General features: G+C 41.4%; 2 protein-coding genes and 1 pseudogene across 4 annotated transcripts; all 3 read left to right on the forward strand.

Moving 5' to 3' along the window:
• The first annotated feature begins 73,787 nt into the window (after positions 1-73,787).
• znf512 (zinc finger protein 512) lies at positions 73,788-113,273 on the forward strand. Of its 2 annotated transcripts, XM_078399410.1 has the most exons (16): positions 73,788-73,905; positions 76,907-77,000; positions 81,732-81,793; positions 83,716-83,786; positions 89,171-89,364; positions 90,478-90,570; positions 92,633-92,749; positions 94,750-94,874; positions 96,086-96,172; positions 97,636-97,734; positions 98,493-98,660; positions 99,499-99,693; positions 100,437-100,538; positions 103,043-103,105; positions 109,267-109,365; positions 111,762-113,273. In XM_078399410.1, exons 2-16 carry the CDS (start codon positions 76,916-76,918, stop codon positions 112,062-112,064), a joined length of 1,863 nt encoding a protein of 620 aa, XP_078255536.1. In that variant the 5' UTR covers positions 73,788-73,905; positions 76,907-76,915; the 3' UTR covers positions 112,065-113,273. The 2 variants fall into 2 exon arrangements, with proteins under 2 accessions (XP_078255536.1, XP_078255537.1); XM_078399411.1 differs by lacking the exon at positions 96,086-96,172.
• Positions 113,274-120,168: 6,895 nt separating this feature from the next.
• Positions 120,169-215,565, forward strand: gtf3c2 (general transcription factor IIIC, polypeptide 2, beta). 2 transcript variants are annotated; one of them, XM_078399408.1, is made up of 18 exons: positions 120,169-120,460; positions 123,112-124,707; positions 134,848-135,232; positions 144,000-144,106; positions 148,976-149,053; positions 150,165-150,263; positions 150,782-151,009; positions 155,142-155,253; positions 157,268-157,385; positions 183,638-183,669; positions 183,797-183,926; positions 187,888-188,032; positions 191,675-191,836; positions 196,138-196,225; positions 198,605-198,733; positions 199,643-199,849; positions 208,195-208,299; positions 210,829-215,565. In XM_078399408.1, exons 2-18 carry the CDS (start codon positions 123,179-123,181, stop codon positions 211,000-211,002), a joined length of 3,828 nt encoding a protein of 1,275 aa, XP_078255534.1. In that variant the 5' UTR covers positions 120,169-120,460; positions 123,112-123,178; the 3' UTR covers positions 211,003-215,565. The 2 variants fall into 2 exon arrangements, with proteins under 2 accessions (XP_078255534.1, XP_078255535.1); XM_078399409.1 differs by lacking the exon at positions 199,643-199,849.
• On the forward strand, positions 144,910-147,614 carry LOC144593815 (U5 small nuclear ribonucleoprotein 40 kDa protein pseudogene; annotated as a pseudogene).
• Positions 215,566-224,748: the final 9,183 nt, after the last annotated feature.

The following is a 224,748-nucleotide window of genomic DNA, read 5'->3' on the forward strand; positions in this document are numbered from 1 at the left end:
ATCATAGTATCACAAAAGATTTCTAATATACAAGGAGATCTTTTGGGCCCCTTGTGAGCACATGGGAACACGTGGGTTTGTAGTAAATGTTAGAGGATAGTTTTGTCTCCTGAAATGGAGACATGGAGATCAAGAGAGGAGAGAGTAATGTCAAAATAGCCCAAGTGAATTTGAGGGCATGGTGGAAGTCGGTGCAGGAGTCAACACCAATGCAGTGGTCAATGTTGCGGAGAAAGAATTAGGGAGTGGTACCAGATGCTGCTCAATCCGCAGAGTTTCTCCACCGGATTGTTTGTTTCTGCAGATTTTTGTTTCTGCAGTCTCTTGTGTCTCCAAAATAACTTTTTCCTCACAGCTGAATTTTCTTGTCCCGGCCACAAGTTTATATGCTTCCTCTAAATCTCTCCAGAGAAGCAATACTCAAGCTGTGGACCAGCTGGTGTTGTACACAGTTCTAACATAACAAGTCAGCCCTCATATTTCAAGCCCTGACTGTAACTTATTTTATGACTTGTTCAACCAACCCATTGATCTGTCTTATCTCTGAGGATCCATGGTTATGCAGTCCAAGGTCTTTCTACTCCACATGAAATTGTCTTTCTACATTTTTTTGCATCGGTACACTTCTGAAATGTGTTACTCCATACTTCCCTGGATTAAGTTCCATTGGCTATTTTTCTGCCCAGCTCACCAATCTACCACTACCTTTTGTGTAACAAGGACCTGCAGATGCTGGTTTACAACGTTGATAGACACAAAATGCTAGAGTAACTCAGCGGGTCAGGCAGCATCTCTGGAGAAAAGGAATAGGTAACATTTCCGGTCGAGACGCTTCATCAGACTCTGATGAAGGTCTGATGAAGGGTCTTGACCCAAAACATCACCTATTCCTTTTCTCCATAGATGCTGCCTGACCCGCTGAGTTACTCAAGTATTTTGTCTCCATGTTTACCTTTTGGCAGCCTGAAAAATCTCTTTCCACGAAGTAGAGTTATTTTATTTTAATATTTTTACTCTTTGATTAGTATTTAAAGATGTTCATAATTACATTCATATTGTTTCTGTTGTTTTTCAATTATAAATCCATTTGTAGACTTTTTCAAAGGCTGGCAGAGCGATCCAGGACAAAATGTCAAGTGGTGCTTCTTGAGGCCTCCTGATATCTCAGAATCCACTCCACCTTATAGAAAAGCCACTCAGTTCCTTTTATCCAACATTCACATCTGAACAAATTAAGTCCATGCTGGTCTCAGGATAAGTTCAGTATCATGCTACTCAACAAAACTTTAATGGTCGAGGTATCGGAGAGTATAATTTAGTATAATTAAGAGGATAATATCGGAGAGTTTATGAATAAGGTGTAGGCCATTTAGGATTGAGATGAGGAAAAGCTTTTTCACCCAGAGAGTTGTGAATCTGTGGAATTCTCTGCCACAGAAGGCAGTGGAGGCCAATACACTGGATGTATTCAAGAGAGAGTTGGATATAGCTCTTAGGGCTAATGGAATCAAGGGAAATGGGGAGAAAGCAGGAACGGGGTACTGATTCTGGATGATCAGCATGATCATATTGAATGGCGGTGCTGGCTTGAAGGGCCGAATGGCTTACTTCTGCACATATTTTCTATAATGAATAGCTGGCAGTTGAGTTACAGGTCTGTGATGATTTAATAGAAACAAGCCTGAATCGCTTCTGCCTGCTTCTCTGTAAATGCCTTAAAGGAGTTTCCTGTGTTGCTGCAAATGTGGACCTATTATGTTATAGAAAACTTGTTGAAGTTGAATATCATGGGGTTCATTGTTTGATAAATCATCTAAGGCTTTGCACAGTAAGCTAACCTCATCCAATTCCTCTGGCACATATGGGTTGGTAGAGCTAATTATAATGGGGCCTTGGAAGCATTTTTTTAATTGCACATTGCTTTCTTAATTTCCATAATACCTCAAGAAGTCATTTAAGTTTTACATATTACCAGAGGTCGCTATGGTGATTTTGAGCAAGGAAGTTAATGCATAGGTCTTAGCAACATAGAAAGAACCTCAACATTCCCAGGAACTGAAGCATAATCAGAAAGGCAGCATGGGTTCCTTAACCTACTCCATTAAGACATATGCCTATGAGGAAGGCCCACGGGAGAAGAATCGTTGACTGGCTTCTCTTTTCACAAATGCTGCTTGACTGGATGAAATCTCTTACCATTTCTGTTTTTGTTTCAGTTTCGTGGATCTGATGTTTTATTTGTTTTCAAAGACCACATTTTATAATAGTCTTAGAAGAAGGTGCTTGTTACATCTACAGTAAATGTTATAAAAGAAAGAATCCTTATTACCTGTTATTATGCTTGTCAATTATGACTCTTAACAAGCTGTTCAGTCTAGGAGCAACTGGGAAGGATTATTAAAAGTCATCCTTCCCATTGTCACTTTTACCCAACAACAAAGAATGATTTATTCAATTTTCATATTGTGTTAAGAAGCTTGCAGAAGAAACTTGTAGTAAAAGACAGTCAGGTTGATGGGAAAAAAACACACTGTAGTTTTAGTCAAAGGTCAGGTTGTCAAAAAATGTCTGCACAAGTGTGTAGTTGTCCATTTCAGGAGAGCCAGCAAGGCAAAACAAACATAGGTGGTCGGAATACTATGAACTGTACAAGGTGTATCTAGAGTATACTTTCACAGACTTCTGAAGTCAACCAGAGAGTAGCTAATGTACTTAAGAAGACAAATGGGACACCTGCCTTTATTAGACAAAGTATAGAATATATGAGCAGAGAGGTGATGCTGGAACAATATAAACTACTAATTAGGCCTCAGTTAGAAAACTACACAGTTTTGGACATAATTCTGTAGGGAGAATGTAATTGCCCTCAAGAGATTTACAAGAATCTTGGCAAGACCGAAAGCAGAGGCAGAAGCCAGTGCCAAGTTTGAAACCTCACTCCACCATGGCTATGGAAACACAGCAGGTGGTGAGCGCTAGAGAAATTGGACCAGATTGCACTAATCCCAGTCAAGTCTCACCCTCAGTAGCCTTGCAGCTGCACTAAATTTTTGTGGCTGTGTAGCTTCCAACAGACTGCCGGTGCCAATGCTGCACTCCTGTGAAGGGCACAGAGGTCCTGAACAGCAACCACGCCTCAAGTATCAGGTTCCAGACCCATCGTCACATTGTCCTGATACTTTCTGCGATTAAGGATATTTGCAAACAGTTGAAATGTTTGCAAATGTTTATTTTTAAACATTACTTTTAATGAATTAAAAGCATATACAGCAATATAATTTTTTTTTTTAATCTCACCTTCACTACCTTGCTAAGGAATGTTGATAGCTCTATTGGGCAAGTGGGCAGAAGAATGGTTGATGCAGATATGTGCGAGCTATTGCATTTTGTGAAGTCAAACAAGGGCAGGACCTTCATAGTGGATGCAGGGCCCTGGGGTGTGTTCTAGAGCAGTGGGATATAGGAGTGCAGGTGCGTAGCTTTCTGAAAGTGGCAGCACAAGTCGATTGGGTGATCAAGAACGCGTTCGGTAAGTTGGCCTTCATCACAGGGTATTGAGTATAGATCGAAGATAGACACAAAAAGATGGAGTAATTCAGCTGGACAGGCAGCATCTCTGGAGAGAAGGAATGGGTGATGTTTCGTGTCAAGAGCCTTCTTCAGACGTCTGAAGAAGGGTCTTGACCCGAAACATCACCCATTCCTTATCTCCAGAGATGCTGCCTGTCCCGCTGAGCCACGCCAGCTTTTTGTGTCTATCTTTGGTTTAAAACAGCATCTGCAGTTCCTTCCTACACATATTAAGTAGAGATGTTGGGATGTCTTGTTTAAAGCTGTTTAAGATGCCGATAAGGTTGCATTTGGAGCATTATGTTCAGTTCTGGCTATCATGAAGGGAGTAGATTGGGTGAATGCACAAAGTATTGTACCGGGAGTAGGCTAATCAAGAACCACAGGACATAGGCTTAAGGTTAGAGGGGAAAGATGTAATAGGAACCCGAGGGTTGACTTTTTCCACACAGAAGCTGGTGGATGTTGGAAATGAGCTGCCAGAGGAGGTAGTTGTGGCAGGTACTACAACAACATTTAAAATATATTTGGACAGGTACATAGATAGGAAAGATTTCGAGGGATATGACCAAATGTGGACGGGTAGGACTAGTGTAGATGGGGCATCTTGGTTGACATGGGCAAGTCGGGCTGAAGGGACTGTTTCCATGCTATATTACACTGTGTCTCTATGACTCTATAACCTATCCAGGAACTCCATCTTGGATAGCTGCTTTCTTCATGAACTTCTGCCACTGAGATACATGGGACAGAGTGAGCAGCAGGAATGGCAGTAACATGATGATGCTGGACCTCGATCTGAAACAACAACAATTTATTTCCTCCTCAGATGCCCCTCGACCTGTTGATCTCCTCCAGCAGTATGTTTTTTTTCTCAAGATTCTAGGATCTGTCATCTCTTATGTTTCCAGCAGTAATGTTATGGTTTGATCTCAGTCATAAGAATTCAATGGAGAATTGATAGGCATGAGTAATATAGTTGCAGGGTTACAGGAAATTAAGAAAGAAAGAATGGGTTGAGTAAGCTTGCTTCCTAGAAGTTGGCATGGGCCAAATGCGCAATGGCCTTCGGTATTATTGCAAGTATAAAATAATAAGTGAATTATTTTATTAAGCCAACTAATAATGATGAACTTCAGTTTTATCGAAGTCTTTCCTTAACTGAAGACTTCATATTAAGATTCAGTGAAATTCTTGCAGTTTAAGTGAGAGACCAGTTCAAAGTCAGAGACCAAGTCAAAGTGGATTCTGCTTTATTATATTGTATACTGCAATTTAAACCTACAGGCAAAGAGCTAACAAATACTTATACCTGGAATTATTCAGTGGCTACCCAGCCTAAAGACATAGAGATTGCATAAATGTCCCTCAGGGACTTCAGGCCTCCAGTCAGTAATATTCTTATTCACTCCACACAGCATCAGTACATTAATACAGTTTATAAATATTCCTGTGGCACATGCATTCTAATTCATATCATCACTCTGAATAAACATCTGTTAAGTTACAAATCAAATTATGTACAATGCATTTAATACCGTACAACATAGCAGCTAGTATCCTATAAAAATGATTACATTTGGCTAGGAAAGCTTCTTATTGTGCTTTGGTTCCATTGTCAGAGATTAATTGGTGCAAATTCAGGATATTCTCAGGATAGAAATTCTTTCAGACGTTCACCAAAAACTCTCATAGAGATATGACTTGGTGACAATTTCTAACAGCTGAAAACTCGTGCCCCCAGACGTGGGTCATTATAACACCGCAGAATCCTAGAACAATCTGGGGCAGCACATTAGCACAACACGATTGCAGCTGCCTCACAGCTCAGCAACCCTGTTTCCGCTTGGCTTTCCTCTCTTGGTTCCAGCTTGCTTCCCACATCCCAAAGACATGCTGGTGTGTTAATGGTCTCAAATGTGCATAGGTGTTGGAAGTAATAGGCACGTGAAAACAAATAGTTTACAAGGAAATATGTGGTATAATGAGACTGCAAAGAATGCCCTGAGCTGGGGTGAATTTAATGGGCTGAACAGCCTATTTTTGTGTCTTACGAAAACATAAGTAACTTTATGCCCCAACACATTCTTCTCTCTACCATGGCTATCAAGCACGGCTCAAGGAAAAGTGCAAAAGTTTATGTAGCAAGAAAAGGGAAGCATATGGAAGGTTTAGGAAGCTGAAATCGGACAAGGCCCTTGAGGAATGTAAAAGCATCAGCAAAGAACTTAAACAAGGGATTAGAAGGGCTAGAGAAGGCCTTGAAACACCCTTGGCAAGTAGATTTAAGGAAAAACCCCGGTGGCATATTATGTTTATTAAAAAAATGAGGGTAAGTAGGAAGAGGATACGGCTAGTCAATGAGAAAAGAGAGAATTTATGCCTGGTGCAAGGGGAAATGGGCAAGATACTAATTGCGTATTTCATATTTACATGAAGTTTGTGGGACAGCATGGTCCAGGAAAGGCATGCTGACTTTCTGGGGCATGTCTATGTTATGAAGGAGTTGCTGGGTCCCTTGAACCGCATTACGGTGAATGTCTATGGGGCCTGATGGTAGGACCTGTCTATCTGCCTTAGTCTCAGAAGAATGGAGATACGCCAATATTGTTCCTGCATCTAAGAAAGGCTATAGAGATTATCCAGGAAATTATAGGCTGGTTTGTCTTGTATCAGTGATAGGGAAATTTTTGAAGTAAATTGTTAGGAGCAGAATTTACGTGCATTTGGAAAATGATCGCATGCAGTTCAGTTCAGGGCTGCACGGTGGCGCAGCGGTAGAGTTGCTGCCTTACAGTGAATGCAGCGCCGGAGACTCAGGTTCGATCTTGACTACGGGCGCCGTCTGTACGGAGTTTGTACGTTCTCCCCATGACCTGTGTGGGTTTTCTCTGAGATCTTCGGTTTCCTCCCACACTCCAAAGACGTACAGGTATGTAGGTTAATTGACTGGGTAAATGTAAAAATTGTCCCTAGTGTGTGTAGGATAGTGTTAATGTGCGGGGATCGCTGGGCGGCGCGGACTCGGTGGGCCAAAGGGCTTGTTTCCGCGCTGTACCTCTAAATCTAAAAAACAAAAATCTAAAGTTCACCAAATTACAGAAAGATTGTGGAGAAAATGGATAGGAGATGTTTCGGGTTGGGACTTTTCTTCAGACTCATGCTTTATCTTCACCAGGATGTTGCTTGGATTAGCGTATTATCTATAAAGAGCGGTTGAACAAACCAGGATTGATTCTTCTGGAGATGTCTTTTCAAGGCTGAGGGGCAACCTGATAGAAGTACATAAAATTATGAGAGGTATTGATAAAGTAGATAGTCTTTTTCTCAGGGTAGAAATGTGAAGCACTAGAAGGCATATCTTTAAGGTAAAAGGCAGAAAATTTAAAGGAGATTTGTGAGGCATGTATTCTTTTTTTACAAAGTAGTAAATACCTGCAATGCTATGCCATTCGAGGTAGTGAAGCAGATACGATAACAGATACGATAACAATGTTTAAGGAGCATTTGGACAGACACAGGAACAGGTAGGGAATATAAGGAACAAAAGGTACCTTCCCCGAGCACTCGCCCTCACTGTCTTTCTCATCCTTTGTCTAACCCCAGCAGGAACCCCTGCCATGCCTTCACACCCAAACCCGCTCCCCCCATCGCAACATTGACTATCTTGACTTCTCCATTCCCCTTACCCACTTCAATATCACCCCATCCAATCTCGCAGTCCTCAACTCCCTCAGTACAAATCTCAATAGTGTTATTAAACCTGTGGACAAGGCAGTGCCGTTATAATCTGGCACTGACCTCAACCGTGCTGAGGCCAGGTGTCAGCTCTCGAACACCACCTATTACCTACCACTTGCCCATGATCCCACCTACAAGCACCAAACCACCATCATCAAACCATCACAAATCATATTGCTTCTGACAATCTCCCCTTCATACTCCAACCTGATAGTTCGCCAACCCTACTCTGCCTGGCTCTATCTCCTATCCAAAATCCACAAGTAGGATTGTCCCAGCAGGTCTATTGTTTCGGCCTACTGTCTTGTCTTCCCCCTTGTCCAATTATGTCTTGTTTTCCCCCTTGTCCAGTCACTTCCCACCTACATTCATGATACCTCACATGCTTTCCACCACTTCAATAATTTTAAATTCGTAAGCCCTCACCACCTCATCTTTACCATGGACAACCAGTCCCTTTACATCACCATTTCCCATGAGGAAGGCCTCGGGGATCTCTGGTTCTTTCTTGAACAGACACCCAATCAGTTCCCCTCAACTAACACTTTCTTCTGACTGGCAAACTTGTCCTCACCTTTGACAATTTTCTTTTTATTCCTCTCATTTTGAAGGTGTGGCCATGGGCACTCACATTGGCCTCAACAATCTCTGTGTTTTAGCTGGTTATATTAAATACTCTGTTTCAAACATAGCCCAGCACCACTCCCAAATTCTGTCACATCGGGGCTGTCTCCTGCACCCATGAACTCATTGATTTCATCAACTTCTCTGCTGATTTCCACCCTGCTCCCAAATTCACAGACTATCTTTGACACCTCTCTCCCCTTTCTTGGTCTGTCTTCATTACAGGAATAGACTATCCACGGACACCTATTACCGATATCTCCTCAGTTCTTGCAGTTCTGCTCTCGTACCCACCACCAATACCACAGATACAATTCCTCTAGTCCTCGTTTTTCACACAACACATCATTCTCCGACTTTACCGCCACATTGAATGTTATTCAACCCCCAGTCACATTTTCCAATCCTAACCCCTGTTTGCCAACCGCCGAGACCTTTCTGTCCATAATTCCTTGGTTAGTTCACCCCTAGCTATTTCACAAGAATTATTTAATAAGACAGAAAAATTGTCTTCAAATAAAGGAAGGAACCATTGGAATACATAGATCATGGAAAATTGGTTTTAAAGAATTGTTTTAATACATAGAGAAAATGGAAAGTCAAATGATTCAAAGAGACATTTGTTGAACTTGGTCCTTCTATAGCTGAAGGCACAGCCACCATTTGTAGGTTGGACTACACATGGCCAAAGTTAGTAGAATGTACAGTTCTCAAAAGTTTATGATTTGGGAGTCGGTTTTGGAGATATGAATTGGAAAAGCCATGGAAAGAACAGAATACAAATTCAAGGTCATAGTAAGTCTCCAGGCAGAGAATTAAAGGAGGAATGTCTCCAATCACAGGATTTATGGGGATCCAACCACTATGCAAATATCATGCCAGAACATTATTTGTGGTTTCTATATCACAAGCAGAAATAAGAACACACTGCAGTAACTCATGCCAGGTTCAGCAGTAATCTCATTTTTAAATGATATAAACTAACTTTTTTTTCCCAGCATCTGCAGCCACATTTCTCATAATTCTTCTTGCCATATACCATTCAACAAGCATTTGGAACAATGCGTTTCAGTTCTTAGCTCAGAAATCAGGTTGAAATCAGATATTTTTATCTGATTATGTGTTAATCCATGGTTGCACAGTAGAGTTACAGAATGCATTCTGTCAGGTTGCATCACAGCTTGGTCTGGTACAGCTCGACCCGAGATCACAAGGAATTGCAGAGATTGTAATTGCAATTGTGGATGTAGCCCAGTCCATCACACAGATTAGACTCTCCACCATTGATTCCATCTACACATCATGATGCCTTGGAAAAGCAGCCAACAGAATCAAAGACGTCCCTCCCCAATCAGTCCTCCTTTCCCCCGCTTCGTCAGGCAGAAGATAGAGCATGAAAGCACTGGACTCAGAAACAGTTCTACTCTGTTATAAGGCTTCTGAATGGTCCTACTATGAATCTTTGATTCACCCCTTTGCGACATTGAACTTTGTCTATGGAACTGATGCGCTACAATGCTGAGAACTATATTCTGACTCTGTATCTGTTGAGTTCTAATACAAATTGAATCTTAATTAATCTAAAAGGTTAAAACTACTAATGCTCACATCATTTAACTGTTTTTTTTTGATATCTTAAACTCAATTCCCTTCACTTATTTCTCTCTTGACGTATCTGTGACAGAGATTTCACATTTTATATTTGAAGAGCTCAGTTTATTTTCTGCATGGATCAATTATTACAGCTTCTGAGAGCTACAAGAGGCTTACACCAGTCAACTCAGTTCCTATTTGCAGTAGAATGGGCAACCACTAGTTTAGTGCCTGAAATACGTTTTCCTAATCTGGAAAATCAGCCAATATATTTGTATTTGTAAAATATATCACGGTTTCAATATGATTAGAAATTAAAGGTTATTCAAGGTTTCAAGGTTAGTTTATTGTCACGTGTACCAATTAAGGTACAGTGAAACTCGATTACCATACAGCCATTCTAAAAAAAGCAACAAGACACACAACTACATAAAAGTTAAGTTAAACATCCACCACAACAGATTCCCACTTTCCTCACTGTGATGGAAGGCAATAAAGTCTAATCTTCTTCCCTCTCTATTCTCCCGCGGTTGGGGATGTTAAACCACCCGCAGCTCCCGCAGCCGGCGATTGAAGCTCTCGCGTCGAGGCGGTCAAAGCTCCCGCATCAGGGTGGTCAATATCCTGTGGCTTGGAGCTCCCGAAGTCGGTCCCTAACCAGGAACTGCGAGCTCTGCGATGTTAAGTCTGCAGGCTTCCGCAGTTGGAGCTTCCGAGGTCAATCCCCGACAGGGATCGCCAGCTCCGCGATGTTAAGTCCGCAGGCTCCCGTGGATGGAGCTCCCCGAAGTCGACCCCCGGCAGAGGCCACCAGCTCCACGATGTTAGACCAAAGTGTGGATGATCATACGGAAAAAGTCGCATCTCCGTCGAGGTAAGAGATTAAACAACATTTCCCCAACCCGCACATAAAACAAGCTAAAGAACACTGAAACATACATTTAACGCATACTAAAAAACAACAAAGAAAGAAAAAGACGAAACAGTCTACCATGACAACAGAGAGTTCTTGGAACCCTTACCATATTTGTGCATGGTATTGGCAGATTCCATTCAATACCAACTTCTGTCCACATCTCCTCCCAATCTGACCTGCTGCCTCACCTCAACCCCCTCATATTAACCTCACCTCAATCCAGCCTGCTCCTTGTATCCCTCCACTCTCAATCTTTCTTACAGTCTGCTGTCCACATCGCACCACCCGCCACCCCCCCCCCACCCCACCACCCCCCCCCCACCCCACCACCCCCCCCCCACCCCACCACCCCCCCCCCCCCCACCATCCCCCTCAATCGTCCTGCTGCCTGCATTATTCTCCTCTCGAACCAGCCTGCTATCCATTTTTCCACATTTCCTCTGATCCTCCAACTTCTGGCCATTTTGGTATCAATTGAGTTCAAGATCTGACTGCTTTGGCTGTCCCATAAAGCAGCTAAGCTTACAGGTAACTTTGTTGGCCTTTTCACAACTAGCTGCTGCCAATATGCACATCTAGAAAACATTTATGAATAATTAGAAATAAGGAAAAATAACTTAAAAATCCTTGAGCTACAAGAAATTAACTAAAAACACAACGATAAAGTGAAAAATGTGAAATAAATCATTTATCTGCACTCCACTTCATTCAAGGTCAGATGGTGTAAAATGGAAAGGCCATATATGAAGTGCACTTAGTTCCTCAGCACAGTTGCACTGTCCAATGGGTCCAATTTAACCCATTGTTGTTGACAAAGGAATGGTATCATTCCAGCAAACAGGAGTACATGGGCCTACCTATTATTTATGTTATCGTCCATTTTCTATTTTCTCTGAAGAGATTCCTCAAACAAGGAAATAATTTAATTTTTTTTCATTGAAGTTTAAGAAATTCTAAAACAGAAATGAGAAGTAAATTGTAAATAGACACAAAATGCTGGAGTAACTCAGCGGGTCAGGCAGCATCTCGGGAGAGAAGGAATGGGTGACATTTTGGGTCGAAACCCTTCTTCAGACTGGAATGGTCACCCATTCCTTCTCTCCCGAGATGCTGCCTGACATGCTGAGTTACTCCAGCATTTTGGGTTTACCTTCGATTTAAACCACATCTGTAGTTTTTTTTCCTAGTAAATTGTAATTAATCATTTAAATCCATGCTCAGAACAAGAGATCAGAAAAGCATGAGCCAGTTCTTGCTGACTCCTATCAATAATTTAAATCAATGCATTAGAGCTCAGCACTTGATGCTGCAGTCAATCCCAGACTTCTGTGCATGCATTGTTAGATGTGGGTGTCAAAGACCTACATAGATCCAGAGTGCTGATAAAAATAGTTTTCAGGTCCTGCTTTGGGTTTGTCAGACTTGCACAGATTCAAAGGAATCATTGATTTCAGTTGGAACAACAGGGTAAATTTTTAGGAAACAAAGACTAACTATTTTAGTCAAAGAGTGCTAAAGTGTGGAAACAGGCCCTTCGGCCCAACTAGCCCACACCGGCCAACATGTCCCAGCAAAACTAGTCCCACCTGCCAACAATTGGTCTAACTTCTTAAATGTTGGAATAGCCCCTGCCTCCACTACCTCCTCTGGCAGCTTGTTCCATGCACCCACCACCCTTTGCGTGAATTTTGTTAAAATATTTTGGCTTATTTTAAATTTAAAAAGTCAAAAAATATGCCAACGCCAGTATTTCCTCAGAAGATTAAGGATGTTCACTCGGACTCCAACGACTCTTACCAACTTCTGCAGATGCGCCATAGAAAGGATACCGTTCGGATGCATCACAGCTTGGTTTGGCAACTGCTCTGCCCAAGACCGCAAGACCGCAAGAAATTGCTGAGAGTTGTTGGATGTAGCCCAGTTCATCACACAGACCAGCCTACCCATCATCAACTCCATCTACAATTCACACTGCCTCGAGAAAGCAGCCAACATATTCAAGGACTTTTTCCATACTGGTCATTAACTCAGCTCCCTTCTCCCTTCAGGCAGAAGATACAAAAACAAAAGCATATACCACCAGATTCAGGAACAGCTTCTTTCCCACTGAACAGTCCTCCATGAGCGAGGGACAAGTCCCGATCTCTCAACCTATCTCATTAAGGACCGTGGACATTTTCCTCTGTAAAACACTACAATGCTGTGCACTATTGTACTTGTGAATGGCTTGATTATACTCATGTAAAATATGATCTCACTGGATAGCATGCAAAGACTTTTCACTGTATCTTGATACACATGGTAATAATAAACCAATACCAACACCAATATTTTAAATTACTGATGTGCTTTAAACATTTTAAACAATGTGCAATTAAGGGTTTTTGGCATTACTAACTTCAACATAAACAATTTTGTAAAAATGTTTTATGAATGTTTAAGTTGTTAAAATTACTTACATTTGCAGCTGTATAGCCTCAGTCCCCACTCCCATCTGCTTGACCAGGTGTCAAAGGCTACTAGGGTCATTTGGAGACGAGACTACCTCCCAGCACTGTGTGAGGCCCTTTTGCTGCTGAGACCCAGCAACTGGATTCCAAGATGGTGAGGGCCAATAAGATAGGACTTCTGCATCTGGACAAGTTAAGTGCACAGCATGGAGAGATCATGAGCAATAGTTCTCAGCAATCAGCCCAGGTGCATTGTAATTAAGACTAGTGGAAGGGAATGCCATTTAATTGTGCAGATATTTGCCATTGGATGAGGAGTTACTGCTTCAGTGTAATGTCAGCCATGTTTCTTGTTTTACTCTGTGCTTTCATTTTGATTTCTCATAAATTAAATTTCTTGGGATATAGTAAACCTTATTGTCCATGCAAAACTTGATTATTTTTTGAAAATATTAAAACTAGCTTGAAATAACAACAATTGTATCTTTTTAATGGCTTTGATTTGTCGGGGGGGGGGGGGGTGTTAGGATAGCTTCAGGATGTTCTGTCTGTGGCCTATCTGATGTTAGGAGCTGGTAATGCTGGCAATGGGCTGGGTCCAGGGCATTCCAGCTCACTGTTATGTCAAGTCATGATACTTACATGATACTTAATTAACAGTGCAGGTTATTATACAAACTAATATACAAGATTACTGCAAAATATTTAAAAGTAACAGTCAATTTTAAAAGATTGTACTTAAATAAGGAACAGCTGCAGAAAACAACAATCATGTCCATGCTTCATAATTCCTTAGAAAAAAAGATTCTAACTGCCAGCAGGGAAGTTTGATCTTTGAAATTAAACAACTTTCTGTTTTCTTCAGTGCATGTTGCAGCCAAGACTTTGTAAAGTGGGGAATGATAATTAGTCTTGTATTGAGAACAAGAGCGAGAGAAAAGGAAATGATTGGAGCTTCAGCATGAAGAAACATTGACTAATGATGTTAGGAGAGAGATCAGTAAAAATGGCCTTAACAATTCAATCAAGTTGTAGATGTTTTATCATGTATTTTGTGATTGAATTGGAGGTAAAGTAGTTTTCTAAACAGAATCTGCAGTTCACTGAAAAGAAAGGAAAACTCAAGTCGTGTAGGAAGGAATTGCAAATGCTGGTTTAAACTGAGGATAGACACAAAATGCTCGAGTAACTCAGCAGGACAGGCAGCATCTCTGGATAGAAGGAATGGATGATATTTCGGGTCAAGACCCTTCTTCAGACTCCCACAGTTATCTTGACTACACTTCTTCCCACCCTGCCTCTTGCAAAAACGCCAGTCCCTACTCTCAATTCCTCCATCTCCACCACAGCTGTTCCCAAGATGAGGCTTTCAATACAAGGACATTTGAAATGTCCTCATTCTTTAGTGAATATATTTCCCGTGGATGTCATAGATGGATCCCTCACCCATGTCTCTTCTGTGTCCCAGAGTTCTGCTCTCGCTTCCTCTCCCCCAAACTCAACAAGGACAGAGTTCCCCTGGAACTCATCTTTTACTCCACCAGCTTCCGCATCCAAATACATCATCCTCCGAAATTGCCGTCAGCTCCAACATGATCCCAACACTAATTACATCTTCCCATCTCCACCCCTTTTCACCTTCCACAGAAACCGCTCCCTCTGCAACTCCCTGCTTCACTCATCACTTCCCACCCAAACCACCTCCTGCCCAAATATTTCCCCTGTGCTGCAGGAGATGTAATACCTGTCCTTAAACCTCCTCCTTCGACATAATCCATGGAAAGACATGCAAGGACACACAGCCATGCAGAGGGAAGCCGCCATGCTTCCAGAAAAGGAGAACATTTATTAAGCTCGTTTTGAGATCAGATGTGGCAAAGTGGGAGAAAGTGACGGAAAGCGATGGTATCTGTAAAGCAAGCAGGGAGGGAGAAGATAGAATCGAAGCATCTTCAGCTGCTTCATCAATGACCTTTTTTCCAAAACAATTAATTGAATATGATTTTCTCAGTGTTCAATTCCATTTGTAACTCCTCAGCCATTGAGGTAGTGCATGTCTGCCCTACACAATTCCAGGCAATGACCACTTCCAACAGGAAACAAACTATGCTTGCCATTAAATATGATTAATATCACAATGACTCCCACCATCAACATTCTTGAATTTATCATGGATAGGAATTTGATATGAATTATGTGTGATAATATTGTCAAGTTTAATTTGCCTTATTGGCTAACATTTTAATTGGCTTGCCTTCACCATTATACAATTATTGTTGAATTCTCTATCATTCTGATAGTTTATTATGAACACAAGTTTAAAAACTAATAATTTAGTACAGGAAATGAAGGATAGGTCAGTAGCCCCACATTCAATTAAACTTTCCTGTTGATGTTGGCTTTACCCATTGAAAAGTTCCCACAAGACTAATATTATATGACAAGTCCAAACCCTAGAACAGAGGTCATTGTGTCTCAAATTCTCGTAATATCAAGAACATCTTAGTAATTTGAAAATAAACAAATTCGGAGCCTTTAATCCCCGAAACAGTATAAGGCTATTCCACACTGTTAATGCAGAACATATTGAATTAGGAAGAATCTGTTTTTTTAAAAGTGGTGAATATATTTATTGGCCTAGTTGCAAAGGCTGATCAGACGATGCATGGTCAGCACTGTGAAATGATGGACTTCCCTGCCCATTACTCTGTGATAGGTCTAACTAACAATTTAGTTTGAGGGTTCCCTTGGGATTGAGCCTTGTGCCCAGTGCTTATCATGAGTACAAGCCAAAAGAGCACATGGAGATGCTTTTTAAAGGAGGGTTTTTTAACATCTTGCAACAAGAAAATTAGGGGCAGGAAATGATTCCAAAATAAGAACAATACCCACAAGAATTGCGCAGTATTTAATGATGCAACAATGGATATTCTACTTCAAAAAGCAGCTTCTATACAGGTTGCCCTGTTTGACAGCGAGGGACCTCCTGCCCCCCACCCACATGATCAGTGGAAAATCTTGAAAAAAGCATGGTCAGTAGATTAATAAAAGCTCATCCTATATTAACAAATGTTTTGGCAATATTTGTTGAAAGGGGGATTGGAAATGGGCCATGGCTGTTGTCATTATTGATATTCTTGGCAAGATCTTTTCGTGGAGCCATCCACATGGAAATAAACAGCAGATGGGTCTCTCAAGGAAAAGTCATGCTCCCTTGCTGCTCCTCTGCTAAGAATCATTTTATTTTTCATAAGATCATGTGACAGGAGCAGAATTAGGCCATTCGGCCCATCAAGTCTACTCCACCATTCAATCATGGCTGATATTGGCCGCGGGACTTAGCTGTGCACGGGACTTAGCTGCGCATGGTACGGCTGCAGGGCCTTCCATCACCCAGCTCGGCCGTGGGATGTTTCAGCGCCCGGTGTGGCTCGGCCGCGGGGACTTGGGCGTGGGGAAGAGAGCGGAAGTTTTGTTGCCTCCATCACAGTGAGGGGGTGTTTGGAGTCACTGTGATGGGTGTTTGTGTTGGGGTTATGTGTCTTGTGTTTCTTTTTTTGTGTGACTGCTGGTAACGTAATTTTGTTCGGTACCTCGGTACCGAATGACAAATAAAGGCTCTGTATTCTGTATTCTGTATATCTCTCTCACTCCTAACCCCATTCTCTTGCCTACTCCCCATAACCCCTGACACCCGTACTAATCAAGAATCTATCTATCTCTGCCTTAAATATATCCACTGACTTGGCCTCCACAGCCTTCCACAGATTCACCACCCTCTGACTAAAGAAATTCCTCCTCATCTCATTCCAAAAAGAACGTCCTTTAATTCTGAGGCTATGACCTCTAGTCCTAGACTCTCCCACAAATGGAAACATCCTCTCCACATCCACTCTATCCAAGCCTTTGTGGCGGTCCCAGGGGGATTGGGCCACTCCCTGGGTCTAATCTCGCGGCACTAGATGGACAGGTCAGGGGGGATGGCCTTAAGCTACGGGGTTTCTGGGAGGGGCAGAGATTTTCCCTTATTCTGCCTCGTGGCTTGGAGTTGAGCAGATGTAAATAAACAGCTTTCCTGAATACAACCAGTGTCTTGCTTCATTACGCACTCGACACCGCTACACCTTTCACTATTCTGGGCGTTTCAATGAGGTCCCTCCTCATTCTTCTAAACTCCAGTGAGTACAGGCCCAGTGCAGTCAAATGCTTTTTGCCTTGTGGGAAATACCCCTCAACACCCACCACAACTAAGGGGGGCCCAGTGATGCAGCTGGTAGAGCTGCTGCCTTACAGCACCAGAGACCCAGGTTCGATCCTGATCTCGGGTGCTGTCAGTGTGGAGTTTGCACATTCTCCCTGTGATAGCGTGGGTTTCCTTGGGTGCTCGGATTTTCTCCCACATCCAAAAGACGTCCAGATATGTAGGTCAATTGGCCCCTGCCAATTGCCTCTAATGTGTAGGGAGTGGATGCGAAAAGTGGGATAAGATAGAACTAGTGTGAAAGGATGATCGATGATGAACATGGACTCATTGGGCCATCCCATGGATATTTCCATGCTGTATCTTTAAACTAAATTAAACTGGCAGAGTAACCATAATCAGCTTTTCCACAATTTCAATAAGCTCCTAAAATAGTTTTATTTGCTTTAAGTAATAGAGTTTCTGTCGCCTGGACTACCAAATGTAAGGTCACAATGATTATGACAAGAGAAAATTATACAGTAAATACAGTAAATATTAGCTATATTATTCTGGCCAGTAATCCAGCTTTGACTAAACCAATCACATTGTTTGAAATGCTTGAATCCATAGGATGATTACAACACCAATGAAGGATTGTTACTTTTTGCCTCTACCACTGCATTATGCTACAGATTTAAGTGTTTAGTAAAAATCAAACAAACAGGTTTATGAATTATTTTTGCAGTGGATGGTGGGTATATAGAACGAGTTGCCAGAGGAGGTAGTTGAGGCAGGCACTATTACAACACTTGAAAGACATTTGGACAAGTACATGGACAGGAAAGGTTTAGAGTGATATGAGATGAACACAGGCAGGTGGGATTAGTGTAGATAGGGAATCATGGTTTGCATGGTCAAGTTCGGCTGAAGGCCCTGCTTCTGTGGTCTTTAAATCTATGACTAAACGAAGGAATCTGGTAAATACCAAAAATAGACACATATGGAATTTGCTACTTTGGTAAATAATATTCAACATTTAGTTATATAAAGAGAGAAATATTTTTCTTTGGCACCTTTAGTAAAACATAGCCCACAGGTAGGCCATTCGGCCCTTTGAGCCAGCACCGCCATTCAATGTGATCATGGCTGATCGTTCACAATCAGTACCAAAGATACTAGAGGAACAAGATGGACCCCTCCGTTGAAATCGCCTTTACTGAAGTGTAGTACGCAAAGGAGCGTAACATCCGCTATTTTAGTAGGCAAAACCAGCCATCCGTTATGTCTCTCGCAGTGTAATCAGTATTTTGGGGGAACAGTATGTGTGATGATACCATTAAAATGCAGAATATATCTCATCTAATAATTCCAGATCTTTGTTATTTTTCTTTTTAAATGTTTCTGCAAGTTTCTGCCTACTAAAATGGCGCCATGACATACTACGGTTTTTAGGGTCGAGTGGTCTAACTTGTTCCTCTAGTATCTTTGATCAGTACCCCGTTCCTGCCCTCTCCCCATAACCCATGACTCCGCTATCATTAAGAGCTCTATGTAACTCTCTCTTGAAAGCATCCAGAGAATTGGCCTCCACTGCCTTCTGAGGCAGAGAATTCCACAGATTTACAACTCTCTGAGAGAAAACGTTTTTCCTCATCTCTGTTCTAAATGGCCTACCCCATATTCTTAAACTGTGGCCCCTGCCTCTGGACTCCCCCAACATTGGGAACATGTTTCCTGCCTCTAGCGTGTCCAATCCCTTAATAATGTTTCAATAAGATCCCCTCTCATCCTTCTAAATTCCAGTGTATACAAAGGCGAGTCTTGTTACACAGAATCACAGGATCTGATTTATGGCAGCAGAAAGTCTAATGCATGTTTAGATTTGCACATTGCTGCAAAAGACAATAGATGTTCAAAACACAATATATTCTCTATCACAGCTGCGGCACAATCTGTAATTGATTGGCACCTAAAGACGGGCTGTCTGGAGCAAAGATTCATTTGAAATTTCATTTTCTTCTCACACTTCAATTTTTTTGCTGCAATTGTGTTTGAGTTTTTGACAGTTATTTGAAATAACAAGACTACAGTGAATGGCAATCTAATCCTGGTTGCTTTGACCCTATCACAGTGTGAAATTGGTGACACAAAGTTCATTTTGGTTGGTGTAAAACTAGCAGTCACTTAAAAACGACATGTACATCATAAAAATCCAATTGGTTACCAATTAATGCAGGCAACCTACAGTATAACAACAGAAACAATAACAATAATTAGTGCTTGTATAGCACCTTTAATATAAAAAGAGTCAAGGTCTTTCCCAGCCTCATATAAAGATAAAATGGCCATTGGGTTGGTCAAAGAAATTGGTTTAAGAACTGTTCCAAGTTGATGCATTTTCATCTGAATTTGTATATAAAAACAGTCTTATCCTCTTGCTCTTTTAACAATGAGTACTTCTAACATTTTTTAATTTTCATTTAATTGAATACATACAAATTATTTTATGTACTGTTACAGTTTTATCTAAAACTAGACCAAGTTGGGTCCAAATTTCTCCTGCGGGCCTCTCCTGGGGCAACCCTCCCCCAACTGACAATCCTGCGGGCGTGGCAACCCTTTCCAACTGGCGAAGCCCGTTGCTGGGGAGTGGGGTGTGTCTCCCGGGGCCATAGGCGGATGAAGGGGAAGAGAGAAGGGGAGAAGGTGAGAAGGTGCCACTTACCTCGGCCCCGTGCTGCCAGAGCTACAGCCAGAGCGAGCCATGGGCCCAAAGCCTCTCCTGCATCGGTGTAGCACCCTCCCCTCCCCAACTATCCCCCTGCCCTCCCACCCCCACTCCCCCCTCCCTTCCTCTTCCCCCCCACCCCCCTTCCCCTCCCCCCCCAACCCAACCCCCCCCATTCACCCACCCCATCCCCTCTCAAGATCAACGGACCTCACCCTACCGATCCGCAGACCCCGTTTGCGGCGAAAGTAACTTACCTGTGCCCCGTGCATGCAGCGCTGATCGGCAGCGCGGCGAGGCGAGCGGCGAGGCAAGGCGAGTGGCGGCGGCGAACGGCAGCAATGGCCATTTTGTTGGACTCTCTGCTGCCACCTCATGCAGCTTGAAGGAGAGGGAAGAGCGTGGGCAGGGGCAGAGAGCGAGTCCGTGGAGAGCTGGTCTGTGGGCAAAGCTCTTGGTTCCAGAGCTTTGCTGGTTTATCCAGCCAGCCAAGGAAGTCGGCAATGGGGATAGATGTGCTGGCTTCAGCTGGGCTGGAGTTCCAGAGCCCTGGCCGCAGGTTGCAAATTCAACCCATCGATCGGCCGTGGAAGTCCCGATGAGGTCGGGATTGGCTGCCTTGCCCAACCTGGGCGCCACATTTTTGGGGAGACTTCCAGGGCGGGGGGGATTTCAAGTGGGCTCTCGTAATTTTGTTCGGATTTCAATGATTAGCGGCTATTTTTGCGGAACCCCTAGCAACCTCTAGCGGAACCCCGGTTGAGAAACACTGGTATACATTGTTTATTTTCTTTCTTTTTCTTTCTTTTTTTCAATCTGATTTCTCCGTTGGTAAACGCGATTTTGGCAAAGTGGAACAATGCGGAAATCATGCAAAAAGCGCAGAAAATGGATTTAAAAAACACGGAAATCAGAGGAAACGCGGAAAATTCACGTGCTTGCCCAACATTCCTTACATTTCAGCTAATTTACTTTCTTTGCAAATCTTCACCTTGATAGAGGTGGCAGTTTTGACTATGATTATGGTTCACAAGTGAACGGTCTCAAGGTTTGCAATCATGCAATACTGCTTCTGCTGGCTCACACTTCTGCTTTTATGTGTTCTATGTCATCAAACCACTGACTTTAGCTTTGAGGAAGTGGGATTTTGAGATCGTCATAGAGTTATACAGCATGGAAACAGGTCTTTTGGCCAAACTTGCCCAATTCGACCAAGATGGCCCTTCTACATTAGTCCCACCCACCTGTATTTAACATATATCCCTCTAAACCTTTCCTATTCATGTACCAGTCCAAATGCCTTTTAAATGTTGTTATAGTACCTGCCTCAACTGGCAACTCGCTCCTTGTACCCATCACCCTCTGTGTGAAAATGTTGCCTCTCGGGTTCCTCTTATATCTTTCCCCTCTCATCTTAAACCTATGGCCTCTGGTTGTTGATTCCCCTACTTTGGGTAAAAGACTGTGCTTGCACCCTATCTATTCTCCTCATGATCTTATATATTTCCATAAGATCACCCCTCATCGTCCTGCACTCCAAGGAATAAAGCCTGTCCAACGTCTCCCTATAGTTCAGGCCCTCAAGTCCTGGTAACATCCTCGTAAATCTTCTCTGCACTCTTTCTTAGATAGTAGGTCCTTGCTTTTCTGAAGCTGGCAGCAGCTATTTTTTTACTCCATCCAATGAGAAACAAATATTTTCTCACAATTTCCTCCAATCGTTTCTGTACAATTGCGGTTTACCATTAATATTCACTACAGTGATCTCAAATATAATTAGACAGATGTTTCTTTTTTGTAAGTTGCCATGGTGAGGTGGTAAATCAGATAGTGGAGGTATCCAGGCAGAATTTTCAGGCTAGTCATCCATTCATTCATTTTATAAACATTCCACATCAGATGCATCAAAAATAACTTTTATCCCTGGAAGATGCTTGTTAAGCACTAGCCTGCAGCTCAGCTTTCCTTCAGCTTCTCCACCTCTCTATATGTCTATCCAGTGTCTGCAAACCTTCCTCCTCCAGTTTATCTGCTTACCATTTGCTGTCTTTTTCACCAGTTGTATGTATGTTTCCCATAATAAGGAGCATGTAGCTGAGGTTTCCTCCGGTGTTTAAGTTTCCTCCCACATCCCTAATGATGTGCAAATTGGTAAATTAAATGACCACTCTAAATAGTAGAATCTCTGAGGTGTTTATCCGAGTCAAATTGTGCAATCTGATTTCCCGTCGTGGGATAAGACTGCCCACATGATGCAATTTTGTGCCAGATGCATACCATCTGATTCTGAAACCTGCATGAGGTTGGCCACTCTCAGACCACCTTGGTTTTAATAATCCAGCAGCAGTGTGGTTTAAAGAGGGATTCTCAAAACAGGTCCCAGCCCTGTAAAGCGAACCTAACTCAAAAGGTCCCTTTTAATACATTCACATATCTGCTCTCCTTGGTCTTCCACCAACCCCCAGCTCATGATCCTCATGTAATTTTCTTTTCCCAGGCCACAACCCACCTTTGAATGGCTTAATGGCTGTTAACCTGTTAATGCCACTGAATGTCTACCTCATTATCAACACTGCAGCCTCGAAGAATTTGGAAGCCTTGGTTACTGCATACTTTCCAAAACATGCTGCTATTTCTGTCTTCTTAACTCCTCTCTTAATCTCCCATGCTGCCTTTTAACTCTTACATCTTCAACCTTCTATACCTCCCGTTCTCGTGCATGGGGAGGCTGGTTAAGAGCAGGGTTCCAGCCTGCAGATCACTGCATACCCCTTTCATTCCCCACACAAGGCAATAAGAAAATTAAATGGAATGGAATTGCATGCTACTGGGTGCAACCTTTTATTATGTTGCTGATAATCAGAGCTATCACTACTATTCATGGTTAATTCGCCAACTAAAGACACAGAATGAGCCAAATGTCCAAATTAAATTCATTCAGATTTTATTGCCTGCAGCAGGTGATTATATCTCAGCTCTATCAAGTGTCATTTGATATTAAATTTTCATTAGATGTAAAATGCTTGGCCAATAAATGATTTACCTTTTCTGCATGTAAAATGCCAAAATTGTTTGAGTAATGCTTACAGCCTCAAAACTGACAGCCTCCTCTATTCATGCTCCAGACTTTTGTTTATTCTCACCGAATGTGGAATCATTGTCAGAAGCAGTATGAATTACCCTTTTCTACTTGCCCTCAAGAAGGTGATAGTGTGCTTGTCTTGAAACTTAGCAATGCATGAAGAGACTCTTAGTGTTTTTAAGTCAGTGATTCCAAATTTAAAAATAGCAATGATGATAGAAAGAAGATTTACCTCTAATTCATGGTGCATTGCTTGGAAGAAGAATTGTGTGTGGTCGCAATCCTATTTGCCTACTGTTCTTCCAGGTGGTAGAAGTCACAGGTTTTGGGGTGGGGTTGGCTGATTTGTGCTTTGTTGATAGCAAAAATGCAGAGAGCTACTCATTGCAGGAAGCCCAGGTAGAGCAGGAAACCTGCTCTTGTGGCTATCCTGTTTCTTTAACAGAGTAAGTTAAGTTTCTGGTCAATGGTGATCATTTAAATGTTGATTGTGGGCAAATTTGTCAATGATAATGCTCTTGAATGTTAAGAGATTGGACTCTTTCTTGTTGAAGGTGTTCATTGCCCAGCAATTTCATAAACAATTTTTCTAGAAAGCTCAGGTGCTGGCTTTTGGTTGGAGGTATTAAAGATACACATGGCCTCACAAGAATATAAATGACTGTCAACTGAGGGAGTTTGTTACTGGAGATTTGATTATAGGCTCTAGGATTGTTCAGGTAGCTATGGCAATTTCTGGCTAGTGGTTTCAATTTCTGCAGAGACCTAAGTTTACAATCAGTCAGGGACCAGCACTGTTGAAACAAATGAGATTGTTTTATTGCATAATGTTCTTTACAGAGAAACATCCAGATTGACGTTTTCCATTATAGTAGGAAATTTAAATTCTTCTGTAGAGAAGCCACGTAGAGCTTATTTATGTTGGTTTGTTCAGTGTCAGATTATCAATCAAGTTAAAAGCATTTCAAGAAATGCACGATTGGTTTATCAGACACATGTCAGAAAGTGAGAGAGTAAAATAAAGGAAAAACAATCAAATAATCAGAAAGAACTAGATCCAAAAGAAGTTACACTGAACAGAAGAGATATGCTGTGGATGCTCAGGCTTGAGCCTGAAATTAATGGGGAAAAGATAAATAGCTTGTAAACAATTTTATAACACTTCCATTAGGAGTGCTGCATAATTCAAAAATGTCATACATCAGGAGAATCCTAAAATATCATCTGAAGTCTAATCTGAATATCATCCCGGTCCCATTGGAACAAAGTCTCTTGATTCATTTGGCGATGAGCTTTGTGGGCAATGTTATTTTTCTTTATTACTCAATTTAAAATTATAATCCAATGACAGCATATAACCTTAGATAGAAGGTTTATGAAAAAAAATTAAAAAGCAAAAGCTGACTGGAAATACAGCACCTAAAAAAACTCAGCTCCTATTCTTCGTGTTGGTTCCCAGAGTTGGTTTGAATTCATGCCCAACATTCTATCCTGCACACTGTGGACAATTTACAGATGCCAATTTACCAACAAACCTGCACGTCTTTGGAATGTGGGAAGAAACCAGAGCACCCAAAAAAGTCCCATGCAATCACAGGGAGAATGTACAAACTCCGTACAAACAGCACTCGTAGTCAGGATTGAACTGGGGTCTCTGGCACTGCACCGGTGTCACCTTCATCCTAAGCATGGCTTGCAACATTTTAGTTTTTTTCTATTGTTATCGAGACAATAATGGGCGCATGATAGCAGTGCAGTAGATGTTGTCTGCATGGAATTTTAGCAAGGCCTTTGACAAGGTATCGCATTGCAGGCTGGTCTAGAGTGTTACAGGGCATGGGATTCAGGGTAAGTTAGCCAATTGGATACATAATTTACAAGAAGGTAGGAATCAGAGAGTGGTGGTTAAGGGTTGATTTTAGATGGGAGAATTAAAACAAATGGCGTTCCACAGGGATTTTTGCTGGGTCCACTCTTTTTATAATTTAGTCTGGATGTGAATGTAGATAAAGTGATTAGTAAGTGTACAGATGATATTAAAATTGGTGATATAGTGAACAGTGGAGACAGTTATCTAAACTTACAATGGGTTCTTGAAGAATTGAGCCTATGGACCGAGGAATAGCAGATGGAGTTTAATTCGGATAAATATGAGGTGTTGCATTTTGGAAGGACAAATCAGGACAGAACTTGCACAATAAATTATAGGGTCCTGAGAGGTGTAAAACAGAGAATCTTAAGGGTATAGATGCATAGTTCCATGAAAGTGATGACCCTGGTAGACAGGTTGATGAGGAAGACATTTGGCACACTTGCTTCATCGATCAGGTTGTTAAGTACAGGAATTGTGACGTCATCTTATTAGATCCAGATATCTATCTATCTTAATATACTAAAACTCAGAAAAGTATATATGTTTATAACAGTGATTTTGGCTGATTTCGGCAAAACGGTGAACCGTAGCGCCACAATTTTTGCACCGCCTAATCACACCGGTGGACGCTTGCCGAAAATGATTTTTGTATTTAATTCGGTCGTATATTTTTTAAGTTACAGAGGTTTAAAAGTCCCAAAAAAAATTCTCTCAGTTATTTCGGCTGATTTCGGCAAAAACGGTGAACCGTAGCGCCACGATTTTTGCACCGCCTTAATTACGATGCTGAATGCTGCTGGAAAATCACGACGCTGAACGCTGCTGGAAATGATATTTTTATTTGATTCGGTCGTGTATTTTGTAAGTTACAGAGGTTTTAGTAAAAAAAAAAAAATTCCAGCCGTTTTTTCCATGGCCTTCAGCGTGTGACGTCAAAATGCCCATGTGAGAAGAGCTCGCCCAACCCCCCTCCTACTGATTTATTGAAGGCTTTCAGCGTGGTGCGTCTGTGCGTATGGGCTCCCCTCTCCTCTCTCCCCTTGCTTCTCTCCTCTCTCCCACACCCGGGAGACCCTCTCCCCGCTATCTCCCCCCTCCCCCGCCCGGACCTTTCACTGATGCGCACCCCCGCCCCCCACCCCCCCGGACCTTTCACTGATGCGCTCCCCGCACCCCCCCCCCCCCCCCCCCCAACCTATTGGTGCTGGGGGCAAGAGAGAGTAGGGGAAAGGGGTGTGCTGGGGAAAGGGGGGGTGGGGGAGAGTAAGAGTGTGTCTCGGGGAGAGAGAATGGTGGCGGGGTCTGAGACTGGGGAGGGGGACAACAGGGGTCGTCCGAAGGGGGCTTGGTGGTGGGGGAAATAGGGGTACTGGGAAAAGGGGAGGTCGTGGGGAAAGGGGGGTGTGGGGAGAGTAAGATTGGGGTTGGGGAGGAGAGAATGGGGGGTGTGGGAATGGGCCCAACGGGCCCTCTTCGCTAGTATATTACTAAAACTTTCTGTTTGTTATTCTGAGGGTTGATGTATGTTTTCTAATGGTGTATGTTATTCTGTGGTATGTTATTAACTGTATTTTTGTGCCCCTGTCACACGATAGCGTGACAGTTTAGGAACCACCTTAATCACCATTGTCCTGTGGACCCTTTCATCCAAGTTTCATTCAAATTGGTCTTATATTTTTAAAGTTAGAGAGATTTTAAAGTTTAAAAATTCCCTTATAAAACACCCCCGCACTTCCCACTGAAATAAACAGCCTTTTCCTTCGAGCTGCATGAGGCGGCCGCTGCCGTTCCCCATCACTCACCGCCGATCAGCGCTGCACGCACGGGGAACGGTAAGTGGCTTTCGCCACCAACGGGTTCACGGATCGGTATGGTTGCTGGGGGGAGGGGTGGGGATGTGTGGGGGGGAGTGGGGGAGTGGAGTGCAGGAGAGGCTTTGGGTCCACGGATCGCTATGGCTGCAGCGCTGGTGGCACGGGGCCGAGGTGAGTAGCACTCTCTCCCCTTTCCCACATAAGAGATTAGTATGCAAACTTAAAGCACACGGTATTGTGGGTTCAGTATTGATGTGGATAGAGAACTGGCTGGCAGACAGGAAGCAAAGAGTAGGAATAAACGGGTCCTTTTCAGAATGGCAGGCAGTGACTAGTGGGGTACCGCAAGGCTCAGTGCTGGGACCCCAGCTATTTACAATATATATTAATGATTTGGACGAGGGAATTGAATGCAACATCTCCAAGTTTGCGGATGACACGAAGCTGGGGGGCAGTGTTAGCTGTGAGGAGTCAAGTCAAGTCATGTCAATTTTATTTGTATAGCACATTTAAAAACAACCCACGTTGACCAAAGTCCTGTACATCTGATTAGGTATTAAGGAAAAAAAATGAAACATACAGTAGCACGCAAACAGTTCACAGCGCCTCCTCAATGAGCCTCAAACGCTAGGGAGTAGAAATAGGTTTTGAGCCTGGACTTAAAGGAGTCGATGGATGGGGCAGTTCTGATGGGGAGAGGGATGCTGTTCCACAGTCTAGGAGCTGCAACCGCAAAAGCGCGGTCACCCCTGAGCTTAAGCCTAGACCGCGGGATAGTGAGTAGCCTCAAGTCGGCCGACCTGAGGGACCTGGAGTTAGAGAGGGGGGTTAGAAGATTTTTGATGTGGGGGGGGGAATGTCCATTTAGGGCTTTATACGTGAATAGGAGGAGCTTGAAGTTGATTCTGTACCGTACAGGGAGCCAGTGGAGAGAGGCCAGAATCGGGGTGATGTGGTCCAGAGAGGCCAGAATCGGGGTTTTGGACCAGTTGCAGGCGGGACAGGGAAGATTGGCTGATCCCAGTGTATAGGGAGTTGCAGTAGTCTAGGCGGGAGGAAATGAAAGCGTGAATGATTTTTTCAGTGTCGTCGAATTGGAGGAAAGGTTTGATTTTAGCTATGGTTCGAAGTTGGAAGAAGCTGGCTTTTACCACAGCGCTGACTTGCTTATCAAATTTTAATGCAGAGTCAAATATCATGCCGAGGTTTTTGACATGCGGTTTGACTAGGCAGGATAGACTTCCAAGACTGCCTGTTATCGATTTGATGGAGTCGGGGGGGCCGAATAGGATGACCTCAGACTTGCTCTCATTTAATTGGAGGAAGTTCTGTGCCATCCAACATTTTATGTCCTCAAGGCAGTGTAAGAGGCTGTTTAAATTTGACTGGTTGTTGGGTTTCAGGCGGAGGTAAAGCTGAGTGTCATCGGCATAGCAGTGGAAAGAAATGCCGTGCCTTTGAATGATTTGGCCAAGGGGGAGCATGTATAGAGAGAAGAGAATGGGGCCTAGGATGGAGCCTTGTGGAACTCCGCAGGAGAGGCTAGCTGGAGCAGAGGAATAACTGCCTATGTTGATGGCGAAACTCCTATCTTTGAGGTACGAAGCGAACCAGCTCAGGGCAGTGCCATCAATGCCAACCGCGTACCGGAGACGGTCAATAAGGATGGTGTGGTCCACTGTATCGAACGCTGCGCTGAGGTCGAGAAGGAGCAGGATTGCACAGTCGCCGGTGTCGATGGCGAGAAGCAGGTCGTTATGTACCTTCAACAAGGCAGACTCTGTGCTGTGGTGGGCTCTGAAACCTGACTGGAAACTTTCCAGAATGGTGTTTTGGTGCAGGTAGGGCACTAATTGGTTTAGAATTGCCTTTTCAAGGACTTTTGACAGGAATGGCAGTTTGGAAATGGGTCTGTAGTTGCTAGGCAAGGTGGGGTCTAGGTTAGGTTTTTTCAGTAGGGGCTGGACCACCGCGTGCTTGAAACTGGTTGGAACAGTGCCAGTGGCTAGAGAACTGTTGATAATAGAGAGGATGCTGGGACCGGCTATTGCAATGACATCCTTCAGAAGGGCAGTGGGGGCAGGATCAAGGGGGCAGGTTGCAGGTTTCATAGCGGAGACAAGCTTTGCAAGGGAGGATAGAGTGACGGGTTGGAAGCAGTCCAATTTAGATGAACAGACTAGTGAGACAGCTAGGTCACGGATGGGAGGGGAAATGTTCATTCTAATGTTCTCAACTTTGTTGGTGAAAAATGTAGCGAATTCTTCGCACTTAGCAGGGGACCCAACTAAGCTGGTACTGGGGGCGGGACATATGACAGAGGTAAGTGTTCTAAATAGGACCTTGGAGTTATGAGAGTTTTTGGAAATAAGGTCGGAGAAGTATTGTGCTCTAGCAGACTTTACTGCTTCCTGGTATTTGAGAAGATTGTTTCTCAGAATTTCGAAGGAAATTTGAAGCTTGTCACATTTCCACCTCCTTTCTGATTTTCTGCACTCCCTTCTTAGGGCTTTGGTGGTGTCATTGAGCCACGGCCGACCTTTGGGCTTAGGCTTTTTCATTTTAAGGGGAGCGATAGAATCCAGGAAGGAAGAGCAAGTGATATTAAATAAAGAGGCGAGATCTTCAGTGCTGAGATGGGGGGGAGAGGCCTCAATAGTGCAGATGTTGGGGGCAGCTGTGAGAGCCTCGGAGAATTTACTGGCAGTCAATGAATTTATGTCGCGGGAGTAGCGAACAGGGAGATGAGATTTTGCGGGAGATAAAGGCAGAGATGCGTCAAAAATGATAGCGCTGTGGTCCGATAGACAGGCTTCAGTAGTTTCAATGTTGTTGATTGGGAATCCGGACGATAACACTAGGTCGAGAGTATGGCCTAACTTGTGAGTGGGTCCCGTGGTGTGAAGAGTCAGATTGAAGGACTCAACCAGGTGCATAAATTCACTCACAAGAGGCTTAGTGGGACAGCAAACATGAATATTAAAGTCACCAAGAATCATGATCCGGTCAAATTTGGGCAAAATGCTAGAAATCAGATCAGCAAATTGGGTGATGAAGTCCTTATGCATTTTTGGTGGGCGATACACAAGAACAATTAAGAGGGGATAGGCTAGGCCTACTTTAATTAGTTGCACCTCGAAACTGGAGAAATGATCAGCGTTCAGGAGGCGGCAGTTGAAATGTTCACCAGGGTTAAGCCAGGATTCTGTGAGCAGTAAGAAGTCCAATCCATGGGTGGTGAAGAAATCATTGAGGATGAAGGTCTTGTTCTGAAGGGATCTTGCGTTGATCAGGGCCACTTTAGCAGGGACAGCAGGGACAGCAGGTGAGCTTCGGTCCGGTAGCGGCTCCCACGCCAGCGGGCGGAGGTTCAGGGAGACCACGCCGCTGCGCTTCACAGATGGCCTTGCTGGGAGCCCGCGGGCCGGCAGTCCAGGGACCGGGATGATCGGTCGAAGAGCGGCATACCTGAGCTCGAGGGAGCGCCGTTGGATGGAGCTGTAAGGTCGACCAAGTCCGACTTCGCAGCGCTGGGCGAGGTAGGCCGCTGTTGGATGAGCGCGGGCGAGGTTTTTTAAATTTTCGAATGTTCCCGCGCGTTTACCCCACCTCCTAGCGCGGTGCGTGCGGCGGTGGATGTAAGGCTGGGCCCGCACATCTACCGGGAGTTGATCGAGGATCGATCGTTGGATGAAACTTTGTCCGGGACCTGGACTGAAGAAGTCGACGACGGAGGGTCGGATCAACAGGAGGGTTCGGCGGTCGTAAACCAAAGTGGCTCGAAGAACACTACGATCTCCAGGTGAGCGACGACAGGCAGCCAAACACAACGGCGCGGCGAGGAGGATGCTAGGAGGCTGCAACGCGACTTGGATAGGTTAGGTGAGTGGGCAAATGCATGGCAGATGCAGTATAATGTGGATAAATGTGAGGTTATCCACTTTGGTGGCAAGAACAGGAAAGCAGACTATTATCTGAATGGTGGCCGATTAGGAGAAGGGGAGATGCAGCGAGACCTGGGTGTCGTGGTGCACCAGTCATTGAAAGTAGGCATGCAGGTGCAGCAGGCAGTGAAAAAAGCGAATGGTATGTTGGCATTCATAGCGAGGGGATTTGAGTATAGGAGCAGGGAGGTTCTGCTGCAGTTGTACAGGGCATTGGTGAGACCACACCTGGAGTATTGCGTACAGTTTTGGTCTCCTAATCTGAGGAAAGACATTCTTGCCATAGAGGGAGTACAGAGAAGGTTCACCAGATTGATTCCTGGGATGGCAGGACTTTCATATGAAGAAAGACTGGATAGACTCGGCTTGTACTCGCTGGAATTTAGAAGATTGAGGGGGGATCTTATAGAAACTTACAAAATTCTTAAGGGGTTGGACAGGCTAGATGCAGGAAGATTGTTCCCGATGTTTGGGAAGTCCAGAACAAGGGGTCACAGTTTAAGGATAAGGGGGAAGTCTTTTAGGACCGAGATGAGAACGTTTTTTTTTTTCACACAGAGAGTGGTGAATCTGTGGAATTCTCTGCCACAGAAGGTAGTTGAGGCCAGTTCATTGGCTATATTTAAGAGGGAGTTAGATGTGGCCCTTGTGGCTAAAGGGATCAGGGGGTATGGAGAGAAGGCAGGTATGGGATACTGAGTTGGATGATCAGCCATGATCATATTGAATGGCGGTGCATGCTCGAAGGACCGAAAGGCCTACTCCTGTACCTATTTTCTATGTTTCCTGTCACCCCTCGCTCGCCCACAGCCCCGGGAGACACTCCCCGTCTGGCAACGGGCTTTGTCAGTTGGAGAGGGGGTTTGCCCCAGGAGAGCCCACAGGGGAGATTTGGACCCAACGGGTCCACCTCAGTCTAGTTATCTAGACATCTGTGGCGTCCTGTGAGATCCTAATACCAAGTTGCCATTGGTCAGTGCAAACTCAGTGAACCTAAGGGCCTGTTTCCACGATGTTTCTGTTTCTAAACTAAACTAAAAAAAGCTAAAATCCAGATGGAGTCCACTCATATCACTTGAATACACCCAAATGTACCACAGTCATCACTAAGTCTGGCTGAAAGGCAAGCTTGTACTCACCAAAATGGCATTTATTGTCTCCTCGATTTAGGATCAACTAAGGAAGGTCTAATAATCGCCAATAATGTCACCATATCAGCATCCCAAGAATGGTAATAAATTGTATTGATTCCTACTCAGAGGATTAGGATATAATAAGGAATGTGAAGTCACCTGAAGGTACTCCTGCATTGAGAAAAACACACAGATATGAATGTTATAATGATGAATGAATCTGCATGATATTAATCAGATTTCCAAATGTCATGACAATGCTGAAGATTTAGTTGAGCAAGTTTGTCTTTGCATTTTTGCTCGGCTGCTCTCATCAAGATCATATATTGAAATCTGTTCCATGTGTCAGCTGTTCCTTGAACAATCTACAGGGGTCAGGGAAGTAAGAACATTTGATTCTTTCATGATTCTTTGGAAGTTGTTCTTAAAAGCACTCCATGTTCTCAAAAGATATTGGATAATTCTTTCAGATAATTTTATTTTTTTGAATGCAAGAAAATTTTCAAAAGAGTTCAGCCAAGTATTACATGGGGAGATTTGATTTAATTCTAGAAGTTCCTCGTTGTCCTGTAACCAAGAGACCAAATGATGGGAGAATTCCTCAGCTATGGGGATGGTGTTGCAAACTAATATTTTGCAGAGTTTAAAGGGCTACATTTTCCTGATCCTGGCTTTGTAAGTTTGGGACCAGACTTATAATCCTCCAGTGCCTTGGTTGGATTTCTGACAGCAAGGATCTTGTGAGTGGCCAGCAAGGGAGAAAGGGGGCAGAGCATTTTTTACTGTGCTAATGACTGTAATATCACTGAAAGCCTCAGCCAAGCCTCTAATTTGGCTACCTGACATCTGTTGGCCAACTGTCCCTCAGTTTTTCGAAACCAGCATCTACAGTTCCTTGTGTCTTCCCCACATTTAAATTGCAGCATTTCCTGTCAATCCCCATAATATTAAAGACCAGCAGGAAGAGTCAAGAACTGTTTGCCCCTCTTCTGCATGTACTGGATAGTGGAGCAGTAGCGAATCACAGCTCCAGAAGAGGCCAGAAGAGATAACTTAGGACCAGTTAGTTAAGGCAGGGTTAGGATCTATTTTCAAGCTTCAACCTCTTACCTCCAGTAACCGCTCTGATTTTTGTTAGACCTTTAGAGAAAAATACATCCTTTAAATAAAGTTAATCAATATTTTGGAGCGTATTGTTTATTCAACAAAAAAATCCTGTGAAGATTTCCTTTTCATTATTGGAAATTTTCATCAACAATCCGAAATCAAAACATCATTGGTGATGAAAATTGAACATAAATAGAAAGGGTAGCAGAGGTATTCCTCTCATCAGAATGTATCTGTGGTGAGAAAGAAACAGGTTTGAGATTTCAGGTCAAAGGTTTTTGATGGTTCTGTTGAAAAGTCGTCTCATTGAACGTGAGCTGTTGTTCTCCACAGATGCTGCTGATTTAGCTGACTTCCCCACAGGTAGGCACAGGAAAAGGTTCGAGAATGTTCTCAATACCCTTTTGAGAAAATAGGCCATCCCATGCCCATCACTGCTTAAAATGAAGAAGGAATATTTGGGATGGCATTGAGAATTTCTAGTGCATTTGTTGTGAGCACACAAGAGCTTAGAGTAAACAGTGGAAGAAGCACCAATTTTCAAACTATTCACCTGCTTGCCCTGTCAAGTGTCTTTTGTTGCACCTGTGGAAGGTGCAACAAAAGCCTCAGAAACACTAGCCTCAGAAACCACAGCAAAACACTTAGAAGCAAGTGGTCCTTAATCCCAAGAGAATAAGTATAAAATAGCATTCTTCCTATGATGCGAGTGCCTGTGACAAATCCCTTCAAGAGAGTCTTATCACCTCCCTTTTGACCTGTTTGTTATCTTTGCATTAAAAAGCTTTTAACATGGACATTAAAACCAACAATTAAATGAACAAAAGCCCTTCCTAAAATCTTTCATAAAATTGAGGGAATCTAGCAAATAAATTGCAAGGCTGCTGGCAGATATATTTGTATCATCAAAAATCATGGGTGAGGTACAGGAAAACTGGAGGGTGGCTAATGCTGTGCCTTTATTTAAGGATAGCAAGAACAAGCCTGGGAACTACAGACCAGTGAACCTAACGTCAGTGGTGGGTAGACACAAAATGCTGGAGCAATTCAGAGGGTCAGGCAGCATCTCGGGAGAGAAGGAATGGGTGACGTTTCGGGTCGAGACCCCTTCTTCAGACTGACCCGAAACGTCACCCATTCCTTCTCTCCCAAGATGCTGCCTGACTCGCTGAGTTGCTCCAGAATTTTGTGTCTTCCTTCGGTTTAAACCAGCATCTGCAGTTTTTTTTCCTACATATCAGTGGTGGATACGTTATTGGAAGGTATTCTAACATATAGGATCTACATGCATTTGGAAAGGAAAAAGCACATTAGGAACAGTCGGCAAGGCTTTGTCACAAATATGATTCAAGGTTTTTTGAAGAGGTGACAGACTCTATGATAGAATCTTGTCTTGCTAATGTCCTGAAGTTGTTATGACTACATGGGCATGGGTAAATGAAATATGAAACCACCATTTCTCCCTCTTAATTAAATACCAACAATCTTGTGGAAGTCACCATTTACAGCTCAGGAGAATAGAAATTAGTCCTCTGTTTTACGTATTACAATTTTGCTAGGTCAGTTAGTGATATATTTGTTTTATGATATTTAAGTTAGTTGAAGACAAACGGAAGGTTTCCACGTTTCCTGATCTAACATACCCCTCAACCACCGTCATGACAAGTAGGTTACCTAGTCAGTCATTTACTTCCTGTTTTAGGATACCTTAAGCAAAAAAACAAAATGTTAGAGGAACTCAGCAAGTCAGGCAGGGAGGGAAATGGACAATGTTTCAGATCGGGATCTTTCTTGCTGTGAGTAATTGGCTGAAATTAGATGTAACATATTTGAGGTTATGTTGAGGCAGCACGTAAATGCAGTACTTTAGTTCACCCAATTACCAACCACCCACTATCTTGAACCAATACTCTACGCGAACCTTTGTTAAATTGCTGGGAGGTTATCACTATAGAATGCTGCTGTCTACATTTCAGAAGCTGAAGGAATGAACAACACCCAACTCTATATTAAAAATTGTGCTGGCCAGTTGTAGGCACCTCGGCACAATGTTTCCAAGATATAAAAACAAAATTAACTTTGGATAGTACCCAACAATATTAAAATATTTAACAGGCATGTGGTTTTCTTTGCATTTTTGTATCAAAGCTCTAGCTCTGTTCCATACCAAAATCCTGATTCAGACTATTTACTACAGAAAATTGTCTATTTGGATGATGTACTATGTGTTCAATGTGTTGTCAAAATACATTTTCTATGGTTTGTGAAGTGGAACATTTGGACACAGAGAGCATTCACATAGGGTTAGCTTGTATATATTTATAATATGAAAAAATATAGTAGGCTAGAGTGTATTTCTACTTCACTGAAATCATACCTAGTTGTGTAACTGAGCTAATAGGAACAAAGAACCTAATGGAATATTCTCTTGAAGACAATCCGATCTTCACTCGAGTCACAAGTGTATATAGTCATTCTAATAACAACTTGGCAATTAGGGGCCTGGGTCAGCATAGGTAAATTTGAAAGTAAGATATCACAGACAGAGTAAAAACTTAAATTGACATATTTAGAGTCCACAGCATATGCTAGGTTTTCTTCGAACATAGGCTTTGGTCTGATTGGCCTGTTTCCAGAATAAAGATGTCTAAAAGAATGTGTAAAAATGAAAATGGATCAGGTGCAGAGATGAATGGCCTCAGTGAGAAGGAGTCGCAGGCTAATTCCCAAGACAATTAATCCTTCAGGAATACAGGAACGGGGGGGGGGGGGGGGGGGGGGGGGGGCAGTTGATCGCAGGTAGTCACAAGATGGAATGACTTTAGTAATAACAGGCTTGTTGAGTGCATGTGTTTAGTAACAGAAGGCTTTAACTGATTGAATCAAAAGGATGTTTGTTATAGTGCCACTCGGTGTTGACCAAAGGCAAGATCTCTAAGGCACAAGAGGATTGGAGGAGAGGGATGTCAAAGTGGCTGATTATGCACCTTCCTGCTTCACATAGGTTAGGAGATGGTAACTGAACCCCTGCACAATGTCAACCCTCATCTTTAAAATGTGCATAAAAATGTAATGTTTAGTAAAATCAAAAAAGAATGTTCAGATCATGCCCTTGAGGTAAACAGAACTCTACATTCTCTATTTAAGATAAATAAATACTTCTCTGGTTGATCTGAATACAATCATGCAAGTAATAGGGTCGGTCCAAGTCAGCATGGATTTACGAAGGGGAAATCATGCTTGACAAATCTACTGGAATTTTTTGATGATGTAACTAGGAGAATGGACAAGGGAGAGCCAGTGGATGTAGTGTACCTGGACATTCAGAAAGCATTTGATAAGGCCCCACATAGGATATTAGTGGGCAAAATTAGAGCACATGGTATTGGGGGTAGGGAACTGACATGGATAGAAAATTGGTTGGCAGACAGGAAACAAAGAGTAGGGATTAACGGGTCCTTTTCAGAATAACAGGCAGTGACTAGTGGGGTACTGCAAGGCTCGGTGCTTGGACCGCAGCTATTTACAATATACATTAATGACTTAGATGAAGGGATTAAAAGTAACATTACCAAACTTGCAACTGACAGAAAGTTGGGTGGCAGTGTGAACTGTGAGGAGGATGCTATGCAGGACAGATGTTTTTGACTTGGACAGGTTGCGTGAGTGGGCAGATGCCTGGCAGATACAGTTTAATGTGGATAAATGTGAGGTTATCCACTTTGTTGCTAAGAACAGGAAGGCAGATTATTATCTGAATGGTGTCAAGTTAGGAAAAGGGGAAGTACAACGAGATCTGGGTGTCCTTGTTCATCAGTCACTGAAAGCAAGCATGCAGTTACAGCAGGCAGTGAAGAAAACTAATGGCAAGTTGGACTTCATAACAAGAAGAGTTGAGTATAGGAGCAAAGAGGTCCTTCTGCAGTTGTACAGGGCCCCAGTGAGACCACACCTGGAGTATTGTGTGCCGTTTTGGTCTCCAAATTTGAGGAAGGATATTCTTGCTATTGAGGGAGTGCGGCATAGGTTAATTTCCCGGGATGGCGGGATTGTCATATGTTGAAAGAATGGAGCGACTGGGCTTGTATACACTGGAATTTAGAAGGATGAGAGGGGATCTTATTGAAGATGTTATTAAGATTATTAAGGGATTGGACACGCTAGAGGCAGGAAACATGATCCCAATGTTGGGGTAGTCCAGAACCAGGGGCCACAGTTTAAGAATAAGGGGTAGGCCATTTAGAACGGAGATGAGGAAGAACTTTTTCACCCAGAGTTGTGAATCTGTGGAATTCTTTGCCTCAGAAGGCAATGGAGGCCAATTCTCTGGATGCTTTCAAGAGAGAGTTAGATAGAGCTCTTAAAGATAGCAGAGTCAAGGGATATGGGGAGAAGGCAGGAACGGGGTACTGATTGTGGATGATCAGCCATGATCACAGTGAATGGCGGTGCTGGCGCAAAGGGCCGAATGGCCTACTCCTTCACCTATTGGCTATTGTCTATTATTCATTTGGAGCTCAAATTATTGCTAATGCTAATTTCTCCTCGTTCATTCTAAGCACGCATTTTTTTTTAAATTGGTAAGTTTTTCCAATATCTTCTGCCATGAAGGCAGACACAAAACATTTGTTTAATTTCACTGGCTATTCCTTATTTCTGAACATACTTCCCCCTGTCTCAGACTGTAGGGACCCACAAAAACATCTGCTCATCTTTTCCTTCTTAAGAAACTACTTAAACGATTAAAATCTGTTCATGTCTTTCCCTGGCCTACTTTCATAGTTTCCTTCCCTTTTCCTTATCAATGCCCTGATCCTCCTTTGCCAAATTCTGAAAGTTTCCCAATTCTCAGGTTGATTGCTCAGTTGGCAACAATATGAGCCTTTTCTTTTGATCTCATACAATTTTTAACTTCATTTGCTAGACACAGCTTGACCACCTTTCCCTTTCCATCAAGAAGGATAAGCTGCAGGTGGATGGGAAGTAGGGTCTCCACCTGAAACGTCACCCATTCCTTCTCTCCAAAGATGCTGCCTGTCCCGCTGAGTTGCTCCAGCATTTTGTGTCTATCTTCGGAACACCACAACCTGCAGGCTCCCTTCCAAGTCTAACAACCATGGAACATCCTCCCCCACAGAACTGTAGTATCTTGACATACAGTGTGATGGTTCAAGCAGGCAGCTTGTGCCATTTTCTCAAAGCCAGTTAGGTATCAGCCATAAATGTTGGCCTTGCCAGCTGTGTCCAGAACCCCGATTTTTTTTTGGAACAATGGACAAATTAGTTTCATCCTGGAATTATTATTATTTTTTAAGTTGAAAGCATGCAGTTGAAATACTTTTACACTTAGAAATTATTGGGCTTTTGTCATAAAATATATGACGCCAATTACTGCACAACACCTGCATACATTTCAAAAGAAAGCACTTCGTTGGCTACAAACTCAGGCACTCGGAAGTCATTCTGAGGTGATGAAACAAATGCTAGTCTTTCTATTTTCTTTCTTACATATGTAATACATTGTTACTTTCGGATACAATTTTAAAACCCAACAGAATTGCATATTTTGAATTAGAACACCATAAATTTAATTTCTACCTAGAACACTTGGATTAAGAGTGGCTTTATTTTTGAGGCAGAATCAAATGTTATCAGCACCTCAGAGCAAACATCTTTATGATTGATTTGTAAGACCTGAATATATTGCATTACAAGATTTACACTGAATCCAGTTCAGTCACATTATTTCTTATTCATGCCCCTGAAAATGATGGGTAATTTTGGTAAAGATATTTCAAAGTATTTTTATTGTTCATTACTGAAAAGATGAAAATATTAACAAAATAAAAATGCATTACATTCCAAGGATTAATATTAATTTACAACTGCAGGGTGTAAATGTGTTAAATATTATGAAATAAAATTTCCATGGAGTACTCCTTATTTCTTGCCAGAACATCTGTAAAAATCCAGCAGAAGCAGCATTAACATCTGGGTTTCCTGCAATAATTCATCATTTCTGTTATTTCAAGAGATCAGGAGAATCCTCAGAAATCTCAGTCAATAGTTCTTGTTATATAATATATATGTTAAAAATATATAATATAATACATGTAACAGAATAAAGAGGACGATAATTTTGAAGTGCCCATCCCTTAAAACCAGTGCAATCTACCTTGCAGCTATATTATACACACTTATGAGCCAAAACATTATGCCCACTTGCCTAATATCCTGTTGGTCCTCGGTGTGCCGCCAAAACAGTGCCAACCAGCCGAGGCATAGACTCTACAAGACCCCTGAAGGTGTCCTGTGGTATCTGGCACCAAAGGTACTCACCACTGCTGACTGGGAGCACCCCACAAGCCTTGCCATTTCAGAGATGCTCTGACCCAGTCGTCTGGCCATAACAATTTGGCCCTTGTCAAAGTCGCTCAGGTCTTTACTCCTGCCCATTTCTCCTGGATCCAACATAGCAACTTCAAGAACTGACTGTTCACTTGCTGCCCAATATATCCCACCCCTTTATAGGTGCCATTATAACAAGATAATCAATGTTATTCACTTAACCTGTCGGTGGTCATAATGTTTTGGCTCATCGGTGTATATATAAGGTGGATTGTACTGGTTTTAAGGTATGGTCACTTCAAAATTATCTTCCCTTTTCTTCTGTTACATGTATCATCATCTGTCAAGTGGAAGTGGCGGCGCCTAACGGCTGCGGCTCGCTAGCAGTCTGTTCGTCTTTTTTCCTTTTTTTTTTGTTGTGTGTCGGTGTTGGGATGTTTTTTGTTTTTTTTGGTTGTGTATGTGTGGGGGGTGGTGGTGTGGGTGGGGGGGGGTGGGTGGTGGTGTGGGTGGGGGGACGGGGGAAACCTTTCTCTTTTAGGTCTCTTCCTCACGGCGCGGGGTGCGGCTCGGCCGCGGGGCCTTCCATCGCCCGGTGCGGCTCGGCCGCTGGACTTGACATCGCCCGGCGCGGCTCAGCCGCTGGACTTGACAGTGCCCGGTGCGGCTCGGCCGCGGGGCCTAACATCGCTGGTGCAGCTCGGCCGCTGGACTTAACAGTGCCCGGGCCGCGGGGCCTAACATCGCCCGGCGCGGCTCGGCCGCGGGACTTTTCATCGCTCGTGCGGCTCGGCCGCTGGACTTAACATCGCCCGGTGCGGCTTGGCCGCGGGGCCTAACATCGCCCGGTGCGGCTCGGCCGCAGGGCCTAACATCGCTGGTGCGGCTCGGCCGCTGGACTTAACAGTGCCCGGTGCGGCTCGGCCGCGGGGCCTAACATCGCTGATGCGGCTCGGCCGCTGGACTTAACAGTGCCCGGGCCGCGGGGCCTGACATCGCCTGGCGCGGCTCGGCCGCGGGACTTTTCATCGCTGGTGCGGCTCGGCCGCTGGACTTAACATCGCCCGGTGCGGCTTGGCCACGGGGCCTGGCATCGCCCGGTGCGGCTCGGCCGCGGGACTTGGCTGCGCACGGCTCGGTCGCGGGGCCTTCCATCGCCCGGTTCGGCCGCGAGACGTCTCAACGCCCGGTGCGACTCAGATCTACTTGCACTTTATTCTGTTTTAAAACTGTTCCAATTTGTTTCATTGGGTTGTTTAAATTAATACTGACTAGCTAATTAATTTATTGCATCGTACGGGATTGCATTCCCAATCTCGTTGTACTCCTGTACAATGACAATTAAGATATATTGTAAGTGTTGATGTCCTGTTCCTGGGTGCAATAGTGAAAAAGAGCAGTTATTGACAATCCAAAATGTAAAACAATACTACTACACAAATATCTCAACACACATTGATAGAGAGTTAGGTTTTGTTTTTTTGGTGTCACATATACTGAGGTTTGGTGAAAAGCTTTTGTCTGCGTAATATCCAATCAAATCATAAAACACTAGGCATGAATACAATCACATAAAACACAAGTGCAAAAGCTACAGCGAAAAGAGATTTTAAAGAGTGGGGCAACTTCATCGGATGATGGTACATCCTCCTCTGGGGCCAGCACACAAAGACACACCACTATCTGACAGGAGGATGATTCTGACCCGAAACGCCATCCATCCTTTTTCTCCAGAGATGGTGCCTGACCCGCTGAGTTGCTCCAGCACTTTGTGTCTACTGTCTGGCACCATCTTAATAATGCTCTTGATGATAACAGTCAATCTCATGTGGATAAAAGGAACTGCAGATGATGGTTTACAAAGAAAACAGCATCTGCAGTTTTGGTCACAAGGTTTTCTTTAGTCATTTTCTGATATTCTTTGGCTTGGTTTTACATGAGAAAATAATTGGCTGAATATTAGCTGCATGGAAACATTGCAGGAACCAAATTTAAACAGAACCTTTTGACTTGAACTGTTGCTTTATAGATCACTAAAAAAAGGCATCTATGTATTCCTATTTTTATTGTCAAATATTAAATATGGAGCAAAGGTAATGGATTTGGATTGAAATGCTGATATATGTAAAATGGACAAATATTTAAGAATATATAGATCTTGACTTTAAGATGCATACCTACTGTTATATGGAAGCTGAATTACTGGAAACATTCTTCCAGTCTTGATTGAATTGTCGAGACCATTCCTTTCCAATTAAAATGAGCTTCTTTTGATCATTTGTTCCAATGTAGTTACATAGGTAAAATTACATGGCCAAGGTACGGTCCAATCCCAGTTCCTCATAGTCTGTATAAACTTCCAAACTATGAATTCCACTATTCTATTGTTGTTTGAAATTGCCCCTGAAATTGCTTGTGTTGCTTTTCTTAGTCTTGGATCCATACTGTAAAAATGTGACCTTTCTTTTGTCAGCTGAACTCTTGGATGTTCAAATCTGCCAAAGGTATGGTGAGTAAAATTAATTGCCACAACTGCAAATGACTGACCCCCCTCTCACCAGTATGCTTTGGAGTTGGTTTATTATCCTTGGACAGTGTTGCAGCTTTCTTTTTGACTGTGCTTTGGTGGATGACACTTCCACCAACACAGCAGCTTTGTGTGCAAGTTGAATGAATTTATTTGTCAATCTTTACACACAAAACCGTAAACCAGCATATAATGGATAGAACTAAATATCACATAACCACAGGAATTAGACTGAAGCTCTGTAGTGTTACTACATTATGGTGGTCAGCTAAAGAGTTATTGGAAGGAAGAAGAAGAAAATCGAGATGCTCAAGAAAAACCCTGTAAGAGCAAGGTCCAGCAATTGAGTGTGAAGACAAGGCTGAAGCATTCACGTGTGTTTAGCCAAGAGTGCTAAGTGGATGATCCATCATGGCTTCCTCCTGAGATCCAACCACATCACAGAAACAATTATCCGGCCAATTTGATGCACTCCATGTGATGATAGGAAAAAAAGAGTTAAGGACAAGATAAAAGCACGGTTGTGTGGACTGATCTGCACATCAGAACAAGATATTTGCTTATGATTGCAAAACTTTAGATTCCATTCACAATTCCTCAGCAAATAAAGCAGCTTACACATACATACCTGCAACCAGGCCAAAACAACATTAACTCATGGACTGATGTGAAAATACATCCTGAAGGGGGAAATTGATTTGGAAATATATCTATGTCCAGAGGACAGGTTTAAGGTGAAGGGGAAAAGATTTAACATGAATATATATAACATATAACATATAACAACTACAGCATGGAAACAGGCCTGTCCGGCCCTACCAGTCCACGCCGACCATTCTCCCTGACCTAGTCTCATCTACCTGCACTCAGACCATAACCCTCTAATCCCCTCCTATCCATATACCTATCCAATTTACTCTTAAATAATAAAATCGAGCCAGCCTCCACCACTTCCACCGGAAGCCCATTCCATACAGCCACCACCCTCTGAGTAAAGAAGTTCCCCCTCATGTTACCCCTAAACCTTTGTCCCTCTATTCTGAAGCTATGTCCCCTTGTTGGAATCTTCCCCACTCTCAAAGGGAAAAGCCTACCCACGTCAACTCTGTCCGTCCCTCTCAAAATTTTAAAAACCTCTATCAAGTCCCCCCTCAACCTTCTACGCTCCAAAGAATAAAGGCCCAACCTGTTCAACCTCTCTCTGTAGCCTAAGTGCTGAAACCCAGGCAACATTCTAGTAAATCTCCTCTGTACCCTCTCCATTTTGTCGACATCCTTCCTATAATTTGGCGACCAGAACTGCACACCATACTCCAGATTCGGCCTCACCAATGCCCTGTACAATTTTAACATTACATCCCAACTTCTATACTCGATGCTCTGATTTATAAAGGCAAGCATACCAAACGCCTTCTTCACCACCCTATCCACATGAGATTCCACCTTCAGGGAACAATGCACAGTTATTCCCAGATCCCTCTGTTCCACTGCATTCCTCAATTCCCTACCATTTACCCTGTACGTCCTATTTTGATTTGTCCTACCAAAATGCAGCACCTCACACTTATCAGCATTAAACTCCATCTGCCATCTTTCAGCCCACCCTTCCAAAAGGCCCAAGTCTCTCTGTAGACTTTGAAAATCTACCTCACTATCGACTACTCCACCTATCTTAGTATCATCTGCATATTTACTAATCCAATTTGCCACACCATCATCCAGATCATTAATGTAAATGACAAACAACAGTGGACCCAACACAGATCCTTGGGGTACTCCACTAGACACTGGCCTCCAACCTGACATACAATTGTCAACCGTTACCCTCTGGTATCTCCCATTCAGCCATTGTTGAATCCATCTTGCAACCTCACTATTAATACCCAACGATTTAACCTTCTTAATCAACCTTCCATGTGGAACCTTGTCAAATGCCTTACTGAAGTCCATATAGACAACATCCACAGCCTTGCCCTTATCAATTTCCCTGGTAACCTCTTCAAAAAATTCAAGAAGATTAGTCAAACATGACCTTCCAGGCACAAATCCATGTTGACTGTTTCTAATCAGGCCTTGATTATCCAAATAATTATATATATTGTCCCTAAGTATCTTTTCCATTAATTTCCCCACCACAGACGTCAAACTAATAGGTCTATAATTGCTAGGTTTACTTTTAGAACCTTTTTTAAACAAGGGCACAACATGCGCAATGCGCCAATCTTCCGGCACCATCCCCGTTTCTAATGACGTTTGAAATATTTCCGTCATAGCCCCTGCTATTTCTGCACTAACTTCCCTCAATGTCCTAGGGAATATCCTATCAGGACCTGGAGACTTATCCACTTTTATATTTTTCAAAAGTGTCCGTACCTCCTCTTCTTTAATCCTCCTAATTTCCATCACTACTCTACTTGTTTCGCTTACCTCACATAATTCAATGTCCTTCTCCTCGGTAAATACCGAAGAAAAGAAATTGTTTAATATCTCCCCCATTTCTTCCGGCTCAGCACATAGCTGACCACTCTGACTCTCTAATGGACCAATTTTATCCCTCACTATCCTTTTGCTATTGACATATCTATAGAACCCCTTGGGGTTTACTTTTACATTACTTGCCAAAGCAGCCTCATATCTTTTTTTCGCTTTTCTAATTTCCTTCTTAAGATTCCTTTTACATTCTTTATATTCCTCAAGAACCTCATTTACTCCCTGCCGCTTATATTTATTGTATATCTCCCTCTTTTTCCGAACCAAGTGTCCAATTTCCCTGGAAAACCACGGCTCTTTCAAATTATTATTCTTTCCTTTCCACCGAACAGGGACATAAAGACTCTGTACTCTCAAAATTTCACCTTTAAATATCCTCCATTTCTCTATTATATCCTTTTCATAAAACAAAAAATTCCATTTCACTCCTTTTAAATCCTTTCTCATCTCCTCAAAATTAGCCTTTCTCCAATCCAAAATCTCAACCCTTGGTCCAGATTTGACCTTCTCCATAATGATATTAAAACTAATGGCATTGTGATCACTAGACCCAAAGTGCTCCTCAACACATACCTCCGTCACCTGACCCATCTCATTTCCTAACAGGAGGTCCAACACTGCCCCTTCTCTGGTAGGCACCTCTACGTATTGCTGCAAAAAACTATCCTGCACACATTTTACAAACTCCAAACCATCCAGCCCTTTAACAGAATGCGATTCCCAGTCTATATACGGAAAATTGAAATCACCCACAATCACCACTCTGTGCTTACTACTAATATCTGCTATCTCCTTACATATTTGCTCTTCCAATTCTCGTTCCCTATTTGGCGGTCTATAATACACCCCTATAAGTGTTGCTAAACCTTTCTCATTTCTGAGTTCCACCCAAACAGCCTCCCTAATCGAGCCTTCTAGTCTGTCCTGCCAAAGCACTGCTGTGATATCCTCCCTGACAAGCAATGCAACACCCCCACCTCTTGCCCCTCCGATTCTATCACATCTGAAACAATGAAATCCTGGAATATTTAATTGCCAATCGCAACCCTCCTGCAACCATGTTTCACTGATCGCCACAACATCATACTTCCAGATGTCAATCCAGGCTCTAAGCTCATCCACCTTTCTTACAATGCTCCTAGCATTAAAATATACACATTTAAGAGACCCATCATTTCTTATTCTCAGTTTATTTCTTTTCCCTTCTTTCTCTCCTACATATTGGGTCTGAGTGTTTCCCTTTTCTGCCTCCTGCCTCACACACTGCCTGTTAGCTATCTGTGTTTGAGTCCCTCCCCCCAACCGTACTAGTTTAAAGTCTCCGCAATTATTTTAGCAAATCTCCCCGCCAGGATATTGGTTCCCCTCAGGTTCAGATGCAACCCGTCCTTTTTGTACAGGTCATACTTCCCCCAGAAGAGGTCCCAATGATCCAGAAACTTGAAACCCTGCTCCCTGCACCAGTTCCTCAGCCACTTATTTATCCTCCACCTCACTCCATTCCTGTTCTCACTATCGCGTGGCACAGGCAGTAAGCCTGAGATTATTACTTTGGAAGTCCTTTTTTTTAAACTCTCTTCCTAGCCCCCTAAATTCTCCTTTCAGGACCTCTTCCCTTATCCTACCTATATTGTTGGTACCTATATATACCACGACCTCTGGCTCCTCTCCCACCCCTTTCAGGATATCCTGGACACGCTCAGACACATCCCGGACACCGGCACCAGGGAGGCAAACCACCATCCGGGTCTCCCGACTGCGTCCACAGAAACGCCTATCTGACCCCCTCACTATAGAGTCCCCTATTACTATCGCTCTCCTCTTCCTTTCCCTACCCTTCTGAGCAACAGGGCCAGACTCCTTGCCAGAGGCCCGGGCACCGTCGCTGCCCCCAAGTAGGCTGTCCCCCCCAACAGTACTTAAACAGGAGTACTTATTTCCAAGGGGTACAGCCACCGGGGTACTCCCTAGTCCCTGCCTCTGCTCCTTGCCCCCCCTAACAGTGACCCACTTGTCTACCTCCCGTGGTCTAGGAGTGACCACCTCTCTGTAACTCCTATCTATAACCTCCTCACTCTCCCTGACCAGACGGAGGTCATCAATCTGCCGCTCCAGGTTCCTAATACGGTCCCTTAGGAGTCCCATCTCGTCGCACCTGGCGCAGATGTGGATGTCTGGAAGACTATCAGACTCCCAGATTCCCCACATCCGACACCCAGAACAAAAAACTGCCCTGGCACTCATACTCTCCAAACAAAGCCCCGTGCTCGGTTACTAAACCTACCGCCCGGCCGCTACTCCAACCGCTCCAACCGCCCACCCAAAAGAACTGAGTGATCTCCTGGGAGAGGCGAAAAACCGGATAAAAAACCCAGGCCAATTTGGGAAAAAATCCGGGAAATTCCTCTCCGACCCCAAGCTAGGCGATCGAAACTTGTCCGGGAGATCACACAGGTCTTACTCCTTACTATCCCCACACAATCCCCACACACTACTTCCCAAACAACACAGCTTGGTGCTGCTTGCTGCTGCTGCTGCTGCTTGCTGCTGCTTGCTGCTGCTGCTTGCTGCTGCTGCTGCTGCTTGCTGCTGCTGCTTACTGCTTGCTGCTGCTGCTTACTGCTTGCTGCTGCTGCTGCTTACTGCTTGCTGCTTGCTGCTGCTGCTGCTTACTGCTTGCTGCTGCTACTGCTTGCTGCTGCGATTGCTGCTGCTACTGATTGCTGCTGCTACTGATTGCTGCTGCTACTGATTGCTGCTGCTACTGATTGCTGCTGCTACTGATTGCTGCTGCTACTGATTGCTGCTGCTACTGCTGCTGATTGCTGCTGCTACTGCTGCTGATTGCTGCTGCTGCTACTGATTGCTGCTGCTACTGCTGCTGATTGCTGCTGATATGGGGTAACTTTTTCACACAAAGGGTGGTGAATGTATGGATCAAGTTGCCAGACGAGGTAGTTGAAGTTGGGATGATCCCAACGTTTAAAAAACTGTTAGATAGGTACCTGTACAGGACAGGTTTGGACGCATATGGACCAAATGTGATCAGGTGGGACTGGTGTAGCTGGGACATGTTGGCCGTTGTAGGCAAGTTGGGCCAAAGGGCCTGTTTCCACACTGTATTACTCTATGACTTAACTAGTATTTAGGTCTAAACGCTCCAACTCCTTCCCAACAGCAAACTATCTCCATCAGAAGGGTTGCAATAGTTAAAGAAGGTAACAACCTCCATCCTCATCAAGAGCAGTTAGGGATGGGCAATAAATGCTGACCTTTTCCAGATTCTACAAAATTGTATGACACAATCGAAAAAGAAACCAAAACTACAATGCAGGAATAAGTTCATTAATGAAACACTACATCCACTCATTATATCACACAGTTTTGGATTAAGGTAATCTTTTAGTTTCTGCACAATACATTTATATAGCACATCATTTGCAAAGACTTAACAGTGTAATATATGTTTCTGGCCCATTCTCCATCATCGGTATTGTTTCTTTATGTCTGTATATCAAGTAATTCTGTGTTCTCACAATATTATGTCTCCTTCAATCTCCAAGATACTGTTTACTTTAACAACCATGTTCATTTATTCAATATACGAGCTGAATGCTTCTCAAACTCAGTCATATGTTCTCAATACAGCCTGTCCAATAACCACGTTGACAAATCCTATCCAATAGTCAAGGATGGTATTTGCAACAGTCTAGTGATGTCAATGTTACTGTCCCCCTGCCAATGTGCCTGGCTAATGTCACTTAGTCTTTGGCACACATGGAGACCTTAAACAAACAAGGTTCCAGTAATTGGTTGCTGGAAGATTACCTCAAAAATCAGTTTGATGTGAGAAACTCATCAAATCCTTCAATTACCATTTGAGTCAATGTCTTTCAAAATTCCTAAAAAAGCTGACATTCTTATCATCAATCTGAAATGTATTAACGCAAGTACTAAAACACAGATTGTATAGTATGTACACCGATCAGCCAAAACATTATGACCACCTGCCTAATATGCTGTTGGTCCTCTGTGTGCCGCCAAAACAATGCCGACCTGCCAAGGCATGGACTCTACAAGACCCCTGAAGGTGTCCTGTGGTATCTGGCACCAAAACATTAGCAGCAGATCCTTAAAGTCCTGTAAATTGCGAGATGGAGCCGTCATGCATAGGACTTGTTGATCCAGCACATCCCACAGATGCTCAATTGGATTGAGATCTGGAGAATTTGGAGGCCGGGGCAATACCGTGAACACTTCATCATGTTCCTCAAACCATTCCCTAACAATGTGTGTAGTGTTGCAGGGCGCATTATCCTGCTGAAAGAGGCCACTGCCATCAGGGAATACCATTGCCATGAAGGGGTGTACCTAGTCTGCAAAGATGTTTAGGTAGGTGACATGTGTCAAATAGACGTCCACATGAATGGCTGGACCCAGGGTTTCCCAGCAGAACATTGCCAGAGCATCACACACCCTCCACTGGCTTGTCATCTTCCCACAGTCGGTTTGGACCAGACGGGATAGTCTTTGTTGCCCTTGTGCATCGATGAGCCCTGGGCGCTCAACACCCTGTCACCAGTTTGTCCCTCCTCAGACCATTGTCGGTAGGTACTCACCACTGCTGACCGGGAGCACCCCACAAGCCTTGCCGTTTCAGAGATGCTCTGACCCAGTCGTCTGGCCATAACAATTTGGCCCTTGTCAAAGTCGCTCAGGTCTTTACTCCTGCCCATTTCTCCTGCGTCCAACACATCAACAAGAACTGACTGTTCACTTGCTGCCTAATATATCCCACCCCTTGACAGGTGCCATTGTAACAAGATAACCAATGTTATTCACTTCACCTGTCAGTGGTCATTATGTTTTGGCTGATCGGTGTTTATACTATATACCGGTGCTGGCTCAAAGGGCCAAATGGGCTCCTCCTGCACCTATTTTCTATGTTTTCTATGAATGGTAGTGTTTATTTGCAAGGCATAACACCTAAATATGGCAAATTTTGAGCCTTTCCTTTTCAACAGATTAAATGTCTACGGCATTGTTCATTTTTATAAAGCAGGCGCTCTTCTCTTTCTTTACGACTCTGCATTCACTCTTCATGACTCTTCTGTCCAATGGGATTAGTTTGTGAACTTGCACAAGATAAAACACATTCATGTTATTAGTGGAGCCGAGTGCTTAGTGTTGCTTGTGATAGCTTGATTATTAACATCCTTCAAAATTCTCTGACCCACTCTTGGATCAGATTATTTCTAAAAAAAGACATTTTCGATACTGCACTTGCCTCAATAAGGCCTCAACAGCCTAATTTGCAAAGTTCATGCCCTTAGGCTACCACAGCTGGATGTATTGCTCTCAGGCATTCTCTTCAGCTTCAGATGTTGTACCCATTAAAAAATAATTGGTTGCCCTTTCAAACTGCTGCATACCTTATTGAGCAAGTATGGAATGTGAGCCGATAGTTTCACGTCCCTATGTCACACTAATAGGTTGAATCAGGAAATACAGCCTTTAAGTCAGCCTTATGCAAACCTTTACTGGGACATGGGGAAGATAAAGATTCATCCATGGGTGAAGATTAAGACAAGGGGGAATTATAATAACCAGACCCCTGATTATTGTGTAAAAGCAGTTTTCTCCATGAGGATGGCAAATTGAAATTTCATTTCCTTAACAGCACAAAATATGCCACAAGAAATGGTGCTATTTTGTTCCATGAATTGCCATTTTCTGATTTTAAGCCCAGTTTTTGTTTCAATTTTCAGTTTAGTATTGGAAGTAATGTTTTGAAAGCTTATAAAATTGATATCGACCTACCGATGAAACGGCTCAAAGATGGGAAATGATAGAAACGAATAATACAAGAGTCATATGTACTGCTAGCTTCTGCCTGTCTCAGGTAATAGACCTTAAGTGTCAATTAGATTCAGTTCCTTTCCCACCATCCCCCATTGTGGCAATAAATCTCATACTATTGTGCACTGGAGGCAAAGCATAAAGGTCATCCTCCATAACTGTGTACAATAAGCTTTACCTGCTTTTAATCTTGAACTAATATCTTCAGAATTAACCACAATACACAACCTTCCCATCCTAGCGGGAAGGTTTAGTAATGCTACACGGGAGGGTTTAAACTACATTGGCGGGGGGTGGGATCTCGTGCAGGACAGAGGCACGTGAGAGGCTAGAAGTTGGTATGGAGGGTGGTGTGGGAAAGGTTAGTGGATAGAATAGGCTGGTCAAAGGCGGAGAGCGAGGAAGAAGGGTTGGTTTAAACTACACATATTTTAATGCAAGTGGCCAGATGGGTAAGGCAGACGAGGTTAGGGCATGGATAGGTACGAGCGACTGGGACGTTGTAGCCATGACTGAAACCTGGTTAAGGGAGGGGCAGGACTGGCAGCTCAATGTTCCAGGGTACAGGAGCTTCAAGAGAGACAGGAGAGAAAAAGAGGGGTTGCATTGTTGGTTAAGGAGGATGTCATGGCTGTGTTCAGAGGTGACATTATGGATGGTTTGTCTAGTAAGCCTGTATGGGTGGAGCTGAGGAACAAGAAAGGGATGGTCACCTTGTTGGGGATGTACTACAGACCCCCGAATAGTCAACGGGAATTAGAAGAACAAATGTGCTGGGAGATTGCAGGTCAAATAAGGTTGTGGTAGTAGGGAATTTTAACTTTCCCAATATAGACTGGGAAAATCATAACGTGAAGGGTTCAGATGGGGTGCAATTCCTCAAAAGTGTTCAGGAGAGTTTCCTTAAGCAGTTTGTGGAGGCCCCCACACGTGAGAGGGCAACGCTGGATCTAGTATTGGGAAATTGAGAAGGGCAAGTTAATGAAGTGGGACAAGTATAGGCAACTGGGATCAAGTGCATCCCTGGAGGCGTTTCAGGAACTAAGGAGTAAACTAAAAAAGGAAATCAGAAGGACAAAAAGGGGCCAGGAGATAGCTCAGGTGGGTAGCATTAAGGACAATCCCAAAAGATTTTATAAATACATAAGGGGGAAAAGGGTAACTAGAGAGAGAGTGGGACCTCTCAGGAATCAAAGCGGTCTCCTCTGTGTGGAGCCACAGGAGATGGGCAAGGTCCTAAATGAGTATTTCTCCTCTGTATTTACCGAGGAGCAAGACAGTCGGACAAAGGAAATTGGAGCAGTCACTGGAAGTGTCTTGAGAGCAGTCAGGGTTACTGTTGATGAAGTACTGAAGGTACTGTCATGTATGAAGGTAGACAAATCTCCAGGGCCTGATCTGATATATCAGAGGACATTGTGGGAAACTAGAGAGGAAATTGCCGGAGCCCTGGTTGAAATTTATGAGTCGTCCTTATATAAAGGAGAGGTGCTGGAAGACTGTAGGGTGGCAAATGTTGTACCTCTTTTCAAGAAGAGCTGCAGGGAAAATGCTGGGAACAACAGGCCGGTGAGCTTAACATCTGTAGTTGGCATGTTACTAGAGAGTATTCTGAGGGATAGGATATAAGGGCATTTGGATGGGGAAGGGCTGATTAGGGATAGTCAGCATGGTTTTGTACGTGTGAAGTCATGTCTCACAAATCTGATGATTTTTTTTGAAGACGTGACCAAAAAGGTTGATGAAGGCAGAGCTGTAGGTGTTGTGTACATGGACTTCAGTAAGGCGTTCGACAAGGTTCCACATGGTAGGCTGCTTTGGAAGGTTAGATCGCGTGGGAACCAAGGAGAGATAGCTGAATGGATAGCAAATTGGTTCCATGGAAGGAAGCAGAGGGTAATGGTGGAAGGTTGCTTCTCAAACTGGATGCCTTTGACTAGTGGTGTGCCTCAGGGTTCGGTGCTGGGCCCATTACTGTTTGTCGTCTACATCAGTGATTTGGACGAGAACATACTAGGGCAAGATTAGCAAGTTTGCTGATGATACAAAAGTGGGTGGTTTTGCAGATAGTGAAGCTGGTTGTGAACAATTGCAGCAGGATCTGGATCGATTGGCCAGGTGGGCGGAGGAATGGTTGATGGAATTGAATTTAATACAGAGAAGTGTGAGGTGTTGCATTTTGGGATGTTGAGCAAGGGCAGGACCTAAACAGTAAATGGTAGGCCTCTGGGTAGTGTTTTAGAGCAGAGGGATCTAAGAATACAGTTGCATAGTTCCTTGAAGGTCAAGTCGCAGGGTAGTTAAGGTGGTCAAGGCTTTTGGCACTTTGGCCTTCATCAGTCAGAGTATTGAGTTTCGAAGTTGGGAGGTCATGTTGCAGTCGTACAAGATGTTGGTGAGACCGCATTTAGAATATTGTGTTCAGTTCTGGGCACCATGTTATAGGAAAGATATTGTCAAGCTTGAAAGGGGTCAGAAAAGATTTACGAGGATGTTGCCAGGACCAGAGGGTGTGAGCTATAGGGAGAGGTTGAGTAGGCTGGGTCTCTATTCCATGGAGCGCAGGAAGATGAAGGGAGATCTTATAGAGGTATACAAAATCATGAGAGGAATAGATCGGGTAGATGCACAGTCTTTTGCCCAGAGTAGGGGAATTAAGGACCAGAAGACATAGGTTCAAGGTGAAGGGGAAAAGATTTAATAGGAATCCAAGGGGTAACTTTTTCACACAAAGGGTGGTCGGTGTCTGGAACAAGCTGCCAGAGGAGGTAGTTGAGGCTGGGACTGTCCCATCATTTAAGAAACAGTTTTACAGGTACATGGATAGAACAGGTTTGGAGGGATATGGACCAAGCGCAGGCAAGTGGGACTAGTGTACAGCAGCTGGGACATTGTTGGCCGGTGTGGGCAAGTTGGACCGAAGGGCCTGTTTCCACAGTGTATCACTGTATGACTCTATGACTCTTTTGTGTAGTTTGTCTGCAAAAACAAAGAATTTACTGCACCTAGCTAGGCACGTAACAATAAAGTATCATCATCATCAGAGCGACGTGTTTTCCAAGCACACTTTGCACAACAAAAACGTCAGAATACTTACTTGACTTTTTTATTCAATGTTTAATATATTTAGCGTAGCAATACAAAGCTAATAAGAAAAAAGATACTCCTTAATATAGATGTCTATTTCAACAGCCTGCCAGCAGGTTTTAAAATTGGAAAGCTCAGAGGGTTTTTAAGTCCTATCTATATTGGGTTGCAGTAATGGTTCTCGATTACTGCTGTAAGCCTTTCTCCAAAACCTCTAATTCACATTGCTTTAGATCCACACATTTTACTGCTATTAATTATTTGTCTACTTTGTAATTTAGTAGGCAGATTGGGCAGGTACTTTTTATTTCTCTTCCTTCATTAATGCTAATAACCGTGTTTAAAATTTAGAACTCAGAATGAATAATTTGACTACTATTTCAGAAAGTCTTGAGTTGAGACCTAAAGGCTATCGGCAGCCTAATGGAAATACAGAATAAATCTTCAGTCATTACTGTATGGCACTTTTAAATTAAATAGGTTTGGACTGCAAATCCTTTTATTCTGTAAATCCTACTTCATTTAGACTGTAAAAAAAACCCAAAAGGCCTGCAACAGTACTTTTTAAGCATTGAGATAATGTAAAGAGAGGATAACAGATTCCTTCATGAATTGTAGACAGTAATCCAATTTCAGGATTGAGATGATGCCATAAATCACACAAGGTTTCTCCCTTGCTGGAGGTGAGGGGGGGGGGGGGGGGGGCGTGTTGAAAGTAAAATATCCTTGCCAATAGTTTTTGAACTAACTCTGAAGTACATCTCTTGGTTTGGACAGCTATCAAGCAAGACCCAATATAAGTTGTTCCACAATGTAGCCCGAGGGAAATTTAGCAGCTGCTGAATCCATTGTGTTCCAGCCCAAGCTGTGGATTTTCAACGGGGACTGGTGGGGGATGAGCTGCCCGGTACCCCAATCGTAACCTCATGACTTTGGTGGAAGAAGAGCTGAGGGATTTGCACTCTTGCATGTAGGATACTGATGTGGCATGATTAAATATAGGAATGGTTCTGATATACCACATCCTAAAAGAGTAGAATTGTTTCTCTAATATACCTCCCACACCTGTGTCCATAGAACCATCAATACTATTTAAATTAAATAAGCCACACTGACACCAGATATTCCAGAGAAGTGTGGAGTGGAACTCATTCTTTCCTGTTCCACTAAACTTTGTCAAGGAAGACCCAAGAAATATTGGTCTCAATTTCTTCCAAATCATCACATTGACTTCTATCATTGCTGCAAATTGTTTTTCATTCTTGTGGCTCCTCTGTGAAGTGTATGAGGGGAAAGCCACCAAGTCAACATTGTCAATTATTATCAGACACATGTAATTGGGAAAACAAGTTACAGACACAATTGATAGATTCAGTTATTAAGCATCATAAAATCTAATCATGACAGCTGTAACATAAACAGAAGAGGCCAGGTAGGTCAGCTGCTTATTGTCGTGCTTTTATGTAAGTGATAAGGAACTGAATATTCAGTGAGGAATCGACTAATCTTGCAAAATGACTGATTGCAAGATCTGTCTGGGGCAGAGACTGTATGGATTGTTTCCATCATTTGAACCCTCTAGGCCAGGGGTGTCAAACTCATTTTAGGTCACGGGCCGGAATGGGCAAAATGCGACTTCATGCGGGCCGGATCAGTTGTGCACGCGCGAACGCACATGCGCGTGCTCCCACAGTTTTCGTTGCCTTTGCTTTTTCAACCTGCTCTCATGTGTCTCAGACACTGCTATAACTACAAAGTATTTCACTTTACGAATTTCGTTTCTTATGAAGAAGTTTGCCTAGCAAGCATTACTTTTATGATTGGTATCTAGGCCCTAGATAGAGTGATTGTGGAAATAATGTTTCCATTAATAGGAGAGTCTAGGACCAGAGGTCACAGCATCAGAATAAAAGGTCATACATTCAAAATGGAGATGAGGAGGAATGGGTGGTGAATCTGTGGAATTCATTGCTACAGAGGTGGAGGCCGACATTGGGTATTTTTGAGGCAGGGATTGATAGGTCTTGATTAGGTTACAGGGAGAAAGAAGACAATAGAATGTGGTTGAGAGAGAAAATAGATCAGTGTAGCAACCATAGAGATTGGTCCTGGGAGTCGAACCCTTAGATTGGCCAGCAAGGTCACGTGTGGGTGCGGACGTAGGGATTGGTCCAGGGAGTTGAGCCCGCTGATTGGACAGCGATGTCACGTGTGGTTTTGGCGCCCAAAACCAGTTAGTTAGGAGAGTTCTTCGAAGTGAACAGTTAGAATTAATGGTTGTCTGTAATCTCGTTCGTTATACTTTGTAATCGAATGTTGCTGTCGCAATAAACTTCTTTAACAAAGAACAAGCCTCCAGACTCACCATATTGGTGACCCTGACGTGATCCAGCCGATCACCTACCATGGGTGAACAAGACGCCTCGTCTTCGGTTCCTACGCCCGGCGCATCGCAGCTAAACGCGGTCAGCGTTCACCTTCCGTCGGCTTTGGGCACATCAACCACAATCTTGGTTTGTCCATGCCGAAGCTCAGTTTCACCTAAGAAACATCTCGACGGACGAGACAAAGTACTATTACCTCGTCAGTGCTCTACCGCCGGAGACATCCGCGCGGGTGATGCGGTTCATCATCGCCCCTCCTGCAGACGGCAAGTACGAGGCACTGAAGGTACTCTTGTTACGAACCTTCGGATTCAGTAGGAATGACCGAGCTAAGAGGCTTATGCACCTACCGGATCTCGGAGATCGGCTGCCATCCGTTCTCATGGCCGAAATGTTGGTGATAGCAGGTGAACACACGGGTTGCCTCATGTTCGAGCAGGCATTCCGAGAGCAGCTTCCCGAAGATGTCAAGCTCATGCTCACGGATTGTTCTTTTAAGGACCCCGTGGCATATGCGGAGAAAGCTGATGCGCTCACGGCATCCAAATCAAAAAGAAACAGTTCGATCAACAAGGTCTCGGCATCAGCGGGCAGCCCGCAGCGGCACCAAGATGGCGCCGCGTCTCCCGCCATTTCTCCAAAAGCCCGCCAAAAGGATCCGCACAAGCGCGGCTGGTGTCATTACCATCTACGATGGGGTGGAGAAGCCCGCAACTGCCGCTCACCTTGCACCTTCTCGGGAAATGCCTCGGCCGATCGTACATAGAGGCGGTCGCGGTTGGCCAGAACCGACGCCACTAAGTCCGAGATCGATTCACGGACACAGAATTTTTGGTTGACACGGGAGCCATAGTCAGCATCGTGCCGCCGACCGACCTCGAAACCCGATCGGGTAAGAAAGGGCCTACCCTCATCGCGGTTAACGGCAGCCCCATCCGCACGTACGGTACACGGACAATGTCTCTGGCTTTCGGCACCCGCATGTACGAATGGCCATTCATCATTGCGGAAGTCGGTCAGGCGATCCTGGGCGCAGATTTCCTCTGGGCCTTTTCACTAGTCCCCGATGTCCGCGGTAACGGCCTTCGACCCTCCGCCAGCAGCGATGAGCCCGCCGCTCCACCGGCCGCCACCCCACCCAGCCCGACTGTCCAGGCCGTCGTCACGGCCCCCGACCCGTATGCTGCGGTCCTGGCGGAGTTTCCGGAGCTGCTCGTTCAGCGGTTCGACGCCCCTTCTGCCCAGCACGGCGTGGTCCACCACATCCGCACCGAGGGACCCCCCGTCTTCGCTCGGGCCAGGAGGTTACCGCCCGACAAACTGGTGGTGGCGCGGGCAGAATTCCGGAAGATGGAACAAATGGGCATTGTCCATCGGTCCGACAGCCCGTGGGCCTCTCCGTTGCATATGGTCTCCAAAGCATCTGGGGGGTGGAGACCATGCGGCGATTACCGGCGCCTCAATGCCGTCACCACGGCCGACCGCTACCCCATACCGCACCTCCAAGACTTCTCGTCTGGGCTGGAAGGTGTCGTGGTTTTCTCCAAAATCGATTTGGTGTGGGGCTACCACCAGATCCCTGTGCGCCCGGAGGACATACCAAAGACTGCCACGATCACTCCGTTCGGGTTGTTCAAATGGTTGCGTATGCCTTTCGGTTTAAAGAACGCAGCACAGGCTTTTCAGCGACTCATGGACCATGTTGGTCGAGATTTGCCTTTCGTTTTCATTTATTTAAATGATATCCTGGTCGCTAGCCGCTCGGAGCAGGAACACCTAGCCCATTTGCGGACCGTGTTCCGGCGGCTCCAAGACCACGGGCTCATCATCCAACCATCCAAGTGTCAATTTGGCCTCCATTCTATTGATTTCTTAGGACACCGAATCACCCCCACCGGCGCTACCCCTTTGCCCGAGAAGGTGGAGGCTGTCCGTGCATTCCCGCGGCCCACCACAGTGAAGGGGTTGCAGGAGTTCATGGGCATGGTGAACTTCTACCATAGGTTCGTCCCGGCAGCGGCACGGGTCATGCGTCCGCTTTTCCAGTGTCTCGCGGGCAAACCTGTGGAGTTAGAATGGTCCGCGGCCGCTGAGACGGCCTTTGAGGCAGCTAAAGCGGCTCTGGCAGACGCCACCATGCTCGTTCACCCGAGCGCCTCCGCCCCCACGGCCCTGATGGTCGATGCGTCGAACGTGGCGGTGGGAGGGGTTTTGGAACAGCAGGTGGGTGGCCTTTGGCAGTCCTTGGTGTTTTTCAGACGACAGCTGAGCTGAAGTATAGCGCCTTTGACCGAGAGCTTCTGGCTCTCTATTTAGCTGTCCGTCACTTTAGGTATTTCCTAGAAGGCCGCCCATTTGTGGCCTTTACGGACCACAAACCGTTGACTTTTGGCATACCAGTCCGCCACTTCGGGGTTGAAGTTGGCCCAGGTAGCCTGCGGGTACAAAGGTCTGGTGTGAGGTTTCCCTTCCCCGCCCCAGTGAACAGTTAGAATTAATGGTTGCCTGTAATCTCGTTCGTTATACTTAGTAATTGAATGTTGCTGTCGCAATAAACTTCTTTAACAAAGAACGAGCCTCCAGACTCGCCATATCAGCCATGGCTGAATGGCAAAGTAGACTTGATGGGCTAAATGGCTTAATTCTGTTCCCCTGTCTTATCATCTTCCTACAGTGTATATGTTTTGTCCACAATGGGCTGACTGGGTGATGAACAGCCAAATAGCAGCTACCTAGCATGGTGAAAGATGGTCTGTCCATCATCTCACCAGAAGGCCCCGCTCCCCATCCGTTTCCTTATGTATTTCTTCCTTCCCCTCGCATCCTCTCCTCACCTCTCATGTCCTTCTCTACCCTCTCCATCTCCCTCACCCTTTCCACAGCCTATACCTTCTCTAATCCCCACTTCCTTTCTTCCAACTACTCTCCCACTCCACTCCCTACTTTATCCTCTCTCTTTACTTACCTCGTCCTTAAATCCCCTCCCTTCCCTCATCCCTAAACACCATGCCTTCTCTCATCTGCTCCCTTCCTCACCCCCTCCCACCCTACTTCCTTTCTTTACCATCTACTCCCCTCTCTTGACACCCTCTCTTCCCTTCATCATCCCTATAAACCCTTCCCTCATTTGCCCCCCCTCCCCTTCCTTTACCAACACCGTCTCTCTTCTCTTCCCTATTCCCGACTAACTATCAGCATGTCTTCACATCCCACCTAACCTTAACCCAAACCCAGAGCCCCCACCCTGGAGAGCAGCTCAGATTTTGGATTGCTGGGTGCGGCCCCATTCACAGTGTGGCAACTTCCCACCAGCCTCTATCCACGCACTCACCTGGGTCTCAGGTACATGGTGACAGTCTCTGTGGTGGCAGCCCAGGCACCTCCCAGTGTCCACAACAACGCTGAGAATCTCCACCTTCCCCAGCACTGGCCCCTTCCCGCCCGCGTCACCGCATGGCCGGATATGGACGGAGCTTCCACTGACCCCTGAGAGCTTGGGACTGGGGAGGTGACAGCTGCAGATTGGACTTGCATTTTCCTTCTGCGCAAAATTCATATTTCCTGCGAGTTTAAGCGGTCATGTAGCTCACTCTCTGTGTATCATCTAACAGCGCTAGCTTTTCCCCAAATCATCCCGCGGACCAGATTGGACCTCTTCGCTGGTAGTTTGACACACCTGCTCCAGGCCATTACCATTAAAATGAATGAATGGATGCATGGAAAATCCCCGGCAATGGTCCAGAATTCCACAAGATGCACTCCATATATGCCCTATTGTTGCAGGCAGAGGTCAATTGCAGAAGCACCCCTCATTTTTCAAAGATTTTAGCATTTTGGGGAAAAGGCATTATCAATCCACTAATCAGTAGTTGTTTTGAAAAAGTTTCAACAGGTACAGAAGTACAACAATGCTCCTTGTGTACAATACCTACACAATTTAAAACAGATTGCAACATGTTGGGATATAGACAGCTAATACTTTCAATATTTTCATCTTGAAAGATCTGCTAGGGAAACCAATGAAAAGAAATTTAACTGACTGGTATGGTTATTTAACTCCATGATGATTTATCTCTGTGTTACTATTTGCTGCTATAAATAACCTTGGTGGTGAAGGAAGGGACTGCAGATGCTCGTTTACACTGTCTACCTTGGTGATATAATCTCTTCCAAAAATGTATGGTGTGATTACTACTTATCAGCATCTAACACAAATCTAAAGCAGTTCTTATATTTTCTGAAAACTATGCAGCTATGCATTTTCACATTACAGATTCATCCTATTTAAATTTTTAAACATCCATAAATGAGAAAAAACCTCTTCTGGAGAAAAAAATCAACCAGTTGAGCCTTCACCAGAAGATGCTGGAAGCTCTGGAAAAAAAGGCCAAACGCCCATTTCTAATATGGCCTGAACACTTTGGGTCCATACCATACCAAGACCTAGACATCTACGTAAGCCCCTCAAGAAGCACCACAGTTTGCAGAACACTAATTGTTGAACAGTGCCTCCCTTTGGTTCTGTCAGATTGCAAAAGGAGTAGCTCCTATCTTGAAGGTGCTCACACTTTGTCACCAACTCTTTTGTGCTGGTTATCTGCAATTCAATGATTGGAGGTGATTGAGAGCAGCTGGAGGTGACTCGCCAGCTAAGAATATCGAAGGTAGGACGTGCTGACACTGGAGAGAGTCTAGAGGAGGTTTACGAGAATAATCCCAAGAATCAATAGGTTAACATATGAGCATTTGATGGCATTGGGCCTCTACTCGCTGGAGTTTAGAAGAATGAGGGGGGGATCTCATTGAAACTTACCGAATAGTGAAAGGCCTTGATAAAGTGGTTGTGGAGAGGATATTTCCACGTGGAAACTAAAGGACAGAATTAAAGGACCTTCCTTTAGGAAGGAGATGAGGAGGAATTTCTTTAGTTAGAGGGTGGTGAATCGGTGGAATTCATTGCCACAGAATGCTATGGAGGCCAAGTCAATGAATATTTTTAAGGCAAAGATAGATAGATTCTTGATTAGTACAGGTGTTAGGGGTTATGGGGAGAAGGCAGGAGAATGGAGTTAAGAAGGATAGATCAGCCATGATTAAATTTCTCCTCATCTCCTTCCTAAAAGAACATCCTTTAATTCTGAGGCTATGACCACTAGTCCTAAACTCTCCCACTCGTGGAAATATCCTCTCCACATCCACTCTATCCAAGCCTTTCACTATCCTGTATATTTCAATGAGGTTCCCCCTAATTCTTCTAAACTCCAGCAAGTACAGGCCCAGTGCCGACAAACGCAGAGGCCCAGAAGCGGTTGGAGGCGGTTGGAGCGGCGTCCGGGCGGTAGGTTTAAAAACCCAGCGCGGGGCTTTGTTCACCCAGAGGCCCAGAAGCGGTTGGAGGCGGTTGGAGCAGCGTCCGGGCGGTAGGTTTAAAAACCCAGCGCGGGGCTTTGTTCACCCAGAGGCCCAGAAGCGGTTGGAGGCGGTTGGAGCAGCGTCCGGGCGGTAGGTTTAAAAACCCAGCGCGGGGCTTTGTTCACCCAGAGGCCCAGAAGCGGTTGGAGGCGGTTGGAGCAGCGTCCGGGCGGTAGGTTTAAAAACCCAGCGCGGGGCTTTGTTCACCCAGAGGCCCAGAAGCGGTTGGAGGCGGTTGGAGCAGCGTCCGGGCGGTAGGTTTAAAAACCCAGCGCGGGGCTTTGTTCACCCAGAGGCCCAGAAGCGGTTGGAGGCGGTTGGAACAGCGTCCGGGCGGTAGGTTTAAAAACCCAGCGCGGGGCTTTGTTCACCCAGAGGCCCAGAAGCGGTTGGAGGCGGTTGGAGCAGCGTCCGGGCGGTAGGTTTAAAAACCCAGCGCGGGGCTTTGTTCACCCAGAGGCCCAGAAGCGGTTGGAGGCAGTTGGAGCAGCGTCCGGGCGGTAGGTTTAAAAACCCAGCGCGGGGCTTTGTTCACCCAGAGGCCCAGAAGCGGTTGGAGCGGTGTAAAAACGTCCCCACACACTTTAAAAGAAGTGTTCTGGAGGAAGCCGCTGATTGGTGGAAGCGGACTAGAGGAAGCAGCTGATTGGGCGTAACCCCGGGGTTGTAATTCTGCTTTTTGTTCGTACTTTTAGTTAAAGGTTCAGTTAGTTAAGGGTTCAGTGAGTTAAGGGTTCAGTGAGTTAAGGGTTCAGTAAGTTAAGGGTTCAGTGGGTTAAGGGTTCGGTGAGTTAAGGGTTCAGTGAGTTAAGGGTTCAGTAAGTTAAGGGTTCAGTGCTTTTTAGTAAAGGTACAGTTTAAAGGATTAAGAGGGATTTGATTTAATTTGGGGGTAAGACATGTCAGATGAGATTGGCCCCGTGGAGTGCTCATCCTGCAACATGTGGGAGATCAGGGATATTGTCGGTGTCCCTGATGACTACTTGTGCAGGAAGTGTGTCCAGCTGCAGCTCCTGGCAAACCGCATTGAACGGTTGGAGCTGCGGTTGGACTCATTCTGGAGCATCCACGATGCTGAGAAGGTCGTGGATAGCACGTATAGTGAGTTGGCCACACCACAGAAAGGAACAGAAAGGAAACGGGTGGCCACTAGCCAGCGTAGCAGTAGGCAGGTAGTGCAGGAGTCCTCTGCGGTCATCTCCCTCCTAAACAGATATGCCATTTTGGATACTGTTGGGGGAGATGGCTCATCAGGGGAAGGCAGCAGCAGCCAAGTTCATGGCACCGTGGGTGGCTCTGCGGCAAAAGAGGGGAGGAAAAAGAGTGGAAGGGCTATAGTGATAGGGGATTCAATTATAAGGGGAATAGATAGGCGTTTCTGCGGCCGCAAACGAGACTCCAGGATGGTATGTTGCCTCCCTGGTGCAAGGGTCAGGGATATCTCTGAGCGGCTGCAGGACATTCTGAAGGGGGAGGGTGAGCAGCCAGTTGTCGTGGTGCACGTTGGCACCAACGATTTAGGTAAAAAACGGGATGAGGTCCTACAAGGTGAATTTAGAGAGCTAGGAGAAAAACTAAAAGGTAGGACCTCAAAAGTAATAATCTCTGGATTACTACCAGTGCCACGTGCTAGTCAGAATAGGAATAGGAGGATATTTCAGATGAATACGTGGCTTGAAAAATGATGCAAGGGGGAGGGATTCAAATTTTTAGGACATTGGAACCAGTTCTGGGAGTGGTGGGACCAGTACAAACAGGACGGTCTGCACCTGAGCTGGAATGGAACCAATGTCCTAGGGGGAGTGTTTGCTAGTGCTGTCGGGGAGGATTTAAACTAATGTGGCAGGGGGATGGGAGCAGGAGCAGAGAGACAGAGGGGTGTAAAATGAGGGTAGAAGCAACAGGTAGCAAGGTGAAAAGTAAAAGTGGTAGGCAGACAAATCCAGGGCAAAAATCAAAAAGGGCCAATTTTCAACATAATTGTATAAGGGGTAAGAGAGTTGTAAAAACAAGCCTGAAGGCTTTGTGTCTCAATGCAAGGAGTATACGTAATAAGGTGGATGAATTAAATGTGGAGATAGTTATTAATGATTATGATATAGTTGGGATTACGGAGACATGGCTCCAGGGTGACCAAGGCTGGGAGCTCAACATCCAGGGATATTCTATATTCAGGCGGGATAGACAGAAAGGAAAAGGAGGTGGGGTAGCATTACTGGTTAGAGAGGAGATTAAAGCAGTGGAAAGGAAGGACATTAGCTTGGAGGAAGTGGAATCGATATGGGTAGAGCTACGAAACACGAAGGGGCAGAAAACGCTAGTGGGAGTTGTGTACAGGCCACCTAACAGCAGTAGTGAGGTTGGGGATGGCATCAAGCAGTAAATTAGAAATGCATGCACTAAAGGTGCAGCAGTTATAATGGGTGACTTCAATCTACATATAGATTGGGTGAACCAAACTGGCAGGGGTGCTGAGGAAGAGGATTTCTTGGAATGTTTGAGAGATGGTTTTCTAAACCAACATGTCGAGGAACCAACGAGAGAACAGGCCATTCTAGACTGGGTATTGAGTAATGAGGAAGGGTTAGTTAGCAGTCTTGTTGTGCGAGGCTCCTTGGGCAAGAGTGATCATAATATGGTAGAGTTCTTCATTAGGATGGAGAGTGACAAAGTCGATACAGAAACAAGTGTTCTGAACTTAAAGAAAGGTAACTTTGAGGGTATGAGACGTGAATTGTCCAAGATAGACTGGCGATTGATGCTGAAAGGGTTGACGGTGGACATGCAATGGAAGGCATTTAAAGGTCGCATGGATGAACTACAACAAGTGTTCATCCCAGTTTGGCAAAAGAACAAACCAGGAAAGGTAGTGCATCCGTGGCTAACAAGGGAAATCAAGGATAGTATTAAAACAAAAGATGAAGCATACAGATTAGCCAGAAAAAGTAGCATACCAGAGGACTGGGAGAAATTCAGAGTCCAGCAGAGGAGGACAAAGGGCTTAATTAGGAAAGGGAAGATAGATTATGAGGGAAAACTGGCAAGGAACATAAAAACAGACTGCAAAAGCTTTTATAGATATGTCAAGAGAAAAAGATTAGTTAAGGCAAATGTAGGTCCCTTGCAGTCGGAAACAGGTGAATTGATCATAGGGAACAAGGAGATGGCAGACCAATTGAACAAATACTTTGGTTCTGTCTTCACTAAGGAAGACATAAACCGTCTGCCGGAAATAGCGGGGGACCGGTGGTCTAATGAGATGGAGGAACTGAGGGAAATCCAGGTTAGTCGGGAAGTGGTGTTAGGTAAATTAAATGGATTAAAGGCAGATAAATCCCCAGGGCCAGATAGGCTGCATCCCAGAGTGCTTAAGGAAGTAGCCTCAGAAATAGTGGATGCATTAATGATAATTTTTCAAAACTCTTTAGATTCGGGAGTAGTTCCTGAGGACTGGAGGGTAGCTAATGTAACCCCACTTTTTAAAAAGGGAGGGAGAGAGAAAACGGGGAATTATAGACCAGTTAGCCTAACATCGGTAGTGGGGAAAATGCTAGAGTCAGTTATTAAAGATGTGATAGCATCACATTTGGAAAGTGGTGAAATCATCGGACAAAGTCAGCATGGATTTACCAAAAGGCAAATCATGTCTGACGAATCTTATAGAATTTTTCGAGGATGTAACTAGTAGAGTGGATAAGGGAGAACCAGTCGATGTGTTATATCTGGACTTTCAGAAGGCCTTCGACAAGGTCCCACATAGGAAATTGGTGCACAAACTTAAAGCACACGGTATTGAGGGTTCAGTTTTGAGGTGGATAGAAAATTGGTTGGCGGACAGGAAGCAAAGAGTAGGAATAAACGGGTCCTTTTCGGAATGGCAGGCAGTGACTAGTGGGGTACCGCAAGGCTCAGTGCTGGGACCCCAGTTATTTACAGTGTATATTAATGATTTGGACGAGGGAATTGAATGCAACATCTCTAAGTTTGCGGATGACACGAAGCTGGGTGGCAGTGTTAGCTGCGAGGAGGATGCTAGGAGGCTGCAGAGTGACTTGGATAGATTAGGCGAGTGGGAAAATGCATGGCAGATGCAATATAATGTGGATAAATGTGAGGTTATCCACTTTGGCGGCAAGAACAGGAAAGCAGAGTATTACCTGAATGGTGACCGATTGGGAGAAGGGGAGATGCAACGTGACCTGGGTGTCATGGTGCACCAGTCATTGAAAGCAAGCATGCAGGTGCAGCAGGCAGTGAAGAAAGCGAATGGTATGTTGGCATTCATAGCAAGAGGATTTGAGTTTAGGAGCAGGGAGGTTCTGCTGCAGTTGTACAGGGCCTTGGTGAGACCGCACCTGGAGTATTGTGTGCAGTTTTGGTCTCCTAACCTGAGGAAAGACGTTCTTGCCTTAGAGGGAGTACAGAGAAGGTTCACCAGATTAATCCCTGGGATGGCGGGACTTGCATATGAGGAAAGACTGGATAGACTGGGCTTGTACTCGCTGGAATTTAGAAGACTGAGGGGGGATCTTATAGAAATATATAAAATTCTTAAGGGGTTGGAGAGGCTAGATGCGGGAAGATTGTTCCCGATGTTGGGGGAGTCCAGAACCAGGGGTCACAGCTTAAGGATAAGGGGGAAGTCTTTTAGGACCGAGATGAGAAAACATTTCTTCACACAGAGAGTGGTGAGTCTGTGGAATTCTCTGCCACAGAAGGTAGTTGAGGCCAGTTCATTGGCTATATTTAAGAGGGAGTTAGATGTGGCCCTTTTTGCTAAAGGGATTAGGGGGTATGGAGAGAAGGCAGGTACAGGCTACTGAGCTGGATGATCAGCCATGATCATATTGCATGGCGGTGCAAGCTCGAAGGGCCGAATGGCCTACTCATGCACCTATTTTCTATGTTTCTATGTTTCTATAGGTTAACCTACTAATTCCTGGGATGTGGCCTCCTTTACATCAGAGACCAACATTTGAATGCTATTCAATATATAAAAATGATATAGAAATTTGATTTTGTATGTTTATTGTATGTGCCCTATAGTTCTGCATTGTGGCCTGGTGATGTGATGGTCAGTAACAGGGGAAGGAGGGCATAGATTGCCAAATAATTCAAATAAGTTGTTCATGGTTTGCCCAGACAGAACTGAACTTTTTGCTACTCTCCTTTCCTCCTCCTCCTGCCCCTCCACTTGGCACTTTCACAATAGTCAGGTAGGATAGTATATGGCAAATCATCATGAAAATTGAAACAAATTCTGTCAGGTACTGGATGGCTCCTCCAGACAGAATATACAGTAAAATCAATGTTTAAGCACATTTGTGATCAGTCATATCACATGTTATGCAGCATAATAACATTTGTTGAATGACTAGAATCTGCAGGTTTCTCAAGATAAAGCTAATGGCACAACAGTCCATTATAGATTGAAGGCAATATAATTGCTGCTAGAATACTAGGGACTGATGGGTGTGATGCATGGCATACGATCTCAGCATTAGGACAGTGAGAGAGTTGAATCATTTTTGTTTGCATTGCATTTCAGAGATAAAATGCAGCAAATTAATGAGAGTGCAGTCAGTTGCACCAGGCAACATTGTAAGGCTTAAACTATTTGGCTTGTTGCTTGCTCCACCTGCTGACTTCTAGCAAGAGTGGATGATATGTAGGTGATTCCCATTGTATAGGAAACATCAGTGACCTTTCTTATGCAAACTATGAGAGGCTGAAAATATTTCCTGCTCCAACTTGGAAGAATGCTCATGTTCGAAAGCTTGTGGCCACAACAACCTAGACATCCACAGTCAATGTTGTCCTAAGATAGACACAAAATGCTGAAGTAACTTAGGGGTTCATGCAGCATCTATGGAGAAAAAGAACAGGTGATATTTCTGTTCAGGACCTTCAGACTGGAAGTAGGGGTTGGGGGGGTGCGGGTAGCTAGAGGCGAGAAAAGATCAAGACAAATCAGAGCCATCAACAAATGACCTCAGGTAGGATGGTGTCATGGTAGGTCAATTTTTGGCTAGGGAAGGTATGATCTCAAGAGGGATACAATGTGGTGAACTATGGAACTGGTTAAACAACTAGGGTGGAGGAAGGGGGCAAGGGGGAACAGGAGGGGAGATGTCCTTGCCCTTGCCCTTGCCCTTTTCCCTTTCTTGAGGTTGCAGTGATAGTTGGAGCTGATGGCCTTTTCACTGAAGATGTCTTAATTGATGTGGTGACATTCCACCCATTTTATTTTACTGAGATAAGAGAATTGCTTCCTAAACACCCTGGGCAGCTGTGGCCTCTTACGGAGACCATTTAACCCATCTTTCCTCTTCCAGGAACTTGGTCTAATCCTTATGTCATCTGCTCATTCTCTCAGTGATTTATGCTTGATGGGAAATGTCTACCACTGCACCCATGCTACTCACCATAATCTTTGGCAACTCTGAGGAACTTTTGAAGGGACTAATCACTTCAAATATCGGTACAATCAACAGCCAGTAGAACTAAGCCAACAACTGACGATCAATTGGTAGATTGGCCCATTTAAATAATGTTGGCGAGTCCATTTTGCAACCCACTTTCACTCCAAAATAGCTAGAAAAATGTTTCAATCATTTTTTTTTACTCAACTCGGCGAATAAAAACAGAAAATGTTGGAAATGTTCAGCCATTTAGGCAGCACCTGTAGAAAGAGAAACAGAGTTAACATTTGGGATCTGTAGACTCTTCATCAGAACCTTCCATGCTCCAGCATTTCCCAGCAAGTTCCATCATGATAAAGCACAAGTTACTTTTGCTCAGGAAATTGCACAGAAAATGTTATGCTGTAGCAATGGATTAAAAAGTAGTTCTGTAGCTTTGATTGAATAGTTGCCTTATATTGCCATCTAGTGAAATGCTGGGCTCCTCCATTATTAAAATCAACTTTCACAATAGGACTATTTTACGCATGATCATTGATTGCAAAAGCTATTCATTGCAACCCATAAACTGTCACCAATACACATTCCAGAATATCACTCTAGACTGGTTCCATCTTCTCCAAAAAAATGACTAAATATTGATATAAAATAAAATTAATCCATCTAGACTGTGGATAAGCTATTCAGTTGCAGCTTGCCATCTAATAAATGGATACAAAGATAATTATACCTGAAACAAGATCCTTTATACTGGGATTCTAAAATTATGTCTAAACCAGGTATAAAAATGGGGAAATTGTCAACCAAAAGTTATAATCATAAGATGGAATTAAACTTTAAAGTGGGGCCTTTATACTATTTTTCCAAAACAAGCAGTATAAGTAGAAATAGGAAATGCTGAAAATACTCAACTGGTCAGACAGCATCTGTGGTTTAATGAACCTTCAATTAACAAATTCAACGTTCCCCTCATTAAAAAACAAAAATTCAAATTGTTCCATGATTCTATTTTTCTTGGAGAAGGATAACCTTATACAGTAAATGTTGTAAATATTGTTCATGATTTTTGTCTATTATTTATTATTCAAGTTATGTAATATCATAAATTTTAAAAGGTTTAAATCCTAATGGGGATGTATTTTATTAAAATACTTGCTCATAGAATGATAAATTCAAGTCCAATAATTGAACTATGCATACGGTAAAATTTACTCAGAATTTTACCTGCCACAAGGTTTGACAGCGCAACTGCTTCAATTTACAACTTCTGCCATGAATGCATTTTCATTTTCCAAAACTGATTAATTTTCTAACAGTAAGAAAATTTGGCAGAGTACCTCTGCTCACTGGCAATATTAATCTCAGTTCTTGAAGGAATAGTCCAGAGAGTGAGTAAGGAGAGAGGAAAGAGAGAAACCTATTGTGTGCGCAAATACCCTTTTAGGGTTGGTTGAGATTCCTCATTTGAGGAATGTATCAGAGCGTATAAAGCTCAACAATAGCCATCCCCGGAGAACATTGGTGTTGGCTGCAGCGCCATTCCCTGAATGCACCATTCTCTGAAACTTTCATTTCCTGCCATAAAGGGCACGGAAGTAGCAGAGCTTCATTAAATGCAAACGACTAGCTTTCGTGAATAAATGCTATTCATGCTTTGATTCGATATTGGTTTCATTAATATTGCGCACCACATGTTTGTTGCATATTCACTGAAAGAGGCGTGTCACAATATATATGCTCCAATAAGCCCTCGATTCTTTCACATTCATTATGTTCTTTTTAAGTAACATTTCTCAAACAATTTAAAAATAAAAATGAGAAACATTTTCAAATGCATTAAATATATGCTTATATTCCATTTTGTAAACTACAGCTGGGAGATTGTTGATTATTTAATCAAAAATCATATGTGTGAAAATATGTTAATAGGTTTGAATGCAAATTACAACATTTTGCTTGACATCTGACCAGTCTTGGATTAATCATTCCTGTGTTTAGGGTGATGTGAATAAAATCTGAAAGACTTCTGAAAACTTTCTTAATCCTCTTAATTCTGCTGCACATGTTCTCTTTTTCATTTCTCTGTTTGTTCCCCCTTTCTCTCTATTTTATCTTTCTGCATTCACCCATTCTCATGATGGTGAGGAAGATAGATTTGTTCCTGATAAATGCAAGGTGATGCATTTGGGTAGGATGTACACAATGAATGGTAGAACCCCAGTTGTAAAGAATAGAGCAGGGGTCTCAAATTACCAGCCCGCGGGCAGCATCCAGCCTGCAAAGGGGTCCAATCCAGCCCGCGGGATGATTTGTCACCTCCCCACTCCCCATCTCCAAGGAGTGAGTGGAAGCTACGCTCATATCTGGCCACGTGGTGACGCGGGCTGGAAGGGGCCAGCGCTGGGGAAGGTGGAGAGTCTCAGCATTGTTGTGGACACCGGGAAGTGCCTGGGCTGCCGCCACAGACACCGCCACCATGTACTTGAGACCCAGGTGAGTACGTGGATAGAGGCTGGTGGGAAGTTGCCGCACTGTGAATGGGGTCGCAGCCAGCGATCCAAAATCTGAGCTGCAGGGTGGGGGCTCTGGGTTTGGGTTAAGGTTAGGTGGGATGTGAAGACGTGCTGGTAGTTATGTATGAATAAGGAAGAGAAGGGAGGTGGTGGTAAATGAAGGGTGAGCAGTTGAGGGAAGGGAGGGTTTTTAGGGATGAGGAAGGGAAGAGAGTGTGTCGATGGAGGGGAGTGGGGGACTAGGTGGTAAAGAAAGGAAGTAGGGAGGGAGGGGGTGAGGAAGAGAGCAGGTGAGAGAAGGAATGGTGTTTAGGGTTGAGGGAAGGGAGGAGATTTAGGGACGAGGTAAGGAGAGAGGATGAAGTAAGGAAGGGGAGTGGGGGAGTAGTTGGAAGGAAGGAAGTGGGGATGCGAGAAGGGACAGGCTGAGGAAAGGGAGAGGGCAGGTGAGGGAGAAGGTGAGGGTAGAGAAGGACATGGGAGGTCAGGGGAGAGGATGTGAGGGGAAGAAAGACATAAGGAGAAGGATGGGGAGAGGGGCCTTCAGGTGAGATGATGGACAGACCATCTTTCACCATGACAGGTAGCTGCTTTTTGGCTGTTCACCACCCAGCCAGCCCATTGTGGGCAAAACGTAAACACTGTAGGAAGACTGTAAGACAGGGGAACAGAATTTGGCCATTTAGCCCATCAAGTCTACTTTGCCATTCAACCATGGCTGATCTATTTTCTCTCTTAACCACATTCTATTGTCTTCTTTCTCCCTATAACCTAATCAAGACCTACCAATCCCTGCCTCAAAAATACCCAATGTTTTGGCCTCCACTGCTGTCTGTAGCAATGAATTCCACAGATTCACCTCATCTCCATTTTGAGTGTATGACTTTTATTTTGATGCTGTGACCTCTGGTCCTAGACTCTATTACTGGAAACATTATTTCCACATCCACTCTATCTAGGGCCTAGATACCAATCATAAAAGTAATGCTTGCTAGGCAATCTTCTTCATAAGAAACGAAATTCGTAAAGTGAAACACTTTGTAGTTATAGCAGTGTCTGAGACACGAGAGCCGGATGAAAAAATGAAGGCAACGAAAGCTGTGGGAGCACACTCGTGTGTGTTCGCACGTGCACAACTGATCCGGCCCGCATGAAGTCGCATTTTGCCCATTCTGGCCCATGACCTAAAATGAGTTTGACACCCCTGGAATAGAGGATTGTAGAAAATGCCAACACAAATAATTAATGTGGCAAAGGCATGCATGACGTCTTTAGATAGGGACTTAGAATATAACACACTCTGGTACAGCTTTATAAAAACATTGGCGGAAATATTGTGCATTAGGGTTAGCCACTCTACAGAAAGGATGTGATTGAACTAGGCAGGGTGCACAGGAGGTTCAGCAGAACATTGCCTGGAATGCAGTGTTTCAGAAATGAGAAGAGAATGGATAGTCTGGAAATGTTCTGCTTACAGCATAATTGGCCAGGAGGCAACCTGTTAGAGATAAACAAAATTATGAGGGACATAGATAGGATAGTTAGGAAATTTTTTGCATATCAATGGTGTTTTATACCGGCGGGTCCAGTTTATGACAGGGGATTCAAGGAGGAGGATTCGGAGAGTCCGAGGAGGACATTTTGCACCCAGAGAGTTGAGGGCAGTACATGGTGAGGGCAGGTACATTAATAAAATATAAAAAGTACAGGGATTGTACAAATTATCAACGTAGAAGGCAACAGACCAAGTTATAGTAAATGGGTGTTGTACTTGGGTACTTCATGGATACTTCATGGTAAGTTCTATATTGCACAACTCTATGGATAATTCTACAATCCAAAAATCTATCTCAGCCAGGAGATGATTGCATCTAATACTAAATGGAATGGATAATTCCAAAGATCCATATCTGTCACAGAGAATTATCTGAGTTTTTACAGACTGGCCATTTATCCCAAGATGCTGCTTCCTACTTCAACATCTTACTTGAAGCACCTCTAATACTTACACTTCAATCCCTTTCAGTAACACCTCATTCTCCTACACTCCAAAGGATACGGCCTCAATCTTCCCTCTCGGTCCCCCTCATCCTTAGAATCAAGCTGCTGAACCTTCCCTGTATTGCCTCTGAAGCAAGGAGGCACATTCATCCAAAATGTGCTGGTAACAAAGCTTTGTACGGCCGACGTCCTCCTATGCTCCATTTCTCTTGGAAAAATGGCCAACGTTTATCTTGTCCTTTTAAATACTAACTATGCCTTCGTGGTTTCTAGTACACAAACACCTGGTTTGCTTCCACATCAACATATAACAGTGTAGGAAGGGACTGTAGATGCTGGTTTAAATCGAAGATACACACAAAATGCTGGAGTAACTCAGTGGGACAGGCAGCATTTCTGGATAGAAGGAATGGGTGACGACATTTCGGGTGGAGATCCTTCTTTAGACGGTCTATCGACATATGATAGACTGCCTAGCTGCCTAGGGAAGTTATTGTGCAGTATTATAAATAACAGAATGCAGGATTTCCTTAGCAAATATAATATTCTCAGTAAAAACCAAATTGGCTTCCTTCCAAAACACCGCACCACTGACCATATCTATACCCTCCACACTCTCATTGAAAAACATATACATCAAGCAAAAAATGGAAAATTATTTGCCTGTTTTATTGACTTTAAGAAGGCATTTGACTCTATTTGGCACGAAGGGCTTTATTACAAACTTCTCCATTGTGGTATAGGAGGAAAGGTATATGACCTTATCAAATCAATGTATTTGAATAATAAATGTGGTGTCACAATTGGGGACAAATGCACTGATCTCTTCACCCAGAGAAGAGGCGTCCAGCAAGGTTGCAATCTGAGCCCTCCAAACCCAAGAGGGGAACTCAGAAAAGTGTCAGTTGGTACTGAGACTAACTACCCCTATTCATCCAAACCTAGACCAGTCTCAGATCAACACTGCTTTTCAATCACCAGTTAGAGTGAACCAAATTATTAAACAATGCAAAGAAATCTATTTGGAACATTGGGATAAAGTAACCAAAAGCCAAAGCAGATTAGAATGTTACCGTGCCCTAAAAAGAGATTATAAATTGGCAGACTATCTCTCAACTGTTAGAGATATAAAGCAGAGACAGAACCCTCACCAAGTACAGGTTAAGTGACCACCATTTGGCAGTTGAAAAAGGAAGACAGAAGAGATCTTGGCAACCAAGAGAAAATAGAACACGCGGTCACTGTTTGACAGACGAGGTTGAAACAGAGGTGCACTTCCTCTTAAACTGTAAAAAAATCGACAAAATACAGAAAATATACTTTGAAAAAATCAGTCTGGCAACCCCAGATTTTAAAGAACTAGATGATATATCAAAACTAAGAATAATCCTTGGCGAAGGAAATAGGGCACATCTTGGCGCAGAATACGTAACAGCATGCCACAACCTGAGAGACAGTGAATGACCAACATGCACACATATATTAATTGACATTAAGAAAATTAATATGGACCTGCTAAACTTGCTACCTTGCTGTACTGCTTACAACTGCAAGAACGAGTAGCAATCAATAAAAGGCTATAAATGTATTGCATGTATATATATATATACAGGGGCATATCTACCTATGCATTGTATACGTATTTATATTCATGCATTTTAAATATGTATGTTATGTTCTATACTTTGGCAATATAACGATGTATCTTATCATACCAATAAAGTTTTTTAAATTGAAAAAAATGAATTGATAGCTTCACCAATGTACAACAGAAATTCTGTTTCTCTATTCAGTACATAATCTAATTTTCCACATATTATACCTCATCTACCATCTTTTTTTCTTTCCCCTCCCATACTCTTTCTACAACATGAACTCTTTTATTTTCTTATTATTATTATTATCATTAGACCCTCCTGTGTTGTGATTGTTGAGCTGTCTGCCCTCTGTGTGTGGCGTGTGAAACTCCATGTTATTGCAGGCGCACTCACTGCCGCTGTGAGTGAGAGGGCCGGTCGGACGGAAGTGTCGAGCCGAGCCACTCCTTGCTCCTTACCCCTGGTGCGGCGACGTCACTGCCGAGCAGTGTTTTGCGATTTCAAAGGTACTGTGGCTGCGGCATTAGACCCATTATTTAATTGTAATTACGCTTTCAAACCTGCAATGGAGACTAAAGGTTTCCCCCCGCTCGCCCCGTTCTCATCCGTGGCAGGGAAGCGTCTGCCACTTGCCTTTGGTTCTGTATCTTGTGGAGGAGGCGGGTTCCTTGTTCACGCCATTTTTTTTTTATTGAAGGGACTTTAAAAAAAATAAATATGTGCTCCGAGGAAATATGATTTACATCGTGTGGGATCTTTGTGAGATAAGGGCTGGGTGTGGAAGAGAAACGCGATTTCGTTTTTTTTATAAATACGCTTTTCAGCCTCGAAAATTTGATTTTTTTTAATCACCTCTTGGACTGCGAAGCTCAGTGGTTCATTTTGATTGAAAGTTTGTCTTTTTGTCACCAGCTGCTTCCCCCCCCCCCCATAATCTGCATTGTTCCTGTGTTGTGGGGAGGAGCTGGGCAGACGTGTTTATCGTTAATCACTTTAGCTCCTATTTATCCGCAGCTTTGTTTTTGGAGGGTGGAGGGTGGTATTAAAAAAAAAAGCAAGCAATATGTCCACGACCTTGTATGGGCCAGATCCGGTAGAATTTCCAAAGGACTCATCAAATCGTTACTGAACGTTATGGTCAAGTGTACCCCAAAATGAGAATATTTCAAAGTTTTTGCATTAACGTTAACATTGCGCGAATAGCTTGCCAGTACCCATTTCTGTAACCAGATGTGGGGATCAGCTTTTAAAGTAGTTGCGTATTATCCGAGGACTATGGCCTCATTTTGTGTTGCTAAATATGGGTTTCTACATTAGGTTGAGAAGAACAAGCTGATTCCTCTGCAGTAACGTTACAATAAGCTATTTTGTATCAAGGCGTTTTCTTTCAGGAAATGTCACTTATGATTTTGTCAAATCCATTAGTTGACCCATTAGGATTTCTCTTTCACTATCTCTGCACTTGTTTGAACTCACAAAATACGCACCATTCTCTCGCTCTGAAAGCTAAGACATATTGCCAGATTTTTGTTTGTTATAACTGATAGTCTCCATCCAGAATGAGTGGCACAACTAGTAGAGCTGCTGTCTCGCAGTGTTAGGTACCTGAGCGGAGTCCTGCCCTTGGGTACTGACTATGTGGAGTTTTGCAGGTGGTCATTAATTAAGTTTTAAGGAGTGCCAATTGTGGATGGAAGGAATTGTAGATGGAAGAAACACGTGAGGCCAGGATTGCAGTGGTGTTGTGTTCTCGGGAGGCCTGGGAAGGCTGAAGGGATAAGAACTAATCACTGGGATGAAAATTTTATAATGTCGTACATGAATTAGATTTGTCAGTTATAGAATTTTTCTGATCATGTGTACTTGTACTGTTAAATCCAAGATTGTTGAAGAGATGTACCTCATTCTGAAGTAGTTCAGGCAGGAATCATTGAAATGCAAAAATAAAATTGGAATATGTATTGCTTATATAGTAGTATTAGCAGGAATGGTGCTACAATGTAATGAGAGTTCAGATTCCACCAACTGCGAATCCTTTAGTACATTACAATTTGCATTTTGAATCCATTGCAGGAAAAAAGTACTCTATTGTTGGCAAGGAAGTGACCAATCTGGCAGTGGACATGTGGTCTCAGGAAAGCAATTGGAGGGCTCCCAGAAAAGAGGTGTGAGCAAGATGAATCTTAAGCATTTTTGGGAGAGAAAATCTTTGAAACTATACACAACAAACAAATAGGAAGAGAAGTGAAATCCATTGAAAATTAATTGGAAAAAAAAATACAAAAAATGATTGTGTTTAGAGGAAAGTTTACCCAAACAAAAACTGAATAAATGTATTGGTCAGTGAAGCTACAGAAAGAAGAAATTGTCTTTAAATGGTATGTTTAACACAATCCAAATGTACTTTTAACATTATCTAACAAAATCTAAATACGACCACTTGAAGAGTGAGGCTGATAACTAAAAGCTTGGTCAAAGTAGTACGTTGAAGTTTGAGAGGCATGATGGGTTTACAAATTCTAGCAGTTATGGTCTTTGATCTGGTCATCACTGTCAATGATGGAGCAATTTAAATTTGTTGCTGATTGAATAGCCAGAATTGGGGAAGATTGTACAGGGTCATAAGCAGTGCAGAAGATCACAGGTGAGAATGTGGGAGAATTTGCAAATAAGGGGCAATTTTTAATTCAAGTTGTTGTTTGATAGGAAACAATGTACAATCAACATGCTCAGGAATGATGGGTGAACAGGAACTTTGTGCAAATTAAAATGGTTATGTTTAGCGTGATTTTGAGTTTATAGATGCCGCAGTGCTGTTGAACAAGACGAGGTTAGGCAAGAATTGGGTCCAGTGTTGCAGTGGTGAAAATAGGCACCCCTAGTCATTGGTTAATATGTGGCCCAAAGTGCTTTTTGGTATTAACTGTTCCACTCATGCAAATGGAGATTTTTGAAATACAGGATGAAAAGGAGGTAAGTGATTTTTTTTTTTTAATGTTGTTGTTCTAGGGAACTATATAGCCTGTTTAGTTCTGTTCTGTTTCTTTGTTGATACTCCGAGAATATAATATTAGTTGAATTTCTGTTTTCTGTTGGAAGTAAAAAGTGAAACTATTCATGTTGTTCAATAGAATTATTGTATCATAAGATTGTTAGATATAGGAGCAGAATTAGGCCAAAAATCATCTTTTGTTTTTCATGATAATCAGACTGTTTTGGCATCATTTGTAATTTCCAATGATTATTTCACACCCTAATAACTTTAAGGAATGAAAATCTTTCACATTCTACTTGTGTTTCTAGAACTGGTCCTAAATTTATAATCCCTTATGAAGGAGTTTCAGATCACAATGTATCATTTTAGTAAATCTTTGCATAGCTATGAACACTTGTGTTGTATCTCCCCCCCCCCCTCCCTCCCATTTATATTCCTTCAGCTGAAAATGTAGCCATTTTATTTTAAGACCCTTTAGAATTATATTCTTATTATTTACAATACTTTTTTAGTTTCTTGTGATGGCACAAAAGAACAAGATAAGCTCTGCTGTGGAGGTTTCAAGCAAGAAATTCCAAAAATCAAAGCACAAGACAAAGGCGCAAGGTAAACTGAGAATGCGATAATTTTCCATGTTGTTTCATTAAACACTGAGTTTTAAACTTATTATTTTCAAGAAAAATAACTTTGAATATACTTTGAGTATCTTTGAACCCAGCATTGAAGCTAAATTTTGGACATGTGGTTTGGTGCAACATGTGGATGCTACTCTGTTGCATGGTTGACATTAGCACTTAGTCAAATCCTCTGCTCATAAATACTCAACCTAACATTTTTTAAATTTGTCGTCATCTTAGAGTTTTTTGCTTTATTTGGAATGTATGACATAAAGACATAAAGACCCAACAGTAAAGTTTGAAACAATTAAGTAATGATTTGAACAAATAACTCTGCTAGTCTGACTGAGAAACAGATACATTTAAAACAATGTTCAGCTTATCCACCTTAGAACCATATGAAAGGTAAAAACAATTGTTTTAAATCTGTCTTACTTTAGTTTTTAAATGCTTTTTATAGTAAAGCTTAGTCAGGTGTAGTAGTGTTTCCACTTGTGAGATGGAAGCTCTTCTTTATGCCAGATACGCAATAGATAAGTCTCTGTACATTACACCATGCTTTGAAAATTACATATTGTTGATAGATTCAAAGCTATTTTGAGATGCAATAGCACAGCATGCTATCCACTTGTGCCTGTGCAGACTCTTGACAGCTTTCAAGAATTCTATTCTAACTTTGTGGTGTATGCAAGTGGGCGGCCTCCAGCTGGGATAGATCCTGAGGGCTCCAGTCGCAGGGCCAAGACTTACCATCTCTGAACTGGCCGACTTTGGGAGGCTGCAGCTTTACCTCCGGAGGCTCGGCCACGGGCCCTGTGGACTGCAACATCATGAGCTTGCAGGTCCCGGGCTGGCGACCGGCTCCAGCCGTGGCGGCTTCGACCACCCCGTCGGAAGGCTTGATCGACCCGCTTGCAGAACCGTGGCCCGGCGCGGCTCGGCCGCGGGGCCTTCCATCGCCCGGCGCGGCTCGGCCGCGGGGCCTTCCGGCGCAACTCGCCCGTGGGACTTTTCGTCGCGAGGCTCGGCCGCAGGACTTTTCATCGCCCTGCGTGGTTCGGCCGCGGGACCTTCCATCTCCTTGCGGGGGCTCCGCAAGTCGGGAGCCTCGGCAGAAGTCGAACTATCTGTCCGTGGGAGAAGCATGGGGGAAGAGAGAAGAATTTTCTTGCCTTCCATCACAATGATGGGGTGCCTGGAGGAGTCACTGTGATGGATGTTTGTGTTAAAATTGTGTGTCATGTCTTTTATGTCTACTGTTGTGGCTGCGTGGCAAATGATTTTCGTTCAATTCATTTTGAATGACAATAAAGGCTTATTAATATTATTATTATTATAATGCAAAACAATAGCAGGCAAGGCTAGCAGCATAATCAAGGATGAATTGCACCCTGGCCACTCCCTTTTCTCCCCTTTCCCATCGGGCAAAATGTATAGAAATGTGAAAACGCACACCTTCAGATTCGGGGACAGTTTCTTCCCAGCTATTATAGGGCAATTGAACCACAACTGGAGAGCAGTCCTAGACTACTGTCCACCTCATTGGTGATCCTTGGACTATCTTTGATTGGACTTTACTGGCTTTATCTTGCACTGAACGTTATTCCCTTATGTATCTGTACAATATGAATGGCTCAATTGTAGTCATGTATTATCTTTCCACTGACTAGTTAGCAAGCAACAAAAGCTTTTCACTGTACCTCAGTACGCATGACAATAAACTAAACTGAACTGAGGAAACATGGATTCCTGGCAACTATGGATGACCAAGCTAAAATGAGAAAATATAGTCCTGAACATTTAATGTTTCTCAGCCATCGTTCTTTTCCAAGAATGTCTTAAAGTGGTAATTTCACTGTGAAAGTTGTCCATGAACTCCACGTGTTAATTCTGAATTTCCTACCTACATCTATCAACACCATTTAACAAATCCAAAAATGTACTTTTTTTTTAAAGCACCGTTATCATTTAACTTGGACCTAAATTTGAATGGAAAGGGGGAACACTGTCATTAAAATCAATTTGGTGAATAACAAACTGTAGGAAAGTTGTAGAGTAGTAATCTTTCAGATTCTGAAAAGGTTTCATCATGTGCACCAGGGTGTAATGAAATACCTTGTTCACATGAAGCTCACAGAATAGTGTACATACAATAATGGTAAATACAATAATCTCCATTGTGATTCATGCACAAACCATTCACTGTAGCTGTCAGGACCTTCTAAGTATTTGACCTGGAAGTTTTTGTGAGAATGCAATGTAATATAAGGCAGAATTTATTTTTCCACAAATATCTTTTTAATATATTTCTGGTTTCGGTTTGAGTTTCAATCACTTTTTTATTTTGCATTCACTAAATCTCGTTTGTGCCTCCTTTTCAGAAACACAAGAGTATTGTCAAAATGCACTGCTGGACTGTAGAAAGGGAATGATTGACATTTAGATGTGTTTTCAATGTGTATGAATACTTTAGTTTCATATTGTGGGTTGCTGTTATTGAAATAATGTTAGATCTGTGAGCTCTGAGGTGCCTGAACAGCCCTAGATGGTATACACAGACACAGCCACCCAAGGAACATCAGGTATTTGATTGGTGGATGAGTAGTGCTCCCCTTTTTGCGCTTTTTCTCTGTGTCTTCCTGTGGAAGAGCGAGGTGCTCTATGTTTTCCTGGTGCTCTTTCTCCATTCTCAATAGTCGGGTACCAGGAATTTCAACATCAACAAGAGGATGTTACATTTCAGTTCAAAAACACTTCCTTCTGGAAATCTCTTCTTGAGACTAAAAGGTCAATGTGGTTGTTTGTTTTGGGAATCAAATATTCAGTATGCCCTACCCATTAAAGATGAACCTGCTCAGAGCTTCATTGCTGGAGATGTTGGTCTGGGAGAGGGTACTGATGTTGGTACATCTTCCCTACCAATGAATTTTTAAGGAGTTTCCAGAGATTCCTCTCCAAAACTACATCAGTTGCTACAAAAGGTTGTCCATGGATTTGAAGTATTGGGGAGAGCAGGAAACACAGCTACTCAGTATGCCATGAGTTTAATCTTGAATTTGAGGTCTTCGTCTTCGATTGATCTTTATTCAGCCAGCCAAAGCCTGCTGCGAATGATGATGAATTTCGTCGTTAATGTTTGCCTATGTTGGCATAGATATGAAGAGTGATTAATGTTTTCCAGTATCGCTGTAAATTTTGATTGCTAGGGGGCAGTGTTGTGCAATGGAGAAAGGCAGGTAAAATATCCCTGATTTCCAGATGCTTGGTGTAAGACCAATCCTATGTGAAAGAGTAAGCGGTGACTTGGAGGTCAGGTATCATCTGTGTACTGTAAACTTATGGTGGAAGTTGGGATGATCTTTGTTCTTAAGTGGAATTGACAAAAGGATATTAGCTTGGAGGGAGGTGCTGAGGGAAAGGAGGGGTACATTCGTAAGAGATGGGAGTAGGCAAAAGTATGAACATACTTTTAAATGTGAGAATGGAGAATGTGGGTAAGAGAGGATATGTGGATATTGTGTCCATGATGTCCATGTCCCAAGGTCATGTAGCAAGACCCATTCTCAAATTAGCTTAGACTTCCTTGTTGTTACATCAAGAACTCAATCTGTCAATGACCGCAAAGCTCCAGGGTCGGATGGTATTCCGGGGCGGGCCCTCAGAGCGAGTGCTGATCAACTGGCAGAGGTGTTCACCAACATCTTCAATCTCTCTCTGAGTCAGTCTGTGGTTCCCACCTCCTTCAAAGCATCCATCATCGTTCCTGTTCCAAAGAAACCAGTAACCTCCTGTTTAAATGACTACCGTCCTGTCGCACTGACATCAGTCATCATGAAGTGCTTCGAGCGACTAGTCAAAACTCACATCTGCTCCTCTCTCCCTGACACCTTGGACCCTCTTCAGTTTGCATATAGGCAAAACAGGGCCACGGACGATGCCATCGCCATTGCAATACATGCTGCGCTCATACTGGCAACTGTCTCCCGGCCATTCAGGACATTTTCTACCGGCGGTGCCTGTGGAACGCACGCAGCATCATCAAGGACCACAGCCACCCAGCACGCAGGCTGTTCTCCTTGTTACCGTCAGGCAGACGATACAGGAGTATGGCTGCGCGTACCACCAGACTTAAGAACAGTTTCTACTATCAGGCCATCAGGCTTCTGAACTCATAAACACATTTCAAATCATATATGTTGATTATTTTTAATATTGTCTTTTTACCTATTTTTTATATTGTCTTTTTACCTTACTGATATCATTTTTTTAAATCTTATTTATCCTTGGAATATTACTGCTGAGGTGACCTGTTGTCTTGTCAAATACATTTCATTGTACCGTTGATCCTGTGCAAACCTACATATGACAAATAAAAATTTATTATTATTATTTATTATTATGTGTTAGCTGATATATGACAACCCATTCATGATATAATAAATTATTGACTAGTTTGTTCCATTCCTTGTTGCTACAGATACTTTATTTTTAATTGATTGTAACCCAAAGAGTGCTAATGTGCTAATGTACTGGGTATAGTTTTTTGAAGAACAATGCAGTATGTTCATATTTTTCCTTTGCTAATCATTTCTCAGATTTACAGTTCTTGTTACTTATGTCCTTTCTTATTTTTAATGCTAACAATTGTAGGTGAATTCATAATCTATTGTGCCTGATATAACTAGATTTCTAAAACGTATCTTTACTTGTTCATTGTAAGGAAGTAAAAAGGCTCGGAGTGAAGAGAAAGTGACAGCAAAAAATAAAAATTTGGAATTTCAGGTAAGAATTAATTTTCTCTTCATTATCAGTCACATAAGTCAATATTCCTTCCCCACGCCACCCAGATTACAGCAACAGAGTAGGGCCATTGTTCAGTGTTTCCTCTTACTTAAGAACTTTTTTCTGTAATGGAGAAATCTCTAATAATAATGCTCTAGAAATGATTGTCATAAATGCATTAAGTTTTATAAGCCTGGTTTTTAAAATTTGTATCCAACAAACATTGTTTTATTTGTTAAATTTTGCAGTTTATATTTTCACCTTGTGCACGTCAAACTCGTTTCCTTAGGTAATTATACGCCTGAAGTCAGCTTGAATATGATTATCAAATTGCATTTTTTTGATACTGTAGGAACAGCAGTGAATGTAAAACAGCAGAATGGTGCAAATATTGAAATGCAATCTGAAATAGTGCAAAAAAATGGAATTACCAAATGAGTAGAATTTAGAGTAGGAATACATTGTGGCAACTCCAGTAAGGGGCTGTAAAAGAGGTGATTGGTTCAGGAGTCCAATAGCAGTGGGGAAGAAGCTGATGTTAAGCCTACATATCCAGGCTTTCAATATCTTGTATCTTCTCTCAGAAATTAGGACAGAAAAGGGAATGACCAGGATGGTAGGAAAACCTGATAATATCTCCAGCTTTCTTGATGCAATGCACCATGTTGGACTGGATAGAAGGAAGTGATGACTGGATTGTATTCACCACTCTGCAGGTTTAGGCAGACAAGAGCAAAGCAGTTGCCATACCAAACTGAGATGCATCCTGTAAAATACTTTCTACGGCGTATCTATAGAAGTTCGAGAGTATCCTTGTGAACATGCTGAATATTCTCAATCTTCACCAGTTGTTCTTGATTCTTCTACTGATCCCCTTCCCATTTTTAAATATCCAATTGTTGCAGTATTTGTGACTTTGCATCAGCAACAAACTAAGCAAATGTTATTTTGTTATTAAGAGTCAAGAAGCCTCTTAAAGAGATGTACAAAATCTTGAGAGGAATTGAATGGGTAAATGCAGAGTAGGGGAATCGAGAACCAGGGGACATAGGTTTAGGGTGAGGGGGGAAAAGACTTATTTGGAACCTGAGGTAACTTTTTTTACACACAAAAAATGGTGGGTGTATGGAACGAGCTGCCGACGTGTAAGAAACATTTGGACAGATACGTGGAGAGGACATGTATAGAGGGATATGGACCAAAAGCAGGCAGGTGGGACTAGTATAGGTGGGGCATGTTGGTTGGCGTGGGCATGTTGGTTGGTGTAAGCAAGTTGGGCTGAAGGGCCTATTTCCACATTGTATGACTAAGTTAAATTGTGAAAATATCAATTTGTGCAATGAGGCATAAAGGAACAGGATTGTGTGAAGTCATTTGTTTTAAGACATGTTTACTAAGTTACTGAATTAAAAACTCATTTATTAATAATTCGGAGAAGATCACTTTTAACTTCCCCAACTGGGAGATGTGCTGTTGAATTAGTTTCCTGCCCGATATAAAATTTGACCCATTTCATCTAAAAAAAATCAGGCAAGAGATTCTTCATCAGCTGGAAAACCTTCTCACCTTTGACTGTGTAGTGCACAGTATGTTGGGAAATCTGTCCTTGTTCAATATTTCAGTTTTCAATAATATGTTAGGATACACATCTTGGAACTTCTTTAAGCACAGTATATGTTATGCGCAGTGAAAGGTTAACTAAAACCAACGATTGTATTTTTTGTGATGAACATGACTGACCTGATGTACTAAATTCTTAAACTAAATTACATTAATGAACCTCAGAAATCTGGTGGAATTCAAAAAAAAAATTTCCTGAAGTATAATGCATTTGTAATGGAGAGTGAATAGCCAATTCCATTCTAATTTCTACAGAGTATTATAACTGTGCAATAATAACAACTTGAAGCTTTTCTTTTCAGAGTACTGAACCTCCTGAAAAAGACTTGGAACCAAGAATTCAAAAGATAAAGATCACTTTGGGAGATGAGAAGTGTGTACAACTTAAATTGAATAATCTGTTTTTGGTTAAATACTGAAGTAGGAAGTTTTATATTTGTCTTTTGATAATATTTTTTCTTAGTTTATCTGGCCAATTATTTGCTTTTCCAGTGAATTTTGGCAACACAATCAGAAGTGACTTGAATAGAAACAGAAACATAGAAAATAGGTGCAGGAGGAGGCCATTTGGCCCTTCGAGCCAGCTCCGCCATTCATTGTGATCATGGCTGATCATCCACAATCAGTAACCTGTGCCCGCTTTCTCCCCATATCCCTTGATTCCACTAGTCCCTAGAGCTCTATCTAACTCTCTTTTAAATGTATCCAGTGAATTGGTCTCCACTGCCTTCTGTGGCAGAGAATTCCACAAATTCACAACTCTCTGGGTGAAAAAGTTTCTTCTCACCTCAGTTTTATAAATAAGTGTGTTTTAATAAATAAGAATGTTTTATACATAAGCGTGTTGTTTTTATCAGGAATGTATTTCCTGAAACAATGGTGGAAACATTTGAACTAGTAAGATTGAAAATAGTAGCAAAATGTGATTATTTAGAAAACTCAACAGCTGGTGCAGGTAAAATAAGGTGAATGACTTCTGCCTTCGATAATATTCTATAATAACTAAATATCTTGCACTTTTGTGGTCCCCTTTCAAGAAATAAATCCAGCATGTTATTGAACAAAGTATATGGACATAGAAATAGACCTGAATTCCATATGGATTTTTGCCGTTGTTTGCTTCTGACCCTATCAGCATGTCCATAGATGCCCTCTTCTCACATGTCATCAGCTGTATCCTCCTAAATTCCATCTAGATTTTTTTCTCACTGTTATAATAGTGAATTGCCTTTCTAACCATCATCCAGAAAAAGCATTTCTCATTCATTCCCTATTTGATTTAACGTTTTATTATTGACCCTATTTTTGATTTTGCCCTGCAAAGGTTCATTTCATTTTAAAATAGATTGTGAGGATCCAGTGATGTTTAATTGCGTTTCGCCCCTCTTTGCTCCATAACCATTAGTCATCTCTTTTGTACTTGTATGCAGTATTTTAATGGGCATTTTCACTGTAACTGACGTTACAAATGCACAATTTTTGACACCTTAATTCTATTGTAGCTAAGTAATTAAGAATGATTGGGGTATCTCCTCGGTATAGTTATGAGCTATTTATATTGAAGGAATGGGTGGTAAGTTTTTCACCCTAACTATATTTATTCTCTAGCAGTGAGTAAAAACGTGTCAGTAGCTGACGTTACGCAGAAAGGACACAAAAAAACTAGGTGCAGGATCATTTTCTGATATCTCATGTCCCTGAAATGTTGGAATGATGAGGTTTATGTGGCAGTATTATTGGGTTATGGAGTACAGGTGTGCAAGATAAGAAGACATTTAGCCACTTTCATTTAAATTTTTTACCACTTTAATGTGAACATGTCGGTAACTGATGTTACGTAACTGACGTTGCCTTTTGCCATACAGTTTTCTTAGAATTTAATTGTGTGTGTAAGAAGATAAAAACATGCAAAAAAACAACCATCGTATTTGATAATGCTAAAACATATGTCTGTTACAGATTGCCATTCATGAATTTACTGTCTTGAATTCTTAACTCCAGGGATGCTTAATGCACCTTTGAAATGAAGGACATTTTTTGTCATGTTTGCCTTGCTATAATATTTTTATGTTGAGCTATTAAAAGAGAAGCGTCCACGTGCGTTGACTACTGTCGGTGCTGGACGTTTTCTCATAACATAACATAACATAACATAACAACACTTTATTGTCACTCGGCACAACACCGAGCGAAATTTCAGCAGTCACACAAAATACAGCAAAAAGAAAAGAACACAGGACACCCGACCCCAACACAAACATCCATCACAGTGACTCCAAACACCCCCTCACTGTGATGGAGGCAACAAAACTTCCCCTCTCTTCCCCCCGCACCCACGGACAGGCAGCTCGACCCCTACCGAGGCAAACGACACGCACAGCCCCCGCAAGGGGATGGAAGGCCCCCCGGCCGAGCCGCCCCGGGCACCGAAACGTCCCGCGGCCACACCGGGCGATGTTAAGTCCAACGGCCGAGCCGCACCGGGCACTGAAACGTCCCGCGGCCGAACAGCGCTGACGATGTTAAGTCCAGCGGCCAAGCCGCACCGGGCACTGAAACGTCCCGCGGCCACACCGGGCGATGTTAAGTCCAGCGGCCAAGCCGCACCGGGCATTGAAACGTCCCGCGGCCGAGCCGCACCGGGCACTGAAACGTCCCGCGGCCACACCGGGCACTGAAACGTCCCGCGGCCACACCGGGCGATGTTAAGTCCAGCGGCCGAGCCGCACCGGGCACTGAAACGTCCCGCGGCCGAGCCGCACCGGGCACTGAAACGTCCCGCGGCCGCACCGGGCGATGTTAAGTCCAGCGGCCGAGCCGCACCGGGCACTGAAACGTCCCGCGGCCGAGCTGCGCCGGCAATGTTAAGGCCCGCAGCCGAGCCGCACCGGGCACTGAAACGTCCCGCAGCCGAGCTGCGCCGGCAATGTTAAGGCCCGCAGCCGAGCCGCGCCCCGGGGAAGAGACCTAATAAAATAAAGGTTTCCCCCCGCCCCACCCCCCCACCCCACCCCACACCCCCACCACACATACACAGCCAAAAACAGAAACAAAAACCATCCCAACACCGACACAAACAAAAAAAAAGAAAAAAAGACAACAGATTGCCAGAGAGCCGCAGCCGTTAGGCGCAGCCAACTCCTCCCAATGATTTTGTCTGTGGTAGAAGATATCTTCATTTTGGGGCCACTTCCAAAACTTGCCAGTTGGTACCATGCCAGGCACATGATACCGATCCCACAACCTTTCTCACTTCCCCAGGATAGAATATACCATCATACTCCACCTCCACCCAGTCACCATCTTTAAAATCTGATTCCCGTGTTGATGAATACACATCGATGCTGATAGACCTGCTTGCTTCCTGTCCACCCTGCCTAGTGGTGCTGATTGCTGCCTTTCCACACAGGCTAGTGGAGCTGGTTGCTGCCTTTCTAGCCCGGCTAGTGGAGCTGATTCCTGCTTTTCCACCCCGGCTAGTGGAACTGGTAGCAGCCTGTCCACCCTGGTTAGTGGAGCTGGTTCCCACTTGTCTATCCTGGCTAGTGGAGTTGGTTGCTGCCTGTCCACTCTGGCTAGTGGAGCTGGCTGCTGCCTGACCACGGTGGCTGATTAAAGTAGTTGCTGCCTTTTCATCAGTCACAGCAATGTGGTGGACCTTTGACATACCAGTGGTTTTCGGTGCATTTGTGAAGACTTGTCCAAATGGTTCTCCACGGTGTGCAACCTCCTCTTCTGTCATGTGATACACTGAGATTTTCATGTTTTCTGTGCCTTTTGTAAATTCTTGAGCATTGTTGACATGACTTCATCTTGTTCCACATAAAACCCTTAACACTTCCACCAATTCCATCAACCACGCCCTTTCCATGGCTTGTAGCAAAGAAATGCTAGTCAAGCTTCTTGCCATGCTTTACTGCAACTGCTACTAATGCTGCAGCCATGAAGCGGTTTTTAAATTGTGATGATGGACCATCAGACCAAATAGATACTCGACTCATTTCAGCAGGAACATCTTCAAGCACCTTGGCAATGTAAGGTACAATTGTCTCCTTTGTGTGTACCAAGTTGTCAGAAATGATGACACCTGAAAAAAAAGGATCGTGAATGCCATGCTGCTGACATAAATATGCTGACCTGGGTCTGTTGCCAATGGGCGCTTTGTATCTCATCTTGCTGTATGCACATATAATTCTCTGCAAAATCTACCTGAATGAGGGCATGCAGCGGATCATACATTGGAGATGTTGCTCGTTCTTTCATCTCTTTCCAGGCCTGTGATTGGCATCTTTGAACATAGCTATGCTCGACCAACTGTGGAACGAGATCAGTAATGCACTGATGTAGTTCATGAGATCTGCCTTCTTCTTTACACTTGTTGAGCCTACCATGGTCATCAGCTCTCCACACACACCAACGTGTCATGACAGTATCCTTCATGGGGTACCGAGTTTTGAATCCGTTACCATCTTTGCATTGTTCACACTCGTTGAGTTTACAGCATTTGGATCCAGGAGTACAGATTATGGTGTCTACAAACTGATGATTGTACATGGGAAGAGAAGCATCACCTTTGTTCAAGGCATTTATTGCCATTGAGAAACTTTCGTAATAATGACAAAGACAAAGGCACACATTATGCGGCAACAATTTGCTCAGCAGCACATGTTGTGGTCACAACAGAGTAAATTTGGTCTTTCCAACTCTGGCATCAGGATATTCTTCTTTGAACAGAGCATAGGACTTCCTGATTGATGATGTCAGGTGCCTGATCTGCTTCTTTTCTTTGGTTACATCTTCACTTCTCAGTTATAACATCTTTTCTTCCTGGAGCTTGTCTGCTGACATCATCTCTCTCATAAAAATTCGCAATGAGCTTGATCGTGTCGTCAGACAATGCTGACCTTGTGGAGGGTGATGAAAAGGACTACTGGCAACTCACCATCTTTTGTCAGATGAGATTCATACAATGTATTATTGCCTCCTTCCGACGTGGAGTGCTTGGGAGAGCTCTTTGGGCTTTTGCCAATGCTTCAGGGCTGGCACTAATTGTACCCCTTGAAAGTGATTGCTGCCCTCTAGTGAGAGGATGAAGCCAATTATTTTTAATAAAAAGCTATGTATACCTGGTAACTGACTTTACTCAGTGGTAACTGGCATTACGGTAACTGAAGTTACACATTTGAATGAGTCAATCAAGACTTAAGGGTATCTTTATTACCCATGATTTTAGGCTGGAAAGCAATTTTGGCCACAGAGCAAAAGTATCAGGCAGCATTAAATATATCAACATTACTGTAAAAAGGAATAAAGATATATAAATGTTTCCAGTAACTGATGTTACATCATTCTGGGTAAATCTTATCAAGGTTTTTGTAGATCAATGAATGAAATCAGCAATTTTTTTCTTTTGATTTGATAAAGTGTTAATCAAATAAACTGAACCATGTGAAAGAAATTAATCAGATAAATGGGCTTACAGGGATACAGAAAGCAGATTGTATGTCAATGCATTGTTTTATACTTTCAGATTATGTGCCTAATTTGGCAGGCATTTTGGAAATCCAAATGTCTGCCATTGATGAAAATAATTTTGATTTTGAAAGCTTCAACTTATGTACTTTTCACCTAAATGAGGCATTTAACCCAAATGGCAATTTCAAATTTTGGCATCTGTGTCCCACTTTTCGTGAAAATGCACATACGATGGTTGAATCATAAACGAATCACACAGTTTACTCACACTTTTTTTACCAGGGACAAACAATACAAAAGCAACTTTGTTTCCAAGGACAGCAATGAGGAATCTTTCAGTGATGTTTCATCTTCAACGTCAGAAGATAAGGTCAATGGCGAGGATGATGGGCAGTTGTCAATTCGAAAGCCAAGATACTGGTTGGAGATGAAGGGAATGGAGGCTGATGTGGAAGGTTGCAAGCATAAAGGGAAAGGTAAATTGTGTAGTTTATAGATAGCTAATAACTGATCGCATACTCCGAAAATAGGTAAGTTAATATGGATTAGAATTGTTAAGGTAAAGGTTATGTTGCACGCAATGAGTAGCCATGACATCAAATTGACCCTGTGTTAAACTGCATAATCTTAACTACAGAAAAACATATTCAATTTTATCATCTGCATTCTTAATTATCAAAGGGTGATTTGGGTACAGTTGAAGGTAGTTTACATAACTAATGTTCATTTGCACAATATGAACCAATATTTAAAAGGTTTTCTGTATTCCAAAACAAGGAGAAATCAGCAATTTTTCTGGGTATACAAAACAAGCTCTCCTAACAGCTATTAGTCTGGGCATAAGAACGTTGTGGTTCTAACCTTTTAAGTATATCTTTTTGAAATACAATCTCAATGTATCGGCATATTCTGGAACAATGCTTAACAGATAAAAGTATGCAGAAAATATAGGTATATGCTGACATAGTGGTTAAATTATTGGACTAACATCCAGCAGTCTTGGAAGTGTGATCAAAAGACAGATTCATACAAGCTGGATGATTTATTCAGCTTTTGTTTTACATTAATTGAAAATTAAAAGCTTGAATGCTTCTGGTGGCCATAAAGTTACCTGATTCTTGTGGAACCCAAGTGGTTCAATGATTTCTTTGAGGAATGGGAATCAACCATCTTTGCCACATGTACTGCAGATCCACTAACATGGTTACTCTTGGCTTTCCTCCGAGGTAACCCTGCAAGATTCTTTCAGCTCTGCTTACTGGCTTAATGGATAGGTCAGGGAAAACCTTTCATAGCAGATAATTATTGCTTCATTTAATACATGTCTTATGTTTTCTTATATAATTGTTTGCTGATTTGTTATTCTGCAGACAATTCCTTTAATTTCTTTATACTAAACGTGAGTAAAAACAGTGGATATTATATTTCCCCAGTACCTGTTGGTTCTGACTATACCTTGCACACGTACAGAAAATAGAGTTGCATGTATATTTTTGTTTTTTGTCGTTTTCTTTTAGCAGCTCAATAGATTTATATATTTCTAAAATAAAGATAACCTTCAAATGTTAAACTTGTTATCTTTACAATAGAACGTAAAGCTGTGCAGAAGAAAAGAAAGATGAATACTGCTGATACTGATGAAGAGAATGATGAATCTTCTCGGAAAGGAAGAAAGCTTACAGGTATAAAAAATGTGCATCAGAAATATTTTGAAATGTTCTCATAGCAGTTATTTCTGGTGCTTTATTCATGCTTAATTAAGCCTTGACATGTGTGCGTTTGCAAAGGATTGTTGTTTAGATTTACACATTAATTTTGAAGTTTAGATTAGCTGTCACTGGCATCTGATCTAGATTATGACCCTCTAGAGGATGTATGTAACATATGCGTGGTTCAAACTTGAACTATAAGTTAGGAAATGGTAAAAGAATCTTGTATAGAAAGTGAAAATGATTTGAGGAATAAAACAAGGAGTTGACAGAAAAATAATTAAAAAATATATATTTAAATCTCTCACGTGGATTGAAGTTCTGGAAAAATTGGACTCCAGCTTGTAAAAATTATATTTTCAATTCCAAAAAGGTATTCTGCCTCAGAAGGCAGTGGAGGCCAATTCTCTGGATGTTTTCAAGAGAGAGTTAGAGACTCTTAATGATGGCAGAGTCAGGGGATATGGGGAGAAGGCAGGAACGGGGTGCTGATTGTGCCTTGATCACGGTGAAGCGGTGCTGGCTCGAAGGGCCGAATGGCCTACTCCTGCGTCTATTGTCGATTGTATTCAGTTACAATTAAATACACCATTATAGATTTGCCTGCCGAAATGCACCAGTGTCTAGCTCCTTTTGGAGTATTTAATTTGTAAGTATTGTGAAAGTTAGTCACTTTCTGTATTAAACATATGGAAGGAAGCCACATAGAGAACTCTGGTATAACTCAAAAATCAGAACTCCAACCATAAACATGGTTGCATATGTCCAGTGTAAACTAATGGTATGGTTGCCCATTTTTCTTGCAAATGTACAAACCTTTATTTATTACACCTGATTGGTGCAGTACCTTCTCCCCCCCCCCCCCCCCCCCCCTCCCCTAAAATGGAGCCAAAAATTGTTGTGTTATCGTGTACCGTTTTGGCTGTAGTTCAGGAACAAACAAACAAACAAGAGTTTTAGTATATAGATGGGCCAAAAGCAAGCAGGCAGGTGGGACTAGTGTAGATGGGATATGTTGGCCAGTGTGGGCAAGTTGAGTCGAAGGGCATGTTTCCACGCTGTAAGACTGACTCTATGACTCTAACATGCTTTATAAAGTAGCATCGGCTCTCTTGTGTCAAAAAAAAAATTCTCATTGTTTTGTAACCCTACAATAAGGCAGGAATAAATGTGAGAATTCTTAGCAACCATAGAACATTCAAAGTGTCATAATCCTCTGGAAGGACAGTTATTGTTATAATGGATATTTAATAGCCGGCCCGTGCATGGTAAAATCACAAACAGCAATGAGATGAAGATTTGTGTTAATGGTCTGATTGAAAGTTAGATAGCATACACTGGTAACATCCCCTGTCCCTACAAAGAGTAAATGATGTGAGCTCTTTTATACCCATTTGGGAAAGACAAATCACATTTTTTTTGCTTTAATTTCAATAGTGAATCAACAGGAAATTTCGAATTATAGACCATTCGCAAAGGAGCATGTTAACTTGGGCAGGAACATGTTGATTTGTATGTTCAAAATTGTGCATGTGTAAGTTTTGCAAGTTGCTGTCTGATTATATTTTTATAAAATTAAGTACTTGTTCTTTCTGGTGTTTTGTGATGCAAAACCTAGGCCTTTGTTAACTGTGTTTTTGGTACCTGATGGAATTGTTTTATGAAATAATAAGCTGACCTGTTTTTCAGTGATGCTCCATTAATGCCATAATATTAATGCATTTAGAACATTTGTATACAGCACCTGTGTGGATTTATATGCTATATGTCTATGGAACTGATGCATTACATTGCTGAGAACTAAATCTGGTCTCTGTATCTTCTCCTTTGCTCTACCTATTGTACTTGAGTTTGACTTGATTGTATTGATTGTATCTATGCACAGTATATCTGTTCTGTTTGAATAGCATGCAAAATAAAACCTTTCACTGTACACGTGACAATAATAAACCTAAATCAATGTCTATTTGTGGTAGTGTTAGAATATTAAGCCTGATGTAGATTGTTTTTCAATTGATACTCTTTTTATTTACAGTAACAAGCACGTATTCTAAAAAACAAAGGTCCTTTAAAGTCAATGCCAAAGTGCAGCGTCCAAAATCTGGAAAACGTTCTCGGTACGTGAGAAAGGAACCTCCTTCGTATGCAGCAGGTATGAGGTAAATGCTGCTGTGTTGAAATTAACATAGTTGCAGGACTTTCTCTGGTATTTTTAGATATTCTTGCCATGTTATATATTTCTCATAGGAATGTTTATAGATAAAGGAATTAGTTGAGATTTTGTAGCTAGGCAGTGGTATTATGAGGTAACATGATTGATGATGGAGATTTCTTACAACATTTGTTTCACTTTGTATAAGAAAGCTTATTCAATCCAGTTCATTTGTTTTAGTAATCTCAATGTTAAGGCATGTATTTGAAAACTACATTTATCCAGATGATTCTGATTAATCCATTACGGAAATTTAGGTTTGCAGAAGGGTTTGATCCAGTGTGTCTGAGCTGCTTATTACTATTACTATTCCAAAAGGAATCCTACTGCTCTTTGATCTTTCCTTGGCTCTGTACTTTTAAAAAAGTTTATGTAATTTGATGCTATCGGTCTATCTTCAACTTGGTTAAAATATCAAACCATGCTCTCAATAACGATCAGTGGAAAAACATTTATTTCAAAAAAAATTCTGCCTCTGCATTTTTTGTAATCGTTTTAATTGACGAACCTTTCTTACTGACCACCAGTCAGATAAAATTTGGAGAAATATTTTAATCCTGGCAAATATTGGGGGTTTCTATTCCATACTGGTGAATTAATACTGAATGAGCTGAACACAGATTTATAGCAGAGCCGTTAATTAAATGGTGCAGTTATGCTTTGATTTAATGACAGACTGGGAATGCTGAAATGCTTGGTTTGCTCTGCCATGGGACTCCATATGTTCTCTAGCAGTGAGCCTAAGCAAATCTCCTTTTTGATCCAATGTTATAGGAGCTGAATCTCCATTGATTTCAATTTGGGTGCTCGGATAGAGGCTTTTGGAGACAAAGAAAAATGCCTCTTTTTGCTTTAGTTCATATTTTTACTAAAAATACAGTTTTTAAAAGTCTAATGCCATTAGTTATTTACTTCAATTTCAATAGACGTCATAAATCTAAATATTAAAATCAATGACAACTTTTGCCGTGACAAAACTGAGTGTGCTATTTTGCCAGCTGGTGAATTCTAGTGGGTATTTTGGGAAGCCACTGGTCTTCAGAGTGTGGTGACCCAGGGATAGATAGTCCTTCTGCATTCAGCAGTGTAACTGTGTGCATGGATGACGTAGGAGCAGCAATTCAGGGTGTTGTGAAGTGGCCAAAGATTGGCTTTTGGACTTTTTATTAAAACATTTTGGAAGATGGGCTGGAAAGTACTCTAATATGACAAGCGGTGGTGAGTTGACAGATTTGATAATTTTGTATTGGATAAATAAATGCAAAATGTTTTTCAGTGGGAATTACCTATTTTCCAACTAGTAATATATATTCTTGTCACTAGTATTATTTGATCCGCAGAATCCTGACAAATCAAAAAACATTAGATTTAACTTTTTCAATTATGGCAACCCAGGAGGACTTCGTTTCTATGGCATGCTGGAGGATAGGGGCAAACCTTCTCAGCCTGCGACTGCCTCAAAGTACTCAGTGCAGAGAGAGTCTCTCCTTTCAACATGCTGCACTCAAAACGTTACATGGCAACGATTGTTATTATCTTGCTTTTGATCCCCAGAGTAACACCCGGCTGTAGAAATTATAAAGCTGCATTGTCTTTTGAGCGAGTGAACCTATCAATTTACTTGGGAGATATCAGAGCATTCTTGTGAAAATGAAATTATAAAATAAGCTTATTTAATTTAAAATTCCCAGAGCTCTTATTATTGCTTGCAATCGGATCAACTAGTACTCTTGTGTTTTTTAAAACTATTTGGTATGACCGCTCATGAGCTCAAATCTATTATTAGATTTTATAATAGTATAAATATGATTAGGAAGGAAGGGAACTTAAAAAAATAGTATACTGTACCTGAAGTTGATTTTAATTTTCAATATGAAATTTCCATGTTAGTTTTATCTTTCTCAATTAACAAATTTTAAATGATTGGATTAAATTGGCAGGAAGTCAGGAGGAACACTGGTATCTGGAAATTCTGGAAAGGGGAAGGATTACCTGCCCTACATGTAAGGCTGTTATGAGGAAGACGGTGGAAGGGCTGAAAAAACATATGGCAAACTGCAAAGAGGTGCCTATTAGTTTTACTATGTCACATGAATCCTTGGGGGTTGGGGTGGGAGAGAGAGTTACATTTATTTTGCAACAGACTGCTCAAAAATTCAACCTTTAATTGATGGATCCTAAATAATAAAATACAATTGCAGGCATTTTGTCTGGTTTGGTAAATGTAGTAGCTACCATTTGGAGCTAATAGTGTTTACAAAGATTGAAATTTAGTTGAAATCTTCATAAGATAGCAAAAGGAAATTATAACATTTATACAGACCAGATCCTTTCATTTGTCTTTTGCACAGTTCAACCATTGGCATTTTATTTTTTTCTCTTTAATACTATTCTTCCCTTTCTAATTCTTCCGACATCTGTCAAGAATATTGGAACCAGTATTTAATATAAAAATGGTACGACAGAAATGCAAGTTCATCAGCTACATAAACTTTCAGGGTGCTAATGGTATTGCTGCCACTTGGACTGCATGAGGCGAACAAGGGGAAAGACCATGTTGTGAAATCACCATTTTTCCATTTCCAAACCTCTTCATTCCCTACTTTTCCTGAAACTTCCATTTCCCTCTCATTCTGGTGTCTATTGGAAACTCGAGTGTTGTAGCAAACTATAAAACTATATCAGTTTCCTTCTGGAGTGCATGGTGCTAAACTGAGGGGCAATTACTTTCCACAGAGGGTAGTAGGTAAGTGGAGCGAGCTGCCAGAGGAAATGATAGAAGTGGATACAATTAAAACATTTAAAAGACATTCAGACAGATACATAGATAGGAAAGGCTTAGAAGGCCGTGGACCCAATGCAGGCAAATGTGATTCTCAGGTAGGCTAATCTAATCTCTGTAATAGTGTAGAACAGAGAGAGTGAGATCCCATTAAAAATATAAAAACTAATCGACAAATTGTCTTTTGTGCTGACTCATGTTAGAAAAACAACAAAACAGGCAGTACTAATTGTGATGATTAATAACAATAGGGTATACTTCAGACAATGAGAAAGTCAAATAATTTCTAATTAATTGCCTGTTATGGTTAAAATCTATTTGTCTGCTTAGCATTTGACAAATGCTATTGCTTAAAATAGTATTGAGAGGTTCTCTCTTTTAAAAATGGAAATTTGAAAAGTTATTTGCACAAAGAAAAATTATTTGCATAATTTACAATGAACTAATGTAACAAATCTGAGGTTCCATTCTAAGATAGACTCATTTTCTTTCAGGAACCCTTTGTATGCCAACACTGTGGAAAACAGTTAAAGTCTTTAGCTGGGCTCAAATATCATTTAATGGCAGACCATAATAACATGGTAAGACAGTTACAATCTAAGATGAATCTCTTTGTTTTGACAACACTGCTTAGAACTGGAAGGCTTTCCTATTTATTTTTCTCTGAAATCAAATTGCATTTGTGGGTTATGTTATGTTGCTGGACTTTCAGAAGGACACATCAAGTCAAACAGTTTCCATCAGTTCATATTCTGGATGTTGATCTGGTGGCAGGTGATTCATTTAGAACCTTTAATGCAAAGAAACAACAGAGCCTTGACCTTTGAAAATTTGTGCAATTTAGCCAAATTTGTAATTTAAAAAAAAATGTCAGTGTCATTAAAGCTTTGTCAGACTTTGTAGCTTATGGTAAATAGTCATCTTGCAATGAGTCTCATTGCATAGTTTTGGTATGGCAGTTTGCTGTTTGTATAGAAGTAATGTATATAAAAAAGACGAGAGCCTTTGCATATTGCACATTGATATATTTGCCAAAATAATCGATTCTGTTACTTTGAGTTCTTCACAAAATTATGTATACATTTCTATAAATGAATAAAATGTTCAAAACTGGTCTTGATAACTTTAAGAATGTAAGCTATAAGGAATGGACCATTTTGCTGGCTCTCGTACACGCTTTGCAATGAGTTTAAAGCAAATTGGTTATATAGAAATGTGTCAGGTGAGTGAAGAGTTTCTTTTACTCTGCCTCGTTGAGTCACCTGACATCTTAACTCATGTTTATATAGAGTCTGGAAACGGGCCATTTGGCCCAACTTGTCCATGTTGATCTAGATGCCCCTTCTAAGCCAGTCACATTTGCCTGTGTTTGGCCCATATCCCTCCAAACGTTCCTATGTTTCCTAATCTGATCTCTGGGTGTTTTGTAACCTCAAAACTTAGTAAGGCTGCCAGAATTAATTTCTGTAACAATCCTTTTGCCTACAAGGAGGATGAGAACGCTCTCTCTTTGTGAGCTGGGTTTTGGACTATCGTTCGAATGTGCTTCCATTCGATTAGTCTGCTGATTTTAGTTTAGAGATACAGCATGGAAACGGGGTCTTTGGCCCACCAAATCCACGCCAACCATCGATCACCCATTCACACTAGTTCTATGTTGTCCAACTTTCTCATTCACTCCCTACACTAGACAATTTACATAGGACAATTAACCTACAAACCCGCAAGACTTTGGGATATGGGAGGAAAGCGGAGCACCCAGAATAACCCCACGTGGTCACAGGAAGAATATGCAAACTCCACACAGACAGCACCCGAAGTCAGGATTGAACCCGAGTCTCTGCTGCTGTGAGGCAGCAGCTCTATCAGCTGTGCCACTGTGCTGTCTTGTATTCTACTGTGCTGCCCTGTATTCTACTCTAATCATTGTTGGAATGGTTTTAGAGCCAGAAACAGCTGGGATTCTTCCTGAATTATTGATCAGTATCAACAAAGTTTGCAAATATAAATATAAAAATTTAATAATATTTCATTTACGTTTTAGCCAATTTTGAAAGATGGTGATGTAGTTGATGAGCAGACTGATAGAGAAAGACTTCGAAAAGTTCTGAGGAGAATGGGAAGATTGAAGTGTCTCCGTGAGGTAAGGGTAGAAAATGTTGAATGCATTTATTGCTATTGACTTGTTAAAAGTCTAAGAAGTAAATGAAAGTACACTGAAAGGTTTACTCAAGGAATTACAGTTGTATCAAATAATATGAATTTTATGAAAGCAATCTTGAGATACAGTGGTTCAACTTTACCAATGGTCTTTTCCAATGTTAAAGTACTTAAGGATGGGTGACATTTCAGGTCAGGACCCTTCTTCAGCCTGAAGAAATGTCCCGGCCCAAAATGTCATCAATGCTTTTTCTCCAGAGATGTTGCCTGACCTGCAGAGTTACTCCAGCATTTTGCATCTATCTTTCGTATAAGCCAGCATCTACAGTTCTTTGTTTCTACATCTATATACAAAAACTCGTTTGTTTGTTTATTCCTGAACTACAGCCAAAACGGTACACGATAGAGCAACAATTTTAGGCCCACATTACCGTCATCCCTTTGGTGCTTATGGAAGAAGTTTCATTGAAATCGGTGTTATATTTTTTAAGTTATTCACATTTTAAAGTTTAAATCTATCTCCAACGGAAGGAGGGAGGGGGGGAGAGGATGGGGGCAGGATAAGGGGGGTGGAGGGGGGATGGGAGGGAGGGGGTAGAGGGGTGAAGGGGGAGGGGAGTATTTTCTTCACTGTAAATACAAGCTGTAAATATTTGTTTAGAACCTCGCTCATTTACACTGGAAATATTTGTTTTAAACCTTTTTTTCTACCTACCCCCCCCCCTCCCCTCTTTTTTTCAGGACTGTTCTGCTAGCTTTGCTAGTATAATGGGCTACCTCTATCATTTGAAGAAGTGTGGCAAGGAAGAATCGGAATTACTGAAACAATTATTTAATTGCCAACACTGTGGAAAGCTGTACAAGTCAAAGGCAGGCCTGGATTATCATTTGAAATCAGAACATGCACCGGTAACTCTTTCCACAAAATTTCTTCTCGGTCATGGATATTTGCCAGTTTTGGACTTGTCTTTCATTGTTAATGTCTCTCTTGCAATTATATTTTTGATACTAAATATGTTTCTTAAATACCTAACCATTATCATATCATATCATATATATACAGCCGGAAACAGGCCTTTTCGGCCCTCCAAGTCCGTGCCGCCCAGTGATCCCCGTACATTAACACTATCCTACACCCACTAGGGACAATTCTTTACATCTACCCAGCCAATTAACCTACATACCTGTACGTCTTTGGAGTGTGGGAGGAAACCGAAGATCTCGGAGAAAACCCACGCAGGTCACGGGGAGAACGTACAAACTCCTTACAGTGCAGCACCCGTAGTCAGGATCGAACCTGAGTCTCCGGCGCTGCATTCGCTGTAAAGCAGCAACTCTACCGCTGCGCTACCGTGCCGCCCATGGTTGTTTAGATTGATAGTGATTAGTAAAGATTATTTGAGGGGGTTTTTCCTCTTGTTTTCTTCCTGGGTGTTGGCTTTAGTGGATTGGTAGCACAAGATATCTTAAGCGCATAATTAATGCTGTGGTACAACACAAGTTCCCAGCTTCACCTGGACTGATGTTAGAAATGCTAAGGAGAGACACTCCTTTCACACCTCCCATCATTATTGCCTACTTAGTTCAGCAATGAGCAAAGATAACAGAGACTAATTTGCTTCATATTATTGATACCAAGTCCAACTGCTGGGAGCTTTGATTTCTTAGCTACATTGTATGATTATTGCAACTGTTAGAATCCAGAATCTTTGGTCAACCTTTGCATGATTTGCATCTTATTGACCAGTCTCCAGAAACTTCAGATGATGAGGCTGCTGATAAAGAAAGTGAACCAGAAGTGGAAAGAACATCCAGTGGACGAGTGCGAAGAAGCTCTGCAAAGTTGGCTGCATACCACCTGCATGAAATAGTAGCCGATGAACTTGCTCGGGAATCGCCTCGGAGGAAAATCCAACGTGACCTGGTACCAGATGATGATAAGGTGAAACGACATGGCATAGAGAAACGCCATCCTTGCAGCCACCCTGTTATGCCGTCTAAAAATTTAGAATGTTTCATTTTATCAAAATACATCATCCCTCTTGGGAATTATATTCACAGATCTCCAGAATATTAGCTCTTTGAGCCACGTGACTGTTCTGTATCACTGGAATGTGTGTGTTGACAAGCTACTGGTAAAAGAATGGAATTAGACAACCACTAAGAACTCTGAGCTGCAGTCAGATAAATAAATAATATTTCGCATTTCAAACCCATCCGATCATGACCAATTCAATTATGTTTTGAAATGAATGGGCATGATTTTATGAGGGTAGAAAGTTTGGTCTGCAAATGTTCCCTGTTTTTACGTATGTTCCAAAATTCCGATTAACATCGATACATTCAATGTACTCTAGTTTTAACTGTCATACTTTCATAATCAGTGAAATTTCTGAGCACAAAATTATACATGCTGTCTCCCAAAGTTGGTCTATTCACAATTTTTTTTTCCTAGTTATTTTTGTTAGAACAGAATTTTGATGAAAACATGTGAGAAGTTCATGGTCTGGCTCTCTGCATTAGAGATGTGTTATAGTATCATATATTTATTGAAATTTTGCTCCATTGCAAACAGGAAAATAATTCATCATCAAAACAAAGCATGCATCAGATATTTCATATTTAAAATGTGTGACTAAAGAGAGATTTTTACACCTACTTTGTAAACTTCTGTCTTTTCGTTAGTTAAAGTACACGAGGCCTGGTTTGCCTACATTCAGTCATGAAGTGCTTTGCAAGTGGAAGAATGAAATGAAAACCTATAAAAGAGTTCAATGTCCGAACAAGGTAAATACAGTAGCTACTTGTATATTTTAGAGTTGTCAAATTATGAAGAAATCACACCCTGGTTTCATCACTGTGGAAGAATGTAATCTCCTTCCCTCCCTCGCATCATTTCCAGCAGAAAAAAAAGCTCTGCCTCTCATTTCAATTAATCTTAATATGTTTACTAAAGATAAAACATTATTTTGGTGAAATAATAATAATAATAATAATAATAATAATATTCATTTATTGTCATTGCAACGAGTACAACGAAATTAAAAAATAGCCAATCCTGACGGTGCGTACAAACATATATGCAATAAATGCAAAAACAAATAAATACAATTATATTAAGTACAAAGATTTTTTAACAGTGTTGCGTAGTGCAGAAGGTAGTGTTCAGTTCTCGTATGGCCCTGGGGTAAAAACTGTTCTTAAGAATGTTTGTTCGGGATTTGATCGACCTGAAACGTCGACCAGAGGGCAGATGAACAAACAGACGGTGGCCGAGGTGGGATGGATCTTTTATTATTTTGCCTGCTCTACTGAGGCAGCGTAGGCTGAACAGGTGCTCCAGGGAGGGCAGTGAGCAGCCGATGATCTTCTGGGCCGTTGTGATGACCCTCTGAAGGGCCTTCCTGTCCTTTTCTGAGCAGCTGGCATACCATGTGGTTATACAGTATGCCAGCACACTCTCGATGGAGCAGCGATAGAAGGACATCATGAGCTTCTCCTGCAGGTTGGTTTTCCTGAGGATCCTCAGGAAGTGGAGTCTCTGCTGTGCCTTCTTTACTGTGGTGATGGTGTTGGTAGACCAGGTAAGATCCTCTGCGATGTGCGTACCCAGGAACCTGAAAGCGGGTACCCTTTCCACACAGACCCCATTGATGTGGAGTGGGTCGTATTCTACACTGGTTTTCCTGAAGTCAATTATAAGTTCCTTTGTTTTGGAGGAGTTCAGGATAAGATTGTTCACTGAACACCATGCTGCCAGCCTTTGGATTTCATCCCTATAGGCTGTCTCATCTCCCTCTGAGATGAGTCCAACCACAGTCGTGTCATCCGCGAACTTAATGATGGTGTTGGTGGGATGGGTGGGGGCGCAGTCGTGAGTGTAGAGGGAGTAAAGGATGGGGCTCAACACACAGCCCTGTTTCCAAGATGTACTCAACAATTATTTCTTTCACAGAATTTTACCCAGTCATCTCGTTGAACAACACATTCTGATTTAATGTTTTAAATCGGAATGAGTTACTATTCAAAATGAGTGCATACAAATAAAAGTTTAAATAGATTTGGAATTATTATGAGTCATGCCAACACAAGGGCTGCTTCATCGAGCAGTTCCTCAAAATACTTATTTTTCCTGGTAATTGTTTTATTTATTCATAATTGAGTATGTCATTTCTTTTATACAATTCATTTATAAATTTATGTGCTTTCTAACTACAAGTAAAATGAATGTTATTTGTAATATTTCCTGACAAACAAATAATGCAATATTAGATCAAAATGGATTCTGCTGAAAGAGCTGCTTTTCTTGGTAAGTTTGTTTGTTTTACGCTCAGATTTAATAATGGAATAGAGTGTAGCCAGGTTTGATTTATCTGCATCCCTAAACTTTTATTGAATGGAATTTCATGTTCCTATTATTTTTTTGCCCTTTTGCAGTATTTATTATGGCATAAGGCAATGCTGATCCATAGCTCTTACTTGATAATGAATGATCTTGGCAATATTGAGTGTGAATAAGTGCCAACACCTCTGAGTAACCAGCTCTAATTATGTGGCATCATCTTTATAAGTCTATTTGGTAGATCTGGTCTGCCATTGAGAATTTTAACATTCATTCTAATTTGAGAGAAATGTTATATGAAAATCTTTCACCCCTACCTTTTCTGATAACAAATTTAAAAACAACCCCTTGGACATAACATAGCATTATAATTCAGTTTTTAGTAATTCATTCATGTTGGGTGCTAGCTATCCTGGAGAAAGGCAAGCTGCTTCAATTCTACAGAATGTTATGTCAATTCCAAATATTTGAAGTTCAATGCGATGCACTAAGAATATATGATAAAGCATTAAGCCCTTGGATGGCGAATAAATCATTCAAGATCATGTGTTTGTGTGTTTAGTTGGTGTCCTTTGTGACTCCTCAGAGAAGAGGAGAGGGAGAGATTGAGGAGAAATGTGGTTGAATTTAGAATTGTTTCATCACCATCTAGTGACATGGAACATGGAAAGAGATTTTGTGAATAAACAGTCCCTTTACATGATCAACTAATAGTGAGCAAAAAATGAAGCTGCAAAAAAATAGCATTACGGATGCTAAATTTCTGGATTGAACTTTGTGTGTAGGTTAAGAATTTAATGCAGTCTAAAATTTGTATTTAATGCTTGTATTTTTTGTGCACACTATATTGCCTGTTTATTTTAATCTCAGAATTTATATTCTGTGGAACTGAAATGATCAAATCAGCAACATCACTTGCAATTGTATTTAATAACTAATCTCTCTTTAGGATTGTGCTTCTAATTATACCAGCGTATCAGGACTGAAGGCTCATCTTGGTTCTTGTACAAGGGTAAGTATAACTTTTACAAAAAAAAATAATACTTTATATTTAATATCCACTTTGGGCATTTAACCTTTTAGGATAGATGACCACCTCTCAAAAAGGTAAAGTGGAACACAGTCGAGTTGCTGCCTTACAGCGTCAGAGACCTGGGTTTGATCCTGAGTCCGGGTGCTGTCTGTATGGAGTTTGTATGTTCTCCCTGTGACTCCGTGGGTTTTTTCCAGGTGCTCTGGCTTCCTCCCACATTCCAAAGGCGTACAGGTTTGTAGGCTAATTGGCTTCTGTAAATTGTCCTTAGCGTGTAGGATAGAGCTAGTGTATGTGAGATTGCTGGTTGGTGCGGCTTGGTGGGCCGAAGGGCCCGTTTCCATGCTGTATCACTTTAATTAAAAAAAATATATATAATTTATTTTAAAAAGGATGTGGTCTAACGAACTTTAAGACTGAAGCTTGTTTTTACATCATCCTCAAGGTAGTTTTACAGGATTTGCATGGAAAGGGACTCAGCTGGCTCCAGGTTCTATGTTTTGAAAAGCAGGAGTAAGGATTCTGCCAGCATAGGTTACAGCAAATGATCTGCAGCACTTAACATGATAGACACTCAACATGACAGACACACACATCATGGCAAAAGTATGCTCGGACTGAGGGTTGTTAGGCACTGAATCTCATAGCCTCCCCATCCTTCTGTAGCTTTCGCTGCTCACTTGATGCCACCTCTGGCCTACTGATACTGCCTTCAACCTCACCAACCCACACTCCTCCCATGCTTTTTGCTGAGTTGCTGTCCTGTTCAGCTCAGAACCAGGACTGGATCTTTGGTTAGGACTGTCCCAATTGAATAGGATACATCCTTTAACTCAAAGAGAGACACAAATTGCTGGAATAACGTAGCGGGTCAGGCAGCATTCCTACATCCAGACCTCCCTTTCGCTCCAAATCTCATCCTTTAGGGATAGAGCAGACTATTCTATATCCTCTGCTAAAGGTTCAATTCCATACCTGCCCTATTTAAACTCGCTGTTCCTTGAATTCCCATTTTCTTTCGACATCCCATCTAGTTCAGTCTCACTCTTCATTCCTTCCAAAGAGTGTGTGATTACTAGAGCTCATTTTATTTTGCTGCTCCTCATGCCTCAGACCCCCCCCCCCCCCCCCTGCTCCCCTCCACCCTGCAGGGTCTGGGAAGATGCTGAAAGCAAAAATCAAAGTGCTGGATGAACTCAGTGAGTCAGGCAGCATCTGTGGAGGGAATGAACCGATGATGTTTTGGGGTGATGCCCTTCAGAATGATGGAGGGGGAGGGGAGTGAAGCCTTACAAATGATAGGTGGATACAGGTAAGGGGAGCTGACCAGCAGATGGGTGGGAGTGAGTGTCAAAGGCTGGATGTGAAAAAGCGACAAGAGGGTGTCAGATATGGGAAAAAAAAGTAATGTGGAATCTAAAGGCGGAGGAAGAGATATGGTTAGAATAGTATGGGGGGAAATCAAGGGAAATATTGGACTTGGGGATGAGTGTACAGAGGAGGGGAAAGAAATAGAGTGATTATGGTAGTGGTCGATCATGGGAGAAATATGTACGGTGTGATGGTGGGTAGTAGCGGTATTAATTGAAATTGGAGAATTTAATGTTCATACTGTTGAATTGCAAGCTACCAAAACAGAATACGAGTTGCTGTTCTTCTAGTTTGCCTGTGGCCTCAATCTGGTAAGGGAGAAGGCCCAGGACAGTAAGAAGGGGAGTAAAAATACAAAGCTACCAGAGCACCAGCCTGACTTGGCAAGCCTTTGGTGGAACGATTGCTTAGTCTACATTTAGTCTCACTGATGTAAAGGATGTGACATCAGGAGCACTGAAATGAAAAGATGACGTTGGAAAATGTGCACGTGAACCTTTTTCTCATCTGGAAAGGCAGCTGGGATCCTTGGATGAAAGTGAGAGAGGAGATATAAGGATAGTATTACATCTGCAGTTGCAGGGGAAGGCACCTGGGAAAGGGCTGAGTTGGGTGAGAAGGGATAAGCCCTTCTCCCAGTGAGTTGAGAAAGTTTTGACCAGATTGATTCCTGGGATGGCAGGACTTTCATATGAAGACTGGATAGACTCGGCTTGTACTCGCTGGAATTTAGAAGATTGAGGGGGGACCTTATAGAAACTTACAAAATTCTTAAAGGATTGGACAGGCTAGATGCAGGAAGATTGTTCCCGATGTTGGGGAAGTCCAAAACATGGGGTCACAGCTTAAGGATAAGGGGGAAGTCTTTTAGGACCGAGATGAGAATGTTTTTTTTCACACAGAGTGGTGAATCTGTGGAATTCTCTGCCACAGAAGGTAGTTGAGGCCAGTTCATTGGCTATATTTAAGAGGGAGTTAGATATGGCCCTTGTGGCTTAAGGGATCAGGGGGTATGGAGAGAAGGCAGGTACAGGATACTGAGTTGGATGATCAGCCATGATCATATTGAATGGCGGTGCAGGCTCGAAGGGCCGAATGGCCTACTCCTGCACCTATTTTCTATGTTTTAAATCTCCCCCATCCCCAAATCCAGTGTGCACACTTCTTCCATCTCCCAAGACCCTGGTTATCCTGCTTTCCCCTCCTCCGAATGCCCATGCCCTCCCTCTACCTTTACATTTCACACCTCTTATTTCCTTATGTGATGCCCTATTGTGTCTTTTTCACTACTAGCAAGTTACTCCGCACTTCTGCCAATCACCCCCTCACCTGCATGTACCTATCACTTGCCTGGCTTTGTCTCGCCCCCACATCTCTTTTCCAGCTTTCTTCCCCTACTCCCATCAGTCTAAAGAAGCGTTCCGACCAAAATGTTATTTGTCAGTTCCTCCATGGATGCTGCCTGACCTGTTGAATTCCTCCTGCTGAATTCCTCCAACAGATTGTGTTTTGCTCAAGATTCCAGCATTTGTAGTTTGTCTTCAGATATTGACGGCAAGTGCTTGCTGGGGCTCAGTAATTGCTGTGTCTCTCAATCTGTTTGGAACTGGGATTGGATTTTTCTGGCCTGGGAATGTCCTATTCAATTTATTTATGATGTCTCCAATATAGCATCCAAAATCTGAGTTTAGTAATGAAGTCAAATCTCACCTACTTCTCACCACCTGATGTTTTTAAAATTAACCTGCTAGTTCAGTGCAAGAGCACCTAACTTGCATCTCCATTTTCTTCATAACTTTGACAAGCCATTTTTATCAATACCTTCCAGAGAATGTTAGGTTATGTTTTTCCTATTGTGAGATATGGCTCATGTTTTAACTGTATAAAAGCCCTAATATCATGTCTATTCTGAAAATAGGGGAAACTTCTGCCAGATGACATGATTTGTTATCTGATATGTGCCTGGGGAATGAACAACAGTGACATTTTTGGTTCAAATCCAAATTTTACCTCAAAGATGTTATTACTTGTTTATTTTCCTGATATTTTTATTGTTTAATTTCCCTGAATCACTAATTCTAGCTGAATTGTACTACAAAGGTAAAAAATTCTAGGTGTTGTCAATGTTGTTTACAATACTCCGAACCCAGCAAAAGAGAAGTTCAAGGGAACAAATGTTTCTCACCTTTTATGTAGAATGGATCATGTGGGTGGCATAGTTTGTGCTTAAGGAGAATTAATACTGTCAGTATTATTACTTATTTAATAAAAGGAAAAAGGCAAATAATGCTGAGCAAATTGTCAGTGTGGACAATAAAGATCTCTTGGTATTCCAAGATGCTTGAAGGGATACCAAAATCAGAATTAAGATGTGGACTGAAGATTTAGAAAGAATTAAGACATGGGCCTGTCCCACTTAGGAGATTTCAAGGCGACTGCTGGCGACTAGGCTGTCGCCGACAGTTCGTGGGCATGATCGTGAGGAGTCTTCCAAGAATCGTAGTGGATCTCAACACTTCGCTGAGAAATCAACTGGAATGAAATTTCTCAGCGACAGCTGGCTTCTCGCCAGGTATCGTTGCTTATTGCGGGCGCTGTCGCATGCTGTCCCCAGGTTTGCTAGGTTGTCTTAGATGCATTTAGAAGCACGTAATATTAAATTAAGTAGTCATTTTAAGATACCATAAAATACTTGTGTTTAATCAATTTATTTACCGTCAGGACATTTGACATGTAGATTGGAGGCGACAGTTTGATGGTCAGGTAAGCGTGGGAATTTTCGCGATGTTTATGGCCATCAGCGGTGACATTTAAAGTGGGCTCCCAACCCAGATATGCAACCCAGAAACCAGATATGCATCTCCCGTACATTTTCAAAGAATGCCCACACTCATCACAATAATCCATTTAACCACTTTTAAAATTAAATTTCTTAATACTGCTATTAGTAAACTGGAAGTCAATCCAGTTACCTTGTTACTGTGAAGCTTGGTTTTCAAGTAACCGGGGCAAGATGTTATATTTCAAAACACTCAAGTATTTACCAATTTGTCAGTGATTTCAGTGAAAATTAGGACACCGGAGAAGCATTGACAGCGTAAGAATTTTGCGATGTTTCCGAAGTCGGTGTAATCTCGACCTGACTCGGCATTGTCGTCGGGTAAAAGAAAATTTTGGCGACTTTGAGTCCCCGGCAATCACCTAAAAAATCACCTAAGTGGGACAGGCCCTATACTGAGAGGCGTGTGAGCTGTTATGCAAATTATACTTTTTGATGAGGGTTGAGTTGAGTGCAGGGGCCAATAAAATGGCCTTTCACCTATAGTTACACCCTTGAAGCATGAACCTGGTGTTTGGGTAGTTGATGTGGCTGCAAACCAGTTAAATCATAATATATATATCATCATAATCGTAATTTATTAGCCAAGTATGTTTTGCAACATACGAGGAATTTGGTTTGCCATAATCATACAAAAAGAGCAACAAGACACACAACTACATAAAAAATTAACATAAACATCCACCACAACAGCTCCTCCACATTCCCCATTGTGATGGAAGGCAGTAAAGTCTTGTCTTCTTTCCTCCTTTCCTCCCGCGGTCAGGGGAGTCGAACCAGCCGGCAATCGAACTCCCACGTTGGGGCGGTTTAAGCTCCCGCATCTGGACGGTTGAAACTCCTGCGACTTGGAGTTCCCCAAATCGGTCCCTAAGCAGGGACCGCGAGCTTCGTGATGTTAAAGTCCGCCGCTCCCGCAGGTTGGAGCACCAAAGGCGATACAACACAGAAAAAGTTGCATCTCTGTCAAGGAAAGAGATTTAAAAAAGTTTCTCCCACAAATACAAAAACTAAAGATAAGCTAAAACATACATTTTACAACAAACTAAAAACACAAAGAATGAAAAAGACAAAGACAGACCGTTGGCGAGGCAGCCATCGTGTGGCGCCACCTGGCTGGTGTGCAGAAAATCATACTGCCATGATTCAGTCATCACACTTCTCAAAGATTGTTTACTGAGATATTACACACTATTAAAACTTATTCTATATTAAGGTAGAATGTGGGAGATACTGGCCTTGTATTTGCCTGATGTTTCACGCAAGGCCAACAATGTTTAACTTATATTCTGCGCAGACCTAGAAAAAAAGTAATTTGGGAGTTACTCATTTTGGGAGCTAGGGCTCAGTTATTTAATGAGAAAAATAGAGGAACATTTATGCTGAAATAGGAAACATTCCATTCCTAACAATCTTGATAATGTGGGGAGGATATTTCCACGAATGGGAGAGTCTCGGACCAGGGGCCATAGCCTCAGAATGAAAGGATGTGCCTTTAGAAAGGAGATGAGGAGGAATTTCTTTGGTCAGAGATTGGTAAATTTGAGGAATTCATTGCCACAGACGGCTGTGAAGGCCAAGTCAATGGATATATTTACGGTGGCGATTGACAGATTCTTGATTAGTAAGGGTGTCGGGGGTTATGGGGCGCAGGCAGGAGAATGGGGTTGAAAGGGAACAATAGATCAGCCATGTTTGAATGGTGGAGTAGACTTGATGGGCCGAATGGCCTAATTCTGCTCCTAGAACTTATGAACAATCCGCACTGTCAAAACTACGGCTGATTTTTTTAAATTTAAAAACATTTAAAAAGCAAGCTGCAGGAGGAATTTGGCAGGTCAAACAACTGCAGAGGCGAAGGGGCGATCAAAGTTTCAGGTTAAGAACCAGCTTTGTTAACAACTATGTGATTTTGTTTTTATAAACCTAGGGGGATTATGTGGCTGGAAAGTACAAGTGCCTGATATGTGAAAAAGAATTCAGCTCTGAGAGTGGAGTAAAGTATCATATTAACAACGTACACTTTGAGGTATAAAGAACTTATCATAGTCTGATTTGTCTTGATAACGAGAATTTTCTTATCCAACTTTTCAATTTCTCAAGAGCCCAGGAACTTGATTAAAAATTGTTTCCTGTAATAAAACAACTTTGTGCAAAGTCCACTACAGTTCATTTTGTTTAAATGTTGTTAAAGTAGTTGTAAAATTGCTGTATGGAATGCAAAGAGGAGTTTTCTTTTTCCTTCCCTTTGGGACTAAGTGATAGAACTGAATATACACTCAATGTTCAACCATGTTTGAATTCATGTTCTGAAGTAAAATACTGCAGTAGTTGGAAATTTGAACAAGAACGCGAGAAACGGTAAAAATGGCCCAGCTGGACGCTAGGATGTGAAGAGCCACTAGGATTGAATGAATGATACTTTCTACCTATCTGGCCAAGGCAAATCAGGCATGAGATGACTCTGGGAGGTCATTCCAGTCAATACTGTCCCGACATTTCAGTATTTTTCAGTGTAACTGGTAAAGCTTTATCATGTGTAAGCAGGAACTGCAGATGCTGGTTTAAACGGAAGATAGACACATAAAGCTCGAGTAACTCAGCGGGACAGGTGCATCTCTGGAGTGGAGGGATGGGTGACGTTTTGGACCAAGACCCTTCTTCAGACTCTGAAGAGTCTGAAGCTTTACCATGTAATAGGTTAAGCAATAACAGTTAAAATCGTTGAGCAGCTGTACCAATTTTGAAATCTCATTGACCTGAACCAAGTAGTTATTCTTCTGTTTAAACTGCTAAATCCATGCAGATTGCACTGTATTTTATCCATTTAACTAGCCACAGATTCTCAATACTTGAACAACTAGGTGAAATACAGCCTATGGCTCCATTCAAATATTGATTCCATGGCACCAGTGCAATGCTATGGACTGGGCTCCAAAAAGGGTGCACAGACTTCCATGGATTGCATTTATGGTGCTCAGCAGGTAAATTTCCAGGTCAGTGGAGTGAGTCCATTGAAAGCAATGGGGGAATAGAAGTTGCATACAGCACAGGAACATGCCCTTCTGCCCATAATGTCTTTGTGCCAAACATGATGCCAAGACCAACCCTTATCTGCCTACACATAATCCATATCCCACCATTCACTTCGTATCCATGTGCTTGATCTAAAAATATCTGAAATGTCATTATCGTATCTGCTTCCAGCACGACCCCCCAGCAGCATATTCCAGGCACTCCGTGCCCTCTTGTGTGTAAAAGAAAACTTCCCTCGCACATCTTTTAAACTGCCCTCTCACCTTACAGCTATGCCATCTAAATTTGATATTTCCATCCTGAGGGGAAAAAAGGTTCTGAATGTCTACCCTATCTATACCCCTCATAATTGTACATACTTCTATCAGATCTCCCCACAACCCCCAGTGTTCCAGAGAAAACAATCTAAGTCTGTCCAAACTCTCTCTGTCGCTAATATCCTCTAATCCTGGCATCTTTCTGTTAAACCTCCTTTGCACCCTTTCCAAAGTCTCCACATCCTTCCAGTGATGGGGCGGACAGAATTACACACTCCAAATGCAGCATAACCTAAGTTGATTAGTTGATCTATATCCTGCTGTACACTTTGACAGTCTTCCCCACAGTCTACAACCACAGCAGGACTGGATAATATGCAAATTTAAAAGTTGTTCAAACAAAATGTAGGTAGACGTTATTTTTTTAAATTTGACTTAAGTTCAGTGAATTTAATTGTTTTAGTTATGTGCAATTTGTAATGTTTTAACTTTTAAGGAACTTAATTTTACCTTTTAAATGTGTTTTATTTTTTATAATGCTTCTTTGTTTGGAATTAAAATTCAAGCTTAGACCACCTTGTGTCTGAATGCAAGGCCCCATGTCCTGTCAAAGCCATCCGGATGAATTTGACATTTGTGCTCAGAGAGGCTCTGCTCTACCTTAAACATCTTTGATCAGCTGAGTAATGGGTTCCCAGTGGAAAATTATGCCCGAGATTGCTGAAGACAGAGTACCCTCCAGTGATAGATGGAGAGTCAGTGACAGATTGCAACCACCCCCACCCACCTTAGAAGTGTTTAGCTTCTCAAACTTGGTGCCTGAACTGCTGAGTATTTGCAGCTTTACCATTTTAATTCCTGGGTGCCTGAGCACTATGAATTCATGGTTTGAGTAATTCCTTCAAATGTGTATCTAAAACATGAACATTATATCATTAGAAAGAATGCGAATTATGATTTAATTTGACATTTTCATATGAATCTCTTTGGCGTTCTCTTAAATTGCAGGAGGACATTAATCATTTATCTTATTGTATCTTAAAGATGTAATTATCTTGTGAATTAATTTATTATTTATGATGATTAGTAAATTAATGTTTACTTGTCACATTTTGCTGTTTTATTTTTACAGGACTGGTTTCTTCCTACTTCCAAAGCAGCTAAAGAATTCAAACCCTTGGTGAAAGTAACTAAGAAACCTACATCAAACAAGAAAAAATCATCTGCAAAAGTTGGTAAAAAACAAAAAGCCCAAATAAAATCTGTGAATGAAGTTTGCCTCCTTAAAAAGATCCACGATCCATCAAAAGAGTGCGATCAGTACAGATTCACCGATAGTGAGGAAGACCAGGATGAACAAGAAAATGTGGGGAGCTGGCGCCTTAAAAGACCAAGTGCAAAAGCTGAATTAAAAACTGATGCTTCCAGGAAATAAACAATGCTGGAAATTAAGATACTGAACAGTTTATGTAGCTTTTATTCAGTAAAAATAAACAGTGGGTATTGATTAAAACATTGTAACAGTCCTTTAGATATAATTTGGTTCATTTTGTCTACAAGATCTTTTTAATTTATAAATTACGCCTTCATCACGATGTATAATTGGATATAAGCAATTAGATTGCACCAGGTCAGTTTTTAGGTACAAGATTGGAAAAGATAAGAAAATGTTTCCAGGTTGTAAACTTGGATATAGTAAACAGTGTCGATGTGGCTTTGCGCAAAGTAGATTTCCTCCACGGATGTCCTTAATAGTTGTAGTTTAATGTCCATGTGATTGGATTATAGTGCTATTTTTTGAAAGGGAAGAAAATTATTGCTAGGGCATCTTCACCTTGTATAATTATGAACAAAGTCTGTTGGTTAAAAAAAAAACACTTTTGGTTACTGCATTTGTCCACTCTTGGCTTAGGAGGAGCTAATAGTTACTAGGTGCTGTGTATTATTAATGATAGGGTTATTTTATAAATGTTTTAGACTGCTGCTTTGTGCAAGAAAAAAACTTCAGGCTAGATATTCCAGTTTGTCTGAACACCACTTATGTCAGCAGAGTTGGGGTGAGGAGTGGGGATGGGTTGATACAAGAACAATGGGAGAAATTTGTGTTTATTCATTAGCGCTGAGCATGTGCAAGGGCATCGGACCTCCCCATATGGCTCCAAATGTGGTGAATGTGTCAAGGCGAGTACAACTAATGCATTCAAATGCGTTTAACGCTACTGACCAAAGCCAGATTTCTCACCAACATCCCTGTTTAATAAAAAATCTTTTTGTGATAAATTTTACATTTTAGAAATGTCTTGCAGTGGCTAGTTACTAAATTGTGCTCATTATAATGCCTTAAATCTTCAGGGCTCATGATTTAAGAAATAGTAACTTGTAAGAAAAATTTCTTTTTGACATTTTCTATGAGGAAATTATAGTAGTTTTGTTGGGTCAATGGTGACGTTCCAAAAAGCAAGAAAATATTGCAAATTAGTTTGAAAGCTATAACACATACACTATAAATACTCTAATTTGGCCTTTATCCATTTGTTATTTACGAAGGTATGTAATTACCAATAGTACAATATCCATTTTATTCCACTTGACATGTATACCTCAAACTTAAATAATGAAGAATAAAACTTGTTATTTCACTGTTTTCTGCTGTTACTAGAATGTAAAATTGAAACGCATCCTTTTAAAAAACAAAAAACTGCAGAAGTTACAATTTACTGTGTTTAATATTGAACACAATGATAATTTGAGCTAGTGTCCTGAGGAATCTTCTATAAAATAGTTATTTGGTTCACAAATAATTCTTTGAGTAGTGATGACATTAATTAATTTTAATGTGAAATTTATCACTTCACAGGGTAAAGCAGGTGTTTTTTTAGTAGAACTCCAATTACTAGATTCTCACTTTTAGTGTTAGTTTTAGAAAAAAAAATAATGTTGTTAAACTTGCTTTAAAAATGGATCTTTAACGTATGTTTTTCCAGTGCCAAAATAAATATAGCTCATTGCCTTGATATTTCCTTAATCACTTCAATGGTTGTATACTTTTTCATCAGGAGGGGACCTCATTAAAGTTTACCAACCTATTTTCTATCTCCATTTTTCAATTGCTTTCTAACAATCCATTTTTATTTTAAACAGTTTTGAGAGAGTGCTGACCTGACACCAGATTTTTAAGTTTGCAGAGATGATGCAGCCTGTTCTGAAGGCAAAAATTCATTTTGAAGTGCTGAATTATATTGGATTTCTTGTGGTTGTTTCAAAACCTACCTACTAAAGGGAATCTTTGATTACAGGCACTAAAATTGTTTTTATAGTTTTTGTATCATGATTCAACATTTTAGTTTACAACATTGATATAATAAACATAAGTATGATATTCACCTATTGATGCCCATGCATATGGCCTCCAATCATAATTTCCTTCCTCTTGAAGATGTTCAGTCAATAACATTATGTTATACAGAGCTTTATAACATAGTAAAACATACCAGACACTATAGGAACATTATCAAACAATGTTCGATACCATGCTACACAAGAGCACAGAAACAACACTTTGGCCTACTGTGTTCATGCTGACTTACCAGGAGTTTGCACTTTCCTCCCCTGATTTACTGTCACCCTTCTGTACAACGGTTATTTTATAATGAGCAATTAACCTATCTACCAGCACATACTTGGGATGTGGGTAGAAACGAGCACATGGGTGGGGGTGGGGGGGGGAGTACAAACTCAATGCAGTTTGGCAAGCAAGGTCAAAATTGTGCTCGACTCACTGGAGCTCTGGGGCAGCATTTGGACAGACCAGTAGCAATATGGTAGGTTGTGAGGAGCATCTTTGAAAGGGAAGTGATTCATTGTGGGAGAGAAGGGAGTGCTCCAAACTAGGGGGCCCAACTTCAAGCAAAGTTACCAATAGTGGGATATAGGAAATTAGGTGAGATTTGTACACAAAAAGACCAAGCACATCTAGAATACTCAAGTGGAATAGTTTTTGGTTAATAATCCTACAATAGATCTGGAGCTTTTCTAGCATTATCTGTGTTCATTTTAGTTTTGTGTATTCTATTATCTCAGTTCACGTTTTGAGCTTAAGCCAATGGCCCAGTAAGAATATGAGGAAGATGGACCTAGTCTCATCTTAATTCATTTTAACTTTCCAATTAGTATCATTGGATAGTAATTGTGTAAATCGAACAATAGACTCAAGGATCTGCAGATCTCCTCATTTCTCCTCCTACTTATCCTTGGGCCATGACCCCACTGACAAACACCAGACCTTAATCACCATCACGGACCTCACCATTTCCGGTGATCTACCCTCTAATACCTCCAAACCTATCGTTCCCCAGCCCCGCACGGCCCGATTTTACCTCCTACCTAAAATCCATAAACAGAACTGTCCCTGCAGACCCACTGTTTCTGCCTGTTCATGTCCTACCAAACTTATTTCCACCTACCTAGACTCCATCCTATCCCCCCCTGGTCAAATCCCTCCCCACCTACGTCCAAGACACCTCACATGCTCTCCGTCTCCTCGATAACTTCCGGTTTCCAGGCCCCCACTCCCTCATCTTTACCATGATGTCCAGTCACTCTACACTTCCATCCCCCACAAGGATGGTCTGGAAGCCCTCCGTTTCTTCCTTGACCGTAGAACCAGCCAATCCCCATCTACTAACAGTCTCCTCCGCCTAGCAGAGCTGGTTCTTACCCTTAACAACTTCTCCTTTGACTCCTCCCACTTCCTCCAAACCAGTGGCGTAGCTATGGGCGCTCGCATGGGCCCTAGCTATGCCTGCCTCTTTGTCGGGTACGTCGAACAATCCCTATTCCGGATGTACACTGGCCCCATCCCCAAACTCTACCTCCGCTACATCGACGATTGCATTGGTGCTACCTCTTGTACCCATGCAGAACTCACTGACTTCATACACTTCACTACCAATTTCCATCCTGCTCTTAAATATACTTGGACTATCTCTGACATCTCCCTACCGTTTCTGGACCTCACCATCTCCATCACAGGAGACAGACTAGTGACTGACATCTACTATAAACCCACTGACTCGCACAGCTATCTGGACTACACTTCTTCCCACCCTGTCTCCTGCAAAAAGTCTATCCCCTACTCCCAATTCCTCCGTCTACGCCGCATCTGTGACCGGGATGAGGTGTTTCACACAAGGGCATCAGAGATGTCCTCATTCCTCAGGAAACAGGGCTTCTCCTCGTCCATTATAGATGAGGCTCTCACTAGGGCCTCTTCTATAATCCTGCAGCTCCGCTCTTGTTCCCCCTCCCCCCATTGGTAACAAGAACAGAATCCCCCCTCATTCTCACCTTCCACCCCATCAGCCAGCGTATCCAACAAATCATCCTCCAACATTTCCGTCACCTACAACGGGACCCCACTACTGGCCACATCTTCCCATCCCCTCCCCTTTCTGTGTTCCGCAGAGACCGTTCCCACTAACTCCCTGGTCCACTCGTCCCTTCCTACCCAAACCACCCCATCCCCAGGCACTTTCCCCTGCAACCGCAGGAGATGCAACACCTGTCCCTTTACCTCCCCGCTCAACTCCATCCAAGGACCCAAACAGTCTTTCCAGGTGAGACAGAGGTTCATATGCACCTCATCTATTGTATCTGCTGCTCTAGATGTCAACTTCTTTACATCGGCGAAACCAAACGCAGGCTCGGGATCGTTTCACTCAACACCTTCGCTCAGTCCGCCTTAACCAACCTGATCTCCCGGTGGCTGAGCACTTCAACTCCCCCTCCCATTCCCAGTCTGACCTTTCTGTCATCGGCCTCCTCCAGTGCCATAGTGAGGCCCACCGGAAATTGGAGGAACAGCACCTCATATTTCGCTTGGGCAGCTTGCAGCCCAGCGGTATGAACATTGATTTCTCCAAAATGGCGGCGCGTCCAGACACAGCGGCTTTGCGCTCCCCAAACCGATGCAATTCGGAGCACCCGGGAAACCCAGAAAACTTAAAGAACACAAACGACCACTGAAACTCACCTACAGCACGAGGAAATCCAGCACCGGCACTGAAATCCCGACGGTGCTGGCGGCAGCACGTCCGGACACAGCAACATCGCGCTCTCCAAAGCGCTGCAGACCACACCAGTTTACTGTGGTCATCATCATGGCCGCATACATTCCCCCACAGGCTAATGTTAACCTAGCGCTAGCACAGCTGCACTCGGCCATCAGTAAGCAGCAGGATGCCCACCCCGACGGTGCCTTCATTGTTGCTGGGGAATTTAATCAGGTCGACCTATGAGCTGCGCTCCGCAAATTCCACCAGCATGTGCAGTGCCCTACCAGGGGCTCAAACACGTTGGATAAAGTGTACACCAACGTAAAGGACGCCTACTCTCCCGTGCCCACCTCTGGGACAATCCGACAAACTGCCCGCATACAAACCCCTCATCCGCAAGATCAAACCTACAATTAAGATGGTCAAAATATGGCCTGATGACGCCACCCCACAACTCCAGGACTGCTTTGATCGCACCGACTGGGACCTGTTTGCACAACAGGCGACCTGCGGTTCAGAGGTAAACTTGGAGGAGTACACATCCACTGTGCTCTCCTACATCAACTGCTGTGTGGAGAATGCCACAGTGGACAAGGAAGTCGGCTACCATAGTCCCGGTGACGAAAAAAGCAAAGATCACCAACCTGAACGACTACCGTCCGGTTGCCCTAACTCCTATAGTCATGAAGTGCTTTGAAGGGCTGGTCCTCTCACACATCAAATCCAGCATCCCTGCCTCACTGGACCCACATCAATTTGCATACAGGGCAAACAGATCCACAGAGGATGCCATCTCTCTGGCTCTTCACACTATCCTGACTCACCTGGAGAGACAGGGCACGTACGTGAGGATGCTATTCATTGACTATAGCTCTGCCTTCAACACGGTCATCCCCACCAAGCTCATCACCAAACTCCACCAGCTAGGCCTCAGCTCGTCGTTATGCGACTGGATCCTGGACTGCCTGCTGGAGCGACCGCAGGCAGTGAGAATGGGCCCGCACTTGTCCTCCACTATCACCCTGAGTACCGGCACACCACAGGGCTGTGTTCTGAGCTCCATGCTCTGCTCCCTATTCACACACGACTGTGTTCCTGCATTCGACACCAACACCATTGTCAAGTTTGCAGACGACACAACGGTGATCGGGCTGATCACCAACCGTGATGAAACAAACTACAGAGCCGAGGTGCAGAAAGTGGCGGACTGGAGCTCTGATAACAACCTGTCCCTAAATATCTCCAAGAACAAGGAGCTGATCATCAAGGTCACACAACGGGGAATACGCCCCAATCTTTATCAACGGGGACAGTGTGGAGAGAATGTCCAGCTTCAAGTTTCTGGGCACTCACATTTCGGAGGACCTAACATGGTCCACTAACACTGCTGCGCTGGTCAAGAAGGCACAGCAATGACTGTTCTACCTAAGAACACTGAAAAAGTCTGGTCTACCCCAACCGCTGCACCATAGAGAGCATCCTAACACATGGCATCCCTGTGTGGTATCTCAGCTGCACGGAGGCAGAGAGGAAAACTCTTCAGCGGGTAGTCCATAGAGCTCAGAGGACTATCGGAACACAGCTACCAGCCTTGGAGGGCATCTACAACACATGATGCCTCAGAAAAGCCACCAGCATCCACAAAGACTCTTCAAACCCCTGCAACAATCTGTTCGAACTTCTACCAGCGGGCAGACGATACAAGGCCTTCTACGCCCGCACCTCCAGACTCAGGAACAGCTTCATCCCCAGGGCCATAGCTACTGTGAACCGGCTGCTGAGCCGGATGGTAACATCGCACAGTGAACCGGCACAGATCTACTTGCACTTTATTGTGTTTTTAAACTTTTCTAATTTGTTTCATTGGGTTGTTTAAATGAATACTGACTAGCTAATTAACCTCATTAACAAATAGCCAGGTCACTCGGTAACAAGGGTCAGACTGACCTGATATTAGACTTCAGTAAGGCTTTTGATAAGGTTCCCCACAAGCGGCTCCTGTACAAGCTCAACCATGTAGGAATAGACGGCAACCTCCAAAAATGGATTGAGATCTTATTGACAAGGAGACACCAGCGAGTTCTCTTGGAGGGAGACGTCTATTGAAACTCCTGTGACATCAGGTGTGCCACAGGGAACTGTCATGGGTCCATTGCTCTTCCTTGGCAGCAGGAATTCCAGGAATGACATTCCAAAAGCAGTTTTATCCAGAGTTCGACTCTTCGCAGATGATGCCATAATTTATAGAGAGATTAAACACCAGAAGACAGCTTGTCCTTACGAAAGGATCTGGATGCTCTCTGTGAGTGGGGGAAAACCTGGCAGATGTCTTTCAATACAACCAAATGTCATACCATGCATGTCTCACAAGACTAAACCACTTTTATTGGAATACAACATGGGTAGCCATACATTACATGCTGTCGACCATATCTAGGAATCGAATGGCCTACTCCTGCACCTATTGTCTATTGTCTATAAGCAAAGATTTAAGTTGGCCAACGCATATTGGTCAAGTGTCTAACAAAGCAAATAGAACGCTCGGCCTTCTTAAAAGAAATTTCCACGCATGTAGTACATCCGTCAAAGAGAACGCCTACAAGTCTTTGGCCAGGCCCAAATTGGAGTATTATGGAGCTGTATGGGATCCTTTCAACAACATCACCCTGGAGAAAGTACAACGCCGAGCAGCTCACTTTATATGTAATGACTACAAGCGCAAATCAAGCGTGAATAATATGCTGAATTCTCTTGGATGGGATACCCTAGAGCTCTGCAGAATCAGGCTAAGACTTATTACAATTTACAAAGAGATTCACAAAATCACACCATCCCCGAGCACCAACTACCATGAAGCAAGACAAAATACATCATCAACTCGCTGAATTTCAATAAATTTTGCTACCAATATTCCCATTATCCTATAGGACGATAAGGGAATGGAATATGTTACCACCCAACATCCTTCAAGTCATTTAAAAAGGGGATTGAGCAACTAGAGCTCCTCAACTTGGTCAAAAAGGCCGACTTCAAAATGTAATCACTACTCTACTCACTCCTGTGAAAGATAACCATTTATGAGGTGTTTGAGCAGTAATCAACCAGAACCAGAATGGCCTGTTTCTACGCTTTATCTTTAAAGTCTAAAGACACGAACACCCTTCAGTGTTACTGATGTGGAAAAAAACCTGCAAACTACTTACAGAGAGATTGGAAACTTGAGCAAAAATAGTGTAAGAAACAGTTGGTTTCTGCCATGTCCTTCAGCAGCCCTGAAACTGACGAGCTCGTGTTCCCGCTCTCCCCCTAGCGCGAGCCTCAGGTCACTCCTCCTCCGAGCGCGCGCCTCAGGTCACTCTCCTCCGGTCACGCGCGCCGGTCACGCATCCCCCGAGCGCACGCGCGCGCCCCCCCCCCCCCCGCCCGTCACGAGGCAGGATCCCCCTGCGCCGTTTGGTCACGTGCATTCGATCGCCATACGTCATCAACGGCTCCAGTCCGGATGTAAATGGCCGTCGCCGTGTCAATCATACGAGTCGGCCCGGCCTCACCTCAGGACGGCGGGTCGCTTGGTCACCCTCTGTAGCGCTTGGAAAACCCGCAGCGTTGAATGGCCCGTCAGAAAGGCTGGGGGGAAAACACACACAAAATAACGGCGGGCGGCTTAAAGCTCCACGTGTAGCCGAGACTGAGCCGCATCGGCTGCTATTTCGTCCTCATTCCTCGTCCTTGTCCGTTCAGTGAAGGAGCCTGCGGACGCGGGGTGCGATGAGACAAGGTATTACAGCTTTCCATTTCTCCGGGCAGAGCTGCGGATGGTCGTGGCGGTTGGAGTGGGCCAAGCTAGGCCTGTCACTCCCTCCGGCACCAAACGCCGGCAGAGGCAAGTGGCCTCGGATCCTGCCGTTCAAGGCTGGCGATTACATCATTGGTGTCACTCCACCCTGCCTGTCCCTCTCTTTTAATTAAAAATATATAAAAATCCTGGATTACATTTTCACTTGAGAGAGTTGCAGTAAAACTGCACTTCGTATCCGTGTGAGTCGAGAGTGCTGAACAGTAGCCCAATAACAGCTAATGAGTTGAACCCTTAACCTGGTTTATCACTGCTCCCAAATCCAAAGATGCAGCTACAAACACTCAAAATGAGGAGTCACGCTCATATGAGAAAACATGTCTGTGTGGCTACATTAAGCACAGAGAAATTAGTGCGGTCTCATAAAATCTACCACGATCCACCATTTAGATAGTATGCGATTTCCCCTTTGGTATTACAGTCCTGAAAACTTTCACTTATGGAGAGCGACTTCTACAGTCAAGAGAATTCGGTCATCGTATGTCATTTCCGTACAGTGTAGTTTCAGAGGTGACTGGTATTTCACAGCCAGGTGCGAATCGAAACTCTTCGGGCATTTATCTCAAAAGAACAACCCCGACCAATTTCACTTGTCTTGTTTTGCACTGTATAAGTGAAATGAAAAAACAATAATTCCTAATTTTAGATATTAAATATTTTTTACCAGCTAGAACATAAGTAAATGAGAAATAAGAGAAGTGTCCCCTTTGATCCTTCAAGCTTGTTCTGTCATTAATCAGGATTATTTATTTGAGAAAATATCTATATTAATAATGGAAGAGTAATCTGCAGCAAAATGGGACAGCTACATTTGAACCCACCATCGGATAAAGTGGTAGTGCGTTAAACTATTGTACCGTTTAAGAAGTCTTAACTTTAGCAGATTTTTTTAAGTTCCTTTCAACACTGTTAGGTTGGAGATTTGTAGCTGTTATTTTGTATGTTTATTTTGATACATTGCATAGGCTTGAATCTTTACATTTTCACATTGGGAGATAATTAGATACCTGTTGCAGATGGGCAAATCACACTTGGGTGGCATGTATCACTTGCCACAAATCAACCCATGCTGAACAAGGTCTACGCTGATAGCATTCAGCATAATGTTTAGTTTAGTTTACTGTCACGTGTACAGTGAAAAGCTTTTGTGGTGTGCTAACCAATCGGGAAAGACGATACAGGATTACAATCGAGCCATCCACAGTGTACAGATATATTATGAAGGGAATAACGTTTAGTGCAAGATAAAGTCCAGTACAGTTCGATTAAAAATAATCCGAGGGTGTCCAATGAGGTTGATAGTAGCTCAGGACGGCTAATAGTTGTTGATAAGATGGCTGAGTGCCTGATTACACCTGGGAAGAAACTGCCCTTTAATCCGGAGGTATGCGTTTTCACACTTCTGTACCCAGGGACGCATTCAGAGACTGACATCGAGTGCTGCTGGAAGGTCATCAACTCGGTGAAAGACGCTCTTTGGTCTGCCCGAGCTTTGTTGACCTCCCAGCGGAGCGAGCTGTCCGTCAGGGAATGTTGCCGACTGGCCCGCTGCAGACTGCAGGAGTATGTGCTGAGGGACGCACTGAAGCTTGGTGCAGCCAACGCCAAGGCTCTGTGGGGGAGGACCACAGTCTAGGGTCCTTCCGCTGCTGGACATGGGGGGCAGGGTGTGGTGGAGACGCCCCTCCAAATAAGGGATTCTGTGTAAATTTCGGTGTAAATTCGGGAAATGAATACCTGTATTGAACGTGTAACCTCCGGAAATGTTGGTGGGGTTGTTGAAAAGAAGATGTTTTGTAAATATTTATTACTTAAATAAAATATTTTTTGATTTTTTTGATATACCTCTTGCCTGATGGGAGAGGGGGGAAGAGGGAGTAATTTGTCCTTGATTATGTTGGTGGCTTTGCCTAGCCAGCGTGATGGTTAAATGGAGTCAATGGAAGGAAGGTTGGTTTGTGTGATGGTCTGCATGCGACCACAATTCTGTGCAATCTCAATCTCTTCTTGCAGTCTCATTTGTTAATGAGGTTTAAGCCAATTTACACATATGTGACTCCATATGTGATCATTCAATTGGTAATTAATACAACACAGTAGCTTCATGGTGCAGCACCAATTTAATCCTTAAGGAAAAGTTGTAATATGTCTTGGAATTTGGAGCAATAGAAGTATCATACATGAAAAATGTGGGATGTAGTTCACTTGCAGTTTGTATATCATGGCATTGTCTTTGACAACTTTGGGGATTAGGGAGAAATTTCAATAATTGTTTTGTGCCCTTTTGTGCTGTAGAAGGAGTGGATTCAAACTGCTAAATAGCATCTCTTGAACACTTAAATAACGTAGTTTGAAACAAATGTTTTTGATCAGTGCTAAAGTCAAAACAGCAAATAACAAGTGTAATACTCAAACTATGTGAATTTAATCCAATTTGTTACTATCAGCTTAATTGCATTGTGATAATTGAAATTTTGCCTTTTGGATATCAAATCAACTAAAGCTGGTTTTTGTGAGATAACACCACATATAATTACAGCATTACACTATAATTTTCCCTATTTTTGTTTTAGATTTTAATGAAATTGCTGAGCCTGAGCTGATCAATTGCCCAAAGTGTACAAAGCGGAAAATACATTTATGGAACCAAATCTTCAGGAAACCTGTGAGGCTGATACAGAAGAAGCACAAAAAAAAGTTGAATCCATAGAAACTTCACAAAGTTCTGCAGACAGCACTTCTCACGTGAATAACAATGGACTGGAACCTTCATCCAGTGCTTTTGAATTGGAGATCCCCGATGAGTGCAGTGTGCATTTGGGCAAGAGTTCTTTGGGCACTTCTGATATTACAGGAAAAGGCTGTAAGCGCTTAAAAAAAGGGGATAATACAGACGGGAATACTTTGCCTGAACCTGAAATAACCAAATATGTTGCAAAATCATTGCTTGCTCTTAAGACATCAGTGCAGCCACTCATGGGAGACATAAAGCATAATCCAGAAAACGTCTCAGAAGCCATTTTACAGCAAAGCAATAAAAGAGAAAAATGCAAATCCGTACACCAGTCTTTTGAACATGCTCATTCCACAATGGTCAAGGATACTGTGATGCAAGCAGAAATCTCTTCAAATGAAACCAATCTCCACCCTAAGACTGTGGTTACACATCAAAATATTTATCATATAGAAAGGCATTCAAATAAAGGCCAGCCCATTGATCATTTAATTTGTTCTGCAGTGGACAAGAACACTGTAACTCGAAATGAATTTGGGCTTGAGCCTCATTTAACTCCTGATACATTACCTTTACAACAAAATGTTAGCAAAAAAAGGGGGAGATGTAAAAAAGTTCAAAGTAACTTGATGTGTGGTCCAGCTGTAGATCTTTGTAATGTTCCAACTGATGATGGTTCCAGCGAGGTACGGTCAGTTCCAGGAGTAGTACCAGTGAAACTCCCCACGAAACAAGGAAGAAAACCCAAAAGTGCCATGGTGGTAGCAATGCAGGAAATTCTCAGTCATAGTAACATTGAAAATGGAGATGAGAATGAGATGGGAAGTGTTCAACAAACAAAAATTATAAAGAAACAAGGAAGGAAGCCGAAGAATTCAAAAGCAGTGTCTGTGGAAGAAGCAGTGCCTCAAACTCCATCAATGGAGAATTGTTCTAGTTTTGAGAATGGTGGTGATAATGAGATGGGAATGACTGAATTAACGAGGATCCCAAAGAAGCGAGGAAGAAAACCCAAAAATGCAAAAGCAGTACCTGTTGAAGGAGTAATGCTGCAAATATCATCAACAGGAAGATATGATAATGCTGGGGATGGAATTGATAATGAAATGGGAGTGTCACAACTGATGAAGATCCCGAAGAAGCGAGGAAGAAAGCCTAAGAATATAAAACCAGCACCTTCTAATGTACCACAACCTCCATCAATAGAGGTGTGCATTGATGATGACAGTGGTGAAGCCAGTGAGAGACAAATGGCTGAACCGAAGAAGATTCCGAAGAAACGGGGAAGAAAGCCTAAAAGTGAAATGGTAGCCCGAGAAGAGAACACAGATACTCATGGGCTATTGAGACCAATCGTACAAAAATTATTGGAGCATAGGGATGCAGATGAAGAATTAATAGCAACTGGACGACCAAAGAGAAGGGCAGCCAGAGCGTAAGAATTTTTTTTCTCTGTGTATGGTTTTTTTTCTTCTCTATATGGTATTTTTTATTCCTTGTGTGCAGGACACCCTGGAAGGAGTGCAGAGTTTGAAAATTAGACTTTCAGACTTGCCATGAACAATGTATTTATATACCAAATTAGTGTTTGCAACATTTAATAATAATATTAATAATGCATTACATTTATATAGCGCTTTTCTAACACTCAAAGACGCTTTACAGGGTTTACTAAAACATAGAGAAGAAAATAAATAGATAAATAAGTAAACGAACAGAAAAGGAAAAAGAAGGTGAGGTGACGGTCAGTGGTTGAAGGCAGTACTGAACAGGTGAGACTTCAGTGATGTTTTGAATGTGGTGAGTGAGGAGGAGTCTCTGACGGTTTGGGGTAGTGAGTTCCAGAGTGTGGGAGCAGCGATGGAGAAAGCCCTGTCCCCCCAGGATCTGCGTTTGGTTCGGATGGGGGGGGGGGACAGGAGGTTAGCAGCAGCAGAGCGGAGGGTGCGGTGGGAATGTGTCTGTGGAGGAGGTCAGTCAGGTAGGATGGGGCCAGGTTATGGAGGGCTTGAATTCATTTACATTGTTTGAAATAACCATATGGCATGTCTTGATTCCTTGCTGCCCTGAGAATATAGAAGCAGCTCAGTGCCATTTGGCCTCCCACCCTCGTGTCTCAATGTGTATTCAGTGAGATCTTGGCAGATCTTATACCTCAGAGCCATTTTTCTGCACAAACCCCATATCTATTGATTCCCTGGAACTATTTCTTGAATATACTCAGCAAACGAGCATCCTCAGCCCTCCTTGGTACAGAATTTGACAAATTCATTACTTTTGTGTGAAACAAATTCTGCTGCCCTGTGCGGCTCAGTATTTAATTTTAGACCATGATGCATTATATAGACAATTGCATTTCAATTAAGTCACTCACTTACTTACTTTCACAAAGTAGTAGGGTTATTTGGTCCATTAGGTTCATTGCAGAGTACTCCCTTCAGTACCATTCCCCACCGATTTCTCTGTAGCCCTGTAATTTATTCTCTCATGAGCCCATCAACTTCCCTTTAGTTCTTTTTGCTATTTATATAAACTAAAGGGTAATTACAGGAGCCAGTTAATTTCGCACCACATCGTTGCTGTTGTAGGACAAATAGATCAAACTCAGGTTCCTGGAGCTGTGTGATAGCTAACTGCTGCACTGTCTTTTTTAAAAAGGGTTTTATCCTTTTTTTTCTAATTTTATTGTTCCATTTTGGGACATATGACCATAAACCACTCTCGACTCTCTCTTATTTGTGAACACTGACTTTTCTGCTGATTTACTCTTCACTTTGTACCCATATTCCTTGCCTCCATTCTTTTTTTTAGAACATGGGCTTGGTCTTCTTAATGCTTCCTTATCTGACAAACCCAATATCCCAAAAAGTCTGCTGAGTAGAGTGAAGGCAGTGTTTTTGTGATTTTGCCCCTAAAATGAGAAGGATACGATAGTAAAATTGACTGCAACATTTGCGAATAATATGCTTGGGCAATGATTGGTTAGCACGCAACAAAAGCTTTTCACTGTACCTCGGTACACCTGACAATAAACTAAACTAAACCATTAATGATCTGGTGGTCAGGATATTGCTCTGGTTTGCTATGTCCAAGCTCACTGTATGCTACAAGATAATCCTTAATCTCAGAAAGGAGTTGCTGGTTGATTTCCTTATGTTACTGAGGGAAGTTCCTTCAGAGTAATGTTCAAAATAAAAGTACTTGAAACTATCAGAATGGAAATGTTAGCTTGCAGCCCTATTTTGCAGAGCCCTCACATCAATGTGAGGAGAAACCATCATAATCTTGAATATCTTAGAACACTAATTTTTGTATTTTGTTTATCATTTTGCAAAGATAGTGGCAATTTTTAAATAATTTAGGTGCTTATTTTAATATCCTTGTCCTCCCTCATTGATTTTGTATTGAAACGTTCTACAGCTTCATTTTATTTGCACCAATTCCACTATTGATAATCGAGGTAAAGTTCCTTTCACTGATGGCATTCAATGTCAAGAAATGGCTTTAACCTGCAAGTGTTGAAGACGTAACAATGGAACAATGGAACAATGATGTAAATAATTGCCACTTCTAAACATGCTCAATGCTTCAGAAAACAATACCGTTTTCTAACTGCCAATTAATATGAAATATGGGGGAGGTTGTTACCATTTACATGATGTATATCATAAACTTGGGATGTTCCAAAATGCTTTATAGACAATAGACAATAGGTGCAGGAGTAGGCCATTCGGCCCTCAAGCCAGCACCACCATTCAATGTGATCATGGCTGATCATTCTCAATCAGTACCCCGTTCCTGCCTTCTCCCCATACCCCCTGACTCCGCTATCCTTAAGAGCTATATCTAGCTCTCTCTTAACAACTTATGGCTAACAAAGTCGCTATCATCATAGATTAAGGAAAAAGTTAGCAGCTGTCTTATACACAGCAATGAAACATCCATTGAGTTGACCTTTTTCCTCAGTTCTGTTATTTAATGGACAAGAATCAGACATCCCAAGGATTGAAACTTTGACAATGCAGCACCTGCACAGCTCTGCCCTGGAGTGACAGTCTGAGTTAGGTCATGAGTTAGGTCATGAGTTCTCTACAATAGATATTGAACCTTGAATCTCCCCATTTGCCTCCCCCTTGGGTAGCCAGAAACGAGTTGCATTTGTAAATTGTTTTATCTTTATCATTTGTTCCAGTGCCTGTGATCTGCTTCAAACTCTCAAAGTAACATTTGCTTTATAACAACTATATGCTTTTTCTAAAACGTGCTTAGGTGTTCTGATGCAAAAGCTAGAAATGTAGGCAGATGAAAGACATGAATGTTTAATATATCTCACTCAATTTCAATATTAAAATGCTGAAGGGAGAAATTTAACATATAAATGTGCCTATTAAATATTGTTACTGACATTTTTTTCAACAACATTTCAGCATATTTTTTGTAATATATTAATTTGCATGGTGTGACTACTGCTATCATGCCAGCATTTATTGTCCATCTCTTATAGTTACTGAACACGTTTTAGAGAGCTGTTGCCTTGAACTGCTGTAGGTCTAATAAATAGGAGCAGGAGGAGACCTTTTTGCCCTTTGAGCCTCCTCTGCCCTTTATGAAGATCATGTTTGATATTCTACCTCAACAGCATTTTCCCATATCCATCAATTCTGGTCATATATTAGTTATCAATTATTTTCACAGAACTTGATAAGTGAATTCCACCATTCTCCTGACTAGAGAATTTCAAACATTCACCAACATCTGCATGAAGCAATCTCCCTCCATTCCCTGCATATTCGTCTGTGTATCTAAAAAACTCTTAGGCGCCACTATCACATCTGCTTCCACCCAAACCTCTGGAGCATGTTCCAGGCACTCTCCACTGTTTTTACAAAAACTTGTCCCAAACATCTCCTTTAAACTTTCCCCCTCTCATCTTAAAGTTATGTCCTGTAGTATTTGACATTTCCACTCTAGGGAAAAGGTTCTGGCAGTTTTCTCCACTAATCCCCTCTTATGGTAAAAATACTTCCACTATGTGGGGTGTTCTATATTTGGACCCAACTACAAAAAAGAAACAGTAATCTATTTCCAGGTCAGGATGGTGTAATACCTGGAAGGGAATACAGTGTTAGTATTTCCATATGTCTGATACCTTGTCCTACTATGTGGTATAGGGTGAAAGTATGGGGCGCACCATCGAATAAGCATTGATGAACTGCTGATCTACATTTTGCAAATTGTATACATTGCACCTAGAAGGGAAAGGGTTTGGGATGGTAGATAAGGTACCAGAACAAGGGGCCACAGTTTGAGAATAAGGGGTAGGCCATTTAGAACGGAGATGAGGAAGAACTTTTTCAGTCAGAGGGTGGTGAAGGTGTGGAATTCTCTGCCTCAGAAGGCAGTGGAGGCCAGTTCGTTGGATGCTTTCAAGAGAGAGCTGGATAGAGCTCTTAAGGATAGCGGAGTGTGGGGGTATGGGGAGAAGGCAGGAACGGGGTACTGATTGATAGTGATCAGCCATGATCGCATTGAATGGCGGTGCTGGCTCGAAGGGCTGAATGGCCTACTCCTGCACCTATTGTCTATTGTCTATATTGAGCTGCTTTGCTTTGGATGTCATCAAGCTGCTTTGTGTTTTAGGAGCTGCATTTCTCTAGATAAATGAAGAATATTAGGAAAAGCCTCTGAATTGTGCCTTTTCACAGCTCTGAGTTCTGGAAGCAGCTATATAGAAGGCTGTAGAAATGTATATGGATTGTAATCTGCAGGGGAAAAAAGACTCATCATTTATTAATTTGCCTCTGTACTCCACAATTTGAGATTTGTAATAGAAAAAAAATCACATGTGGTTAAAGTGCACATTGTCAGATTTTAATAAAGGCCATTTTTATACATTTTGGTTTCACCATGTAGAAATTATAGCAGTGTTTATACATAGTCCCCCCATTTCAGGGCACCGCAATGTTTGGAACACAGCCCATGGAAATGAAAGTAGTCATGTTTAGTATTTTGTTGCATATCATTTGCATGCAATGACTGCTTGAAGTCTGCGATTCATGGACATCACCAGTTGTTGGGTGTCTTTTCTGGTGATGCTCTGCCTGGCCTGCATTGCAAGCTTATGCTTGTTTTGGAAGCTAGTCCCCTTCAGTTTTCTCTTCAGCATATAAAACGCATGCTCAATTGGGTTCAGATCAGGTGATTGACTTGGCCACTCAAGAATTGACCATTTTTTAGCTTTGAAAAACTCCTTTGTTGCTTTAGCAGTATGTTTGGGGTCATTGTCTTGCTGTAGAATGAACCGCCGGCCAATGAGTTTTGAGGCATTTGTTTGAACTTGAGCAGATAGGATGTGTCTATACACTTCATTATGCTACTACCATCAGCAGTTGTATCATCAATTATGGTAAGAGAGCCAGTACCTTCAGCAGCCATACATGCCCAGGCCATAACACCCCCATCACCGTGTTTCACAGATGAGGTGGTATGCTTTGGATCTTCGTCAGTTCCTTCTCTCCTCCATACTTTGCTCTTGCCATCACTCTGATATAAGTTAATCCTCATCTCATCTGTCCACAAGACCTTTTTCCAGAACTGTGGTTGCTCTTTTAAGTACTTCTTGGCAAACTGTAACCTGACCATCCTATTTTTGCGGCTAACCAATGGTTTGCATCTTGCAGTGTAGCCTCTGTATTTCTGTTCGTGAAGTCTTTTGCAGACAGTGGTCATTGACACATCCACACATGAAGAGTGTTTCTGATCTGTCGGACCGGTGTTTGGGAATTTTTCTTTATTGGAGAGAGAATTCTTCTGTCATCAGCCGTGGAGGTCTTCCTTGGCCTGCCAGTCCCTTTGCGATTAGTAAGCTCACCAGTGCTCTCTTTCTTCCTAATGATTTTCCAAACAGTTGTTTTTGGTAAGCTTAAGGTTTGGCTGATGTCTCTAACAGTTTTATTCTTGTTTCTCAGTCTCATGATGGCTTCTTTGACTTTCATTCGCACAACTTTGGTCCTCATGTTGATAAACAGCAATAAAAGTTTCCGGTGATGGAAATTGGAGGAAAGACTAGGTGCTGAGTGCTCTCTTGTACCTGCATTAAGGAGGCAATTAAACACACCTGAGCAATTACAAACACCTGTGAAACCATGTGTCCAAAACATTATGGTGCCCTGAAATGGGGCGACTATGTATAAACACAGCTGTAATTTCTACATGGTAAAACCAAAATGTATAAAAATTATCTTTATTAAAATCTGACATGTGATTTTTTTTCTATTACAAATCTCAAATTGTGGAGTACAGAGGCAAATAAACAAATGATGGGTCTTTGTCCCAAACATTATGGAGAGCACTGTAGATGATTTATTGCTTCTCTGCATGAATTTGTCCAATGGTGTAATCTTCGGGCCATTTTCTGCCATTGAGGCCATAGTTTGAATTGAAGCAAGTCTCACACAATTGTATAGACACAAGAGACTGCACATGCTAGAATTTGGAGCAAAAAACAGACAGCTGGAGAAATGAGGGTTGGGCAGTATCTGTGGAGAGAAAGGAAACGTTGATGTTTTGAATTACGTATCCATCAGTATGCCCTCTCAAAAGAGGGTGATCTCGAAAGCAGAGTCTCAACTCAACATTCCTTTTCCTCCCAGATGCTGCTTGTTCTGCTGAGTTCCTCCAACAGTTTTTGTTTTGGCCCAGCATAATTGTCACCTTTTTAAATTTTTTGAGATATTTTCTTTCTTGTTGCATTTATTGAACATTCCACATCACATGCTTTCAAAAACTATTCTTAGTTTCTTGAAATTGGGTTTAAAAGATGCACTCAAACTGCTTCTGTCTAATTTCCAACACTTCATCGCTGAGGTCAGTAACTCACTAAGAAGGGATTATACACATTCATATTGATTGATGCTTTATTGTCACACTATGCCACTCCATGGTTTAACAGGTTACCTCTTATTGACATTTTTATTTCTGAGATACATTCAATTAGCCTTTAAATCAGTATATTCTGTTCTTTATATGGAGGATATTAGCTATTATTTTACCTTCTGTATTTTGACCCTTTTCCACAACGGTACATCCTAAAAGGTGCAGTAGAGGTTGTGAGGCTATTTTGATGAATACTTTGCCACTGCAATGTTCGGTAGTGCTCATGTTCCAAATCATTGCATATTAGTGAAATAAAGTTACAAACTGCAGCACATAAATGGAAATGCAGCAACACCAGCCAATGATTTGAGGGTAAGAGATGACTGATAGTTGGAATCGCAATTGGGTTGATGATGTGGTCAAGACCTGCTGTAATATATATAAGTTTGATTGGGGCCTAGAGATTGGGAACTGAGGAGGACTTCAATGCTGGGTGGAAGGTGTGGTAGGTGGAGGGAAATGAGGAAACAGAATTGGTGGAGAATTGGCAAGTTCTTTGAGTAGACTTATTGGTGGTTGGGTTCCAAGCCTATAAACTTTACTTTAGACTTTAGAGATACAGCGTGGAAACAGGTCCTTCGGCCCACCGAGTCCGCTATGTCCAGCGGGACAATTTTGCAACTTGCTGAGTACTACATACCTGCACTATTTTGGGATGTGGGAGGAAACCGGAGCACCTGGAGAAAACCCACATAGTCATGGGAAGAATGTACAAACTCCTTACTAACAGCACCCATAGTCAGGATCAAACCCGGGTTTCTGGCGCTGTAAGGCAGCAACACTACCGTTGCTGCCTAGCCAGTCTGACAGAGCATTAGGTGATTGGGTGCGACTTGGTAGGGTTGGAGTGTGGATATATTTGGGTTAACAGCATTTGGTAGGGATCCTGAGAGAGGAGAGCTAAGTAATGAGATTTACTTTAGTGAGTAACCTATTAAAGCATTGGTTTCCCATGCTCAATTAAGCATTTGTCTATGGCAATGTTGACAATTTCTCCAGCAGTGCTGCCATAAGGTGCTTTCAATGAGGGATGTATTTGAAACAATGTCGAGGCTTAAAAATTTCATCAGATATGCAAGAGTTGAATTTAGAGTAATAGACTCTTAGCTTTGTACAGCTTGGAAAAAGGCCCCTGACACAACTCATCCTCTAAACTAGTCACATTTCTCCATGTCCCTCTAAACCTTTCCTATCCATGTACCTTACCACATAGAAACATAGAAAATAGGTGCAGGAGTAGGCCATTCGGCCCTTTGAGCCTGCACCGCCATTCAATATGATCATGGCTGATCATTCAGCTCAGTAACCTGTACCTGCCTTCTCTCCATACCCCCTGATCCCTTTAGCCACAAGGGCCACAACCAACTCCCTCTTAAATATAGCCAATTAACTGGCCTCAACTACCTTCTGTGGCAGAGAATTCCACAGACTCACCACTCTCTGTGTGAAGAAATGTTTTCTCATCTCGGTCCTAAAAGACTCCCCCTTATCCTTAAGCTGTGACCCCTTGTTCTGGACTTCCCCAACATCGGGAACAATCTTCCCGCATCTAGCCTCTCCAACCCTTTAAGAATTTTATATGTTTCTATAAGATCCCCCCTTAGTCTTCTAAATTCCAGCGAGTATAAGCCTAGTCTATCCAGTCTTTCTTCATATGAAAGCCCTGCCATCCCAGGGATCAATCTGGTGAACCTTCTCTGTACTCCCTCTAAGGCTAGAATGTCTTTCCTCAGATTAGGAGACCAAAACTGTACACAATACTCCAGGTGCGGTCTCACCAAGGCCCTGTACAACTGCAGCAGCACTCCCTGCTCCTGCACTCAAATCCTCTTGCTATGAATGCTAACATACCATTCGCTTTCTTCACTGCCTGCTGCACCTGCACGCTTGCTTTCAATGACTGGTGCACCATGACACCCAGGTCACATTTCATCTCCCCTTTTCCTAATTGGCCACCATTCAGGTAATACTCTGCTTTCCTGTTCTTGCCGCCAAAGTGGATAACCTCACATTTATCCACATTACATTGCATCTGCCATGCATTTACCCACTCGCCTAATCTATCCAAGTCACTCTGCAGCCTCCTAGCATCCTCCTCGCAGCTAACACTGCCACCAGCTTCGTGTCATCTGCAAACTTGCATTCAATTCCCTTGTCCAAATCATTAATATATATTGTAAATAACTGGGGTCCCAGCACTGAGCCTTGCGGTACCCCACTAGTCACTGCCTGCCACATATCGTCCAAACATTGTAATTGTTTCTGCCTCTACCACTCTCTCTGGCAGCTCATTCCAGATAACCACAATCTCAGTGTCAAAATCTTGCCCCTCAGGTCCTCATTAAATTGTCATCTGTCACCTTAAACTAGTACCCTCTAGCTCTAGACCTCCCTGCATGGGAAAAAGACTGTGACCTTTTCTATGCCTCTCATAGTTTAATAAACCTCCAAGGTCACCCCTTAGCCTCTTTCACTCTGGGAAAAGGGTCCCATTCTATCCAGTCTCAACCTTATAACTCAAGCCCTCCAGTCCCAGCAATATCCATGTGAATCTTTCCTGCACCCTCTCTAGCTTAATCACATCCTTCCCATATTTTGCCAACCAGCACTAAATACAGTGCCTTATCTGCCAAGGATATCTCGTGTCCCTAATTTGCCCTCATGATTTTCTTCTTAACTATACTTCTACATTTTTTATACTCCGCAGGGGATGTGGTTGATCCCAACTGCCCATTCCTGACACGTGGCTCCTTTTTCCTGAACAGAGCCTCAATATTGCTCATCAGACATCCCTAATTCTTTCAGACTGAACTTTTTCCATCTCACTTTTAAAAGCCTCCCACTTGCCAGAAATTTCTTTACCAGCTATCAACCTCTCCTAACCAACCTTTGCAAGTTCGTAATGCCATCAAAATTAACCTTGCTCCAATGTATAACTTATGGACCGGTCCTACTTTTATCCATAACTATTTTAAAACTAATGGAATCATGGTTACTAGTTCCAATATGGTTCCCAACTAGCACATCAGCCATTGTCCCACCTCATTTCCCCATTGGAGTTTCATTGTTGCCCCATCTCTAGTCGGACTATCTACATATTGTTTGAGAAAACATTAATGGACCCGCTTAACTAATTCTGCCTGATCTAATCCCTTATCACTATGGCAGTCATAGTCAATATTAAGAACGAAAAAATCATTTACTATCACAGCCTCATTATTCCTACACATATTTGCAAACACCGTATATATTTTCTCCTCTTCCCATTGGCATTTGTGGGACCTAGAGTACAACCCCACTTATTTTTAAGTTCTACACATATATCTTCACTGGCCATGCCCCCACCCCCCCCAAAAAAAAAAATCCTTTCAAGTACTGCAGTGTTGACCTGGAAATTGGGCACAACATATTCCATTCTCTAAATCTATTTTCAGGCATGAGTTAACTAAAAAACTACAGTGTCCAAATTTCTAAGCTTTCATTATTTGAGCTTATGCTGTGGTTTCATTATCTACATAATTCTTTGGGTTGCAGTTCCATTTGGATGTTATTTTCGATAGGTTGCATTATATTGTCTGAAGTAGCTTACTTTGCCAGTATTATAAATACGTACTTATGTTTATCTTGTGCTTTCTTTCAGTGCCTTGCTTTACCTGCGTGAAATAGTTGAGGAGATAAAATCACCTTCTTATAAAATTGATGAAGTGACTGCTTGTACAAAGAGTGAACTAGACCAATCTCACTATAGGTTGTTATCTGAGTCTCAGCCCTCCTCAACACAAAGAAGAGGAAAGAGGAAGAAAAAATCTTGTGATGATGATGTTTTTGATGACTTGTCAGATGACAAAGACTTTGTGCTTTCTGATGGAGTATTCGAAGAAGAGGAAGAAGAAGAAGAAGAAGAAGAAGAAGAAGAGGAACTAGAAGAACTTAGTGAAGTTGACATCCCTGGTGATATAACAGAGTCTGATCTAGATGTTCCTTCCAATGAGGAATATCAAAAACCAAGAAAGAGTCCCATAAATGTAAGTTATTTTCCTCTTGATCCCTCTCTGCATCAACTGCATGTAACTATATCCTGCACTATTACTATCATTTCATACTGGTAAAGGATCTTACAAAATTGCCGTTATGTTTTCTGCACTTTTATTTTTAGCTATTTTAAGACCACCAGTTTGACAAAAAATTGGCAGGCATGCATTTAAAACTGTCCTTATACCTTGAGATTAATATTCTGCTTGCATTCTGACATTTAATATACTTTTCTGAGGCAGTAAAGAGATATTCAGCTCAATATGGCATGGTCCAACTCTGATATGATTGGCATGCAATGATTTAATTAATCCCAGAAATTAGATTCCTGAACAATATTAAGGTGAGTAAATCCTCAGGGCTCTACAGCAGAGAGTCCTCGGGCTACAAGTACATAGTTCCCCGTAAATTATCAGTAATTATATTCTTCTTCTTTTGCGTATGGCGTGCACAGCCTAAAGTTGTAGGTCAAGGGTAGACATCCAGCCCAGAGCAGTATTAGTTGCTGGGTGGATTGCCTTGATTCCACCAGGGAAAAGCCACAGTGTGCAATCATTCACAGTGTGTGGGATGGTCTGGTTTGGATATCCGCAGTCGCAGGCAGGGTTGTCTGTCATCCCCCACTTGTGCAGGTGATGGGCTGTTCTTGCATGGAGGGTGCAGAACCTGTTCAGGGTTAGCCATTGCTTGCGATGGAGGTCAAATCCCGGTGGTTTCACTGTGGGGGTCTGTGATGACCTCTCCGTTGTTGGTGTTGGCATCTTTGCAGGCTCTGCGCCACTCAGTCTTGGGGTCAAAGTCTTCCAGGGATTTGGCTGAAGACCAGAAGGCTTTGCGGGACTTCAACTGCATGTTGGGCAGATTGTTCAAGTCAGCATGGATGGGAAGGTCAGGGTTAACCTCGATGGTGCACCAATCTTTCAATATCCTCTCCCTTCTGTGTATGCTGGGTGGGGCGATGTGAGAGAGGACAGGGAGCTACTGCAAAGGTGTTGAATTAAGCATCCCTGTGATGACCCGCATTGCAGAGTTAAGGACAGTGTCAACTCATTTCGTATGACTTTAACTTAACGCAGTCCAGCAGGAAGGCATGGACTCTCCTTCGCCATCTTGGTTCTGCTGCCTCTGGGCAGCACAACCCTCCCAAGGTGTCAGCAAATGCTGTAGCTTCTCGCCTGCTGGCATACTCGAACGTCGCCACTTCCAAAGAAGCCCAACGAGAAGTGAGACGGATCTTAACAAGGTCCATCTCTTCTTCACCACCCTCAAGCCGCCTTTCTAATCCATATACTCCAGTTGATGTAGACAAAGCCCTGTCCTCTACTAAAGTTGGGAAAGCAGCAGGAGTTGATGGGATTTACCCGGAATTTCTGAAGAACCCTGGCCTCCAAGGATGCAACTGGCTGGCTGCTTTTTTCACCCATGACCATTGTAGAGGAATTATCCCTAAGGCCTGGAGACAGTCTACGGTCATCACCATCCTCAAGCCTGGCAAACCTGCTGGTGATCCGGCTAGTTACCGACCCATCTCCCTCTTGTGTACATACTACAAGCTGTTTGAGCGCCTCCTGCTTGCTCGGATTTCTCTATTGGAAGAACCTGTTCTGCCCAGAGAGCAAACTGGCTTTAGACCTGGTAGAAGCTGCGCAGATCAAGTGCTTGCCCTCACTACCAATACAGAGGCTGGCTTCCAATGTGCCCTGAAAACTGGTGTTGCTCTCATTGATCTGTCATCAGCTTATGACACCGTGTGGAGACATGGTCTGTTGCTGAAAACTTCCAGAATCTTGAAGTGCCAAACCACCATGCGTGCCCTCTCATCCATCCTCAGCAACCGTAGATTTAGGGTGTCGCTTGGGGACCAAACCAGGTCTGTCAGGACCCTGAATAATGGCCTCCCCCAGGGCTCTGTCCTAGCTCCCCTACTCTTCAACATCTATGTGAGTGACATGCCAACTACCTCGTCCAGGAAGTTTGCATATGCAGATGACCTTGCCCTTGCCTACCAGGGAGCTGCCCTTGAGGATATCAGCAGAGTGCGAACCCAAGACTTGAAGGGTATGGAGGAGTACTTCACCTTCTGGCGACTTTGCCCCAACCCATCTAAGACAATTGCCACTGCCTTTCACCTCAGCAATTATATTGAGTACAGGAGATAGGACTATAGCTGCACAAGACATTGATGAGACCACCTATGTGTAGTTCTGGATGCCCTGCTGTAGGGAGAATGTTATTAAAACTGGAAAGGGTGTGGAATGTTACCAGGTCTCAAAGGCTTGAGTTATAAGAAAAGACTGGATAGGCTATGATTTATTCTTGGAACATTTGAGGATGAGAATGACCTTATAGTGATATACAAAATCATGAGAGGCACACAAAAGGTCACCCCTTTTTTCCAGGGTAGATGAGCCCAGAACTAGAGGGCATCGGTTTAAGATAAGAGGTGAGGGATTTAAAAGAGAACTGTAAGGAAATGTCTTCATGCCGTGGGTGGTGTGTATGTGGAATGAGCTGTCAGAGGACGTTTTCAGAGGCAGGTACAATGACATTGTTTAAGACATTTAGTCAGGTATATGGATAGGAAAAATTTATAGGGATATGGGCAAATAAAACTATCTCAGCTCAGGTCGGCATGGATGAGTTGGGCTGAAAGACATCTTTCCACGCTGTATGATTCTATGATTTTAAAAAGTTATGCTTTTGTGTGAATTTCGTAGCAAGAGAAATTAACTGAACAATAATTTATCCTACAATTTGTTCCTTGTGGGTAATTTGCTCAGTTTCAGTTGTCTTTTTCCTCATGTGTTTGTGTGCTACAAGAAAGGGCAGGAGTTCTTGCAAGAAAGTTTGCAAGAAAGTTTAGGATTGGCTTGCGTAGCCGCATTTGGAATATTATGAGCAATTCTGGGCACCATATCTGAGGAAGGATGTGCTGGCTCTGGAGAGGGTTCAGAGGAGATTTACAAGAATGATCCCAGGAATGAGTAGATTAACCTATGATGAGCATTTGTCAGCAGTGAGCCAGTACTCGCTGGAGTTTAGAAGAATGAGGGGGGACCTCATTGAAACATACAGAATAGTGAAAGGCTTAGATATAGTTGATGGGGAGAGGATGTTTCCACTAGTGTGAGAGTCTAAGACTAGACGTCATAGCCTCAGAATTAAAGGACATTCTTTTAGGATGATGAGGAAAAATTTCTTTAGTCAGAGGGTGATGAATCTTTGCGACAGAAGGCTGTATAATTCAAATTTTGATAAGAGCTGAGAGCTGGAATTGAGTGGTCTTAAATTATTTGGGTCTGAAGAGCAATTGGTCCCAATCACTTGCATTGCATTCTGGGTTATGATTCGGGCATTGTCTCCAAAACAAATGACTCATTTTATTTTTTCTCGGAATTTATGTCCTAGGAGTCATTTAAAATGAGTATATTCAGATGTTTCTGTTTTCCATATTCCTTTCCAAACTCTGTATATATTAATTCTGTCCCTCCACTTCAATAGGCAGCAGAGACAAAGCCAATTTGAATTAAAAGATGGAGGTCATAGCTGAATTGACCTTCTGAACTTCCTTTAGATTTAAAGTTATAATAATTTAGTTCAATGTTTATGTTTAAGATGTGTGAAAAAGTAGACAGCTGTACAGTAGATGTTGGATTTGGTATTATGTTTTGAGCTTGGTGAGAACAACCATAATTTGCATTTAAATAATGCTTTTAATGTAGAAAATTATTTCAAACCAATTTGCAAAATAATCTGAAAATGGGATCCAAAGTTAAAAGGAGATACTGGGAGAGTTAATCAGAAGTTTTCTCAATAATATGGATTGGAAGGAGGATTGTAAGTTTGGAGAAACTGAATAAGTTTAGGGAGAAAATTCCAGAACACGGAGCATCAGTAGCTAAAGGTCTCATTCTCAATGTTTGAGATAAAAGGTGGATGGGTGTACAAAAGGGTAGGAAAACATTTTAGTTGAGGTTTTTTTTTTGTTGCAGATCAGGTCTAATCCCAAATTGCCCTTGAGAAGACAGTAGGGAGCTGTATTCTGAGAGTCAGAGAGTCATACTATATGAATGATTTGGATGAGAACATACATGGCAAGATTAGCAATTTTGCAGATGATACAAAAGTGGGTGATTTGGCAGACAGTGAAGATGGTTATGAAAAATTACATCAGGATCTTGATCAATTGGCCAAATGGGCTGAGGAATGGTTGATGGAATTTAATGCAGAAAAATGTGAGATGTTGCATTTTGGGAAGTCTGACATGGGCAGGACCTACACAGTGAATAGTAGGGCTCTGGGTAGTGTTATAGAACAGAGGGATCTAGGAGTGCAGATGCATAGCTCCCTGAAGGTGGAGTTGCAGGTAGATCGGGTGGTCAAAAAGACATTTGGCACATTGGCCTTCATCAACCAGAGTATTGAGTATAGAAGTTGAGAGATCATGTTGCAGTTGTATTAGACGTTGGTGAGGCCACATTTAGAGTATTGTGTTCATTTCTGGGCACCGTGTTGAACGAAAGATATTGTCAAGCTGGAAAGGGTGCAGAGAAGATTTACAAGGATGTTGCCAGGACTAGAGGGTCTGAGCTATAGGCAGAGGTTGAGTAGGCTGGGACTCTATTCCTTGGAGCGCAGGAGGATGAGGTATGATCTTATAAGGTGTATAAGATAATGAGAGGAATAGATCGGGCAAAAGACAAAGAGTGGCATAAAATGGGGGCTTTTTCTGGTTGGCTACCAGTGACTAGTGGAGTTCCGCAAGGGTCGGCGCTGGGGCCGCTACTCCACGTTGTATATTGATGATTTGGACGAGGGGATTGAAGGCTTTGTGGCAAAGTTTGTGGATGATACGAAAATAGGTGGAGGGGCAGGGAGTGTTGAGAAAGCAGGGACTTTGCAGAAGGACTTGGACAGGTTGGAGAGTGGGCAGAGAAGTGGCAGATGGACTATGGTGTAGCAAAGTGTACAGTCATGCATTTTGGTAGTAGGAATAAAGGCTTAGACTATTTTCTAAATGGGGTGAGAATCCAGAAATCGGAGGCGCAAAGGGACTTGGGAGTGCAGGTGCAGGATTCCCAAAAAGTTAATCTGCCAGTTGAATGGAAAGCAAACTTAATCTGCCAGTTAAAGAAAGCAAATTTAATGCTAACATTTATTTCAAGAAGCCTTGTATACAAAAACAGGGATGTAATTTTGAGGCTCTATAAGGCGCTGGTGAGGCCGCATTTGGAATATTATGAGCAATTCTGGGCACCATATCTGAGGAAGGATGTGCTGGCTCTGGGGAGGGTTCAGAGGAGATTTACAAGAATGATCCCAGGAATGAGTAGATTAACCTATGATGAGCATTTGTCAGCAGTGAGCCAGTACTCGCTGGAGTTTAGAAGAATGAGGGGGGACCTCATTGAAACATACAGAATAGTGAAAGGCTTAGATATAGTTGATGGGGAGAGGATGTTTCCACTAGTGTGAGAGTCTAAGACTAGACGTCATAGCCTCAGAATTAAAGGACATTCTTTTAGGATGATGAGGAAAAATTTCTTTAGTCAGAGGGTGATGAATCTTTGCGACAGAAGGCTGTGGAGGCCATGTCAGTGGATATTTTTAAGGCAGAAATAGATAGATTCTTGATTAGTACAGGTGTCAGAGGTTATGGGGAGGGCAGGGAAATGGGGTTAGGAGAGATAGATCAGAGATAGAGGGAGAGATTGAATGGCAGAGTAAACTTGATGGGCCAAATGACCTAATTCTACTGCAATTCCTTATGCACAGAGTCTCTTGCCCATAGTAGATGAATCGAGGACCTGAGGACATAGGTTTAAGGTGAAAGGGAAAAGATTTAATAGGAATCTGAGGGGTAACTTTTTCGCACAAAGAGTGGTGGATGTATGGAACTAGCTGCCAGATGAGGTAGTTGAGGCTGGGACTATCCCAACATTTAAGAAGCAGTTCAACAGGTACATGGATAGGACAGGTTTGGAGGGATATAGACCAAATGCTGGCAGGTGGGACTTGTGTAGCTGGGACATGTTGACAGGTGTGGGCAAGTTGGGCCAAAGGGCCTGTTTCTACACTATATCACTCTATGACACAAGACTTCTTTAAATGTGATGTAGGAACTGAATAACTCACAAAGGCATAAAACTGAACCATACGATGTGTCACCTGGTACATGGCTGATTCAAACCAACTATTGACACCATGTTTCCTTCCATGGGGAGAAATTGGTGTGCATTTATTCATTTTTATTAATAGTCTAGCACCTAATGGTAAGTATGGTCAGTGCGAACCCAGAAACATGCACTTGTAAAGAATTCAGTTTTGCAATTAGTTAAAGAATTCAGCTGAAGCAATCTGGATTGCTAATCAGGCAGTATTAATTTTTGAACTCACAATTTCGGTCTCATGGATGTTGATCCTTCGGGTAATGTTTTTTTGGTATTTTAGTAAAGACAAATGATTTATCACGCTTGGCACATTGCTGTAACTAAACTCCAGTCTCTCGTTTAGCTGATTTGAAGCATTCTTTTTTTGTGTTGCTGCAGTTCCCAATGATTAAATAATTGATTAATCTTGTTTTGAGATTGTTCTTTAAATTTGATTTTATTAATGTAGAAGAATGGTCTACAATAAAACATTTCAAATTGGATAACAAAATGACGCTAATGCCTACAAGTAGACCCCAGGTTTGAGTATTGTCTTTGCCTTTAATCTTTTCTGAAGCTGCTGCAGCTTTAGACAATGTTAAAGAGAACATACATCGATGAGCCAAAACATAATGACCACTGATAGGTGAAGTGAATAACATTGATTATCTTGTTACAATGGCACCTGTCAAGGGGTGGGATATATTAGGCAGTAAGTGAACAGTCAGATCTTGAAGTTGATGTGTTGGATGCAGGAGAAATGGGCAGGAGTAAAGACCTGAGCGACTTTGACAAGGGCCAAATTGTTATGGCCAGACGATTGGGTCAGAGCATCTCTGAAACAGCAAGGCTTGTGGGGTGCTCCCAGTCAGTAGTGGTGAGTACTTACCGACAGTAGTCCGAGGAGGGACAAACCACAAACCGGCGACAGGGCGTTGGGCGCCCAAGGCTCATCGATGCGCGAGGGCAACAAAGGTTATCCTGTCTGGTCCGAACCGACAGAAGGTCTACTGTGGCACAAGTCACAGAAAATTTTAATGGTGATCACGGGAGGAATGTGTCACAATACACAGTGCATCGCACCCTGCTGCGTATGGGGCTGCGTAGCCGCAGACCGGTCAGAGTGTCCATGATGACCCCTATCCACCATCAAAAGCACCTACATTGGGCACGCGAGTGTTGGAACTGGACCTTGGAGCAGTGGAAGAAGGTCGCCTGGTCCGATGAGTCCCGTTTTCCTTTAGATCACGTGGATGGCCATGTACGTGTGCGCCATTTACCTGGGGAAGTGATGGCACCAGGATGCACTGTGGGAAGACGACAATCCGGTGGAGGGAGTGTGATGCTCAAGGCAATGTTCTGCTGGGAAACCCTGGGTCTAGCCACCCATGTGGACGTCAATCTGACACGTGTCACCTATCTAAACATCGTTGTAGACCAGGTACACCCCTTCATGGCAATGGTATTCCCTGATGGCAGTGGCCTCTTTCAGCGGGATAATGCGCCCTGCCACACTGCACGCTTTGTTCGGGAATGGTTTGAGAAACATGATGAAGTGTTCACGGTGTTGCCCTGACCTCCAAATTCTCCAGATCTCAGTCCGATTGAGCATCTGTGGGATGTGCTGCATCGACAAGTCCGATCCACGGCGGCTCCACCTCACAACTTACAGGACTTGAAGGATCTGCTGCTAATGTTTTGGTGCCAGATATCACAGGACACCTTCAGGGTTCTTGTAGAGTCCAAGCCTCGGCGGGTCGGCGCTGTTTTGGCGGCATACGGAGGACCAACAGCATATTAGGCAGGTGGTCATAATGTTTTGGCTCAGCAGTGTATAACAGCCCTGAAATAGGATACCCACCCAAAACACCGGCTATCCAATCCCCCAGAGATGATACCTGACCTGTTGAGTTATTCCAGCACTTTCTTTTGTAAACCAACATCTGCAATTCCTTGCGTATACATACAATAATTGTTGTTCTCCTGTCCTCTGCAACCTCACCTGTAGTTAAGTAAGATTCACAGGTTTTTGTCGAAACCCCAGCAATCTCCTCTTTTGCCTTTCTCAAGAGCTCCATGTTCAGAATATTGTTTGGACTCCTTGAAATCTAAGGAGAAAAATTGTGTTGATTTGTTACCCATTGACAATGTCAATTATTTCTAGATCAAGTATATCATGTCCAAGTTCATTAAATAGAGTGCCATTCATCTTTGCCCAATGGTATGAGAATTATACTCTCAAATACATATGTATGAGGTTTTGATAATGCAAGATGTACAGATCCAAGTGATGTGCATGCAATGCTAATGTGATGTAATTAAGTAATTTATGTTGATCAGATATTGGGTTACTAGTGCATTATGCCAAACATTGTGGCCCTTTATTGACCTCTAGCTCCCTTTAAAAATAACCTAGGTCAAAATTTTCAATGCAATATATTATCAATGCCTTCCCCATGCCAATAGGCCAGGATAACAATTTGACTCTATTTAAAAAATGGCTTGGCAACATCCTCATAAATCTAAACTTATTTCACTTCGCTTTGAACACTAAATTTAATAGAATGGCATGATTATAAAAGAATAACTGTAAAAAGTATTTCATTTTCAGAAACAATCTCGTAGTGCAAAACGGCGATTATATGGAAATTTTGCGAATGGCCTACCTAATAATATAATGGTGCCAGTATGGGAAGCCACAACAATTACAATAAAGCAGTAAGTTTCAGAACTTTTTTTACAGTTAGAAAAATAAACTGGGAGCAAAATTGTTTTAATGCAGTCAATGTTATGATTACATTTTGTACTTCAAAAGCGGTTTACATTTTATATCGCAGAAGTCCCCGAACTTATATGCTTATGAATGGAGCAAGAGACCATGGCTTGAAATTACTATTGGCCCATCCATGTGTGTGACATTTTAGAGCTTAAAGGCTGATGGACATACATTTGAGCCAGGATTAAGCCATATGAGGCTTGATGGACAATTGCAATGGAGTGGTTATGGTTGGGACCAAATAAAAATCTTTAACAGAATCTACTTGCTGAACTTCACAATTACTTAATTTGTGTAGATGTCAACTTTTCCTGAGGTTAGGAACCAGGTATTGGTCTGAATTATTCTAGGCATCTGTGGCAAATAAGCATAATTTCCAAATATGTAGATGTTATCAAATTGGGTGGCAATAGGACATCATCAAATTAAAGGAGGAGATTAATAAGATTTGTTGTATGTGTAAATTGTTGCACCCTGGTAGAAAGATTGTGATTGTCCATTATTATTTGGAGTTGTAGGTCCTGATTGAGGAGCAAATGCTCCCTGAGTATAAATGCACCTATCACGAAAAAATGTACCATTCTAAAAACAATGCAGGCCAAGTGATCTGGCTTATTTCTGGAAGACTAAAATTAAAAATAAGAAAGCTATTGGTAGTTTAATGATTACCATTATTACATTTGGGTTAGAACACACTTGAAATACTCCATATATTACTGATTTCTTTATTATAGAACTGGAGAGTATGCAGAGCAAGGTAACAGAGAGAATGCCAGAAATATGAGGATGTATATTTGAGGAAAAGGTAAACAAACTTTTCAGAAAGGAAAGATGGGGGGGATACCTTACATTGGTATCCCCTTTAAAGGGGATACCTTTAAAATATATTTAGATAAAATGGAAGAAATCCAATAGGAAATTTCAGAGAACATTCGTTAGCCAAAGAGTAGTAGACAAGCATGTGAGGAAGAAGGGAGTAAAGGGTGACACTGTTAGATTTAGTTGAGGAAAGACAGGAGGATGCTTGAGTAGAGCAGAAACACTGCGTGCATGATTACGTCAAATAGCCTATTTCTGTGATGTTCGAATAAACTGCTATCTGGTGATCAGAAATCTCAATGCCCATTTCCTGTGCTCCTGTGAAATGTAAAGTGGAAAATCTATTATAATATGAGACTATGCAACATTTTGTTTTTAAAAAAAGGGATTTAAAAGAATGTTGGAAAAAAATCCAAGAATCAAAAATTTGCCAGTCTGACACGACCAAAGTCCAAAATGTGCTCAGATTTACAGTTTCACTGTATATTTTTTGTATACAAATTGATGTAAAAAAGACACCACTTAACTCCACATGCCCAGATGTTAGGTTGCATTGCATGCCAGAATGTATGCTAATGTAGCACTACAATTTTTATATTCCTCATAAATCTGGAGAAAATAAGTGTTGGCTTGAGGTATTCAGAATACATGAATGTCAAAAAAATATTTCTTATCTGTTCCACGAGAATTTTGCCTGAACCGTCTGTGACCCATAGCTATGTTTAAAGCCCATAGCGCTCTGCTTAAAGCCCATAGCCCGGTGGCCGGTAGTGCTATATTTACATCCCCTTAGCACTGCGGCCGGTAGCGTGATATTTAGAACCCATAGGGCTGCAGCCGACAGCTCTTAGTTTAAATTCCCATGCGCAAAGCTGACAGTGTCCTGTTTAAACCTTTGGGTGCCAAACCGGCAGTGCTGTGTGTATTGCTTTGCGTGCCAAATCTGTAGCACTGTATGTATTGATTTGCGCGCCAAGTCTGTAGCATTGTGTGTATTGCTTTATGCGCCAGTTTGTGGCTGATAAAGCATTGTTCCCGGGGTGGGGGGGCTCGCTAGGATATAGTCCCTGCCATTGGTAATAGTTTGAATTTGGGAGCAGCAATATTGGCCAGGACTTATCGGCGGTTATTTGAACGGTTGATTTCTTAACTGTATAAAGGCAAGCACCAGTAAACCATGGGTTAGTTCATACGAGAGGGGTTTACCGATGGGCTGAGTCGCCATCAGCGCCGCGATGGAGAGAGAGAGAGAGAGAGAGAGAGAGAGAGAGAGAGAGAGAGAGAGAGAGAGAGAGAGAGAGAGAGAGAGAGAGAGAGAGAGAGAGAGAGAGAGAGAGAGAGAGAGAGAGAGAGAGAGAGAGAGAGAGAGAGAGAGAGAGAGAGAGAGAGAGAGAGAGAGAGAGAGACTGAGAGAGAGAGAGAGACTGAGAGAGAGAGAGAGAGAGAGACTGTGAGTGAGAGAGAGAGAGAGAGAGAGAGAGAGAGAGAGAGAGAGAGAGAGAGAGAGAGAGACTGTGAGAGAGAGAGACTGTGAGAGAGAGAGAGACTGTGAGAGAGACTGAGAGAGAGACTGTGAGAGAGACTGAGAGAGAGACTGTGAGAGAGACTGAGAGAGAGACTGTAAAATGCACCTCGGGCATACCAAGACAAGTATTTTTGTGCTCTCTCTTGCCAATAAATCTGATTTGTAACTAAACAGACAAGTGAGCCTTTTTCTGTTTTGCTAGTCAGATCCTTCAAACCTGTTCCCTTGAAACAATTGGCATAGTCGGCATGATCTGACGAATAGAATAGAAAATGTTTGGTAAAAAGAAATAGCAAACGAGATGGCACTGGTACAGGACAAGGGTCTCGCAACGAGCTGCTGCCCTTGGTGTAGGGGAGCCCGCAGCAGGCCATTCCAGCAAGTGGGACCAAGACCTCGAGTCTTCAAGCTCCACTAATGCTTCACGAGGGAGATGTTTATTGTTGTAAATTTCACTGGAATGGATCAACACTGGCATCTGCAGGATTTGATCGACTTGTGTTGTTTTGGAATGAAAATGGCTACTGCGATAATTATGCTACGTTGAAAGGTCACAGAGGAGCAGTGATGGAATTGCATTAGAACACAGATGGCAGCATGCTTTTGACAGCATCAACAGACAAAACTGTAGCAGTTTGGGACAATGAAACAGGTGAAAGAATCAAGAGACTTATAGGTCACACATCCTTTGTGAATTCATGTTATCCAGCCTGACGGGGACCACAGTTGGTCTGTACAGGAAGCAATGACGAAACAGTGAAGCTATGGGACATTCGGAAGAAGGCTGCAATCCATACTTTTCAAAACACGTACCAAGTACTGGCAGCAAGGTTTGGGACTTCCAACAAAACAAGTTAATTTGTACCATGTGTGGTCATACAGACTCGGTGACTGGTTTGACCCTGAGTGGAGTAAAAGAGAACATCACCAACCTCACTGACCACATTCAGGAAGACGTAGAGAAGATTAGAAGGGTCGGAGAACAGTACCACGACTACAATCCCTCAGGAGGATGGTGTCCTTTCGGGATGTTTGGAGGCTGGTGCACAACAGTGGTGCACTGGGGATTGACCATTGGGACAATCATGTTGACCATAATTTTATGACATATGTGCGGATTGGCACCACGACCACGTGGACTTTACTACAGCTAATAAAACTGATTTGTAACTAAACAGATGAGTGAGCCTTTTTCTGTTCTGCTAGTCAGATCCTTGAACCTGTTCCCTTGAAACATTATCTTTGTCAATTGTAGTTTTGCTTATCATAGTAAAAGCGTTGTAATTCAGCCCAATTTACTCACGCTGACCAAGGTGCCCCATTTACACTAGTCCTACCTACCTGCTTTTGCCCGTATCCCTCTAAATCTTTCCTGTTCATGTACCTGTCCAAATGTCTTTTAAATGCTGCTATCATATCTGCCTCAACTAGATCCTCTGGCAGCTCATTACAGATAACCTACTACTCTCTGTGTGAATGAGTTGCCCCTCAGATTCCTACTCATTCACATTAATTCCATGTTATCCCACTTCTGCACCCACTCTCTACACATTACAGACAATTTACAGAGCCCAATTAACCTACAAGCCCACAATTCTTAGTGATGTAGGAGGAACCCGGAAAAACCCAGAAGAAGGTCCAACTTTGGACCCGGAAAAATCCATGCGGTGTCAGAGAGAACGTGCATACTCCACACAGTACCCTCGGTCAGGATCAAACCTGGGTCTCTGGAGCTGTGACGCTGCAGCTCTACCAGCTGCGCACTGTGTTGTAGCTATAAATATAAATCTTTAAATCATGCAAATGAAGGGCAGCATGTAATCAAGGAAAGGGAGGAAGCTAGGGATAACAGTTGGGTATACTTTTGGACTTTGGAGCAATAAAAAATGATGTAATATTTAGAGGCAACCTGAGATGAGCGGAGGAGACAGGCGGTGGTAGTTTTGATATAGGAGCTAAGAGTGTGAATATGTCACACAAATTTGCCCATTGATAAAAACTGGGGACGACTGGGCAACTCCTGAAAGCTGGTTAGAATAAAGGGGGGGAAAACGATGATGTGATGAGGAGCAGGAAAGGATTGGGTAAAGAACAAAAAGCTGGAGATGCTGGAGATCCTAACTAATAACAATAAATGTTGGAAATACTCAGCAGATATGTGGAGAGAATAATTGAATTATATTTTCCTTTCATCAGAACTTTCCTAAATTTCATCTAATTGTGATGAAAGTTCATTGATTTGAAACATTAGCTTCTCTCCACAGAAGCTCTGTGAACCTTTTATATTCCCTTTTAATTTTAGATGCATAGAAGAGTTAGTTGGACTAGTTCAAAAGATAGACTAAATGTTTGAAAAGTTTAAATCCATTACCTAATTTTAATTTTTAAATTGATAATATGTTGATTTATAATAAAAGAACATAATTGAATAAAATAAACTTTTTCTATGATTTCATTTTGTTCACAGTCGAGAGGAGCATCACTCCCCATGGGTATTTCCGGATTGGATTCCTTCAACACAAGCCTGGAGTTTTCTTTCCCAAAGGTAAGTGCAAATTTACTTTTTACTTGGAGGTTTTTTGTGTGTATGGGAGCTATCAAATCAGAGTGGGACTTGCAGTGTGAAGTATTGTTGTTTCATTAAAAGATAATGATTTGTGTATGTATATGTATTTACACATTAAAATCATTTGTGGGGTACAATACTTGATTTGGAAAATGCTCTATTTCCTCCAAAGCCAATGTGTAAATGTATAAGGATTAGTGTCTAAAGCAGAATCATCAAATGAGATGGGTACTATAATAACAAACATCACTATTTCTCAGTATAAATCTCTCTGAGATAAATGCTCATTGTAGCATAAATGCTAAATTGTCTGTCTGTAAACATATAATTTCTCAAATTGAAATCATTGCAGCTATTCACAAGAAGGCAATAAGGGCGATTAGTCAAATACAATTCATTCTTTCAAGCATACCATTTATCAGTTAATGTTACTTGCCATTTTGTTGTTTAGGACCTTAATTCTGGTTTTAATGTTACAAAAAGAAAGTAGAAGTGCTAATAAAACACATGATAAGGTTGATGCCAGAATCCAGAAGGTGCAACAGTCAGGTACATCGATTTATTGTTGAAGTGAAACAGGGTAATGTCCATTTCTGAGTTACTGCAGGTCCTTTTGGATATTCATCTAGGTGAGAGTCATTCTTGCATCTTTATGATTCATGTGGACAATGCCACACACCAATGTCCTCCCCTCCCCACCACTCACCCCACTTCCCACATGACCAATGTTGTACATAAGAACATTTAAGAGGCCATTTCGTAAGAACATGGTTGATCTTTTACTTCAGTGCCACTTTCTTGCACTAATCCCATTTCCCTTGATTCCCTTAATATCACTTAATATCCAAAAATATATTGATCTCAGTGGTTAAGTCTTCAGCGGTAGCTTCATTATAAGGAAGGTGAAGAAACTTTCTCTTCGAAATTCTGGGTAGTTCATGGTTTATTTTGAGATTGTAATCCTTGGTTTTGGACATCTCGGCTATGGGAATGTCATTTCTGCAACTACTATTTTGTCCTCTAGGTGGCATGAAAGGTATTCAGTGGCTGTTTACTCACAATTTATAACATGTCTTTTTTTTTCCTTTAGTGAATCGCTTAAATATATGCCAAGTGAAACAAAGTCACCGTATTTTAAAATTAAAAGGGAGGGACTTCGAGATGATTCCATGATTCAGAACCTGAGCAGGTAACCTAATTTTTCATGATGTTGATTTGCTAGTTAACTGAAGGCAACAAAAAATCTAATTAATGTTAAGTATGACAACTTTATTGAAATTATCATGAATCATATGTATGGATGATAGTTTTGAATGTCAAGCTATTTCCCAGCTATTCACTTAATTTGTTTGGTGTTTGAGGGTTTCTGTAGCCCTTTATGCAGTAGCCCTCAAAATAAAGTTGACTTGGGGAGAGATGGAGGCCCACTAGTCTGTCACCATAAATTCAGTAAGGATTGTTGCCGTTTTCAGGAAAATGGTGCAACTTACTTCCTACATAGTTTCTGTTACAGAAGGGAATGTCTGATTGTGCTTCTTGTATAATTTTCAATATTTAAAGCTCCTAGGTATTTTCAACTTGATAAATTAGTCTGAATTAAGATAAAATTAACAAAATTGTTATTGTATGCTTCTAATAGAAGATAGCAACAGGATTTGATTGTAATTCTATAGTTATCTTATTATGGAAATATATTTCATTTTGCAGATTTCAGTCATTACCAGCTCACAAGGAACGCTGGGATGTAAACTTCTTTGTTGGTGGCCCAATATGGTGTCTAGAATGGTGCCCAGCCCCAGAAGGTTCAGCTGCCTGTCAGTATGCTGCTATTTATTGCAACAAAGGAATGGATGATAGACATAAACTGATGTGCCAACATGTAGAGCCAACATTGCTGCAGATATGGCAATTGGGTGATCTCCAGCAAGAACATTGGTGAGCAGGAAGCAATAGAGTAATGTTATACTTTGAATTCTTCTGTTTGGAAGCAACAATGTGAAAAATGGTTTGTTTTGTTACGTATCTTCAATTTCTGACAATGAAATTGTGAGTAGTATCTAAGTGAGAGAAAAAAATCAAGATTCTTCCTAATTTGTTTTTAAATTTCTTATCATTGGCTCTTGATTTTGCAAGAATACTTATTTTTCTAAATATTTACCTGTCATACTGAAATATAAGATTCCTCCAAAGCTGTTGGTTAAACACTTTTGAAAACCATTGGAAAGCTCAAAAATATTGGAAGTAAAAGTTGCATGTGAAGTTGTAATTTGTTAAATAATATTTGATGAGCCTGTTTTCAGGAAGAATAATTGATATTTAACCAGCTCGATTAAAAAAATTACCTCAGAAAATGTTATCACCACCACCTTTTCAATGAGTAGTTAGGGAAGGGCAGTAAATGTTGGTCTTGCCAATGATGCCCAGACCCTGAATAGTTTTGTTTTTAATGATAAGGTGTTGGTTAGATCCGTCTGAGGGACTAGATGCATTTCTCACTAGTGAACTAACTCTAGAAGAATCAGATAATGACATAGATAGTGGTTATCAGAAATTTAAATTGTGAGAGATCATTGGTGATTGCATATTTTCTATGATGTAGGATAAGTGGAAGGGTCATGCTGTGGTGAAATAATGGAGCTTAAAAAAACAAATTTTGAAAGAAATTCAAAAAGTTGACTCAGGTTGCTCACTACCCAGAAGGAATTGTAACGGAAATTATAGGCTTCCACAATGCTGTCAGAATTAAGTAGAAAAGTCAGTTGTTACAATTTACTCTGATTTTGTGTTTCAAATGAGTATAATAGCACATTGTTTCTAGGGTCTCAATCAGCCAGAAAAACAGCAATTTTCAGAAGATGACCGCCCATTGTGAAATGGAGAACCAAGAAATTGCTTATTGATTTGCACTTTTTCACTGGTTTTCGACAAGATTTTAGTTTCATAGGCACCATTAATGTTACTAGCTTTTTCGTTCTAAGGTTGTTTAATTATAACATATAAGCATATGTAGAATATATATATAGAAACAGAAAATTCTTAAAGGACTGGACAAGCTAGATGCAGGAAAAATGTTCCGTGTTGGGTGAGTCCAGAACCATGGGTCACAGTTTAAGAATAGGGGTTAGGCCATTTAGGACTGTGATGAGGAAAAACTTTTTCACCCAGAGAGTTGTGAATCTGTGGAATTCTCTGCCACAGAAGGCAGTGGAGGCCAATTCACTGGAGGCCAATTCACTGGATGTTTTCAAGAGAGAGTTAGATTTAGCTCTTGCGGCTAAAGGAATCAAGGGATATGGGGAAAAAGCAGGAACGGGGTACTGATTTTAGATGATCAGCCATGATCATATTGAATGGCGGTGCTGGCTCGAAGGGCCGAATGGCCTACTCCTGCACCTATTTCTCTATAAGAAAAATATGAAGAAATATCCCATTAAATCCCTCATGCCTGCTCTGCCCTTCAATATGATCATGCCTGATCTGTTACCTTGGCCCCATTTTCTTTGATTGCCTTAATGTTCAATATATCAATCTCTTTCTTGACTAAGCTTCTATAACCATGTCTTGATAAAGACATCAAATGCTTCATTGCTCTTTGTGTGAAGTAATCTCATCTCTGTCCTGAATGGCCAATCCCAAAATAATTGTGCAAGCAGTGCTGGTATAATGTGTTTTACATTAAATGAATTGGATATAACACGAGTAATGAATTGGGGAACACTATTTGTATTACGCATGGGGAATTGGTGGCAACAGGATTTAAATTGGGTACTCGTCTTGGAGGGGGAGGGGGGAAGGAATCTTAGAAAAAATAACTATTTACGTAAGCCCCCCACAGTAATCAAGCACCATTGTCTCTTAAGAAAGTAGCTGCTAATTTCAATGCGGGAGGCTACTGAAAATTAATAGGTAATCGGTTCTATCGATACCCATTCAATGATACTCTATACAACATACTTTATACAGCCTTTAGTAATAGCATAAATAAATTAAACGTAGAACTATTTTAAAAGATGTTTATTTTTGAAAATCCTATGAGGAAAAATAAGTTTGTTATTTTTGCCTGAACCTTGAGGGCCAAACTCCTTTTTTTCCATTCACACAGTTGCTTTTAGAGCACTATTTTCTCTTACGTTTTTTTTAGGAGCACAGGTACTGTGCAGTAGCAGAACAAACCTGTATTTCAAACCCCTGATGGCCGTTGTAGAATTTGAATATCTGTTCCTAGATATTCCTGGATGTAGATGTGACATATCACAATGAGATTCTTTGTGCTGGTTGTCACGGCATCCTGCCCTTTGTCCTGATCTAACCTGCTTCACTCCAAGTCAAGCTTATTGTCATATGCACAAATCTAATGAAAATCTTGCAATAGTATGATCTATTTGAGATGGAGCAATACTATATCTCAGGCCTTAACAACAGTAAACTGCTGCTGACATTTTGCAGGATGTCTTTAGCCCGTTGTCATATTTTGTTGTCATATTGTCAGTGTAGTGAATGGTGAACCTCAAGGTAAAACAAGTCGAGTGTATTGTGATGTGCATATATATGGTGAGGTGCAGATACAAGAAAAGTCTTGCTTGCAGTAGCATGGGCACATAGATTTAGACAATGCACAAAACATAAATTACATATGAATTACACATATATTCTACAAGACAGTGAAAAGAAAAAAGAATGTACAAGAAATAAGACATGTGCAAGAATACACAATTTGAAAGCAAGTCCATGATAGTACAAGAGATGGTATGTAGTGTTCCATTGCTGAGGGAGAATTAGGGTTGTGCAGGTTTGTTCATGAATCTGATAGTTGTAGCAAAGTAGCTGTTCCCGAACCTGGTGATATGGGATTTCAAGCTTCTGTACCTATTCCCTAAGAGTAGTACAAGAAGAGGGCATGTCCCAGATGGTGGGAACCTTGATGATAGATGCCACTTTCTTGAGGCAGCACCTCATATAGATGCTTTCAATGGTGGAAAGAATTGCGTCCGTGATGTGACGTCTCCCACTCTCTACAGCCTCTTGTGTTCCCGTGCATTGGAATTGCTGTTTCAGACACCACGAGACAACCAGTCAGGATACTTTCTTTAGTGCATCTGTAAATGTTTGTGAGGATAATTGGTGACCTGCAAAATCTCTTTAAACTTTTCAGAAAGTAGAAGTGCTGGTGTGCCTTCTTTGCGATTATATCAGGACAAGTGATCTGAAGTGTTAACTTCCAGGAATTTGAAGCTGCAAACTCTCCACTGCCAACCCACCGAGGGAAACTAGCACATGGTCTCCAGACTTCCAATTTCTGGAGTCAATGATTAGTTCCTTGGTTTTGTTGATAAAGAGAGGTTGAGGAAACACCATTCTTTCATGTTAATAAATACTGATTATAATCTGTGTGAAATATTATGAAACATTAGCAGTCAACAGTGGCCTAGACATTGCACTCAGTGGTAAATGATTTGCCCTTCATGTATGTACCTTTTATTCGTCCACATAAGTTTTAACATGGTTTATTGGAAATCCTTTATGATATAGTTCAATGAAGGAGATCTCCAGTAATTTTATTGAGTGTTTTGTGGGTGAGTACCACAACTTAACACCTTTTATGACTTTAATGGAAAACCTTTGAAACATTGGCAATGCAAAATTTCTGGACAATTCAGCATTAAATGCTCAACTTTGTATTAAACGTTTGTAGAAAATGGAAATCAGTATCCAATTTATTCTAATGACCTCAAGAGCTCATTATTTCATCATCATTCTTGTCTCACATTCCAGACAGTTAAAATCAATTAGATTCACTTCTTGAATGGAGAAACAGGGGTCTGCTAGAAAGGCAAACTTTATTTGATCTGCAGATTTTTTAAAAAAAAATTTAAAAGCAAACCACCATGGTAACTTTTGGAGTTGAAAAGATTTTGAACCTGGTTTTGTGGGACCAATTAACTGTGTAAGGACCATTGAATCATCAACAGAATAAAACTTGCTCTAGACATTCATGCCGAGAATACAGGGTATTGAACTTATTATGTATTTGGAAGAAAAATGAAATATTTTGTAACTTATTTTATAGCCCACAAATGAATGCTGCTTTAGCTTATGGTATTGCAACAGACCATGGATGTATCTGGGATATGAAGTGGTGCCCCAGTGGGGCATGGGAACTGCCAGAAACCACTAGAAAGGTAATTAATTTGCTCAATTAAAATTTATGTAAACTTACTTTAACGTTTTGTGAAGATGGTGTTGATCAACAATTTTAACAAGGTTATATATTGAATTTTGAACTAGTTTTAAGGAAAAATCAGCTTTGTGCTCTACCCAAATGCTCATCGAAACATTTCAAATATAATCCGAATTTAGCAAAGTTTAAACGTAACATCGGGAAAAAAATGATGCATGCTTGGGAATGCTGGCCGCCGAATACAAGTTTTACTTGCAATCACAAGCAGTATGTCATTCTTGTCTGTGCCTACTCTTGTAACTATTACATTTCATTCATCCTGCAACTGTTCTGTTACATTAAATTACACTTGTCTGCTTGAATATCTTGAATTTAGTAACAATTCCTGTTCAGAATATTCCTATAATGAAAATTATGATGCCACCTGAAATATCATTTTGCACATCTTATTTAGCCCCCAACAACATGTTCAATGCCTGGACCATTTAGAACAGATTCTGCAGGATGTTTTCAGATTTGTTAAAGAATGTGGATATCCTTGCTACATTGAAAGACTAGTCATTGCTTCCAATTGGGAAGTAAATGGAAAAAGAGCATCCTTGCCACCGGTTCTCACCAACTATACCTCACCCATCCATTTTCTTCCTGATACAATCTCATCTTCTTCTGAGTCAGTCTCATTACCTTGCTGCAATTCAGCTTCACAGCTCTGGCCATTTGATTAAGAATATTAATGGTATCAAAACAAAGAACATTGTTGCAGCTCAATTTGCATCTATATTACCTTTTATGGCACTGTATTCGAAACATATCTTATGGCCCCTTTGAAGGACATGTGCAACAATATGCTACATTGAGGAGACCACCATCTGCCTCCAGTGAATGACTAAACAACTCTTTGCCTTGAGGGCAAACATGCAATCTCTTGATGTGAGCTGGAACCATTTCAGCTAGCAAAGTGGAGTTGATAAAGGTACAGACCTGGCAGAGGCAAAGACATGTTGACAGAGGTTGTGCATAAAGTATGTTGACTACGAGGACCATTTTATCTGACATATTTGTAAAGTGCATGCCAACATTATCTTGCATTAAGAAAGATTTGTGTTCATGTCTTCCAAGGGGTATCATATTCAAATTTTGAGTGCTGAAGAGTTTGAAGGAAGGAGTATTGTTTTTAAAGCTTGTGGTTTAGCATTTGTGCAGAGAGCATGGAGAAGTGGTGCAGAGAAAGAATGTATGTGTGCCGATATGTGTGTATGTCCTTTGGAAATCAGTGATAAATTGTTCTTGCCAGTTTAGGACTGTGGGGAAAACATTTTCAATTTTACAATATAGAGTAAGGAACCTTTAATACCGTGAGGAGCCTCTTATTCATAATCACTATAACACATTCCTTTGTTATGCCCATTTCTGACTAAACTGGTGTAACAGGGGTGAAATTCGAAAACCCACCACTGGCCTGTCCCTGATTTTATTTACTTTGAGGCTGTTAAGAGTTCTATCTGTTTCAAGATTGTCCAGAAAATGGTGTAAACACAAAAGACTGGGATTTGTATTTGTATGAGCTGCACAATAAGCATGATAATAAGAAATAACTTCCATGGAGCCTTTCAGAGTCAATTAACTCATTTTAAAGGAGTGGCTACTTTTGTAATGTTGGGAAGGACAATAGTCAACAAATTTCCACAGACAGCAACACATAAATTATTTGTTAATTTATGTTACTGATATTGATGTAGGATTATTATTTGCCACCCGGAGAATGCATGTGCTCTTGGAATAGTTCTGTTAAATCTTTTTTTACCCATTTGAATCCGAGGACATGCCCTCCGTTTAAATAATTTATCAAAAAGCAACACTGCCTCAATAGTGCACAAAAGCATTGGCATTACTCATATCTCTGAAGTATTGCTTGAAACTACAACTTTTGTGCTCAGTAGCAAGAGATTTACCACAGAGTCACAGGTTAAAAAGAAATAAAGTCAGGTAATAAAATTTCATTTTTCTTTTTACAGCATCCACAGATGACGAGACTTGGGATCATAGCAGCTGCATTTTCCTCTGGAAAGGTTGTTGTCTACAGTTTGCCACACCCACAATCCCTACACCTGTATAAAATGAAACTTTTAAAAGGTATGTGTGCAGCAAAATTAATTCTGGTTAACATTTAATTCTTATGGAGAACAATGATATAATCTTTTTTCACTGTTATAATGAACCAGTTATTTTATTGGAGGGAATTATAAAGGATTGTTTTTTAACAAACATATAAATGTGTTTCAGACAAGGGTGTAGAGCTGCAGACAAAGATTAATGACAATGAAGCTCAAAATAGCTGTGCTGTGTGCATTAGAAATATAGATTAATCCACATTGCAGTCCCCCTTGGTGATAATGGTATTTAGATCCCTTTCTTTATCGGTATTGCAAAATAATGCCACCTGAGGGCAGCAAATAATTATTCTAAGTAACTTGATCCAAAACAAATTGGTACAACTGAAATGAAATGGATTGCTATTGTTGGCATTTAGAGGCATTATGACAATGAAATGTTTGGGAGAAATGCAGAAGAGAATATGAAATGGAAGTTTGGTACAAACCTGGATTAATTGTCAAGAGTTGTCGCTTCAATGTCTGTTGGTTTGGACTTGGAGGAAAAAGAGGTGGGATCTGAAAGGTGAGGTGGGTGAAGTAGTATGGGAATGGGGGTTAAGAGATTAAAAATGAGAAAAAGAAGCTTGCCTTAGATCAGCAAACGGGGAGGCCAACACACTGGAGATTGGGTCAGTTTAAAACCAGCATTTCCAGCAGAGGGTGTGACAGGGTGGAGTAAAGGGATGTGTAAACTCAGGACTTTACTGCTGGTAGGCAATGAAAATTTGATTCTTGCTGTGGCTGCTATAGAAATAGGGGTACAGAGAATGAGAATGTTCACTGAATGAACCAAAAGAAAAAAACATTGATTTTGGTCACAAATGCTATTATTCGAATGTCATTTTAATGGTAATAGGAGAGGAATTTTACTGGCGCCGATGATGGCTGCCACGGTGTACTGCTCCTTCCTGTTTTGTCTGTGTTTGTGTCGTCTGTGAAAATCCCACAAAGATCACTTTCATGAGAGAGGTACTCATTAACATCAGATAGGGAGAGAACATCAGTCTGAAGAAGGGTCTTGACCCGAAACGTCACCCATTCCTTCTCTCCCAAGATGCTGCCTGACCCGCTGAGTTACTCCAGCATTTTGTGTCTACCTTCGATTTAAACCAGTATCTGCAGTTTTTTTCCTAAACATCAGATATACAGCACCTCCAAACATTGTTCCGGGTTTCTCTCACTCGCTGGATTATTTGGACATACTTGTCGGCGGGGCTGTGCCTGTGTTCAAGGTCTTGAGACGGAGGAAGACCCGTGGGAAGCGCTCTGGAGCACTCGCCCAATTCTGGCAACGAGGATTACTCACACCGCACCCAAGTATATTCCTTGCAAATCTACGTTCTCTCAACAACAAAGTGGACGAACTGAAACTCCTGTGCCAAACAAACAAGGCCTTCTCTTGAGTTGCTGCCCTGTGCTTCACCGAGACCTGGCTGTGTGTCGACCCCGGACAATTCGCTGCAACTGGCTGGCATTCAACTACACAGAGCAGATCGCGAAGGAAATCAAGAGGCGGTGGAATATGCTTCTATGTTAACCAGGGCTGTTGCAGTGACATCACAGTACTGTCTAACTTCTGTTCACCTAATCTGGAATCTTTTTTTATAAATTGCAAACCCTTTTATTTTCCGAGGGAATTTACCTCTTTTATTCTTGCTGGAGTTTACATATCCCCCCCCTCCCAAGCCTGTGTACGTGAAGCGCAAACGCAACTTGCTGACCAGGTAATGAGAGTAGAGTGACTTCCATGGACATTGTTTTGGGAGATTTTAGCAAGGCTAACCTCAGCCGAAAGCTTCCAAAGTGCAGACATCACATTACCTGCCCCAGTCAATTATAAAAGATGAAATTGCAGAACATTTGGATAGCAGTAACAGGATCGTTCCGAGTCAGCATGGATTTACATAGACATAGAAGACATAGAAAATAGGTGCAGGAGGAGGCCATTCGGCCCTTCGAGCCAGCACCACCATTCATTGTGATCATGGCTGATCATTGTGATCATTACGAAGGGGAAATCACGCTTGACTAATCTTCTGACATTTTTTAAGGATGTAACTAGGAAAATGGACAAAGGAGAGCCAGTGGATGCAGTGTACCTGGACTTTTAGAAAGCCTTTGATAAGGTCCTATATAGGAAATTAGTGGGTAAAATTAGAGCACAAGGTATTGGGGGTAGGGTACTGACATGGACAGAAAATTGGTTGGCAGACAGGAAACAAAGAGTTGGGATTAACGGGTCCCTTTCAGAATGGCAAGCAGTGACTAGTGGGGTACCGCAAGGCTCGGTGCTGAGACCGCAGCTATTTACAATATACATTAATGACTTAGATGAAGGGATTAAAAGTAACATTAGCAAAATTGATAGAGTTGAGGAATTGTAAAGGTAAGAAGACACTAATGGGAGTTATCTACAGACCCCCAAACAGTAGCCTAGATATAGGGTATAAGTTGCAGCAGGAGTTAAAATTGGCATGTAACAAAGGTAATGCCATTGTAGTTATGGGGGATTCAACATGCAGGTAGACTGGGAAAATCAGGTTGGTTCTGCACCCCAAGAAGGGAATTTGTAGAGTGCCTCCGAGATGGATTATTAGAGCAGCTTGTACTAGAGCCAACCAGAGAGAAGGCAATTCTGGATTTAGTGTTGTCCAATGAACCAGATTTAATAAGGGAACTCAAGGTAAAGGAACCGCTTGGAGTTAGTGACCATAATATGATTAGTTTAATCTGTAATTTGAGAGGGAGAAGGTTAAACCAGGAATATCAGTGTTGCAGTTGAACAAAGGGGACTATGAAGGCATGAGAGAGGAGCTGGCCAAAGTCGAATGGAAAAGGATCCTAGCAGGAATAACGGTGGAACAGCAATGGCAGGAATCCCTGGGCATAACTGCAGAAGATGCAGGATTATTTCATTCCAAAGAGGAAGAAAGATTCTAAGGGGAGTAAGAGGCAACCGTGGCTGACAAGGGAAGTTAGAGATGGAATAAAACTAAAAGAAAAGATGTATAAGATAGCAAAGAGTAGCAGAAAGCCAGAGGAGTGGGCAACTTTCAAAGGACAACAGAAGATAGCAAAAAGGGCAATACGGGCTGAAAAGATGAGGTACGAAGCGAAGCTAGCCAAGAATATAAAGGACAGTAAAAGCTTCTTTATATGCATGTTAAGAGAAAAATATTAGTAAAGACAAATGTGGGTACCTTGAAGGCAGAAACGGGTGAAATTATTATGGGTAACAAGTAAATGGCGGAAGAGATGAACAGGTACTTCGAATCTGTCTTTACTAAGGAAGACACAAACAATCTCCCAGATGTACTAGTGGACAGAGGATTAAGGGAGACAGAGGACCTGAAAGAAATTTGCATTTGGCGAGAAATAGTATTGGGTAGACTGATGGGACAGAAGGCTGATAAATCCCTGGGGCCTGATGGTCTGCATCCCAGGGTACTCAAGGAGGTGGCTCAAGAAATCGTGGACACATTGGTGATCATTTTCCAATGTTCAATAGATTCAGGATCAGTGAATTGGAGGGTAGTTAATGTTATCCCACTTTTCAAGAAAGGAGCGAGAGAGAAAACGGGGAATCATAGACCTGTTAGCCCGACATCGGAGGTGGGGAAGATGCTGGAGTCAATTATTAAAGAGGTAATAACGGCGCATTTGGATAGTGGTAAAAGGATTGATCCAAGTCAGCATGGATTTAGGAAGGGGAAATTCTGCTTGACTAATCTTCTGGAATTTTTTGAGGATGTGACAAGTAAAATGGATGAAGGAGAGCCAGTGGATGTAACGTATCTAGACTTTCAGAAAGCCTTTAATAAGGTACCACACGGGAGGTTGGTGAGCAAAATTAGAGCACATGGTATTGAGGGTAGGGTATTGAAATGGATAGAGAATTGGTTGGCAGACAGGAAGCAAAGAGTAGGAATAAACGGGTCCTTTTCAGAATGGCAGGCAGTGGAGAATGGAGTGCCGCAAGGCTCGGTGCTGGGACTGCAACTATTTGCAATATATATTAATGATTTGGATGATGGAATTAGAAGTAACACTAGCAAGTTTGCAGATGACACTAAGCTGGATGGCAGTGTGAACTGCAAAGAGGATGTTAGGAGGTTACAGGGTGACTTGGACAGTTGAGTGAGTGGGCAGATGCATGGTAGATGCAGTATAATGTAGATAAATGTGAGGTTATCCACTTTGACGGCAAAAACAAGGAGGCAGATTATTATCTCAATGGTGTCAGATTAGGTAAAGGGGAAGTGCAACGAGATCTTGGTGACCTTGTACACCAGTCACTGAAAGTAAGCGTGCAGGTACAGCGGGCAGTAATGAAAGCTAATGGCATGTTGGCCTTCATAACGAGAGGATTTGAGTACAGGAGCAAAGAAGTCCTTCTGCAGTTGTATAGGGCCCTGGTGAGACCACATCTGGAGTATTGTGTGCAGTTTTGGTTTCCTAATTTGAGGAAGGACGTCCTTGCTATTGAGGCAGTGCAGCTTAGGTTCATGAGGTTAATCCCTGGGATGGAGGGACTGTCATATGAGGAAAGATTGGAAAGACTAGGCTTGAATCACTGGAGTTTAGAAGGATGAGAGGGGATCTTAAAGGACTAGACAAGCTAGATGCAGGAAAAATGTTCCCAATGTTGGGGGAGTCCAGAACCAGGGGACACAGTCTAAGAATAAAGGGGAGGCCATTTAAAACTGAAGTGAGAAGAAACTTTTTCACCTGTGAGTTGTGAATTTGTGGAATTCTCTGTCACAGAAGGCAGTGGTGGCCAATTCACTGGATGAATTTAAAAGAGAGTTAGATAGAGCTCTCGGAGCTAGTGAAATCAAGGTATATGGGGAGAAGGCAGGCACCTGTTACTGATTGTAGATGATCAGCCATGATCACAATGAATGGCGGAGCTGGCTCGAAGGATCAAATGGTTCCTCCTGCACCTATTTTCTATGTTTCTAAGCTCATCCACTTTATTTTTTTATACTTCGCGCATTCAAATACAACGCTTTAACTTCGGTATTCATCTCAAACTTTCCTTCCCATTAATTCAGGAGTCTTTTACAACTTTTCCTGTATTCACTTCCCCTCGCTATTTAGTTTAAACCCACACGTGTAGCACTAGCAAACTTGCCTGCCAGAACTTTGGTCCCCCTCTAGTTAAGGTGTAACCCGTCCCATTTGTACAGGTCACCCCGACCCCAGAAGAGATCCCAGTGGTCTATAAATCTAAATCCCTGCGCCCTGCACCAGCCCCCCAGCCATACATTCATATCCCCTATCTCCCTGTTCCTGCCCTGACCAGCACGAGGTACAGGAAGCAATCCAGAGATAACCACCCTAGAAGTCCTGCTAGTAAGTCTTCTTCCTAACTCTCTAAACTCACGTTGCAGAACCTTCTGCCTCTTCTTCCTGATGTTATTTGTGCCCAAGTACACAACTACTTCCGGTTGTTCACCTTCCCTCTCGAGGATGTTCTGGTCGGTCTGTGACATCTTGAACCCTGGCACCAGGGAGGCAACAGACCATCCTCAAGTCTCGCCTGCCGCCACAGAATCTCCTGTCCGCACATCGAAAAATGGAGTCACCCAGCACTGTGGCTCTGCCCGACGTCGGTCTCGCCGTCGAATCTCATTGCCAGGATTGGAGCCACCGACCTGTCCGCCGCTCGGACTGGAAACGTTTTATAGACAATAGGTGCAGGAGTAGGCCATTCAGCCCTTCGAGCCAGCACCGCCATTCAATGCGATCATGGCTGATCACTCTCAATCAGTACCCCGTTCCTGCCTTCTCCCCATACCCCCTCACTCCGCTATCCTTAAGAGCTCTATCCAGCTCTCTCTTGAAAGCATCCAACGAACTGGCCTCCACTGCCTTCTGAGGCAGAGAATTCCACACCTTCACCACTCTCTGACTGAAAAAGTTCTTCCTCATCTCCGTTCTAAATGGCCTACCCCTTATTCTTAAACTGTGGCCCCTTGTTCTGGACTCCCCCAACATTGGGAACATGTTTCCTGCCTCTAATGTGTCCAATCCCCTAATTATCTTATATGTTTCAATGATCCCCCCTCATCCTTCTAAATTCCAGTGTATACAAGCCTAATTGCTCCAGCCTTTCAACATACGACAGTCCCGCCATTCCGGGAATTAACCTAGTGAACCTATGCTGCACGCCCTCAATAGCAAGAATATCCTTCCTCAAATTTGGAGACCAAAACTGCACACAGTACTCCAGGTGCGGTCTCACCAGGGCCCGGTACAACTTTAGAAGGACCTCTTTGCTCCTATACTCAACTCCTCTTGTTATGAAGGCCAACATTCCATTGGCTTTCTTCACTGCCTGCTGTACCTGCATGCTTCCTTTCAGTGACTGATGCACTAGGACACCCAGATCTCGTTGAACATCCCCTCTTCCTAACTTGACACCATTCAGATAATAATCTGCCTTTCTATTCTTACTTCCAAAGTGAATAACCTCACATTTATCTACATTAAACTGCATCTGCCATGTATCCGCCCACTCACACAACCTGTCCAAGTCACCCTGCAGCCTTATTGCATCTTCCTCACTATTCACACTACCCCCCAGCTTAGTATCATCTGCAAATTTGCAAGTTTTCTGCCCCGACAGCTCCCAAGAGAGTGTGACTGTTTTCATTAGGCACAGCCACAGGGGTCTCCTACACTCCACGTTTACTCCCCTTTCTCACAGTCACCCATCTTCGCTCTTCCTGAATCCTTGGAGTGACAACCTCACTGTAGGTCCTGTCCAGGAAACTATCGTTTTCCATGATGGTCCTTAGGTCATCCAGCTTCTTCTCCAGTTCCCCAACACGTTCATTCAGGAGGTGCACCTGGACACAATTCTTGCAGGTGTAGTTTCCAGAAGCTCTAGCAGTGTCCCTGGCTTCCTACATCCTGCAGGAAACACACTGCACCAACTTGCCTGCCATTTCTTCAGTGACAAAATCAAATTTCAACCAAGTGTAGTCTCCTCACCGATGACTCTTAAGCCAAAGACTCACACTTTACCTCCCAAGGCACTTCACCTCAACAAAACCACTCTGCTTCATCTGCACTTCTTTATCTGTTACCTAATCAACTACTTTAGGGCTGATTATTAAATTGATTAGTAAATTACCTGAACCTGGGTCTTGGCGCGCTTTTTAAACTGTCTTTCCCTTCTGCTTACTGCTTCTCTGAGCTCCACGTAAATGTTAATGAAACTACCAGAGACCAAAATAGCCACCACCTTCAAGGGTTTGTACAACCATATGACCTAGAAGGAGAACTCTTTAAAAGAAATCCCTAATTAGTTCCAAAGCTTTGGAAGATTATGCTTTTTCAAGTAACATGATTAAATATATGAAACCAGGATAGTGGTGATTCAGAATTTCAACTATTACAACGCTGGAAATACTGAATTCATTTGAATGAATTATAGCATCAAGCATTATAGCATTTGCTCCATCCTAAATATAATTCTTATGAGCATTTCAGATGTGGGCGTTAAATTACTTAAACAATTCAACCATACTAACTGTAGGAGCCTTTTTGTGTTTATTAGCTATCTTAACATTTTATTATATTCTTTGTATCCTGCTCTATTATTTTCGGACACCGGGGGTTGTCGTGAGATAATACTAGTCTTATTCATATGGACTGGGAGGAGCCATGGGAGGGGTAAGAATTATGAGTATAATTTGCCTAGTACTGACATAATGCTTCAGTGTGACAACAGGAGCCTGCTGACATGGGGTTCAGCAGGCCATACAAGTAACAACGAGGAGTCTGCTGAACAAAGGGATTTGGCGGAGCATACAAGACACGCCTAGCCTGCTAAACATAGCGTTTAGTAAGTCAGTAACAGGATATGAAGGAGTGACGGTGAGATACTTTCGTACTAAACAAGTCAAACAAACAAGTTAACGACAGGAGATATACTAATCTGTTTGTATTTTGCTTCAATAAACGACTAACTAATTGCAACGTCGTGAAGATCTCTCTGTTGTTGTTATTTGCGTCAAGAACCATCTTAGTCAACTGTAAGCTTAAGGGCTTTATTGGGAAGGACTAAGTTGCCGCTACATTGTAAGAACTTAGCTGAACTGGAGCTATTTATTGCTATTGATATGAGCTTCCTCAGCCGGAGTGAATAGATCAAGAACTATCATCGGTGAGAAGATAAGGTAACCTGTCTCTAAAGAGTCATTTAAAAGGAACTGGCTCTAGGAATGGGGCTGGAGCTTGTGTATCGACTGCATGGAACAAAGGATTGTTTTATTGCAAAAACTTTAATTGTGAAACTGACTGACAGGGCCATTACCTGCGCTGATCTGTCTAACGGAGATTGAAAACTTTGAAAGCCTTCGCGCATAAATTGTAGCGTTCACGCAGGAATTGTAAGTTCAGCATTAAGTTTTATTGAAAAGCTGCTGGATCAGAAGCTGTTTTGAACAGCCGCTGAAATGGAATGCTGAGAACAAAGAAATGACCTTGAGACTCGCAAGTTATCAGCTTGTTTTGAATTCCTTTAAAGATACGGTTTTGCGTCCATACGTCTTCAAGGGATATTGACGTACAAATATGCTTGTACGTAAATCTGATGTTTGGCCAGCAGGTGGCGCCATTGGAATGGATTCCCAAAGGGAAAATGTTTTTTCTTCGATAGGTGAAACTTCAAAGTTCTCTTACGTCTCGAAGTGGGTTGCAACCTTGAAAAGGCAGCGTGAGATTGAAGAAAAGGAAGAAAAACAGAAAAGCTCAAGATATAAACAAGCTACCAAGTTAATTGAAATGATAAAAGAGAACATGGAATCAGGTGAAAATGTAAATGGAGTACTATCTAACCTGATTCAATTAACCAAGGAAGCACTGGTAAAGTTACCACTGCCTGGAAATGAGCTTGAAAAGCAAAATCAGTGGATTCACCAAACAGTGGAAACTTTTATCGGGTTTACACAAGGTACTAAGGATGGTCATCAAACGACACACTCCATTGCTGAGTGTTATACAACAGAGTTGTGTAAACTTAGATATCATTGGACCTGAAGGCAGTGCTTCAAATATCGCAAACTCTAAATTGATCTTCAAATCTAGTTCTTCATCTCGTGCATCTTGGACGCATTCTGCTCGTACGAAGGCAAAGGCATTCCTGGACGTTCTTGCAGAACAGGCTGCCTTCATGGAAGACAGGCATGAGATTGAGGCACAGGAATCGGAAGAGGAGCTCGATAGGAAGAGAAGACAATTAGAAGTGGAGGAAGATTGGAAGAGCATGAAGGAACAGCTGAGAAGATGATTGGAACGATTGGAACTAGTTGCTGCAATGGCAGCAGCCAAGACAAGACTCAATGTACTTAATGCTAGGAAATCAAGATACAGCTCAACAGTGGCTGATGGGATGAACTCCTATTTGAAAAGAGGAACTGTCAAAGGCCCTACATTTGCTAAGGCAAGAGAAAGGCCACAAACAGCCAAAAGCAGTTTTGCAGCGACTACAGAAGCTGTAGAATCACAGGTGCAAGAAGATCATCCTGAAATACTTCATATTGAACAAAAGGACAAGGAAATGAAACCAGTACGTACAGAACAGAAGGAAAAGCAGAATGAAAAGACAATTGCGGGTGATACTGCTCTTCCATCTCAGACGTGTGACCATATCGGGGCCGGTGATGAAACCTCCATCGTCCCCATTATACTAGTACAAGTAAAGAACCACAAGGGGAGTACAGTGTTGCAGACATATGCTTTTTTGGATCTTGGAAGTTCATCTACCTTCTGATCTGAAGGCTTGATGAGAAGGCTGAGCGTTTCAGGACCAAGGATCGAAATTCTCATTGGTAACCATGAATCAGGTGAAGCCTGTGACCAGTTGTCTTATCTCAGGTTTGGAAATATCTAGCCTGGATAAAGATGGGTTTTTTCAACTATCTAATGTGTTTACACATAAGACGAACAATGTTTCTCAGTTAAACAATCCCAGACTAGAAGACCTGAAGCAATGGCCTTACTTGAAGAATGTCAAGATGCCTGAAATTGACTCTGGCATTGACTTAGTCATCGGGGCAAATGCTTCAAAGGTATTGGAACCTCGGGAGCTGGTCAACAGCCAAGGTGTTGGACCATACGCTATGAAAACTCTACTGGGATGGACATCTAGGGTCTCCTGAGAAAAGACCACGACAGCAGGGATGGAAATGGATGCCCTGCTGCTGCTGCCAATCGAATATCCATTGCAAGCCAAGAGGAGCTTCTGGTCAAGCAATACAATCACGACTTCATAATGGGAAAATCCAGAGTTGACACAATGCTGTGAAAAGAATTACAGCTTCAACTGGACAAATCCGTCTTCTGGACTGATAGCACAACGGTGCTTAAGTACCACAACAACGAAACCAAATGCTTTCAAACATTTGTAACAAACAGCATCTCTTTCATAAGGGATGCTACTGATGTATCACAATGGAGATATGTTAGCACAAAGAAAAATCCTGCAGGTGAAGCATCACGAGGACTGACAGCAGACCTCTTCTTAAGCTGGAAGAGAAGAAGAATGAAGAATATCCTGTCCAATGGGCAGAATATTGGAGGCTATACCAGATGCACAAGGTTTTGTGCATACTGTTCGACTTCAGACTAAGAGCAACATCTTGGAAAGACTGATTACGAAGCTATGTTTGCTTCTGGAAGCTGAAACTTGAGTACAGCAAATACTGGCGGATTGAAGAATCAATATAGTAGATTAGATGCCAATATATAGTGCATGCTTTTTTGATTATGTATGTTTTTATGGCTCCTTTTAATGTTTATTTGTAATTGTTTTGTTATATACTTAGAACAATTAGGGGCCGGTGTGTAGGAGCCATTTTGTGTTTATTAGCTATCTTATTATATTCTTTGTATCCTGCTTTATTATTTTTGGACACCAAGGGGTTGTCGTGAGATAATACTAGTCTTACGTATATAGACTGGGAAGAGCCATGGGAAGGGTAAGAATTATGAGTATAATTTGCCCAACACTGACGTAATACTTCAGTGTGATAACAGGAGCCTGCTGAAATGAGGTTCAGCAGGCCACACAAGTAACAATGAGGAGTCTGCTGAACATAGGATTTAGTAAGCCAGTAACAGGATATGAAGGAGTGACAGTGAGATACTAAGTTCTTACCAAACAAGTCAAACAAACAAGTTAACGACAGGAGATATACTAATCTGTTTGTACTTTGCTTCAATAAACGACTAACTACAACGTCGTGAAGATCTCTCTGTTGTTATTTGCGTCAAGAACCATCGCTCCCCTCCTTCGTCAAAGGTAAGCTTAAGGACTTTATAGGGAAGGACTAAGTTGCCGCTACACTAACTTATAAGTTATGGCATTCTTCCTAAAGTGAATAGTGCAAGCATCTCACCAAAGCTGAGCGCATTGGAAGGACTGAATCTATCTAATATTACCTGACTATGCGTACCTCAGTCCACTAATGGGACCCTCACTTATTGCTTTGTTGCTCCAGAATCAATTATCCTGCCTCTCCTCAGTCCCACTGGAGTAGGTTGTCGGAATAGTTATTGGGAATGCTACATGATTAGCTATTTGGTTAGCTGCATTTGGAAAGGCAAGGACTGATTGGAGATAATCAGCATGGTTTTATTAGTGGGAAGTCGTGTCTCATGAGTTTTATTAAGTTTTTTCATAATATGTCCATGAAGATAGATGAGGTGAGTGCAGCAGACATTGTCTACGTGGACTTTAAGTAAGGCCTTTGACAAAGTACTGCATGGTGAGTTAGTCCAGAAGAATAGACCACAAGTGATCTAGCCAATTGTATACTAAATTGGCTTGAAGGTAAGAGACAGAGGATGACAGTGGAGGGTTGTTTTTTTTCAGACAGAAGGCTCGACCACAGCGATTGATGCTAGGTCTACTGTTGTTCATTATTTATATTAACAATTTGGATGTGAATGTAGGTGGTATGGTTAGTGAATTGGTGGATGGGACTAAAATTGCTGGGAGAGTGCTGGAGAACTTAGCCAGTCAGGCAACATCTGGGGAAGGAATGGACTGGCGAGGTTTTGGGTCAGGACCCTTCTTCAAACTCTAACCCAGTCTGAAGAAGGGCCTCTACTCAAAATGTTCCCAGCCCATTCCCTGCCCAACTGCTGCCTGAACTGCTGAGTTCCTCAAGCATTTTGTGTTTTGCTCAAGATTCCAGCATCTGCAGTCACTTGTGTCTTCACCAAAATTGGTGGTATTGTGGACAATGAAAAGGTTATTAGAAGATTGCAATGAGATCTTGATCAACTGGGCCAATGGGCCAAGGTGGAATTTAATTCAGACAATTACAATGCTTTGTAGAAATTTGGACTGGCAAATGGATAGGAAAGGTTCAGAGGGATATGGGGAAAATGCAGACAAATGTAAAAAATGGGACTAGCTTAGGTAAGCGCATTGGGTGGCATGGACGAGTTGGACTGAAAGTTTGTTTCTGTGATCTATAATTCTACGACTATGTAAGTTTTTGTTTTCATGTTGAATTGGGAAAAAAATGCTGCTTATGAAGAAATGGGTATCAACAAGCAGTCTGTCAACTCAAAGAGTAGAGGGCAGATCAAAAGAAGTAGTGTTGGTGAAGTAGTGTTGGCTTTGTCAAGTCAAGTCAAGTCAAGTCAAGTCAAATTTATTTGTCACATACACATACTCGATGTGCAGTGAAATGAAAGTGGCAATGCCTGCGGGTTGTGCACAAAAATAATTACAGTTACAATAAATAAAGTTAATAAGTTACTAAACATAGCACCAAAAGTGTCGACAAAAATTTAGTCTCTGGGGTTATCAAAGTTGTCAGTGTGCTTATTGAAATTCCAATGAAGTCTGTGGAAGACTGGCAACATGCAGATAAGCTACATGTAACATTTATAATTGACTGATAAACCTACAGATATGGAATGGAATGGAATACTTTATGAAATACTTTATTGTCACATATGACTAGCCACAGTGAAATTCTTTGCTTGCATGTATTTATGCTGTCTTAGTTTTGCTGAGAGATTAGTCGCAATTGTTGCAGTGTTAAGATTTAAAAATATAAATGCAAAAACTGTAGTAGTGCAAACATTGATTCAACCAAATGCAAGGAATGATATTTATCTTAAGTCCTAAACAATTGAATAATCTCAAAGTCATTACTTTTTTTTGTATAGAAGGCATTTATTAAACGGGCACCTCATTCACTTGCACCTCAAGCAGATGCAAAAAACTGAAGAATCGGTGCAAGGGCAATTTTCTCAGTTTTATGAACTAGACGAGACATAAAGCTTAGATTTGGGTTAGTTTGTTGTCATATACAGCAGAGTGCAATGAAATTCCTTGTTCTCATGAAGCTCACAGAGTAAACAGTATACATACAGTAAATGATAATGCAACAACAAATGTAAAACAGCAGCATGGTGCATTATTATAGTTATAAAAGATATTAAAGTGCAACGGAAGAACCCAATGAGGTCAAGTGAAGAGTAAGAATACGTGACAGTATCTCTGGAAAAGAGGTGATTGGTTCAGCAGTCTGATAACAGTGGGGATAAAGCTGTTCTTAAGTCTGAACAATCTTTCAAGCTCCCGTATCTTCCCCAAAAGATAGAAGAAGAGAGAATGGCCAGGAAGACAGGAACCTTGATGATACTTCCAACCTTCCTGACACGAAGCACTGGATGGGAGAAAGTGATGAGCCAGTGCTCCACTGCACTGTATTCACCACTCTGCCGGTTCAGACGGTTAAGAACAGAGCATTTTCCAAAACGTGCTGAGATTCATCTGACAGAATACTTTCTTTAGAAGTGCAAAAGACTACTCGTGGATATGCCAAAAATTATCCGATGCCCAAGAAAGCAAATACACTGTTGCACTTTCATGATCACTGCATCAGTGTCAAGGGACCAGGTTAGATTGCTAGTGGTATGGATACCTTAGAACTAGAAGCCATAGACCATCTCCACTATAGCTCCGTGGATGAGGACATGGGTTGTTCTATCTCTTCATTTCTGTCGGTCAACACCCACCTCTTTTGTCTTGCTAACTTTAAGAGCTGCGCACCCTCAAACAAATGGTGCTGTGAGCAGGGTATTGCATAATTGACAACTCAACAATGTGGCTCTTAATTAGGTGAAGATGTTTAATTTTACCACCCATAAAAGACTAGATCCCATATTGTTGTTAATTAAATCACAAGTCGTGGAACTAAAAGAACAAATAAGAGAAAAAACAAAGCGCCGTGACTTTGTTTGACAAGATTCGTGAAGGGTTAAGATGTTATGTACAAACATGATGATGTATGACATAGAGCAGGGAACCGAGTACATAACTCTGAGAGTAACATTGGTGAGGGCCAGGCTGGGGGAAATTTTATGATCGATTCTAACCAACTGCCTGCCAATCAGGTAGTCCAGAACTCATTTATAGACGGAAGCCCCAAGGCCAAGGTCTGGGGATTTAGAGATGAGCTAATTCAGTATTAAGGTATTGATGGCTGACCTGTAATCGATGAATAGCCTTCTTACATTCATGTCAAGGTGATCCAAGGCTAAATGTAGTGGATAGATGGCATCCTCCATAGTCCTATTTTTTTTCCCACGTGCAAATTCCAGGGGGGTCTACATTGTCTGGAAAATGGCACAAAAGTGGGTACTCGCCAATCTTTTAAATCATTGTTGTCAATGTTAATGCTACTAGGCAGTGGTCATTGAGGCAGGTCCCTTTATTTTTTGGGGGGACTGGAATGTGGAGGTTTCCTTAAAGCAGATGGGAGCAGAAGACTCCCGAGATGCTGCCTGGCCCGCGAGTTACTCCAGCATTTTGTGTGTACATGGGAGCAGAAGACTGTTGAAGTGAGAGGCTGAAGATGTCAGTGTTTTGGTGGAGCTTTGTTTGCCTGTTCAAACTGGGCATAAAAGGCTATAAGATTGTCTCCGACATTGGCTTGTAGCTCATGAAAACATTCAGGCCCTGCCACAGTTGCCTAGCATCCACGATTAAGGTGGGCCTCCGGTTTGTGATGCATCCCTATAAAATACTTTCAACGGCACATCTGTAAAATAATGCGTCCTAGTCCATGTATCTGAGCTTATTTGGAGGTTGTAGTGTTTAACAGCCTGATGGTTGGAGGGAAGAAGTTGCTCCTGAACTTGGACATTACAGTTTACAGGCTCCTGTACCTTCTTCCCAATGCCAGAAGTGAAATGAGAGTGTGGCCAGGATGGTGTGGGTTTCTGATGATGCTGGCGGCTTTTTGAGGCTGTGATTCCTGTAGATCCCTTGGATGGTGGAGAGATCAGGACCCGTGATGGACTGGGCAGTGTTCACCACTGTTTGCAATCATCTTCATTCCTGGGCATTCGAGTTGCCGAACTAGGCCATGATGCAACCAGTCAATATGCTTTCTACTGCACACCTGTTGAAGTTCAAGAGAGTGTTAATTGACATAGCGTATCTCCTCAATCTTCTAAGAAAGGAGAGTTGATGAGCTTGCTTTATGAGTGCATCAATGTGCTGCTATTCACATTCTTCACCTGCTGCCTGACCTGCTGAATGTTGCCAATGTTTGTTTTATTTTAGATTTTTATCAGCATTTGCTTTTTAAGTGGAAAACAATGTTAAATAAATGTGTAGGAGCCATTTTGCGTTTATTAGTTATTTTAGTATATAATATTTTGTATCCGGCTGTATTATTTTGGACACTAAGAAATTAATACTATGCTTACGTGTATGGACTGGGCAGAGCCAGAGATCTTCCAGCACCGCCGTAATGCTTCAGTTTACACTAAGAACCTGCCGAAAGAAGATCGCCAAGAAGGATTTTAACTATAAGAGCCTACTAAAATAATAACATTTTGGTGGCTAAAGAAAATACAAGAAGTGCCTACTGGATATAAGGTCCGGTAGTTCGTTTAAGTCACGATGGATCGATGGTAGGATATTAGATTTTTACCAAACTAATCAATAACAAGTCAATGACAAGAGATATACCAATATGTTTTATTGCAACTTCAAAAAATGACTAACTAACTGAAAAGTCGTGGAGATCTCTTTGTTATTGTTATTTGCGTCAAGAAGATATTGTTCCCCTATCCTTTGTCAATGGCAGCTTTGGGGCTTTAAAAGAAAGACGAGAAGCTGGCCATAATAAAATGAATGGGCAAGGTTAGTATTGAGTGTCTGGATTTTGCCCAAGATTTCTATGCAGATTCTGGTACAGCTGTAACATAACATCCTCTGTCCTGTACTCAGTACCCTGACCGATGAAGGCAAGAATGCCAAACACCCTTTTCACCACCCTAACTATCTGTGTTTCATGGATCTATACCTGACCACAACACTCCCCAGAGCTCTACCATTTACTGTACAAGAACTGTGCTAGTTTAACCTAATTCAGCCTTTGCCAGAAATTCCAATTCCTTGAAATAGATGCCATTTCCATGATTGACCATTATCTCAAATCAGACTGCATGTGATCTTTATACCTAGAAAGACAACTTCTGGTTTTGTATCTGCACCCTGCTACAGCCTAGTTGCTGTGAGAGCTATGACAAACGTGTTGTTGTTATTGCCAACTAGACAATTCCAATGATCTTGTGCCTATCCCCTGCCCACTATATTCCATATTTCATCAACATCATCATCATCATTGGCGGTCACTCGAAGCGAGTATGACTGTCCTCTCCATAGAGGACGCCTATGCGTGACTTTGTTTAACGTGGGGAGACTGGTGCACAGCAGCCACCACACGGTCTATGACAGATTTGGGTCAGGATCCAGTGGCATGGAGTCCAAGACGACCGGGGACCCTTTTGTGCTGCAGCCTTCTTCCGCCTTCCCAGCTGTTGTGATCCTCCATTAAAGTCAGCTATCATCCTCCGCCTGTTCCACCGTTGAGGTCTTGGTTGGATTGCTCTTTGTTAGGGACCTCCCCCTCGACCTTACCGTCATGGGTGACCCTACCAGGAGCATAGCAGACCGCATCACTCTCAGGATCTCAGGGCCACACAAGCTTCTCCACCACGACAAAGTGACAATCCACGGTGAAGTCCATATTTCACTCCCTATACCTCATAAGCTTGATTTTCCCCCCATCTGAAAAAAAACCCAGCTGCTTTGTTCATTTTGTTCATTACCATACACATAGAGTACCATGTTTACATATCTGTTGAGCTGCTGCAAGTAAGAATTTAATTGTTCCATTTCGGGACAAATGATAATAAAACACTCTCGGCTCTTGACACTTTAGTCCCATTGCCTCTCTAGCCATTTAAATCCAAACTTCCAATCTAACCTCAAAGAGCCCAACATTGGTTTGAAAACTATGTTTATCTAGCTTTGACCAATAGTGCATTCTTCTCTTCATTTCCTTCACCTCACAAGACCTGAAGCTCAAGAAGTCTCCATTTTACCACACTTTCTTTTGGTTCCCTGATACTCCTGAGTTTTGAAATTTGGCTGATTTCCTGCATTAAAGGAATAACAAAAATATATAAGTTGCTGTGCTGGTGGTAATTCAGCCTATGGAAGTCTAATTTAAATCATTAACTAACTGATTTTGTGCATACAGACTAACATTGGCTTCTTGTCCACCAGGATCTTGCTTATTTATATATTTCTTATGATGTGGATGGAGGTCATTTGGTAATCAATTCTATGCTGGCTCCTCGATTTTAGAATAGCCTTTAGACATTTCCCTGCATTTCTCTCATGCCCTTCATCCTTCACCTCCCCCCAGCTCCATCAATTCACACACACACACACACACACACACACACACACTCTCTTCTGATACCCTTTACAGTAGGGATAATTGACAGTATCTACCAACCAGCACATCTTTGGGATGTGGGAGGGAACCAGAGCATCTGGAGGAAACCCATCCGCCGTAGGAAAAATGAGTAATCTCTCCAGCAGTATCTGAGAGATTCTGAGAGAAAAATGAGTATCTCTCCAGATAACTCCAGCGATCAGGATCAAACCCATGATGTTGAGCTATGAAGAAGTAGCACAATCTGCCATGCCACTATGACACTCTTAAATTTTGATCCTGATTTATAGATCCATGAATGGCATTGTTCCTCATTCTGTTTCAATGAGGTAGAATTCTGAGTCACCATTTCCCCTCAAAGCTGTTGAAGTTGGGCTATTTGGAATTTCCCAAGTTGGATATTCGATTGATGTTTGTAACACATTGATATTGAGGATTTTTTTTAATGGTTTGGGCATATCGGGATAAGGACGCAATCAACAATGATTGAAATAAATGGTGGAACTAGTGCAAGGGACCTAGTAGTGGGTTATTGCTTATGACTTAAAACAGAATTATGCTATCCAGTCCTTTTCTCAAGGTAGGACCGTATCAATGGTTCTTTATTATCACATGTACAGACATACAGTGAAATTCTTTTTTTGCATACAGTTCAGTAAATTATTGCCATCCCTAGGCACAATCCCCAATTAATACAAAATGCATAAAAATAGTCCACTGAGACTGCATACAAGAGTCACCAGGTTTTCATTGCATTTTTAAAGTTCAGTCCAGTCCGTGTGCTCTGACTTCTGGAGCAGCGCCCAATCCAGGCGAGCCCCAGGCTGCCACAGGGCCTCCCTGTTGGAATCGTCCTGCGAACTGTCATCCCTATCCTTGCCCGGCCACCTTTATGCCCCCGAGATGCCTCCCGCAGCTGATCTTGAGGGCGTGGAAGGTAATACGTGGTTCACTCTCTTACTGGCCCTTGCTTTTGCGTCCACTGTCACCGGCTCCCTCCATCCTCCTCTCCGATCCTCGGGGGACGGGCAGGAGCCGGCTTGGTGGCTTTCCTCCACGAGCCGCGGCCAGCGGTCCTTCCTCCTGGCCCCATGGCCTACCGTTTCAGTAACAAATTGGTACCTCTTGTTTTTCTTTCTGTAATTCACTTACTTAAAAGTTTGAAACTTTGGAAAAACTGTTAAGCAAGTGCTTTCAAATTACAAATATGAATAAAGGTATGATATTTTACTTAATGATAATTTTAGCGTTTCAACCCTTTAAAGGCTAGGATGTGCAGTAAAATAATTTACCTGCAACCAGCATGTGCAATTCCTTGTTTCCAAATAATTTGGCATCTTTTTTTAAATTTCTTTTTCATGTAACTCAATGGAATTAGTTTCAATTTGAAGATTGCAAAGTTTCTTTACCATTTACGAGCTCTGAGGATAGCCAGTCTGCTGTGCATGTGTCATAAAATACCAATATTTAAAGACAAAAATGTAATTAAAGGTTTATGGATTTCTAGTTCATCGCTATGAAAATCCTGTTGAAATGGGAGATTATTCTTCCATACGGAGGACTTAAGGGGAGATTTAAAAATCCCCTTATTCTAAGTGTGATGTGAAGAATAATTTTGAAATAAAATAGCACAATGAAATGTGCCTAGGAAATAATTTCAAATGGAAGTTGTTTTGCAGTTCTTTTATTTCACAGGTATGACAGCATGATGAATGTTGTAGTTAATGCAATGGTAATTCATTTCAGACTTCAATTGGCACTAGAAACTGTTCCCTTTACATATATATATATATATATATATATATATATATATATATATGTCGCCAGCCGGATCTATTTTTATCTGGACCTTCTTTAGTTGGTTTCTGTTGTTATTATTTTCACACTATTGTTAAATGATTTCATTGGATTCTTTTCTGCCTTTTGTCTTTCTCTCTCACGTATATTTTTCAAGACTACGTCATCTTGAAGTCTGAATTTCAGAGTTGAAATATAAGGGAATGGCAGTTGAAATGTGAATTCAGATAATTCTGACTGACATTTCGCCTATTTTGGAATGAAAAGAAATAGAATAAAGAGTAATATATTGACTTTGATGCTACTTCATAAGTTTCAGTTGAGACCTTTCAAAATATGAATGCCGTCTTTTAAAAATGTATATCCTGTGCATTAAATGGACTTTAATGATGTCTCATGACAAATTATTCATCAGGAAAATGTACATAAGAGCACAGATTTTTCAGAAGCCACAGATTTCATAAGCTACTTTTTTCTAATCCATTTTTTCTAACTGTATTTGATACTGAACCAATATTCATATATGTCATAGGAGCAGAATTAGGCCATTCGGCCCATTAAATTTACACTGTCGTTCGATTATGGCTGATCTATCTTTCTCTCTCAACCCCATTCTCCTGCCTTTTTCCCCATAACCTTTGGCACCCTTATTATTATAATTCCAAAGAAAGACTAATTGTTTTTACTGGATGGAGGCTTTCCAATGAAAGAATATATACCAAGGAATCAAATTCTGTAAAACAAAGCAAAACTGATATCATACTGATTTGAGAAGGGGGCAAAACAAATCCATTTTATGATTCTTAGATGCAAGAATAAAATTAGAAATATTTTCAGTATTTTTGTTTTCAACTTAATTATACTGCATATCAAAGCTCAGTTTATCTGGAGAAGCTTCTGTTGATTTAATCTTGGTGATTCATACCGTCATACAGAATCAACCTTTGGGTATATGAAGAGATATGAATTGATAATAAAATGCAGTATGACTTTGTTGAAGAGCAAAAATGTAAGGATCTTCATAAATACAAATTGATGGATTACAGTAAATGTGACTGTGCTATTCATGTATTTCAGAGTAAATCATGTAAAGCAAATGCTCGGTAGATGTGGTGTTTATCAAAATCAGTAAATGTATATCAAAATCAGCAAATGTACCATTTGTCAATGCTAAGTTTCCTCATTTTGGCCCCAATACAAAAGAATAACCCCATCTGAGCTGCAAGACACCATCCTCCCTCCTAAACTTCAATGAGAAAAGGTAAATAAGATAAATGAGATCAGTGTTCTTTGCTGCTTAGATTGAACAGTAATGCTGACAGCTGTTTCACCTCGAGAACCCACAGGCTTCTTGTCAATTTTTTTTTTTAATGAAGACAAGTAACTGTAGATGTCAGTTTATAAAAAGGCACAAAGTGCTGGAGTAACTCAGCAGATCAGGCATCATCTCTGGGGAGTGTCTCCTATAGATTCCTTCTGTGGTGGTGATTTCAGTATCTGATGGGCCAGGGAGTGTCCACTACATTTTGTAGTTGCCTTCTTTCCTCGGCATTTTAGTGATGCGGAAAATATTACATGCTTTTTTGATTGCAGATAGCAGGAGAAATGGATTTAGTGCATATTCATATCAAGTACAACAATTATATACCAGGTATTGCAAAAATATAAATGATCAGTAGGCAGGAATGAAATAGTCTAATGTTCAAATTAGAGCTTTGTCTGTGGGAGATTGGCTGATTTAAAATGGAGCAGCAGGAAGGAAGTTTCTGCTGGGTTCTGTACTCCTTTGTTAGAAATGATAATTGCTTGCACTATTTGTGTTTAGAAAGTGGTGTCTGCAGATGTCAAACAAAGATAATTTGGGCTTAGCTGTTATTGATCCACTATTGAATAGTCTGTTAGTGTATACAGCCATAGCTTGCAGGTGAATATTGACTATTATAAAATATACCACTGGGTGACCATTACAAAAGACTAGATTCCACTAAAGTGCCAGTACCTTCAGGAGGAAATTGCTCTTTTAAAAAATACTGCTCAATGCTCAAATATTTTGATAGTGGGAAGCTACTTTTTGCCTTCCCACTACATTTTAAAAAAATATCTGCATCATTAATTTAACAAATTAATTGAAGAAATTAAAACGCTTATGAACACAACCACGCATTTAAATTAATTAAACATTGTAAATTATCTGCAACTTGTCTATGACATCTGCTATTCTCTATTGAAATGTAACTGCAAGAGATTGGTCTATGACTCTGCCAAAGTCTACACATTCAGGATGACAATGGTGAGGACGTTACTGCATATGCAGGAGTCACAAATTTCCTAATATTTATTTGTGCAAATGCTGGCAGTTCCATGTGGAACTATTTTCATTTCTGAAGAACTGCAGGCTAGTTTACCTTTTCTGTGCATTCTGATTGATTTTTATCTTCCTCATTATTTACCACCAATGTCTGTGGCAGTGCTATTTGTAGAGTGAGTTGTGGCAGGGAAGATAAGAGCTCCCGAAGAGGGTCTTGGAAGGTTAATTAATGCCAGGAATCTTCTATCATCAATTTAACAGACAATTTTTATCTTTAGGTTTGCAGTGCAACTGTAATTACAAATTTAAGCCAGCCTCTAAATGATATTGAGAGCAACATAAATTCTCTACAGAGTTTTATTTGCTTGCTTGTGACTTTATTTAGAGAACTCTAATAAGTATAAATCTGACACTGGGGAATGTTTCCCTTTTGATATATAACATAGCAAAGAAGAGCGGGAAGCCAGAGGATTGGGACTCTTTTAAAGAGCAACAGAAGATAACTAAAAAGGCAATACGGGGAGAAAAGATGAGGTACGAAGGTAAGCTAGCCAATAATATAAAGGAGGATAGTAAAAGCTTCTTTAGGTATGTGAAGAGGAAAAAAATAGTTAAGGCAAATGTGGGTCCCTTGAAGACAGAAGCAGGGAAATTTATTACGGGGAACAAGGAAATGGCAGACGAGTTGAACCGGTACTTTGGATCTGTCTTCACTAAGGAAGATACAAACAATCTCCCAGATGTTCCAGTGGCCAGAACTCCTAAGGTGATGGAGAAACTGAAGGAAATTCACATTAGGCAGGAAATGGTGTTGGGTAGACTGATGGGACTGAAGGCTGATAAATCCCCAGGGCCTGATGGTCTGCATCCCAGGGTACTTAAGGAGGTGGCTCTAGAAATCATGGACGCATTGGTGATCAGTTTCCAATGTTCTATAGATTCAGGATCAGTTCCTGTGGATTGGAGGGTAGCTAATGTTATCCCACTTTTTAAGAAAGGAGGGAGAGAGAAAACAGGAAATTATAGACCAGTTAGTCTGACATCAGTGGTGGGGAAGATGCTGGAGTCAATTATAAAAGACAAAATTGCAGAGCATTTGGATAGCAGTAACAGGATCGTTCCGAGTCAGCATGGATTTACGAAGGGGAAATCATGCTTGACTAATCTTCTGGAATTTTTTGAGAATATAACTAGGAAAATGGACAGGGGAGAGCCGGTGGATGTGGTGTACCTTGACTTTCAGAAAGCCTTCGATAAGGTCCCACATAGGAGATTAGTGTGCAAAATTAGAGCACATGGTATTGGGGGTAGGGTACTGACATGGATAGAAAATTGGTTGGCAGACAGAAAGCAAAGAGTGGGGATAAATGGGTCCCTTTCAGAATGGCAGGCAGTGATTAGTGGGGTACCGCAAGGCTCGGTGCTGGGACCGCAGCTATTTACAATATACATTAATGACTTGGATGAAGGGATTAAAAGTAACATTAGCAAATTTGCAGATGACACAAAGCTGGGGGGCAGTGTGAACTGTGAGGAAGATGCTATGAGGTTGCAGGGTGACTTGGACAGGCTGTGTGAGTGGGCGGATGCATGGCAGATGCAGTTTAATGTGGATAAGTGTGAGGTTATCCACTTTGGTGGTAAGAATAGGAAGGCAGATTATTATCTGAATGGTGTCAAGTTAGGAAAAGGGGACGTATCACGAGATCTGGGTGTCCTGGTGCATCAGTCACTGAAAGGAAGCATGCAGGTACAGCAGGCAGTGAAGAAAGCCAATGGAATGTTGGCCTTCATAACAAGAGGAGTTGAGTATAGGAGCAAAGAGGTCCTTCTACAGTTGTACAGGGCCCTAGTGAGACTGCACCTGGAGTACTGTGTGCAGTTTTGGTCTCCAAATTTGAGGAAGAATATTCTTGCTATTGAGGGCGTGCAGCTTTGGTTTACTAGGTTAATTTACCAGATTGGCAGGACTGTCGTATGTTGAAAGACTGGAGCGACTAGGCTTATATACATTGGAATTTAGGATGAGAGGGGATCTTATTGAAACATATAAGATTATTAAGGGGTTGGACACGTTAGAGGCAGGAAACATGTTCACAATGATGGGGGAATCCAGAACCAGGGGCCACAGTTTAAGAATAAGGGGAAGGCCATTTAGAACAGAGATGAGGAGAAACCTTTTCAGTCAGAGAGTTGTAAATCTGTGGAATTCGCTGCCTCCGAAGGCAGTGGAGGCCAGTGAATGCTTTCAAGAGAGAGCTAGATAGAGCTCTTAAGGATAGCGGAGTCAGGGGGTATGGGGAGAAGGCAGGAACGGGGTACTGATTGAGAATGATCAGCCATGATCACGTTGAATGGTGGTGCTGACTCGAAGGGCCGAATGGCCTACTCCTGCACCTATTGTCTATTGTCTATTGATGCTTGGATGTGCAGCATCTAGATAAATCGATTGTTACATATGCAATAACATTGCCTCATTTAATCAAGTTCCCAGTGAAGATGTATGCTTGGATGTTAGACAGCAGTGCATTACTGTGGCAAGAGTGTTTTTTTTAAACTAAAATAGAAAGTGTAAGACTTGAACATTCAATATTCTAACTTAGTCTTCGACCCTTATCTGTCCAAATAGCTAGGTATCCCAAAATGCTGGAGTAACTCAGCAGGTCAGGCAGCATCTAGGAGAGAGGGAATGGGTAACGTTTCGGTTCGAGACCCTTCTTCAGACTGAAGAAGTCTCGACCCGAAACGTCACCCATTCCCTCTCTCCTAGATGCTGCCTGACCTGCTGAGTTACTCCAGCATTTTGTGGTACCTTCGATTTGTACCAGCATCTGCAGTTATTTTCTTGTCCAAATAGCTAGATAATTTGCAGTCATAGCTTCCCTTCCAGTCCACAAATTACTTCTAGTAACAACCAGAAATACTTTGGATCCCTTCTTATTTTTCATCTTCCAGTTACCCATCAGCAACAACATACAAAAATACACCCCATTTCTCTTCCAGCTTTCTTCCCCCTATGACATTCCATCCGAAGAAGGCTTCCAAGCTGAAACATCGTCTGTCCATTTCATCCAGAGAAGCTGCCTGACCTGTTGAGTTACTCTAGCCTTTGTAATTTACTCATCTATTATGCAAGTCTTTGCTAAAAAGATTAACCCCTGGCCTAGCCACACCTTGATTTGCCTTCATTGCCTTCTCTGATTACTGTTTGCAATTTGTAAGGGGTGTAAAAACATTTAATCATGGAGGACTATTATAAAGTCAAGCCAATAATTGAAATTGTTGCCTGAACAAAAATGCTGGACATTCATAGTGACATCAATTGGTGTGCAGAGCTTCATTTGATGTCAGGTGCCCAAATGCTTGTCACATGTATTAGAAAATTGAATCAAATTTTAAATCAGTTAAAGCCTATTTCAGTGTTGCATAAATGCCCTGAAGTTACCTGGGGCCTGTGGTGTCCCAATACCCACTGGCAGCTATTTCTACAGTTATTCCTATTCTATTCTCTCTCTGGCAACCAACTTTCAGTCCATGCCATCACAAAAATCTAATCCCACATTGTTTAATTTTACACATCAGTATCCATGCAGAATTTTATCACTTTTGAATTCTACATCCACTATTTCTCCCTTATCTATTCTATATCCTCAAAAAAAACCCTCAGCAGATTTATCAAATGCTATTACCCTTTCAAAAATGTTTATTGTCTAAACTCGTTGATATTTTATGAATGTTCTGTTGTTACATCCTTTGTATAAGTGTATGTAACATTTGCCCAATGACTGATGATGATCCAATGAGCCTATATTTCTGTGTTCTCACTTTTTTTAAATAATTGGGTAACATTTGCAACCCCCTATAATAAGCAATTCTATAGCTAGTAGTTAATACGTAAATTTAAGTTTGTTTCTTTTGGCAACAAAATCAGCTTGAGATTTCAAATGTTGCAATTTTAAACCTTGTGTTGTAGATATAAACCCAACTTGCACTATAATTTCAAAGATACATTTTAAAATGTCATGATACCAAGAAATATTTAAGTATTGGTTAAAATGTAATATTTTACAAGAAAAAGTGGAGAAAAGTTGATGAATTATTTCCAAAACAGTTATGGAGATGTTAGAACTATTAAACTAAATCAGCCCCAGACGTGTAAATTGTACCAATTAAATATTTGATTTTTATGTTTTAATTTATAAAGAATGACCAGATGTTTTAAATGTTTACACGTGTCAGGAACAAAAATCCACAGAAGCAATTATTTATGCCATTTGTTAGTTTGTCCAACATACTTTATTAAGTCGTCTTGTTTTTTTATGGTTACAGCTTCATCTATGCAAGGACCAATCATCTGCAAGGCAAGTTCATTTAATTAAATCTACGTCAAGTAGAATTTACAACAATTTTAAATAACAAATTCTTCACTCATTTTGTATGATTCCTTGCTTTAAAATGGAACAATTTGTGAAATTATTTTTTTTGTAGGTTCAGTGCACTGTAATTCTGGAAATTGGATCCATTCAGTATAGTGGGTCCTCACAGTGTGGACAGTGTTTCTGCCTAGACTGGATGCCCTCTGAGGAACATCAATGTTTGGCAGCTGGTTTTTATGACGGTATGTTGCAGTTTAACGGTGGAACTTGATAATCCTTGCCGAGCAATTAGTTCTGACATAGAGTGCCAACCAGCTCCACTGTTTTTCTTTGTCAAGCATATGCATTGTTTAAAGCATTTGCCAGTTTCCGTTTCTGGCCCTTATTAGTCTGAACTGTACATAAAAAAAATACTACTCTACATCCTATATACTTCCCACTTAAAACTTGTAAAAGTTCCAAACCTGAAATAAACAGCAATAATCTAAGTAGTTCTCCATCAGTACTAAACTGAAGATTACTATATAAGGCATATTCGGCTGTTAAAATCACACAAATATTTTCATGTAAGGTGACTGCTGCTAGAAAAACAATGCTTTCATTACCATTAACCCAAGTAGAAGCAAAATTTAAAGTGTGAAACAATGGACGTTTAGAGATTATATCTTTCTAATACTTTTATGAATTATCATTGATCTGTCAGTCCTGAAGGGATTTATTTGAAGCTATAAATAAAAATCCCTGATTGAGTATAGACCATTAAGTAAATGTCAAAATTAAGTAAGATGGAATCATACAGCACCATGGCCATGTTGATCATCCAGAATCCATCTATACTAATCCCATTTGGAGGAGAGGGTGCTCTACCAATGCAGAAGAGGCAACCCTAGGGGGGAGAGGGAAGAGGGGGACAGTGGTGGTGGGGGGAGGGGGCATTGGGGGGGGGAGTGGGGGAGGAGAGGGTGCTGCACCAATGCAGGAGTGGGGAAGGGGGTGCTGCACCAATGCAGGAGTGGTTTAGGCCCAACGGGTCCACTTGGTCTGGTCAACCCATTATAAGTCTTTGTACTTTTTTCAGGTCTCCCCTCAGACTTTCTGCATTCATGATGTGCCCACTCCCCTGGTTTTCAGTTATGCGCAACTGCCATAAAAGCTGCTTTTAATTTGCTTTATCCAGCTCTCGATATCCATATTTTTTTTTAACAACCGATAGAACAATTCTATCGTAGGGTTGTTGACAAATTTGGTAAACTGTTGGAGGTCTTTGCAGGTGATTACACACAATCAATTGCTTTTTATTATGCCAGCAAAACCAATCACCAGACTTCTTAAAAATATATAAGCAATGAACTTGAAATTTGTTTGCATAACGTTGCTTTATATTTTTGATACAACTCAGGTGAAAATCAAGTTATTTCCTGAGTGGAATGCAATTGCATCAATATCCAAATCAAATCGTACGATTCGGAATTTGTCCAGATACTTCCAGCTCTGATTTTGCATGCTAGAATGCAATTTCTGCATTCGTGCAAGGAATAACAATGTTCCCCATACAGTGGTCATTTAGAAAGCTGCCTGGGAATTTTGACAGTCCCATTAGCCAGAACCCCCACACTGCCCAGTCTTGCTTCCAAGCATAATAATGTATTTTATATTCTCCACAATGACACCACTGCACAGCATGCTAACAGATGTAGAGGCCCTTCAGCGGCGGTAAATGCCTTGGACCCAAAGCAGCTGTTGACCATCATCAACAATCGTCAAGCACATCTTCTCTGACATAAACTAGTTTCTCAATAGACTACACTACCATAATAATGATAGGTTTAACAGTTTTGTTCAATGGTTTTTGTTGTCGTAAGACCGCAGAATTGACCACTTTGATGCTCAGAAAGTCGTAATCTTTTTACAGATTTATTTGCTTCATATCCACTCTATCACATCAATCAGACAACAATGGCCTGAGGTTTAAAGAGGTCAATTCTGCAGCTGCACCGCAGTGAACACCATTTAACAGAAGCTATTAAACCTGTTTTTAATATGAAACGAGAGCACAAGAAAGCTGATAGTCTCCTGATTATTAATGTGGAAAGTTCTACAAGACATGTTACATCACTTTATAGAAATACCTCAATTTCTTTATTACCAATTAGAGACAGGGCATTTCTGTTAATTCTGTGCTTGTGGTGCATAGTGTTAAAAAGATAACTCTTTGATAACAAAGATAACATTCTTCATTTATAAATATTGACTCTTTTCCTTATTTTGTTGGATCTCGTTCACATCATCATACTCTCTACTGCTCTCCAATTCCATCCATAGGCCAAAATTTGAGGCTGACAGCCTCTTAGTAACTAAATTTAGTAACTAAATTGTGTGACTTTATCATAAATTCCCCAGTCTTATTTTGAAGGTGATCAGGGAAACCCCAGGAGTGTCTGCTATTTCTGAAATTAATCTATCTTGCTTTCCTTCTGAAGTCATAATGTTAAGAATGCAATGCATGAGGGTCTGCTTAAAATGTCCAGATATTGCCTCCAGAATCTTGATCCATATGTCAGTCATCCTTCAAGGAGAGTAACACTACCTAATATAAGCACATTCAACGTTGCTATAGTTTTCTCTTTCACCTGACCTCCTGTCAAATATTATATCCATTTGTACTTGGCTAAATCACATCCACTGCTAAATCAAGACTTAAATTTCTGATTGTCATCAAATGAATAAAGGGAAATGAGAAGGTCTTTTCTTTTTATTGGAGGGATTTTTTAGGCAGAGGGTGGTGAATCTGGAATTCTTTGCCACAGGAGGCTGTGGAGGCCAAGTCAAAGGATATTTTTATGACAGAGATAGATTCTTGAATAGTACGGGTGTGTGATGGGAAGAAGGCAGGAGAATGGGGTGAGGAAGGAGGGATATGTAGGAAAAAAATTGCTGATGCTGGTATAATTCGAAGGTAGACAAAAAATGCTGGAGGGAGAGATAGATCAGCCATGATTGAATGGCGGAGTGGACTTGATGGGCCGAATGGCCTAATTCTGCTCCAATCATTTATGACCTTATGACTTGAACATCTATATGGGATCTGTACCTTTTTTGTGATGGTATGCGCTGGCACGGTGTACTTGCATTTCTGCATACCAGTGCCTTTTTGTTTACAAGAAAAGCACTGCAGGGGAAGCTTAACTTAGAGGACGTTGCAATATTGGTGGATTGGCAATGAATGCTGTCTGTGCCAGTCACCACCATGTCAAAGGAAACACAGTTCTAGACTTGGCTATTGTAATGCCTTTCAGATCACCTTCAAATCATATCCCACAAATTTCTCAAACCTGTTGCCCATATTATTAAAATACATTAAGTCTCAGTTCCCAGCATCATTTTACTCTACCTATGTTGAGTCCCAGATCACCATTGCCTCATATTAAGAAGTCTGAACACTTTTTGCTCGTTGACCTCCTGCAGCTTTGCAGTTTGCCATAATTTTTTCATTTTCTTCTTTGTCTTTATGCTCTTTTGAATCTTCCTTTACTTTATCCAATTGTTAACTGGCATGTCTTTAGTTATCTGTTATCTGAACTTAAATTTTTTCCCTATAAACGACTTTTCCTACTTCCTATTACAACTCAATTTAAATCCTGGCAATTTCACTAAATGTTAGGTATATTGCATATTAATATAAAAGGAGAATTAAAAATTGCAGAGATCTTGATTGCAAGCTAAGCCTGAGGAAAAATTAAATTGATAACTTCATGATTCAAATAAAATTTCTAAGTAGCACTGCACCTTGTAGCAGCTTGTCACAGGAGGGCAGTTTTTATTTTTTAAATTTCCATATTTGATTCTTCCTTCTTATCATAACCTCTATTAATCCATGAAAGGATGCTAATTCCATAAATTCCACTCCTAATTGTGTACGACCACCATAGAATTATGTTCAGTTATACCAACTGTTACACAGTGAAGTGAGCCTGAAATAATTTAATTTGTTGCTGCATAGCCAAGATATCACGTCTTTGTCATCTCAAACCCTTCATGTGGTAATGTGATTCCAGTCAATTCTTTAGAGTGGAGTTTGATAACATTCTAGCCGTGGATTATAGGAAGAATGCACCAAAAGTGATGATTATGCAATGACGTTCAACTGTAGTGAATTTAAATAAACCTATTTTTTTTCTTTTAATAATCATTTTCTCAAATTAGGTACGGTTGCTCTCTGGAATTTGAATACAAAATCATTACTGTTGCGAGTTCAGCAAGGTGATGGATGTTTGAAAATCTACCCTTTCCATTCTTTTGTGGCACATGACCATGCTGTCAAAGCCATTGTTTGGAGTAAAGCAAACAGGTAGGAAATTAAACCAAGAGAAAAATGTGGGATAGTATCTTTACTCTTGAAATACATTTGAGAATAACGAGGATTCAAGACATTCTGTAGGGCCAGAGGAGAAAGCTTAACTCTATATGTGACATTTCCCAGTGAGGAAAACGAGGCAGATTCAGAAACTTAGTAGAAATTCGATTTTTCACACAACTGGCACACATGATGCAAACTGAAAACAAAATTCATTTTTTGTGTTATTCAAGTAGGAGTTTTTTTAATGAGTTGCATAAGCCAATAATTCAAATTAATTGACAAAATAAAATACTGCAGATGCTGGAAGTCTGAAACAAAAATAGAAAATGCTGGAAGTACTCACCACGATTATTGGCAATGATAGCAATATGCAATTTCCAGGTGGTCTGTGAAAAGAAGCAATATTTAGAGAGTAAAATAATTTTGTCACATTTTCTCACCTTATGCTGTGAGGCATGAATAATTAGCATTTGTAGATTCTGTCATACACTGAGCCAAATCCTACAACGCCTTCATCAAAAACAAATAGCAGATTGAATCATTTTTTCTCATCATTCATTATGAACATTTCTCACCAACACAGCTGCAGTTTACACTGCCTTACTTTTACAGATTGTGAAAACCATCTGCCTTTGAATTGGAGCCCATATTCTTCAATTTAATACAAAACTTGAAGAGAAAATGGAACTGGTTCAATTTACTTGATGTCAATAAACTATACATCCACTGCTACACAAGCCAATTGGTGTGTGATATAATTGCCCAGCCACTAGAGACTGCACCAAGATACTTTATTCTTTGTCATTAAGAACACTTCTCCTTCCCCTTCAGTATTTTCTTCTTTTCCTTGATGCTGTGTACCATGCTGCTAGATTTAGCTTTCACAGTTACATTGATAGAACTCTGCTCTACCTTTCTCCTGCCAACTTCAATTCTAAATTTGTTGTTATGGTAACTGAAGCCAGATTTAATATAAAATAATTAGTGGGCCAAAGATTGCTTCAGCTCAGTATCAAGAAAGTATCCATTTTTTGTTCTCTTGAAAATGTGCCTATCAGTTTCTCAGATGATCTGCTCATACTAAACAGGGTAATGTGTGACCCCAGCATACTCACTAACCTTTTCAGTCCCAATGCCATTGATTGTTTTCCCAACTGTGGAACGTTGACCATTTAGATCCTTATCTTTCCTCTCATGCTGAAACCATAAATTCTAACTTCATCCATTTTAGAAAAGCCGTTTTCCCCTCAATGCTCTCAATAATGCCAACATCTTCGAGAAGAGGAGTTGAGGCTAGCATAGATCAACTATGATCATATATAGACTCTAGAAATGCACATTCATCTGAAGAAGGGTTGCGACCCTAATCGTTACCTATTCCTTTTCTCCAGATGCTGCCTGACCCGCTGAGTTATTCTATCAGAATTCCCTTCCTAGATCTTTTTCCCTTTTCTTCTTTGAAATATCTTTAAAATCTTTGCCTATGTCAAGTCTTTCATCAGCTGACGTGCTATATCATAATGAAAAATTAATGGTGCTCCAAAAATACTACTTGTTTATGTAAAAGACATTCATGAGATTTATGGGGGGGGGGGGGTGGAGATAAAAACCAAGGCTGGAGGTGAAAACAATGGGTGCAAATGGTGGAATATAGCAAGGTGGGGAGTGAAATCTAAAACCAGAGGGAGGGATCAGAGCTATAAATATAGAATCAGAGGTAGAAGAGAATGGGGGAATAGGAGTGTAGAAAAGAAATATGGGACTGGAGTAGGAAAGGGTGGGTGGTGAGCAGATGGAGGAAGAGATAAGGACCAGCTGATGGACATGGGAGTGGGAAAAAATGTGTACACATGGGGAAAAGAGGAGAGCTGAATAAACAAGAGGGGGGGGGGTGGGGAAGGTGGGTGTACCTTAAATTTGAGAGATTAACCTTTCATGCTGTTGGGTTGTAGGCTATCCAAGCAGAATATGAGGTGCAGTTCTTCCAGGTTATGGTTTACGTGTGAGTTTATTCCAGCAGTGGAGTAGGTTGGGGACAGACAAGTCGGTATGGGAAGGGGAATTAAAGTGGCTAGCAACTGGGAACTCCAGCTCAAATTTAAGGCAAAACCACGCTCGATAATATTAAATACACAGTTAAGTAGTTTGTATTTGAAGTAGAAAACTGTTTTGTATATTTTACTTTCACAACAGAAACAGCTTTCTCTTACAGAAATGTGGGGCCAGCTGATTCTCAACTAGCTATAAATAATCAGTTTCAAAATATGTGATTTATTGAAACCTTCAACTTATGGAGTATTTATTATTACATGCTCTTTTTCCTGATTTGCCTTATGCTCAAAGTAAATTGCAGTTTCCATTGCAAACCCCAAACGTCATTCAATATTGAAGCATTCACTGTTTCCATGGTCAATCAGTGTTCTTTAAAAAAAACCAATCGAAAATAATAAGCTCATCAGGATGGCTAGCTACGCCCTGGGGGCAGAGTTGGGTTCATGGGTGGTGGTCTTGGAGGGGAGGATGTCCCTCAAACTGCAGGATCATCTTCGACAATACAGCTCGCCCTCCCCATGACACACTGGTCAACCTGAGGAGTTCCTTTAGCAACAGACTGGTTCCACCAAGATGCGGTACAGAAGATCCTTTTTCCCTGTGGCTATCAAACTGTACAACTCCTCCACCTTCTGTTGTGAAGTAGTCTGGAAACGATGTCACTAAGAATATGCAGGAACTTTTCATTAATTAATAAGCCCGGGGTGGAAAACTGGCAATTAAACTTGACAGTTTGGGGTGATAGAGCTGCTGGTTACATTTCCAGCAGTTGCGTATTTATATTCATGCTTGTGCAACAAGGAATTGGTATCTTTCCTCTTTTCTCAGCACTGGCATTCATCCGAAAATGCATTTTTTTAAATTTCAGATAAACCAAAGGTTTAATAATTTAATTTCAAAATTTACAGCAGAATTGGGTGTTTGTCACCATGTCACTATGTGTTTGTCACCAGAACTATATAGTGATAAAGGGCTTTAAATGATCTAAATGTGTCAATGTGGAGCTCAAACTCTAAATTGTGATCAATAAAATCTGCCATTTCTGTTTTTATAATGCAGATCATTGCAATTTTTAGGAACTTTTTCCAAGACTACATTTCAGTGGTATTTTATAATATATTAAATAAAAACACCAATCTAAGCAAAAAGAATGTATGTAATATTACTGAACCTTTATAAATTATTCTGAAAAGAGGTTATTTAAGAGGAATGTTTAAAAATTACAATATAAAGTAGGAATCTAAAGGCATGTTTTTCTTGTGTATCAAAATAGAATTGAATGCAATCAGTTATAAGAGAAATAAACTATCAATTTATAACAGCAAATTATAACAGCAAATATATATTCATATGTGGAAAAATGAATACTCAAGTATTTATGTTAGTTCAGAAGTGCTAATCTCGTTAATTCATAGTGAATTACCAGTATATTTGAAAGTTAATCTTGTATGAAAATAAGGGGAAGACAAATTTAACAGTGTCATTTAACTATCACCAATGTGTAACTTATAAATTGCATTTTAAGTATTTATTAATCCTGTTTAATTTTCATTTGCTTTCTCTCAAATTGTCTACTAATAGCAATTTTCTAGTGACAGCTAGCCCTGACAGGAAGATCAAGTTTTGGGATCTCAGGAGAACATACCAACCTGTCAATGATATCAAGCGATACTTAAACACTGAAGTAGCTTGGTTGTTGCCTTGGTGTGGAGTTATGGTGGCACAAGAAAATTGCTATGCAGCGTAAGTTTTAACTTGGGTGACAAATTGATTCATGTAATTAAAGTGTACATTAATGTTCTCATATATATTGCTCGTTGATAGTTTTAAATTTTAGAGTGATGTTGGCTTCCTCAGTGAAAACTCAGAAAATGACAGAAATACTCAGTCAGGCAGCAACTGTAGCAAGCAAAATAGAATTAATTTTTCAGGTCAAAGTTCCTTCAGGATTTGTAGTTTTATTTGTTTTTTCGCTATCTTAATATACCCATTTTGGTGCAAAATTACCACATGATTTGCTGAAGAAATGCAGATCATAATTTGTAATTAGAGGGGATATTATTGAAACATATAAGATTATTAAGGGATTGGACACGCTAGAGGCAGGAAACATGTTCCCGATGTTGGGGGAGTCCCGAACCAGGGGCTACAGTTTAAGAATAAGGGGTAGGCCATTTAGAACGGAGATGAGGAAAAACTTTTTCACTCAGAGTTGTGAAGCTGTGGAACTCTCTGCCTCAAGGCAGTGGAGACCAATTCCCTGGATGCTTTTAAGAGAGAGTTAGATAGAGCTCTTAATGATAGCGGAGTCAAGGGATATGGGGAGAAGGCAGGAATGGGGTACTGATTGGGAATGATCAGCCATGATCATAGTGAATGGCGGTGCTGGCTCGAAGGGCCGAATGGCCTTCTCCTATTGTCTATTGTAATATCATAATTTGCTATTAACGTAATTGCACTTTTTAATCTTAACAAATCCAAAATTGCTGTCTGGGACCATAAAAGAACGTCTGGGTATTGGGGACCAGTAGTAATTGTCCCTTTGTGACTTAAAATTGATCTGTATTCCAATTAGATTTTTAATATATCTTTATGTCTTCACAATACTGTTCTTCCTAATTGAGGCTCTAATGTAAATAAAAGGAATATAGTCTTCACATTTTGGCATTGCCATGTTTAAAATAATGTGCATTGATGTAAGAGTATTATGGCTTTAATACAGTTTTACTCATGTTGGACATAAAAATCAAGTCTGGAATTCTGCCATTTGGATGGAACATTGGGATTTAACAGTGTGAATATAGGAATCTGTGAACAATTGCTAGTCTTCTATAATCTGTCTAAAAAGTGCTAGTGTAAAAGGTCTTTAATTATCATTTCACTAATCAGAGGTTCTGCTGATAGTAGATACATTGAAAAGTTTGGGACAAAGACCCATCATTTGTTTATTTGCCTCTGTACGCCACAATTTGAGATTTGTAACATTAAAAAATCACATGTGGTTAAAGTGCACATTGTCATATTTTAATAAAGGCCATTTTTATACATTTTGGTTTAACCATGCAAAAATGACAGCAGTGTTTGTACATAGTCCCCCCATTTCAGGGCACCATAATGTTTGGGACACACCAATGTTATTCATGGACATCACCAGTTGCTGGGTCTTTTCTTTGGTGATGCTCTCCCAGGCCTGTATTGCAGCCATCTTTAGCTTATGCTTGTTTTGGGGGATAGTCCTTTGTTGCTTTAGCAGTATGTTTGGGATCATTGTCTTGCTGTAGAATGAACCGCCAGCCAATGAGTTTTGAGGCATTTGTTTGAACTTGAGCAAATAGGATGTGTTTATACACTTCAGAATTCATTATGCTACCACCATCAGCAATTGTATCATCAGTGAAGGTAAGTGAGCCAGTTCCTTCAGCAGCCAAACATGCCCAGGCCATAACACCCCCACCACCGTGTTTCACAGATGAGGTTGTATGCTTTGGATCTTGGGCAGTTCCTTCTCACCTCCATACTTTACTCTTGCCATTACTCTCATATGTTCATCTTAGTCTCATCTGTCCACGAGACCTTTTGTCCAGAACTGTGGTTGCTCTTGTAAGTACTTCTTGGCAAACTAACCTGGCCATCCCATTTTTGCAGCTAACCAGTCGTTTGCATCTTGCAGTACAGCCTCTGTATTTCTGTTCATGAAGTCTTCTGTGGACAGTGGTCATTGACAAATCCACTCCTGAAGAGTGTTTCTGATCTGTCGGACAGGTGTTTGGGTTTTTTTCTTTATTATAGAGGAAATTCTGTCATCAGCTGTGGAGGTCTTCCTTGGCCTGCCAGTCCCTTTGCGATTAGTACGCTCACCAGTGCTCTCTTTCTTCTTAATGATGTTTCAAACAGTTGATTTTGGTAAGCCTAGAGTTTGGCTGATGTCTCTAACAGTTTTATTCTTGTTTCTCATTCTCATAATGGCTTCTTTGACTTTCATTGGCACAACTTTGGTCCTCACGTTGATAAACAGCAATAGAAGTTTCCAAAGGTGATGGAAAGACTGGAGGAAAGACGAGGTGCTGAGAGCTCTCTAACACCTGCATTAAGGAGGCAATTAAACACACCTGAGCAATTACAAATGCCTGTGAAGCCATGTGTCCCAAACATTGTGGTGCTCTGAAATGGGGGGACTATGTATAAACAACCGTAATTTCTACATGGTGAAAACAAAATGTTTAAAAATATCCTTCAATAAAATCTGACAATGTGCACTTTAACCACATGTGATTTTAAAAAAAATTACAAATCTCAAATTGTGGAGTACAGAGACAAATGAATAAATGATGGACCTTTGTCCCAAACATTATGGAGTTCACTGTAGATGATCCAAGTGATTTTTGTCCTTGATTTCCATTTTCAAAGCCATTGTGTATTAATACAGCAAATTATACTGCATTTAGTGAATGCAGAAATTTGGAAGATTTATCACACCAAATTAACTGCCCTGTTTGTAAGTATAAATGATTTTGTCAATCTAATGTTGGTCATGCTGTTAGATCTTTTCACTGCTGTTGTACTGTTTCAGACATAGCAATAAAATCAAGTATTTAGTCATTTATATTAATTACTTATTTAGTTACTTTGTGAACAAAAAGAAAGCAGAGAGATTTCTTAGTGTTGTATTATCTTGTTACGGAAATAGAAATTCTGGTCAGACCCAGGTAGAAGATAGACGAAGTTAAACTTAATGCTTGAATCTTGAGAATTGTGGGTCAATTTATTTGCTGAGACAACAAATTATGATTGTGTCCAAGTTTGTGGATGATATGAAGATAGATGGAGGGGCAGGTTTTTTAGAAGAAGCAGAGAATCCTTCGGCAGAAGGATTTTGACACATTGGGAGAGTGGGCAAAGAAGTGGCAATGAAATACAGTGTAGCAAAGTGTGCTGTCATGCACTTCGGTAGTAGGAAGAAAAGGTGTAGAATATTTTCTAAATGGGGAGAGGATTCAGAAATTGGTAGTGCAAAGGGACTTTGGAGTGTTGGTACAGGATTCTCGAAAGGTTATTTTGCAGGTTCAATTGGTAATAAGGATGTTAGCATTCATTTCAAGAGAATTAGAATATAAAGCAGGGATGTCATGCTGTGGCTTTATCAGGCACTGATCAGACTGCATTTGGAGTATTGTGAGCAGGTTTGGGTCCCATATCTGTGGAGAGATGTGCTGGTGTTGGAGAGGGCCAAAAAGAGGGGGGGGGCACAGAGGTGCGCAGCGGTAGAGTTACTGCCATACAGTGCCAGTGACCCAGGTTCGATCCTGACTACGAGTGCTGTCTGTACGAAATTTATATGTTCTCCCTGTGAGTGCGTGGATTTTCTCCTGGTGCTCCGGTGTCCTCTCACACTCCAAAGACGTACAGGTTTGTAGGATCATTGGTTTTGGTAAAAATTGTAAATTGTACCTAGTGTGCAGGATAATGCCAGTGTGCGGATTGGTCGGCGTGGACTAAAGGCCCTGTATCTGCGTTGTATCTAAAGTCTAAAGTAAAGGAGGTTTATGGGAATGATCCTGGAGATGATTGGGTTAACATATGATGAGTGTTTGACGGCTCTGGGCCTTTACTCACTGGACTTTAGAAGGATGAGAGGGGATCTCTTTGAAATTTACTGAATAATAAAAGGTGTGGATGTAGAGGGAATGTTTGGCAAAGAGGATGTTTGCACTTGTGGGAGAGTCTAGGACCAGAGGGCACAGCCTCACAATAAAAGGACATACATTTAGGAAAATGAGGATGAATTTGTTTTTTAAAGAGGTGATATATTTAAAGGGTGGTATATTTAAATAGGTGATTGACAGGTTCTAAATTAGTACGGGTGTTAACGATTACAGGGAGAAGGCAGAGGAGAATGGAGTTGAGAGGGAAAGATAGATTAGCCATGATTGAATGGCGGAGTAGACTCGATGGGCCAAATAGCCTAATTCTGCTCCTATGACTTATGAATTTATTATAGTTAAGGAAGTGTCGACATTAGATTTATGACATGTGTTTTCTTGCAGGTTTGGCCTCAGTGGAATTCACTTTTTGGATGCTGGTTTTCTTGGATTTAAGCCTTATTTTGCTGCTCCAAGAACAGGAACTGTGTGGGTAGGTTTTTTTCTCCTTTGATGTTTAGAAAAATGCATTGATTGCTTTGCTACAGAAATACATTTTCTTCTCCCAAGAGCGAGAATTTATTCAGCTAGCAAAGTAAGAAAGTATTTTTATAGTGGTTTAAGCGGTTTACACTGTAATTTTTATTTCGGAGGAACTTTTGTAGGAAGGACTTAATTTATGAAGTAGTCACCGTTGCAACATGGCAAAATCACTAAGCCATCGACTGTTTCTGTGTCCAATTGCTTTGAAATGCTTGTAGGCTTTTTCAATCAAAAATGCCCCCACCACTTTAAAATGTTATCCCTTTACTTTTATTTATTTTACTACAATCCTCCATCCGAGATGACAAGAGGAGTTGTTCAGATATAACTTACCCAGAGGACCTTTGGGTTCCAGGAGATATCATATCCTGATTCGTATATATCCCAGAAGATTGGGATATATAATCTGCACCTTTCAAACAGAACAAATATTTATTTTAATGTTATGGCAAGAGAGAATGTTCTTCATTAGCAATTGTTGGCATGAACAGTTTTTATTACAAAAAAAATGTTTTTCATAAATCATGTGTTTCTCTTTTATTTCAATAAATATAAAAGCAATAGGATCTGTTTGTGGTCCCCAATTATTTACTAGTTACACGATGCGATACAAAACAATAAAACTTTATTCATCTCCAGAGGGAAATTGGTCTGCTGACATTCACAACACACAAGATACACAAAACTTGAAATTAAAAGTCAAAACAAAAAGGCACAGCACCTTCACCGGAACAAAGGAACAAACAAACACAGACTTAGCCCCTGGGCAGATGATTCTAAACTAGAGTGCCCCCACCCCACACCGGTCGCCCTTTATCTCCCACCTTCTCTCACAGCGGTCCCCCTACGCCGGGTCCCCATTGTTCTTCACGGCGGTCCCCTCACGCCGGATCCCCATTGTCTTCCCCTCCCCCCTTCACAGTCATTGGCCACGTGGCCCCACGGCCACCGAGGCTCCCGTTGCCGCCGAGGTAATGACCAGTTATTACCGAATCGTGAAAGGCTTGGATAGAGTGGATGTGGAGAAGATGTTTCGACGAGTGGAAAAGTCTAGGACTAGAGGTCATAGCCTGAAAATTAAAGGACATTCCTTTGGGTAGGAGATGAGGAGGAATTTCTTTAGGCGGAGGGTGGTGAATCTGGAATTCTTTGCCACAGGAGGCTGTGGAGGCCATGTCAAAGGATATTTTTATGGCAGAGATAGATTTTTGAATAGTACGGGTGTCTGGAGTTATGGGAAGAAGGCAGGAGAATGGGGCTAGTAGGGAGTGATATGTAGAAAAAAAATTGCTGATGCTGGTATAAATCGAAGGTAGACAAAAAATGCTGGGGGGAGAGATAGATCAGCCATGATTGAATGGTGGAGTAGACTTGATGGGCCAAATGGCCTAATTCTGCTCCTATCACTTATGACCTTATGACCTGGAGAAGGGACAAGAATGTAAGGTAGCTAAGTGTGCTGATGACATGAAAATGGGTGGAAGGGCCACATTGTGATATTGTCACTCTGCAATGGAATATAGATAGATTAAGTGGGCAAAAAGTTGGCAAATGGAGTTTAATGTGGGATAAGTGTGAGGTCATGCACAAGAAAAAGGAATCAACAGATACATTATTATATAAATTGAAAGAGACTATAAATGTGTGAATCCAAAAAGTCTTCAGGGAGTTGGAATGAGAACCAAAGTGGCTATTTGCATTTGTTGCAAAGGGATTGGAGTTTAAAAATGGGAAAGTTTTGTTACAGTTGTACAAGGTGTGGTGAGGCTTCACCCGGATTATGGCGCACATCTCCCCTAACCAAAGGGAGGATATAGTAGCATTGGAGGAAGTCCAAAGGAGATTCAATAGGCTAATTTCTGGCATGTGTATTGTTTGATCAAGAAAGGTTAAATAGGTTGGATCCAAATTCTTTGGCATTTAAAAGAATGAGGAATGATCCTATTGAAACATACAAGATCTTAAAGGGGCTTGACAAAGTAGACGTCAACAAGATGTTTTCACTTGTCAGAGAGTCTTGAATGTGAGGACATGGTTTCAAGGTAAGGGGCCTGTCATTTAAAAATTCTCACAAAGGCCAATGAATCCCTGGAATGTTCAACCCCAAAAGAGGTGCGGAGGCTAGTTAATTTAAAGATGAGGAGATTGAGGAATATGGGGATCTGGCACAAAGGAAGTGAGGTACAGGCATGAGAGCCAAGTGACCTAATTTTGTGTGTGTGTGCGCACACGGACAGACACACACACATCCCACACATACACACACACTTTTACGTTTGTTTACATTTGTCTGTTTCCTTAAAAATGTTACTTTGTATTCTGCCTTTAGAGTATTTCTGGTTCTGATTGGCTAAATACCTGTGTGTCTGGAGACAATACAGGAGAAGTAATAGCTGTGATCCTTCCAGACTGTATGAACAACACCATGAACATCAAGCGACCTAATGAACGTCGATTTGTGAGTATGCAATGAGGTGCTGGCTTGGATTGATTCAAGAGACCTTTGTCAACACAACAGGAGAATGTTAGAATCATTAGGAAAGCAAAACAAGTTCCAGTTATAAATAGACTGCCGGAGGAAGTCAATAGGTCAGGCAGCAACCGTGCAAAGGATATGAACAAATATGTTTCCATTTGGGAGCACTGTGCAGACTAGTGAATCAGCAAGCAATCATAATAAAACAATCAGTCAAATTTCTCATGGTACATTAAAAGCAAGTTAATTGGTCTTAATTAGTAGTGCTCACTGTAACAATTAATTTCAAATGTCTGAACTTTAAATTTCATGAGGGGCAATGGTCCTAACATTTCCAACTATGAATGAATTCTACATCTATGAAAACAAAGTAGACTGACTATTTTACAAGGACCAGTGTGAAAGTTACATTTTGCCCATGTTAGCTCAACCAAGAAGTATTAAAAGTAAGAAAAAATATTTTTTTTATAGTCCTAAATTCTAAATCAATTGTATTTTGGGATCATACATTTTTAATTACTCTGGGGAAGTTACGTTTATTTTGAGCCGAGATCTTAGATATTTGTCAATATAGTGCAGAAGTAGGTTGCCGATACGTGTTGTCCAATAAGTAAGGATAATAATTTTGGAAAATGCTGTATTACCCAAACTAAATGGGCAAAAAAATCATTTTTTTCTTACATGTAATCTTTGCTGATAGATGAAGTGCTGCAAGTGAAAACCTACTAGGAACTAGATTAAGACTTCAAATCATTTCAAGCAGCAAGCAATAGGAAAAAAATCCTTCATTCCTTCACTCAATGATAGACTATGAAATGTTAAAACATACTTCAAAGAACTCTTGAGCTTTTTTTGTTGTGCTCTTGCTTAATAATCATTATCTTGGTGCAGCCTATTTATAAAGCTGACCTCGTTGATCGCTGTACTGCAAGCAACTTTTCAGCTGCCTGTTCAAATCAAAAGCAGAAGGACGCCAAGATTCAAAAAAGATCTTCAGGAAAGGAGAAAGAAGAGTTAAATCCCAGCCCTATTGCTGAACCAAAGACATATAGTGAGACAGTGAAGAAATATTACATGGCGTTTGATGACACCGATCTGGTGAGCAAAAGAATTTGAGCACTATCTATTTGTGTTCAACTTAATATTATGCAAAGTGATAGTTGGAAGAGATCAGACGTGTAATAGCTAAAGAGCGTGGATGAGTTTCTGACCACACTCTAACCACATATCCTTGGATCATATGATAATTTCTCATACTTTCCATTTCATAACCTACCCACTGCCTCCCTGCCACTGTAACCTTCCTCATTGGTTATTACCCTCAACCCCGCTCCCTCCCCCACACTTGCACACAACTCCATCGATTCCAAATATGTTTCTCAACACACTTGTAGAATGGATTTTGCATAGGTGAGGGATCTCTATGGCAGTCTACACCTTCTCACCATGCCGCAGAACATGGTAGCCTGATATCTTCATCAACTGGCCCCGCACAATGCTACATGTTTCTATGTGCATCGCAATTTCTAGCCTTTTAGTTAGTGCAGCTAAAGTAACACCTTCCCAATTATCAAAAGCGAGAGAAAATATGAAGAAGCAAAGAATAGAGAGTGAATGATGAATATGAGCTGAAGTGTATGAAATACTAAATGAGAGAATATGAGAATTGAATATTTCAATCACTGTTGAAAAGGACAAGCATGACCAATTAGAAGCCAAGCAGGTAACCTATCCATAAAGGTAACCTATCCATAGAGGACGTAAGTGGAAAAAACGTAAAGACAGCTAAAAAGTATACCTGGTCATGGAAGAGGATTGTGTGAAGGGAAGATCTTCCCTGATGAATCTGTTATAATTATTTGAGGAAGTAATTAGCAGGATAGACAAAGGAGAGTCAGTGGATGGTATTTACTTGGAATTTGAGAAGGTCTTTGATAGGCTGCTGCAGGTTAGGATGCTAAGAAGATGAGAACCCATGCTATTAGAGGGAAGATACCAGCAGTGGTAGAAGGCTGGCTGAATGGCAGAAGGCAAGGAGTGGGAACAAATGTAGCTTTTTGTTGTTGGCTGCCAGTGCCTATCGATCTTCTGCAGGGATTGGTGCAGGGGTTGTTACTCTTCACATTGATTTGGATGAAGGAATTGAAGGCTTTATGGACGTTTGTGGATGATACAAAGATAGGTGGAGGGGCATGTAGTGTAGAAAAAGCAGGGACTCTGGAGAAAGACTTGGACAGGTTGGTAGAGTGGGCAAAGAGGTGGCAGATTGATTACAGCGTACCAAAGAGTGGAGTCATGCATTTTGATAGTAGGAATAAAGCATAGATTATTTTTTGTAAATGGGGAGAGGATTCAGAAATCAGACTTGCGAAGGGACTTCAGAATGCTAATGCATGATTTCCAAAAAACTTAATTTGCAAGCTGAATCAGTAATAAAGAAGGCAAACACAATGTTAGCCTTTATTTCGAGAAGACTGGAACATGAAAACAAGGATGTAATCATAAGGCTTTATAAGGCACTGATCAGTCCGCATTTGGAGAATTGTGAGCAGTTTTGGGTCTCATATCTGAGGAAGAATGTACTGGTGTTGGAGAGGGTTCAGAGGAAAGATCCCGGGAATGATTGGGTTAACATATAATGAGTGTTTGATGGCACTGCGCCTATTCACGCTGGAGTTTAGAAGGTTGAGGGGGGACTTCATTGAAACTTACCGATTAGTGAAAGGCCTGGATAGAGTGGATGTGGAGAGGATCTTTCCACTAATGGGAAGGTCTAGGAGCAGAAGGCATAGCTTCAGAATAAAAGGTGTACCTTTAGAAAGATGAGGAGGAATTTCTTTAATCAAAGGGTGGTGAATTTGTGAAATTAATTGCCACGGATGCTGGGGAGGGCACGTCATTTGGTATTTTTAAGGCAGAGTTTAACAGATTATTGATTAGTAAGGGTGTCAAGGGTAATGGGGAGAAGGCAGGAGAATGGGGTAGACATGACATGAACTTATGAGGATGCTCTGAATCTTTCAGAAAAAGTGGAAGTTAAAGAGGTAAAGGTTGAGATTGATATTCTTCAATAGTATTGGTCGAGCTGTCTGTACTTAAAGTAAATGGATCACCTGGTTAGGATGGGATGCATCTTAAGATACTGTGGGAAGTGTGGCAGGTAATTACAGATTTGCAGAACAATTTTCCTTTATTTTGCTTGATACAGGGGAAGTGCCAGAGGATTGGAAAATAGTCAATTTGGCATCCTTATTCAAAAATGGGTGTAATAAAATTGTTTGCAACCTAAAGAGTTAAACCTTGGTCACGGAAAAGCTTTTAGAAACTACTAGACCAAGTGGACCCGTTGGGCCCAAACCTCTCCTGCATTGGTGCAGCACCCTCTCCTCCCCCCTCCCCTCTCACCCCATTCACCCCCCTCACCCCCCTCCCCTCTTCCTCTCCCCTCTTCTCCTGCCTCCCCTCCCTCCTCCCCCTGCCCCTCCTTTCCCCCTGCCCCTCCTTTCCCCCCTCCCCCCAATTCCCCCTTCTCCTCCCTCTCTCACTCCATCCCCCTCAACTACCCTTATCCTCCTTCCCTCCCCTCTCCCTCCACCCTCCCTCCACCTCCCTCCCTCCTCCTCTTCCTCCCTAGGAGATAGATTTAAACTTTAAATTGTGAATAACTTTTAAAATATAACACCGATTTCAATGAAACTTCTTCCATTAGCACTAAAGGGACGACGGTGAGTAAGGTGGGCCTAAAATGTTCACACTATCGTGTACCGTTTTGGCTGTAGTTCAGGAACAAGCAAACGAGAGTTTTAGTACATAGATAATAATTGTGGAAATAAATAGGCACTTCAGAAGGTGAACCACCAAGAATTTGTTAAAGGTTAATTGGATCTTTTTAAATTTTAGTAAAATCACAGAAGAAAATGCTATCGTTATTGTGTGAATTTTCAAAAGTCATTTGATAAAAGTGTTGCATTAAAGGTTGGTTCCTAAAATCAAAGTCCATTGGCAGCATGGATTAACAAAGAGATTGGCTTGAAAACAACAGGACATCGGATAGCAAATTATTGTTTTGTACAAGAGAAGATGAGAGACAAAATTGTTCCTGAAGGATGTGTTAATGATTTGGCCAATGAGTATTTTCTCAAAATTTGCAGGCAATACAAAATGTGGAGGTGTGGTGACCAATGACAAGGTAAAAATTGACTACACTTCATCCCACCCTGTTTCCTGTAAAAACTCTATCCTCTACTCCCAATTTCTCCGTCTAAGCCTCATCTGCGCCCAGGATGAGGTGTTTCATACTAGGGCATCAGAGATGTCCTCATTCTTTAGGAAACAGGGGTTCCCCTCTTCCATTATAGATGAGGCTTTCACTAGGGTCTCCTCTATATCCCGCAGCTCTGCTCTTGCTCCCCCTCTACCCATTCGTAACAAGGATAGAGTCCCACTAGTCCTCACCTTCCACCCCACCAGCCATCGTATACAACAAATTATCCTCCAACATTTACGTCACCTCCAACATGATCCCTCTACTGGCCACATCTTCCCATCTCCACCCCTTTCTGCTTTCCGCAGAGACCGTTCCCTCCGTAACTCCCTTCCCACCCAAACTACCCCCTCCCCAAGTACTTTCCCCTGCAACCGCAGGAGATGCAACACCTGGCCCTTTACCTCCTCCCTCGACTCCAACCAAGGACCCAAACAGTCTTTCCAGGTGAGGCAGAGGTTCACCTGTACCTCCTCCAACCTCATCTATTGTATTGGCTTTTCCAGGTGTCAACTTCTCTACATCGGCGAGACCAAACCAGGCTCGGCGATTGTTTCGCTCAACGCCTTCGCTCTGTCCGCCTTAACCAACCTGATCTCCCGGTGGCTCAGTACTTCAACTCCCCCTCCCACTCCCAGTCTGACCTTTCTGTCATGGGCCTCCTCCATTGTCATAGTGAGGCCCAGCGCAAATTGGAGGAACAGCATCTCATATTTCGCTTGGGCAGTTTACACCCCAGCAGTATGAACATTGACTTCTCTAACTTCAGATAGCTCCTCTGTCCCTCTCTTTCCCCTCCCCTTCCCAGTTCTCCCACTGTCTTGCTGTCTCCAACTACATCCTATCTTTGTCCCACCCCCTCCCCTGACATCAGTCTGAAGAAGGGTCTCGACCCGAAACATCACCTATTCCTTCTCTCCTGAGATGCTGCCTGACCTACTGTTACTCCAGCATTTTGTGTCTACCTTCGATTTGAACCAGCATCTGCAGTTATTTTCCTACATATAGGTAAAAATTGATTGTAAGACTCCATAAATTAGCCAAGTGGCAGATGAAATTTACTGCCACCGAGTTAAGTGACATATTTTGGCATGAACAATAAAACCAAATGGCATGGTTCTGTAGTTCATGTAGAATCCAATGGAGCCTTGGAGTATTTGGATATGTATCTTTGAAATTGGTAGGACATGCCTAGAAAACAATTCAGGCATTAAAGGCACAGAATATTAAAGCAGGGAGTATATGTTGAGACCTTTTGAAACACAAAGTAGTGTGTCCATTTCTAGAGGTTGCAAAAGAAATGTATCCAGAATATTTCCAGAGGTGAGGGATTTTGACTGTAAAGTTAGAATGGAGAAGCTGTTTCTCTTGGAGCATAAACAGTTGAGAGGAGATTTAAGGGAGATTTAAGATTTAAGATTTAAGATCACAACAGGTTTAGATTGAATAATTAGAAACTGTTAAAATTAGCAAAAGTTTCAAGGACCAAAGAGCACACATTTCAAGCGAAGAGTAAAAGGCAAAGTGAGGATGTAATGGAAATGCGTAGAGAGTTGAAATGATCTGGTACTTGCTCTTTCTCGAGGTGAGAAAGTCGGGCAGGACTTTGGATAAGTATGAGGAATGGGTCAGTTTAAATTACTACACGTGAAACCGCATGAACTCAATGGGCCGTATCAGCTTCTATGTTGTAATGGTTCTTATTTTTACACGTAGATGGGGTTGTAGGCAAACAAGAAAGTCTCTTGTGGTGCCTTATTCAGTGTTAGAAATTGTGATAATTTAATGACAGGACCTCTTACAGAATGCAGGGGTGAGACGAGGCAGAAAGCATAATGAAATGACATGTAGATTACAGCAGAATTAATGAACAAGAACATTGTATGATTTTAATCTGTTGACTTCAAAGAAATTGACCACGGAGGCTGATGTAACATGCCCTTTCAATAAAAGCTGAGTACTCAGCAGAATGTATCAAAGTAAGAACGAGGTATCAAAGTAATAAGGAGGCATCAAGGTGTTTCTCGATCCTGTAATAATAATTTGGTTGGTTGTAAAGTGAAAAGACAGTCTGGGGAGACTAATGGTAAATGGCAGGAATTGTTTGTGTGTAATGCACGTTTCTGTCAGTGTTATAGTTTCACTTGTCAGTCCCAATGACCACATGACCAGTGAAGATTGTATTCAGGAATGAGCAATCATTCAGCAGACTGATACGAAGGGAGGAATTAGTGCTCAGGGTGGGCACAGGGTGGTGTCCTAGGGGCTACACTATCCAAACACGTGAAACCTATCCTGATATATTTTATCACGATGTGTATTGATGCTCTAATTAGGAGTTGTTCTGCCGCTTTTTCTTTCAAACATAAAAATTGAATTTTGTGTAATATTGTTGGTACAGATTATTTTTTGAGAGGCTAAACTTTCCTAAATGTACTATTTTGTAAATGTGTGTGCAAAAAATAAATAATGCATATTTTATTTCAAATATAATGTTACTTTAAAACAAAAGGTAAAACAAATCCAGAATAGTATTGCTTGTAGCCTGAGGATAATATAAGCTTTGAGTTGTAAAATAAAAACATTTGTTCTTCACTGCATTGCAGTCAACAGGAGGTTTGTGGAGTGAAATAGAACAGAACAGATGGCATACCCGGGCAGAGCAAGAGAGATTATTTTTTAAGTTAATGAAGGATGAGACATTTAATCAACAGTTCCTGTCAGATCAGCCATTGATAGTGTCTTTTGAAATCTGGCTTTTTAGTGACGTTGTACATTCTTGGAAATGTCCTTACTGCTATCTGAAGTGTGTCACAAGGATGACCAAAATAATACATTCTATTTCTTTTGCAGATGATTAATTGTAGTAGTAAATGTAAGGACAATTTTCAGGCTTACATAATTCAGAAGCAAACTGTGGTTTTCATTCAGCTAAATTTTGCCAGGCATTTCATGGTTAATAGTCAGATACGGTTCAACATATAGCTGTCTCCCACACAGATTTATAGGTTACGCAGTAGTCGATCATCCATCCAAGAAGAAACTGTACTGATTGTCTATTTTGCAACAATGATGTAGAATATGCTCAGAGCTATTGAACCTACCCATACAGCATAACTGCTGTATGACCAAAAATGAATGAGGATATTTGGGAACTGTGTTTTGGATCATTAACCTTGCAGCTGTTATGCAGATTTGATGCGATATAATCTAAGTGTCTGCAACCTAGACATCAGAAGTGGAATTTAAACAGATAATGAACAGATAAGCTTTGTGAACCTACATTGGCTCAGCCAAATAGATCACAAAAGGCCAGTTGGGTGCAGTATACCGATCAACCAAAACATTATGACCTGATGAGCCAAAACATTATGTCCACCTGCCTAATATACTTTTAGTCCTCCGTGTACAGCCCCATACGCAACAGGGTGTGATGCACTTTGTATTGTGACACATTCCTCCCGGGACCACCATTAAAATTTTCTGTGACTTGTGCCACAGTAGACCTTCTGTCGGTTCGGACCAGACGGGATAGCCTTCGTTGCCCTCGCGCATCGATGAGCCTTGGGCGCTCAACACCCTGTCGCCAGTTTGTGGTTTATCCCTCCTCGGATCACTGTCGGTAGGTACTCACCACTGTTGACCGGGTGCACCCCACAAGCCTTGCTCTTTCAGAGATGCTCTGACCCAGTCATCGGGCCACAACAGTTTGGCCCTTGTCAAAGTCGCTCAGGTCTTTACTCCTGCCCATTTCTCCTGCATCCAACACATCAATTTCAAGAACTGACTGTTCACTTGCCTAATATATCCCACCCCTTGACAGGTGCCATTGTAACAAGATAATCAATGTTATTCAATTCGCCTGTCAGTGGTCATAATGTTTTGGCTGATCGGTGTGTATATGTGTGTATATGTGTATATATGAGTTACAGTTTTTGGACTTCTTCCCTCTGGCAACAGTGAAATGTGAGTGCAGCCAGGGTGGTTTGGGTCTCTGATGATGCCCTTTTGAGGTAGTGACTCCTGTAGATCCCTTCTTTGGTGGGGAGTTCTGTACCAGTGATGGACTAGGCAGTGTTCACCACTTTTTGCAAACTTCTTCATTCCTGGGTGTTTGAGTTGCCAAACCAGGCCCTGGTGCAATTTGTCAATGTGCTGTCTACCATGCACCTATAGAAGTTGAAGAGGGTGTTCGACGACATAACAAATCTCCTCGGTCTTCTGAGGAAGCAGAGGATGGAGAATGGTTTAGAGGGATCAGAATGAAGTATAATTCTGAAGCAAGTGGAGATCAGAGATTGGAGAAAAGATGATGGTTGGCAGTGCGGTGTATAGAAGGGGAGCAGGATGACATTGGTAATGAATGAAGAAGAATGTAAGAGAGTAATATTGGAGGCAAGAGGAAATATGACTTAGAGCAGGTGGAAAATTTAGAAACCACTGTAGAAATTGGGTGCCAGATTGTGCAGGAAGTCCGTAGCAAGGTGGCAAGAAAGACGAGGCGAGAGAGAGAGATCAGAAGCAGACACGATGGCCCAATTTGTGGAGATTGGAGGGCTTTTGGAGGGGGTCATTGGGATCCACATTGGGAAGAGCTGAGACTGGAAACCAAATCAAAGGCCAGAGCATGTGCTAAATTTAATGAGATCTGAGGATTTGTGAAGGAGATCAGAAGAATTGAAGGTGACGTCTATGATGGTCGAGATCTAGAGGGGTGTACGGGTGTGAGGGTACATCGATTAAGGAAGAACACGGAATGTAAAGGCTAAATAGGAAGGCTCTTCACTATTGCACTTAGCAATCTTTTCCTCCTTTTAGTTATCAAGTTTCCCTTGATCTGGCAAACTAATTCAAGATTAATTTTAAAGAACAGTTAAATATGCAGCAGGCAGCCTATTTTTTTATCTAGTCAATCAATCTCCTGGGAAGAAGTTGTACCTTTAACCAGATGTACCTTCTTGCATTTTTTATCATTTTAATGCCCCCTGTGATTCAAAAGGCCCTCTCCCACCCCTTTTAGTTTCCTTTAATTTATGCAATTATTGAAAAATTAATTATCAAATTCACTATCTAGAGTGTATGTATCAAATGTAGATGCAAAGAAGTATGTTCCAAATTCATCTTGTATTTTATGTGCAAAAATCTGCTCTCCTGCAAAACATTTTAAAATATTTTATAGAAAAGTTTCAAGAACTTATTTTCCAGAGGACCTTTTAAGAGAATGCAGACAATAGACAAAGGAAAAACATATCCTGACAGAATGCCACTGGAATCTGTGCATAAGGTAAGTTGAACATCAGTATTTCAATGTTTCCAAATAGTTTATCTAAAATTATCTCTAAAGATTCACATCAAAATGTTTTTATATAAACTGTAAAATGTATTTTAATGGCGATGCTCAGCTAAATTTCACAAGCCTAGATATTGCTCCCCACCTTTTTCCATATTATAGAACATAGAACAGCACAGAAACTGGACTCAAAATAAGGGATTGGCAATTCTGCTCACAGATGTGTGAACATTTCTTCATCCAATGGGGCAGCGAATCTTGAAGGCTCAGTTGCTGAGTAGAGTGTTAGATTTCAGGATATTAGGGAAATCCAGGGATATGGGGTATATGCAGGAAAGTGGGATTGAGAAAAATAATCTGCTATAATTTTATTGAATGATGTCAATCACAAGGGGCCAATTGGCCTCCGACTTCTGTTTCTCACACCAGAGGCTTCCTAATTGTGTTCACTTAGTTTCAGTTCCTGGAAATACGTATTGAGGCTCTTTTAAGCCCCACGACATCAAATTGACGGTTGTATATATTTACTGAGCAGCAGGTGCTCGACTTTGAATGTCAGAGTGCAGCTCAGATTCAGTATGCTGATGTAATATTGAATCACTGTTGACTTTATATTAAGATGGACAAGAACAAATGGGGTGTATAATGAAGAAAATGTACTTTTACAGTTTAGTGTCTGAGCCTGTAATAGCAGCGTTGGAATGTTATCCTCCGGGTATTGATGATCTGACACTAAATGAACATTTAGTTCATGAACAATGAATATTTGTAGCCCTCTTTTGCAAGGTTGAAGATACAAAACATTATCCAAAGCCAAATTATATTTTCAAACATCACACTTCAAACATGTTCCATCAGATTCCTGGATTTGAAAAAGGACCTTCTAAGTGTTGTTAACCATTTAAGAATAAGGGGTAGGCCATTTAGAACGGAGATGAGGAAAAACTTTTTCAGTCAGAGAGTTGTAAATCTGTGGAATTCTCTGTCTCAGAAGGCAGTGGAGGCCAATTCTCTGAATGCATTCAAGAGAGAGCTAGATAGAGCTCTTAAGGATAGCGGACTCGGGGGGTATGGGGAGAAGGCAGGAACGGGGTACTGATTGAGAATGATCAGCCATGAGGTTATCCACTTTGGTGGTAAGAATAGGAAGGCAGATTATTATTTGAATGGTGTCAAGTTAGGAAAAGGGGACGTACAACGGGATCTGGGTGTCTTAGTGCATCAGTCACTGAAAGGAAGCATGCAGGTACAGCAGGCAGTGAAGAAAGCCAATGGAATGTTGGCATTCATAACGAGAGGAGTTGAGTATAGGAGCAAAGAGGTCCTTCTGCAGTTGTACAGGGCTCTAGTGAGACCGCACCTGGAGTACTGTGTGCAGTTTTGGTCTCCAAATTTGAGGAAGGATATTCTTGCTATTGAGGGCGTGCAGCGTAGGTTTACTAGGTTAATTCCCGGAATGGCGGGACTGTCATATGTTGAAAGACTAGAGCGACTAGGTTTGTATACACTGGAATTTAGAAGGATGAAGGGGATCTTATCGAAACGTATAAGATTATTAAGGGGTTGGACATGTTAGAGGCAGGAAACATGTTCCCAATGTTGGGGGAGTCCAGAACCAGGGGCCACAGTTTAAGAATAAGGGGTAGGCCATTTAGAACAGAGATGAGGAAAAACGTTTTTAGTCAGAGAGTTGTGAATCTGTGGAATTCTCTGCCTCAGAGGGCAGTGGAGGCCAATTCTCTGAATACATTCAGGAGAGAGCTAGATAGAGCTCTTAAGGATAGCGGAGTCAGGGGGTATGGGGAGAAAGCAGGAACGGGGTACTGATTGAGAATGATCAGCCATGATCACATTGAATGGCGGTGCTGGCTCGAAGGGCCGAATGGCCCACTCCTGCACCTATTGTCTATTGAATGGTGGTGCTGGCTCGAATTGTCTATTGTCTATTGTCATGCAGTTTTACTCGTATACAGCCAAGAATAGCTATCAATAATGCTCTAGTAAATATTTATACAGGGTGGATTAAATCAATTTAGTTAGAAAAGTTCTCCACTTACTTTTTTCTTATAAAAATGCTTATGATTTCTTGATTTTACTTATGCATGTTTATCATCTATTTTAGATTTCTATTTTGCTTTTTAATTTCAAACCTATATTTTTGTATTATCTGGGCTTTTCTTCTGATTGAGGAGTATTGACCTGAAATCTATGTTTCTCTCTCCACATATATTGCATGAGATGCAAAGTATTTTGAGCAGTTTTTGTTTTATTTCAGGTTTCCAACATGTAGTTTTAAAACTCTTAGTATTTTACATAAACCTTTTTGTTTGTTCTTGTTTTGCTCTGTGTGATTTGTTTTTGTAGTATCCAGAGAAATCATAATTATTCTCCTTTTATTTGGTTTTGCTATGTTATATTTTCTCTTAATAAGTCCATTGCCTTCCCAATTTACTTGATTTCATATTTAGACCTAATATTTAATAGTTTACACAGTTTTGACAAGTATATATATTTTCCTACCAGGTCCGTTTCAATCCCAACCTGGATGCCCATGGATGGGTGATCTCTGCTGGGCAATCCGGCATTGTCCGAGCCCACTGTGTGCGGAGCCTTAACACACACGTGAGCAGGAAGTTGATCAAGGAATACCAAGCACAATTCAGTTCCATGTTCCAGCCTGCAGTAACAAGCAACTGAGAGTTTCATGTTATCTAGCATCATTCACACTGTAGAAACAGCAATGTAAACATAATATGAATATTGACATGCCACCACTTTGAGTTTCCCAAGTAACAAATGCAGTCGTGACAAAAGCTCTCAGCTCCTGCGTGCTACCAGGACACAATACCTGAATGAGGCACGGCTATGCTGTTTGCCAGGTTCAGCTGTGTATGTTTTTCTAAAATTTGTTGTGTAGAATAATGTCTTATTTAAATGTATTACAGGAGCTCAATCTATTGAATCAGACATGTAGGGTAGAAACTTGTCTTTGGTTGCAGACACTAAATTGCCATAACAGTCGCCATTTACACTTCCCATCAGCATTTAGCTCTGTTGCTTCAATGAATCTGGATATTGAGTACATGTGGCCAATGCTCTGATCCCTGTTTCGCACATGTTTAACACCAGAACTCAAATTCTGTCATCAATTTTTCAAATTTAGTAGTCAAAAAGTTTCACTTTTGATGTTACGATTTTCTTGAATCTTAATGAGATATTGTGTGGTAGGGAGCAGCATTAGCCTTTTATTAAACAAAAACAAACAGGGTGCATTTGAATGTGTCTGATTTCATAAGATTGACAGGTTTTAGTTGCTAGGAACCATTTTACAAAACCGATGTTGTTAAAATCATGAAATGTCATGCAATCATTTTTATAAGCATTTTTTGTTTAAACATTGAACTGGAAACAAGTGATCCTTGCTTTTTTGCCTTCTGTAATAAGCTAAGCTCCTTCCCTTTATTAAGGCAGCATTTGTGTTATATGGTTAAAAAAATCAAAATATCTAGATGAAAATGGCTACGTTTTGTCTCAGAATTGGTCCTATTGACCATCCTGTTGGTGGCTTGTTTGAAACAGGTCAGATTATCTAAAAAGAGCTATTGTGAGGACTGAATTAAACTTTTAGTCTGTACAGTAAGTAGTCCTGGGTTTTACAATTATACATGTAAAATAAAACATATTTGCATGGCAATAAATTTATTCCTGGTCTTAACTATAATTAGCAGTATAAAGTGAGTGATGAGTCTGCAGGACTTGGTGCAGAATTTGGTGCACCCTCACTAAATGATCGTGCTCTCTTGCTATGATGTTGGCACGGAGTTGATATCACTCTGAATGCCTCCACAAAGGTCCCTTTAATTTTGGACAAAAGTGTAATTTCCCCCAGATTGTGTTGCTTTTTTCCTCTTAGATGATCAGCCCCAAGTGTGACTGATGTTGGAGTTTGTGACTTGTCAAGCATGCTGGTGAAGAGCCCATTAGGTGTGTGGTTGTTCATAGAAAAGGTATGACATTTAAAAAGAAGTTTCTTCTAACTTAATTATTACTGGAAAAGGACTCCCTTTCCACTTTTGATCAACATTTCATGATTTTTATAACATGGCTATTAGTAAAACAGGCAATGGTCAATTTGCTCACACTGAGCATTGCTGTCATTTCCTTACTGCTTTTTCAAGGTTAAATAATGCACTATGTGTAAAATTTGGCTTTTCGGCTGTGAACCTTTATAAAGAATGCTTTGAGCAGTTCCTGACTTCCCTTTTCCCACCTGCGATCCCCGCTACCGAAAAAAAGAAATCCTGTAAAAAATAATTCAGAATTTGTAGTTTTTCAAGTTGTTTTGTATAAGTGTTGTTATATAATAATTATAATACAACCAGTGGTATAATTACTTTTTAAATTTCTCTTGGCTTTCTGTTTTATGCTGTGTATTTAATTTACTTACTGCTGCATGCAGATTGGGCATTCAAAGATCTGTAAATCTGAATCTTGCTGATGTAGTTGGATGCACCTTGTTATACAACTACCTCAAACACAGAAAACAATAGACTTTCCATAACGTTTCGTATATGCTTTGTTGTGAACAGTCAATGCAGAACTAGTGGATTATGTAATGTCACCACATGGTACTGTTTAATTGTTTCACATTCCTACCTTTGACCCTGTTGTAACATTGCTTCCCTTGTCCATTTATGACACATTTGCACACAGGAATTGTGTTGAATAAATGGAGTGGTCTGAAATACATCAATTCCTACATCTCTTGCACAAGAATTGCCCATCTATATTAAATATTAAATTCCGTATGGCCAGTAAAAATGTTAATGATTGCCTCCCCTGCTGTGGCAAAATCCCAATCTAGTCATCTTTTATTGTGTGCACTGAATCTGATATTGAGACTGGCACTTTCAATATAGGTGCATCTAAACTACCAGTCATACATAACTGCTTTTTCTCAGTGTAAAGTATATGATATTTTAAATTGTTTTATTTTTGAAGGTGCTGCCTATCCTAGTAAAGTGATTCTATTCAGATCTGCAATGCCTTTGATCACTTTGACCTTATTGCATACATCAAAAGAAAACTTAGCTTCACATCTGTTTTTAAATTACTGTAAGCAGGAAGGAAAGCGCTGTTAAAATGTAGTATTTTCAGTGTCTGGTGGCATGATGCCTCTATACCAGTGCTTTGTCCCCAAATGCTGTATCCCTTATATTCATAAATTAATTTCTTCACCTTCTAATCTTGATAGGAAATGTATTCATGATCGGCTGCATTTTAGGTGCATATAAATAACATTTTAATGCATTTCTTATATTTTGTTTTATCTTTTTACATCTGGCCAAGGCTACAGGAAAGTAGATTGTTCCCAGATCTCTGCCAATGCTGCTATGAAATCAGCCATTAATTTCTAATAGGTGATGACACAGAGGGATGCTCCCCATCTTCATACCATCTAGGGACTGCCACCCTTGAATAATATGACTCAAATATTCTTGCTTGGCTAATTGTAATTCTGGCAATCCGAAATATCGATATGCAAACACACCATTACTAGGATAAACTAAAAGTGGTTTAAATTAATGCACAGTATTTAGATTAGTGAACTGTATTCATCTACATTTATATTTTTTATAGATCTCTTCAGTAAGCCCTGAATTCATAAACTGCCTTGAAAGTTCAATGAACAAATTTTCACTTTCAAGACATTAGGTCAATAGGCACTTGAGCTAATGGAGCCTGTCTTCTTTAACTATACTATAAAGCAACATCATTTCCCTTCCCAACACCATCTTTCATTAACCGCCAAGAAAATCCTCCTTATCTGACTTGGCTGAGTTATGCGATGGAAATATTAGATGTAAGATTTTTTTTTTTTTTAATTGCATTCCTTGTTGCTCTTTCCTCCCACCCAACATACTGCCACATGTTTTTTGGTCAAGTTCAATGCCTTTTTTTATTTTGGACTTCACTTGCAACTACTGTAATCCGACTTTTTAAAGTGTTCTGAAATCATTAAAAATTACAGTTTGACAGTTAGCATTGTGTACCATGGATTGCTGCAAGCTGAAGAGTAGAATGAAAGTCACCTTTACAATGTGGATTTAAAAGACGTGACAGAAAATACAGCTGCTGATACAGAATGTTAAGCATTTCTTTTCAGACATTAAAGATGCGGCCTTTTGTTTTAAATGTTCACTTTTGTTTCACTATTCTCTCTGAGCCATTGTACTTCTTGCACCAGTACTTCACAGTTGCACCTTCAGGAAACCCGCAGTCTATGATGCAATGATCTATTGGGCATGCAGGATTGTTATATTGTAAAAAATGTTATTGGTGGGTAACTGACTTTCGAACTAGGAGAATTTAGTTTGTAAAAATAATCTGGGCAATTGGCATTCTACAAATCATCCAGTAACTTGGAAGCAGAAGAGAACATGCCAAGTAGAACATGCTGTTTCATTAAAATAGAGCAGAGGTGAAATTTCTAGACAACAATCTCTTTAATCTGCATATGTGTAATTGTAAAAATACCAAGTTAATCCTACGTAAAATCTGCAGGTGATCTGAAAATGTCCCACTTGAAAACAACTTTAATTTGGAAAGTCTAGCACAGTGTTCATGCAACAATCTCCCAGATTTTTATTTTAACTCTTTGTTGCAATACAATACAAGCTGATTTTTTACTTTGTAAATTATTGCATTGGCCAATATCGCCTTTGTGTCTGCTACATTTAAATGACCCAGTGAATCCTTCACATTGGTAAGATTTTGTTCCGTTGTAATGAAGCAAGTCATTTATTAAAATATGCGTTGAGGATACTATTCTTACACCTTTAAGAATAGTGCTGCACTCTGCTATCACATTCTGGTTCAGTAAATTTCTGTGCTGGCCCCATAGATGTACTATCCAACTTCTATTTCTTTTTAAATGGAAAGTTCATCATAAATAGGAAAGCCAAACTTAGGTAGGAATTATTGCTTCTCATCCATGAGTGTATTTTCTAGAAGGGAAAGATGGTTTCTGGTGTCAAACCAAAGTATATACCCTTTAATTTCTTTTTCATTGATTACTGATCCATGAAGATAAGGACAGTTTATATATCCATTCCAATTGATATTTCACCTTGTCTAATGCTATGTTTTGATGCTTGTCAATATGTACCTGTACTTTAGTAATTGGAGTATAATTAATACTCTGATAGTCTCGGGTTTTAACTCTGAGTGGTTATGTCCTTTTATATTTAAATGTTACTTTCGTCGTGAAGTCAAATTAAAACATTTTAATTTTTCTAAATGTTTTTTCCCTATGCTTATTTCGATAATGTTCTGCCCATTTAGTAAATAAAGTTTTGACTTTCATTTACTGCAGTGAAATTTCCTGCAATACGTAAAGGGGGCATTTCTTGGTGCCTGGATTGTCCTCCAGTCACCAAGAAATAAAGCCTGACATCTTGAAAGAGGGGCAAGGGAGAAGGTGGGGAACTGAGATTTAAACTACCAGCTGGGGTCAGGAAATATGTGGTTTTCTCAACAAGTTCCTCAATTATTTAGAAATTTACTATCAGCTCAGTGCTTTCCAATGTGAAATTGATTCATGTGAAACAGAAATATTTAGGCCTCAGTCTGTCCTGAGTGGAATGAAGTTGCACACAATTGTACATCCATTAATTCCAACCTCGGGGTGGGGTGGGACTCACCCTTACAATCCCGCCAGAAGAGTGCATGTCTGGATGTCCTGTGAGGTCAGAACAAAGTTTTGTTGCAACATCCCTGGTCAGGTATCCTGATACTTTGCTTGGAGACACACAAGACTGCAGATGCTGAAATCTTTATTAAAAAACAAACTGCTGGAAGAACTCAGTGGGACAGGCAGCATCTGTAGAGGGAAATGGACAGATGGTGTTTCGTGTCAGAACCCTTGTTCAGACTGATTTTGGATTTATGATCAACTTCTTTGTGATTAAGCCCAGCTCTCAAGAAATCCATACAGATCTCGTTTGCCCAATGTCATGTGCATAACTTCTTTGAAGACAGTTGTCATTAATCGGCAATTGGATACGTTTCAGATGTCCCAGTTGTGCTTGACATATGTGCTGGAGTCAAAACAGTAGAAAAAAGCTTATAGAACGTGGAACATCCCCACCTTTCAAGATGGGGCAACACCTGTGGAAAGAGAAGCAGCTCATCCTGTCCAAGATGCTTCATCAAACTGCGTGTCCTATTCAGAGTTTCCGGCATTGTCTTTTTCATTCCTTTCATAATATTAGCTTGTGGTGTTATCTAAAGTTCATTGGTACGATTTTTCTGCTTTCAGTGACATGTCAATTCCTCCAAGTCCAATGAAACACTGGTATCCTGGCAAACTGAAGGTCTGTGTTCAAGGGCAATATAACAATTTTGACATTATTAGGTTCATTTATCCCGTGACATGCATTTAATGCTTGAATCTATATGATTAAAGGAACCTGTCCAGAATATCCACCCCAGAAAATGATTCCTAGTTGTACATTAGATTATTATCTGAATGGTGTCAAGTTAGGAAATAGGGAAGTACAAAGAGATCTGGGAGTCCTTGGTCATCCGTCACTGAAAGTAAGCAAGCAGGTACAGCAGACAGTGAAGAAAGCTAATGGCATGTTGGCCTACATGAAGCAAAGAGGTTCTTCTGCAGTCGTACAGGGCCCTAGTGAGACCACACCTGGAGTACTGTGTGCAGTTTTGGTCTCCAAATTTGAGGAAGGACATTCTTGCTATTGAGGGAGTGCAACGTAGGTTCACCAGGTTAATTCCCGAAATGGCAGGACTGTCGTATGTTGAAAGACTGGAGCGACTGGGCTTGTATACACTGGAATTTAGAAGGATGAGAGGGGATCTTATTGAAACATAAGATTATTAAGGGATTGGACACGCTAGAGCCAGGAAACATGTTCCCGATGTTGGGGGAGTCCAGAACCAGGGGCCACAGTTTAAGAATAAGGGGTAGGCCATTTAGAACAGAGATGAGGAAAAAAAATTCACTCAGAGAGAGTTGTAAATCTGTGGAATTCTGTGCCTCAGAAGGCAGTGGAGGCCAATTATCTGGATGCTTTCAAGAGTGAGTTAGATAGAACTCTTAATGATAGCGGGGTCAGGAGGTATGGGGAGAGGGCAGGAATGGGGTACTGATTGTGAATGATCAGCCATGATCACATTGAATGGTGGTGCTGGCTCGAAGGGCCGAATGGTCTACTCCACCTATTGTCTATAATACGTGCGGATTTTATCTTCAGTTTGTGTATTCACCATGATACTGAATTTTTTCACAGATGCTGATTTTATAATATATATGTAAGCATAGAGACATAGGGAACTGCAGATTCTCGAATCTTGAGCAAAACACAAAGTGCTGGAAGAACTCAGTGGGTCAGGCTGCATCTCTGGAGGGAATGGACGGGCAACACTTTGGGCAATAACCGATCTTCAGACCCAATATCAGCATAGTCTAGTGTGCTAATTGCAACTTCCAATTTTGCCTCAGTCCACATTTACTGTTTCGTTGTGAATCTTGCATACATGCAAGGACCTTTTTAAATGCATGCATATTAATTTAAGAGCTATAAAACTCAAAACTTAATGAGCACTAGGATTCAATGGTTGTAAAATGTACCTAGGTACAATGAAATTCTTTGTTTTTCCTTATAAGTATAGTGGAAGAAGGCTTCGTACAGCTTTAATAGATATAGGTTTTGACAAGAGGTCCCATTTACACTGCTATGACGCTCCAGGCATAAATAGTTGAAAAATCGCCCTGATTGTTTAGGTTCATATATAGAGTGACCTATTGGGTAGGCTACCAGAGGACGGTCTATATCTCATTAAATATTTGGAATATAAAACTAATTGCTTCAGTAATTATTGTACTGTTAAATGGTTTTTTTTCCTAACAGTTAGGACCTGCTACAAAAGTTTCTATTTAAAATGAAAGCATGCTTTAAAAAAATCTCTGCACAAATGTTCACCTGGCCAATAGACAGATAGTAATTTTCTCTTTAAAACACGATAAAACATTCACATATATTTCATTTCCTTGTTTGTTCCAAGACCTGTCTGAGGAAAGGTCTCGACCCGAAACGTTACCCATTCCTTCTCTCCAGAGATGCTGCTGTCCTGCTGAGTTACTCCAGCTTTTTTTTGTGTCTATCTTCGGTTTAAACCAGCATCTGCAGTTCCTTCCTACACATATATTTTAGGTTATTGATGCACATTGATTATATTAAAAGAAGCTGGAGAAAACACCAAGGGATTTTAAGTCTTTATTGTAACAACAATCTATTGAAAATTCATGTCTTAACACATAAAAAGTCAATCTGCAATTGTTAAAGAATGGGTTAAACTGGGATTGCAAGATTGATAAGTGATAATGGGAATACTGGTTTCTGTAAGCAGTCAATTTTATTTGCATGAAAATATTTCAAAGGTACACAACATCTGATGTTTAACACTCCTGTGCACGTATACCCACATATGAAGCAGAAGAACATTTACCTCTATTTACAAAACAGTACAACAAAGAACATTGGCTCCATTAGAATTTGACCACTATTTTACATGAAAAATCTCTGTACTTCAAAATATGGTACACACGACACTGCACACACAAAATTCACACCATAATTTTCACATGAGCATTCACTAAAGATACAACAAATTCCATTCTTACTCTAAATGCAACCTGTGGTTCAATCTAACTTATGACTCCATGTTCTGTTACCTTCAACATGATTTCATGTGAGTACATTCTGACCGTCCAACTCGTATTATATTGTTTGAAAGGCTTATTTCACAGGCTTCTTACAGGTTTTTTTTCATTTGATGGGGCAATAATTTTAAAAAGTAGCGCTTTGCAGTAATGTAACTGAATAAAGTGTCTGATATGCAAACTCTACTAATGATAAAATCTTCTATTGCCGATAATCTGAAATCATGCAAGTTAATTGCCCGCTGACGGGGTAACGATCCTTACCCAGTGATCACAGAAACAATGCTGTACTGTAACTTTGAATATTATTTAATTGTCCCATGAAGTGATGTGAACTTGGACATTTATTGTATTGAGCATAAATCTTCACCTACAGCACCATGGACTGCATTAGTTTGCGAGGGCTATTTGACATTCATGGCTCTCCAGATTATTTTCATAATTCATCCTATAAATAAATTTAATACCCACACAAGTGATTATTCTCATAATATTTTCTTTAGTCTGAGAGAAATCAATGCAGGACCTCTACCATATGGAGTGATTAAGGCAAATTATTTGTGTGAATTTGAGTTGAAGCTTGATATGTACGAGGAGAAAAGGGAAAAGGAAGATGTACTGATAAATGAGTGAAGTGGAATGAGAACTGAATCAAAAATGTTGAGGTAAACATTTGCTGTCAATTCTATGTAATATTTCCAATTGGTGAAGATTTTAATTTCATTCAGTCCTGTAAATGATCAAGACATAAGAGTTCCTTGATTTTGTTTGACCAGCTACCTCTACGGAGCCAAAATATCATGTTACTTGTTCTTTGTCTGAACATGTGTGATTGCCCAATTCTGGAGAAGTATCTTCATCCAATTAGTAATATTCAATATGTTTTTAAACACTTCATTTGCTTATCCTGGATCTGTTAAACTCAAGAATATGCTCTGCAATGCTAGATGTGAACTCAGCAGTTTCTGCGACATACATTCTACCATAGGTATGATGTGTAATGATGTGCACCTCCTCTACAAATTCAGACAATGTTGTTCTTTTACTGTTTAGATTCACACCTCCACTCATTTGAGTGTGTTACTGTTTTGAACAATCATATGTAGTTGAAAATTAAGCAGTTCTGCCATGGGTAACTGCACATTTAACTAGCAGTGTTCTTGTGAAATTAAGATGTGGAATCAACATTTGGAGAAGGTGAATCCAGATTTACAAGAAAGAATCAGCTTTTTTTTAAAGCGTGGGTTTTTCTCTTTTAACTGACCTGGTTTGGAGGAATGACTGGTTTTGAACAATTTCAACACAATGAACATTTCATTTAAAATAGAATGTATGTTATCTTATACTTCAACAGCATCACACAGTAAAATATTCAGCGTCAATTAAGATGGTTAGTTCAACTGAAAAATAAATTATTTCTAAACTGGGCATGAAACCTTGATTGTTGAAATTTATAGATATTGAGACTTTTCCAAGAATATATTGTGTAGGTGCTTTAATTGAATCATGACTGCCATTAAAATTTAGTGCATTGTGTTTTTAAAAAATAATTTAGGTTTATGTAATTTAATAGGAAACATGTTTCTAACTTTTTTCAAAGAAAATAGTGTTTTCGCAGCAGCTAACCCTATCCAGAATGCATCATGTGACACCATAACTGGTGCATAGCACAGAAAATACTGTATCTAAACTGATCTAAATACTGTGCAGTAATATTGTAGCAATATCTAACAACTTTAAATGTATTGCATAACTGGATTAAATTGTGCAAATCAGGAAACAATAGCCACATAAAATTAAATATTATTGTTATCATACTAGTTAAGGCAAGTCTCCAAATCAGATATTTTGCTTTCCTTCTCAAATTTTTCAGTACTTGTCTAATCAGATGCAATTTGCTAAAACTCGCATAATTTGCAAAATTTCCTTATTGCTTTTTAAAAATATTGTTAGAAGAAAATAGCTTTCATCTCTGCATTTGTCTAACGTGAATCGATGACTACATCATACTTGTGCTACCATCCTTTTCATTCTGTATTATTATTTGTTATATATTCAGTCATTGATGGACCTGTAAAGCTGCAGCAAGTAAGAATGTCATTGTTTCGTTCCTGGTGTATGGGATAATTAAGCACTCGATTCTTGATTCATGTTCATCTCTTACCATGGGTAATAATAATAATAATAATGCATTACATTTATATAGCGCTTTTCAAACACTCAAAGACGCTTTACAGGGATTACTAGAACATAGAGAAGAAAATAAATAGATAAATAAGTAAACGAACAGAAAAAGGAGACAGAAGGTGAGGTGACGGTCAGTGGTTGAAGGCAGTGCTGAACAGGTGAGACTTCAGTGATGTTTTGAATGTGGTGAGTGAGGAGGAGTCTCTGACGGTTTGGGGTAGTGAGTTCCAGAGGGTGGGAGCAGCGATGGAGAAAGCCCTGTCCCCCCCAGGATCTGAGTTTGGTCCGGATGGGGGGGGACAGGAGGTTGGCAGCAGCAGAGCAGAGGGTGCAGGTGGAAGTGTGCCTGTGGAGGAGGTCAGTCAGGTAGGATGGGGCCAGGTTATGGAGGGCTTTGTAGGTCATGAGGAGGATTTTGTACTGGATTCTCTGGGGGATGGGGAGCCAGTGGGGCTTGTAAAGGACGGGGGTGATATGGTCACGGATCGGGGAGTGGGTGAGTAGACGGGCAGCGGAGTTTTGAATGTATTGAAGTTTACTGATGATTTTTGAGGGTGAGCCATAGAGGAGGCTGTTGCAGTAGTCCAGACGGGAGGTGATGAAGGCGTGGATGAGGGTTTCTGCAGCTGTGGAGGAGAGGGATGGACGGAGACGGGCGATGTTTTTGAGGTGGAAGAAGGCTGTCTTTGTGATGTGTTTGATGTGTTTGTCGAAGGAGAGGGTTTGATCAAAGATGATTCCAAGATTCCGGATGTGAGGGGAGGTGGATACTGGGAGACCATCAATATTGAGGATGAAGTTTTGGGTGGATTTGGTGAGCGTTTTTGGACCAATGATGATGATTTCAGATTTGTTGCAGTTGAGTTTGAGGAAATTTGATTGAAGCCAAGATTTTATTTCAGTGATGCAGTTTGTCAGTGTAGAGTGTGGTGGTGGAGATTGACTTGATGGAGATGAGGAGCTGGATATCATCGGCGAAGCAGTGGAAGTTGAGACCATGACGGCGGATTAATTGACCAAGGGGGAACAGGTAGAGGATGAAGAGGAGGGGGCCAAGGACTGAGCCTTGGGGGACACCTTGGGGGAGGGGAGCGGTGGGGGATTTACAGTTGTTAATGGAGATGAACTGGTGCCTGTCAGAGAGGTAAGATTTGATCCAGGATAGGGCTGTGCCGGTGATGTTAAAGGAGGTTTCAAGTCGGGTGAGGAGAATGGAGTGATTTATGGTGTCAAAGGCGGCTCTGAGGTCAAGTAGGATGAGGATGTTGAGGTTGCCAGCGTCAGAGGAGAGGAAAAGGTCGTTTGTGATTTTGAGGAGCGCAGTTTCAGTACTGTGGTTGGGTAGATACTGTTTATCAGTTTGTAATGTCAGCACAAATTTCCACATATCAGGGTTCATTTTGCCTTGTATTCAGAAGCTTAATAGCAATAATTTTAAATTACTTGCTAATGTACTTCATCCTATACAGAGAAGCTAATCTGAATCATGTGCATGTTACTGTTGCTGCTTGATTTTCACCTCACCACTGGAGTATTAATTGTCAGTTAACATAGCAAACGCAATTGAAATTTCATTCTGTTTCTTCAATAATTAGCAAAGTTCTGGGCCAAGTCTGGGCCAATATTTGTGGCTCCAGTCTACAAGTTTGGCAGCACAGTGGCACAGCAGTAGAGTTGCTGCCTTACAGGGCTAGAGACCCGAGTTCGATCCTGACTCTGGACGCTGCCTGTATGTAGTTTATACATTCTCCCTGTGACTGTGGGTTTTCTCCCACACTCCAAAGACGTACAGGTTTGTAGGATAATTGGCTATTGTAAATTGTCCCCAGTGTGTAGGATAGTGCGAGTATATGGGGAGATCACTGGCTGGCGCGGACCACGCGGTATCTCCAAAAGTCTAGAAAAAGTAAAAGGTTGTTTTGAGTATGTGAAACAATTATGCGAGGCTTGGTTGATTGCTGTCTTGATCTTGGCATGTCATCATTTGAAATTCTAGATTCGTGGCAAACAGTTTTATGATCCAAGCCTTTGGGCTTTTCTACAAAGGTATGTATATGCTGATGAAATATCATGGATTTATCTGTTTTCTTATCTAGTTAGAAGTATCGCCTTCTCCTAGCTAACAATGACCTATCCTACATTTTCCTTCATTTCCATCTCTTTTGATGTCTCATTTTCACACACTATACCCTTCCTTATCTCTGTGTCTCCATCTCCCCTGACTCTCAGTCTGAAGAAGGGTCTCGACCTGAAACATCATCCATTCCTTCTGTCCAGAGATGCTGCCTGTCCCTCTGAGTTACTCCAGCATTTTGTGTCCTAGAAGTATTACAGCACTACCATGCAACCACAGGACCGACACCCCCCATATCCCACACCAAATCCCTGCCAATCTTTCCTTTGATGTTTGTAAAGAATTAGTGAATTTGTCTGAGTAAGTTGTGGACAGAAAATATGTAAAAACATGTAGAGCTTGGTGTAGTGTCAATCTTCAGTAGTGATATTATTTTGGTTCAGTGGTAACACTCCTGTCTTTCAAGCCAGACAGCCCTGCAAGCAGGTCAGCAAGTCCCAATAATCAGTTGCATACAAAACCATTTAAAATATTGCCACTGTTGTACCATTTCCCTCTTCTCCCTCTTAACCTACACATTTCAAACTACTATTCTCACAAGGGCAGTTTATTCTCATTAATACATTGATTAACATTCTTCTCACTGTAACTGTGATCAAAAACATCAACCAGTCAATCTCATTCAATGTTTAGGCTAATATCTCCAAAGACGTACAGGTATGTAGGTTAATTGGCTGGGTAAATGTAAAAATTGTCCCTAGTGGGTGTAGGATAGTGTTAATGTACGGGGATCACTGGGCGGCACGGACTTGGAGGGCCGAAAAGGCCTGTTTCCGGCTGTAGATATATGATATGATGATGATATGATGATGATTTGCAATCTGTAATTTGGCTGTGTTTGACACAGATTAGGCACCTCCAGGAAATCTGATGAACAGGTCTTTCAGTTGTTCCAACATCTAATTTAGCCTCACTGTAGTTCATTACGACACTTTTAAAATTGTGAATCTTGCCACTGTTCCCTCTGCAATTAACACCTAGAATTAATTGGTTTTATCTTTCTTACATTTTTCATTAGTGCTTTATTTGTAACGTCTTTCTATTTACTGCAGTAATTTGTTTTATTATGGACTGTTCCATTCAAGGAAATAAACTGTGCTCTTTTTGCTTATTGTGCGTTAAACTCATAGTTTTACTTTGGTTATATTGATGATATAATTAATACCTTCAGGATTATGCACTTCCACTCCAGCACTGCTGCAACTCTTCCCACTGTTCTTCATAATTTGTCTCAAATCTTTGGATGAAGGTTACCAGAATTGGATTGCTTATTAGATTCATTCTATGCTCCAATGGACAATATATTCTTTAGCTGTTGTCATTCAGGTTTGTGCAAAATGAAGAAAAAACAAGAGCAAACTAAAGCACTGTCTTTGTG

This window comes from Rhinoraja longicauda, chromosome 5 (assembly GCF_053455715.1).
Source record: "Rhinoraja longicauda isolate Sanriku21f chromosome 5, sRhiLon1.1, whole genome shotgun sequence".
Taxonomy (NCBI): Eukaryota; Metazoa; Chordata; class Chondrichthyes; order Rajiformes; family Arhynchobatidae; genus Rhinoraja; species Rhinoraja longicauda.

What these genes read in the sequence shown, in the direction of transcription:
- znf512 (XM_078399410.1), top strand. Translation starts at nt 76,916, where the DNA reads ATGGCACAAAAGAACAAGATAAGCTCTGCTGTGGAGGTTTCAAGCAAG. An exon ending in GATTGAAGTGTCTCCGTGAG is followed by an intron (nt 97,735 to 98,492) that starts GTAAGGGTAGAA and finishes TCTTTTTTTCAG; the next exon opens with GACTGTTCTGCTAGCTTTGC. An exon ending in TGGTACCAGATGATGATAAG is followed by an intron (nt 99,694 to 100,436) that starts GTGAAACGACAT and finishes TCTTTTCGTTAG; the next exon opens with TTAAAGTACACGAGGCCTGG.
- gtf3c2 (XM_078399408.1), top strand. Translation starts at nt 123,179, where the DNA reads ATGGAACCAAATCTTCAGGAAACCTGTGAGGCTGATACAGAAGAAGCA. An exon ending in GATCTCCAGCAAGAACATTG is followed by an intron (nt 151,010 to 155,141) that starts GTGAGCAGGAAG and finishes CTTATTTTATAG; the next exon opens with CCCACAAATGAATGCTGCTT. An exon ending in AAGGACCAATCATCTGCAAG is followed by an intron (nt 183,670 to 183,796) that starts GCAAGTTCATTT and finishes TTTTTTTTGTAG; the next exon opens with GTTCAGTGCACTGTAATTCT.